We start from the raw sequence: 274,614 nt of genomic DNA, 5'->3' as shown, positions 1-274,614 counted from the left end.
AGGTGTTGGTAGTTCAGTCAGAGTCCCCTCTGACTTGTAGTAAGATATATTGGCTCAGTGGTAGCAGTCTCATCTCTGAGTCAGAAGGTCATGGGTTCAAGCTCCACTCCAGAGACTTGAGCACATAATCCAGGCTGACACTTCAGTGCCAGTACTGAGGGAGTGCGGCACTGGCGAAGCTTTTGTCTTTCAGATGAGATGTTGAACCGAGGCCCTGTCTGGCCTCTCAGGTGGACTTAAAAGATCCCATGGCACTATTCAAAGAAGAGCAAGGGAATTTTCCTGGTGTCCTGGCTAATATTTATCCCTTGATCAATATCACAAAAAAAACAGATTGTCTGCTCATGTATCTCATTACTGTTTGTGGGGCTTTGCTGTGTGCAAAATAGTTACTGGCTGAAAAGCGCTTTGGGACGTCCTGAGGTCATGGAAAGGCGCTATTTAAATGCTAGTCTTTTCCATTCCTCTCCTTACCTTTGATTAGGTATTTCCTGTTGGAAGTCTTCCCAGTCGTTTGTGACCAGAACACAAGGTTGCTGTGATCAGCTTGTTACTTAAAAGTGAAACTATGTCCAAGATCGAAAGAACAAACCTTTTCCACTTCATCAAACAATACAGTTCAATTGTTGACATCTGGTTGATGTTACAGTACATATGTATTGAGACTGATATTTGAAGGATCATTTAACAACTAATTTAGGTGAAAGTATTTTACCACCTTACACAAGTTTCTGCTTGCTCTTATATCTTTAATTATTTGAAGCAATGTGTCCATGGCAGCTGGTGAATCTTTGTCTTAGATGTGGGTTGTGATTTGATGAACATTTCAAGAATTGCTAATAATTTTTTTGTGGCTGTCCTGTCTGTCCGTAGGACCTTTTTGATCGGTTCAGCATTGGCTCATGTCTAATCTTCTTGATTAGTGCAGTTTGTGATTATGATGGATGTAAATACTGTTAGTTATGACTGGTCATTGGATCAATCACATTCGACTAAAGAGGATTTTTTCTGTATGATACAGCCACTACATCGTTCCTCCTCAGCCGACTCTACATATGTCAACTGTCGTGGCCTGCCTGCTCCTTCTCTCTCCCTCCCCTCCCAGGAACAGGCTTGCATTGGCTCCATACTGTCCACTATTTCTTCCTTCCAGCTCCTGACCAACTGCATATAACATTCCTGCTACAAGCAGCATCTGAACTACCTGATTACTGCTCCCACACCTTGGATCACAGGAGGTCCTTAGTATTTAGAAATGGTTCTGTTGTTTCATTTAGTTACACATAAATTATTGGTGGTATGTTTTCTTTACTGTAACCTCTGTTAATTATCCTATCCTCCCTATTGTAGAATTATGAGAAGCCTGTTTTCATGGAATGAGCCTGTAGAACTACCATCTGCAGTGCATCATCAAAATAGATAATAGAGCATTCTTGGAAGAATGAGACTTTGAAATCTAATCTTCTGAACAGAACAATTTTGTACAGTTACATGCTCTGCAAAGAAAACCTGAGGCTTCTGTGAACTGCATAGGTGTTATGAAGGTCCCCTTTCTCTAATGACGGGTACTGGTTAATAGTAACAGCTTTGTTCAGAGGACCTAGGTCAACAACACAAAACTGACCTTAGATGCACTAATGGTATTGTTATTCTAGTTTGAGAGCAGTATGAATTTTGAGCAATAAGAATCCAGCAGTTCCAAGTTATACTGCCTCAATTTCTGGCCAGGCAAAGTGGAGATCTGCACATGTGTTTGCACTCAACAATATCCAAAATACCATTCAAAGTTTTAATGTTAACAAAGAGCAAATGTGATGGTCATCTCATGGTCCAATCAACTGCCAGGGGAATACTTTGCTTTGTACTGTTTGAAGTGAACTCACAGCTTGTCGGAATATCAAACAACATTAGTTTGGCAATTTCACTCCTGATTTATAGTATTAGTTTAGTGCCATTGCAAAGCCAAAACCATTTCACATTGATAGAGAACTGGCAGCATAACTGGTTGCTATTTTTGCCCAACAGGATTATCTAAACTGCAGAATAGAAATGCCATGTTGCACAGCGATGAAGCTCTTTTAGCCAAGTAACCCCATTTTGTAATACCCATTGCATACATTAAAAGAAAGTAAAGCTTGTGACATACATAACTAATTAAGGGGTTTCTTGGGTCATTTCAAGTCATTTACATTGGTTAGATTTGAATTAAATCAAATTGAATTAAGAGTAAACTATAAATTAGGTTATACATAAATAATTCTTGTTAAGGTTAGCTAAGGTGCTAACTACCGGTTTAATATGCAGTGCCAGTGTGTTAAATAAGAACGACATCTGAATTCAATATATTATTGCAAACACAACCACATTGGACTCAATGTAACTACATAGAGGCATTCTTGTCATTCAGTTTTATTCCATTATTTAAAAGTGTTACTATTTTGTGTTCTTCCTCTTAGAAGTCAAGCAAAGAACAGTTTCCCTTATAAAGTGAATGAAACCTTTTATTCCATCGTGGTGCAATGTGATTAAAAAGAACTCATGGAATGTAAGCTTCACAAGCCTTCGTTATGTCTGAAGGCATTTTAATGCAGTATTTATTATATTTAGTCATCTGTTTCCCCTCTTTGCCTTTCAACTTTGAGAAAACATACCAGAGTGGAAGCTTTTGGATGTTTTACCTGTGTTTAATCGTCTGCTTCTGGAAATTTAAATAAGTTGAAAGGCCAAGACAATGCAAATTGTACAAGGGGTTATATTGGAGCGAATAGGCTTGACGAACCAAATGGCATTTTCCTATTATTATGGTAAACTGTTTCCTTGTTTGGTCCTGAATTAGAAAAAATCACTATGATTAGAGTTTGCATGGAACACGGATCGCTCAGGTTGAATATCTTAAAGGGGAATTCAATTTTGATCATAAACTTACATGAAGGAAACCATTGTATAACTGATTTAAAACACCTTTTCTAGAACAACTTTTCTTTGTGGATAATTTTGTTAAATTCTTTCACCCATCATTTTTTAATATAGGAGGTAACTATCCTGCAGTGAATTGTTTGTGCCCATGTACATGCAGGTGCAATAATATCATTCCTGTATTCTTAGAAAAGTGAGGTCAGATACCATTCTTGACCATCACATAGATTAGGGCTTTCCTTAGACGGTAAGGTTTCACAGGTGGAAAATTCTTGAGTGATGGAGTCTTTTACCATTTCACTCAAGTACAGCTCCGGGTGGGTTGATGAAGGAGCAGCACTTACATATCTATGGGTGTTTTACTGATTTGAACCATCCTATCAACTTGGTTAAGTACAGCATTAATGCAGCAACAAATAGGGGAGGGGAATTTTTAAAATATGCATAGAGGCTGCAAGCTGCTTATGCAAATTAGCTAACTAACTATGGTGACACAGTACTTTTAAAATAAACAGAATACAAAGAGAAGATAGAGAGAATGCACTTTTATGAAGTAAAATGCTGATTTTGTTATAAATCCAAATACTGCCAAAAAGGCCTTTAATAATTTGTTACTGAAGGTTGAAACCTGTGCATTAATCAGATGAAGTATACATTTAACATATAAATATATATCAAATGACTCTTTACAAAGACACTGAAGCTGCATTTTACTAAAATTAGAATGGCTGAGCTAACATACAGCACAGAACAGGCTGAGACTTTGTTCTACTAACTCTGTGGGCCCAGTTTTTTTATGTGGTATTATACTGGTCTTGACACTGAGGTGCTAATTTTATATTAATTTGAGCATACATTTATGGTGCCTTGTACATATGCAGATTATATATAAATTTGGGTTCTGTTACATGTGTTTATGTTTGTGTGTGAAGAATCAGAACAAGCTGATGATCTAGTAGGACCATTGTTCTATCATGCAGGAGATGCCTCACTTGTTCATTCTTGTTTTAGAATTTAAAAAAAAGTATTTGTTTTCAGGGTGATGTTGTCTAGGACTCATTTATTGTGCATCCCCAATTGCCCTGCGAAGGTGGTTCTTACCTCGTAGTGACTATTTTTCAAAAGAATGGCTTGCTAAGCCACTTCAAAGAATGCTAGGATTTATATAGTGTCTTTCACGGCCTCAGGACAACCCAAAGTGCTTTACAACCAATGAAGTACTGCACATTTAAAGTGTAGTCACTGTTGTAATGTAGGAAGTGTAACATAGTGTGGGAGTGGAATTACATGTAGCCTAGACTTGGTACGGGTGGCAAGTACATTGCTTCAAAAAAAATAGTGAAGCAATTGGGTTTTTACAAAAATACAGCAATTTTCATGGTCATTTTTACTGGGGCCAGTCAACAAATTATCAGATTTACTGCATTCAATTTCGCAACTTGTCATAGTTGGATTTGAACTCACAACCCTGCACCATAATCATCAGATGACTGGGTGCAATGTTATTACCTTTCACACAGAACTGTGGTCCGAGATGAAATGGAATCACTGTAGCCACAAAATACAATATTCATGAAGCTCATCGTCTGGCTGAGGGCAACCCCCCCTCCCCCAAACTACTATTTTCATCATACTTACAAAAAATAAATTTACAGGAATGTGGGTGGAGCGCACATAAGAATGTAATATCAGCCCCAACTAAAACAAAATTTCAGCCATTTCTTCGTAATGTTTGCATAGTTTATAGTGGTCCCAGTTACTCACCATCATTTCTGTCCCATGCCGTTGTTAAATAATTATTTACAAAAAGCTTCACTATGCTATGTCTCTTGATTAATTTACAAAAATAAAGGCTTAAGCTTACTGCAAAATGGGTTGAATGGCATTTTGATATAAGTAGTGAACAGAAGATAAAAATATTCCCTCATTAAACAATCAAAGCACTTTTGTCCAGTATAAAGAACCACTAAAACGAAGTGCATCATTTATCATCAGTGACAGCAGAACATTGCATGCAATGTAGTCCTCTTGTATTTTGACTGCTGACTACCTGTACTGTACAGTCTGTGTTTACAAATGTCTAACCTCTGACAGATAAGAGACCTTATACTGATATAGATACATATGGCATAGGATTAACAGTAGAACTTCAAACAATTCGTATCAGATGTTGTTTGGAGTGCAGTGAGGGAAGCTTTGATCTCTGATTTGAAATGTATTGCTGTTTGCTAATGGATCCAAAAATTTTATTACCCCTTTCACTAACCCATTGGAGTGAAGTTGCAAACGTTACCCTTTTGTGACTTGAATAATTCCTTTGTCCTATTTGCACATTCTGACCATGTTCCATCCTGCTGTTTTGCTCATGATCTTTCACATTGCTTACGGTGCAGTTAAGTACATGTAGAAAGAAGATGGAATGTTAGTCCCTTTGTTTGCACAGAGTTTATTTTCATCTCTTAGTTGTGAGCAAACTCTTGTGGCTTCACTTAGGTCTTATCTGTGCCCTAATACAGTGGTGGTGGTGGGCTGGAGAGATCTTTTCAAGACTTCCTCAGACAAATAGACTCCTGTTCGCATTGAAATAGAAGCCTGGCTAGCAGCTACTATTTTTTAATTAAAAGCCAAATTTATCCGTTGCGGGGAAAAAGAAACACAACAAAATTGATGAATGGGACATTAACTTAACAAAGGCCCAGATCTGGGGTGTGGGACTAAATTGGACAGCTCTTTCAAAGAGCCAGCACAGGCACGATGGGCTGAATGGCCTCCTTCTGTGCTGTAAGATTCTATGATTCTATCTTACTGTTTCTATTGACTTATACCAAAAATGGCAGCAAAAGCCAAGAGGAAGAATTTATTTTCAACTTTAACACTTCAAGTAAAGTTTCTGTGCCAAAATGAAACTTCTATATAAAAATTTTGAGAACATTTATCACATTTTAGATGTCACATTTTAGATGTCACATTTTAAAGTGTAAGTGTCAAAAGTATAAGAATATCTTAAAGAAAGCCAGTTATTCCATGCTGGAGCTGGAAATCTATAAGCTCCTACCAAAATGTCAATGTAGGTTTCATGTTGATTTCTTTGGACCTGGACCTGGAAATTTACAAGAACATTCTAATCTGCAAACTTCCAGCACCAACAACAATTAAACTTGAATTGACTTTAGGCATGTGCTTATTTACAGCATTTAGGCCTTGTGACCTTAAAGGGACAGGTTGCTTTAGACACAGCTGCATTTTAACAGCAGAATAATATTATGTCTTATATAGTGTTACGCACTTATCATTATATAACAGCATATAATCTTATTGTCAGCGATGCCATGGGAGATCTGTGAGTAGTTGTGCATGTAATAAACAAAACATCTTGCATTCAGCATATCTGTCAAACTTGAAAATGTGACGTGCAAAGTCAGAATCACACTTGTACCTGATTGTGGTGAGAATGTGGAACTCCTTTTTACAGAGTGGTGAGAATGTGGAACTCGCTGTCAGGTGGAGTGGTTGAAGCAGATAGCATTGCTGAATTTGAGGGGTGGCTTCATGCATACATGAAGGAGAATAGAGGGATACGGGGGCAGGCTAAGAAGAGGCAATTCGAGGGGAAGAGGCTCGTGTGGAGTATAAGAACTAGCATAAACCAGTTGGGCTGAATGGCCTGATTGTAGAATGTAAGTAATTCCAGATAAAAATGCCCACTGAATAACCTTAACTCTCCTTTAGCCCCTTTTATCCCCTCCCTGTTTGGTGTCCACTGTTTTTTGTCTGCTTTGACTAAGTGTCTTTGTTTAAACTTGGTTTGTAGTCCCTTGACTTTAGAACGTTGAGGGTGATCTAATCAAGGTCTTTAAAATGATAAAGGGAAAATACAGAGACACTATTTCCTCTGGTGGGGGAATCCAGAACAAGACATAATCTTAAAATTAGAATTAGGCCATTTAGGAGTGAAATCAGGAAAGAAAAGAAAGATTTTGCATTTATATAGCACCTTTCATGACCTTAGGCCATCCCAAAGCGCTTTACAGTCAATGAAGTACTTTTGAAGTGTAGTCACTATTGTAATGCAGGAAACATGACAGCCAATTTGCACACAGCAACGTCCCACAAACAGCAACGATATAACGATTGGATAACCTGTTTTTAGTGATGATGGTTGAGGGATGAATATTGGCCAGGATACCAGAGAGAACATTCCTGCTCCTCTTCGAAATAGTATCATGGGATCTTTTACGTCCACCTGAGAGAGCAGATGGGGTCTCGGTTCAACATCTCATCCGAAAGACAGTGCAGCACGCCCTCAGTGCTGCACTGAAGTGTCAGTCTGGATTTTACTGTGATTACTGACACCGTATGGGTGCTTCCGATTGCCAGCTGGCCTGATGACGTCATCTGTCTTGCACGTACACAAATGCATCTCACTATGTCACGTTGTGCATGCACAATCGGTGTTGATGGCACTTCTGATGACGTCATCTGCATCCGTTCCCACTGCCATCCTGAGGTGTAGATCTAAGCGGAGGGAGGGAGAGGAGAGCACGATGCAGGTATAAGGGGAGGGGGAGCTTTTATTTACTTTTTGTGCAACTTTAGCCAAGATATTTCAATATTATTGTTATGAATATTGTATGGGCATTATACACAATTCTTTAACAAACTGCATCTGACAATATATCAATTAGACAGAACCTGTTAGAACTGAACTAGTTTGTCAGTCTAGAAGATGGTGTTTGTAAGAACATAAGAACTATACATTTGGTGTTATAATCCTGTTTCCTTTTAATGATTCCTCTCACTAAAATATAAAGCTCATACTCACTAAGATGTAACTTTTGCCTTTTGTGAGGTTTTGCTGTCCATTTGACTTCAGTTACTGCCAGCAAAAAATAACTCAGAATCGCAACCAAAGGTTATGTGATTCACTTTCATTTGTTAAGCTCTTTAATTGCACAGTCCCATCAAACATTCCAATTTAATTTAAACCTGGCAGCAAGTTAAAATGTGCTAAATTACAGTTTATCGCATGACCATTAATGCTAATTAACCACCAGTTACCTTCCAAAATAACTTTAATGTTCACAGACAGGATGATCCATAAAAGTTCTACAAATGCACACATTCTATTTAACTGATACACATGGGAGCTGGCCTGTTTAAAAGACAATAAATACACTGAATCACTGCTGCGGCCATATGCTGTGTCATTTATTAGTAGCATATGGTAAACATTTCTGGTGAATAGCCTCAACAGCCCCAATCTGCATTGCTGTTATACCATGTGTTGTTATTATATGGTTTCCAGTGGGTTTTTTTAATATTGGAAGTTTGTGATAAGTTAATGTAATATTTTCATTTTGGAGTTATGTCCGAGCTGGTGGTCTGTAAATTAATGGGGGATGGTCGGAAGAGGAATGAATAAATGATGTGTGATGAGTTCACATTGTTTTTGATACAAATAAATTTTGTTTGGAGGAAACAGTCTATTTATTTTCTTCTTCAAAGGTAAGGCAATCAAGACTGATTAGTATAGGACTGCTGCTGGTGTTGCCATTCTTTGTCAAATCCAAAACCAGACATAGATAGGAGATCAGATTGGATCGTTAACTGGTTAGTTGCTGTCAGATCAGGCGTTCCTTCGAGCTTCCTTGGTCATTTGTTATGTGTGGTAACATTCCTATGGTGACTGATTGTCATAATACCTGTAACTGTGTGCCACTCAGATGACCGGATGCAGGAGTTCTGATTGGCTCACCACATATTTAGCATAGCTTAAAGTATTCAGCAATGAACAGCAACAGAGAAAATCAGTGTATTTTTACACACCTGATAGGATGAAAATTGTGCATATTTCCAGAACTGCAAAAAGTGACTCAATGGTTGGTCATGGGAAATGTTTTTCCTTTAGGTCTATGATTGGCCGTGGTTTATGTGACTTGGTCTGTGGAGCTGTATATTAGAAATTTATCCTTCGCTTTCAGATTTCACTAAGTGTTCACATTGTATAAAATACACAAACAGTAACTCACAAAATTTGGAATTTTTCATTTTTTTGATCAGCAAAATGTTTTTGAGATGTAGATAACACACCAGACAAGAGGTCGATCAGCCTGATAGTTAAATGTGCGATACATGTACCTTCAATTTTATCAGATTCAAAAAAGTTGGAACCCTCCCTTCCATAGGGTGGAGAGGAAGCAATGGTACATGAATGCAATGCAAATCACAAACCTGAAGATAAGGGATATTCTGGTGAGACAGACAATAACTTTATTTGCAGGAAGCCAGTTCATTTCATGGTGGGTATGTTGCACCTTAACCTTTTTAAATGCTTACTGTTGCTTTCAAGTGAGGAATGGAGGCCAGAGAATGAGCAGGAGGGTGAGTTCAAGACTAGTTGAAGAACAAGTGGTAAGTAAAGGACAAGGACCATCAGAGATCATAAGTCCCAGAAAATGAGGACTGAGGATGGGGAGAGCTGGGAGCAGAGGTAAGTCGTGGAGCACAGAGGAACAGGCTGAAGGCACAACAACAACAACAATTGCATTTATATAATGCCTTTAACATAGTACAATGTCCCACAGCACTTCACAGGCTTGTTATCAAACAAAATTTGACACTGAGCCACATAAGGAGATATTAGGACAGGTGATCAAAAGCTTGGTCAATGAGGTAGGTTTTAAGGAGTATCTTAAAGGAGGGGAGAGAGGTAGAAAGGCGGAGAGATTTAGAGAGGGAATTCCTGAACTTAGGACCTAGGCAGCTGAAGGCACAGCCACTAATGGTGGAGCAATTAAAATCAGGAATGTGCAGGATGCAAGAATTGGAGGCTTTCCCGGACTGGGAGCCAATGTCGGTCAGGGAGCACAGGAGAAATGGGTTTACGGGACTTGGTGCGAGTTAGGATATGGCAGCAAAGTTTATGGAGGGTACAAGGTGGGAGGTCGGCCAGGACAACATTGGAAGTCAAGTATAGAGGTAACAAAGGCATGGATGAGGGATTCAACAGCAGATGAGCTGAAGTAGGGGCAGAGATCAGTGATGTTACGGAGGTGGAAGTAGGCAGTCTTGGTGATGGAGCGGATATGTGGTCAGAAGCTCATCTCAGGGTCAAATATGGTGCCAAGGTTGCGAACAGTCTGGTTCAGCCTCAGATGGTGGCCAGGGAGAGAGATGGAGTCAATGGCTAGGGAACAGAGTTTGTGGCTTCGGTGTAATTGTTGTATTGTGTGTTTCTGGATTTGATTATTTGGATGTGATTGATCTTTGCTAATGACATGACCAATAATGCCAAGTGGTTAGGATGCACCAATCAGCAATGCTCTGCAATCATACATTATTACAGGTACAAAACATTTAATAATATAGAATTGCAACACATTTTAATCATGAACAGCTCCATTTTACCATATCCTATATTTGACTCCATGCAAAGGAAACGAATTTCTCCTTAATCATCGTATAACTCATTTGAAGCTTGAAATTGCATTCTTGCAACATAGCCAAAAAATATACAAGATTGGAATTTTAATTTTCTTTACACACAGATATATTATGTGTTCTGCGCTTTGTTTCAATCATATTCTGTATTATCAGTCCACTTAGTTAATGCAAACAGATGCTATGTATGTAGAGACTGTGAAAGGCTGTCTATAATCATGTCAACAAGCTGCCAAAAGCTAATTATTGTAAGACGGTTGAATGTTCCCCTGTTCACGGCAGTAAAGTATATGTCATGCAGTACCTGCTGTATGTGAGGCCCGGACATACAGCACATGCCACATGGGTACAGAATACCAGCAGCAAAGCTGCACAGACCACTCCTGAAACCTGCAGAGCTCCTGCCCACACAATGCCATTGCCCCGTGCTCTGCTCTGCTCTCGCAAGCAAAAGTTTAAATCTGTAGTTAACCATTGCTTAACCAACCATGGTTGTTGGGAGTTACGGGCAGTCTGTTAGTATTCCAGTGCAATTCTTTAAGCTTTTTCCATGTAATCAGTGACTACTAAGGTCAATTTGATGAAAAGCACCGAGTTTCCCCAGTGTGTTATACACCTGTCAGTACACACTGTTCCGTGTGCCTGCTACCTGTTTGATTTTTAATAGACTTTACGAGATTCTATTATATGTACGTGCGTTGACATGGGGAAAACAAAATTTCCTGTGCATGCTAGTTGTAGCAAAATTGGAAGTCTATTCGTTATAAACAGGTTGCCATTGTGCTACAAATAGTGCACAGAAGAAATCTCCCCCCATGGATAGCTGTGATGGGCATACCTTGGATGTATGTTTTAACCATCAATAAAATATTCAATTCTTCCCCTTATCATCTTGTAATCTTTTTCCTGTATATATTGAGACGAAGTACAATGTTGACTGAAAGAAATTAATCAATGAGATCATAAACCTCGCGCTAATCTGAACACAGTACGAATCAGCGCCAGCGAATTTTGGCTGTAGTTCATATCATTCTAGAGGATATCAATTTATTTTGTTCATTTGTGCTGATTAATTACGGTTGATAGGTAATGAAGGACTTTAATTTATCAAGTGCACAGATTTTTTTTTTTAAGTTTCACTCAGTGCCAGCATCTGGTAGATCAATAAGATCAAAAATCAACTCCTTTCTGTTCAGTGGAGAATTGATACTGATTAATGGTTCAGTGCCTGAAGGAATAGATTGCTGACAAAACTCCATACAGGTCTTTGAAGGGGAGCTTTTGTATTTCTACCAAATCTGATGAAAGAATAATCTCAGTTAACCAAAGCCATGTCCATTAGGTCCATTAATTTAGCCCGAGTTTGAATCTAAAATAAAGTGAAATTATAAAATTCAATAATTACATAGAATTTACAGCACAGAAACAGGCCATTTGGCCCAACTAGTCCATGCCAGTGTTTATGCTCTACAGGAGACTCCTCCCACCCCTCTTCATCCAACCCTCTTCATGACCTTCTATTACTTTCTCCCTCATGTGTTTATCTAGCTTCCCCTTAATTTCAAGCTATGGAAGTTATTTTAAAAGTATTTAGCAAAGTTTCCACCCCTCCTTGGGTTCTGGTACATTACTGGTTACAGGTTACACCGCACTTGTAGATATATACATTGAGGAGTTTGCATAGTTTAGTACACTGTAGACTAAGAGTGACTGGATGGTTTACAGTGACATGGTCTTTCCTTGGTAGCCAGGAGTTTAGTTTGAGCACAAAGGGTGGTCGAGGTGCTTTCTGTTAACCTTTTCATTAGCATTTCCTGTAAAGGTTAGGCTCAGTCTCTCGAAATAGGATCATGCCACTGAATCCAACTTGAAAGGCAGTCAATGTGATGTTCATTTACAGACACTCTCTGAGAATTGTGGTCAGGCCCTGCAAACAGTAGGTGAGTACTAAGCAGGTTTATCCTCATATAGTAATGTTTCATATCATTTAGACACTCCTTAATAGCTACCTCTTTGACCAAGTTTTGTCCTAATGCCGCCTCCTTTGGCTCGGTGTCAAATTTTGTTTGATAACGCTCCTGTGAAGCACCTTGGGACGTTTTACTACGTTAAAGGCGCTATATAAATGCAAGTTGTTGTTGTTTAGAGTGAGTGATTCTATTTAAAGGCATAACACATCCTCAATCCAAACAAAAATATTTTATAGAAAGATATTTTTAAATGTATCACTTACTGAAATTCTTTGAAGTTTAAAATGTGCTCAATTCTTTAAGGAATTTTTTTAAAAATTGATTGACTGTTTAAAAATATTTCCACTTAAATTAAACACTTAGATATAAATTCAGATAGAACAGAATCAAACCCACAAAGTTGATTTATCTACTCAAGTGTACATTTTTGTAGAATTACATTTCTAGAGATTGCTGGCAGTGTATCAAGATAAACATGTCAATGAAAATATTTCCTGAATTTATTGCCTGGGTGTCTCCTCCCTGTCACCACATTTATTCACTGCAGAGATCGAGTTCTTTTCCTTACAGTACAAGTTTTGGGAGGTCCCCCTCTAGCAGGTCTGCCTGCAGGGATCAACATATTTTCCGTTTTCAGAGTATATCTGGGCAGACGTTTGGGTCCCCATTAAATGCAGTATTCCTTGCAAATCTCAGAATGTTACAAAAAGCAGGCAATCCTGTTTGGTATACAGCAGCCCCTGTATACATGTTTAAATGTCAGATGAGGGCAGGATCTGATTTTTGCTGTGCTTCCTATCTCCAGTTCACTAGCCTGACAACACTTGCTGTCTTGGATGTACCAGAGAGTGGTTGACATCTGTGGAGCTGTAGGACAGCATAAATGAGCCCCTGCAGGAAAGGAGGGAGAACATTGGAGGGGAGGGAGTAAAATTCTGAAGATCTAAAATCATAGAAACACAAGCGAAGCAAACTAAGAGAAAAAGAATAAAATGAATGAAAATTGATTTCCAGGCAAGATATACAAAAGCACAACCAGCAGATGATAATCTGTAAGTATAAACCTTTGCAGACATTGGTGAGTTTGTGCTATTAGCTGTCAACACAACCTATCCTGAAAACCTTTCACAAAACACTGTAAAGTGTAATAAACACAATCAACAAACTGCTCAAAGATACAACATCAGAAGATAATTGTGGATGAGGAAGGCCATTTGGCCCATCTTAATTAATTTATTCAGAGAGATCCTAGTGTCCCCCAAGTGCAGCATTCAATTGTTTCTTAAATGATTTCAGGGTTTTAGACCCACTACCTTGTCTAGACATTTATTCCACACATTGATCACTTTTTGGGTAAAGAAGAATTTCCTGGTATCTGTCCTAAAATTAGCTCTTGCTGGTTTGAGCCTGTGTCCTCTAATTCTACCCTTGCAATTTAATTTTAAGTTGATATTCCAGGTTAACTTTTTCTATACCCTTGCAATCTTAGATACCTCTATAAGATCACCTTTCAGATGCCCCCTTTCTAGATTGAAAAGCCAAAATTTCTCCAATCTTTCCTCATAATTCAGACCCTTGACACTGGGGATCAGCATCATGGCTCTTCTCTGCACTGCCTCCAGCATTTGAATGTCTTTTTTTCTTTTTTTTTCATAAAATATACTTTATTCATAAAATTTGCAGCAATAAATACAATACAGTTGTCATATCACATTCCAAACGTACACAATACAGTTTATACAATTTGCAGGTTACATCAAGTGCAGTTCAATGAACACATTGTACATAATTACAGTTCATGACACTCCAGGGTGCCTCATTGCGATTATTGATTACAGGTACACTACAGATTCATTGCAGGTACATTACATCAATTTGAATTTTACATTCTGCCCGAGGGGTTTTTCCCTGATTGCAGCCCCTCGGTATACAATGGCGGGAAGGCTCTAAATGGTTGCCTTTCCCCACAGAGCCTTTGCAACGGCCGCACCCAGCCTCATTGCGTCCCTGAGCAAGCAGTCCTGGACCTTGGAATGTGCCAGTCTGCAACACTCGGTCGAGGACAGCTCCTTGCACTGGACCACTCGGCTCCAGACCTCATTACAGCGTTGGTCCAAACTTGGACAAAAGAGCTGAATTCCAGAGGTGAGGTGAGAGTGACTGCCCTTGACATCAAGGCAGCATTTGACCGAGTGTGGCACCAAGGAGCCAGAGTAAAATTGAAGTCAATGGGAATCAGGGGGGAAACTCTCCAGTGGCTGAAGTCATACCTAGCACAAAGGAAGATGGTAGTGGTTGTTGGAGGCCAATCATCTCAGCCCCAGGACATTGCTGCAGGAGTTCCTCAGGGCAGTGTCCTAGGCCCAACCATCTTCAGCTGCTTCATCAATGACCTTCCCTCCATCGTAAGGTCAGAAATGAGGATGTTCGCTGATGACTGCACAGTGTTCAGTTCCATTCGCAACCCCTCAAATAATGAAGCAGTCCGAGCCCGCATGCAGCAAGACCTGGACAACATCCAGGCTTGGGCTCATAAGTGGCAAGTAACATTCGCGCCAGATAAGTGCCAGGCAATGACCATCTCCAACAAGAGAGAGTCTAACCACCTCCCCTTGACATTCAACGGCATTACCATCACCGAATCCCCCACCATCAACATCCTGGGGGTCACCATTGACCAGAAACTTAACTGGACCAGCCATATAAATACTGTGGCTACGAGAGCAGGTCAGAGGCTGGGTATTCTGCGGCGAGTGACTCACCTCCTGACTCCCCAAAGCCTTTCCACCATCTACAAGGCACAAGTCAGGAGTGTGATGGAATACTCTCCACTTGCTTGGATGAGTGCAGCTCCAACAACACTCAAGAAGCTCGACACCATCCAAGATAAAGCAGCCCGCTTGATTGGCACCCCATCCACCACACTAAACATTCACTCCCTTCACCACCGGCGCACTGTGGCTGCAGTGCGTACCATCCACAGGATGCACTGCAGCAACTCGCCAAGGTTTCTTCGACAGCACTCCCAAACCCGCGACCTCTACCACCTAGAAGGACAAGAGCAGCAGGCACATGGGAACAACACCACCTGCACGTTCCCCTCCAAGTCACACACCATCCCGACTTGGAAATATATCGCCGTTCCTTCATTGTTGCTGGGTCAAAATCCTGGAACTCCCTTCCTAACAGCACTGTGGGAGAACCGTCACCACACGGACTGCAGCGGTTCAAGAAGGCGGCTCACCACCACCTTCTCGAGGGCAATTAGGGATGGGCAATAAATGCTGGCCTTGCCAGCGATGCCCACATCCCGTGAACGAATAAAAAAAGAAAAAAGACCAGCAAGTTTTGGGCAGACCAAAGGGCGTCTTTCACCAAGTTGATGGTCTTCCAGCAGCAGTTGATATCCGTCTCGGTGTGCGTCCCCGGGAACAGCCCATAGAGCACAGAGTCCTGTGTTACGGAACTGCTCGGGACGAACCTGGACAGATACCACTGCATCTCTCTCCAGACCTTCTTTGCAAAGGCACATTCCAGAAGGAGGTGAGTGTCTCTCTTGCTTCTTGGCGACCAGAACTGGACACAGTATTCTCGGTGTGATCTGACCAGAACGCAATAAAATTTGATCACTACCTCCTCTGACATATATTTGACTATTTTAGCTGTGTAGCTCAATATCCTATTGGCTTTGTTGATTGCTGCTCTGCTTTGGTTGGACATGTTTAGCATCAAGTTTACAAATTTGACCATTTTGCATTGAGTTTCTGAATCCAGCTCATTTATGTAAATTAGAAATAGTACTGGGCCCAGCACCGAGCCTGAGGCACCCTACTCGTTCATCCCTTCCCCCCCCCCCCCCACCCCTCACATCTGACATAAATCCTCTAATTGTCTCCTACCCTTCAGCCAGTTTCTTATCCATTACCAGGGTTTTCTCTGAATCTCCACAGTTTTGAGTTTAGTAACCTTTCATTAACCAAGGTACACCAGGTCATGGGTCACAATGCACTTCCTCAAAGAGGTTGGTCAGACTGGATCTTCTCATTCTGAATCCACGCAGACTGCCATTAACTAGGATATTGATGTACGGATGAGTCGCAAGTTTACTCCCAATAATTGATTTCATTATTTTATATCAAATGGAAGTAAAACTAATAGTTCTGCAGTTTCCTTCGTCTGTTTTCCCACTCTTTTGGAATATGGGTGCTGCACTAGCTTGTTTCCAAGCTACTATTAACTCCCCAGTGTCCATTGACTACCTCATAATGATTGTCAATGCCTCACAAATTTTCTCCCTAGTCTCAGCACTATGGGATAATACCATCCATCCCTGGCGATTTATTTGCTTTGAGCCCATTAGCCTAGAACCAAGGACTTCCATCTCATTTATATCAAAGTCATTGATTATACTTTGGATATCTTTGGAGAGAACATGTTTCTCATGTCTTCCCTTGGGACACTTGGAGGAAGTAGCCATTCAGAATATTTACTATTTCGTGTTCATATCAGTTTTGAGCCTATTTGAATCTTATATGACTCTCATCTCTATTCTGACTATCTTCTTGCTGTTGCAGTACTGAAAGAATTCTCTCTCATCACACTTTTAACATGTTTTTGCATTTTCTTGTGTTCATCCTAGTGAGCCCATTCACATCTCCCCCTGCATTATTTGTACAGGTCATTTTTTCTCTTTATTTCGCTTTTAATTTGTTTGTTAATCCAGGGTCATGTTTGTTGAGTTTGAGCTTGTTGGTTTTGAGAATGTATTTATCCTGCATGCTCAGCATTATACCTTTAAAGGTGTTCCACTCCATAAATGTCCCAGTACTCTTTTGTCGGCTTGTTGGACTTTAAGTTAAAGTTGAAAAACTGAAAAGAGCAACCTGCTCAGCTTAGAACGGGGAAGGACATCTGTTTTTTTAATTGATGTGACATTAAAATTTGCTGATATAAATACACACATTAGTGTGGCCTCTTGCCACATTGAAAGATTGCCAAAGTCCTATATTGTTTCTAAGGAAATTAATACAGATTACTCCCCCAGTGGTTTGCTGAGTTTAACCAGTGATTATTTGAGACCTACAGGGTAGGGACGTCCTCCGTTCAATGATTGGTCCAAGCTGAGTTAGCAGCTCTCAACTGGGGTGGCCTCAAGTTCGAGTGGAGAAAGTCAGTCAGAGTTCCCACAACTGATTGCTATTCAGTGATGGTGTGCTGAAAGTGCACATGTGTGGACATTAAGTGAGGACAGGATGGGGAGTTGCTTACGATGTCTCCCATGATTAAATAACCTGCCTGTATTATCCAGCGTGGAGGTCTGTGGTCTACCATGCACTCAGTGTGCTCAGCATATAGTGAACTGGGGGCTTGTGCTCAAAATCTATGCTGAACAAGGCCACATAGTTAAGTTAAATTAGAGGTCCTCCCCATTATGTGACTGGGGACTCTGTGCAGTGCTCTAGAAAGGCGGGGGAGGGGGCGGGTAAAATTTAGTTGCCAAATGGCTCTCTCAAAAGGTCCCTATCTTTGCCGCCACCATTGTTTTCAGCTTTCAAAAGCCAAATTGAGCAAGGGCAGACCAATGAATAAAAATGGCAGCCCTTCATTGATTCCTGACATACGACATTCTGGTCCGCATCCACCACGATACTTCTAGTGTGTCATGCGCTAAGTCCTGAGGGCAGCCTAAAATATTTAAATGAGCTGTCCTTGGATTGTTGGGCAAGATCGACTCCACTGGGGCAAAGACACAACCAGCACCTCAGGAATAGCAGGTCTGTTGATCACATTATCTGCCCCACTGTGTGTCAGACTAAGCATGGGAGCTCTCAATAATTCACCAGTCTCCATTACCTGACAGGAACGCCTTTATTTTGGTGGATAATCAAGGTTCCCCTTTATTTTTTTGCTTTCCCACAAATGATTTAATCTCAATGTATGTAAAACAATCTATACATTACAAATATATTAGACTAATGCATTACTCTGTTTCTATGGAATAAGATATGACACAGGGACCTCTAGTGTACAGAATCTGTAAATGTAGTTTAATGGTTGCCATGGTTGCATCGCTGGGCAACAAATGTTGATACAGATTACCAGAAAGACAAATTCATGGCACGCTTATAAAATACACGTGCTGGGCTCTCATTTATATTTTTTGCAATGCTACTAAAACAACATTTCTGCAAGCCATACAGTTTAGTGGAAGTACATTTAGCTTAAGGTTGTCACGGAGAAATCTTCCAGGTGACACCCCTGATGATTTAAAGAAGGAACTTGCATTTATCTAGCACCTTTCATGACCTCAGGATGCCCCAAAGTGCTTTACAGCCAATGAAGTACTTTTGAAGTGCAGTCACTGTCATAATTTAGGAAACACAGCAGGGGGAGGGGAGTGGAGAAAAGTAATGAGAATAAGAAAGGTTTAACAAAAAAGGTGTCAGTAGGATCTTTGACCATTTACCACCAGGTGCGGTACTGAGCTGTTCATGTGCTATTTCACATTCCTGCTAAAAATGTAGTCTGGAGTATTTTGAAAAAAAAATTCTGTATTTAAAATTATTTTATTACATGTGTATTGGTTAGTCAGACCCCAGCCAAAGCAAGCTGAAGAGAATCAATCAATCCACAAATAAAAGACAATCACGCTATTATTTTGAAACTTTGCTTATTTTTCTTTGCCGATTTTCTACCTCACCCCATAGGCATTCACTCGAATTAAAGTTTTTTTTTTGCAGGGATTAGGTTTTTAAAGAAACTCCTGAAAAATAAACTGCACATTGTGGGGTAATGTAGCTTTGATGCATTACTCTGCCACCCTCTCTATTCCCAAAGTGACCATTTGCAAATTATTAGAAATAATCTGTATTATAGAAATAAAACAGACATGAGAATAAAATGGAAATGTATATCACTAATAAATAAACACCTGAATACCAAGCCTTTCATGTAATCGCTAGTATAAACTGTCAAAAATGAGTCTTGCCATAAACTCTAGTGTGTTGGACTAAGAATGGAAGAGCTCATTATTTATGACAGATTTATACATATATTAGTAATCTGGCAGTCACACTTCCATGGTTGTGGATGAAGTACACTGAACCTAAACTTAGTGACACTCAAGGCTGCACACCCATGGTCATCTGAAAATTGTATTTTTCAAATATTTAATTTGTTCTCAACATATATATTTTAAAAATCTACTCTACAGTTATACTTATCACATCTCTTGGGATGTCCTAAACCACTTTACATACAACAGACTATTTTTTTTTGTTTTGCAGTCACTGCTTTATTGGAAAATGCAGCAGCCATTTTGCACACAACAAGGTCCCACAAATAGCAGAGAGATAAATTTGATTTAGGTGTTGTTGGTTGAGGGCAGAATGTTGGCCAGGCCAGCTCCCTTTCTTCTTCATATCGGCTCAAGTCCTGGATTGCAACTTAAACCCACAACCTTCTGCCTCAGAGGTAAGAATGCTACTAAATGAGCCAAGTCGCCTAGATTTCAACTTTGGACATTTTTACTCGTTGCTCTTATCACAAAAAAGTATCCTTGAAGCAAATTGCTTTTCAGTGAGAGTGAAGGGTTAGTAAAGAACAGACATTATTCTCTCATGACAAACAGTAATTACTTCATTAAGGTGATAAATTGCACATTCATTTTTATTCTTAAACTGAACAGCAATATTTTTAAATAGCTGACTTTGAATAATTGAACAATTTGATGATGAAAGTCAAACTAACTTAACCTTCATACAGTAAGGAGCATTAGAGTACAATCTGAAAGCATGGTGGGGGTCTGTTTAAAGTTAATTCTTATTAGCCAAAGAACAAATTTGGTTTTAACAGCTCTTTAAGGGTTTTCCATCACACTCTATTACTTGGGTGGGGTGGGGGGGGGGGAACTTGAAGACTTGTGAGACTGCAATCTCTCAGTCCTGATGCTGCCTGACTTGCTGAGTATTTCCTGCACTTTCTGTTAAATGTAACTTGCTGCTTTTAGCCATGTTTATGTTTTGGGTGAGCAGAGGGTCCTCAGGTATACCACTAACTGTAGAAGATTTCACACTTAAGATCATCTGATATTAATAATTGGGATTTTTGCCTAGAGAATGATCACAAAGAAAACTCCAGTGATGAGCCTATTTTTCTCATGGCTGGTCTATAAATGTATATATATTTTAGAGCACCATCCAGTGGCAATGACTGTGTGCTGCACTAACTTTTATCCAATAAAAAGGAACAGGATATCAATGATTTCACTACAATTCTGCTTACACTGAAAATGTATATAAAAATTCTATTAATTAGCTCCTCAATAAGAAAAACAATAAAAGTTGCGATCTATTCCCTAAATTATTCTTTTATAAATAACACTCATAAATATACAGTTCTTTATTCTATTCTTTACTGACTATGGGAGCTAATAGTTTACCGGTCCACCTGTGAAGATTCAAATTTGATCGACTTAACCCCACACAAAGGACTCTCCTCTGTTCGCTCATTTTATACCCTTCAAAGGATTGCTGAGGCTTGTTAGATTTTCGTAAATGTCAGCCACATCAAAAATAACTAGTTTCCATACCCATAATTGAACCAATCACAAAGTCGGTACATATGTGACATGTGTGATGGTCCCTCTCTCAAAAGTTTGTTACCATGGAAACAATAATGATAAACTTCACAACATATGTATTAGTGTAGACTGGAACAGTGCAAGTGTTTTTTAAAACTTTTTAGATATTGTGCCTAAATTGAAGAGACAGCCAGCAGACCAAAACAAGACAAAGTGGCACTTTTGTCACAGGGTCACCTAATCACTATTTCTGGACCTGCCTTATTTCCTCCTTTAGTTTTTCTCAACCGTGGCAGTGTCCTGTACTAAGTTTTTCAATAAAAATTGCGTTGGGCCGCTCAACCACAGAATTAACCTCTGTTGCAAAATCAGAGATTTGCACCCAGCTATGAATTTCTTGTTACTGTTGCTGAGGTGACTGAGTTGGGCAAGTAATTCAATATTTCTTGACGTATAACTTGAATCAAGGTATTCCTGATTGTTAACCCATTGGAGGACTGTAGACAGAGTGTAGAGCACTCTGGCTCAGAGGAAACGTTTCATCTGTGAACCATAAAGACCAGGCTGGTCCAAGAATTAACTGATCTCTGCTGGTTCTTCGTGCTACAATTAGATTCAGCAGCCCAGTTTTAGTTAGGGAAAGGACAATTGGCCAGGGTTCATTTCCCTGATTGCTGGATATCAACCCTTAGTGAAGTGTGTGTGTCCATGCCAGATGAGGACAGGATAGGCTTGGATATTATCTCTCTGCGGGCAGATAGCCCATCAGCAATCATTGCCAAGGCTCCCAAATGAATGATGGCTTGAGCAAGGTACCTGAGGATGACTGTAACCCCTGGAACTGTACCAGCAAAGAGCCAATGCCTTCAGGAGAGGAAGGCTTGGGAAAAAATTGGAGAGAATGTGTTTCTAAGAAATAGGTATAGAAAGGGGTGCAGTTACTGAAAATTGGAGCACTGCTGAGCTGCTCCATAGAGTGGGGCATACAGATTCATTCTCCCATGCCACTGAGTTACCAATCTCAGCTGCTGCTAGGAGGCCAGGCAAATCTCTGCTTTAGGGAGGGAAAATTAGGTAGCAAGTCTTCGCTGGGCTACTGTTGTGCAGCTGTTGTTGGTTTGCAAGACTGACATTGGTGGTGACCAAAAAACAGTCTGCTCGGCCGCCCACCCTCTCAGGAAGAGAAAGACTGTGCCCTGGGAGAAAGAAAGCACCAAGGGAAGAAAATAGGGAAAACAAAGAATTTATGTCCTTATTTAGAACGTAAGAACATAAGAAATAGGAGCAGGAGTAGGCCATGCAGCCTCTCGAGACTGTTTCACCATTCAACAAGATTATGGCTGATCTTCGACCTCAACGCCACCATCCTGCTCGAACTCCATATCCCTTGATTCCCTTAGAATCTAAAAATCTATCTATCTCAGTCTTGAATAAACTCAACGACTGAGCATCCACAGCCCTCTGGTGTGGAGAATTCCATAGATTGACAACACCCTGAGTGAAGAAATTTCTCCTCATCTCAGTCCTTAATGGCCGACCCCTTATCCTGGGACTATGCCCCTAGTTCTTGACTCTCCTTTAAATAAGTAAACTGTGTGAATACCTGAAAAAATACCACTTAGTCATTACAAAGCAATCGCTCAAGCCTTCTCTTGATAAAGTAAATTGATTACAAATGTTTGATTTGGTTTGCAGCCAAGTAGACTTTATTCACATTGATTTGACTAACATATTATTGTGGTATACAAAAAATGGAGCATCACTATATTACTATTTAATGGGATCATGTTCTAGAAACTATTGTCTTGTGATTTCCTTCCCATTGAGGAGGACAGATCTGAATGGGGAAACTTTACTTGAGGCCAAGAGGAAAATGTATAATAGTGGCTGTTCTTTCCACATGTGTTAGACATTTATTGTCTTCCAAGACAACATTCAATACTTGAAAATGTTGCTATGTTCTGGGAACCCTGATTCATCTCTTCTCTCCCTAATTCAGGGACAACAACAAGAACAACAACTTGCATTTGTAGAGTGCCTTTAACTTAGTAAAAACATCCCAAGTCACTTCACAGGAGCGATTATCAGACAAAATTTGATACCGAGCCACGTAAAGAGACATTAGGACAGGTGACCAAAACCTTGGTCAAAGAGGTAGGTTTTAAGGAGCAACTTAAAGGAGGAGAGAGAGGTAGAGAGGCGGAGAAGTTTAGGGAAGAAATTCCAGAGCGTAGGGCCTAGATAGCTGAAGGCACGGCTGCCAATGGTGAAGCAGAGTTTTGAATGATCTCAAGTTTACGGAGAGTAGGAGATGGGAGGCCGGCCAGGAGAGCAGTGGAGTAGTCGAGTCTGGAGGTAACAAAGGCATGGATGAGCTGAGGCAGGGACGGAGATGGGTGACATTATGGAGGTGGCATCATTACAGCTGCCTTAACTGAGATCGTGATGTGGAGATGCCGGTGATGGTAATTGAAATAAAACTGTTGGACTATAACCTGGTGTTGTAAGACTCCTTACATTTAACTGAGATCAGCTAACACAGCACAGACCCAAATTAAACGTGAGACCCCCCCAGGCCGTTTATGGTTCAATGCTACACCAAGCAGTGGGAGCCATCTCCAACCTCTTAATGCATATTTGAAAGTAAAATCTTTATTTTACAGTCAGCAATGTCTGATGGACATGCCCAGTGCAAAGCTTATTAGCAGTCATTTGCACCTGACCAGCCAGTGGGTCAAACTAATAAGTCGTTACTTCTCCTCATTACTAAGCACACTCGGTCAGAAATCCAGAAAGCAAACAACCTGCAGATATGGGCAAGACATTTCAGCCTGTGCAAATAAAAGGTTTTCTTTGAAAAGCATAACATAACAGACAAGCAAATGTCATCACTTAGTGGTAACAATGATTCGCTATCCATCCAGACAGGGGGGTATTGGTTTGGAAATTCTTGGAGCTCTGACAACAGAATTGTTTTGGAGCAATCCATGATCCACTGTAAAGCACAACCCCTGTCTATATGATCTGATTGATTCAAAGCACTGGATTTGTCTGCCATACCATTCATATTCATTACCTGCTGTGTCTTGGCTTACACTGAAATCGCCAGTGCGAATGAACTGCAGTATAACTTCAAGGAGCCAACTTTCTCAAAAGGTACAGGTGTAATGCACATTAATCTCTCTCTCTTGTGTACAACTATATCCAAATGAACTATTTCTGCAGCTAAGTGTATCCCTGTTAATTACTATTTTAAAAAATTTACGTGGAAAATATTTGATTTTCTTTTCAAATTATATTGGTTTCAAGAGTATGCTATTCATTAAAGAAATGACTAATTAAGACGCTATCAGGTCTTATACATATAATTGAGATCTATTCTACTAAAGCCTCCACCTTTGCTGTTTCCATCCATATTACATCCATCGGACTCCTTGATGAAGGGAGTGTTAAAAGGTAAATCAGACCAAAGTTTGAAATCGAGTTTTGAAAATGCCCAGACTTCTTTGAGTGGCTGCTAGATAGTATTCGATAACAACCCAAGACAACGTTCCCTCAAATCTTCCTTCCTCTCCAATCTTCCTTTGCCTCCTTTGAGGAGATATCTGTTCTCGTTCAGCACCTCCCCACATCACCATAGCTGAGACTGGTATCTCACTGTAGGAGGAGCTGGATCCATGAATCAGTGTTCCACCACTCTGTAGCATAGTACAACAGAACTCCACCTAGCCGCCCTGATGAAATAAAATTCTATTACTTCAGCTTGAATCACGTCTTGGCTACAGAAATTATTTTTGTCCAAATCAATCTGTCATTATCTCCTCAGTAGCTTAATTTCTCCTTCAAGCTGTATATATATATCTGGTAAGTATTTGTAAGCTCGTTATAAAGAATAATATACAGGTAGCAATGTGTTTCAAGGTTGTAATATCATATCAGAATTCAGATGATGTTCTTAAACCATTCCAGCTTTGCTCTTTCTGTTTATGACTTCAGCTGAACCTCTCAGTGTCATTACCTCATTGCATACTCCCAGCTAACTGTTATCCTTTCCAGGCATTTAAGATCCTATTTGTATTGTAAAAACATGCTTTGAAACTGATTTTCACTAATGACAAGCACAGCTATTTTAAATGAGTTGAGGGTTAGTATAAAATTTGCTTCCTTGAATCAGATCTTTCAATTACTTTGATTACTTTCAAATAGCATAAATCATAAATATAAATGGTATTAAAACATGACCCATTGGGTAAATGCATTTCCTGATGTGATAACTGAGCCACACAAATGAGGAAGTTCCGGGATTTGATCTCCTATTCTGTGCTGATTTATTCTAATTCAGCCAAGGCTGCATTTGGCCTCAGCAACCCCAGATTAAGGAGCAGGAGAGAAAGAAAAAAAATAGCCGGGGTTCATGCTCCTGATTGCTACCCAGTGACCCCTCCACTGGAATATATGCAGGACCGGGCTCGGCTCGGCTGTGACCCCCCCCCTACCCACAGTTGAAGGACCAGCCAACACTTACTGTTGAGGCTCACACATGAACAACAGCTACTTAGGTAACAAACTGGAAGATTGCTGTCACTCCTGGAACTACAAGCATTCATAAATCAAAATCTTCAAAAGAGGAAAAAATTTGGAAGTACAAAACTTGAGTTTGAGATATATTATTTGTAACATTTTCCAATGTACAGATAGATATACTTGGATTTTAGTAAGGCCTTTCATACAGTTCCTCTGGAAAGGCTGGTGCTGAAAATAAAGGAAGCGGGAAACATTTACAATGAATATGTAATTGGAGCTCGGAGTCTCAAGTGCAGTGACTAAATTTGCAGATAATTTACGTGGTAGATTGCAAAGGTGAACAGGATAAGCTACAGGATGATTTGAATATACTTTGGAATTGGGCAGACAGACGGTAGATGAAATTCAATGTAGAGAAATGCAAAGTGCGTTGCATGGGAACAAAAATCAAAGAAGGGACTATTACTTAAATGATGAGTAGGCAAAATGAAAGAGATCTGGAGGTCCTGATTGACAATAGACTGAAGCTATTGCAACAATGCTTGGTGGGAGTGAGTAAAGAAAATCAGATATTGGGATGTATTAAACGGTCAGTATTGAGCTGAAGTAGTGGGGTAATTCGGCCACTTTATAAACGTTGGTGTGATCGCACTTAGAAAACTGTGTACAGTTCTGGCTCCCACAGTACAGAAAGGATATTGCAGCTATTGAGAGGATATAGAAGAGGGCAACCAAAATGATTGAGGGGATGGAGTGATTGGATTATGAGGAATAATTGTGTAAATTGGGCATGTTCTCACTGGAAAAGAGAAGGTTGAGAGGTGATATATAATAGGCTTGCCAGCAAAATTGAAGCCCATGGAATAAAAGGAGCAGTGGCAGCATGGATACGAAATTGGCTAAGTAACAGGAAATAGAGAGTAGTGGTGAACAATTGTTTTTCAGACTGGAGGAAGGTATACAGTGGTGTTCCCCAGGGGCTGGTATTAGGACCACTGTTTTTATATATATATATATATATATATATATATATAAATGACTTGGACTTGGGTATACAGGGCACAATTTCAAAATTTGCAGATGACGCCAAACTTGGAAGTGTGGTAAACAGTGAGGAGGATAGTGATAGACTTCAAGGGGACATAGACAGGCTGGTGGAAATGGCGGACACATGGCAGATGAAAATTAACGCAGAGAAGTGCGAAGTGACACATTTTGGCAGGAAGAATGAGGAGTGGCAATATAAACTAAGAGGTACAATTCTAAAGGGGAAGCAGGAACAGAGAGACCTGGGGGTATGTGTGCACAAATCTTTGAAGATGGCAGGGCAGGTTGAGAAAGCAGTTAAAAAAGCATACAGGATCCTGGGCTTTATAAATACAGACATAGGGCTCGATTTTCGGACGTCCAAGCCGGCGGGTTCGTGGTGGGGAGGGGGCTCCGAAAATCGGGGATTCCCGGGGCGGGTCCGGAGCCCGGCTCCAACCCGCCCACTTCCGGGTTCCCCAGTGAGGCGCTTAGATGCAATTAAAGCTGGCGGGATCCCACTTAAACCAATTAAGTAGATACTTCAGGCCGTTTGCAGACCTGATTGACATGATATTTTAGGAGGGGTTTTCAACTAAACTGAGATTTTCAACTAAACTGAGACTGTTTCCTGTACAGGGGGAAACACTCCCAGTTGAAATGGACGTGTTGCAGCCACCAGCCTGTGGCAGCTGCAAAGGTCCATTTGACAGGTTGGGGTGCGGGGGGAGACCCTTACCCATTGCAGGAGGCCACTTTTCACTTTGGACAAAGTTTGGCCTCCACCACCCTCCTCCTAACAATAAAATTCACAAACTTGCAACCTCAACCCCGGTGTGCAGACACATTTACCTACCTTGCGGACCCCCTCAAATGTACATCTTCCGGATGGGGGCCGCCGTAGCTGCAGTCATGACCTCCTCGGAGGGCGAACAGCATCACCAGCCTCGCCGGCCACGCCGTCCACCTCTGACACGTGGAGCTCCACAACACAGTGCTTTGACACATCCACCTGCACAGCAGGAGGGAGGGCAACCACAGAGAGATGCGTCGCAGAAGGCACTACCCTCGCCACAGGGTCTACAGACCGAGGTTCAGCTTCCTGGACCTCTCTGAGCAGCAGTGCACACGGAGACTCAGAGTCACTCGACATGTAGTCGTGGACATCTGCAGCCTCCTTCATGCCGAGCTGCTCCCGGCTGGCCCGAGCACCATCTTCTTACCTGTCACTGTCAAAGTCACCACTGCCCTCAACAACTTCTCCTCCGGATCCTTCCAGGGTGCCACCGGGGACATCACCGGCGTCTCTCAGTCGTCTGCACAAAAGAGCCCTGCAAATACACCTACACCCACTCTGCAGTGACACAATGGGTGGCTTCAGGTGTGGGTCTTCATGGTGATGCTCAGGAAAGGGCATTATTGCACAAACCAGACAAGATTTTCAAAGTGGCGATAACAATTTTTATGATTTTTTGCAAAACGAAGGAAAATAAATGAAAAACATGACATTCTGTCATACACCCCTGTGCATCCCCTTTGTGCTCACAAAACCTTAGCCTTATGTTTAAGGGAACCCCTACGTGGTGCTACCCCTGTGGCTTCAGCAGAGGTAGTGGCAGGTTGCTCTTGTCCATGCCCTGACCGATGAGATGTTTTGCGCGGATGCCCTCTCGATTTCGGTGCCCGTGAGGGCCCCTCCAAAGACTGCTCCACCTGCACCTGTGCAGGGGCAGACTCGGCCACCTGGAGAGGTGGCAGCATTGTGGGTACTGGTTGAGGGGGGAGCAACGGGTGAGACGTGGGAGCGCCTTGAGTGGCGTCCCCATTTCCATGTCCCCTTTCACCATCATCCCTCTCCTGGCCCAGGCCCACATCCCTCCTTCCACCCTGCTGGACGACAGTTTGGAGGACTTGTGTGAAGCCTTGGAAGGCCAGTTGTAAGGTATCTGTCAGCCTGTTTAAGGCGGCAGAATGTTGCTCACCCTGAATCCGAACAGCCGTTGTCAGGGCCTGAATGGACTCATTGTTGAGCCGTGTTTGACGCTCGATGGAGCCTAGCCTTTCCTTCATCGCAGACATTCCCGTACCTACCCGCAACACTATCTCAGAGATACCTTCACATCCCAGTGACAGTATTCCACTCATGCAGAAGTTGGACTCCTCCATCCTCTGCGCGATTGTGGAGAGTGCGCGTGGCAACTGTTCCAGTACCTTGGCAATGTGCTGCTGGCCCTCGATGACTCTCCTTTTCATGGCTGGCCCCCAGGGTTCAGCATCTGGGTCCAGCTGAGCAGAGCCTGGAGAAGAGTGCTCCCGCCGACGCGGACTCTCCACGGCTGCCCCTGCCACCAGGGTCTGCTCGTGCTCACATGTGCGTTGTGACTCACCATGTGCAAGCCCAACTAAGTGAGGATGGGGACCAAAGGCAACGAGGAAAAACTTTTTTACGCAGCGAGTAGTTATGATCTGGAATGCACTGCCTGAAAGGGCGGTGGAAGCAAATTCAATCATGGCTTTCAAAAAGTAATTAGATAAATACTTGAAGGGAAAAAATTTGCAGGGCTACAGGGAAAGAGCGGGGAATGGGACTGACTGGATTGCTCTCACAAAGAGCTGGCACGGGCTTGATGGGCCAAATAGCTTCCTTCTGTGCTGTAACCATTCTATGATTCTATGATCTTATTGATGTTTCTAGGATTCTAAAGGGAGTAGATAATGTAGACCATGGCAAGCTGTGTCATTTTATCCAGAACAGTAGAACCAGAGGTCACGACCTAAGCTTGAAGGTGGATAAATTCATAACTTATCTGCAGAAATGTTATTTCAGGGAGATGGTGGAAGCAGAAAGTGCTGATTTGTTCAAATGCAAATTAGATAGATTTCTTCCAAAAAATAATATTTTGGAAATTGTATAATTTGAGACATGACATACGGTAATTGTAACATGCTGTGACAATACCTGTTGCACACATTTATGATGGATTCAAGTAATTATTGTTAATCCAAAATCAAGTCAGGAGAAACTTCAACATAAATGGGATACTGTCAAAACTTCATTATAACAAAGTGTTCTCACCAATCCTTTTTCCCTATTTACAGTTAAAGGTGCATTATTCAGCAGAGTACATCATGTCATGATAAGATGAACAAAATACTGCAGATGCTGGAAATCTGAAACAAAAACAGAAAATGCTGAAAACACTCAGCACCTCAGGCAGCATTTGCAGAGAAAACGGATGGGTTAACATTTTGGGTGTCGCCTTTTGTCAAAACATTGGCCCAGAAATTACTCACCCGAGGACGCCGTTCACCAATGGCGTCCCCTCAAACCGCCGGCGAAGACGGGGAGGAAGCTCGCGAATGCGCACATTCGCACTAAAACCCGGAAGCCGCGAACTTGCTCCCATTGGATCGCTGGCGGTTTTGACAGGTCCCAGTTAAAGGGCCACACCACACTACAATCAATAAAATCATTCAACATTCGTAAACTTACCCATCTGCCCAGTTGGAACAAAATTACTTACGCCACCAAAAGATACGCTGGAAAATACCAGCCCAACACTACTTTTTAAAAGCGCATTGACTGTTAATGACTGCAAAACAATAAAAAATTTAATTTTAAAAATGTGGAATGTCATATTACTCTTTAATATTTTTTTATCATTAAAATTTTTCTAAATATTAAAAAAAAAATTAAAAAATTTTTACTTTTAACATCTGTAAGTTTCATTAAATTAAATCATTTGCTTGGCTTCCAGTCCCATAGTCTCTATCGATACGAAGGAACCTGCACTGATTTCACAGCGCTGAAATTTTAAAAATTGAAGAGGGAGCAAGTGGACGTCAGAGGCAACGAGGTAAGTATTTTTGTGGTCTTTGTCCGCAGGATGTGCGGACAGCCTTGCCATGCCAGTTAGAGCAATTTCCGGCCCATTGTGTTTGACAAAGGGCCCACACCCAAAACGCTAACTCACCTGTTCTTTCCACAGGTGCTGCCTGACCTGCTGAGTGTGTCCAGCATTTTCCTGATAAGATGAACTCCAGATAAGAATTGTTGCTCCCCGTGCCTTTTTAATATTAAGGTTTGACTGGCTGCCAGAAAGGCTACGATACAGAGTGTAGACATTTGTAGTGCTCTTTTAACTCCTTTGAAGTTATAAAGTGCAGACAACAATATTCTTTGTGGAAAAAAATGACAACTACTCAGATATTTTCTTTGACAAAAAAGACTTTACATTTGCTGTAGTTTTTTTTTAAATGTTTTTAATTCATTCTTGGGATATGGGCATTGCTAGTAAGGCCAGCATTTATTATCCATTCCCAGTTGCTCTTGAGAAGGTGGTGGTGAGCCGCCTTCTTGAACTGCTGCAGTATGTGTGGTGAAGGTACTCCCACAGTGCTGTTAGGTAGAGAGTTCCAGGATTTTTACCCAGTGACGATAAGGGAATGGTGATATATATACAAGTCAGAATGATGTGTGATTTGGAGGGGGACTTAGAGAAGGTGGTGTTCCCATGCGTCTGCTGCCCTTATCCTCCTAGGTGGCAGAGGTCGTGGGTTTGAGAGTAATAATAGAATTTCCTTATGACAAAGAAAATTTACAGAATCTGAGTACAGGAGAATATTTATAGGTAGGGTTCAGAAAATCATTAGAAGGAAAGCAATTTCTAAGAGTGATGTAGACGACTGCATTTTATGTTTTTTATGATACTTGGAAGTTGGAAGCTGAATCTTTGAAGAAAAGTTTAATGGGTATTGGCTGAATTGGCCACTAAGAAGAAAAATATATAAATAATAAGAGTGAAGAGGCTATTTCTGGGAATATTTACAAGAAGTGGTGAGAAGAGTCTTTGTTAGCAGTATGCAAATTATGTTACAAATCAAGCATAGGCTTTGATATTTCAATGTTCAGGCAAGCTTTCTGAAATGCCACAGGAGTATACTGTGATTCTGAATTTGTGAATTAGTCACAAAAGTAATGGTGCATGTATGACTACAATTAAGAATTCACGACATTTACAATATATATTATGACAACTAACATGAAAGTCCCTTAACCTTGCACCAAATGAGATAATTTACAATTTTGCACCAATGAGGGGAATTGCTATTATAAAGATAAATAAGTCAGAAAATGGCAAAAACATTTTCTAAACAGACATTTCTTTTACTCTTATATCTATAAATTATTAAAACCATTTGTATGTGTACACTTTGTGTCCAACTTCCTGTCGTCATTTTTTTTGGTCACGCTGTTATGTCAACATTTAACATTGAAACTGCCTATGTAAACATTTCGAATAGAAATCCTGTATGTAAACAATTACCTGTAACAACTTAGTTGACAGTAATTGGCATTGTGGAGGAGTTTCTGAAACCCCTCTTCCAACTCCATCACCATCTTATATATAAAAAAAAGTTATATTCATCAGCTGACTGTGGGCAATACACTAAGAAATTTACCAATATTTTAAATGAATCATTCAGGCATGGATTTCCACTGGCAGTAATTTCATTCACACCTACTACTATTGTCATCTCCCACTAATCCCAGTATCTCCCAGAAGATTTTAAGTATTGTGGTGCTCCCAAGCTTTAAGGGCTTGTGACTAAATGGCGTCAAAAATCATTTTGTATGCGGCAGAAATCCCAAAGTTGATGTGGTTAGGAATCTAATTTTTCAATAATAATTGGTATTTTAGTGAATAAAGAGCTGAAATTCCCTGTGCCTGAATGGTGAGGCCCGAGGCTTCCCAGATATTGGGCCTCAGGCCTCATTATAATGGTGCTGGTGTGGCATCAGAGCCTGCTGGTGAAGAGTAGTGTTAAATCAGGCTGCTACTAGTGTTGCAACGGCCCTCAGATGAGTGGGTCGGGTCCGGGGGTCAGGTCGGAGATCACTGCAAATTTCTTCTCCTGGTTGTGCGTTTGCTGTGGGGTGCTGTGGGCTCCTGTTTGTACAGGCGCACAGTGATGATATCATGCTATTGGCATAAATGAGGAGCATTTGCAGAGCTCGAAAGATCTGCCCCCAATACATGAAATTAAGGCCTGTAATGAAGCTTGGCGCTGTAGCAGCATGAGCCTCCTGTGCCCCAGCACTGGAAAAGTCTGTGCAGGGTGTTGACACTGCCTATTGGTCTCTGCACCAGTTTTCCACACCCTCTGTGCCTGACAAGCACCTGTGTAGCTAGTGCATGGAAGCAGAATTTTACCCTCGAGTTACTCTTTGGGTCACAGTAAGCGCAAGTTCTGCTTTGTTTCTATATTTAAAGAAGTGCTATCACTATCTAGGTTCGCACAGATAAATGACCACTTGGAAACATATCCCACTGTGATTCAGCATCTTGACAAGAAGACGTGCTTAGTTTAAAAAAACGCTTTGTGCCAGTAATTCAACATCAATTACTTGAGTAGGGACCTTGGAAATGGGAACCTACACTTGGTTCTGACTTTGTTAGCTGCATTGAGAGGGCTCCATATAGTGAAGAGGTCCACCCAATGTCATCCCTGGTTTGTTCATCAGTGTGAGTTTGTGAAATCCCCTTGTGCATCTCTGCCTTATAATTTGCTCTGAAATATCTCCATCCTATTCCAATCTGTATGGAGGCATTTGCTCTAATTATTGCTGTCACATCTTGTCCACTTCCTCGCCTTCACCTGCCAAGGTAACCCCACAAGCAGTTGCACCTTCCATCGAGAGTGTTAGTCCTGGAGAATGCTCTGCATTCGGGATTGTTTTCCCCTCATCTCTGGGAATCTGAGCTAGCGAGTGCAGCGGGGAGTTGGTGCGTGCAGCCACCTTACTGATATTCTTGCCGCATGCCCCTTCTACAGAGAGAGTGAAGCATTATTCCACACGTACTGCATTCCACATGTTGCCCCTATTTCACTACTTGAAGAGGCTGAACCTCAACTTTTGGCTCCTTTCTTGCCAATCATGTTCATTTTGGTTTAACCAGTGTGTAAAGTGAGATGGTTGAGAGACCTTCTGATTGGTCTTGAACTTGGCCAAATCACCCATTTACTAGTTCAGGATATGTAGAATCTCCAAGCAAGTGTTTCCGATTTTGATCATGTTGAACTTGGTGTGCGCTGGGGAGACCCCAGAGTACTGGCCTCAGTGTGTGCTGGTTCACAAGAAACATCCCATCACCAGTGGGCATCGTACATGATTGATGGCTTCCTGCAACCTGATCTGATGACTGTAATTTATACAACTCTTCATTTACATGAAGCTTTTAATTTGGACAGACTGTATCTTGTTAGACTCTCTCTCTTCCTTGTGTAGGAGCACTTGTATGGTGACATTGAGCTTGCCCAATCCCAACAATTACTGATGTGACTATAACTTGGTGTTGTAAAATTGTTTACAATTGTCAACCCCAGTCCATCACCGGCATCTCCACATGATGTGTACAGGACATGACAATGACTGAAGTAAAGAAACATCTAAAGAAGAAGAGAGGAAAGAAGATACTTTTTCTTGCTACTAATTGAAAGTAGTTTAAAGAAAGCCTTTTTGTTTCCTACAATAACTATATTTGGAGGTTGATGCGCTATCTATGTTTGTTTGAAAATTAGGACTGATACGAACCACAAAAGTGGCAACCAACCTTAACAACAATCATGCAGCTCCCTCTACATTGCTGTATAATAGTTTATCAAATAGAGAAAATACTTGCCCACTGTCGCTAACATGGATCTTGTATGTAAATAGGACTGGCAACGTTGAAAAGGAATTTGAGCTACCAATGTTTAGCTACTATAACAACTACAATATTTGTTTATTTCACTATTAATGATAAGAATGATTGAATCCCTCACACATAAAATAATATAGGATTTATTTTATGTTCTGCATTTTAATTTATCATCAATTATTTGATGCATTTAAGGGGAAGCTAGATAAATAATGAGGGAGAAAGGAATCGAAGGATATGTGGAGAGTGCTAGATGAAGTAGGGGGGAGGAGGCTTGTGTGGAGCATAAACACCAGCATTGACCAGTTGGGCCAAATGGCCTGTTTCTGTACTGTAAATTCTACATAATTCTATGTAAATTACAAACTTTAAATAATTTTTGAATATGTTCAGAATTATTAAAATTCAGTAACCTCAGAGATCCCCAGTTTGTCGAACTTGAGAAGATATTAATCATTAGTCAGTCATATTTTAACTGAAGTTCTTTATGGGGAAAAAATCACGCTAGGGTTTGGTAATAGAAAATCAAGGCACAATTTTCCCTGCTACCAACAGGTGGGGCCCATACTTCATCTATCAACAACTGAAGAGCTACAGTTTTTGTTTCCTTCCCCTTCTAATGCATGTTATTAAATCCATGAATGTGCCGATTCCTACATTTCATATTTTGAAAATTAAGGATTTTTTTTGGTGTGGTTTCTTGCTTCATCCCAGGGATTTGGTTAGGCGTGTGTAGTTATTGCATTGTATCCTGGATAATCGCGAGCTCTTTCGTGTTGTTCTCAGGCCACTTTTCCTAAGGATGGTATTCTGTAAATACAAATGAGTTTAATGTAGAGGATAAAAATGACAGCCAAATATAAATGTATATTTAAATGATTGAAATTGTTTTAAAATATAGCATAAATTCTCAAATTTTAATGCATTTTTATTATGTATTTAAGCCAGCTTATTTTTACAGTATATATTTCTAGAGAGCTTGTTTTCTACTCTGGTATTTAGTGGGTCTTGGGTTCATTTTGAAGGATAATATATCCATCTACAGTATATTTTTAAATATATTACAAATTTTACTCCTGCATACACTTCCTGTCAATGTTTCCTATTATAAATTCCTGTGTCCACATTTATAATGGAAACTGGCTAAGTAAACATGTTACCCTGTAATTATACTCCCCCTCGGTGCAGCGATGGAGTGCTGCACTATTCGAGGTGCAGATTAGATGCTAAACTAAGGTCCCTTCTGCCCTCTCAGGTTTTTTTTATTCGTTCATGGGATGTGGGCGTCACTGGCAAAGCCAGCATTTATTGCCCATCCCTAATTGCGCTTGAGAAGGTGGTGGTGAGCTGCCTTCTTGAACTGCTGCAGTCTGTGTGGTGAAGGTTCTCCCACAGTGCTGTTAGGTAGGGAGTTCTAGGATTTTGACCCAGTGACGATGAAGGAACGGCGATATATTTCCAAGTCAGGATGGTGTGTGACTTGGAGGGGAACGTGCAGGTGGTGGTGTTCCCATGCGCCTGCTGCCCTTATCCTTCTAGGTGGTAGAGGTTGTGTGTTTGGGAGGTGCTGTCAAAGAAGCCTTGGCAAGTTGCTGCAGTGCATCTTGTAGTCCATCACCGGCATCTCCACATCTTGTAGATAGTACACGCTGCAGTTGGATGTAAAAGATCCCATCGCACTATTGGGAGAATAGCAGGGTAATTCTCCTACGGTCCTGGCCAACACTTATCCCTCAACAAACATCACTAAAAACAGACTATCTGGTCATTTATCTCATTGCTGTTTGTAGGACCAAGCTGTGTTCAGATTGACTATCTGTTTCCCTACAACAATGACAACACTTTAAAATCACTCCCTTGGCTGTGAAGTGCTTTGGGACATCCCAAGGACATGATAAGCCCTTTATAAATGCCTATGCATTCTTGAAAAAATATTACACAAAAGACATTCTTACTCAGTTTTTTTCAAACTTAATTTGAAAGATTATGTAAGTCCTCAAAGATCTAATGCAAGCTTGTTTTTGTTAAAAAAAATAAATATTGAAGCTGGCTCACTTTCCCAGTATATTTATTACATCCCTTTATCTCTGATGTCACCGATGGGATAGTATTTGCAAAACTCCAGCTCTGCCTTATTTGGAGTAGAATGCCAGAAATAGTTTTTTTGTAAAATGATTGACAGAGAGAGTAGCCATTTACAAAGCGCGTTTGGACTTTCAGGGCCAATAAGACGAGGGCGTTCGGAGAGGGCGGTGCGGAGTTGGACTGGGCGGTAGTTTGGGTCCCATTAAATTCCTCTGACAGGCGAATATCGGGACTTATGTTTCTCCTCTGCCTGGAAGACATGTCTGTGTCACTTCACCTCGCACCCGACCTTCATCTCCTGCTCATACTTTTAGCTGCTTTCAGCCTTCCCGGCTTTAAGAAAAATCTCGTGCAAGGACAGCAGGGTAAGTCTCTCCCCGTTCATTTGTTGACACTGAAAGTTGCGTGTATCACAAGAGAAAAAAGTTTTTTCCAATAAAAAAATAAATAAATTCTAGAATTATGTTGCCGCTTTATATTATGTATTACTTTTATTTAAAGAAATTGCATAACGTGCTGTTCAAAGGGGCGTATAAACAACTTTAAAGCAATTAATAATTAACCTGTACTCTATTGCATTTTTATTGTAAAGCTACGTAGAAACGTATATGTTGGGTAGCAGCCCAGCGTCAGAAGGAACAGAAATTCTGGCAGGTTTGTTATAAATCTGCCATCATGTTAATTGTCTGGCAGCATCACAATATTGAGCGCTTCATTCGTGGTACGAGTTTTAAAAATTTAGCAAATTCCTTCCAAGACCAATCTTGGTTGGTTTTAGCAAAGTTGTGTTCAGCTCGTGTTTCTCTTTCTTACTGTAGCTATTGTCATTTCCCCCACTGTCACTCATGAGTATGTTTGTTTTATTCCATTACTTGGTGATTGTTACTATATTATTGCGAGTGGCGGTGAATGATTGCAACTCTTTTAGCTTTACATTGTGAGAATTTCCCCTGATGGTCAAGCTTCTGCCGCTGCACGGGCAAAAATCGAGATGCAAATTCTTTGGTACAGTGTGTGTATTTGTAAGTCACACCTGCTACATCCAATAATTTGCACGAAATATAGCGGAGAGTTGCAATTCTCACTTGAGTCTATCCTAGGTAATGGGATGTTAAGTGCTCACTGTGAGATTAACAAGTGTAGTAATGTCACCTTTTCACTTGCTTATTTAAGTCTAATTCCTTTTATTGTGACCTTCCTTGCTATAGGCTGACATTATTGCGTTGTACTGTTAAGGTAGACACAATTGAATTATGCCTCCTCTTGATTTCACTGCTTTCTATTGCTTTTACTCCTACACTGTTCAGACATTTAAAGCCCAAGCTTCCTGATTTAACTCATCTTCCTCTTTTCAATCAAGGTAATGTCCTTCACCATGGACCTTAGCCTTTCACCTTCGTTTCTCATTTTACAAAAAATAGTCATGACACAACACTTTATTATTGTTATTTACACTTAGAAAGTAAGGTGAAGTACCAAGGCCCATAGTGAAGGACACTGCCAATGATGGGACATTTTGTATGTTAATGGTACTTTATAATTGTAAGTTGTTGTGGATAAAGAAGATTGTGTAGAATGGTGTATTTGGAGTTGGGACAGAACAAGAGAGGAAAGTTCATAGGAACAGTGACCAAAGTATTGGTAAAATAGAGCAAAGCTGCAAGGGAGAGAGAAAGTTTAGAGGCAAAAGGTAAGAGTGGGGGTGCCTATCAGGCAATAAATTACTTCTTGTCCTCTATCCAGGATTGTGAAAGAGGTTTTAGAAAAGACGTCCCCGAGCTGGTAACTATTCAGGTTGTGAATGGACTTGGGATTCATAAGGAGCTGCGCTGTTGATGAGAACAAAAATGTTCGGCATGAAACTAGAAAAAGCTTTAGGAATGGGGAGTAGTGGAATGTGGGAGTTCCATTTGAGGTCAGATACCCATTTTCTGTGAAACCTATGGAGGTGAAGCAATATGTCATTGCAATGAGCCATTTGCTGCAATCGGCTTGATTAAGTTGATTGCAGCACATAATTAGCTATTTGGTATATTGAGGATGATGCAGTGTTGGCATCAGAATCATCATCACAAATTAGTTTTGTTTATTTGGAAAATGTTGCAAACACCAAAATGTGCTGTAAAACCTGGTTTCTCCATTTATTTTTGTAACCCTCAGCAGGTGATAGAAAATAATTTTGCTTACAGCGCATGAAAGTTACGGAGAATGTATTGTATACATACTAATTGTCCTCTCCTCCAGTTGGACTCTAGATTATATAGGTTATTTTTTTGTAAAGAGTTGCTTTAGTGCACCTATGGATCCTGGTCAGCTGAAGTGACAAATGCAATGTTGAACTAAATGCGCTTTTCACTGACCCATGGGAATCTGTTAAATTGGATCAGGCTGGCAGGTGTAGAGAGTTAGGGGAACAAACAACTATGGCCAGATTTAAAATGATGGCAGTGGCAGGGCAATAGGAGTACTATTCTGCTTGGTATTATTGTTTAATTTTAATGGATTATTTGGTAACAGTGGATACTTGGAAAGGCAACAGCCTCAGTTAGCAATTCAGATGTCATCACAAACTGAGAGCCAAACTCAAATTGAAATCACAGACTTAAAACTACTTCTAGTATCCATTACTTGTAATCTACACCCTTGCATTCATGGAGGTGGGCTTATTCAGTTTTGGGTGTGGGTGTTTTTCGCCAACAGTGGCAAACCAGACATTGCACCCACACTGCAACGTTAACAGTTGTGACATATAATCGCTGTAAATTTATTAAGTGATAATCCACAATTGATTACAATATAAATAGTCAACTTTGGATTCTCCCAATTGTCAATCCACCAATGTGAACATCTGCACACATCAGCTACTTGAAGCAGCCTGGCTGTGACGTCCACCATGATACGAGTTGCTAGCAAAAAAATATTGTTTGCACTAACTCTGCTCTGGTGGCCGTCCCAATGTACGTGGACAACTTGAACCCAGATTTCCTGAATCCCTGTTTTCAGTCAGTTAGGAATATTTTCAAATACAACAACAACAACTACTACTACTGCTACTACTACTTGTATTTATATAGCACCTTTAAAGTAGTAAAATGTCCCAAGGTTCTTCACAGGAGCATTATCAGACAAAATTTGACACCGAACCACATAAGGAGATATTAGGACAGGTGACCAAAAGCTTGGTCAAAGAGGTAAGTTTTAAGGAGCGACTTAAAGGAGGAGAGAGAAACGGAGAGATTTAGGGAGGAAATTCCTGATTTTAGGGCCTAGGCAGCTGAAGGTGCGGCAACCAATGGTGGAGCGATTAAAATCAGGGATGCGCAAGAGGCAAGAATTGGAGGAGTACAGAGATCTGAGGGTTGTAGGGCTGGAGGAGATACAGAGATAGGGAGGGGCGAGACCATGGAGGGATTTGAAAACAAGGATGAGAATTTTAAAATTGAGGCGTTGCCGAACCAGGAGCCAGTGTAGGTCAGTGAGCACAGGGGTGATAGGTGAACAGGACTTGGTGCGAGTTAGGATACAGGCAGCAGAGTTTTGGATGAGCTCAAGTTTATGGAGGGTGGAAAATGGGAGGTCTACCAGGAGAACATTGGAATAGTCAAGTCTAGAGGTAACAAAGGCACGGATGAGGGTTTCAGCAGCAGATGAGCTGAGGCAGGGGCAGAGACAGGCAATATTATGGAGGTGGAAGTAGGCAGTCTTGGTGATGAAGCGTATAGGGGGTCAGAAGCTCATCTCAGGGTAAAATAGGATGCCAGGGTTGTGAACAGTCTGGTTCAGCCTCAGACATTGGCCAGGGAGTGGAATGGAGTTGGTGGCTAGGGAACGGAGAATTACAAAACCTGTGCATGTACATTTCACATATGTACACAAATGTAGTGTATACATGTATTCACCTTTTTTAAATCCACTCTAGTAGAATTTCAAAGCAGTACAAGTTGAGAAGCACCACTAAGACCGGCACTCTCGCAGTCATTTGCTAAACTCCAAATGCCAAGCACAGTCCTGGAGCTCAGCATAAATGTGGTATAGTAGAGATTCTGAGGTCCGTCATTGTTCCTTATTACAATATTGTCACCAGGGCATCTATTAATCAGCTTTTTAAACTCAATGCATTGTTTGGTTATGTGATAGAAAAGTGCTTTTAACAACAATTCATTGTATTTTTGTGGCTTTGCAAATATAAATTGAATGTGCAGGCAAATGGAAAGTGTGAAATTAAGCCTGTTATAGGATTGTATTAAAACCTTCAAACATCTGAATTAAAAAGTACTGGAGGTTCAGACTTGCACCCAGTGCTGCCATTTGGGTACCTGTACTGTTCACACTATCTACAAATGAAACTTGTAATTGCACTTTTACTAGAGCTTACATTTCTCCTAATTGAAGGAGATGGGCAGCTTGATCTTTCTTTACATTTAATTAAAATGTTGTAGGTATCATTACCTTAAGGTATTGGATAAAGACATGCTAAAGAATGTTTGTTTTTTTACCAGGATATTTATTCCAGAAAGTATGTGCTTTGGAAGCATGTAGCAAAATCAATGCAATTGTTTTAGGAACATGAGCAGAAAAGCTGTTAACTTCATGTGAAGTGCATATTGTAATGCAGTACATTGGAAAGATTATCCTCATTTATTATTGCACAGAATTAATTTGAATAATTATGTTAGTCATTGTGTGTCAACTTAATTTAGCGGCTGCAGTGTCGATATGTGATTTCACCACTTTCAAATTTTGAAATGAAAACCTTAATTACTTCATTAATTTCAGTGAATTGTGATTAACAACCTTTCTCCTTATAATAACCTTTCCTGTTTTCCTGCTCAGTTTTGTTGATTCTCTTTTTTAAAAAAATTGTCTCTGCAGTGAGACTGTAAGATGCAGGATGGGTATGAGGCTGGAGTCGGTTGTAAAGATAGGGTGGGACGAGGCTGCAGAGGGTTTGAAGGGAGGGCAGATATTTTAAATTTGGTGCGCTGGCATTGTAGCTAAGGGATGATGGCGAGTATGATTTAGCGTGTACAGGATATGGGCAGCTGAACTTTGGAGAAGTTGGAGGATGGGAGGCCAGCAATAAGAACAATTAAGATTATAATTATAAATTTCATTTTTAAAGTAAGTTCTGATGGGAAGACTTTTTACGGTTTCTCCCTCAATTTTCTCCCTTGTTCTCCTGAAAGCACTGACCTTTTGTGGGGTATGGTTCCACGAGTACTGCCAGCCCACTGGTACCTCCTACAAGCGGCCAATCTTTAGCTGTGAGCCTAGACAGCGAGTGTTGGCAAGCTGTTCAACCATAGGTGACATAAGGAAGCCCAATCCTGCTGTCGCTTATAGTCAACACATGTGTACTTTCTAGCACAGATCACTAGATAGTAATCAGGAGTGGGAACCCTTGTTAATTTTTCTCCTCCATAACCTCAGGCCCATTGAGGCCAATTGTATTTCTCAACTGCTACCTTCATCTTAGATGAGCTAAACTTCAGCCATTTGTATAAGTTCTCATCTCCCCAATATTGTGTTACAGCCTCATATCGCACACTGGCCCTGTGATGTTTTATCTATAATGTGTTAAGTCTCACCGCTTGCTTCCTGTGAAACGTTTTCTTGTCGCACTTTTCTGACTCGCCATGAGTAATGCCACAGGAGGGCTGCTAATATTATACATAATTTTCTCTCGCCACAGTTCAAAAGTGCTCGGCAGAACAGTGAAGTCCAAAATGGTACCAGCCACCATTCTTGGCTTTGTAGTTTTTCTTTAAATAGTATGGATTTTTCTTCTGTGAAGAATTCCTCTTCAAAATTAAGCAGCAATTAATAGTATTTTGAAGCACTATTTGCATCATAAGCCAAGAAAATGAGATGTAATACAGCTGCTTAAAGTCTAAAAAGTAAATTCACTGATCTCACACTCATATCAGGGAGCCATGCACAGAGAGAATGCAGGTTGGAGAATTGGTGCAACAGGGTTGTATGCCTATCTCTGACTGGTGCTCCTTTTGAGCAAGGGGAGGTAGCGGTGTTAAAGCTGATCTGGGAGTGCTTGGTGCTGGCAATAAGTAAAAGGTCAGACATGCCTTGTATTAGCAAACACAAAAAAAATCAAAAAAAGCGAAAACAAGTCAGGAAAATTTGATGATAGGATTTTCAGTGTACGTGATAATGAAATATGATCATAGAATCATGCAGCACAGAAGGAGGCCATTCGGCCCATCATGCCTGTGCCAGCTCTTTAAAAGATCTATTCAATTAGCCTAACTTCCCCCGCTCTTTCCCCATAGCCCTGCAAATTTTTCCTTTTCAGGTATTTATCCAATTCCCTTTTGAAAGTTACTATTGATTCTGCTTCCACCGCCCTTTCAGGCAGTGCATTCCAAATCATCATAACTCGCTGCATAAATACATTTCTCCTCATTTCCTCTCTGGTTCTTTTGCCAATTATATTAAATCGGTATCCTTTGGTTATCGACCCCCCACCCCCCTGCCAGTGGAAACAATTTCTCCTTATTTACTCTTTCAAAACCCTTCATGATTTTGAACACCTCTGTTAAATCTCCCCATAACCTTCACTGCTCTAAGGAGAACAACCCTAGCTTCTCTAATCTCTCCATGTAACTAAAGAGGTAAGGGACAGTATAAGACATAAGGAAAGGGCATACAAAAAGGCAAAAAATGGCACAGATCCTGGCGAATAGGAAAGATACAAAGATCAACAAAGGGTCACAAAACAGATAATAAGGGCTACAAAAAGAGAGTATGAAAAGAAACTCGCAAGGGATATCAAAACCAATACGAAGAACTTTTATAGTTATATTAGGAAAAAGAAGGTGGTCAGGAGCAGTGTTGGCCCCTTAAAAACTGAAAGTGGGGATATGTCATTGACAATGGGGAAATGGCGGACATGTTGATCAATTACTTTGCGTCAGTATTTACAGTCGAAAAAGAGGACAGCATGCCGGAAATCCCAAGAAAACTTGTATTGAATCGGGGACAGGGACTCGATTAAAATTAACATAAGTAAAGCAACAGTAATGAAGAAAATAATAGCACTAAAGAGTGACAAATCCCCAGGACCAGATGGTTTCCATCCCAGGGTTTTAAAGGAAGTAGGTGAGCACATTGCGGATGCCCTAACTATAATCTTTCAAAGTTCTCTAGATTCAGGAACTGTCCCTCCAGATTGGAAAATTGCACATATCACTCTGCTTTTTAAGAAAGGAGAGAGAGGGAAACCGGGGAATTATAGACCAGTTAGCCTAACATCTGTTGTGGGGAAAATGCTGGAGTCTATAATTAATGATAGGGCGACTGAACACCTCGAGAATTTTCAGTTAATCAGAGAGCCAGCATGGATTTGTGAAAGGTAGGTCGCGCCTGACAAACCTGATTGAATTTTTTGAAGAGGTGACTAAAGTAGTGGACAGGGGAATGTCAATGGATGTTATTTATATGGACTTCCAGAAGGCATTTGATAAGGTCCCAAATAAGAGATTGTTAGCTAAGATAGAAGCCCATGGAATCTAGGGAAAAGTACGGACTTGGTTAGGAAGTTGGCTGAGTGAAAGGCGACAGAGAGTAGGGATAATGGGTAGGTACTCACATTGGCAGGATGTGACTAGTGGAGTCCCGCAGGGATCTGTCTTGGGACCTCAATTATTCACAATATTTATTAACGACTTAGATGAAGGCATAGAAAGTCTCATATCTAAGTTTGCCGATGACACAAAGATTGGTGGCATTGTAAGCAGTGTAGATGAAAACATAAAATTACAAAGCGATATTGATAGATTAGGTGAATGGGCAAAACTGTGGCAAATGGAATTCAATGTACACAAATGTGAGGTCATCCACTTTGGATCAAAAAAGGATAGAACACGATACTTTCTAAATGGTAAAAAGTTAAAAACAGTGGATGTCCAAAGGGACTTGGGGTTCAGGTACATAGATCATTGAAGTATCATGAACAGGTGCAGAAAATAATCAAGAAGGCAAATGGAATGTTGGCCTTTATATCTAGAGGACTGGAGTACAAGGGGGCAGAAGTTATGCTGCAGCTATACAAAGCCCTGGTTGGACCGCACCTGGAGTACTGTGAGCAGTTCTGGGCACCGCACCTTCGGAAGGACATATTGGCCTTGGAGGGAGTGCAGCGTAGGTTTACTAGAATGATACCCGGACTTCAAGGGTTAAGTTACGAGGAGAGATTACACAAATTGGGGTTGTATTCTCTAGAGTTTAGAAGGTTAAGGGGTGATCTGATTGAAGTTTCTAAGATATTAAGGGGAACAGATAGGGTAAATAGAGAGAAACTATTTCCGCTGGTTGGGGATTTTAGGAGTAGGGGGCACAGTCTAAAAATTAGAGCCAGACCTTTCAGGAGCGAGATTAGAAAACATTTCTACACACAAAGGGTGGTAGAAGTTTGGAACTCTCTTCCGCAAACGGCAATTGATACTAGCTCAATTGCTAAATTTAAATCTGAGATAGATAGCTTTTTGGCAACCAAAGGTATTAAGGGATATGGGCCAAAGGCAGGGACATGGGCCAAAGGCAGGTATATGGAATTAGATCACAGATCAGCCATGATCTTATCAAATGGCGGAGCAGGCACGAGGGGCTGAATGGCCTACTCCTGTTCCTATGTTCCTATAAGTCCCTCATCCCTGGTATCATTCTACTAAATCTCCTCAGCAGCCTCTCCAAGGTATTGACATTCTTCTTAAAGTGTGCTGCCGAGAATTGGACACAGTACTCCAGCTCTGGCCTAACCAGTGATTTATAAAAGTTTAGCATAACTTCCTTGCTTTTGTACTCTTTGCCTCTATTTATGAAGCTTAGGATCCCGTATGCTTTTATAACAGTCTTATCAACTTGTCCTTCCACCTTCAAAGATTTATTGAGTATATAAAGCAGTGCTATCTGCTTGTTAATAAACACTGTGAAAGTAGCTCTTTATTTACATTGATTAGTAATTCATTACATTTCCCCAATTTAACAAGGAGCCTAGTGTTAATTTCTGCCTGGCAAGCCAATGTCACTGTGTATTTTTTCAACAAGGGTCCTCAGACTGAAAATGTAAATGAAAGAGTTGTGTATCGCTTGGAAACGTCTTAACCAAATGTCCCCCTGCATTTACAGTAACTCAGACTCTTTCTCTGCTAACAATGAAGGGTAAATGGAATAAAATTCAAATCCAGTTACTCCAATTCTGGGTCAGATGCTGCTTGTGATGAAAACAACATATTCCTTGTTTAAGCAAACATAAACAAACGCTGATAGCAGAGGAGCTGAACCATTGGCTTCCCCAATAGCTTAACGAATAAATGCAGCATGTGAGCCATAGGGTTCAGAAGCTCCCAGGTTTGATTCTTGGTCTGTGCTGTTAGCTGATTTCAGATGGGTTGCTATAATTGGCTTCAGTGCCTTTGCGATAAGAGGGGTGTGGTCTGTAACCATAAACTGCTGCCATACAAGCTCAAATGGCTACTATGGCAGCACAGACTGCTGGCATGGAAGCTCGTATGGCTGCCATCTTGGCTTTGGGAGCCACTGCTGAAAGGGGCTTGCAAAACATCACTTCGCTCCTGCACTTTGTTTTTCGTGCAGAGCCAGTAGGCTGGCTGAGGTGCCGTCCCAGGAGAGTGATCTTGGCTCCATGGGAGAGGCACCTCCTGTCCTCTCTCAGGACGTCAGCATGCCTGCTCCCCCGATAGATGCTCCGCCAGTGCCTTTGCAGGTGCCACACAACCAGTTGGCCCAGACTGCTGCAGCTCACGCCGAGATGCTACAGTCTGCAGCTGGGCCCTGTAGGCGCAGAGTTACTCAAAGTCATCCGTCAAAGCCATCTGGTGTTCTCGTTGGAAGCTCAACAGCCTTACACCTCACAAGCTGTAACCACATAGGAGCAGGAGAATAGGAAAACAGGCACTAAGGGCTTGCACGAGGGTGATTAGTGATTTTTTTTTGTCAATGTTGACATGATTTGAGAATATTTGTTTGATAAATTTATTTTTTGTTCTGGATTTAGTGTTGGTGTGTAGTGAAGTGAGAGAAAGACCCATAAGTCTGGAGTGAAGGAAGGCAATCAGCTGGTGGTTGTAAGGATTGTTGGTGTATGGGGAATGGGAGGGCTGATATAGGTGAAGTGCTCCTTGATGAGCAGATCTCTGAGAGCTCGGGCAGGTAAGGGCTCTGGTGGTCACTGCCTCTCCTCTTCCTGCTTCTCTTCCTGCATTGTTGCTGCCCAGGCGGTGGTAAAGACAGGGACAGACAACGACAGATCTTGATACCCGCTCAGGGGTGTCCTGCAAAGCTCCTCCAGAACGGTCCAGGCAGTGGAAGCGTTGCTTGAGAACGGCGATTGTTTGCTCGATAATGTTCCATGTGGCAGCATGTACTCTCATTGTAGGCCAGCTGTGCGCGGGTTCCTGACAGGAGTCATGAGCCATGTCCAGAGGAGATATACCTTGTTGCCCAATTGCCAACCTGCAACTTGGAGGGCCTGGTTGGATCAAAGGCAGCACAGTGGACTGGCGCATGATGAAAGAGTCATGACTACTTCTGGGATAGCGGGCACAGACCTGCATGATGTGCTGTCTGTAGTTGCATACCAGCTGTACGTGAGGGAGTGGATTCCCTTTTGGTTAATAAAGATGCCAGGCTGGTGATAGGGAGCACGCAAGGCATTGTGTGTGCAGTCAATGGCACCTTGCACACTGAGGAAGCCTGCCATGTGGATGAAACCTAGCGTGCTCTCGTCCTGCTTTGCTCTGTCCAGAAAAAGGAGGTTCCTCGTTGCCTAGAGAGCCTCTGTGATCTCCCTGGTACATCCGTACACTGCGAACTGGGAGATGTTGCTGATGTCACCTGTTGCAGCTTGAAAGCCCGTGGCATAAAACTTGAGGGCCACGGTAACCTTGACAGCCTCAGGCAGTGCTGCCTGTGCCCTGGTTAAGGCTCCAGTTGTGGCTGCAGCAGGTGACGTAGCTCAGTGACAGCCTCCTTGGTGAAGTGAAGGCGCCTCATATATCGCTCCTGAGTAAAGTTGATGTCGGAGATGTGCTTCCTGAACACACACAATACATATGGCCTCCTACACAATGCCCTATTGCTGCTCCTACTCTGTGGTGTCTTCCTTGCTGCTCCCCCTCGTCCTCGAGACCCGAAGGCAGCCCTATAAGACCATGCAGTCTGCAGCCTGACTATTTCTGAGGCAAAGAACAACAACAATGCAAGACCAGCAAATTCATTCTCTGTGTAGATAAAGTGAACTTTCCAAAGTGATGAGCACCAAAAAACGCTCAGAAGTCCAGCAGCAGCCTGAAATGATAAACCAGCAACTATCCTATAAGTACTGCATGACCCCTTTACATAGTGCTGGTGAGGGGGCCTTCCTGCCGGTTAGCGCATGTTTTGCTGTGCGAATTCACTACATGGCAAGTGAAGCACTAGGGCATTCGAAAATCGAAAGCAGGTCCTGCAAGATGTGCAGGACCCTAATTTAAATAAATTATTCTGCACTTTAAATGTTGTCACCATGTGCTCCTGCTGCTGGCAGGAAAACGGGCGCTGTGGGGCCGAGTGTTTAGGCTACTTGCTGTTATTGGAGGCTCTTATTTCCATCGTATTGATCCAAGACATTGTACAGAGCAATCAATTGTCCTTTAATCATTTGCTTTTAGGAACAGTAATCTGTACAATGCAACACAGTCCAATTCACATTAAAAACAAATTATTTTACAGGTAACGTTGATAATTTTTTTTGGGCAGAAGAAAGCAGGATCACCCTTGATTATTGAGGAGTTGAAGAAAACAAATGAAAATGTCTTCATTGGAGAACCAATGTTCTTTAATCACTTTTTTCTTCCATGGGCTCTAACTACTTTGCTGCACTTCGCCCACTTGGCCCATTCTTCATTTGTGAGACAGTGAATGTCGTCATGCTATTCAACCACACAGGGCATCACAAGTCCAATCCTGTTCTTGCCCATGTTAACACACAGATTTCAGCAGGAATTACTAGTTAGCAATCAGGAGCAGGAATCCTACTAAACTTCCTCCTCCCTAGCCCAGGGGTGCTAGAGCTAATTGTAGCATCTGAACTGCTGCCTCAGCTGAGATCAGGTAGCTAGTCATGGGCTGGGGATTGAAGCTTGGACCTTTGGGCTGTATGGCTTAGTGTTACATCAGGTGGTGCCTTTACCCAGAACAACATGCCCTTAACCTTATCTGTAGCACCGTTGAAATAAATGGAGGAAGGGGGAAGCAATCCATCAATAGCCATATAGTGAACTGTGGGTTAATGTTGAATGGCTTTCAGTCTGACTTTATTTCTTATTCTGCTACACTGAAATACGCTATTGACACCGCACTCTGCCTCTCCATGGGATTTCCCTGAAACGTGGTTTGTATATTGCTGAGATAAAATCCTATTGCCACTCACAGATTCCACTTTTGTTTCAGTATGCAGTGAAGTGATCTTATTTTAAATGTCGGTGATGTTTCCTGTTATAACCTGTCCACTTGGCAATTATAAACTAGCACTTCATATTGCTTATTTGTCTAAGACCAATTAAAAATACAAATATTTGATGGCACTTCCTTACCTGTGAAGTATAACTTGTGCATAGATTGCTTAACATTCAGTCTGAATTTGAGACATACCATTGATCGTTGACCATTAATTACTTTTAAATTCCTGTTAAGATTGTTGTTTACACAATGCTGTTTTATTGCTTAATATGTTGCAATATGAATTATGTGGCATCCATGTATTCGGAGGCAAAGTGCTGCCTCTAGCATTGGTAAACAAACAGCTGTAACCAAAGCATTACTGTCTGTACAAGTCAACAATATGATTTTGGCATTGCTTACCTAGGTGGACTTTTCCCCAATATTGTGGAAAGGCTACGGCCAAATTGTGAGCCCGAAGTGTGAGTTTGTCGTAATAGTGCGTTCACAAACCTGTACATGTTTGGATGTTGCTGAATCCATTGTGCAGTAAAATCCTGGTGAATTTTGCACGATGAGAACTGGTTTATATTATAGAGCCACTTCTGTAACCTGAGTGGGGATTAAGCACATTTGTCCAAACTGAACCTTTTTGCCTGATAGGTCATGTTAATCTTTCAAATAAAATACTTGTAAATAGCCCTTACCAAATACCTGATAAGAAAATTGTGTTAACTGTCCATTTTGAATTGGTGTGACAAAAAAGATACAGTGCGATTAGACTATATATTGTGTCTATGCACTCTGGAACAAATGAATATTCTGGCATAATGTGGTTGGTCTGGATGATAATTGCCAGGAATGCAGTAAAACCGGTCAATATAATTCATTTTTGTGGTTGTTTCCCTGAAGGTGACATAAGAAACCTCAGTCTGGGAACCAAATGCGAATACAATTGGCATTATCCTTTTTTAAAACAAGTCTTATGCAGCTGAATTGAAATAACTGCCAAATTAGTTATGTATTTTGTTTACTAGGTTTGAGTTGTGGTTAGCATAACATTGATCCCTTTTTGGTTTTACATTGGTTCCATGAAAGCAAAATATTCACCAATGCATAGTTTTTGACACATTTACTAGCTATTTAAATGAAAGAGTTGCAGGATGACTGTATGATAAATGGAGCCAATGTTCATTTTCAACTTTGGGATAATACTATTGTTGAGTTTGGTCCAGGAAATACTCGAAAAAGCTTAGGTTTGCACCACAGGCACTTTGCAATGCATGCAATCATTATAAAAGTGGCTACTAGCCATTCTTGGGAGAAAATAATTATTAAATAGTTGTGTCCTTTAATTGAAAATTAATGGTTTTCTTTACAGGAGTGTATAAAATACAACTTTCAGATCTATGTTGCTGCATTGGTTGCATTAAGTAAAGTTGCAATTGTTGTAATCTTACTCTTTCCTGGGGAAGTTTTTACCATTGGCATATTACCTGCAGAGAAAAACTTTAGAATGTTTTTAAATTACTCAAAAATTGAACAGTACCGCCATATGCGGGATTATTATAAGCCTGAACGGAATAATTGTTAACTCCCTTTTATTCCCTTAAAGACTTCCATTGATTTTCTTTTAGATAGATTTACATTTTTTTTCCAAAGGAGTGCAATAGAATAATGTGGGCAGAGTGGCAGGAGCTTGGTATTTGTCAAATACTATGCAAGAAAGAACGGCCTGCTTTGTGAACACATCCAGTGATGTGTTGTGAGATAATCATGGAGCAAAAGCACATCAGGGAAAACAGGGACCTTAAATTAATGAGAACTTTTAATGAAATAAAAAGAGAATATTTTGGGAAGGCGCATTATGTTAGCATCTGAAAGGGAAAAATAGCATTCTGGGCAGGACCCTTGGTAAGAAGGCTCTTTCAGATACCATCTGTACTTTTATAATAAAAAAAACTGTGTCTGATTCGTGCAAAGTGAAGGACCTGCAGTTGCATACAAATAGGAGCTTGGTATTTTCTGACAGGAATCAACTTTTTGGTGTGCAAGTGGGATAGGATTAAGTTGAGTTTCTGAGATTAATCAAACCTTTAGCCAGTATATACACAAGTCTTAATATACGTAATATGTTTCCTACATTACAACAGTGACTACGCTTCAAAAGTACTTCATTGCATGTAAAGTGCTTTGGGAGGTCTTGAGGTCATGAAAGGCGCTATATAAATGCAAGTTCTTTCTTTCTAAGTCTTGGTCAGTTTCAATTTTAGGGCTAGAATACTGTTCATATTATATTGATTGGTTGTGCACAAGTTTCTATTTTTTTTTAAAAGAGCAAGTTACTCTTAGTGCACAAACAGTCCATTAGTTGGAAGTTAAATTTGTGCTTTTTTAATGCACTCTCAGCAGTGTCAAACTTTACTCGCTATTTAAGAAAAGTGAGAGAGAGAAACTAGGAAATTATAGACCTGTTAGTCTAAATCTGTTGTGAGGAAGTTATTGGAATCTATAATTAAGGATAGTGTGACTGAGCACTTAGAGAAATTTGAGCTGATTAGAGAGAGCCAACATGGATTTGTAAAGGGTAGGTCATATCTAATGAACCTAATTGAATTTTTTGAGGAAGTAACCAAAGTAGTAGACAAGGGAATGTTTATGGATGTAGTTTATATGGACTTCCAGAACGTTCCACATAAGAGACTGTTAGCTAAAATTAAAGCTCATGAAATTGAAGGCAAATTATTGACCCGGTTAGGAGATTGGTTAGGTGGTAGAAGACAGTGTAGGGATAATGGATATGTACTCTAATTAGAAGGACGTGACTAGTGGTGTCCCACAAGGATCTGTGTTGGGGCCTCAAATATTCACTATATTTATTAATGATTTAGATAAAACAATAATACATCCAAGTTTGCCGATGACACAAAGATTGGTGGCATAGTAAGTAGTAGAGATGGGAGTATAAAATTACAAAGAGACATTGATAGATTAAGTCCATGGGCAAAATTGTGGCAGATGGATTTCAATGTAAGTAAGTGTGCGATCATCCACTTTGGACCAAAAAAGGAGAGATCTGAGTATTTTTTAGATGGTGAAGAGCTAGGAACTGTGGAGGTCTAAAGAGATTTAGGGGTCCATGTACACAGATCACTAAAATGTAGTGGTCAGGTACAAAAATAACCAAAAAGGCTAATGGAATGTTTGCCTTTATACCTAAAGGGCTAGAATATAAAAGGGAGGAAGTTTTGCTACTGCTGTACAAAGCCCTGTTTAGACCATATCTGGAGTACTTTGTACATTTCTGGGCACCTCACCTAGAAAGGATATATTGGCCTCTGAAGGAGTGCTGCACAGATTCACCAGAATGTTACCAGGGCTCCAAGGGTTAAATTATGAGGAGCGATTACATAAGCTGGGCTTGTATTCCCTGGGCTATAGAAGGTTAAGGGTTGATTTGTTTGAGGTTTTTATGATTTTGAAAGGAATTGATAGGGTAGATAGGGAGAAACTTTTTCCGCTGGTGGGGTAGTCTAGGAAAAGGGGTCATTCAAGCTTTGTAGCGCTCTATTTCTGAGAAATAGAGGAGCAGCACAGAATGAATAGAACTAGATTTTAGGAATCAAGATCTGTAGATCACGGCAAAGTGCTCTCCAAGCAGCAGAGGGACAAGTTGCCAATGCCCAGGGGATTGAGCTGGCTTAGGAGGCCATCACACGGGAGGCCAACAGGTGGTCACATGCAAAAACTTTGGAAGGATATTGGAAGAAGGTGTCTGTCTTGAAGAAATCGGACAAGGTGAGAAGTGAAAACGATAATGACCTATGTGCGTGTAGCCAGCGAAGGCAAACAAAGCATGTTGTAGATGCCAGATGATTTGCTTGAGTACCTCAGTGTATTTAACTCCAACTGATCCAGGGACCTGCTGCAAATGTAGCACACAGGGAAGAAATGAACATGGGGAGAGAACTTGCCCAGCAGGATCCAAAAAGAAGAGCCTGGAATGATGTGTAGTTTCAGTAAGAAATGGAAAGGTGTAAGGCATGATTTATGAATCAAGATTTGCAGATTATAGTAGATAGTGTGAGGGCATTGCAGCAGGTTACTAGATCAGTTTCAGTTATGTGTACTAAGGTACTTGAGGAAACTCATCTGATGCTTGTCCTCAGTGGCTACTTATACACAAGACAGTTGAAAATGATTCAAGACTAATTAATTGTCAGCTGTACGTGTGAATAACTATACTGTGCACTCAGTAAACTCCCAACCATTCTCAAACTTTCTGTATGCAAGATACTTTATATTCAGGTAAAGTATGTATAATGTTATAAAATGCTGCTACCTAAAATGCACAACACAAAATATTTGCTTATTTAGTGCACATTTATCTCGCAGAAAAATGCAGCCTTCAAGAAAACAGAGTGCAGATAGGTAGAGGGATTTAGCAAGCCAAATCTATCATTTCCTTCAAAGAAGTTTTCATAGAGGTCATCAGCTGAGAAGTTGTACACAGCATGGGTGATATGCAAACAGGAGGAGATGAATTTGTTCCAGGCTTGTAGAATTGTAATCATGTGAAAAGTAGTGACCGTGTTGTGCTGTAACTGCTGTGTATTGTCTGCAGCAACAATGTGCCAAATAATTTGCACTGACATATGTACTTTTTTATTGTTGAAGATATGCCCTAAGTCTAGGAATAGAAAGTCCAACTCCATCAGCAAAAAGCCTCAGCACAATACTTAGTGACATCATCACAAGCATGCACCATACCAGAGATGCACACTCTGGAGGTTTTAGTGATTTAGGAGAGGAAGCACAGTGTGAGTCATCTCCCCTAACTGTGGGAGGGATGAAGACAGTGGCTAATGAAGGGATGGGCTGCTGCTGAGTGGAAGCATGGAATCATCATGGGCCCTGCTGAATCACTGCCACGATTCTGACCTCACAGGGCCATCTATGAAAGGAGGATAATTCTGGAGCACAAATTAGTGTAACAATCACTTGTCTCCTTGAGGGCATGATGCTAACAGTTGGACGAAGTTACGCATTGAACAGTAGGCAGCATCAGTAGCATCTTCAGGCAAGACCTCAAGCATGCAAGTGATGAGATTTGTTGCTCATGAATGCTCTCATTGATTCTGTTGAGGTGTTAAAGCCTAAAAGAAGAGATAATGATTAGCTTCATTGCACCTAGAGACAGACACCAGAGGACAGTGAGGGAAGGATTCGGAGAACTTCTGACAGAGCAGTGCTGTTCTCAATCAGAGGAGGAATCCATGCAAGGACTCTAGACCTCCAGCAGGAACAAGGATGAGCAGGTGACTTACATGTCACCAGCAATCCCTTGCCTCAAGCTATCTCTGGATAAATGACAGGAGAAGCCCTGAAAGCAAGCAAGCTTCCACATGCACAACAGGACAAGCAATTCCTGGCCAAGAGGTGGGACCTTCGTGCTATGGCATACATCGAGGTAAGTGGCCAGCTGAATTGCAAGGAGGTCCGTGCACCCACTCCTTCCAGCAGTACGTCACTTAGGAGCAGTAGGGCAGAAATGCCATGGGTGCAAGTTAACATACCACAACGGGTAGGCAGAGCGGCACATGTTGAACACACTGTACTTTTACTATTATTTTCAATAAAGACTCAACATGTCATCTTTCATTTTCTAGTCATTGTTACAGCACTGCTGAAGATTGTTTGTTTCTGTTTTTTAAAAAATCCAATGAAGCATTAAGGCAAGCCTCAAGAAAAGAATCAGGACCTGGTGAATCTGTGCCATTTCTGCTGAGCTTCTGCTAGCTGCTAGGTCCTCATCATCATCCTCCCCCTCTTAGACTTGACTATTCCAATGCTCTCCTGCTCGGCCTCCCATCTTCCACCCTCCGTAAACTTGAGCTCATCCAAAACTCTGCTGCCCGTATCCTAAATTGCACCAAGTCCCATTCACCCCTGTGCTCGCTGACCTACATAGGCTTCCGGTCTGGGAGTGCCTCGATTTTAAAATTATCATCCTTGTTTTCAAATCCCTCCATGGCCTCGCCCCTCCCTATCTCCTCCAGCCTCCGAGATCTGTGCGTTCCTCCAATTCTTGCCTCTTGTGCATCCCTGATTTTATTTGCTTCACCATTGGCGGCTGTGCCTTCAGCTGCCCAGGCCCCATGCTCTGGAATTCCCTCCCTAAACCTCTCCACCTCTCTCCCTCCCTCTCCTCCTTGAAGACTCTCTTTAAAACCTACCTCTGTGACCACCTGTCCTAATATCTCCTTGTGTGGCTCAGTGTCAAACTTTGTTTGATAATCACTCCTGTGAAGCGCCTTGGGACGTTTTACTACATTAAAGGCGCAATGTGAATGCAAGTTGTTGTTGTTGTTGTTGTTGTGCCAAAGCTTGTAGCTGTTCATTTTCCAGAATACCTCTTCAGACAGCTATATTGTGCAGCATGCAGCACACTACTGCTACACTACCAATTTGCTTTGGAACATATTGTACAGCGCCTCAGTGTGATCCAAATGTCAGAGCCAATGATGGAGCATATCAAATTTATGCTTGATGATGCACATTCAAGGAATAGGAACATCATTAAATGTTCTTTGCTGGAGAATGGGTGGGATAAATGGTGAGCAGTAGTGTCATGAGCCACATTTTGAATAGGCAGCCCATATGTCTTAGCAGCCTACCATCCAAATTATCTTCACCTGAATAAGTGAGGAACCTATAACATGGGGCCACTGTGACCACAGCCTGGAAACAGTGAGGGAGAAAATCAACTCTCAGCCGCCTGTTTTGCGCACAAGTTAAATTTCTCCCCCAGTCTATTCATATACATAAGGATTTGGTGGTATTGCAGTCCATTTGGATGTTAATTGAATGTTATCCTTTTCTGTTGATGAACACCATGGGATGTTGCCTAAGGTTTTATACCAAAGCCGATTTTTAATATATTCACTAGCATGTTGGGAAGGGGCATCTGTGATCTCAGTTAAGCAGCATTGACTCACAATCTGACTGACCCTTGCTAAGTCTCTTGCTATTTCCTGGAAGGAGCCTGTTGCAAAAATATTGAGTGCTGTCGTAACCTTTATGGCTGTTGTCAATGTGCCATTGTTGCTCTTTGAGTGCAGGTTTGGTTCTAGGAGCTAGGACAATTTACCTGTCACTTTCTTACTGTGGAGTTGTGTCCTCACATATTTTTCCTCCATAAGATCAGGGTAGCTGCGTCACCAACGGTAGGCAGCTGCCTGGAGTAGTAGTGTCAACTATTTATCCTCCTTCTCCTCCTCTTCCAACTGAGACTTGCTGATGGCCCAAGCTGTTGTGTGGACTGAAACAATTGAGTCACCCTTTACAAAGTGTCCTACTCTACTCTATATCTGCCGACTCCCTGCTGCTGTAGCAACATCTTTACTGACGCAGTCAATAATGCAATGTGAGCTGGAAGCCAAGCATGACTAAATTTGTGCATTCATCTTTAGTTGGTCCTTAACAAGCCAAAAAAACATTAATTAAACAGAATCTGTATGTTGATCTGCATGAATGTGATTTGGTTTCAGCTGGAATTTTGAGAGCATGGGCAAAATATGCTAAAGCTCTGTTAATGTGAACAAACCAGATTACTACATATTAATACACACTTGAAGCGTGTTTTAGCTCCATAGGAGTGAAACAAATTGTTTAACATAAACTCTAGAGAGAACAGATGATTCTTTTTGGAAATGTTAACTTGTCTCTTCTCTCCACAGATATTGACTAAGCTGTTGTGCTTCCAGCATTTTCTATTTTTGTTTCAAATTTCCAACATCTGCAATTTTTTTTGCTTTTTAAAAAATATTGGTTAACATGTTCAAGTGAAATTCTTTGTTTGCTACTTTGACAAAGTTGATAAATCCAATAGGGAATTCAGGCGAAACTTCTTAACCCAGAGAGTGGTTAGAATGTGGAACGTGCTACCACATAGAGTAGTTGAGGCGACCAGCATAAATCCACTTAAGGGCAAGCTAGTTAACACGGAGAAAAGTATAGAAGGATATGCTAGGGTTAGATGAAGTAGGGAGGGAGGGGGCTCGTGTGGAGCATAAACACTGACATGGACCTGTTGGGCCAAATGGCCTGTTTCTGTGATGTGCATTCCATGTAATTCTATGTTAACTATTTTATTTTAAACAGAATAACATAGTGAACAAGGAAATTTCATCCCATATATAATCTTTTTAATGCTGTACTGTACAATACTTGGCATGACTTAAACCTGGAGATTGACCATCCTTTTTCCATTTTGATTCAGGTGATGGATGTGGACATACAGTCATTGGCCCTGAAAGTGGTACTCTGACATCCAAGAACTACCCTGGCACCTACCCAAATCACACGTTGTGTAAATGGGAGCTGCGTGTTGCACTGGGGAAGAGTATAATCGTGAAGCTTGGTGACTTAGACATTGAGTACACAGAGGACTGTACATCCAGTTCATTGAAAATCTATACTTCATCTGCTAATGACAGCTATGGTAAGGAGTTAATATACTGAGTAAATTTGTCAATGGGTTCTATCCTCTAACATGACTTTATAGACGTAAAATGGAACAAAAGGTTTATTTCCATGGAGCCATTCTCAGCTGTGTTAAAGGTCCGAGTTTGCTGCAGGCAGTGTGACGTTGATTGCCTTTTGGTTAGAATACTATTTTTTCTTTAAAGGTATATAGGATGCAGTGACATTTTTATTTTTGCGTAGTAAATTAAACAGTCCCATTGAGAAGATGAGTTATATTTTAGCAAGGATAAATGCTTTACTGAATTAAGGGTGATATGTTGTGAAACCAGTCAGTAATGGGCACCCTTGAGGCCGCTTTCAGGTGGATTCTGTTTCTGTTAAACAACATTGGTGTCATACTGCTGTGCCGAAGGGGCAGGGACAGCCTAATTCCATTTAATGAAGTGTAACAAGCATTTTTGGGGATGGGAGAGAGAGATATTGCAGAGACCTCAGCCTCAGCAATATTGTGTCTTTGGAGGGGGTGTGCGCCAATGCTGGTTCTGTGTTTAGATGCCTTGAATAATTTTATGTGTGTGAACATCAATTTAACTCCACTAATGGCATGTGTGATCATTTTTCATATGCATGTGTAAGGTATTTAATACAGACTATCACATGGAGGGCAATTAGGGATGGGCAATAAATGCTGGCCTCGCCAGCGACGCCCACATCCCGTGAACGAATTTAAAAAAAACAGCGCAGTCATGCACAGCAGGACAGTTACAATCCCAATCAGTAGGACAATTATTAACTCTTTTTCCTTAAATGCTTTTTATATATTTGCATCTTAAATAACGAAATGGCAGAGATGTTAAACAAATATTTTGTATCTGTCTTCACAGTAGAAGACACAAAAAGCGTACCAGAAATAGTGGGGAACCAAGGGGCTAATGAGAGTGAGGAACTTAAAATAATTAATATCAGTAGAGAAAAAGTACTAGAGAAACTAACTGGACTAAAGGCTGACAAATCCCTTGGACATGATGGCCTACATCCTAGGGTTCTAAAAGAGGTGGCTGCAGAGATAGTGGATGCATTGGTTGTGATCTTCCAAAATTCCCTAGATTCTAGAACAGTCCCAGTGGATTGGAAGGTAGCAAATGCAACACCGCTATTCAAGAAAGGAGGGAAGAGAGAAAACGGGGAACTACAGGCCAGTTAGCCCGACATCAGTCATCGGAAAAATGCTGGAATCTGTTATTAAGGAAGTGGTAACAGGGTGCTTAGAAAATCATAATTGTGTTTGACAAATTTATTAGAGTTTTTTGAGGATGGAATTAATAGGGTAAATAAAGGGGAACCAGTGGATGTAGTACATTTGGATTTTCAAAAGGCATTCGATAAGGTGCCACGTAAAAGGTTGTTATGCAAGATAAGGGCTCATGGGGTTGGGGGTAATATCTTAGCATGGACAGAGGATTGGTTGACGGACAGAAAACAGAGAGTAGGGATAAATGGGTTATTTTCAGGCTGGCAGGCTGTAACTAGTGGGGTGCCACAAGGATCAGTGCTTGGGCCTCAGCTATTTACAATCTATATTAATGACTTAGATGAAGGAACCAAGTGTAATGTATCCAAATTTTGCTGACTATACAAAGCTAGGTGAGAAAGTAATCTGTGAGGAGGACAGAGTCTGCAAAGGGATATAGACGGATTAACGAGTGGGGAAGAACATGGCAGATAGAGTATAATGTGGGGAAATGTGAGGTTTTTCACTTTGATAGGAAGAATAGAAAAACAGAATATTTTTAAATGGTGAGAACCTATTAAATGTTGACATTCAGAAAGATTTGGTTATCCTCGTACAAGAAACACAAAGTTAGCATGCAGGTACAGCAAGCAATTAGGAAGGCTAATGACATGTTGGCCTTTATTGCAAGGGGATTGGAATGCAAGAGTAAGGAAGTCTTACTACAATTGTACAGGGCTTTGGTGAGACCACACCTGGAGTACTGTGTACAGTTTTGGTCTCCTTATCTAAGGAAGGATATACTTGCTTTAGAGGCGGTGCAACAACGATTTACTAGGTTGATTCCTGGGATGAGGGGGAGGGTTGTCCTATGAGGAGAGATTGAGTAGAATGGGCCTATACTCTCTGGAGTTTAGAAGAATGAGAGGTGATCTCATTGAAAGATATAAGATTCTGAGGGGGTGTGACAGGGTAGATGCTGAGAGGTTGTTTCCCCTGACTGGAGGGTCTAGAACTAGGGGACATAGTCTCAGGATAAGGGGTCGGCCATTTAAGACTGAGATGAGGAAGAATTTCTTCACTCAGAGGGTTGTGAATCCTTGAAATTTTCTACTCCAGAGGGCTGTGGATGCTGAGTCGTTGGTTATATTCAAGGCTGAGATTGATAGATTTTGGACTTTAGGGGAATCAAGAGATATGGGGATCGGGCGGGAAAGTGGAGTTGAGATCGAACATCAGCCGATCTTATTGAATGGTGGAGCAGGCTCGGGGGGCCGTGTGGCCTACTCCTGCTTCTTTTTCTTATGTTCTTATTATTTTGATGAATTTTTGTGGTCATCAAGGTGAAGGTTGTTAATGTTGGGAGACAGAATCTGTTCCCATTTCAGGCATGCAGGTCAAGTCAGGCATGGCTATGTCATTTCAAGGGTGCCCTTCCAGTACAGAGCAGCTTTGTGATGTCAAGTACGACCGTGTCAGGGAACGGTTCTGCAAGGATCCCTGAAGATTTGTCATCATCCAGGATGGGCCTGGATGCCAATTAGTAGACATCACCATTGTGAAATAGTACCAGCTGGGTACTGCTGTGCAGTCAGCTGCTACTTTTCCCAGCTCAGGCTGTACCTGATTGGAATCCAAGTCCTTCCCAAAAGCTGATGTTTTACGGAATCACTTCCTGACATGTCAGATGAATAGATTTTCACAAACTTGCTGTCAGATTGTCGCTGAGTATAATTGCAGAAATAAGCACCAATTCATTTTGTCTTATCTAAGGACATGCCTTAGGCTAATTACATCCTGATCAGATTCTGCCGATTCCTCCGCCAGTCATAGTTTATCCTGGGCTAACACTTACAACAAATTAATCATGGCTTGTGGTTGTGATTATTTTTTTTGCTGGCTTCAGTTGGCAAGATTGGTCATTAGCTAAAACAAAAGGTGAAACTGTAATCAAATGCAAGGTCATGAAACATAAAACAATGTAGTCAGTGGCTGGAGGCGTGCTTCATAAATGTGTTATATAGCGCATTGAAAAATTGTACTGCAGTGATACCAAGTTCCTCACTGCTTAAGGGGCTCAAATTACATCCAAGTAAGCTTTGTTTCTAATTTCTGACTTTGTAGCATTTTTCTCCTGTGCTATTGCCGGACTGTCACAGCTATTCGCTTCTATGTAGCAGATGTTTTGCAGATTTATTGGTGACAGCAAAAATTGATTATATTCCCGTTCACCCATCACCCCTCTGCTCACTGATCTACATTTGGCAACGCCTCGATTTAAAAATTCTCATCCTTGTTTTCAAATCCCTCCGTGGCCTCGCCCCTCCCTATCTCTCTATTCTCCTACAACCCTCTGAGATCTCTATGCTAGTCCAATTCTTGCCTCTTGCGCATCTCTGATTTTAATCGCTCCATCATTGGCGGCCATGCCTTCAGCTGCCTAGGTCCTAAGCTCTGGAATTCCCTCCCTAAACCTCTCTACCTCTCTCTCCTCCTTTAAGCTTTTGGTCACCTGACCTAATATCTCCTTATGTGGCTCAGTGTCAAATTAAGTTTGATAAGGCTCCCGTGAAGCGCCTTGGGATGTTTTACTATGTTAAAGGCGCTATATAAATGCAAGTTGTTGTTATTATATTCCAGGTATTTTTCTCTTTGGTATTTCTGTTGAACATTTGGCACCCATGGGTCATTAGTAAGCTTGTGTAAATGATTGTAGGTCAAGAGTTTCAGTGCCTTTGCGATTATATATACTTGTATGAGACACACAACACAGCAGATTCCATAATTTATGGTGCAATATATTTTGCAGGCCATTTAGAAAAATGCTTGTCTACAGTAATGGCCCGGAAATTGCTAAGGAAATGATGGCAAGGCTAACAGGGCTCACCATTATTCATGGGCAAATGAAAGAGCAAGTTCTGGCGAGCGCACATGCAGAGTCAAATGTGGAAATCCAGAACTTGCTCTTCCTGATGCCGTGCTGATCTGACAGCTTCTCGTTAAAGAGACATCATCGGCTGGAATCAATGGACCAGCGCAAACTTGCTCTCCTGCTCAGCTGGAAACTAGCTAATCTCGCCAGAATAAAGGTACACTGAGTTCTATCAGGTCTAAAGTAACTTTTAATGGCGTGATAAGTATTAATGACTGCCAAACAACCTCTCTGGCAGTGAAAATTAACTTTTAAAAATGTGGAGTTTCATTACTCCTGATTTTAATAGTTCTTGGACATTAAAAAAATTAATTTTAAATTTATTTTTTTACTTTCTATCTCTCATCTCAGTCTTTTAATCTTACCCTCTCTTTATTACGCTTTCTCTATTTGATTTTATAGCACATTTCCTAATCTTTTCTGACACTTCCTGGTTCTTAGTTTGTGAATGAGTTTCACTTCCTGACTTTCAAAGTGTGGCTGATTGGTGGAGGGGACAGAGAGATCCATTCCTCCTCTCACAGTTTAGAGAAGCCCGGGAGCGAACACTGCACTTCCTGCAGCTCTCAATTAAAGCAAGTTGGCGCCCAGAAGCCCGCGAAAAGTTTGTGGGTGAGTTAGTCACTTATGAGCGGCGGGCGACGTCCGTTCGCCGCTCAGTTCAATTTCCAGCCCAATAGAACCGTTGAAGATGGCTTCTGCCTCTTTATATTACAAAACTCTCAAGGAGAAGCTGAATGTAAATGAGGCAGATTTCACAGCACCAGCGACAAGTGAAGACACAACTCCATGTGTGTAATCAAATCACAATGGCCACAAATCTTTCCTGATGGCAGGGAAAGGTCCGTACATGTGACCAATACCATCCCTTGGTTTGATTCTCCATTTTCTGTGGTGGCAGTTCCAGTACCGTATTCACATTACGGTTCCAATGCCAAAGACAGGGCAGTACTGTAATATAAATGGGACGTTAAAGAACTTTGATATATACACAGCTAAACTCCAAAAGTTAACTAGCAGGCAACAGATTAGCATTTTGAATGATAAGATTGGCGACTTGAATATGGATGAATGAACTACTCAATGTTCAGTTTGATTCAAGCACCCCCTGTTCAATCTGAGCTGGCTGCTCATAATGTGGAAAGAAAAAGTAAGTGCTATAAAGACCAACTATGTACATATAGGGATTTGCACATGTGTAGCATTACTTCTTAATAGCCTTAGCACATCTTGTGATTTGGAAAACTTCAGCATAATGATCTTGGAGGGATGGTTTGTTTGAAGACCAACTAACACAAGCAACTGGGATCACTGACCACAGCACAGAAATCCACTTCCACAGATGAAACCTCATGGTATGATAATGAAAAGGTAAAGACTTGCATCCAGACCAAGTGCTGCTGGAAAAGCACCATAGATCCCAGCTCCAACACTCAGTTAGATTATTGGCATCTCTTCTAATGCCTGTCCACCACAATGGACACATTTAAATATATTTGAGGACGCACAAACACAAGCATGATGCAGCAAGAATTATTTATACAGATGTAGGTATTGACTCCTATGGAAAGCTTTCAAAAAAAATTATGTTTCATTCTCTGCTTTTATGATGCTTTTGGTGGTGAGGGTGGGGGATCAAGCCATATCTAAACTAAGCCAGCAAAACTTTGAATTTGTTGCACATACCAAAGTATAGACACTAAAAGAAAACCAGAGCAGATTTACTGGAGAGGCCTAAACTCCAATGGATTGAAGCTGCTCACTTTATTTCTTTTTTGGACCATTACAGCTGGCAGAGAGAGATTTCCAATTTATTAACTGAATCCAAATCCAGTCTGAAAGTGGAAGGACGTTGTGCTAACCTACTGCACTACCCAACCCATTCTAAACAAGGAAGTTTGATTGACTATGGCATACAAAATTAGTTTTAAAAATCTCTGAGGATGAGACATTAGGATGGGTACTCAAAACATTGTACATTATTAAACTTAGCATCCTGGAGTTTAATACTGAATACTGTTATATTGTGGCTGCAATGTTCGATATGGCTGTGTAGTGGTGTAAGTGGGGAGTACTAAGTTATACTGGCCACTTACTTTGTTATTGGTGAGAATTCCTCCATATTTTGCACTTGGGCCATTGTCCAAAGGGCTTTTTAAAAATTAATTGTATAGGTGCAGAAATTGTAATTAAGTTAAGCAGATGGGAACTTCTAGGTTTACTTTGACAGAATGCCCTATGAATAGATTCTTTGCAACTCCTTTATATGGCTCAGGAACCTTTCATCTCAGTTAGAATTTCTGCAACAGCTGTTCAACAATACTGTTAACTGAAAGATGTACTTTTGAACTAGCAAAAAGTTGTAAGTGTTATTGTAATGATGGAACACTCAAACCATGGAATAAGAAAAGCCTATAAAAAGAATACATCATCACAGTTCATTCCATTATGCAACATCTGTTTAATCTCCCAAGGGAAAGTTGTGTTTAAATACTTCCCATTCCCCAAATTCTCTCACCTTCATTACCAGCCCTGGTCTGCAGACTGTCATAGACAACAACTGCCCCCACCCCTAGCCCCAGTAGTAGAAGAGCATGATGCTCCATGAATATTTAATCATTTCAGTCTATACCTTTCCTTACAACCTTCAGTCTTTGACCAAGTAAGTCCAATCTATCATGGACATCACTCAACCCATTCAAGCACCTGGGGAAAGGTTCTGCAATATCTCCTTGACCTCTACCCCAAGGTAAACCAAGCAAAACTTCAGAATGCCTTGCTGAATTAATGTAACACTTCCAGGGCTAGTTGACATTACAGCTCAGAGAGGTCATGTTCCATATAAACATTCAAGTACGTGTATTTATTCTTATAACCCTGTACATATCTTAATTATTATAACCCACATTCCTGACTTTAACTAGATATTCATCTGGCTCTTCTTAAAGGTGTTAATGGACATGGCATTGACTGCTTTATATGTGGTTTTATTTGACATTTACATTATCCTATCAGCAAAAACATCTTTCTAATCTTGGATTGCTTGAGTTTTGTTCATTTTGAATCTCTACACTTGTTTTCTGTATCTATATTATTCATTCCTCTGTGTTTGGAAAAACACAGATCATGTTTCCTCTGAATATTTTTTTCTGTAATGAAAACAAGTTCAATATGTAGATACACTATGAGGTGTGTACTGATCCACACAGGCTGGGAAAGAACCAAGATTAATTCTAGTCTGTACTGTCGGGGTGTTAGTGGAGGGCTGCATGCATCTTCCACATCCTCGGGGTAGGGAGGGGGGAAAATCATCCAGGGTTCCTACTCCTAATTGCTGTCCATTGGTCCCTGTTGAACGTGTGCATGCGTGAACATGGAGTGAGAACCAGAGTCTAGCTCAGTCGTGATGCTATCCAATGATGGAATAGCCTGTGAACATTTGCCGTTCAGGTACACACAGTAAGAATGGCTATCTGAGCAAGGTTTTAAAGGGTTGCCTTTGTGTGTGGAATTGTACCTCTGCATAAAGTAGTGCCTTCAGGACAGGAAATGTACCTTTCAATAATAGTGTTGTCATCATTATTCTTTCAGCATGATCGCCATAGAGAAAAATCTTGGCATTCACTGGCTGTCAGTGCTTGCACTGATAACTACTGTCGGCAAAAGACAGAACCAATATAAGCTGCATAAGTAAATGCTTTGAGAAAGAAAATAACTCAGAATATTTTCAAGAGAGTTATCTAATCTGAGGGGTACATAACTATTCAAAATCACTTCAGTTTCATTCTTATAGTTTATGATGTCATCTAAAATTCTTAACTGGAAGAATGCCTTTTGATCACTCCCAGTGATCCATTATCACATATGTAATAAAGCCTGACACTAATTATTGTTTAGAAAATATTTCATTCGAAGGCAAGTTTTGTTAATTATTAAATGGTCATTTAATATTTTTGCATAATGAAAATTCCCAATACAACCAGAAGCATGCAAGCAAACTCTATTTATAAAACTCAACAATATTTGATGACCCTGAGGTAAATATTTTCACTAAAGTGGAACAAAGTTCCATTGATGAAGTCATTCCATTCATCACATTACCCCTCTGTCTATTTAATAACAGTGACTGTTGTTCAGCTGATTCTCATTCCTTTGCTTAGAACATGTGCTTTATTTAGACTACCTGAGTTTCCAGAACATTTTTGGCCTATGGTTTCAGTGATCCCATATCCCAGGAAGGCTTTTATTTTAAATTACACCATTTTCTGTATCTATGATAATTATTGGTATCTTCTTCCGTGTACATGTGAATGTGAACATACCTAGAAGAAATAATGACCTGTTTCATTAATCTTCATGTGTTTTCGCTCTGTGAATACGGTTTTTAAAAATTTATTCTAAGAGAAAAGATTGGCATTCATATAGTGGCTTATCACACCTCTCCGAAGCATCTCAAAGCACTTTGCATACACTTGGCCGGAAATTGCTCGGAAAAGAACGGTGAGCTCAACAGCACTCACCGTTGTTAGTGGCAAAATTGAGGAGCAAGTTCCGGCGATCGCACAAGCGCAGTGAAATACGAAAATCCAGACCTTACTCCTCTTGGTTCGCGGCAATGTGACAGCTTCTCATTAAAGGGATATTGCTGGCTGGAATCAGTGGACCAGCGACAACTTGCTCTTCTGCCCAGCTGGAAAGTAACTAATATCGCCACAAAACAGGTTTGCTTAAAAATACCAGGCCTGAACTAAGTCTTAATGACTGCCAAACAACTAAAAATTAATTTTTAAAATGTGGAGTCTCATTACTCCTTATTTTAATAGTTTTTGGTCATTAAAAAAAAATAAAAAATAAAAAAATATTTTTTACTTTTTCCTTCTGTCTCTTTAATTTGATTATTTCTTACCCTCTCATTTTTGCTGTCTATAACTATTTTTACAATGATTTTAATGTTGAATCTTTCACTTCCTGGATTTTCCATTCCAGCTTGCAGAAACTGTTTGCAGCGGATCAAAAATACTGCAATCTGATTGGTTGAGGGGAAGAGAGTGATCCTTTTGCTTCTCCCATAAGTTCGAGCTTCACTGGGCTCCTCTCCGCTTCCGATTAGAGGAAGTGCACCCAGTTAGTGGGTTAGTATAAATCTATGGAGTGGCGAACACATTTGGTTGGCCACTACGAGCAATTTCTGGGCCAGTGAATTACTTGGAGTGTTATTATCGAAGCAAATGCAGTGGCCATTTTGTACACCGCAAAATCCCACAAACAGCAATGAGATGACTGACAATTTAATATATATTTCTGTTTGAGGGAAGAATGTTGGCAGGACAGCTCCCTGCTCTTCAAATAGTACTGTGGGATCTTTGGCATTCATCTGAACCATGAGAACAGGGCTTGATTTAACTTCTCCTCTAAAGGACAGCACAAACAACACAAGATAGCATTACCTCAGTATTGTACTGGCGTGTCAGTCTAGATTATGTGCTCAAGTCCTAGAGTGCAGCTTAAACTCACAGCCTTAGAGGTGAGAATGCTACCAACTGAGCCAATTTGACGTCTTTCTGCCGATTTTTTTTTTTCAGCGGATTTTGGTAGGGCAGAGACAGAAGGCAACTTAGGGACAGGCTCCACTGTAATTAACACATCCTCCGCCGTGTTTCCCACCTTGCACTTGGGAACGCTGGAACCGCCTGTTTGGCCTCAGTGTTTAGAGGTCGGCAGAAGGAGCATCAGAGCAAAACTTGTAGGGCGGGGGGGTCTCTGTGCTCTCAGAACACATCCCTGCACAGGTCCCATCAGGAAAGAGAGAGCTTCTGCAGCAAATTAATTTTTTATTAAAGGACAGCGCATCGGCCATCTCTTTATCGCTCCAAACTGGTTCCTGGCAGATGTCGGGGAGGGTCAGCCTGCTTCCCATTTGTTAGAGGCCAGGGCCACAAATGCAGCCGGGGTCACAGGGCTTCTGTAGGGCAGATGGATGTCCTGCCCTGCCGAAGATGTGCCCCCAATCAGGGCCTATGTTTATAATCTAAGCACTTATTACATAGGAAGTCCAGGGCCGTGAGAGACTGTACAGTCCGTCTGGCTGATCCTAAAAACTAGCATTTGTCAATTGGCCACTCCCTCAAATTTCCAATTTTCCCTTAAACAATGGCCCAGAATTTGCTGTAGCCGGTCAACGAATGGTGCCCACCATTAGTTAGACTTGCCCTTGTCCGTTTAATCTCCATGATATTTTGTGCGACAAATTGTGGGAAGTGGGAGAGGGAAACAGTGCAGCGCCCCCTACAGGGCATCTGAGACCTGAGTGAACAGGGTAAGCAACTGTGTATCTCCTTAACCAATCAGATTGAAGGATTGTGAAATTAACAGTGCAAGGACTGAGAAGGAAGTGTAAGATAGAGTGGGTGAATTCAGTGTGAAATCAGGTTCAGAAAGATTGGGAAAGAAAGATTGGTTTAAGAGAGAGTGTAAAAAAGAAAGAAAAAGTTTATTAAAAAATTAATTTTAAATTTTTTTAAAACCTGAAGGGTTTTAAAAAAGGTACTTGGATTGCAATGACAAGACTTAACTTTCTGTGGTGAGTTTAGTTCGTATCTACCACGCAAATACAGCAACTTCACGCCTTTCAGTGCATTTCAGTGGTGAGTCAGAGCGAGATGCCATTTTCGTGAAGCTAACGGCAGAGTGGTGCCAAAGCTCTGGTCTCTACTCGCCAGGACGGTCTAGAATGGGGTTCGAACCCTGCGCCTGCTGACTCAGGCGGGATTGCTACCAATAAGCTAAATAGTTTGTGTAGCATGGCATCAAAAGCCTTACTTATATCTAAATTGTTCACATCCACAGAATTTCCATTGGCAACAAGGACCATCATTTTGTCATTTAAAAGAATGGTGTTACGTTAGCTGCTGTTCAATCCTTCAACACTATTGCTGGTTCTAATGATTCCCTAAAGATAGTGGCAAAGACATGACTGATTTCACTCGCCACTTCTTTGAGTCCCCTGGTACTAAGTCCATCTGGGCCGAGTGCCTTATGTGAAATTTCGATTTCATTTAGTGCTTCCTCCCCCTACCACCCCAGGCCTGGTTGCGTTTACAGTATAACTGTAGAGTTTTTTATGCAAATTGAAACAGCTTCACACTGATGATCCAGTTATAATGTGAATGATGCTGAAGTAATGACATCTTCCAAATGACACCATTCTGCTGCTGCTGGGGCAGAGAAGTATTGCTTATGAAAGACATCAGGTCTGAGTTGAACAGCGAAGCCTTGGGAATGGATAAATATTCTGGAATTTTGCTTTATTGCCTTTAGATATCAGAATATTAATGTGGCACTTTCCCACAGGCAATGAAATTGGTGGGATAGAGTACATGTTTGGGTAGAGTGCAAGTGGAAGGTACGGGCTTGAAGGGCCAAATGGCCTTTTCTCGTGAATGCGTTAAATGTGAATGCTAATGGAAATGAGTATGAGTTTTCCTCAACTCTGACTAAATATGGGAGAACTTCATCATGCAGAGTTGCTGGGATTTTTTGTTTAGCTGCTTGAAATAAGTTTGTTTCAAATATTGGCAAATGGAGACTGAACAGTTAGTTTCATATAGATTGAGCATTTAAAGGTAACTTCACCTTAATTGTGGTTAAATTTATAATGCCTATTCGAGTGAAGCTCAATTATATACAGATGTGATAAATGTCGTGTAATTATATGCACATTCCCCTATTCAAGTCGTGCCTATTTTCCTTGTTCTGTTTTGTATGCAACTCTGTACAATTGAATCCAGATGAATGTAGTAGTTGCAGTTACTTAATACAAAGGCGGAATTGGAACTTGTCACCAATTTGTATTGATTAAGGACATTGCCACAAGCCCTCTTCCTCTGCTTTGGACTGCATATAATGTGTATTCAAATTCCATTGATATACAAGTGACTAATCTCCGAAGTCTGCTATATATTCTGAGACTACGTTTATAGAGCCATCTGACCACCCTATGCTCCCTGACCATTATCAGACCTCCTCTGCACTGCACATTTTTATTTTTCCTACATTCCCTTGGTGCTTTTCTTGTATTACACACACAAGCAAGAACACATGGTAGTCTGCCTTAAACTCCACATCTTGTGAAGTCAGTTATTATATTCTGTTACACTCGTGTAATTGCTGAATCACTACATGATGTAAATTTGCTTCCATCTAACGCAAAAAGAATGATTGGTGTCAGAAATGTTGTACACACATCAACAGTTGTGACATATGATGTTTATTGTTTTAACCAGTATGTTTTTAAGACAAATCCGACCTCTTGGTTGCACATGCTGCACCTGATGCACTTTGCTTTGGAGGATAATGCAATAACAGCAATCCTTCATGGAGCATATACTGTAAAAAGATTTACTATAGTCTTTTCTATTTTGTGGTTGAGTCCCTTATTTCCTCAACTGTACATATAACTAATACCCACTGTAGATATTCATTTGCTAAGAATTGGTGAAAGCCATTCCTGGTATTTGCAGCTTTTCTTTCTTTGTCCCAAACTTAGATGTGCAGAATTCTGCTGTATTTTTAGCTTTTGTCCCTGTAAACAAAGGCACCGCAGACAGAAACCACAGACAAACATTGGACACATTTATTTTTCAAGTGTGATGTATGTCCAAGAAGTGTTGCTACATTGTTTCATATCACGAGAGGCATTTTCTGTACTGGTGGGAGGCATTAAAAAATACTGCAATTGAAAAAAAGACCTCACAGCAACCCTCTTGTCAGAAACGCCTAATCAATGTAAGGTTTAGTTTGCCTACATAAAATAACCTTTACCATCTGTTTAAATCCTTTATTTAAAGAGTGTTTCTATTTTGGCAAAAATGCAACCATTGGATGCTAGTGTAGGACAAGCAATGTAGTACAAGAAACTCCAGTGGAAAAATTCTGAAGGCCTGCTTTTGATTACATCAGGTATGCACACTCGCATTCTTCTCTCCTGTGAAATGATGCCTGTGGGTTTTTACAACAATTTGATTAAATAAGAAAGAAAATGAGTTTGCATTTATATAGTGCCTTATTGCGTCCCTAAGCACGTCACAACATTTTGAAGTATAGTTACTGTTCTGTAGGCAAAAATAGCAGGCAACTTGTGCATCAGAAGGCCCCACAAACAGCAAGTGAGATGAATGACCAGTTAATTTGTTTTTGGTGTATTCTGATTATGGGAAGAATGTTGGCCAGGATTCTAGAACTCCCTGCTCTTCACACAGTGCCATGAGATCTTTTTTCTTGAACAGGCTGACAGGACCTCAGTTTAACATCTCATCCAAAAGGCACCTTTGATAATGCAACATTCCCTAAGTACTGCATTGTCAGCCTAGATCATGTGCTCAAATCATGGAGTGCGGTTTGAACCCACTACCTTCTGATTCAGAATACTACCAACTGAGCCAAGCTGATGCATGGTAAATAAAGGCTAAAATGTCAATAATTGAAATGCTAAAGAATTTTCACTTTGTCATTGTTTCATAAAATAGCGAGTACTTTTCAGTTTCCCTTTGTGACTAAAACTATGTTCTTAAACTCTTGATGAGAGAAGAGCTAATCCAGTCTTAGTTCTTGCAGACTTTCTGTTATACAATTTACCAAAGTAAAGTTTTACTTAAAGCAATTGTCAAGTTTTGAAAGCAGTATAAATGATTTAATAAAAATGAGTTATGTTTCAAAAAAACCAACACATTTGCATACTTAACTGCTTCTTCAAAAGCTCAGTAATCTATTAATCAATTGATCAAGGAGCTTTTTATAACCCTATTTATATGAGTGTTTGTTTTCTGACCTTTAGTTGATAGTGTTAATCATGTCTGCACACTAAAAAATACCGATTTGCTCAGTATGAGCCACATTGTGCAAAGTATTTCAGGCTGACTCAATCATTGCATCTGGTGTGTGTGCATGTCGGCATCTGGATGCAATACTGTACAGACTAAATAGTTTTATACTGTGGGTTTGTCTGGCATATAATGCTGCTTTGTTTTAACTGTCTGTTTACCTAATGGAATCTAAGTCAAATACTCAGCGCATTAACAGTCATTGCTGATTATGTAGTACTCTGATTTAACATGAGTCTGATTATCTATTATAAATTGAGACAGTTTAGGAGACTGTCTAGGGCCATACTGTGAATCATCTTTGCTAGTATTCTGATTGATTTTTGTTTTAAGAAAACTGATGTATGGATAAAATAAATAAAAGTGTGCTTTGGCATTTTTGATTTAATTTACTGCTTCTATATCCTCTTCATCCACTTGTGATCTCGGGGTAATGAAACGCATGAGAAAACATTTCTTCTTTATCTGCCTTCTGAGATCAATTCGCCGCCAGCCCAAACAAAGAAGTGAAAAAAAAATTAAATTACTGCAGCTTGAGACCATGCGCAAGACTGGTGAAACGCAGAATTTACCAATTGTTGTTTCTATAAAATCTGGTACTAGTGTCACAGACCACTGCCCCTCCCCAAAGTTTAAACTTTGTAGACATGTTGGCTGTATAATTGGTTTTTAATAACGTCAAATTTAGCTGATAAAACTAAACAGTAAAATGTTACTGCAGAATTTGTAGCTTTTTTTAATAGCTTTGCCATTTTGGCTGGAGTACATTATTAATCAAATAGCTAGATCAAAGTGCCAACTGAACTTAGAATGGTAAGCCATGTATATTTCATAAGAATGAAAATACCAGTGGATTTGTTCCTTGCTAAAGAAATGCTGCCTCCAAAAAAAAAATAAATGTACCCATTCATAAAAGATATAATTAGTAACTATATTTTGCACAGGAGGGATAATTTTAGGAGTGTGGAAAATCAAAACACGAGCACCCACACTTGTAAATTATTATTAGCTGTTCAGTGGCATGAAATCTTCAAGAATTTATTTAAAGAAGGGCATGAAATGCAAGTGATGTGTATCTGTTGACTATCTCCTTGCTCATGATGTTTTCTACTCACGGAAAGCACAAAGAAAGAAGTTAGGAGACATTATTTTAATACAGAGGATTTCTAGGATATGGAATGCCCTACAAGAAATGGTGATGGAAGCGAAATATGTAATGGGGTAGAAGTTGGACCTTATCCCACCCGTTTTACAGCCATAACCTACCTGAGGCCACAGCTGGCAAGGTGGGCGGCCTGAAATTCATTGCTGCCAAAGGGCGAGCTGCTTCTGGAGACACGACAGGCGACGGCAACTCACCCAAATCATTCAGATGAGGCCCAATTTCGGGCTGGCCACATTGCCACCTTTGCACCCGAAACCGGGCCACAACGAATTTCTACCCCAATGACTTTTAAGAGGGAGTTGGATAAATATTTGAAAAGGAAAAATTTAAAAAGGTGTAGGGAAAGGGCAGGGGAGTGGAACCTAAGTGGTTAGCACTTTTGGAGAGTCGGCATAGGCATGATGGGCTGAATGGCCTCCGCCTGTGCTGTAAAATTCTGATTATATAATTCTATTGTGTGTTGCTCATTTTGATTCTTTGCTTGCTTGTAAGAGCTGATATAGCTGACACAACACTCTCTCATGAAGTGAGTAGCACTATAGTCTTGGTCAGTAGCCAGAGTTCTTTAATAAGCGTGAAGGACTCGTATTTCCGTTCAGTGCTGTGGCAGATAGAGATTGCCGAGGGACTTTTGCACACACTTTGCGATGCCTGTAAGACACTTTCAGGAGAACAACCTATTTATCCCATGCTTCTAGTCCTAATGGCTAGGAAATTTTTTAATGTGCGTTTTGGAGGGTTGGGGATGTATCTTGAAATTACTTGTCCATGCAACCCTTCTTTAATTATCTCAAACACACCCATACCAAGAGAATGAATGGAGGAGCTGTCACACCAGCAGAAAGCATCTCTACCCGATACATTAGTACAGATTGTAGCCACACTAACGAGTTGCACCATAGCTGTGGTGAAATCATGTTCAGTTTTTCCCCACACCAGTGCATTACTCATCTCAATCACCTCACCCCAGAGAGGTACTGAGGGAGACCTGGCATCTTTCCAAAAAGTGAAGAAAATTGATGTGAGAAGCATCTTTGCCACACTTTCTGAAAACAGCTGGGCTAGAATGACATTGGCAGAGGCCAAGCATGCAGTCATCTGCCTTCTTGAGCCCAGCTAATATGTTGCTCAGGAGACCGGGGTGTGGGGGGTGGGTATGGATGTGGCATAGGAGACTGGAGAATGTGGTATGTGGTGGGAAATGTAGGGATTTCTTATCCTCATTTTTAATCAAAAGTTACAAGGGGCAAATTGGGAACAATTTGTAGCAGAGACTGCCTGAAGTTGTGACATTTTCATTGTGAAGTCAGGATAGGTGGTAAAACAGGTATGCTTTACACTCAAAGGTGAGCTGATTTTTGAAACCTGTTGCACTCATTTGTTTATGTACCAATGGTGGAGATGTTTCTTACATTACAACAGTGACTACACTTCAAAAGTACTTCATTGACTGTAAAGCACTTTGGGAGGTCCTGAGGTCGTGAAAGGTGCTATATAAATGCAAGTTATTTCTTTCCTCTTCTTAAAAAATGACTTGGTAATCCACCTATTCATTTTACCAGCAAAAATATGTTCAATATTAGCATCTATCTTTCCCGTGCTCTAAAGCTAACACTTTTGAAAGGTCACACAAATTACATCTACCCACGCACCAGCTGCAAAGCCATGCCATAACATTGACTTTATATGGCAAATTGTTCCTAATACTGAGCGACTTTTGCAGTGTTGAGATCTAATTAATCCTTTACAATTTACGTGGTTTGCTTTCATTGAAAGTTTTAATATAACCTCAAAATTGGATTACGCATGTATGTGGAAGAAACCTGAAGCAAAGAACCATAGTAAAATTCATCATAAATGCATGGTTCACTGACAGCAGAGGTTGCTTACCGTTTCATACAGGAGAATAAAATGTAGTTAATCATCTTTAGACACATCAGCCTTATTTTGGCTTTTCAATTTTTTATGTTTATGTAGGTCATTTAAATTCCTAGTTTGCCATACTTCTCTTCACCTAAAATGATTGAAGGGGGCACTTTTAAAAAAAAAATGGTAATCCTGTAAACCCAAGTTTCTAAATTCCAATTTTTTACAGACTGTTCTTTTGCAAATGCCTCAAATGGAAACACTTTAGCCATGATTCTGCATGTAACCTGTATAATCAGCCTGACGCTAATCAAATCTGCTCAGGATTTGTTCTAGTTCTAGGATTTTGATCTGACTGCCCTCTTACATACAGATCTGGTCCATTGAAACTCTTATTTTCATCTTGCCGGGATCAGTTTTATAGGTTGAGACTCAGATTGGGAATCAATGCAGTTAACAATACTCTCAAACAGAATGTTGCTCAGTTGTAGTCATTATTTCTCCTGATTTTTCTCCTCCATTTCCCCTCACCTCCTGAAGGCTCTGACTCATGCACATTCCCTAGCAGCTCGCCAATAAGTTGCCCAACTTGCTGTTTTTCACATTGACAATTCAAACTTTTTTTTGAGGCCATTAACCTAATTACCATGCCAACTGTTTGTCAAAGCTGTCATATATTTGGAGAAGCCAGCTTAATTGAAGCTTGGAGTTTCAGTGGCCCTTATTCTGCAGGCAAAGGGATAGATCATCATCTGGACATTAACGTGGCCTGGGTGAGCACAGAGGGGAAAAAAATCTGATGGGGAGGATTGCGCACCTGTTGCAGAACTCACCTGAATTTTCTCCTGTGGATGTTTAATGCCCAGGCAAATGCTTAATGCCCAGACAGTAAAGGTGAAAACCAACACTGTTAAGGTTTGGTTTTTAAAGATGTGCAACAATGACTGAGGCATGCAACACATTTATCACATCAGTCTGGGTGATTAGCCAGTTTTCTCAGATTCAGTGCAAGTTTGTGTTCTTTTAGAATTTTTGTGTGCCTGTCAATTCCAAGAGTTTCTTTAAATAAATTATGATTGCTTTTCAATCGATTTCCAAAGCTTTCTGTATGAGCGCAGTTTACAGGGGACTATTACTCTGTTTGCCTAATTTTATTTTTGCTTACATGAAAAAACTAAATGAGAGAAGTAGGAGACTTTTGATGGAATGAAAACTTCTGGACTCATTTAAAGTTGTGCCTCACTTTTGCTAAAAGCATTTTCTCTCAAAACTAATTACATAGAATCATGAATTAACATACCAACCCTCAAATATGCACAGTAGTTTCTATACCAGGAAAAAAGCTTTCTACTGGACAATTGAACTTTTTTTTTTTCTTTTCCCCTCTAATTGTCCCGTGCTCTGTTTCTGAAGACAAAGCCCCACAAAATTCGTTTGGTTCAATTCTTGTGGTGCTCACCGACAGCTCTTTGCTCAGACGAGTGCAAAATCTGATGGTTCCTCTTCGGATAAGAAGGGTGGAGGGGTGACAGCATTTGTTTGGGGGGTGGGGAGGGCATGGATGGGCAGCAGTGGACTGGAAGATTCTTTGCAAAACAGGTAAAAGTTTTTATTAATCAGCTTGCAGAGGTCCCTTTAAGGAATGCTGATTGGGCTGCTATACACCTAATATCAATGGACAGAGTACGCGGCACACACTCCACTCATTTGTACCTCAAAATTGTATTGGAGTCCTTTACAAGCATAGGACCCTGATTTACATATTAAAAATAGGCTCCTGCCTGAAATGGAAAGCCATCCTGAAGGCCTTTAGGAAAATGGCAGTGGCTGGATTGGGAGTGGGAATGAGGCAGTAAGTTCTGCGCCGCTATTTTCGAGGCGCTGCCAGCCTGTTCCAGAGACCTCATCCCAAATCCCGAGGCAGAGCCATTTGCTTGGCCAGGGTGGACGACTTTGCCCGCTGGGCGCATCAGTGGCATCCACCCTTGTTAGGCTGAGCGACCCACAACCGTTCGGCCTCAGGTCCCACTAGGCCCAGTGGAGCCAAAGAAGAAAGTGAACTTTTTTTTTTCCAGTCGTCCGCTCCAAAAGTTGCCATTTAGCCTCCTGACCGGGTAATTAATCCTTTCTGGGGAGGGTGGGGTGAATCCCACTCAGACCTTTCCAGAAGGTAAAGGGTGGAATTCCTAGAAAAGACTGGGAAGTCCCTCTGAACCATCCCCTTCATATGGAGGGGGTGGGGGTTGACAATAGATCTGCCCATGCCTTACCCTCACTGGAATTTAAAAGGCCAGGGCAAACAGGGCAGAACCCTGGCGTAACTGGAGACAGCGCCCTAAATTTCAGGCCTGTTCTGCCTCGGCACGGCGAGTTTAAAATACACTCCACTGTTTGAGACGGTTATTTTCTAACTGTCAAACCAAGACTGCCAACTTCCACCTTCATAGCATCGTCTGTCTCCTCCCAGTCTCTGCTCATCTGCTGCTGAAACCCTCATCCATGCCTTTGTTATCTCTGGACTCGACTATTCCAATGCTCTCCTTTCCGGCCTCCCACCTTGCACCCTCCGTAAACTTGAGCTCATCCAAAACTCTGCTGCAGTATCCTGATTCGCAGCAAGTCCCGTTCACCCATCACCCCCGTGCTTGCTGGCCTATATTCGCTGCCAGTCCGGGAACGCCTCGCTTTTAAAATTCTCATCCTTATTTTCAATTCCCTCCATGGCCTCGCCCCTCCCTATCTCTGCAACCTCCTCCAGCCCGACAACCCTCCAAGATCTCTGCACTCCTCCAATTCCAGTCTCTTGTGCATTCCCGATTTTCATGGCTGCACCATTGGCGGCCATGCCTTCAGAGGCTCAGGAATTCCCTCCCTAAACCGCTCTAACACTCTACCTCCCTCTACACCTTTTAAGATGCTCCTTAAAACCTACCTCTTTGACCAAGAACCTGTCCTAATATCTCCTTACGTAGCTTGGTGTCAAATTTTAGAATCATAGAATCATAGAAATTTATGGCGCAGAAGGAGTCCATTCGGCCCATCGTGGCTGTGCCGACCGAGAAAGAGCCAGCCAGCCTAATCCCACTTTCCAGCTCGTGGTCTGTACCCTTGTAAGTTACGGCACTTCAAGTGCATATCCAAGTAATTCTTTAAATGCGATGAGGGTTTCTGCCTCTACCCACCCTTTCAGCCTCCACCCTCTGGGTGAAAAAAATTCTCCTCAACTTCCCTCCAATCCTTCTACCAATCACTTTAAATCTATGCCCCTGGTTATTGACCTCTCTGCTAAGGGAAGTAGGTCCTTCCTATCCACTCTATCTTGGCCCCTCATAATTTTATACATCTCAATTAAATCTCCCCTCAGCCTCCTCTGTTCCAAAGAAAACAACCCCAGCCTATCCAATCTTTCCTCATAGCTAAAATTCTCCAGTCCTGGCAACATCCTCGTAAATCTCCTCTGCACCCTCTCTAGTGCAATCACATCTTTCTTGTAATGTGGTGACCAGAACTGTACGTAGTACTCTAGCTGTGGCCTAACTAGTGTTTTACACAGTTCTAGTATAACCTCCCTGCTGTGATATTCTAATAAAGGAAAGTATCCCGTATGCCTTCTTAACCACCTTGTCTACCTGTCCTGCTACCTTCAGGGATCTGTGGATATGCACTCGAAGGTCCCTCTGTTCCTCTACACCTCTCAGCATCCGCCCATTTATTGTGTATTCCCTCGCCTTGTTTGCCCTCCCCAAATGCATTACCTCACACTTCTCCAGATTGAATTTCATTTGCCACTTTTCTGCCCACCTGACCAGTCCATTGATATCTTACTGCAGTCTACAACTTTCTTCCTCACTATCAACCACACGGCCAATTTTTGTATCATTTGCAAACTTCTTAATCATGCCCCCTTCATGTAAGTCTGAATCGTTAATATATATACTATAAAAAGCAAAGGACCAAGTACTGAGCCCTGTGGAACCCCACTGGAAACGGCCTTCTAGTTACAAAAACACCCGTCGACCATTACCCTTTGCTTCCTGCCACTGAGCCAATTTTGGATCCAACTTGCCACTTTCCCTTGGATCCCATGGGCTTTCACATTTCTGACCAGTCTGTCATGTGGGACCTTGTCAAAAACCTTGCTAAAATCCATGTAGACTACATCAAACGCGCTACCCTCTGCGACCCTCCCTGTTACCTCCTCAAAAAATTCAATCAAGTTAGTCAGATACAACCGTCCCTTAACAAATCCATGCTGACTGTCCTTGATTAATCCGTGCCTTTCTAAATGACAATTAAAACTGTCCCTCAGAATTTTTTCCATTTATTTGCCCACCACCGAGGTTAGGCTGACTGGCCTGTAATTACTCGGTCTATCCCTTTCTCCCTTTTTAAATGATGGTCCAACATTAGCAGCCCACCAGTCCTCCGGCACCACACCTGTAGCCGGACAGGATTGGAAAATAATGGTCAGAGCCTCCGTTATTTCCTCCCTTGCTTCTCTTAACAGCCTGGGATACATTTCATCCGGGTCTGGCGTTTTATCTAATTTCAAGGATGCTAAACCCCTTAATATTTCCCTTCTCACTATGTTTATCCCATCCAATATTTCACACTCCTCCTCCTTAACTAGATTAAACTGCATTTATTTCAATGCAAGAAGTCTGATGGGCAAGGCAGATGAACTCAGGGCATGGATGGGTACATGGGACTGGGATGTTATAGCTATTACTGAAACATGGCTAAGGGAGGGGCAGGACTGGCAGCTCAATGTTCCAGGGTACAGATGCCATAGGAAAGATAGAGCAGGAGGTAAGAGAGGAGGGGGAGTTGCGTTCTTGATTAGGGAGAACATCACGGCAGTAGTGAGAGGGGATATATCCGAGGGTTCGCCCACTGAGTCTATATGGGTAGAACTGAAAAATAAGAAGGGAGAGATCACTTTGATAGGATTGTACCACAGACTCCCAAATAGTCAACGGGAAATTGAGGAGCAAATATGTAAGGAGATTACAGACAGCTGCAAGAAAAATAGGGTGGTAATATTGAGGCCCTAGTCAAAAAGAAGAAGGAGGCATATGACATGCATAGGCAGCTGGGATCAAGTGGATCCCTTGAAGAGTATAGAGATTGCCGGAGTAGAGTTAAGAGAGAAATAAGGAGGGCAAAAAGGGGACATGAGATTGCTTTGGCAGATAAGGCAAAGGAGAATCCAAAGAGCTTCTACAAATACATAAAGGGCAAAAGAGTAACTAGGGAGAGAGTAGGGCCTCTTAAGGATCAACAAGGTCTTCTATGTGCGGAACCACAAGAGATGGGTGAGATCCTAAATGAATATTTCACATCGGTATTTACGGTTGAGAAAGGCATGGATGTTAGGGAACTTGGAGAAATAAATAGTGATGTCTTGAGGAGTGTACATATTACAGAGAGGGAGGTGCTGGAAGTCTTAACGTGCATCAAGGAGATAAATCTCCGGGACCTGATTAAATGTATCCCAGGACATTATGGGAGGTTAGGGAGGAAATTGCGGGTCCCCTAGTAGAGATATTTGAATCATCGACAGCTATGGGTGAGGTGCCTGAGGATTGGAGGGTAGCAAATGTTGTGCCTTTGTTTAAGAAGGGCGGCAGAGAAAAGCCTGGGAACTACAGACCGGTGAGCCTGACATCTGCAGTGGGTAAGTTGTTAGAGGGTATTCTGAGAGACAGGATCTACAGGCATTTGGAGAGGCAGGGACTGATCAGGAAAAGTCAGCATGGTTTTGTGAGAGGAAAATCATGTCTCACGAATTTGATTGAGTTTTTTGAAGGGGTAACCAAGAAGATAGATGAGGGCTGTGCAGTAGACGTGGTCTACATGGACTTCAGCAAAGCCTTTGACAAGGTACCGCATGGTAGGTTGTTACATAATGTTAAATCTCACGGGATCCAAGGTGAGGTAGCCAATTGGATACAAAATTGGATTGACGACAGAAGACAGAGGGTGGTTGTAGAGGGTTGTTTTTCAAACTGGAGGCCTGTGACCAGCGGTGTGCCTCAGGAATCGGTGCTGGGTCCGCTGTTATTTGTTATTTATATTAATGATTTGGATGAGAATTTAGGAGGCATGGTTAGTAAGTTTGCAGATGACACCAAGATTGGTGGCATTGTGGACAGTGAAGAAGGTTATCTAGGATTGCAACGGGATCTTGATAAATTGGGCCAGTGGGCCGATGAATGGCAGATGGAGTTTAATTTAGATAAATGTGAGGTGATGCATTTTGGGAGATCGAATCGGGCCAGGACCTACTCCGTTAATGGTAGGGCGTTGGGGAGAGTTATAGAACAAAGAGATCTAGGAGTACAGGTTCATAGCTCCTTGAAAGTGGAGTCACAGGAGGATAGGGGTGGTGAAGAAGGCATTCAGCATGCTTGGTTTCATTGGTCAGAACATTGAATACAGGAGTTGGGATGTCTTGTTGAAGTTGTACAAGACATTAGTTAGGCCACACTTGGAATACTGTGTACAGTTCTGGTCACCCTATTATAGAAAGGATATTATTAAACTAGAAAGAGTGCAGAAAAGATTTACTAGGATGCTACCGGGACTTGATGGTTTGACTTATAGGGAGAGGTTGGATAGGCTGAGACTTTTTTCCCTGGAGAGTAGGAGGTTTAGGGGTGATCTTGTAGAAGTCTATAAAATAATGAGGGGCATAGATAAGGTAGATAGTCAAAATCTTTTCCCAAAGGTAGGGGAGTCTATAACGAGGGGGCATAGATTTAAGGTGAGAGGGGAGAGATACAAAAGGGTCCAGAGGGGCAATTTTTTCACTCAAAGGGTGGTGAGTGTCTGGAACGAGCTGCCAGAGGCAGTAGTAGAGGCGGGTACAATTTTGTCTTTTAAAAAGCATTTGGACAGTTACATGGGTAAGATGGGTATAGAGGGATATGGGCCAAGTGCAGGCAGTTGGGACTAGCTTAGTGGTATAAACTGGGCGACATGGACATGTTGGGCCGAAGGGCCTGTTTCCATGTTGTAAACTTCTATGATTCTATTCTATAACTACAATCTCTGTATTGTTCCCCTCTTTTGTGAAGACAGACGCAAGGTATTCATTAAGAACCATACCCATGTCTTCCACCTCCACACACAGGTTACCTTTTTGGTCTCTAATAGGCCCTACTCTTTCCTTAGTTCTTCTCTTGATCTTCATGCATTTATAAAAGATCTTTGGGTTTTCCTTGACTTTACTTGCCAATATTTTTTCATGCCCTCTCTCTTTGCTTTCCTAATTTCCTTTTTAATTTCACCCCTGCACTTTCTATACTTTCTAGGCTTTCTGCAGTATTGAGCTCTCGGTATCTGACATAAGCTTCCCTTTTTTGCCTTATCCTACCCTGTATGCTCCTTGACATCCAGGGAGCTCTAGATTTGGAACCCCGTCCTTTTTCTTTGTGGGAACTTATACGCTATGAACCTTCACTATCTCTTCCTTGAATGCCTCCCACTGCTCTGACACTGATTTACCTTTTAAGTAGCTGTTTCCAGTCCACTTTTGCTAAATTACATCTCAGCTTAGTAAAATTGGCCTTTCCCCAATTGAGAATTTTTACTCCTGGTCTATCTTTGTTCTTTTCCATAACTACGCTAAATCTAACTGAATTATGATCACTACCACCCAAATGCTCTCCCACTGATATCCCTTCCACCTGCCCAGCTTCATTCCCTAAAACTAAGTCTGGAACTGCCCCCTCTCTTGCTGGGCTCGTTGCTTTGTTTGATAACGCTCTTGTGAAGCGCATTATCTCCTTGACTAGCTCCCTTTATTGGATATATCTGCAATTACATAATGGGCTATAATTTGCTGTAGCAGGGCATCTAATGACATCTGCTGTTAATTAGATTTGCCCTTGCATGTTTAGGTTTTAAAATTTTTTGCGTGGCAAGTTGCTGAGAGTGTGAGCTGATAACATCGCAGTGAGAGAAACCGGGCATCTGGGACCTGAGTGAACAGGACAAGCAACTGTGTATCTCCCTAACCAATCAGTTTGAAGGATTGTGAAATAAGCAGCGCAGGAACTGAGAAGGAAGGGTAAATTAGAGTGGGTGAATTCAATGTCAAATCAGGTACAGAAAGAGAAATAAAGGGAAGGAAAGAAAAATTGGATTAAGAGAGAGGAAAAAGTTAAATGTTTACTTTTTAAATTTTACATTTTTAAAATCTCCAACAACAATTAATACCTGAAGCAATGAGACTCCACACTTGTAATAGTTCATTTTCAGTACCACAGAGGTTGATTGGCAGTAATTAACACTTATCACATCGTTAAACAGGTACTTAGACTTGAAATGGCAAGACTTAACTTTCTGTGGCGAATTGAGTTCATATCTACCATGCAAATACAGCAACTTCACGCCATTCGATATGTTTCAATGGTGAGGCAGACAGCGAGTTGCCATTTCCGCGAAGCTAACGGCGGAGAGGCGCAACTTGGACAGCAACTTTTGGATATTGGCATTTAAACACGCATCTGCTTTTCGCCTGAAGCTGTACCATTTACGCATAAAGCCTTTCCACCATCTACAAGGCACAAGTCAGGAGTGTGATGGAATACTCTCCACTTGCCTGGATGAGTGCAGCCTCAACAACACTCAAGAAGCTCGACACCATCCAGGACATAGCAGCCCGCTTGATTGGTACCCCATCCACCACCCTAAATATTCACTCCCTTTACCACCGGCGCACTGTGGCTGCAGTGTGTACCATCCACAGGATGCACTGCAGCAACTCGCCAAAGCTTCTTCGACAGCACCTCCCAAACCCGTGACCTCTACCACCTAGAAGGACAAGAACAGCAGGTACGTGGGAACAACACCACCTGCACGTTCCCCTCCGAGTCACACACCATCCCGACTTGGAAATATTTTGCCATTCCTTCATCATTGCTGGGTCAAAATCCTGGAACTCCCTTCCTAACAGCACTGTGGGAGAACCTTCACCACATGGACTGCAGCGGTTCAAGAAGGCGGTTCACCACCACCTTCTCAAGGGCAATTAGGGATGGGCAATAAATGCTGGCCTCGCCAGCAACGCCCACATCCCATGAACGAATAAAAAAAAACGTCAAGCACAATTAGCCTCACTTGTTTTGAGAGCAAAATCTGGCCCATTATAATTATAAACACTGCAGGAACATGCAGTATTCCACAGTATGGCACACATATGTTGCAGGTCTGCTGCATCAAAAATTGTTTTACTGCAAGGTGATATTAAGTGCTAATGTGGTAAGAATTACATGCTTTGGACACACACCTAGTCTTTCATTACTTCTAGATCAATAGATTATTTGTATTGCTTTACATCATAAATAGTCTGCTAAAGTATATAATGTATGAGATACCAGATTTCAGAGTAATGATGTCGATTAATAACAGCAGCAACAAGCGCTCCGTGGAGGGAATTGTAATGTTTGGGTTGGATCCCAGGAAACTTTACAATTTAACAACCTGAAGGCACTCATTGCCTAGGTTCACTTATGAAGAATAACCACCCGATCATGGTACTGGAGGACAACCAGACCTATGGAACCATACCCCAACAAAAGTCACTCTCCTCAGGAGAGGAGGGGAGAAAATTAAATGGGGGAGGGAATCATATCAGGAGAAAAGGCTGCAACACTGAACAGTGTAACTACTTCAGTATTCTTCTTATTCCATCCAGTCTTCTTTGAGCTGGAATGACGTTGCTGCTTCACATAATGTTTGAAGTTGTACACATTTTCTTGGCAGGTCCTTACTGCGGAAAGCTGGGTAGAGTGCCTCCAAGAATACAGTTATCATCCAGTGTTGTGACTGTGGAGTTCAGAAGCATCACTCATATATCAGGAAGAGGATTTCTGCTCTCGTATGCGACTACTGACCACCCAGGTAAGGGTCGTCAACATTCGCTTATCTCTAATACCAATTAGTTATGTTGATAGTAAATGCAATCTGCCTAAACCGTCAACATATTGACCCAAACTTGCTTCAGGAAGCTTCAGTATTCTGCGACCCGGCGGTGTCTGCACCAACCAGTCGGTCTTACCATTTTTCAGTAGCCTAATTGGAAACTGCCACGAACCAGACTGTTAAGGTTCAGAAATCTTGATGTTTAATAAGAAATTTCAAAATCAATTTGGATTACATTAATCTGAAGTGAAGTAAATTGTTCTAGTCCATAAAGAGGCTTTTCACCAAAGTATATTCACTATCTGTATCAAATTAAGTCTGCGCTATGCGTTGTTTTGTACAGTGGAGCAAAAAGTGAGAGATTTTAATCAAAGTTGTTTACAAGAGCCTGATTCCAATCAATTTGTTTTCTGAGCCATTTAGCATTGGCAGTGTAAAGTGAATTCCAAGTAAACAGATTTGTATCATTTATATGGTGTTACCCAGCGAAAGTCTCACTCATTTACAATTACTTCTAGATGCACCTGCTAATCTGTCAACCTGTCACGACAAATCATATCTACAGTTTTTTTTCCCATAAAAGCCTAGGTAAAGGTTGGAAATGTGTGAAGATGTATCCACTTCTCATACCCAATTTATATCGCAGAAACATTTGTGACCTGGTTCCTGTTGTACCAAATCTATCCTGTTTATTCTGTACAGCAGGTATGGCAGCACTGAAAAAACTGTACATATAGATTTATGGAGGGTAAACAATGAACATTCACAGAATAGGAATTGTTCAAAGTCATTCTATTGTATGCATAGGCTCGTTACACCCATTGAGATGAAGTGAGCCTCTGTTTTCCTTGTGAGCTTCTGTAAAATTACTTGCTCCGAATCTATTAATGCCCCAAGCCCTTCCTAGAGTCTCATTTATTTTACAGGCCTAACTATGACTCTTAGTTTGAATGTAAAACACAATCATTTATGTAAACTATGTAAAAGTTTAGTCTATCCAGTTAAAATGCTAATAAGAATTTAAATGGGAATCGACAGTCAACCGGTGAAAATAAACAGTGTGAAGCAGTTTATTTTAAAGCTCTGTTACTGCAATGGCTTTGTAATGATTGAGGAATCCGTAATGAGCAGAAGTTACTGGGAGTAATAAATTGCCCTGTGCTTCTGGTGATCATGATATCAAGGGAACAAGTAGAGACAGAAAATCAGTGTGGGTGAGTTGTGATTTGGCTGGAGATGGGAAGTTCTGCATTGTTGGAAAGTGGTAGATTTTTGCCGTGGCTGCAGTCTGTTACTGGAGTACATTGTCCATCTGAGAAGAACAGGAACTTTGGGGTAGAAATGCATCATGGGCAGTAACCCATCGGCCATTGCCTGATCCTCAGTTCCAATGCTTCTCTCCGTTTCCCCTTCCCGTTAGGTTCCTCTGGATCAAACCCATTCACTGCCCAAGACAGCATATTCCTAGGCCTCGACCCATGCCACCCTTTAACTGACTGCTGGGAGATATGGGGTGGCAGCATAGGCCTCTGACCAGTTCCTCCTTCCTAAAGGATATGTGTCCAGCCTTGACACGTCGCAGCTGTAATCTCTGTATATGGAACCATGGATCTGCATTTTACTATGTTGTGGTACAGAGCATGGATCTTGATGATCCCTAATTCACTTCACCTCTATTTTGCTGCTATTGGTTTCACTTTAGCAAATCTGTAAGTTAAAATTAATGCAACCAATCACCTATTTTTTTTTTGGAAAACTTTTATTTAGTATGTACATCCATGCAACATGGTAGCCCACATTATTGATGGTGCGGGAGCAGCTATAACTGGAGGAGGACTACTCAGGAGGCCATACCCGTAGCGGGTATTCAGGGAGCACTTCTCCTACATGAACTTCACTGAAGAGTAATGTATGAGGCGCCTTTGTTTCACAAAGGAGGCTGCCATTGAACTATGTCACCTGCTGCAACCACAACTCCAGCCTCGCACTAGGTTATGGACAGCACCGCCTGTGGCTGTCAAGTCCCTTAACTCATGCCGCGTGCTACTTCTAGGCTGCAAGAGTTGACATCAGCAACATTTTACCGTTCGCAGTCCACCGTTGTATCAAGAAGGGCAAGGAGGCTCTCTACGCCACAAAGAACACCTAAATCTCATTCCCCAGAGACAGAGCGAAGCAGGACGAGAGAGCACTAGGCTTCAACCGCATGGCAGGCTTCCCCAGAGTGTGTCGGGTGAGATAGATGCAAGAAGAGACAAAGAGGATAAGGTGTGGAGATACCCTGCGCGAGGTCTCCATTGTGGCCAATCACCATGGCCATGTATCTGCTCCTGTCCGTGATGGCCAACACTCTCTCTTTGAGGGGGGAGAGGGTGTGCTGGGAGGCTTAGCCTCCTCCGCTGGCAGCCTGTCGTCTGGAGTTGTGGGCGACCTTCTCCCGTAAGAAAGGAGTGTGTTTAGGGACAGTCTGGTGAGGTGTTTAGAGAATGTGCCTATCATGGTAGAATAGCTGGTACACAGTTTGTCAGATGTGGGGAAGCGAGGGTTAGAATAGTGGTGAGTGTGTGAATCTGAGAAGACGGAGGTGGAGGGAAGTGTGATGTGGTGATTGTAGGCGAGTGAAGGGAAGCGTGAGAGAGGGGTATTGAGTAGTGAGGCTGAAGATGGTGGAGGTGTGAGCAGGGAGTAAGAGAGCAGTATTCTTACCTGGCGTGCAGCCAATGAATAATGTGGGTAGCTGCACACCTGACTCATGATAATGAACAGGCAATACAAATATTACATGCAGCCTGGAACAATACTAACAGGCATGTGCAGTGTGCACCCCACCCCTGCACATCCATTTTTGGGCGTGATCCAATTTCTAGACCGGTGCTTTTACCTCTAAGCCGTCAGGGAGCTCGCCATACAATTTTGATGTTATTACTTTTCAGAATACAAGTCACAGATAATATTATGACATCCGAGAACAGTTGAAAATGTTTTCACTTTGAAAGGGTCCTTTTAGAAACCATTAATTCATCATGGTGGGAAAATCAACCTATCCCCACATAGAATTTTGAACCTAGATTTATTTCATGAGCTCAAGACATGAAATTGCCACAGTTTGGCGATTGCTGCCTTAACAGTGTTAGAAATAAAATTGCCTAAGTCTGTTTCGGGGCTTGAGGCTGGTCACATCACTTCAGAAAAACGTGAAAATTATTGTGGTTAGGAAACAAAATCAGTCATCTTGAACTGACCACTGTTCTGATTTTGCTTGTCGGGTCAAAATGTGTAGTTTCAATTTATCGGAAGCAGCGTGGTTAAAACAAAAAGGGGTAGCAATTCATCTCGCTGATTCATTTGTTCATTGTGGTCTTTGATGAATAAGATGAGTGGGTGGGCTTACAGGAAGCTGCAGATAGTGGTTTTTGGTATTCAGGGCTGTGCTGTTTCCTGAGGGGATTTTCTGCTGGAAACAAAATGGAAAGTTATACTAAACCTTCCTGTCGGATTGAAATGTCCGTGTTTCCACAACCTCTCAAACAACTGGGAACATTGCATTTCTCAGAATAATTTTGTTCACTCTTGAAGATAAGGGAATCACTTGTTTGGAACTCAGGAACAGGAGAATACCATTCAGCCCATCGAACCTGTTCTGCTATTCAATTAGCTCACGGCTGATGTGTTTTTAAAAATTAATTCTTGGGATATGGGCGTCACTAGCAAGGCCGGCCTTTATTGCCCATCCCTAGTTGCCCTTGAGAAAGTGGTGGTGAGTCGCCTTTTTGAAACCTCTGCAGTCCATGTGGTGAAGGTTCTCCCATTGTGCTGTTGGGTAGGCAGCTCTGGGATTTTGACCCAGTGACCATAAAGGAACGACTATATCTGTCAAAGTTGGGATGGTGTGTGACTTGGAGGAGATTTTGTAGGTGTTGGTGTCCCATATTCCTGCTGCCCTTGTCCTTCTAGGTGGTGGAGGTCGCAGATTTGGGAGGTGCTGTCGAAGAAGCCTTGGCAAGTTGCTGTAGTGCATCCTGTAGAAAGGACACACTGCAGCCATAGTTCGCTGGTGGTGGAGGGAATAGATATTCAAGGTGGTGAATGGGCTGCCGATCAAGCGGACTGCCCCCATTCAGGCAAGTGGAGAGTATTCCATCACACTCCTGACTTGTGCCTTGTAGGTGGTGGAGAGCCTTTGGGGAGTCAGGAGGTGAGTCACTTGCCACAGAATACCCAGCCTCTGACCTGTTTTAGTAGCCACAGTGTTTGTGTGGCTGGTCCAGTTGCGTTTCTGGTCAATGGTGATTCCCAAGATGATGTTGGTCGGGGATTCTGTGATGGTAATCCCATTGAATGTCATGGGAAGGTAAGCAGACTCTCTTTTATTGGAGATAGTCATTGCCTGGCACTTGTGTATCATGAATGTTACTTATCAGCCCAAGCCTGGATGTTGTCCAGGTCTTGCTGCATGTGGGCATGGACTGCTTCATTATCTGAGGAATTGCGAATGGAGCTGAACACTGTGCAGTCATCAGTGAACGGCCCCACTTCTGACCTTATGATGGAGGGAAGGCCATTGATGAAGCAGCTGAAGATTGTTGGGCCTAGGACGCTGCCCTGAGGAACTCCTGCAGCAACGTCACCGCCAGAAACGATTAGCCCCCAAAAAACAAATACCATCTTCCTTTGTACCAGGTTTGACTCTAGCCACTGGAGAGTTTTCCCCCTGATCCCCATTGACTTCAGTTTTACTAGGGCTCCTTGATGCCACACTAGGTCGAATTGCTGCTTGATGTCAAGGGCAGTCACTCTCACCTCCTAGAATTCAGCTCTTTTGTTCATGTTTGGACTAAGGCTGTAATGAGGTCTGGAGCCAAGTGGTCCTGGCAGAACCCAAACGGAGTATCAGTGAGCAGGTTATTGGTGATTAATTGCTGCTTGATTGCACTGTTGACAACTCCTTCTGCCATTTTGCTGATGATTGAGTGTAGACTGATGGGGCGGTAAGTGGCCGGGTTGGATTTTCCTGCTTTTTGTGGACAGAACATACCTGGGAAATACCATTTATCCACCGTTGCTCCATATCCATTTATACCCTTACCTAACAAAAATCTATCAATCTCAGTCGTGAAAATTTCAATTGACCTGGCATCCATAGCCTTTTGGGGGAGAGAGAGTTTCAGATTTCCACTACCCGTTTTGTGAAAAAATACTTCCTGATATCACTCCTAAATAGCCTTGGTCTCATGTTAAAATTATGCTCCCTAATTTTGTTCAATTGTCCTGATCCTCTATTGATTTCCTCTATGAATCTTTGGCTTTGGCCCCTCCCCACCTTCTTTAAGTTACCAACAAGCTCCAAAATGGGTTGTCCTGATCAATATCCTCCATTAGATCGCCCCTCAACCTTCTAAACTCAAAGGAATACAAGCCAAGTTTATGCAACCTATCCTCAAAATTTAACCCTTATGGTCCTGGTATCACCCTAGTGCATCTGCTGAAGAAGCAACGCAGTCTGTCTATGAAGCACAGCGTTTATGTGAGATTTTTATGTAATCTAAGTTGGGGCTAGAACAATCATTTTTTAAAAAACTTTGTGATGATACCAGAAAGCAACTTGTTACAGTTGTCTGGATATGCCGTGCTTTCTCATCTTTTAGATACATGGATATTGATTAGGACAACCCATTTTGGAGCTTGTTTAGTAACTTAAAGAAGGTGGGGGGCCGAGGCCAAAGATTCATAGAGAAAATCAATAGAGGATCAGGACAATTGAACAAAGTTTTTGCTAATTTTATATTAAATCCTTTGGCGGAACAATAACATCATTTTGGAGGGGTTATGGTTGCTGAGCTCCTCGTTGCCGGCAGAGCTTAAGTGGAGCATCAGTAGTGAGGGCCACAATGCTAGCCATGCAGAGACTAAATAGTGCTGTCACTGTTACAAATCCCAGCTGACTTTCTGTGCTCTGGTCTCTTTTTTTAAACAAGTCTTTACTTTTAAGAAGTCTATATTTTGTATTTTCACTTGATTTTTATTCAGTCTCAGGATGTGAGCCTCGCTGGCAAGGCTGGCAATTAATGCCCGTCCTCTTTTCTGTTTTCTTTTTAAGTTATCCACACAGCACTCCCCAGCTGAGGGATCAGGCTACGTGCTCCCGAGCTGCTGCCAGCACTTCTGTAATGAGCTGCAGGAAGTTGCTTGAAAGTAGCCAGAATGACTCACCTTTAATCCCTGTTCCCGACCCGACCCGACCCCATCCCTCCAATGGTCTAACATCAGCTCAGTGCCTGACAACCCAAAATTATGATCGCATGTAGGGAATTGTTGGGTCACTCCAGCGCTGGGCTTTGGCAGCTCTTTACGTTGGGCAGAGATTTGATGTGACCCCACCAGATGGGTAGTCCCCATGTTTATTGTTTCATCATCAGGTCTTGTGCACGTTTTGGCTCATTGAATCGTCTCCACCACATGGGATCACCTGATGGCAAAAAACTATTTGATTGGCTAACTGTCTGTAGTTAAGTAAATTCTGAGCACTGGAATGTTTTGTTCATGTTCTGACTCAAACGTTCGTCTACTTGAATGGAACAAGGTTTCAATTTACTATACAGCAGGATTAGATAGCTTAATTTCATATCTACCATATAATTTAATTTAATGTTTATATTTGCAACATACATTATGGGCTCGATTTTGGCGTCGGGTTTCCAGCGGGGGGGGCCCCGAAAATCCCGATATCCGGTCACGTGACCGGATCGCGACGAAATCCCGGCCACTTCCGGGTACCGCGCTGACGTGCGGGGCTGCGTGCGCAGGCCCCGCTGGTGGGAATCCAGCAGGCAATTAAAGCCAGCGGGGTTCCACTTGAGAGTACTTACCTTGCTTGTTGAGGTCAGTTAATGAGCTGAATCAGCTGTCAAAAGAGGAAGTGTGGGATTTTAGGTTCAAGGCAGTGAGTTTCCCACACTGGGGGAAACAGTCTCTCTCCAACCAGGCGTGTTGCAGCCAGCAGCCTGTGGCAGCTGCCAAGGTGCACTCCACGGGGGAGAGCCCTCACCCACGCAGGAGGCCACCGCCCCCACCACCCCCCGCCAAGCCAGAGGACAGACCGACACGAAACCGCAGCCCCAGTCCGAGGAACCACCCACCTACCCTGCACAACCCCTCAGACCAACACCTGCCAGATGGGTGGTGTGTGGACACCCTCGGAGGACGAACAGCATGACCAGCCCCAGCAGCCTCGCAGTCCACGCCGTCCGCCGCAGAGACGTGGAGCCCCCCAACATGGTGTTGTTGCACGCCCACCTGCACAGCAGGAGGGAGGGCTACCGCAGGGAGAGACGCATCGCAGAGGGCACTACCCTCGCCACAGGGTCCACAGACCGAGGCGCAGCTCCCCGGACCTCTCCGAGCAGCAGTGCACAGGGAGGCGCAGATTCGCTCGACATGTAGTCGTGGAGATCTGCAGGCTCTTTCATGCCGAGCTGCTCCTGGCTGGCCCCAGCACCAACTGCTTACCTGTCGCTGTCAAAGTCACCACTGCCCTCCACAACTTCTCCTCCGCATCCTTCCAGGGTGCAGCCGGCTACACCGCCGATGTCTCTCAGTCGTCTGCGCGGAAGAGCCCTGCAAATACACCTGCACCTACTCTGCAGTAACACGATGGGTGGCATCAGTGGTGGGTCCTCATAGTGATACCCAGGAGCGGGCATTATTGGACACAACGGACAGGATTCGCGGAGACATGGCAGTGGTGGTGTCAATATAATGTGTGCTGTTTGTTGCTCTGAAATTCAATATAGGTAACACCCAGGACAAACCCTCAGACACCCTTGTGCACCCCCTTCATGCTCACGACATGTTTGCCTTACGCTGCCTACTGCACATATGTGATGCATGCCCTGTGGCTGCAGCACAGGTGGTGGCAGGTTGAGTGAGGCTGGCCGTGAGGGAGATGCACGAGAGGTTGAGTATGGGATGGAGCAATGAGATTGTATGAGGATTGGGTCGCGTGTTAGTGGCAGGATGAGTACTGGCGAGGTGAGTAGGTGGAGGTAAGATGAGGATGGGGTTTGAGTGGGTATGAAGGGTGATGTGACAGAGTAGTGTTGGCGGTGCCAAAGGAGATGTGGGGTGGGGGCAGTGTTGTGGCAGACGGAGTGTAGGGGAAAGACTTTGTGTTCTCACTGTGGCTGACCTACTGCAGTCATTGCAGCGCCTCCTGCACTGTATGCAGGTGGGCGATATGTTGGTGGCGCAGGTGACCCCCTCTGCCACCTCGAGCCAGGCCTTCTTGGTGGCAGAGGCAGGCCACTTCCTCCCGCCCGCCGGGGGGAAGATCTCTGTCCTCCCCCTCCTCCTCACCCCATCTGATGATACCTGGGGTGAGGCATCATTAAACTGGGAGCAGCCTTCCCCCTGGGCTGCTCCATGCTGCAATTTGTCCCATTGGTTGCAGCATCTGTCAGTGGAGGACTGCCCCTTTAACTAGAGAGCCTCCAGCTGACAGATCGTACTGCGCATGCGCAGCCCGCCCGACGCGCAGACCAGCAGCGTGGACCCTGGAGGAGCAGGTAATTGATTCCCATTAGTGTGTTGCCTGCTACGATCGCGTGGGCAACCCACTAATTTCGCCGAGCGTGTTGACCACGCTCCCGGAGGACCACCCGCTGGGAACCCGCAGGCCTGCTAAATTCGAGCCCTATATGTTGTAAACTAAATAATGTATATTGATGTGGCAGTTTTTAAAAATTTTCGAAACAATATGCCTCTTCCACTTGGGAATTAAACTCAGGTTAAATCCTCTAGTAGAGAAAAATTTTGTGCTGTTACAGTTAAAACAGCCTTTTCCAATTTCTGTTTTCTCTAAACTGGGGCTCTTGGCTAAGCAAGGATCTGCTGGCTTAGCTCCATATGGACACAAGCAGAGAAGCTATTGGCAATAGACATCTTCTTTGTGTCCTGGTTAAACAGCTGCAGTTTACATTGGACCCTCACTAAAATAATTGCAAAAATAATCAGATGACAGTCAAAGCAACACCGCAACCTTGCGTGCTGGCTCATTTCAACTGTTTTGTTTCCTTTATTTGCTCTAAATGACTACATAGTAAACAGTTCTACCAAAGCATAGCTAATTTTTTCTCAAGAAAATGGAGTGGAGCCTACTCAAGGTAAATTCTGATGAGATGAAATTCTGTTGAAAGGAGAACTTGAGGATGTTAGTAATGAGTTTTAAACTATACAAGTAGGTTAAAAAAAAAACTTGTGAATACTGAAAATTTGAAATAAAAACAGAAATTACTTGAAATACATTGCAGCAAGCTGAAAATAGCAGTTAGAAACACTATACTTAGCTTCACTGTCCCAGAGCTAGGGAGGAAAGAAATCAGCTCGAGTTCCTATTCCTGATCATCATCATATGGCGAAACCTGCTGGAAAGTGCTTGTGTATGGACATTCTGAAAACGAGATTGGTTTCAGCTATGAAGCCCTCCAAGGTCAAGTAGCGGGTATGGTGGCATAGTGGTTATGGCCTGGACTAATATTCTAGAGTCATGAGTTCAAATCCCGCCACGGCAGCTGGGGAATTTAAACTCAATTAATTAAATAAAATCTGGAATTAAAAAAAACTAGTATCAGTAATGGTGGCCATGAAACTACAGGATTGTCATAAAAACCCATCTGGTTCACTAATCCCCTTTAGGGAAGGAAACCTGCAGTCCTTTCCCAGTCTGGCCGATATGTGACTCCAGACCCACAGCAATGTGGTTGATTCTTAATTGCCCTCTGAAGTAGCCTAGCAAGCCACTTAGTTGTTCAAGAAGGTGGCTCACCACCACCTTCTCAAGGGCAATTAGGGATGGGCAATAAATGCTGGCCTTGCCAGCAATGCCCACATCCCATGAACGAATAAAAAAAAAAGCCTGCAGATGCTCACTGTCTAGGCTTACACATGAAGAATGGCCATAGGGATGAAGTACCAAAGAACTACAAATGCCTCTGAAGCTGTGCTGTCACATAAGTCACTGCCTTTAGAAAAGAAGGAAGTAGAAAATTGAAGGGATGTGTAAAAGTCTACCAATCAAGGTTTTAACCCTTTTAATCAGTTCATTTTGAAAAGATGAGGGGGGGGAGAGGAACAGTAAAGGTATGGGGGAGTGGCTCGGAGTTTGCTCATGGGGAAGAAGTGACTATCGGTGGGTAGGATGCTCTGGTTACTGGGGGATGCCGTAGAGCTTTCCAGAGTGGCACTGACAGTAACCAGGGAACAAGACGCCTTTTCAGGAATTAAATGTGGTGTAGAATAGTAGAGGAACCAAAAATGGAGCACAAAACATTAAATGGAAAATGAGGTGAAAAGAAACAACAAAATGAAGAACAAGAACAAGAGCAAGAGCAAGAAAGGAAAGGGAGCCTGGCCTCACTGTGAACTAGCTGCAGTCCGGGATTTGCAGCTCCTTCAGAAATGATGCGTAGGCTAATAAGTGCCAATATTCAGTCAGATGAGTCTTTTGGTGCTGTATCCAAAAATAATATGAAAATTTTCCATTTTCTTTTTAAGAGTGCAACAATTCAAATGAGTTCCATCTGGCCTATTCACTTTATACTCTGTAGTATAATTTTGAACAGTATCATTTTAAAAAAATATATGTTTTATACCATGAGGATTTTAAAAAAAAACAGAGGTCAAGCCTTGAAAGTTAAAATATTTGGGACTTTTTTTAAGGAAAGAAAAAAAATTGAATTTATAAAGTGCCTTTCACCATCTCAGGACGTCCCAAAGCGCTTAACAACCAATGAAGTACTTTTGGAGTGTAGTCACTGTTGTAATGTTGGAAATGTAGGAGCCAATTTGCGCACAGCAAGGTCCCAAAAACAGCAATGTGATAATGACCAGATAATCTGTTTTAGTGATGTTGGTTGAGCGATAAATATTGGCCAGGACACCGGGGAAGAACTCCCCGGTCTTATTTGAAATAGTGCCATGGGATCTTATATGTCCACCTGAGAGGACAGACTGGGCCTCGGTTTAACATCTCAGCTGAAAAACAGCACCTCTGACAGTGCAGCATTCCCTTGGTACTGCACTGAAGTGTCAGCCTAGATTATGTGCTCAGTCCCTGGAGTGGGACTTGAACCTACAATGTTCTGACTTAGAGGTGAGAGTGCTACCACTGAGCCAAGGCTGACACCAAAAAATTTGTTCCACCCCTATTTGTCCTGAGAAGATGGTGTGGGCTTTCTCCTTGAACCTCTTTGTGCTGATGGTGTTATCTAGGTCATTCTGGATTTTTGACCTAGCAATGATGAAGGAATGGCTGTATCCAAGATAGGATGGTGTGTGACTTGGAGGGGAACCTGGAAGTGATGGTGTTCCCATGATCCTGCCGCTGTTGTCCTCCTTGGTGGTAGAGGTCACAAGGTCGTGAGGTGCTGTCAAAGTAAATTTCTGTAGATCATGTCCGACAGGGTTTCAGACATTAACATCCAGAGCACTGGTTGAAAATCCTGTTTATTTTTTAAACTATTTTGCAACATCTAATGAGACTGAATTGGTATATTGTAAAGACAGTTGGTATGAGGCATGTATCAGTTATCAACCAGTAGGTTAGCACTATCATCAGTCCATTGGATTCGCCCCAGATATGGGCCTAGAAATTCAGCCGCGCAACATCTCCTGAGCCCTCAATATGGCAGACAGGAAAAGCAAGCTCATTATGCATCATGAGTCAGAAGTGTATACCTGCCATATTGCTAAATGTCAAAAAATCGGCGTTTAGTGCTCACACCTGAAACAAGCATTAGGCTTTTTGCATGTGCAAATAAGGGGCCCAATGCCTGTTGGAGGCCTCACTGGCAGATTGGTTTGCTCTGAGTCAGTCGGCATCAGCACCGGCTGCACTCAGGAAAACTAGGCCCACATGTGGCCTAACAGGGGGTCCTTAAAGGGACTGCCTATTGGGTCACAACCAACAAGGTAAGTTCTTACTTTAATGCAGCTATTATTTCAAATGGGTTAAGATGGTTGATCTCATTGAAGAGAGGAATGCCATTGCAAACCTGCCAATACCACAGCAGTAATCTCCACGGTATAAAAACATAGTCATTTCTAGATTAGGAGGAGTTCTCCCTGAATGTGGAGCCGAGAGGGGCAGGATTGCTCCTCCAAACCCCACATACAATGAATGCGAGCCACGCCAGTTGGAAGGGGCAGAAGCGCACCACTTGTCTCCACAGCACTACTGCCCACGCTCGGCACCCCTCACCTGTATTTTCCTCTGCCCCCCCACCCCCCCGCGGACTTATCTGTATGTTGGTGTTGGTGAGGCAGTAGGCCCAAATTCCTAAATTCAATACCTGCCAACGGGTGAGCTGCCTCTAATGGCGCGACATGCCCCGACATCTCGCTCCTATTATTACTATTAGGCCCAACTTCTGACCAGCCTCGAGCCTCCCAGTTGTTTTGCGCATTGGAATGGCACCATCAGTTATGCGCCCAAAGCGGGCCATAATGAATTTCTACCCCTCGCTGTCTAAGCTCACACATGAAGAATAGCCCAATGGGTGAGGTACTGGAGAGCATTTATAGAACTATACAGCGTCATGAGTCAGGGTCACAGGGGAGGAAAAGGAAAAAGATAAAAGGAGCAACAATGGAATGAAAGCTAAACAAAATATGTCATGTTAATCTGACTGTTTCATGAACTCACCGTGATGCAGCATTCTGAAACTGTTCTGCCAAACCCAGGAATATTTTTTAAATCTTAAAAGTTTCTCGAGGGAATTATTAGTCAACAGAAACATCAAAATGGGTTTATACACTGCTTGTTAGAGTTATTTGAAAAGCATGAGGGGATGTAAAAAGATAAAAGATTTTTAAAAAGCCGGCAGATACATTTGTGTTAACTTGTAATTCTCTTATTGATGTCTGGCTGCTATTTGACATCCTATGTAGTAGTTTTTTTTCTGATATTTCTGAAGATGCCACCTGCAAGAATGGTACAACATTGAGTTTTATCATTTCTTTCCATCCTTTATCGTCATCTTTTTATATGGTGTTATATAGGGTTTTTGTTAGGTAAGGGTATCAAGAGACATGGAGCTGGGCTACAGATCAGCCATGATCTAATTGAATGGCTGAACATTCTCCAGAGGCAGGAACTCATGTTCATATTTTCCTGCAGTTTCAGATAATTCCATAACTGTAAATCTATAACTCATTTTGATATCTCTTTTGATGAAGAAATTATTGTATCAGACTGCTGATAATTTAAGTAGGAATGTTGCAGATGCCCTTTGAATAATGCTAAATTCCCCAAAGTTGCCTTTTTAAAAACACTTCATACTAGTAAAGTATCAACTGAATGGGATCAGTGCATATTTGAGTCATTTGATTTGAAAATGAATTGTCCAGATTGTTTACATTGGCAAATGAAAGTCAACATTCAAATTGGCTGTTTCAACTCTTGGTGGTCAGAAAAAAAAAAATGGGCAGCTGTTTTTTATCCTTGCCAAATGCCTTCAGGGATCCCATTCCATACATCGTATAAAGAGATGAGAAGATTTCCTGGAGCCACGCACCAGCTGTGATGGAGTGAGCTGGTGACCTGTTCCCAAGTTTCCACCACCACCGCTCTGATCCAGCTACTAGAAGGTGCGGAGGAGCAGCCATGGGCGTGATCTCTCTCTAATGTTCACTCCCATGGTAGGGAAATGCCTAACCTCCGCTTGGCTCTTCCCAAAGCAGTGCGATTCTGAGATTGGCAATTCACCCTGAATCTCATCACTCAAGTTTTCTCTATGCATTAGTGCTCCACAGCACAGTGCCATTCTGCTGCTGGGGTTTTGCCGCTGTTTTTATGTTTTAAAGATAGAATTTTTATTAAAGCTTTTTGGTAGGAATGCTCTTTCTCCTTGTAATAAATCCTTGATTTTTTTTTTTGTTCACATCTGTTAGCAATATAAAAGCAACATCTGCCTTTTTGTAAACCAAGTATATGAAAATCCCATGTGGCCATCCCCTTCACACTATGAGCAGGAGATTATATACCGCCCACCATTGCTAGCATTGTCTTCAGTGTCACAGAGCCCACTCCTACTCAGGGGCCTCTTCTGGTAATTTTTTACATGACTCCTCAGTATAATATATGCTTTCACTTAACATATACCCAAAACATTTGAAGTATATTGGGTTCTTTTGAATGCTATGCCTTAAGGCACTTTTATGTTAATCCTACAGTTTTTGAACAGCAGCATTATGCTGGTCTCCCACCGTCACTCTCTCCACTGTTTACATTCTCACCTGGTGCTGTTCCCAACCAGATGCTGGACAGGGGTGGAACTGGTGAATCTGGCAGCAGTTCACTAAGCCCAGAAAACTGTCAAGTTTCCACAGGTGCTGGTTCAAGGTAAATTGGCCCTTGTATGTTTTCAAGTACAGCCAAGGGCCGTTGACTGCACTTTTATAATGTGAAAGCACCTTTAAAGTTTTTGAGACTGAGGAACCAGGTCTCCTGTCATCATAAACAATAGGTTAGAGCCCTTTAATTTACTCAAAACATTCAAATACCTGATACAAAGTTGTCCTTATTAAACAGTTGAAAATATATGCTGAATATAATGTGGTGATTCTGTAGATAAAGCAACATCTCTGGTCATCTCTCAAGTTTTTGGAAAAATAGTTTCAATAAATTTCTGCATGCATTAGTCACGAGAGCTTTGAAATTGCAAGGTGTTTTCAAGAGACTGAATATTCAGAATTGGTGACTTTAATTGAGTTTCTGCATGTGACAGGAAATCTGGAAGAAGCTGTAGATTGTGTACTTGTTTCAGCTGAAAGCAAATATGAAATAGTACTTGTCATAAATTTCACTCCTCACTTCTACAGATTCCATGAAACTGCACATCATCTTTATGTTTAATGAGCAAATTAATTTGAGGCATTTTACTGCTGAAGAATGCAGCACGAAAGCATGACTGTATTTTAGTTACAAATCTAAAAGCCTGTGTTGTTCCAGTAGACCACAACATAAGAAGTACACAACAATCAGAATCCCACTGTGCGTGTGGAGATTTACCATTGTTAATCTCTAGTACAGATGAATGTGTATTTCCACACCTTGGTATATTTTCTGATTCCCCTCCCCATCACTGAGGGCATGGTGGGGTGTTTGGGGGTGGGGGGTGGGGGTGGAAATTGCATGTCAGTAGCCCTTAAGGGATGCAGCCCATGAAAGGTAAAAATGGCTGCATTTAGGAACATAAGAACAGGAGTAGGCCATTCAGCCCCTCGAGCCTGCTCCGCCATTTGATAAGATCATGGCTGATCTGTGATCTAACTCCATATACCTGCCTTTGGCCCATATCCCTTAATACCTTTGGTTGCCAAAAAGCTGTCTATCTCCGATTTAAATTTAGCAATTGAGCTAGTATCAATTGCCGTTTGCGGAAGAGAGTTCCAAACTTCTACCACCCTTTGTGTGTAGAAATATTTTCTAATCTCACTCCTGAAAGGTCTGGCTCTAATTTTTAGACTGTGCCCCCTACTCCTAAAATCCCCAACCAGCGGAAATAGTTTCTCTCTATCCACCCTATCTGTTCCCCTCAATATCTTATAAACGTCGATCAGATCACCCCTTAACCTTCGAAACTCCAGAGAATACAACCCCAATTTGTGTAATCTCTCCTTGAAGTCCGGGTATCATTCTAGTAAACCTACGCTGCACTCCCTCCAAGCCAATATGTCCTTCCAAAGGTGCGGTGCCCAGAACTGCTCACAGTACTCCAGGTGCGGTCTAACCAGGGCTTTGTATAGCTGCAGCATAACTTCTGCCCCCTTGTACTCCAGTCCTCTAGATATAAAGGCCAGCATTCCATTAGCCTTATTGATTATTTTCTGCACCTGTTCATGACACTTCAGTGATCTATATACCTGTACCCCTAAGTCCCTTTGGACATCCACTGTTTTTAACTTTTTACCATTTAGAAAGTACCCTGTTCTATCCTTTTTTTTGATCCAAAGTGGATGACCTCACATTTGTCAACATTGAATTCCATTTGCCACAGTTTTGCCCATTCACCTAATCTATCAATATCGCTTTGTAATTTTATGTTTTCATCTACACTGCTTACAATGCCACCAATCTTTGTGTCATCGGCAAACTTAGATGTGAGACTTACAATGCCTTCATCTAAGTCGTTAATAAATATTGTGAATAATTGAGGTCCCAAGACAGATCCCTGCGGGACTCCACTAGTCACATCCTGCCAATGTGAGTACCTACCCATTATCCCTACTCTCTGTCGCCTTTCGCTCAGCCAACTTCCTAACCAAGTCCGTACTTTTCCCTCGATTCCATGGGCTTCTATCTTAGCTAACAGTCTCTTATGTTGGACCTTATCAAATGCCTTCTGGAAGTCCATATAAATAACATCCATTGACAATTTGGAGTGGAAACTTTTTCTAGCCTTTAAAAAGGTTGTAAGTGCTTTATCTGTACGGCCCTGATATTGACGGGGAGGTGGGGAGGGTGCGTGGGAGGCTTAAAACGGCCGAAGACCCCGGCAATGCCAGGGACGCAGTGGTCCTGCCGAACTTAATGGCAGGACCTCATTATCATTTTTTTGATCTGTTTCACGCCCAGCAGACGGCCAAATTGACAGCCTGGGAGGGAAAACCAGAGGCAGGAGGCCACAGCCGGGGACCCTTGGGGATGGTCCTGATTCGGGGCTTGTGGGTGGGAGAGATCAGCCATTGGGGCTGGAGGGGAGAGAGAGGCCATCAGGGCAGAGGGGAGAGAGAGGCCATCGTGGCTGAAGGGAGGAGAGAGGCCATTGTGGCTGTGAGGGGAGAGAGGCTATCACGGCAGTGGGGGGGGGGGAGAGAGGGGACATCAGGGCTGGAGGGAGAGAGGCCATCGCGGCAGCAGGGAGAGAGTCGGCAGCGGGGAGGCCGAGGGCTTCCTTGAAGGGCCCGGGGGAGCACTCTTGCACCTCCTGGCCCACAAGGAGTGCTGAAAGAGACACTTACCTTGTGGAGCTGACAGCTCCCGCCTCTCTTACACTGCCGGGCTTCCCGACCCCCGGGGAACCCATGCAGCAACAGAGAATTTTAAATCGGGATCCCAATTGCAATGTGGAAGCCTGATCTAAATATGTTCATGAAGTGCCCTGCCTCTTCACAGCAGGACACTCGGAAGCGACGACACCCACTGCTGTAAAAATGGGTATGGGTCCCGTTCCGTGTATTTCATTTTTTAACCCACCCCCCAACCCTCTTCTGCCCACCGTGGAGGGTTAACATCGAGACCAATAGCTGTTTCATCTCTCGCACCATCCAAAAGGAAGACCTGGGTACACTTTGTGCTGTGTTGGTTCTAGTAAAACAACTGAAGTTGACCTACAAGGATGGAGTCTGGTTGTTGTTATTAGTATTAGTCCAAGTCACGCCTCCCCACTCCATGGGTTTGGCAGACTGGTGCCAGTAAAGTGATGGGTGTGTAAATGCCCTGGGAAAGCATGCCACACACGACTAAGTGCTCTGGTTTTGATTAAAACTTGAAGTATATAAATGTAATGCTGTAGACTGTAAGTGAAGTGTCCCTGTTTAAATGACACTTCTTTCTTCTGGGACTGGCATTGTCATAATGTCCTTGCTTTAGTTTGCGCCGTTCCAGTTTCAGTGAGTTTAGTGAACTCTTACAGTCTCACACAGAACTCTTATAAACAGGACAGGTTGTCTAGCACTCAGCTGAAAAGTCTGGAAATAGTATGATTGTTTTGGCTGTAAAGATCAAACCATTAAAATTTGAGGTTACTGGCAATACTTTTACTCTGGTGGCAAAGGAAGTGAAACTTGGACCCGATCTCCAAGGCAAACAACATTGTTCCTAATCAGTTTTTCTTTAAGCTTTTTATTTTTCTTCAACATCCTGTATATTATTTCTCACTGCCTCCCATGTTAGATGAAGGTAAACTTTGTCCTGTTTAGACTCTCTGTTAAATTCCATGGATGTACATTTGAAGACTAAAAGAGATTGCCGTTTCATTCTCCTCCCCCTCTCCTTTTATAAACTGAGTTAATTCTGCACTGCGATGCAATTATGCTGAGGTAACTGTCCTGCACAGTGGTGCCTTCCACCCAATTTCCACTGGATTACAAATGAGAAAACCAGTGGTGGTGAGTGAGTTGATGCATTCCTTCTCTGGGTGGTGGGTGGGTGTGAAGGGCAGGAGGGGGGGGGAAAGCAATCTGTCCAGCCAATGCAAAGGAAAAAACATTTAAAATGTTGGGAAATATGTGGAGATCAGCATTTTCTGTATGCAAGTAATATTAACCTCCCTCACTTATCTCTTTTCCAACAAAGCAGTAAATTAACTGTACTCCCTTTGCGCCAATGATATTTAAGTGAAATACTTACTCGAAGGATTTTTTTTTAAAAAGTGATACAAATATGATGAGAATCATACCGCAGAAAGTCATCTTGAGGTCAAAAATCTGCAATTCCACTCTGCAGCTGCAACTGTGGCAGAGCAGGAATTGTTTCTCACCCAAATGCTCGAGATTGTCAGAGTTTCTGACCAGTGTTCCATGAACTTGGCCTGGAAGACTCCTGTGGGACCCACTTTCACCGTACAAATATATTGTATGCCTGTATTTTGTTGACGTATAGTATGCTGGGGGCTCAGGAGGTGTACAACGTATGGGCCAAGCACCATTTGGTGATGTGTTTAGTCAAGGTCTGGCAATTGAGAGATGGCATTCATGAGGTGTGTAAGATAGTGAATGGTACAGAAAATGTAGATCTGTAACAGACCAATTCAACTCGAAGTGTAATTTGTTTGACAAAGATCATTTTTTTGTATTATTAACATTGGATAGTGCATGTCATTTATTTAATAAAGTACTTGTTCAAATGTGATATTGCAGACCACCCGCATTATAACAGCTCATTGAATCATAGGAATTGTAGAAGGAGGTTATTCTGCCCATTGTACCTGTGCCAGTCAGAGTTGGCTCTTCAACTCGAACTATCTCATCTAATTTAATTTCCCAACCCTTCTATCCTTTTATATACTTTTTCAAATGCTTTTCCAATTCCCTCTGCCTCAATAGCTGCTTGTGGTAAAGCATTCCAAAGCTCTAATAACCCGCTGCATGAAAAAAAAATTCTTCCAATCACTCCTTTCATTCTTTTAGTTGTTGGAGTATAATCAGATACCCACTTATCATGTCGGGCGGTAAAAGCAGAAAATGCTGTAAATGCACTGAAGGTCAGTCTGCTTCTGAAAGAGAAAGATGAAGGTCTCACTCGGTCTTTTTTGATGTGGAGATGCCGGTGATGGACTGGGGTTGACAATTGTAAACAATTTTACAACACCAAGTTATAGTCCAACAATTTTATTTTAAAATTCACAAGCTTTCGGAGGCTTCCTCCTTCCTCAGGTGAATGTCAAGAAATCCTCGAACCTCTCGCATTTATAAATCACAGAACAATACCTGGTGATTATAGATAGTCTGTTCAATTGCCCGTTGCCAAGGCAACCAAGTGTTCAGACAGATAGGTGTTACCTACAGGGCCACCGAATATATAAATGGCCAGAACAAAAAAAAAGAGAGAGAGAGAGAGGCAGAAACATAGAAACATCGGGAAGGAAAAGACAGCAATCGACCCGTTATATTAAAAACAGATAACTTTTGTTCACTGGTGGGGTTACGTGTAACGTGACCTGAACCCAAGATCCCGGTTGAGGCCGTCCTCATGGGTGCGGAACTTGGCTATCAATTTCTGCTCGACGATTTTGCGTTGTCGTGTGTCTCGAAGGCCGTCTTGGAGTACACTTACCCGAAGGTCGGTGGCTGAATGTCCTTGACTGCTGAAGTGTTCCCCGACTGGGAGGGAACCCTCCTGTCTGGCGATTGTTGCGCGGTGTCCGTTCATCCGTTGTCGCAGCGTCTGCATGGTCTCGCCAATGTACCATGCTCTGGGGCATCCTTTCCTGCAACGTATGAGGTAGACAACGTTGGCCGAGTCACAGGAGTATGAACCATGCACCTGGTGGGTGGTGTCCTCTCGTGTGATGGTGGTATCTGTGTCGATGATCTGGCATGTCTTGCAGAGGTTACCGTGGCAGGGTTGTGTGGTGTCGTGGATGCTGTTCTCCTGAAAGCTGGGTAATTTGCTGCGAACGATGGTCTGTTTGAGGTTGGGTGGCTGTTTAAAGGCGAGTAGTGGAGGTGTGGGGATGGCCATAGCGAGGTGTTCGTCGTCATTGATGACATGTTGAAGGCTGCGGAGAACATGGCGTAGTTTCTCCGCTCCAGGGAAGTACTGGACGACGAAGGGTACTCTGTTGGTTGCGTCCCGTGTTAGTCTTCTGAGGAGGTCTATGCGATTTTTCGCTGTGGCCCGTCGGAACTGTCGATCGGTGAGTCGAGCGTCATATCCCGTTCTTACTAGGGCGTCTTTCAGCGTCTGTAGGTGTCCATCGCGATCCTCCTCGTCTGAGCAGACCCTGTGTATTCGCAGGGCCTGTCCATAGGGGATGGCCTCTTTGACGTGGTTAGGGTGGAAGCTGGAAAAGTGGAGCATCGTGAGGTTGTCCGTGGGCTTGCGGTAGAGTGAGGTGCTGAGGTGCCCGTCTTTGATGGAGATTCGTGTGTCCAAGAAAGAAACTGATTCTGAGGAGTAGTCCATGGTGAGCTTGATGGTGGGATGGAACTTGTTAATGTTATCATGTAGTCTCTTTAGTGATTCTTCGCCATGGGTCCATAGAAAGAAAATGTTGTCGATGTATCTGGTGTATAGCGTTGGTTGGAGGTCCTGTGCAGTGAAGAAGTCCTGCTCGAACTTGTGCATGAAAATGTTGGCGTATTGGGGTGCGAATTTGGTCCCCATGGCTGTTCCGTGTGTTTGGGTAAAGAACTGGTTATCGATGGTGAAGACTTTGTGATCCAGGATGAAGCGGATGAGTTGTAGGATGGCGTCTGGAGATTGGCTGTTGTTGGTGTTGAGTATTGATGCTGTCACAGCGATGCCGTCATCGTGGGGGATACAGGTGTAGAGTGCCAAGACGTCCATCGTGGTGAGAAGTGTTCCTGGTTCAACTGGTCCGTGGGTACTGAGTTTTTGTAGGAAGTCTGTAGTGTCGCGACAGAAGCTGGGGGTTCCCTGTACGATGGGTTTCAGGATGCCCTTGATGTATCCAGAGAGGTTCTCACACAGGGTTCTGTTGCCTGATACGATAGGACGTCCGGGTGTGTTGGCTTTGTGTATCTTTGGGAGGCAGTAGAAGTCTCCCACGCGGGGAGAACGTGGGATGAGAGTGCTTTGAAGGTCTGGATTGAAGGTCTTGATCAGTTTGTTGAGCTGGTGGGTGTGTTCTTTGGTCGGATCTGCGGGTAACCGTCTGTAGTGTTCCTGGTTGTCCAGTTGTCGGTATGCTTCTTTGCAATAGTCCGTTCTGTTCTGTACGACGATGGCTCCTCCTTTATCCGCTGGTTTGATGACAATGTTGCGGTTGGTCTTGAGAGCGTTGATGGTGTTGCGTTGTGCTCGGGTGACGTTCTGGACTGTCTTCTGAGTGCGGCTGATGAATCTGGCATTAATGCATTTCCTGACAGCTTGAGCATACATATCAAGCTGAGGGCAGCGACCCTCCGGAGGAGTCCAGTTTGACTCTTTCCTCTTCGGTTGCTGTACCGCGGATCCCTCTGTCTGCTGTTCCGGATCGTTGATTGTCTCATTGGGTTCGCTGCTGGAATTTTGGGGTTTGTGGAAGAATTCCCGGAGCCTCATTCTCCTGATGAATTCCTCTGTGTCCGCCGCTAGACTAATGGGGTCCATTTTGGTAGTGGGGCAGAAATTGAGCCCTCGGCTGAGAACTTCGATTTCGTCTGGTTGAAGGGTGTGGTCGGACAAATTGACGATAGACTTCCCTGTGGTTGCAACCGTGGTACCAGGGGAAGCTTGGTCGATGCTGGTGGTGATGCCGAGTTTCTCAAGCTTCCTGCTCTTGGTTTTCATGTCGGCAGTGTCGTTCCGTTGCCTCGTCTTTTTTGTTAGCTTTGTCCGTTCAGGGTACTGCGACTGAAGCCGCTACGAATAGCAGCGACACATCCCCCAAATATGGCACCAATGCTAACATAATTTAGACTGGATGTTTTTGTGGGGGGTGGGAGGGTGCAGGGGGAGGATTGTATTTGTTAACAACTATAATGACCTCTTCCATTTAATAATGTATCAATCTTTTACATTGTGCAGATTTGATTTCCTGTTTGGATAAAGGTGTTCACTATTCCCAGCAACAGTTCACGTAAGTTGAAATCTGCGGTAACCTTGTCTTGTGTACATGTTAAACTGAGCCTTAATGCAAAGTTTCAGGTAGCTTTGAAAACAAAATGCCAGAAGTGTTGGTTTATTAACGTGGAAAGGGAGCTGGAAGCAGTCAGGCAGTTGTCCTACCAATAAATGGGAGCTTTCAAGAAGTAGATGCGCCTCTGTTTGGGAGTTCACAGGATGACATTCTAGTGACAGGAAAGCGAACCTGCCAGAAATCCCCTCTCAGGAATGTTTGATCTGCCAATATCATTTTATTCCCGATGTTCCCGCTTGGATCTACAAATAAACTGACATAGCTTTGTAACTTTTATAGTTAATCTATAATTTTTTTTGCTGCTGATGTAGAGAAATGTGCAGGGCTATGGGGAAAGAGATGGGGAGTTGGATTGGATAGCTCATTCAAAGAGCCGGCACAGGCACGACGGGCCGAATGGCCTCCTTCTGTGCTATACTATTCTATGAACCTTTAGTAAGAATTAAAATTAGAATTGTAAACACTGAGTTGGAGCTCTCACTTGAAAGATAGTATACACCTTTTAAATGTTATTTGTACTCAATGATTGGCATAGGAAAATATTTATTTAATCTGATATAGGATAAGTTTTCATTATCTTTTTGCCAGATTAATATATGGTGCAGTATCTAAAAAGTTCCTACCATGACTGTACCTTTTAACTGTGTATACATTGCAGAGGACAGATAAAGGAAATCTGGCCGCCAGCAAGACTTGGAATCTGACAGATGTCTAAAGCATTTATAAATAGTAAGCATGAGCTGTATAATCACTCATTCTGAATACAGTCCTATAGCAGAATGTGATAATGTTCCTACAACCACACGTAGTTACCAAAAGGTAGAGCATTTGACAGCCTCCGTTATTAGCTGCCTTTTATATTTCACTTGTTTTTGCTGAGGTTGTTAATGACTCACTGAAACAGTGCGTATGTGTCTGTCATTGACTGACACTAATAACAGCCAAATAAACTGGAGGAAGTATGATGGAGTCCAAGATAACTGAAACAATTAAGTTCCTATCAAACACCCTAACAGTTGGAAACTAACAGAAATATTCTGCAGACATAAAATACTTCCTGCACTGTGGATGGAGCCTAAAGACATGGAGAATGCACTTACAGGCAGCATACCTTCATAAAGCAACAGTTATTTAATACCTGTAATCATTGTCATTCTGAGTAGAACTGTGTGCAGTCTACATACGCATCTCAGGGGTTTAACATTTGAGTAAATAGCATCATTAGTTATTGTATGAAAATATATGAGATGGAGTAATGGTGTCAGGCTACATAAATTGTAATTGCATTGCTTTATATTGACAAATGTACATCACACCTGACACAAAAATCAACTGAAATCTTTCTTCTTACTGTGAACGTTCATGTTAAATGGTGCCAGTTTAAACCAGATTCACACCGCGGCTAATTTTTAATTTTCATGCCAGTTCAACACTGAATGGGGTAGATCTTGACTTTGTGCAATAGTGTAAAACGGGTGATAGCGAGTGGGCAGCCCGTTTTACATGGGTCCCGATTTTTATTACAATTGAAGTCAATGGGAGAGATTTAAAACAGGCTGCATATGCTGGACTCTTCTTTCATATGGAGATTCACAGAAAGCAAACACATGGGACCATTTCCCCCATGTTCGCTAGACTAAACCAGCTCCCTTATCATAGAATTATAGAATCATGTAATGACACAGCACAGAAGGAGGCCATTCGGCCCATCATCCCTGTGCCGCCTCTTTAAAAGAGCTCTCCAATTAGTCCCACTCCCCTGCTCTTTTTCCATAGCCCTGCAACTGTTTCCCCTTCAAATATTTATTCAATTCCCTTTTGAAAGTTATTATTGAATCTGCTTCCACCACCCTTTCAGGCAGTGCATTCCAGATCATAACAACTTGCTGCATAACATGTCGCCTCTGGTTCTTTTGCCAATCACCTTAAATCTGTGTTCTCTGGTTACCAATCCTTCTGCCACTGGAAACAGTTTCTCCTTATTTATACTATCAAAACTGTTCAAGATTTTAAACACCTCTATCAAATCTCCCCTTAACCTTCTCTGCTATAAGGAGAACAAGCCCAGATTCTCTAGTGTCTCCACGTAACTGAAGTCCTTCATCCTTGATACCATTCTAGTAAATCTGCTCTGCACCCTCTCTAAGGCCTTGACTTCCTCCCTAACGTGTGGTGCCCAGAATTGAACTCCAGACTCCAGCCGGGGCCTAACCAGTGTTGTGTAAAGGTTTAGAATAACTTCCTTGCCTTTTGTACTCTATCCCTCTATTTATGAAGCCAAGGATCTCGTATGCCTTTTTAACAACCTTCTCAACTTGTACTGTCACCTTCAAAGACTTGTGTGCATACACTCCCAGGTCTCTCTGTTCCTGCACCCCTTTAAAATTGTACCATTTAGTTTATATTGCCTCTCCTCATTCTTCCTACCAAAATGAATCACTTAACACTTCTGTGTTAAATTTCATCTGCAATGTGTCTGTCATTTCACCAATCTGTGTATGTCCTCCTGAAGTCTGTTACTATCCTATTCACTGTTTACTACAGTTCCGAGTTTCGTATCATTTGCAAACTTTGAAATACTGCTCTGTATACCCAAGTCCAGGTTATTAATATATATCAAAAAGAACAGTGATCTCAACACTGATCCCTGGGGGACACCACTGTATACCTCCCTCCGGTCTGAAAAACAACCGTTCACCACTACTGTCTGCTTTCTGTCCCTTAGCCAATTTCGTATCCATGCAGCAACTGCCCCTTTAATCCCAGGGGCTTCAGTTTTGCTAACAAGTCTATCATGTGGTGCTTTATCAAACACCGTTTGAAAGTCCATATACACAACATCAGCTGCACTACCCTCATCAACCCTCTCTGTTACTTCATCAAAGAATAGTAGATGCAGATTCTAACGATGATGCCAATTCCTGTTATCTAGGTTTAGTTACACAAAGGAGTGCAGCTGGTGGAAAGGGACCCACACATCTGAAGTCAGCTGCATTCTTATAGCGTAAAACCATCTTCAGTGTGAATAGGCAGCCACCCAAGATTACACAGGCTGTATTGTAGACCGGTGAAAGTCCAGCTGTTCATTTCCCCACAGGAGATGCTGTGTTGCCGACTTTTTCTCTTGGATATACCGGACTGCACGTCCTAACTTATCTTAATAGCCTGCCAGTAAAGCTGTGCTTGTTGATTCTCTCTCCTTTTAATGGACCTCTCAACTGGTTCATAATGTTTTCTCCCACAGAAATACTTTTCATTCATGATTATAACTCCCATTGAAACAAAAATACTCTGAAAGAGTCATTTCTTTTCACATTTGAAGAAGTAAGATAGGTTAACGTTTTGGGTGGGACTCTTGATCAGAACTCCTCATTTATTTAACTGTTACTCTTGCACATGCGGTGTAGATTATCCAGCCAGATGCCTGTCTACAATAGATGATGTTATATTGATTACATGCAGGACTCTTCCACCCGCCTGTGGCACACTATCAATAATACTATAATATAAAGGACGTAAACTCGGTGCCTCTGGGATCCAACTTTTCCTGGATCCATAAATCACCCAAGGGAGGCAACACAAAACATGAGGTTTTTTTTTCCTATTGGGCCTCCATTGGGTTCAAAAAGGACCAGTTGCACACTGGTAAAGAAAAACCAGGAAAGTAGGACTTAGCGGTCCCGGGTGTTTCTTCTTGAACAGTGCTTGAACGCTGTTTGCCCATTGCCCCAGCAGCAACGTAAAAGCACCTTTAGAGCACAGTTCATGCAGGATCCATTTAATGTAGGTTGCGTTGATTTTAATTAGCTCTTTATTGTTACTTAGTGTTTTGTGTTAACAATTCTTTTTGCTTATATTGTAGTAAATATTGTCCAGCGGGTTGTGGAGATGTCAGTGGTGAAGTTTGGGGAAACGTTCAAGAGGGTTATCGTGATGTGAGTACAAATCAACTCATTAAACAAATAGCTGATTAAAATTTTTAAAGTTATTTGGATAATAATGGTTTGTTTTTTCCCCTCATTTATGTATTTAAATTGTTTTTAATTGTGTGTCTTTTGCTGCCAGTTTAGCAGGTTTGACAGATCTAGAGAATTAAATATTGTTGCATTCTGTTTGCAGTAATGCTAGGCACATTACTGTGCCTGGTACAAAATTCTGCATGTCTGCTCACGTTCGAGTTTGCTGGTATTTCCAACAGGTCTACAGAGAGCAGCACTAAATAATAAATAGGCATCAAGGAGAGTGGTGCATGGAGATTGTTGTAATGTTCCTCTTCTAAGACTAGGTACCAAATGTAAAAGTGGTATTATACTTCTGGGTAGAGCTTAACTTGTAACAGACTAATCTAGTATGGGAACACTACCTGCTCCCTTACATATATTCTTTCAGGATTTGCATACCACCCATCCTCTCAGTGGGGGGAGGAATCATAGAAAACGAAGTAAAGATTTGTAGCTCAAAATAATTCTCAATATACTTTGTTATATTTCACCAAAATGCAAACTTCAGTTAAAAACTGGAATTATAGGATTTTTCAGTGATAAAATATTATATAATAATAACTATTGATCTCACTGAGTCAATGCAGAGGTAAATTTCTCTGCCAGTTCACCTAGGGTATATGAATTGGTATTGTTGCAGAAATTGGACAACATATTTCCATGCTTCTTTTTTCCAACTCCTTCATTTTGTATTTGACAGGTTTCCCTGTAGCAAAGGGGAAACATGTCCAACAAGGATTCGGATTTCAAAATGTATGCAATTTTGTTTAGTTCTAGTTATGCAGTACTGTAAAGGTTTAGAGTATATGCAGAAAATAATGAAAGATAACTTTAGTCTGTTTCACTCGTGTAGAATCGAATTAATTATGAGCACCGTAGATAGATCAAAGTCCTTTGGGTTTTTCTCTTTATTACTGAATTTTTTGCTCATGAACTTAAATAGATCAAGTTGGATGTGCTTCGTTCTTTTTTACTCCTAATAAATTCTAGATAAGAAATAAATTAATTGGAATTGCATTATTAGTAATGAACACATCTATTTAATGTGTTAAAAAATCTGTGCACTTCCCATCGACGTTTTTCATTATGAATTCCACTGGTGGGGGATTGTACTTACAGCGTGACAAGTTTACATAGGCAGTTTCCATTATAAATGTTAAAATTATTATGAATGCCTCTCCTGGCCAACATTTTCATATACAGAAAGGGTACAGAGGGAGAGAATAAAATGATACATAAAGACTGTTAGTATCTAATTGCAGAGTATGAGAGTAGCAATACTATACAGGAGTTTCTGTGACCACTTGTGTGATATACTTTGTCAAACGGAAACACGAGTGCCTGAAGGGAATTGCATCATATGTCATTTGAAGGATCATTTTGTTAGTAGATGCACTACTGAAGTACAATTCAAATAACAAATAATACAAAGAAAACACTATGTACTTTTGAGGCCTCCAACGAAGTTTTACTCTGTGAAAATTGTGGCATAGTCATGATGGTGGGCAAATGAAGTGCTGATGATGAAGACTCCACTATACAGCCTAACCAAATTCTACATGCACTCACATTTTTTACTAAATAAGTTGAAGGTAATGAATTATTTTTTGTTCCATAGACATCTGTTCTGTGTAAAGCAGCTATCCACACTGGTGCAATAGCAGATGATCTTGGGGGCCAGGTCTCAGTGACTCTGAACAAAGGCATCACTCTATATGAAGCTGCTTTTGCAAATGGAATTTTAACTAAAACGTAAGTAAAAATAACTTGAGGGTAAAGTTTCTGTGGCACTTCTGACCTCCTGCCATAACTTAAGGCGGAAGCCCCCCGAGAAATGGTGTCAACAGCCCCGAAGTTACAACAGGAAATCGGGAGAACGCCAGCAGAAATTCTACCTCCTGATGTTTTTCAGGAAAACATGTTTTAATTACCAGAACTGTCTTTTATCGACGCCTAGATTACAGCATATCCTTTCATTTGTGTTACTTTTAAAATTAAGGAAAAGACACAGAAACTGTATCTGGATGATTTTGCAACTTAAAAACAAGTGCTATTAGGCCTCACTATGACATTTTTCCTTTAAATGACGAGTAACTTGGTCTCATTTTGTAGTACAATACATTTGATTTTTGTTTTTATTACTTTTTTATATTTTAAGTGTTAGTGAAAGAGCAAAGGATAGGAACAGAAATAAATTACATTGTCTGGATTGATGTAATGTGGAACTTGAACTACTCTATCTTGCATGCAGCATAGATTGTAAAAGTTTTCATTATTTAAGTAATAATGTATGGCCACCTGCACCCATGGTGTATAAATAACCTGCTGCCACTCATTGCCTAGGATCACAAATGAAGAAAGGCCTTTCACGTGAGGTGCTGAAGATCAAAAAGCATTAGTCAGCATGTCATGTAGTGTCTGGGGGTGGGTCGGGGGAGGGCATGAACAGGAACAAAACCACAGCAGAAATGCTGATGGGAGCAGAGCTTTTGTTGGATCATGATCATTTCCCCAAAGTAGATGATGGCTTTATAAGATTTGTTGATCCAAAGTTCTGAGTCTACTCACTGGAAAGGTGGGGGAGATTTGCTCTGGTCACTATGTGTAGCACATTGTAATTGCACTATTGAAGATTTCCTCTGATCCACTTTAGTAGTGAAATAGTAAACATGTTCTTTTTGAACACCATTATAATTTTGATAGAAACACCAAACCGGAAGAAATCTTCATGAATACATTTACATTGTCGCTACATATAGAGACGGGAGCAATTCTTACCCTAGATGACAAGGCCTTTTACCTACTTTTAATATATCCTAAGGCTATCTTTGAATTGTCAGAAGAATTTAAATGATTATAAGAAATACCTAATAGTAAAAGTTAATGCGGACATGCTTGCATACTTGCTAGTGAAGAATTCTTCAGTAAAAAATGAGTAGGAAATTTCCTAAACAAACAAACCACATGATGGCAGTGAAATAAAAACTGTTCTGATGAAGGGTTATACCCAAGACATTACCCTTCTTTTCACTCCACAGATGCTAGTGTATATTTCCAGCATTTTCTGTTTCAGATTTCTAGGATTGATGAGTTTTATTCTTCTTATTTGTCACATTACGGCAGTTGCTTCTAAAAAAATATTCTCTTGGATAAAGCATATTCACAAAGTATGGGATAATTTTTCAACTTCACCACTTGGGCTGTAAACCAGCAGAGCGATTTGCCCGCCCGTTTTTATTGAAAGTCAGGCGGGTTCTATAATGGGCAGCCAATCCACTCTGCCAGTTACCAGCCAAGTGGTGATGGTGAAAATTATCCCCGACATGTATTAGTTATAGTGATGTGGTTAATTTATCATTATTAATCTTTGATGTGTCCATTTCTTCCAGTGGTTCCTTGTCTGAGAAACGGATCAAGATTAGAAAAGGTAAAAAAAAAATCTGAACCGTACCAAATTGTCCACGGAGGTGGGTAAATAAGCTGTACAAGTGGATCTTGCGGACTATTTTATGCACCATTACAGTTAGGAAGCACTGGTCAGCAAGATCCTGCAAGTGGAGGTAGTTTTACCCTGTGAAAATTTTGACACAGTCAGAATGGCAGTGCTGATGATGAAGGCTCCACTACATATCGCAACCAAATTCAACATGCACTCACAATCTTTACAAAATAAGTTGAAGTTAATGAATTATTTTCTGCACAGTTGAGTATTCCTTGCACAAGGTTAAGACCTCCATTAAATCTTTGCAGTCTGCACAAGCAGTGCAAAGTGGGAGAATGTCCTGCTGTGGCAATTTAGATAGCCCCATTCTGTGTTGAGTTTTCCCTTTTGATTTGTGTGAAAAAACTCAAAATCTTTGTGCATTTTAAGCACAGACCAAAATTAGTGTGATTCATTTGGTGTGAACAGTACTTTACATTTAATTCTCTTCAAGTGCCTAATATTTAGGTATCTGTCAGAGGAGTGGATGTTCATGCAACCTCTTCCATTGGAACAGGAGGCGGGCAGAATGATCCTGCCATCTTCCCAATGGAAGTTGTCCAAGGCCTGACCAATTTTCATGGTCAGCCTTCAGTACCGTTCTGTCAGTGAGCTGCTCGCGCATTTGGCGCAGCTCGTCGATCGGAGGGGGCTGAAAATCTGGCATCTCCACCTCAGAGCCCAACCACTCCAGGTAAGATGGGGGGGGGAAGGAGAGGCGAGGACAATCTCAAAGGAGGGTTGCAGAGGGTTGAACATCATGGGGGTTGATATTTATGGGGCCAGGAGGAGCAGTCCTGCTCCTCTTGGCCCCACAAGAACTGCAACAAAACGTACTAGTTTGGGCCTCTTCTGGCGCTGGCTCCTCTTCCCACTGTCTTCACCTGGTGGGAAAGATACAGTAGCATTCCCACTCAGGCCACTAGTTAAAATTGCAGTCGGGACCCGATAATGTCACCGGAACCCAACATGCATATGTGAAAAAGGTCCTCAACATCTTTGGGCTGGTATCTTTGACCCCTGCTCAGTTGAGCAGATTAAAATTTGGAACGGTGAATTCCTGGCGACTTTCCAGCAGGTAATAAATAACCTGGGCAATTTTAACCGCCCAGTTTTGGCAGTCTGGGTAGGGTTAAAATTGCCAGCATACTTCTAAATGTTTGCAAAATATATTCAGATCAACCAGTCTGCATGGTTCCTGCTACAAGACATTTATTTCCAAGCCACATATAATCGTTCTCATATTGAAATATTTTAACTACTTAAATATACAGAATATATAAGAATAAAGGCATATCTGACTTGGACTTAAAAATGTTTCAAATGGAAATATACTCCTACATAATATTTAAGAAAAAGGAGTTTGCAGAGCCAGGAACTTTAATCATTCATCAACTGTTTAAATTAAAGAAATGTGTGGGTTGTTGCAAGCCTGTTATTTTATACCTCATTACTGATAGTTCATTTCAAACAGGCAAAACATGAATTCTGTACCTTCACCACATAATACAACTGTGCATATATTCTTATTAAATATGCATTTAAATGATTTAATGCTAAAGTAGCAATAAAGGCACGGGATAGCATCTTTCTAATGCTGCCACTCTGATTTGTGAAGAGTATTATTGAGAGAGTGATTACAAGTGGAAATTCTTGATGTTGAACAAAGGTGACAAATGGAACTACAGGGGTTTTGTCCTAGGGCTTCCATTATTGCTCATATTTAAAAATCATCATAATGAGGGACATTTAAGCAGGATGTCTAAGTTGGCTAAATTGTATGAGAAAGCAAGATTTATAGATGCACTGGATTCAACTAAAATGGATCTGAAACAACTTGATGACCTGATAGATGAATGGCAAATAGCATTTGATATTTGTAAATGCAAGTTAATGGGCACTGTTTGTAAAAATAATTTCCAGATCTGGAGGAAACCTGCAGAGCATTGAGTGCAGAAAAGATCACCGTGTGGTAACTGCCCAGTCATTGAAAGGATGTCTGTAATATAAGATAATGATTGTTGGGTCAATTCTAATTTTAGGGTGTACACACAGAATGTGAGTTCAAGTAAGTGATAGTGATATTTTGTAATGTATTAGATAAACTACATTGGGAATGTTACATCTCTAAAAAATACATCAGAATGTTGGAGAGAATATCTAGAAAGGTAATGAAGATTATTCTGGGCTTTAGATCATTGAGCTCATTAAAAGACTTGGAACACTCAGTTTAGTCTGATCAAAAAATAAAACTGATGGGGACATGATGCAAGTTTTTAATGTAATGAAGGAGATTGATGAAGTGGAGGCAAGGAAATTCTTTATGAAGAACTAGAGGGAATTATTTTAATATTAGGAAACCACAACTAAGCATGAGTCAAGGCTGCTATTAGATCTGAGAGTTTATGAAATAAATTGTCATTAATGAATGCAGAATTTGATCAGGTTCAGGTTATATGGGTCAAAGTAGTGATTAGACATATCTGCCTGAACTCCTACAATGGTCCAACTGGAAAAGGCATTGGCTAAGGAAAGAATGACTTGCATTTATATAGTGCTTTTCACAACCTCCGGACGTCCCAAAGAGCTTTATAGCCAATGAAGTAATTTTTTTTGAAGTGTAGTTACTGTTGTAATGTAGTACTAGTGTAGTTTAGGCTGGTGTAGTACTAAGCCCTACAGACTGGAAGGTCCCAGGTTCGCTGATCTAATCTGGAAAAACATTTAGCGTTAGCATCCCTGGGCTAGGGAGAGCAAAAAAATCAGTCAGGGTTTCCACTCATGATATCCAGGGATTCCTGCTAGAATGTGCTTATGTGTGCATGTTGAGAAAAGAAGCATGATTGGTTATGATGCCCTCAATGAGGGAATAGCCTGCCATACCCACTATCTAGTCCTGCGCATAAAGCTGGCTACTTGGATGAGATACCAGAGGGCTGCCAGTGCTCATGTAATTGTATCCTAGCAAAAGTCAGCACCTCCAAGAGCAGAGAGAAAAAAGTGGAGAAAATTAGAAAGAAAAATATCTGTCTGGAATACAAAACCTGAGTACAAGAAGAAGGACAACTTCAATTTATAAAACACCTTTTAAGGCATGAAAACTCTCAGTGCACTTCATAGAGGAAATGACAGTTGATGCATTTGTGTAGATGGTCTCAATCTTTGAGACCAAGAAATCCACAAGGTCCTCACACTTTGTGTTAGAGGTGAGAGTTGAAGGGACATCTCAAAAGAGGTTTGAGAAGGAAGTTTGTTCTGGAGAAAGAAAGGGAGACCTTATCCTCCAGCATGATCCTGCAGTAATAAGAGGATTTGACCATTGAGGGGGAGGTGTGATAATACTTGAATTTAACAAGCCAGAATCTGCAAATGGATGACTAGACCAGTTGTGCACTAGGTGTGCTCAAGTCTGTGTCCCTCAGGCTTTAGGTTGTGGAAATGAGAACTGTACCAGACTCACAATTTGAATTGCCTGAACTGGCAGAAAGAAAAAAAGACTTATCATTTTTACAGGGTTTGATCACGTCTCTAAGGAATGTACTTCACAAGCAATTAACTATTTTGAACAGCAGCAACTACAATTCTGTAGGCAGGCATACGAACCATTTTACACACAGCAAGATCCTGTCACACATGTAATAGACTATAATTTCAAGTTCCTCATTTGCAATGCCTGCTGCCTAGAAGCACTGATACTGTATCTATTGACGCCTAGCAATAAATGCTGATTATATATTTTAGTAATTGTAGGAGATTACTACATTAGATCAATTAGATTTGACATAAGCATTTCAAACCACATTAAAATTCCCCACTGTAGGGTTGTAGTTTCCTTAATGAGTTTGTTTGAATGTTATGGGCCCGATTTTAGCACCCGCTACCGGGTGCGTTATCGGCGGGGGGGCCCCGAAAATCCCGAAATCCCGGAGCGGGACCGGATCGCGCCTCGATCCCGCCCACGTCCGGGTTCCGCGCTGACGTGCGGGGGTGCGTGCGCAGCCCCCGCTGGTGGGAATCCCGCAGGCAATTAAAGCCAGCGGGATGCCACTTGAGTGTATTTACTTTGGTTGTTCAGGTCATTAACTGACCTGATTAAGGGACTGTGCGTGATTTTGGATAAACATGGGACTGTTTCACACACTGGGGGAAACAGTCCTAGTTGAAATGGACGTGTTGCAGCCGTCAGCCTGTGGCAGCTGCAAAGGTCCATTTGACAGGTGGGGGGTCGGGGGGAGACACTCAGCCATTGCAGGAGGCCGCTCTGTCACTTGGGACAAAGTTTGGCCTCCACCACCCTCCTCCTGATGGTCGAAGTCACCAACCTGCACACTTACCCCGGGGTCCGGAGACATGTACCTATCTTGCGGACCCCCTCAGATGTACATCTTGCAGATGGGGGCCGCCGTAGCTGCAGTCATGACCTCCTCGGAGGGCGAACGGCATCACCAGCCTCGCCATCCACGCCGTCCACCTCTGACACGTGGAGCTCCACAACAGAGTGCTGTGACACATCCACCTATACAGCAGGAGGGAGGGCTACCGCAGAGAGAGATGCGTCGCAGAGGGCACTACCCTCGCCACAGGGTCCACAGATCGAGGCGCAGCCTCCTGGACCTCTCTGAGCAGCAGTGCACACGGAGGCTCAGAGTCACTCGACATGTAGCCGTGGACATCTGCAGCCTCTTTCATGCCTGGCTGGCCCGTGCACCATCTTCGTACCTGTCGCTGTCAAAGTCACCACTGCCCTCCCGAACTTCTGCTCCACAGCCTTCCAGGCTGCAACCGGGGACATCCCCGATGTGTCTCAGTCATCTGCGCAGAAGAACCCTGCAAATACACCTACACCCACTCTGCAGTGACACACTGGGTGGCATCAGTGGTGGGTCCTCATAGGGATACCCAGGAGCGGGCATTATTGCACAAACCGGACAGGATTCGCGAAGACATGGCAGTAGTGGTGCCAATATAATGTGTGATGTGAGTTGTTCTTTAATTCAATAGAAGTAAGAACCATGACAATCCCTCAAACACCCTTGTGCATCCCCTTCATGCTCACGACACGTTTGCCTTACGCTGCCTACTGCACATATGTGATGCATGCCCTGTGGCTGCAGCACAGGTGGTGGCAGGTTGAGTGAGGCTGGCCGTGAGAGAGATGCACGAGAGGGTGAGTATGGGATAGAGCCATGAGATTGTATGAGGATTGGGTTGCGTGGTAGTGGCGGGGTGAGTACTCGCGAGGTGAGTCGGTGCAGGTAAGTTGAGGATGAGGTTTGAGTGGGTATGAGGGGTCATGTGACAGAGTAGTGTTGGCAGTGCCGAAGGAGATGTGGGGTGGGGGCGGTGTTGTGGCAGACGGAGTGTAGGGGAAAGACTACGTGTTCTCACTGTGGCTGACCTACTGAGGTCATTGGAGCGCCTCCTGCACTGTATGCAGGTGGGCGATATGTTGGTGGCGCAGGTGACCTCCTCTGCCACCTCGAGCCAGGCCTTCTTGGTCGCAGAGGTCGGCCTTCTCCCGCCCGCCGGGGGGAAGATCTCTGTCTTCCCCCTCCTCCTCACCCCATCTAATGATACCTGGGGTGAGGCATCATTAAACTGGGAGCAGCCTTCCCCCTGGGCTGCTCCATGATGTAATTTTTGCTGTTTGTGGCAGCATCTGTCAGTGGAGGACTGCCCCTTTAAATAGAGCGTCTCCAGCTGACAGATCTTACTGCGCATGCGCAGCCCGCCCGACGCGCAGATCAGCATCGGGGAACCCGGAGGAGCAGGTAATTGGATCCAATTAGTTTGTTGCCTGCTACGATCGCGCGGGCAACCCACTAATTTCACCGGGCGCGCTGGCCCACCCGCCGAGAACCCGCACCCCTGGTAAAATCGGGCCCTATAATCTCTGGGGTCCTGGATTTGAGCCGTTGTTACTGATTACTGTCTGTAAGGCTTACTGAATGCAATTATAGGAGTAGGCAGATATATTTATATAGATATATATTTCTTAGCTCTTGTTTATAAACTTAAAATACAATTGACTATAAGTATAGCAGTGGGTTTTCTAATCAACTGATAGAAATATCACTGTTATTAGAAGCAGTACCAGCCTCATCAGGAAATTCTCACCAAGGCATTTCAGATCCTGTGCAGCAAGATGCATTCCAAGGGTAATGAAACATGAAACTTGTATAAGATGAATATCAGGCCAGTGCTGCTGAAAACTGAAATATTTAACTAAACTTAGATTTTTATTTCTTGGCCAAATTATAGCATTTATTTGTTTATTTGAGTCTTTGATCAACATCATTTTGCTCTGTAGAATGGAGAATTGCTGATAGTAGCTGCTTTTTCTGAAAATGATAAGTTCATGATAGTTTTATTAAACTAGCAGACATCTCATGACATTGCTCACAGTAAGTCAGACGATATCCTGTATTATAACAGCAACTGGTAATGCACATGGTACTGCTATGGTTCAGCTGAGTTTAGGGTGATCTGTAACTTTTCAAGATGTAAATATGCACACCCCAAGGTCAGTTAAAGGTTATTTGCTATTGTTGAGCAAGTTTGCAGGTTGGCAGGTGTTTGTAAATTCCCAATTCCGGGTCAGTAGAAACCAGCATGAAATGATTGCCTTTCTTTTCTTTTTTAAAAATGTAACTTTAGTGTGTTGTTTGAGGATGGCTATGAAAAAGGTTTGGGTGTATTTACATATAACATTCAGGATAGCTCAGATAGCATCAATATTCAATATTAAATTAGCTTAATGTAGAAATGAACATCCTGTTATTTACTGTGTGAAATGTTAGGATCAGCAATCTTTTCCCTTTCTTGCAGGGTTTCTTCCTCATTCATTTTCTCCCCTTCTTTCCTCAAGACATTGGGGGAGAAATTCAAATTACGACCATTCCACGCGCTGGTCCATGCTGACCTGAAGCCCAAGCCAAATCTGGCTTCGGACCTCATTTAAATGCCACTGCAAGCTACGGGCACCCTGCTGCAGCTCGCTGGTCAGGAAGGCGGGAAATCAGCTGGGTTTCATGCGGGCCGGAGTTACTTTGTGAACCCAAGAGGAACACTCCCACTTCTGTTGGGGCCCATGAAAATAAAAGCTAAAAATTTCTTGGGCCTTTCTTTGAGTAGCCTCCAGCAGTCCCTTTAAGAACAGCTGGTTAGGCAGCTCAAGGCCTGTGACAAATAGATGGAGTGTGCATGGTGCACGCTCTGCCTGGATTTTACAATTTTTTTTCAAAAAATATACTTTATTCATAAAATTTGTAGCAAAAAACATACAATACAGTTGTCATGTCACATTCCAAACATACACAATACAGATTATACAATTTGCAGGTTACATCAAGTACAGTACAGTGAACACATTGTACATAATTACAGTTCATCACACTCTAGGGTGCCTCATTGCATCACACTCAACACAGATTATTGCTTACATATTCATTACAGGTACATTACAGCAATTTGAATTTTACATTCTGCCCGAGGGGGGTTTTTCCCTGATTGCAGCCCCTCTGTTTACAATGGCGGGAAGGCTCTAAACGGTTGCCTTTGGGGGTCCTATAACTGACATGGGACCCCAATTTGCATATTTAAGCTGCTTTACACCTGTTTCAGGTGGGAGAGCTGCTCACCCATTTATCGATCAGCCTAAACTGGGGTCATATAACCGACGTGGGACCCCAATTTGCATATTTAAGCTGCTTTACACCAGTTTCAGGTGGGAGAGCTGCTCACCCATTTATAATTGTAAACAATTTTACAACACCAAGTTATAGTCCAACGATTTTATTTTTAATCCCACAAGCTTTCGGGGGCTTTCCCCTTCCTTAGGCAGTGTGGAAAAAGAACTACTTCCTGGTGAGTGTGGGAACACACCATAAACATTTCCCATAATTTAGCACAAAATTTATCCTGCTGAAGAGGATGTCTGCTGTGGAAAATAGGGGAAATAATTATGGTTAAAGCAATACAGCAGAGTACAGAGTACAGTGTGGAAATCTTCCACACTGCCTGGGGAAGGGGAAAGCCCCCGAAAGCTTGTGGGATTAAAAATAAAATCGTTGGACTATAACTTGGTGTTGTAAAATTGTTTACAATTGTTAACCCCAGTCCATCACCGGCATCTCCACATCATGGCACCCATTTATAGATCAGCCTGACAATTCCATCAGAGGTGCCCCCCTCGATTTTCAACTGCAGGCCGCTCATTTTTCAGGTGCAAATAGGCGGCCATGAGTTAAATTTCTCCCCCCATTCACTCCCTGCTGATATGGTTCCAGTAGCACTGGTCGCCCTCTACTACCTATACCCATGAGCCATTATTAATGTGTGAACCTTGACCAATGATAGTGCCATTACCACAATTGAAAAGAAAATCTGCCCCATTGTGTATAAAGTGAAATAACAATTCCTTTCCCAATGGTCTACCACCTTGAGGGAAATAGAAACTGTACAGACTGGGAAGATTTCAAACGGGAAACAAGCATAACAGTTCAGGGTCACCAATTTGATGTCTCTTTCACGCTCCTTAGACTGTGATGATGTTCTTGAGAGCAGCCGCCTTACTGCCTCATCATCTTGGACAGAGAAGAGCAACATTGGAGAGTCGATTATCTGGTCTCCTGACAAAGCTCAGGCCAGCAGCAAAGGACAACCGTGGGCTTGGGCTGCAGGCTCACCCAGTAAGAATGAATGGCTGAAAATAGACTTGGGAGAACGGAAGAACATCACAGGTTAGTAAAATATTATATATTCCAAGTTTTTTAAGCAAATTATAGACTGCATTTCTGAGCAGAAATTGTGCCCTCTCAGGCCACGTAGTGTAAGCCAGATGCAGAGTTAATTTCCCTGTACTCTGCTGTATTGCTTTAACCATAATTATTTCCCCTATTTTCCACAGCAGACATCCTCTTCAGCAGGATAAATTTTGTGCTAAATTATGGGAAATGTTTATCGTGTGTTCCCACACTCACCAGGAAGTAGTTCAAAACTGCTAAATCTAAGTTCTCATTGGACACTTACAGCTGGCATTGAGAAGAACTTTTCATCCCACTAAGTGTGGACTGGATTCGGAGGTGAAAGATCCATGCGCTGACTCACCATGCCACCCAGTGTCCCCTTTATCACGATTGAAGAGCTTAGCAAAGTTATACATTTATCAGTAACAGTGTACATTTAAAATTATCCTCTAGATCTTTCAGCTGTTGAGTCCTGAGGATTTAGTGTGCAGCATAAATAGTCCATTATATTTCCAATTTGGTTAGACCAAGTATCTGCACTCGTCACCAAGGCACTGACTATTACGCAATTTCACACCTGTTCAATTAACCGTGGAATTTAGCTACGGCTACGTAAAGGACCATCCCCGATGTTTCACAGGGTGATTCAGCTGCTTCTGCTTCTACAACAACCCATTGTTGCTGCTGCTTCTGCTCTTTTTTTTTGGAAAAGTCTTGTTTTTTGTTGTTTTCTGGTATGACGTAGTAAATGTTTTCGTGCTAAGACTCATAGAATTTCATATTTAACCTAATTTTTGAAAATGTTTTTAAATGTCTGCACGTGGGAATTTAGGGCTGATTTTGCTCCCAGCGTAGATTGGAGAATCTGGCACGAAGGTCAACCCTCCCAATTTCCAGAAAATCGGAAGTACCATGAGTCAGATGCACTGGCCTAAGCTCCAATTCTCAGATCCATGCTTCTGTAGTGAGGCTCTGCACCAGGAGCGAGGACTTGCAAAATCAGCCCTTTTGTATTTAAATAACCTTTTTTTACTGTTGAAAATACTGTAAGATGTACTTATAATAGAATGTATTAGTTTGTGGCTGTTTTAAGAATGCATTCACATTGCAAGTTTAGTATTGGTGTGAAGAAATTTTCAAACCACACCGTGCTCAACTGGCAGTGGAAATCGAGAACCAGGGCCAAACCTGACTCCATAGTGAAGTGGAGTGAGACTCCTTGGAGGGGGTAGTCTTCACACTTTTGTTTGTGCAGAGAGTAAGTGCAGTGCGGTGTCAAATCTAGTTTTCAAAATGTTCAGGAAATTCATAGAATGGAATCATATAGCACAGAAGGAGGCAATTCGGTCCATCGTGCCTGTGCCAGCTCTTTGAAAGAGCTATCCAATTAGTCCCACTCCCCTCCTCTTTCCTCATAACCTTTCAGTTGTCTCCCCTTCGAGTAGTTATCCAATTCCCTTTGGAAAGTTACTATTGAATCTGCTTCCACCACCCAGTGCATCACTGGACTTTTTTGGAAATCCACCTAACTTTAAATTGAATGTTTAGCAATTAAGGATTATCCCCTCCCACCTCCCTAGCTTTTAAATTTATAGTTGTACCCATGCATGTATGCAAGCAGTTTCAACAGGATTCTGTCCTGCTTGAGCCTGAATTGCATCTACCAGTCTCAGACTGGTAGCACATTAACACATAAATATGTTTGGAACATTTACTACTGTGCTGCAAAAATTGGATAGACCTGCCACAGAACTACATTCTCTTGCTGCAGAAATTGGCCTGGCGGTATAGCAGAATTCTATGGACCCTGCTCGTAATACATATCATTGCTGATGATACAAAAATTGGTAGGGTGGTAAATAGCGAGGAGGATAGCCTCAGTCTGCAGGACGATATAGATGGGTTGGTCAGATGGGCGGAACAGTGGCAAATGGAATTTAACCCGGAAAAGTGCGAGGTGATGCACTTTGGAGGGACTAACAAGGCAAGGGAATACACAATGAATGGGAGGACCCTAGGCAAGACAGAGGGTCAGAGGGATCTTGGTGTGCAAGTTCACAGATCCCTGAAGGCGGCGGAACAGGTAGATAAGGTGGTAAAGAAGGCATATGGGATACTTGCCTTTATTAGCCGAGGCATAGAATATAAGAGCAAGGAGGTTATGATGGAGCTGTATAAAACACTGGTTAGGCCACAGCTGGAGTACTGTGTGCAGTTCTGGTCGCCACACTACAGGAAGGATGTGATCGCTTTGGAGAGGGTGCAGAGGAGATTCACCAGGATGTTACCAGGGCTGGAGCGCTTCAGCTATGAAGAGAGACTGGGAAGATTGGGTTTGTTTTCCTTGGAGCAGAGGAGGCTGAGGGGGGACATGATTGAGGTGTACAAAATTATGAGGGGCACAGATAGGATGGATACTAAGGAGCTTTTTCCCTTCGTTGAGGGTTCTATAACAAGGGGACATAGATTCAAGGTAAAAGGCGGGAGGTTTAGAGGGGATTTGAGAAAGAACTTTTTCACCCAGAGGGTGGTTGGAGTCTGGAACTCACTGCCTGAAAGGGTTGTGGAGGCAGGAACCCTCATAACATTCAAGAAGCATTTGGATGAGCACTTGAAATGCCATAGCATACAAGGCTACGGACCAAATGCTGGAATATGGGATTAGAGTAGACAGGGCTTGATGGCCGGCGCGGACACGATGGGCCGAAGGGCCTCTATCCGTGCTGTATAACTCTATGACATAGGAAACTTATTAATGTTCAGACGTGGGTTTTATTTTCATCATTCTGCTTCTGCATGCTGTCTGGAACACAGCTATCACAAATGTTTACTATAAGATGTTGCAGTATTAAGTAGTTTAAGGTCAAAAAAAGGGCAAAGTCCATTGGAATGCTTCACAGTTAACTGCAGCTGAGAAGCAGACAATAGATTGAACAATTTCAACAATATGATTTTCTGTACTTTCTTCCCTTTGGTGTTTTGAACTGATTTTGATCCACTAATTTTACAAAAGTTAGGTTAGTGCTAACAAAACTTGTGGCACATGGGTCGATAATCACTGGAAAAACAATTATGCACCTTTGAAATAGCATTAATCAGATTTGTGCTTTAATAGTGTGTTGCTCAGAATTTTCAACAATAGATTGAAAACAATAGGACACATGACCAGATAAGGATGAGGTGAAGCCGTGATAGCACCGATGGTTGAATAATGCTCAAGGACTATCTAGAATCACAATTGCACAAATGTGGTCACTTGGTTAAAGTATCAGAGGCCACCAGGATCACTGTGGCCATACCACAACTGCACTTGGAGGAGGAGGAGGAGGAGGAGAGGCCAAGGGAAAAAGTAGATTTTGCCATTGAATATTGTTTTGAGAAGATTACTTTGTTGATAACTATGGATATCAAGTAAAGATACAAAATGTGTCTCAACTATAAATGACTCCAGAAATATAATTAAATACAGTTCTCTAGAGTATTATGTTTTATTATCTGTGTAACTGAGGTTTTTTGTGCCACCTATACCTTCAGGGATTGTGACCAAAGGCAGCACGAACAATGGGTATAACTTTTATGTTAAGACATACAAGATTTCCTACAGCAAAGATGGAACAACCTGGAGAATCTATAAGAGAAAGAATAGCAAGGAAGACAAGGTACATCTTCTTTAATTTAAAATGTAACTGATATGTAATAATTGAATGCTGAGTTATAGAATCTCCCACTGCACGTTGATATTTATACTCTTTCAAAAAGTGGGCCACCTCCTTTGTTCTGTATTTTATTTTTATTTTCCTTTTTTCAAAAAAGATTTTTGAAGGAAACATGAACTACCAACAACTGGTTCGCAACAATTTTATCCCATCTTTTGTGGGTCGGTACATTCGTATTAGTCCACAGACATGGCACCAAAGAATAGCTATGAAGGTAGAGGTGATTGGCTGCAAGGTCTCACAAAGAATCCGACCGTTTGGTAAAGATTCAATTTTTTTCTTCTACTTTTTGCTATTGTGGGGGAAAAAATGTCAGTGTTAATTATTCAAGATGGCTGCGTATGGCTTTGGTACTAGACCAGTAACCCAGAGGTTGCGATTTCAAATCCCACCGTGGCGAGTTGTAAAACTGGATTCATTGAATCTTTTAATTTGTGGGCTGGTACTGGGGGAAAAAAAAGCATAAAAGTTGCCAGAATGTCATTAAATCCCACCAGTTCACTAATGTCCTACAGCAGAGGGATCCTGCCACACCTACCCAGTCTGGCTAATACATGACTCTAGTCCCATACCGCGTGATTGACTCTGAGTTCCCTCTGAAGTGGTATTAGCACACCCTGCAGTTGTAAAACAATCACGTAGGGCAACTAGGGATAGGCAAAAATGTGACCTCGCCAGTGTTGCCCATATCCCAAGAACAAATAAGGTAAAAGAAATTCAACATTTCCAAACAATATTGTGTACTATGTTGTGTTCTCATTCCAAATACAGGATTAATGACTTTCAGCTGAAGAAAAATTAACATATCTAGCATATCAGTCAAATATAAAGATGTGAAATGGATTTGTTTTCCTGTCAATTTTCTCGATTCCAACCAGGTGAATAGACATAGTATCAAATAAATAAATTCAGTTATAATTAAATGAATAACTGAATGAATAAATCAAAACTTATTGTCATACATAACACTGAGAAAAGTTATTCACAGGCTTAGATTGGTTTTATTTTCCTCTATCTCTTTCTCAATTTTCTCCTCTCCTGAAGGCATTCACCCCTTGCTGGAAAATGGTTCCACAGCATCAGCCACCCTCTGGTACCTCACCTTTGAGCCTAGGCAATGAATGTGGGTGACTATTAGACTACGTTAACTCTAATTTTCACTGGTAAACTAATGCTACTGAGTTGTCTGTTTTATTTATACTACATGTTGTCCACCATGATTTTAGCAACTTTTATATTTAAGTTGCTTATAAGTAATCATTTGCTCCATTTTGGGGAAGGTCAAGATGTGAGGGAAACCGCTGAGCTACAGAAAATCAGGTGGGAAAGTGGCAAGATTGAAAAGGATAATCCAGGAGAGGAAGGAAACAGCAAGGTTCAAAGAGCTAGACTGGAAGGGATGAGTTGGGGTAATAAGTGTGTAGCTGGAAAGAGAAAAAAAATGCAACTACGCTAAGCATTCGAAGACTGGATTCAGAACATTAGTTCAAAAAAAGAAATAAACCATCAATTTTCAGATGTGAGATAATGTCGTATAAATCACGCATGGCTTTAATTACTGTATTTGAAACACAAATAAACAGTTGTGTAAAAATTGAACAAGGATGTGGCATCTTACATGATGTCATTGTCTCTGAGATCACATGACACATCCACATCCTTCCTGTGCTGATTAATTCATCACCAGATCGGGTCTTTCCATTTCTTAGGGAAAAACATTTACATTTCTCTAAAATTATAAATTGAAGTGGGGACTGCGTGGTACAGTGGGTTGGACACTGACCTTTTGCTTTGGAAAACTAGATTTGAATCTAGCCCAGATTGGTGGTATGAAAATCTGTTCTGTCTGCTGGCTGTAGAGTCCTACGTGAAATGAGCTTGGGCAGTCTTAATGCAGTTTCTGGTGGGTATTTTCCCACGGCATAAAACTGCTCATAATTCAGCCATAATTGGCCTTGATCTTGATAGTCTTACTCAGAATGGTTGGTGTAGCAAATGGGGGAAAAAGATCACATTAATGTAGTGGGAATGCTCTTCTGAGGTGAGGGCTGAAGCACATTGTTGAGTAGAGGGAATTTTACTTTGCATCTAACTACTGTATCTGACTTGGGAGTGCTTGCTGCTGCACCAGACGCTTGAAGCAGAATGGGCCAGAAATTGCTCCCGAAGTAACGGAGGAGCTCAACAACACTCTCAGTTTTTAGTGGCGAATTGAAGGAGTAAGTTCCCGCGTTTGCACACGCGCGCTAAAACGCGGAAATCATGAACTTGCTCCTCGTATTGCGCCGGCGATATGAGAGCTTCGAATTAAAGTGCCATTGAACGCTTCAGTCAGAGAAATCATTGAAAAATCGCAAACTTGTTTATCTGCCCAGCTGGAAAGTAACTAATTACGCCACCAAACAGGTACGCTTAAAAATACCAAGTCTAAACTAAGTTTTAAAAGTGCGGTTAGTCTTAATGACTGCCAAACAACTAAAAAATTAAATTTTAAAAATGTGGAGTCTCATATTACTCCTTATTTTAATAGTTTTTGATTTTAAGAAAAACAATTTTTAAATTAATTTTTTTTTCCCTACTGTCTCTTAATTATTTCTTCAGCTTCTGATTTAAAAAAATATTTTTTTTCATTTGGAATGGCATCCAGAATGCTAACTTTAAATGAATGAAGTCTGCTTGAGTAATGCAGCCTGAATCTGTGGGCGTGACTTCTCTTCCTAACAGACTTTGTGGGCTTGTCTTCTACTCTCACAGACTGTTCCTTGCGCATCAACTCACGCTGCTCAGAGGCTGGGTTGATAACGCACAATTTTTTTTAAAGTTCAAAATCAAGCAATTCGACGCCACAGAGCCCGCAGTAAATATTTTTGTTAATTTAATTCGCAGGAGCTGCGGTGAGCGTTGCCTCGCGGCTCTGCGCGATTTCTGGCCCAACGTGTTCTGTTCCCAGCACTACTGTCCCTCATCTTAATAAACTGAAAATAAAAGTAATTAAAAGTGTTAACTGAACGATTTTGTTAAGTATATTACTTATTTTAGTAAAAATCAGTGCATTTTTATCCAAACTTCATAAATGTTACGTAACTTTAATATTTTTGAAAGGAAATCAAAATTATGAGATTACAGACACCGTAAACAAAAGGGTCAATGCCAGAGGGATTATAGCTACTGTTTACCTGTGAAAGAAGATCATAGATCAAACAGGCCTATTGCACATAAATCAAAGAGGTGCTTCTCCAGTGGAATGGAGGGGCCAGTCCATCACTGCAGCTGTGGATTGCCTCCTGGTTTAAGAGCTGTATTGACAGAGGCTTGGGAAAAAAGACACCTGGTGTGTGTCACACAAGGTTGGTGGGTGGGGGGTGTAAATAGAAGAAAAGGAGCAGAGGAGAAATTGTATGTTTGTATTTTTTCTTTAATTTCCATCTCAAAAGAAATTTAGAAAGGAGTTCATTGTATGGAAGCTTACTTTTGCCTAATTATAGTGTTAGGAAGAGATGAATAAATCCTCTCTTTGTTGATGGAACAACTGAAGGAAGCTCTTGAAATTGTCTTCTAATGTAACATCAGGTTTTCTTGCGAATGATGCTTCTCTGTGGATTATGTTTGGTTATTCACTCCGTCCTTGTTTTTCTCCAGGAGTTCCTCGTAGTTCAAAACCTTTGCCAAAGCCGACCATTATTCCCACAGAAAGCAGCACTGTGGCAGATCTTATTGTTGTAAAGAAACCCTCATCAGGTAATGTGTAGACTGTAAAATAAATAAAACGACAAATGCTTGAAATCTGAAACAAAAGCAGAAAATGCTGGAAATGCACAATTTACACTGTCAGCACCTGTAAAGAGAAGTTCAGGTGTAACCCTTCATCAGAACTGGTGAAGATTGTGACCTTTACCAGATCATAAGAACATGAGTGTCATTTTCTATTTTGTATCCTGTAATTAAGAAAATGTTCAATTTTTTTAATAATGGGCATAAAATATTTTCAGGTTTAGTAATACAGCTTTTAGATTTTATTTTTGTCTTTAATGGAGAATAGTGTGGAGCTGTAATAATCAATACAGGCTAGTATAGTAGAATAACTAAATATCTTATAAGGGGGTCAAATATCAGATTCCATTTATACCTGGATATAATTATCTCATAATCACCCAATGGACTACGTGGTGTTGTTTAATTATGCATCTGTAGTCCTTAATGTTTAATTTTTTTTACACAATAAGACATGTTTACTTCTTCCATTAAATACTGGCATTGCCCAGATCTCAATAAGATTATTGTGTCATTTAAATAAACAGGGCAAGGCAAATTCAAGAACCCATACGTACATCCACAAACTGGGTGGCTGGGCAGTTAAAGTCACCTAGGTTACTTTCCTGCCCAGTAGATGGCCCGGGAACTGATGGTTCCTGATTTTAATCTGCTGAACTGAGCAGGCGGCAAGAACACCCGCACAAAGGCGGCAGGATCCAAATGCAATTTTAATTTAGTGGCCTGAGCGGGAAGCCACGGTGAATTTCCTGTCGTGCTAAAAGTAGTGGGAATGCAGATTGGGGCCAGAAGAGGCACAAAAAGGCAATTTTTTTTTTTACTTATGGGGAAGCTTTAAACTTTTTACTTCTCTTCCCTCTGGGCCCCATAAAGATAGCTTAGGCCTCCGCTGCAACTGTCTAATGGCCAACTAGTAAGGAGATTAGCAGGATCTCTTTGGGGGTCAAGATGGCTTCAAGCTGACACACCTTCAGTGGTAGTTCAGAACCAATTCAACTTTCTGTGGCAGGCTAGGTAATCTGATACTTATGCTAGACAGGTCCACAGTACTCCCCTGCTGATTAACCATCTGTTACTAGTGTACTTTTCACTTAGCTGCAGAAAACTGTAGGAATTAATGCCCTTATGGGAGGGATATTCTTCCTGGACATGTATCAGGAAACTTAACAATGTTCTGCCCAGGTAAGATGGATAGTTCTAATTGGTTAAACTCCAGCACTGTACCTGCACATACTTTGAGTCCTTAACCTTGATTCTGCCAACTTACACCTAATCTCTCTGGATTTAGGTAAATTGAGTGTGTCCCTATTGGCAGATAGTGTGCACTCCATTTTGAAACTTGGCCCATATGGATTTTTCAGTATCTTGGTATGGAGACTTTTAAATGTGACAGATGCTTCAGAGAAAAATTAATGGGAAGGATTCAAATTTGGTTTTCCTGACTCTATGCTGGGCCATTATTTTTATAATGATGTTGAGGAAAGTGAATAGTGAAATTCACTGGTGAAACAAAAATGTGCGCACAGGTTGGCAATAAGAAGATTAGTAGGTTGCAAGCTGCTTCAGATAAATTATGAATGGGTTCATAAAGGGCAGGTGTCACTCAGTGTGGATAAGTACTGTGGGGACAGGAACCTGAAGATATGTCTATTCCATGCTTGGGTGCCCATTAAAAGTAACAAAGCAGGAATGGGTCATCATTGACAGGTCACTAAAGATTCATAAACAATGTGTGCTAGCTGAGGGAAACAATATAAGTTCTAGGAAATATTACTAGGTCAAGGAAGTAAAAGCATTATACTTCAGTTATATAAGACTTTGCTATATTTGCACTTAATTGTGTCCCATTTTAGTCCCCACATCTGTTGATGGTTAGATATTGAGGCTCTGGAGAGAGTATAGAGGAAGGCAACAACAATGATATCTAAACTTAGATCTCTCATTCAAGAGATAGAGAGCTAGGGTCATTCATTTTGGAGAAATGTAGGCTCAAGGGGGTAAGATTGAGGTTTCTTAAATTATGAAAGGATTGGATGTAGTAGATTTGGATTAGTTATTCAAAACAAAAAGCAATAACAAAAGGCATGCCTATAAAATATATTGGCAAAAAGTCAGGTAAGATGTGAGGAAGTGTTTCTTTTTTCAGAGATTTGTTGCCTTGCTGAACAGCTTACCAATAGATATAGTAAGTATGGGTATACTATCATCCTTTAAGAAGGGACATGACTATTCTCTGATTAAGAAAGACTTTGGAACATATCAGGAGTATGAGGATTAGTCAAGTATGTGGGAGGAGAATTTTCCAGAATTTTTCCTGAAATTGGCTGCAGGTTTTTTCCCTGACAGGAATTAGCAATCCTAGCAATTGGGAGGGCAGAGCATGAGATTGCACCATCTAGTGGATAGGGTGAGCATTGATGGGCCTTTTCTCACCCTTTTTAAATGTTCCTATTGGAACTTCCTATTTTAAGAGTGATTTTGGAATGAACTGTTTGCAATGAGTTGTGTGCTTATCACAGTTTGGATTAATAATTGACATTCAGAGCAGACATTCTGACAATTATTAGAGTGTAAAAGGTCCGGCATCCACCTCTATTTTTAATTTGTTCAGCAGTGCAGGACTTAGGGTTTGTTATTGCTAGCTCCCGCTTTCAAGAGAAGGAAACATACATGGTTCAAGTTAGTAGCCGCAGTGAGTTTGAATGAAAGTTGAGAAACACAAAATAAGAATATTAAAAGTAAATAAATCTTTTGTCCACAGTGGCTCAGTGGGTATATGCTGTAATTACAAACCGGGAAGACATCAGTTTCAATCCCTGCTCTGTGTAAATTAACTAATCTCAGCTAGGATGGCAGTGGGATACTACAATTGGCCTCAGTGGCCCTTGGTTTGGGAGAGGGGAAAATTTAACAAGGGCTCCTGCTCACTATCCAATGATTCCTGCTGAAAACTGTACATGTGTGCATGTTGCATCAGTGATACTGTGCTACAATCGAATTGCCTGCCCAATTCTCAGGGTGTCATGTGAAGAATCATGCTAGCAGAGGACTGCCGCTGTCTATGCCACAATACCACAAAATGAGCCAGCACCTTTTTAAGAGGAGGGGGAAATTATGTCAATACAAACTTTAGTAACAATAAAAACTTAAAATCTTGGTATTGTAAGTTATATAAAAACTAAATTTACCTGATTAAAGTATAAACAACAATTCATCGCCCATATTGAGTAACATCATTTTTTTATTTTAATATCCCCTTTTCCAAGCCCTTGCCTCATAGATGTGCAACCCTGTCATCCATCCCCAACTAGGAAAGCCAGTGAACAGCTTCTGACACAACTGTGATGTGGAACAGCCAGCGGGAAGCATGCGGTCACACGGGTGATGTGAATAGTGACATTTTTTTCCACCTAGTCGGATACTCACTTAGCAACCAGACTAAGAAGGGACAAAATTCTATGCCTGTATCAGCAAATACTTATGAATGCTGGTCTTGGCTAGGACTCAAACTTGCAGCCACCATAGGTAGGAAAGCAAAGATGGGAACCTGCATTCATGAAGATATTTGTAAGGGGTAACTATCTAGATTGTGTTTCTTCTGTGGGCCACATATTGTAATTAGAATCAAATGTTTGCTGTAATTTATTTTATTTCTTTTTTGCAGGTTTTAATTTAATGGTGATACTTATTGTGGTTGGTTTTGTAGTAATCATTTCTACAGTAGTCCTGTTACTGTGCATATACTACAAGAAAAGGTGAGTCATTCTGACATACTGTTAAAATCTAGTATTCAATAAATAGGATAGAAAGTTCAAACTTATTCAAAAATGTTTCCCCGGTTGCTTCTAATCCTTCAGAATTAAGATAAATGAACATTAGTTGATTGAGAGTGTGTATCACATTAATACAAAACTTCGACTCCTAATAGAGATGTGAATTTCTTAAAACATTCATAGCTGGTGGGTGAAATAGAATCAGGCTTAGACAGTAGCTAGTAAAAAGTAGTGGCTTAAGACCAAGGAACTACACTGAATCCTTGGAAAAAAAACTCAGTTGGCTTTTGCATTATTTGATTTTTTTTTTAAAAGCACACATGAAAGCCAAATCTCAAGAGTTAATGTTCACTATTAGTTGTGAGTCCTTTGAGCATAGGTTAAAAAATATTGCTTTTAAGACAGATGAAAGATAATGTGCTGTAATCTTTTTCTAAACCTTTGCGTTATGAAAATTTGCTTTTATTGCAGTAAAATTTATGTATAGTAATGAATGATCTGTAACAATACAATACTGTTAGTTTTCAATTTTTTTCAAGCAATACAAAACCTTAAAATGTATTCCCATTTTGAAGTGAACTCTGACCAGTACTTTCTTGAAATGTACAAACTGCTACTTTAATTTTAATTTTGAGGATTTTTATGGAGATGAATTATATTTTGTTTTATCTGTGGCATATGTTCCACTGCTCCCAATAGTTATTTGCCTAAAATATGATATTTTGTGTTAGTAATTCTATAATTGACATCTTATTGTATGTAGGAAGACTGGACCAAGAATGGACTGTTCTTTACTAAAAGGTAAATAACTTTCTTCCTGAAAATTATGAAAGAACAGTCAGGTTGTCTCAGAATACTTGATTTAGTAAGTAATTTCTTCCCCTCCTCCCTCCCTACCCCCAAATTTGTTGAATCTTGCTGGGCTATGGTTCCACAGGCACTGGCAACCCTCCAGTACTTCATCTAAGTGGTACATGTGAGCCTAGACAGTGAGCATTGGCTGGCTGGCTAGCTATTTTGACTGTGGACAACATCACAGCTTAGCTTTATTCTGTCCTCCCCTAAATGCCCTCAAATACACAGGAACAGCAGGAGTCAGATATATGAAGCTTGGCTGATTCTCCCAAGCTGGGGAAGATGGTGAGGCCAATTGTAATAGACCTACCTAGAACTTGGCTCAGCTCACAAACTCACCATCGAGGTGGGATCAAACCCAGGAGCTTCCGGGGCTGAATGGCACCCTCATTACCTCAACCAGCTTGGGGATCTGTTACATTCAGGCAATTTTAAAATAGCATGCCCTTACTAGAGAATATTAGTAAAATTAGGTTTTAACTTGTAAACAGATTTTGCACATATTATTTAAATCTTAACATCCAAATATTATTCTTCTGCCATATCTGAGGATGACTTGATATTGGGAAGTATTTCATTTCACCCCTCCTCAACAGCTATACCATTGAGTTTTTCATCTATCTCTATGCCTCAAACTGTATTCACTTTTTTGGATGGCATGAAGATTACCAACTAGAAAAATTATTTACTTAACATGTTCTTCTTCTGTATCTTCAGTATGTGACAAATCAATGAAAAAGCAGAATTGTCAAAGGGGTCAGCTGCAGCCTACTGAGTCGGAGATTATTATTTATGCCAGTGAGGAGGGATCTTGCAGGAACATCACTGGAAACAACATGTCAGGTACTGCATCTGTTTATCTTCTCCATCAATAAATGCCACTGATTTTTTATTCAATCAATTATAATTCTTTCCCCTCTTTTCCCGTCCTTTCTTGAAAGTAGGGACCAATGCTGCATTAAAGTTGAACATGCAGTTGCAACCCTCTGATACCTCACCCAAGTAGCCACTCTTCCGTGACTGTCAACTGGCTATTTGACTCTGGAGGGTATCCCAACAGAGTCTGACCCTGTTCTGCAACTGCACTTTTCAGCCAAAGTTACTTGTTAGCATCAGGAGTGGGAAAGAATGAAAAAGAACAATAAACAGCCAACCAGTTCATCAAGACTGTCCCATCCAGACATGGTGCAGCCTACATACACTATTAACTGCCCCCACCTCTTCCCCCAGTCACACAATCTCCTGGGAGAGAAAAAAAAGAGAAAAACCTTCGACCAATATCTCTCCGAACCCTGAAAGCAAACTCCAGGAGACTGCAGCAACCATATCAATAATTGCAGCTCCCCTTCACCTACCCTCTATGACATGAGATGTTCTCAACTCTCAGGAACTCAATCATCTGCCTTTTGAAAGGCTGCAAAGAATCCACACTTAACGCACAATTGGTAACCTATTCCAGAGGTTGATAATTCTGTATGAAAAGAAATCCTTCCCCAAGGACTTAATCAATGAAAAGAAACAATTCCTGGATCCAAACATGATAGCTAAGAGCCCTAAGACTAGGTGTCCTTCTGGTTGAAACCCTGACTGGCTCTTCCCCTCTTTCACCCTGGACACTGAGGCTAATTGTAGCACCCTCCTTACTGTTCTGGCTGAGATCAACTAACTCAACACAAACAAGGAATTGAACCTGAGACTTTCTGGTCTTCTTGCCTTTACCAACTGAGTCATCTGGAAAGCCCATTTGCCAAGTTCGATCCCTGCCTTGTACTGAGCCAGCTAAGCACAGCCAATGGGACACAGGTGGGAAAGAGGAAAATCACACAGAATTCCTGGTCCTGATCACTATCCACTGACCCCTAGGGGAGGTACATATATGCAGATATGAGGTAAGGACAGGATTATGCTCAGCTGTTATCGCCCCATAATCAGTTAACTCACTGATACTGCCCAGAAGAGTATGCAATTGTGTGGAATTTCAACTGTGGAACTGTATTGAACAAAGAGATGCCACCCTTTCAGAGATATTTAGAGGGAAAATTGGGGGAAAATGTAGGGGGGTACCTTCAGTATACAGTACTCTTTCGCCCCACCTCAGTCTAGAATATTTCAAACATGAAATACCTTGTAGGACATATTGGGGTAGTTTTTCATGTGTCGAATATCATCAGGTAGGAGGCGGGGGGGTGTAAACCTACCAGCTGCCCAATGGTATCAGTCCCAGGCCCAACCAGTTTTCATGGTTGGGTCTCATTTCCATACCGTCAGCAAGCTGCTCGCGAATTTCGAGCTACTTGCCAATCGGAGAGGGCTGAAAATTCAATGGCTGCAGCTTGGAGCCCAGCCAGTGCAAGTAAGTTAAATTGCGGGGAGGCAGTCCTGGGGTTGGGCATAGCGGCAGTCGGTTTTTGTGGGGTCAAGAGCATTAATGCTCCTCCTGACCCCACAAAAATCGTTTTAAAAGTTTTAAAAGCAACTGTTTTCAAGCAGCATGGAGTGTTCCCTTTCAGGACCATTGATTTGGCTGCTGAACGCAAGTACCAATGGGTGGAACATGCATGGCACACGCTTCACCCATTGGTACCTGAAAATTGCATTGGGGTCCTAGTCACATCAGAAGACCCCAATTTGGATTGGCTAGCAAGAAGCTTGCCTGTTTTCGGCAGCGCCCATTTCAAGTACTCCAGCAAAATAGTGGCAGCTGGATAACAGAGCGATAAGTTCTGCGCCCCAATTTTCCTCGCGCTACTGCCCCATTACCACTCAAAAACATGAATGAAAATTGGCCCCGTTGTTTCTATTCAACTTCAATCCCATCGAAACCTGTCATTTTGGCTGCATCTTACGTTGATTAATTCTGGAAACACTCTCTGATGACATTCCTTCTAGATGCATTCGGAAGCACCTACTTAGAGAAACCCAGAATTCAGCTCCTCAAGCTGGCCTCAATGCGAATCCAGAGTTGTTTGAACTGAGTAAGGTTGGCAGCTGTGACCTGATATGTGCTTGAGGGGTACAAGATCAGCAACCAGGCCAATCAAAAATGTTGATGTCTAGGTTACTCTATGGAGCCACTCCTAAATGAGTTTGTAACCTAAATTATCAGAACAATCTATATCTATATGGAGAGAAAATTCAACGATGGGAACAATGGGGTAAATGTTTGTCTTCACTGCCTGGACAGTAATCTGGCAGAGTGTATCACTAGCCTATTTGATATCAATAGAATGAAAATCAGTTAGGTTCTACAATGGCCAGATCATCTGCTCTGCCAGATTACCATCCAGGTGGTGAAGGCAAAAATTTACCCCAATATGTTCTATTAATAATTTCATTTTTAGATGTATAGACTAGATACGGGGAGTTTTATACCAAAAGATATCCTTTTAATAAATTGGGTTCCTCTCTTCCCCTCCCCCCGCCACATTTCCCTCTAAATTTCTTCCCTTATCCGTCTTTTCTTGTTGGGGTATGGTTCCAAAATTGATGGCAGTTTCTGCCAGGTAGTTTTGGCAATGAAGATGTTCACTTTAATTTTTGGCAACATTCTAATGAGGGGAATACTTAGTACTGAAAATATCCACCCCCTCTCCTCCCTATGCCATCCTTTTTTAGCAAGGGATTGAATTCTACTTTTTTCTCACCTTTAGGCAATTAAGTGCCTAATTTCACAGATTTCGCAGCCTGCCAAACCTGTAGCTGGTTAAATATTAAAATCTCAACCGTTGATTAATGGCAGCCAATCAACACATTCTAAGTACAGTAAAGACTAGTTTGTTTGCAGAACACCTCAATTAAAAAGCCCAACCCAGATTTAAAAGTTTAATTTTTAAAAGCTCTTCAGGCAAATTTCAGATAATCTGAGGTGGTATCGATGCCAGCCAGATTGCCAAATGGTACGAGTTACATTTTCAGTAAAACATCATATCTAAAACCTTACTTTAAGCATGACTAATGCACTAAGACAGATGTCAGTACAAGAGACTTTAAGCTGTAAAATTAATACATTAAGTATCCATTGAGTGTACAGCACAGAAACAGGCCATTCAGCACAATGGTATATGCCGGCATTTATGCTCCACGTGAGCTTCTTCCCACCCCTCTTCATCTAAGCCTATCAACATTCCTTTCGCCCTCATGTACTTACCTAGCTTCCCCTTAAATGCATCTATGCTATTTGCCTCAACTACTCCTTGTGGTAGCGATTCCACTTTTACCACTCTTTGGGTAAAAAAGTTTCTCCTGAATTCCTTATGTGATTTATTAGTGATTACCTTATATTTACGACCTCTAATTTTGGACTCCCCCACAAGTGGAAGCATTTTCTCTAAATCTACCCTATCAAACCCTTTCATTATCTTAAAAAGCTCTATCAGGTCACCCCCTCAGCCTTTTCTTTTCCAGAGAAAAGAGCCCCAGCCTGTTCAGCCTTTCCTGTGTAGTATATCCTCTCAGTTCTGGTATCATCCTTGTGAATCTTTTTTTGCACCTTCTCCAGTGTCTGTATAACCTTTTTTTAATATGGAGACCAGAACTGTGCACAGTACTCCCAAGTGTAGTCTAACCAATGTTCTATACAAGTTTAACATAACTTCTCTGCTTTTCAATTCTATCCCTCTGGAAATATACCCCAGTTTGCTTTTTTTATGGCCTTGTTAACCTGCGTCGCTATCTATAGTGATTTGTGTATCTGTGCCCCGAGATCTCTTTGACCCTCTACCCCATTTAGACTCTTATTATCCAAGCAGAATGTGGCCTCCTTATTCTTCCTACCAAAATGCACCACCTCACACTTATCTATATTGAAATGTATTTACCAATTACATGCCCATTCTGCAAGTTTATTGATGTCTTCTTGTCTTTTGTTGCATTCTTCCTTTGTATTAACTACACTCCACAATTTGGTATCGTCTGCAGATTTTTAATATTGTACTTCCGATTCCCGAGTCCAAATCGTTAATGTAAATTGTGAACTATAGTGGTCCCAGCACTGATCCCTGTGGAACAACACTTCACACCTTTTGCCAGTCTGAGTAACTACCCTTAACCCCTAGTCTCTGTTTTCTGTTTTGTAGCCTGCTTGCTATCCATTCTGCACAATGTGTATACAGGTACCTCTGGGGTTGAACTTGTTTAAAAAAAAAAGTTTGAAAAATCCATTACTGACCTACTGCCATTGAATAGAATTGGGTGGGGGAATAGGCTACAATGCCCTTTAATGGAGCACGTCTGTGTGTATATTGTACGATGTTGGAAGTAAATACTTTTATAAGATTTTAATATTCTTTACAATAATTCCAAAATAGTGAATGGAAGTACCAGATATGTAACGAGCTGGATTAGTGTCGTATTATGAGCCCTGCATGACATTGCCATTTCTTTCAACACAACCTGGCACGTGAACACTCAGACAGCGTGTGCATTGTCCACATACATTTGCTGATCTTGTGGCAACTATATATTTCAAGAAAGCATTTTTTATACCTTCCAAACATCAGTGAAGTATCTAAATTTAATTCCAAATAATTTCGGTTTAGCTGATCTCAGCTGAAGCAGCATTATGGCTGCTGCATTTGGCCTTGGTTAGAAAGGGGAAAATCAACCTATGCTCTTGCCTGAAGTGAATGTGTGCAGACAGAATGAGGTCAGTCAAGGGTCAGGCTCTATTGTGGCTCCCCACATGGTCATGTCATCTTCTGACATTGTCAAGACCCAACCATGAATAATGGCTAGTTAATCAAGGAACTGGACAGCACCCAGCACCTTGCCCCACCACAAGACACTGTCTTCAGAAGAGAAGAGGAAAGTAACAGAAAAAATATACCTCTGGCATCTCCATTGAGACACAGTGGAAAGCGTCACTTCACTAGAGTCATTTCAGATCTTATTAAATACATATTTTGTCAGTTGACTCTTTGCACCTGTGACTTAAAAAAAAATAGAACCATACAGCAGCATGAGCCAGTGCTTTTAGGAAATGAGTGAAGCAAACTGAATGCAAATATCCAGAAATGAATGGCATTGCATTTTATTAGTGAGCTATTATTTAATTTGGAAATGTTCCAACTCAATTTATTGTATTTATTATGTTGGCTTTTTCAGAAGGCAACAAAATGAAAATTCCTTCCAAGGCAGTCATGAACAGAGAGGGTTGGAAGACTGCACTTCCAATTCAATTCAGTACTGTCTGTTTAAATTGCAATCTTTGATCCTGGCCTAGAGCTTTCAAATTCTAAAAGTGAATTATGATGAGATTGGGCTCCATTCCTTTATTTGCCTCCCAATTTTTTTAAAAAAGATTTATTGATATGTTAAGTTCTTGTGAACATAAAGCATAAATGCTATAAAGTTCTCAAAAGGCATTCTCTAGCCCATACATCCTCTTCCAGCAGATCCAATTTGTCCCTCGAGTGTATTCTGGAGCCAGAACTGTCTTTACACTTCTCTGCACTGCCTCTAGCCCTTGAATGTCTGTCTTGTGTTTCAGCAGTTGGAACTGGACATAGCACTTTAGGTGTGGCCTAACCAGTGCATTGTATAGATTGGTCACTACTTCGTCTGACTTGTATTCTAGTTTTAACTATGTAGTTCATCATTCTGTTGGCTTTGTTGATTACTGCTCTGCATCGGTTGGATGTTAAGTGTCAAATCTACTATGGTCTTGGCTTTGTCCTTCTCCATTAATAGTGTTGAAATGGCTTAGGTATCTATTTTTTTCTTTGCATGTGCAGTACTTTACACTTGTTTGCATTAAATTTCATCTGCTTATGCCCACTTATGTATTTTAACCAACACATTCTGTAATTTCTGAGCTGCCTTCTCCAATTCCAGGAGTCAGAACTGGGACATGTTTAAATTCGAGCACCAAAATGTCCTTATCTTTACATTTCCTACACATGATTGAGGCCAGCTTCACTTGGTGGTAGCTGGAAATTAAAGTTTAGCACACCCTTTCATCCCCTAAAATGGGATTTTATTTTGGTGAGATCATGAATGTCAAGTCCTCTTGACTTGGCATGCTAATAGCCCTAATCGCTAAGGTACACAAATACCACCAGTAATTCTGACCGGGAAGTGACAAGCAAATTGTTAGAAAGAAGTGCAGAACTGTTTCTTTGACTAGTAACAATGAAAAATGCATTCAAAATAAATCAATTACAAGGTCAAGTGGAGGTGTCGTCTTGTAACAATCACTATTCACAACTGACCTGGAAGGAATCTTCATCTTGTTGTATTCTTAAAAAGCCAACACAATAAATAAAATTAGTACATTGCTGGGAGAAAAAACTTAAAGTTTCTTTGTACCAAGTTTTAATAACGTACATTAATGTCATGGCTTTCCTGCTCAGAAGCTGTCAAGGTAAGTGGACATCTTTACTTGTGGAGCCAGGAAGAGCAGCCAGACCCCACAAAGAAAGTCGCAACCTTCCCTGCCATGGACTTCCCACCTTCTCCCACGACACCCACCCAAAATCCTCTCCCCGTGACTTACCTTCTTGATGGCAAGTCTTCCTGTGGGGATGGCCCGCGGCCTCCAGTAGCCCGAACCTCCATTTCTGCCTGCCAGCCAGCTGGTATTAAAATACCCTGGGCCTGAAATCTGGGTCTGCGAGTGCAGTTTGCACTCGTCCAGAGCCCCTCACCCGCCCGCCCAAAACTCACTGGGAGTTAAAATCAGCCCCATAAACTTTGGACAGATAGCAGCAAAATCTTCTTTACTGAAAGAGTGGTACATTTTTGAGCTAATCACTACAAAAGATAATAGAGGTAAAAGCACTGGGGCTATTCAAAATAGAATTCAATGCCATCCGGGGAAGGAGATAAATATCAATGCTCAAATGACCTTTGCTCATCACTTACTTTTCTTAAGCCACCACATTCAAGAAAGGAAGATAAGGAGGAATGTAAAAGCAGCAGCAGATTTTTTTTTACAATCTTTTTCTCAATCTTTGGCTGCTTGCTGGAAGGCTGATCACACTCTGGTGCTTCACCCAAATGCCATTATATTCATGCAGTGAGCCTCGACAGTATCAGCGGGATATTTGGTCATGCAGTGGGACCAGAGTTAATTTTACTGTGTCTCACCCAGGAGAAGTGTGAGCAATTGTAGTGCCCCTACTGTTGCCTAACTAACATCAGTTAACTCAGCATTGACCCATCTAACCTGGAACATTTCTGGTGTATCTCGCTCGCTGGAATTAATCTCGTTAAATTCACTGGGCTATCACAAGATCACGAAGGATGAGGAAGGCATTCAGCCTATATTAATTCATCCATCCAGAGAAATCCTAAAGTACCCCCCAGGGAAATCCTAAAGTAACCCCATTTCAGCATCAAATTGTTTCTTAAAAGATCATCTACATTACTCACCCTGGGAATCTATCCCATGCATCGATCACTCTTTGTGTGAAGAATTTCTAGACCTCAGTCAGAAATTTACCTTTCACTAGCTTGAAACCTGGTCTTAATCTCTTCAAGTAAAGTAACATACCGGATTTACCTTTTCTATTACCCTAACCTCCAAGAGATCACCACGCTGACGTCTCTTTTCCAGGCTGAAAAGCCAAATTTCTCCAGTCTTTCCTGCTAACTCAGCCCCTTGATACGAAGGATCAGCCTCATGGCTCTTCTCTGCACCCTGCCTTTAGCCCTTGAATGTCTGTCTTGTGTTTCAACAATTGGAACTGGACATAGTACTTAAGGTGCGGCCTAACCAAAGCATTATATAGATTGGTCACTACTTCTTCTGACTTGTATTCTAGTTTTAACTATGTAGTTCGTCATTCTGTTGGCTTTGTTGATTACTGCTCTGCATCGGTTGGATGTTAAGTGTCAAATCTGCTACGGTCTTGGCTTTGTCCTTAGCCATTTCAACACTATTAATGATGTGGAGATGCCGGTGATGGACTGAGGTTGACAATTGTAAACAATTTTACAACACCAAGTTTACAACATTAATAGTCCAGCAATTTTATTTTGGACTATTAATGGACTAGGTATAATTTTTTTTTCTTTGCATGTGCAGTACTTTACACTTGTCTGCATTAAATTTCATCTGCTTATGTTATGCCCACTTACATATTTTAACAAACACATTCTGTAATTTCTGAGCTGCCTTCTCCAATTCCACTGCCTTCCTAGTTTGGTATCATTTGCAAATTTAACCACTTTGCAATGAGTCCAAGTGATGCAGGGAGTAGCTACTGTAAATTTAATTCCCTTTCATCTTGCTGTGTAATAACTAAACAATAGCTTTGCAAATCTTTTTACAGGTTACTCACAGGTGCATAATGTAGTTGATACATTTTGTCCTTCGAAATAAAGGCAGCAGCGCCACCTGGTATTTCAAATAAGTAATTACAGTACAGGAATTTCACATTTCAATTGACCCTCAGAAGTATTTTGATGTTTAAAATTATTAAAAGTTTATTTAAATTTCATAGGAAGTACCAATAACATGTTTCATTGTAATTGGAAATATGAGCAAACACATAAACACATCTGTACACATACAGCATGTAACAGTTAACAATCCCAGTTAACAGGATACCTGAATGCACGTTGGACTGATTTTTGTTGCAAAATGCAATTTCACTTTCCAAAAATGCAACTTTGAAGAAATCTTTCTTCCAAGTGAAATGAAAAGGAAATAGAGTCTAATAAAGGTCAGACTTTGGTACAGTACCAATTCAGATTACTGACATTGTTCCATGCAAACTACATTCTGTTTTCATGCTTCTGCATTACTGGATAGGCTGATCTAATAATATCACTATATAATCACATATCTATCTATATAAAAGTTTTGAGAGCGTACATCATGCTTCAAATATCACATTTTAAAGTGTCAACATTATATATTAAAAACACAGAAAGAAAGGCAGTCATTTCATGCTGGAGCTGGAAATTTACAAGCTCCTGCCAAAGTATAAATTAAAGTTTGCTTTATATTTTTCCATCTGACCTAGAACCAGAAATTGACAAGCATCTTTAAATCTACAAACATTCCTCACTATTAATAATTAAATTCTATTGACCTCAGGCTTGTGTGCATTTATAGAATTACATAAAAATTACAACACAGAAACAGGCCATTCAGTCCAACCAGTTCATGTTGGTGTTTATTCTCCATGTGAACAGTCGTCCTCATCCCATGTGCCTGCCCTGTTCCCAATTCCTTCATTCCCCTTTCCTTCAACTACCTATCTAATGTATTCTTAAATGTTGACATGGTTTCTGCTTCAATCACTAACTCCAGAACCTCCCAACCACGTGTGTCAGCTGTCGCTCAGTGGGTAGCACTCTCGCCTCTGAGTCATAAGGTTGTGGGTTCAAGTCCTACTCCAGAGACTTGAGCACAAAACCCAAGCTGACACTCCAGTGCAGTATTGAGGGAGTGCTGTACTGTTGGAGGTGCCGTCTTTCAGATGAGACATTAAACTGAGGCCCTGTCTGCCCTCTCAGGTGGATGTAAAGGACCCAATGGCACTATTTTGAATAACAGCAGGGGAGTTCTCCCGGTGTCCTAGCCAATATTTATCCATCACTAAATCAGATTATCTGGTAATTATCACCTTGCTGTTTGTGAGACCATGCTGTGTGCAAATTGGCTGCCACGTTTCCTACATTACAACTTCAAAAGTATTTAATTTGCTGTAATGTGCTTTGGGACATCCTGAGGTCGTGAAAGGCACAAGTCCTTATGTAAAAAAGTTTCTCCTACTCTGTCTTGAATCTCTTATTTAATCTTATATCTATGTTCCCTAATTCTAGAACCCTCAATCACTGAAAACAGTCTATTTCTATCTAATCTGTCTCATCCCTTCATAATTTTAAACTTTTCTATCAAATTACCTCTTACTCTCCTTTCCTAACAAAAACAGTCCCAGTTTTTCAAGACTTTTTTTAATTTGTAATTCTTCATACCAGGCAGCATCCTGGTGAATCTGGGCTGTACCCTCTTTATTGCCTCAACATTCTTCCTATAGTGTGGAGCCCAAAATTGCACACATTATTCCAGCTGTGGTCTTACTAAGGTTTTTTTATATAGATTCACCACTGCATCTCAACTTTTATATTCTCTACCTTTTTCCATAAAACCCAGTATTCCATTAGCTTTTTTATGGCCTTATCCACCTGAGGTGCTGCTTTTAATGTCTTATGAACCTGAACTCCCAAATCACTCTGCTGTTCCACATCACACAGCTTTCCTTCTTTCAAAGTATAACTATTACTTTATTTTAAAACCAAAATGTACCAATCTCAATTGGACTTTGTGACCTTAAAGGGGCTGGGCAACTTAAACACAGCTCCATCTTGAATTCAATACAATTCTGATAATTCAAAGTCATTTTTGCATTAAAAATTTCTGAATTACTCAATAATTTGAATTAAGCAATGTAAGTTAGTTACAATGTATGTAACCTTAGTTAATATCTTGAAATCTTCCACTGCATCAAAACATATAGGGCTCGATTTTAGCACCCGCTATCGGGTGCATTCTCGGCGGGGGGGCCCCGAAAATCGCGAAATCCAGGAGCGGGACCGGATCGCGCCTCGATCCCGCCCACTTCTGGGTTCCCCGCCGGCGTGCGCGCGCAGCCCCCGCTGGTGGGAATCCCGCAGGCAATTAAAGCCAGCAGGATGCCACTTGACAATATTTAGTTTGGTATTTCAGGTCATTAACTGACCTGATTAAGGGATTGTGTGTGATTTTTGATCAACATGGGACTGTTTCCCACACTGGGGGAAACACTCCCAGCTCGAATGGACGTGTTGCAGCTGTCAGCCTGTGGCAGCTGCAAAGGTCCATTTGACAGGTGGGGGGTCGGGGGGGGGGGGGGGGGGAGACCCTCATCCATTGCAGGAGGCCACTCTGTCACTTGGGACACAGTTTGGCCTCCACCACCCTCCTCCTGACGGTCAAAGTCACCAACCTGCACACTTACCCCGGGGTCCGGAGACATGTACCTACCTTGCGGACCCCGTCAGATGTACATCTTGCGGATGGGGGCCGCCGTAGCTGCAGTCATGACCTCCTCGGAGGGCGAACAGTATCACCAGCCTCGCCATCCACGCCGTCCACCTCCGACACATGGAGCTCCACAACAGAGTGCTGTGACACATCCACCTATACAGCAGGAGGGAGGGCTACCGCAGAGAGAGATGCATCGCAGAGGGCACTACCCTCGCCACAGGTTCCACAGACCGAGGCTCAGCCTTCTGGACCTCTCTGAGCAGCAGTGCACACGGAGGCTCAGAGTCACTCGACATGTAGCCGTGGACATCTGCAGCCTCTTTCATGCCGAGCTGCTCCTGGCTGGCCCGTGCACCATCTTCCTACCTGTCGCTGTCAAAGTCACCACTGCCCTCCCGAACTGCTCCTCCGCAGCCTTCCAGGGTGCAACCGGGGACATTGCCGATGTCTCTCAGTCGTCTGCGCAGAAGAGCCCTGCAAATACACCTACACCCACTCTGCAGTGACACAGTGGGTGGCATCAGTGGTGGGTCCTCATAGTGATACCCAGGAGCGGGCATTATTGCACAAACCGGACAGGATTCGCGAAGACATGGCAGTAGTGGTGCCAATATAATGTGTGATGTGAGTTGTTCTGAAATTCAATAGAAGTAACAACTATGACAAACCCTCAAACACCCTTGTGCATCCCCTTCATGCTCACGACACGTTTGCCTTACGCTGCCTACTGCACATATGTGATGCATGCCCTGTGGCTGCAGCACAGGTGGTGGCAGGTTGAGTGAGGCTGGCCGTGAGAGAGATGCACGAGAGGGTGAGTATGGGATAGAGCCATGAGATTGTATGAGGATTGGGTTGCGTGGTCGTGGCGGGGTGAGTACTGGCGAGGTGAGTAGGTGCAGGTAAGATGAGGATGGGGTTTGAGTGGGTATGAGGGGTGATGTGACAGAGTAGTGTTGGCAGTGCCGAAGGAGATGTGGGTGGGGGCAGTGATGTGGCAGACGGAGTGTAGGGGAAAGACTACGTGTACTCACTTTGGCTGACCTACTGAGGTCATTGGACCGCCTCCTGCACTGTGTGCAGGTGGGCGATATGTTGGTGGCGCAGGTGACCCCCTCTGCCACCTCGAGCCAGATCTTCCTGGTGGCGGAGGCGGGCCGCTTCCTCCCGCCCGCCGGGTGGAAGATCTCTGTCCTCCCCCTCCTCCTCACCCCATGTATTGATACCTGGGGTGAGGCATCATTAAACTGGGAGCAGCCTTCCCCCTGGGCTGCTCCATGCAGTCATCTTTGCTATTGGTTGCAGCATCTGTCAGTGGAGGACTGCCCCGTTAAATAGAGCGCCTCCAGCTGACCGATCTTACTGCGCATGCGCAGCCCGCCCGACGCGCAGATCAGCAGCGGGGAACCCGGAGGAGCAGGTAAGTGAATCCAATTAGTGGGTTGCCTGCTACGATCGCGTGGGCAACCCACTAATTTCACCGCGCCGCTTGCCCATTGGCCGAGAACCCGCATCCCTGCTAAAATCGGGCCCATAATGTGTGAGGAATCTTGACAGCACACTAATTATATAAACATTCCTTTATTCTCAACCAATAAGTGTAATTGAACTTACTTCTGCACTAAGTAAAAATGATCTTTATGAAACTTGAGGTGATTTCAATAAAAACCGTCAAGCAACAGATTTTTAACATTGTAATTATTGACAAAACAAGTAAACACTTGTTTTAATGAGATGTTAACTTCCTCCCAATCACACATAGCCTTCACCATTTCTCATAATGGTGCTACAATCACACTACACCACATAGCACCTTGTTTACATAGGAAAAGAAAGTGATGGAGAAAAGTAGCAAATAGTGCAGGAAATCATCACAAATCTATATAAAGGACCTGAAGTAGACAGTTTTAAGAGATAATGTGAACCTGCATTCATTCACAAGTCAGCCAGCCTCTCCTAACCAATCAGCAAGTGTCAAAAGCAAAGCACAGACTCTTTCTGAATGATACTAAACTAAAGGAACACATTCTTCTATACTGGCTGTGTCTTCTGTTACTTAGCAGCCCACAGACACTGTCTCATCATTTCTTCTGAAAATTGCTTGATTGGTTCATTGTTGTAGGTTAATGTACATACACTATTTATTTGCTTGTTTAACATTACTTTTCTTCCATTAGAGTACGCAGAGCCTGACATTCTTCAAGGGGGGATAACAGCACAGAAAGCCTCATCGACCTTCAAACCCCCATTAGATGATGGCTACACTGTACCACTTGTTGTGAATCACTATGATGTTCCATTTTTGGGGAAGAACCACGAATATGCTGAACCATTACCTAACCAAGAACCAGAGTATGCTACTCCATTTGTTGAGCAAAGTATAGAGTCTGAACAATCCACAAAGAAAAATGTCTGTATAGTAAAAGTTGTCCCACCTATGCAAGAAGCACTTTAAAAGCCTCAGTCGTGCCAGGTGTCTCAGTATGATTCACCTACTCAAACATTAGACAGATGTACTGAACTTTTGCAGAGGTTGCCAAGAAACAGAGCGCAATCAAAAGCAGTCACCAGAAAAGGCAAAATGGCAAGCAAATTACACCAAAAGAAACTCCTCTCTGCCTAGTGACCCTGTAATGCTGGTGAACCATCAAGTACTATGAATTGTGAACAATAAGCACTTGCAAGTTTTAAAAACTATCTATCACATTCCTGAATTGTGAAGGAGGTTGACAATGCAGCACTATTTATGTTAACTGGTTCAAAAGATAGCAATCGAAAAAATAGCCAAGTCTCTGGGAGTAGTTCCAGGACAAGAAGACTGCATGATTACATTGAAATCACTAAGTGAAAACATTGAACTCTAGATATGTGATGCTGTTTCCAACAAGAAAAGTTTTTACAGTCAAGTTATTTAATGTATTTTTTAAAGTACTGAATAGGTAAAAGCACTTCATAAAATAGGATTGGATGGAAGCATGCATTAATTGTTTGTTCATCTTTGTTACAGAATATTTTTTGCTACAGAAAATGCTGGTTTATCTAATCAGCAATTAATTAGGAGGTTTGTATTAATAAAATGTGAACTCTGGGTTTCTGTATAGACTCTTTCTACACACAAAATGTTGGGATTTGCAATGCCCAAAAATAGAATCATAGAATGGATACAGAACAGAAGGAGGCCATTTGGCCCATCAAGTCTGTGCCAGCTCTTTGTAAGAACAATCCAATTAGTTCCATGCTCTTACCCTGTAACCCTGCAAATGTTTTCCTTTCAAGTATTTATCCAATTCCTTTTTGAAAGCCATGATTGAATCTGCTTCCACCACCCTTTCAGGCAGCGCATTCCAGATCATAACTACTTGCTGCGTAAAAAAGTTTTTCCTCATGTCGCCTTTGGTTCTTTTGCCAATCACCTTAAATCTGTGTCCTCTGGTTCTCAACCCTTCTGCCAATGAGAACAGTTTATCTTTATTTACTTTATCTAAACCATTCATGATTTTGAACACTTCCATCAAATCTCCTTTCAACCTTCTCCACTGTAAGGAGAACAACCCCAGCTTCTCCAGTCTATCCATGTAACTGAAGTCCCTCATCACTGGAACCATTCTAGTAAATCTTTTCTGCACCCTCTCTAAGGCCTTCACATCCTTCCTAAAGTGCGGTGCCCAGAATTGGACGCAATATTCCAATTGTGGCCGAACCAGTGTTTCATAAAGGTTCAACATAACTTCCTTGCTTTTGTACTCTATGGGGATGATTTTAAACCCCAAGAACAGCTGGGTTGGGGCCGGGTGGGAGTTGAAAATAGTTGTTTTTTGGGTCACAACCGCAACCCGGCTTTATTTCCAGATTTAACATCGGCGCGTAAAAGTACAGGCTTCCCACTGGAAATGCAAAGTCTGAAAATTTTGCAGTTGCGACCCAAGAAATCAACTATTTTCAACTCCCACCCGCCCCCAACCCACCCGTTCTTGGGGTTTAAAATCACCCCCTATGCCTCTATTTATAAAGCCCAGGATCCCGTATACTTTTTTAAGCGCATTTTGTCAACCTGTCCTGCTATCTTCAAAGATTTGTGCACATATACCCCCCAGGTCTCTCTGTTCCTGCATCCCCTTTAGAATTGTACCATTTAGTTTATATTGGCTGTCCTCATTCTTCCTGCTAAAATGTATCACTTCGCACTTCTCTGTGTTAAATTTCATCTGCCATGTGTCCGCTCATTCCACCAGCCTGTCTATGTCCGCTTGAAGTCTATCACTATCCTCCTCACTGTTCACTAGACTTCCAAGTTTTGCATCATCTGCAAATTTTGAAATTGTGCCCTGTATACCCAAGTCCAAGTACTTAAAAAAATCAAAAATAGCAGTGGTTCTAGTGTCGACCCCGGGGAACACCATTGTATTCCTTCCTCCAGTCCAAAAAACAACTGTTCACCACTACTCTTTGTTTCCTGTCACTTAGCCAATTTCGTATCCAATGCCCCTTTTATTCCTTGGGCTTCAATTTTGCTGACACTTATGTGGCACTTTATCAAATGCCTTTTGAAAGTCCAGATACACATTGCCCTCATCAACCCTCTCTGTTACCTCATCAAAAAACTCAATCAAGTTAGTTAAACACTATTTGCCTTTAACAAATCCATGCTGGCTTTCCTTTATTACTCCATGCTTGTTCAAGTGACTATTAATTTTGTCCCGGATTATTGTTTCTAAAAGCTTCCCCCCCACCGAGGATAAACTGACTGGCCTGTAGTTGCCGGGTTTATCCTTACACCCTTTTTTGAACAAGGATGTAACATTTGCAATTCTCCAGTCCTCTGGCACCACCCCCATATCTAAGGAGGATTGGAAGATTATGGCCAGCACCTCTGCAATTTCCACCCTTACTTCCCTCAGCAACCTACATGCAGCCCATCCGGATCGGGTGACTTATCTACTTTAAGTACAGTCAGCCTTTCTGGTACCTGCTCTATCAATTTTTAGCCCATCCGGTATCTCAACTACCTCCTCTTTTACTGTGACTTTGGCAGCATCTTCTTCCTTGGTTAAGACAGATGCAAAGTATTCATTTAGTACCTCAGCCATGCCCTCTGCCTCCATGTGTAGATCTCCTTTTTGTTTCCTATTCGGCCCTACCCTTCCTCTTACTACCCGTTTACTGTTTATATACCTATAGAAGACTTTTGGATTCCCTTTTATGTTAGCCGCCAGTCTATTCTCATTCTCTTTCTTTGACCCTCTTAATTCCTTTTTCACTTCTTCTCTGTATTCAGCCTGGTTCTCACTTGTATTATCAACCTGACATCTATCATACGCCCCTTTTTTCTGCTTCATGTTACTCTCTCTATCTCTTTCATCATCCAGGGAGCTCTGGCTTTAGTTGCCCTACCTTTCCCCCTCGTGAGAATGTTCCTAGACTGTACCCGAACCATCTCCTCTTTAAAGGCCGCCCATTGTTCGATAACAGTTTTGCCTGCCAATCTTTGATTCCAATTTACCCGGGCCAAATCCATTCTCAACCCACTGAACATGGTACACCTTCAAGCTACTTTATCAGAATCATCATTCATAAATAATGGATTGATTTTGCAACGTAACTTAAATATACACTAAATACATGGGAGTGATTTGAAGGTAGTAGTTTCATCAAGGGATCTATAAAGGTGAAGCTCGAGTCACTTTCGAGCTTCTTCCAAAGTTTGAGTTGAAATTACTGCAATGAAATCACACCCTTGTATCTAATGTTTTTGTTTCCCCCATGACTGGCATCCTGTCAGCTATCAAGGGCCAGGATCCTCCATGTAATGGAAACAACAGGATGTCCTTACTAAAGGATTGATTATAGTAAAATGGTTAGATCATAGTCTAGTGAAAATCTATAGTGATTATGGGAAATAATAGTCAGTAAATATTTAGTCCTTGAAGCAAATTATCTGGTCACCATCACATTGCTGTTTATGGGACCTTGCTGTGTGCAAATTGGTTGCCGCATTTCTGACATTACAACAGTGACTACACTTCAAAAAGTACTTGATTGGCTGTAAAGTGCTTTGGGAGGTCTTTCAGTTGTGAAAGGCGCTATTTAAATGCAAGTCTTTCTTTTTTCTTTAAGCTACATGAGTGCATTTTGATACTTACTAGATGAAACCTGTGGCAGGAATAGACAACCCAATAGATTCAGCAAGTCTGTACTTATTCCGTAAATGTAGTCTGGACTATATCAGCTCTTTGTGCATCTTATATAGTACAGCTAGCAGTTTATTTTACACAGAAGCATATGTGGAATAGTTTAATGCATTTGAAAACAGTTGTTTGAAGTTGTAGACCTCTGTGCACCTGGAACTCAGTTAATAGAGACAATGCTTCGGGTTTGCTGTTGAACAATAAGATAGTTTAATTTTCTGTCTGATTACTGGTGGAGCATATATTCATTGGATAAAAGTGAAATACTGCTGCCTGAAATATATTGTACTTTCGTTTGAAAAGTAACTTTCAGTAACTGATGGCCTTTCAGGGGGAAAAAAAACATTAGGTCCAAGTTATCACGGGATTTGATTAACGCCAAAACTAAATTTAACCCCATCACTGGTTAATTGTACAGGCTTTAATAAAGTATCCCAATAACTGACGTGTAGTTCTGCAATAATATTTTATTCTCACGGTAAATGCACAGTAAATATGTATCATCATGGGAATTGTTAAAGGACCATTGTCACGTTGACTTTGTGTTAGAGAGCACGATGGTGTATTAAAGGTGCATTGTTATGTGGAGCTTGCTTTAAGAAAAAGACACATTAAAAGTGCATAGTTATGAGGAATTTGTGATAGGGAGACTGAATATTAAGGTGTTTTGTCATTGGGAGTTTGTGTTGAGAATGGACATTTGTTAAAGGTAAATTATCAAGGAACTGGGTGGCCAGATGGATTTGCACCATCATCTCTGTGCCTTGAGTCTAAATCCATCCCAGACTAATGAAAATAAAGTTTCTTCTCTTCCTGTTTACTGTAAGGGTTCTACCTTAAGTGTGTTTGTATAGTCTCACCTACTTCACACTAGACAAGGGTCCACAGTACTAAAATGTCCACAATTATGCACTGAGAGAAGTCATGTGGAAAATGGGATGGAGGTCGGAGGCGAATCACATTGGTGCACTAGGGCACAAACATCCAACCTGGGGCCACAAAGTGCTCCCAATCCCTGCCAATCTGGCTCTCGAAGCCCAGACCCTTTTTTTCCTCTCGGGGTATGGATAGTGCTGGCAAGGATGCATTTATTGCCAATCCCAGATTGCGCCGTGGTGGTGGTGCTGGGCCGATTTCTTCAACCGCTGCATGTTGTGTAGCAATTTTTTTTACAACAGAATGGTTTGCTAGATCACATCAGAGGGCATTAAGGGTCAACCACGTAGGGATTAGAGTCACATACAGGCCAGCCCAGGTAGGTTCTCTTCCTTGATTGACAGTAAACAAATTGGATTTCTACAACAAGTTAGCAGCTATTGTGGTCATTTTCCCTTGGTGCTGGCCCACAAATTTACAGATTTATTGAATCCAATTTTACAACTTGTCATGGTAGGACTTGAACTCACAACCTCTGGGTTACTAGTCCTATCTGGCTTAGATTTCTTATTTTTTGCTTTGTCTTATTTGAATGTTGTTGGCCTGCAGTTGAAGACTGTTTATAGCTTTTGCTATATTGATGATAAGTCCCAAATTAGAATACCAAAATATGTTAGTATCAGCATCTTGAGATATATACAAATTATTGGGAATATGGGTTTAAATATTAAATGTGCTCACCAAGGTCCCATGATGCATACCCACGCAATCCACGAAGACAAAAACTTCGGCACAGCTGCACTGGAGCGGGAGGATCTGGGGGGGCATGCTTCTGGGGCATGCTTCTGAGGCTGGGTTAAAGCACACAGTTGGAAGAGAGTAAAGGAAGTTTTATTCAGCATTGACCTATATTATTTATCTGAACTAGGAGTGCTTGATGCTGACCCCTAGATGCTAAAAGTGTAAGCGCTCCATTCACAGACATGACATCTTAAACTTCTTGAACTCGAAACATCATCAGGAAGTATAATTTTTTTTTAAATTGCCATTCTTCCTGTGTTGGGAACTACAGATGTGGATTGTCATGTAGAGTTTCTATGAGGATAGTGGAAGGTCATTGGGAGCCTGTGTTCAGGAGAATGGATACATATTAAAGGTGCATTGTCATTTGGAATTTCCAGTAAAAAAAAATGAATGCCTCTTAAAGGTACGCTGTATCCAGAGTTTATGTTACAATAGGGACTCCTGATTGTAAATACAACGGTGAACAGTAAATCTCCTGTGATCTTTTTACGGTCATTAGATTTTGAAGATGTTGAATAGTATGAAGTAAACTCTTCAAACAAGTACTATTAAAAAAACCACTGCTAATCTTCTATTCACTCCCACCTTAAAATTTCCAAACACAAGGCTAAAAATTACTGTTGCTGATATTAACGGACAAATACTTAAACAGATTAACACCTCCATTAAAACACCACTCAGAGAAATGTCATATTTGCGAATCGTAGAATGACAGGCAAAAGATCATAGACAAAAGGAAGCCATTCGGCCCATCGTACCTGTGCTGGGTAATATTGCCAAAAGTGATTTCTAGTCCACAGCTGTCATTCTAAACCGTTACTAGGATTATTATTAACAACAGTGGACCTTTTAAAGTCTACATCCTATATGGGTCAGTGCGCTAAATGAACTTTGCTGCTTGCTAAGTTTACTAAACAGAGATTACTGAAAATTTAAGCATATTTGGAAGCCCAGACATTCAACAAAAAAAACTTTAAAAGTTGTATGTTTATTACAAATACAGTGGTTATGGATTATGCAGTACATGTGTTGAATAAGTACTGGCTAATTAAATAGACTATATTAATATGATAATAACTTCATACTCAATTACTGTCCCTAGAAATAAGCATGCTGTCCATAACATACATGCTATTAGGCATCAAATCAACTTTACAGCTAAGATTCAGTAAGGATTTTACCAACATTACATTACATCTTAATCTGAACAAAAGCAAGAGGCAAATCTATAGCGTCTTCCCCTAAGGCAGAAGCTCGAGATGCTCAGGGTGGGGACAGAATCTGGCAGGACGATTCCTGCTCCACAGAAGAGCACCTTGTGTCAACAAATCAAAAGGCAGCATGGATTGCTGTGGGCATACATCTGTGGCCTAGACCACTCTGTCTTCAAGACTGAAGATAAAATTGTGGGAGCAAAGAGGAGCAGGAAAAGCAAAAATATGAATTGTTCATATCCCTTGTTTCTAGCAGTTGTTATATGTTCCTCTGAGCTACAGAAGCAGTGTTTGTATTTAGCCATCATTTCCATAACTATCTCAGGAATTTTTATTGCTTTCTGTTTACAGGTTAGAATTTTTTTGTATAGTTTATGTAGCTTATGATGCAACAACTTAACATTTGTATGGTGTCTTCAGCATATCAAGGCATCCAAATCTATAAATGCTTCTACTTTACAATCCACATTAATTGAAGAATATACAGCCTACAATGTATGGTAAAAGTAACTGTACCAGCTGCAGACTGGATATGACTGGCAGTGCTATAAAACCAAATTTTGTGGATTAACAAGATTTTGTAGAAAACCTGTGTGGGTTATAGTTTCCCCCATTGTTCATTTTATAAAGGTAGAATGTAACTCAGATTCAATTCCCAGTCAATGTTAAGTTAGTGATCTCAGCTGGAGTGGCAGCAGGAGCATTATAGTTGGTCTCAGCACTCCTTGGGTAAGGAGGGGATAATTAGGCAAGGTTCCTGTACTTAGTTGTTATCCATTAATTCTCCCTACTGTTGGGAAGTGGATGTTGAGTAAGGATGTTGGGAAGTGGATGTTGAGTAAGGACAAAGTGGGCTTGGTTGTGATGGTCCCCGTCGTTGATTAGCCTATGAACACTCACAATCTGGGCTCACAAGAGCCACTTGGGTGAAATAACAGAGGATGCTAGCGGCCCATTGATACCATATCACAGCATTAGACAGCACCTTCGGGTGGTGGAGTGGGAACATAACCCACATTTACACAGTAATTTGTACAAACATATTTTTATAACTATCACCCATCTTACACATCAATGTAGTAAATAAATGTTTTTTTTTAGGAAATGGATAAACTTGAAACTATATTACTAGCAAAAAAAATGCATGGTTATTTTTATAAAGTAACAGATTCTGATTCAAGCTACTTTACAGCCATTTAATCCTTTTTATCTCCATTACAGGAAGATTGGACATGAATTTAGATTTGAGGTTAGGATCAGATCAGCCATGATCTTATTGAATGGCGGAGCAGGCTCGAGGGGCCGATTGGCCTACTCCTGCTCCTATTTCTTATGTTCTTATGTTCTTATTAACCATTATCCATGTGGCAATAGTTATGTTGTAACAGGGTGCCTTAATGAAGTTTGTTAACAATTACAATGTTTCTTGTTATTGCCGTTCAACATTTCTATCATTACAAAGCACCCTAGAGTATTTAAGTTTAAGATACCAGATGCTGCATATACAGACTGAACGTTGTGAGGGAGATGCTTTTCTTCCTCTTCACATTCATTATTTTAGGACAAAGGTGTGTACATTGCCTTTCCATAGACCTGTATGCACTATGTGTAAAAATATATTCAATTGTCAAGGAACACAGGTCTTTTGTATGAACAGAAATATATAATAATCAATTGGTGATGTTTTGAAGACTGTAAATAAACATGCTGGCTAATATTTGTGTTGCATTTTGTCTGGTGAGCTCATTCTGTGCACTGAAAACCTCTTGGTGCAGCACAAGAAACAAGCATTTAACCTGAACGTAATTACTTTGTTCCAAGGGCAGATGTAGCACTGCATATGTCCCCAGCAAATACATCTATGAATCCTGCAGTTGCAGGAGCCCCTGACAGCCACATAGGTTCTGATTTGTCTTTTCAATCTTAAGTCTTTAGTCTTTGACTAAACCTTTGGTAATGCCTCCTAACATCTTTTTTTGGCTCAGCAACACTTTTTTTTCATTACACCTCAGTGCAGCACTTTGAATGTATGTAAATGTAGGTTTTTAACATATATTTAAATATGCATTCTCCATTCTATAACATAGGGTCAGAAAATAATTACCTTGTCATGCGCTCCTCTCTATCTGACCTCTGTATGCATCGAGTCAGAGTTAGGAAATACTAAACTCTAGACTGAGTAAAGCCACCTATTCAGTCTTAAGTCAACAATAAGAAAATGTTAGGCGAGAGATTCTGGATAATGAACAGTAAAATCACACAACTATATTGACAAGATTTCCTAGGTTCAATTCCCAGTCTGTATGGAACTAACTGATCTCATCTGGGCAACAGTTGGGGCACTATTGGCTTAAGGTCACCTGGGTTAATCACCTAGGATTTCCACTCCTGACCCTGACCAGTGGACATCAGATGGTAAGATCAAGCTCAGCTGTGATATGCAGGTGGTTGTATAGCATGTTGACACTGTCTAGCCTTACAAATCAATAATAGCCACTTGAGCATCCAAGTCTTCGATTTCATGAAAATGGAAGAAAATTGACAAAAGAAAACAACATATTTCCCATTAATACAAGTCTCTTGATCATTTCATTTTATTTTTCTTTGTTTCTTGCTCCATTCAGTGTTCATTTCCAGATTAAATGATTTTTTTACATCTAGTCTTACCCCTTTGTATAGTTGATGAGGAAATTCTGAGGCTTGGGACAAGAGCGGCTTTGAAAGGCACAATTCAGAGGCTGAACATGAGAGCACGAGTTCATGGGCTCAATTTTAGGAGGGAGGCGGGTTGGCAGCGGGGGGTCGACTGGGCACGCGATCGCAGCCTAATTGAAGGCACTTACCTTGGCTTCCAGGTTTCGCGCTGGAAAGCTGTGCAGCGGGCGGACTGCGCACCCGCAACATAGGCTGTCAGCTAGAGGAGCCCTATTTAAAGGGGCAGTCCTCTACTGACTGATGCTGCAGAAAGGAGCCAAAATTACAGCATGGAGCAGCCCAGGGGGAAGGCTGCTCCCAGGTTTAATGATGCCTCACTCCAGGTATTATTGGATGAGGTCAAGAGGAGGGGGAGGACAGAGATCTTCTCCCCGGTGGACGGGAGGAAGTGGCCTGCCTCTGCCACCACGAAGGCCTGGCTTGAGGTGGCAGAGGAGGTCACCAGCACCACCAACATATCACGCACCTGCATACAGTGCAGGAGGCGTTTCAATGACCTAACCAGGTCAGCAGAAGTGAGTACACTTATTCCCCTACACTCCGTCTGCCACATCACCGCCCCCACCCCACATCTCCTTCTGCACTGCCGACACTACTCTATCACATCACTCCTCACACCCACTCAAAGCTCATCCTCATCTTACCTGCACTTACTCACCTCACCAGTACTCATCCCACCACTACCACTCAACCCAATCCTCATACAATCTCATGGCTCTGTCTCATACCCTCTCGTGCATCTCTTTCACGGTCAGCCTCACCCAACCTGCCACTACCTGTGCTGCAGCCACAGGGCATGCATCACATAGGTGTAGTAGGAAGCGTAAGGCAAACGTGAAGTGAACATGAAGGGGATGCATAAGGGTGTTTGAGGATTTGTCATGGCTTTTACTTATATTTGATTTCTGATCAACTCACATTACATATTATATTGTCACCACTACGGTCATGTCTTTGCAAATCTTGTCTGGTTTGTGCGATAATGCCCTTTCCTGAGGATCACCATGAAGACCCACACCTAATGCCAACCATTGTGTCACTGCAGAGTGGGTGTAGGTGTATTTGCAGGGCTCTTTTGTGCAGACGACTCAGAGATGTCGGTGATGTCCCCGGTGGCACCCTGGAAGGATGTGGAGGAGAAGTTGTTGAGGGCAGTGGTGACAGGTAAGAAGCTGGTGCTTGGGCCAGCCGGGAGCAGCTCGGCATGAAGGAGGCTGCAGATGACCACGACTACATGTCGAGTGACTCTGAGCCTCCGTGTGTACTGCTGCTCAGAGAGGTCCAGGAAGCTGAGCCTCGGTCTGTTGACCCTGTGGCGAAGGTAGTGCCTTCTGCGACGCATCTCTCTCTGCGGTTGCCCTCGCTCCTGCCGTGCAGGTGGATGTGTCACAGCACTGCGTTGTGGAGCTCCACGTGTCAGAGGTGGACGGTGTGGCCGGTAACGATGGTGATGCTGTTCGTCCTCCGAGGAGGTCATGACTGCAGCTATGGCGGTCCCCATCCGGAAGATGTACATTTGAGGGGGTCCGCAAGGTAGGTAAATGTGTCTGCACACCGGGGTTGAGGTTGCAAGTTTGTGAATTTTATTGTTAGGAGGAGGGTGGTGGAGGCCAAACTTTGTCCAAAGTGACAGAGTGGCCTCCTGCAATGAGTGAGGGTCTCCCCCTACCCCCACCTGTCAAATGGACCTTTGCAGCTGCCACAGGCTGGTGGCTGCAACACGTCCATTTCAACTGGGAGTGTTTCCCCCAGTACGGGAAACACGCTCAGTTGAGTTGAAAATCCCACCCCTCCTAAAATATCCTACAAATCAGGTCTGCAAACGACCTGAACTATCTAATTAATTGGTTTAAGTGGGATCCCGCTGGCTTTAATTGCCGGCGGGAGTCCCGCATGCGGGGGCTGCGCGCGCATCTAAGCGCGTCACTGGGGAACCCGGAAGTGGGCGGGTTGGAGACGGGCTCTGGACCCGCCCCGGAATCCCCGATTTTCGAGCCCCCCGCCACGAACCCGCCGTCTAGGATGTCCAAAAATCGAACCCCATATATCTAAAGCTCAGTACCTACAGCCGAAGCAAGCAGCTGCTGAAGCTCCTCGCCTCCAACTGGTTGAACCACCAATCGACGAGGTATGACATGTGTCAGAGTATTGTTCTGTGAATTATAAATGCGATTTCATCTCGAGGATTTCATTTTCACATCGTTCACCTGACGAAGGAGGAAGCTTCCGAAAGCTTGTGAATTTAAAATAAAATTGCTGGACTATAACTTGGTGTTGTAAAATTGTTTACAATTGTCAACCCCAGTCCATCACTGGCATCTCCACATCATGTGTCAGAGGAACATAGGAACAAGAGTAAGCCATTCATCCGCTCGAGTCTGTTCCACCATTCATTAGATCATGGCTCATCGGAATCTTAATTCCATCTACCCGCCTTGGTTCCGGAACCCTTAATAACCTTGCCTAACAAAAATCTATCAATCTCAGTTTTGAAATTTTCAATTGACCCCCAGCCTCAACAGCTTTTTGGGGGAGTGAATTCCAGATTTCTACTACCCTTTGTGTGAAGAAGTGCTTTCTGACATCACTCCTGAACAGCCTGGCTCTAATTTTAAGGTTATACCTCCTTGTTCTGGACTCTTTCACCAGAGGAAATAGTTTCTCTCTATTTAGCTTATCAAATCCTTCAATCATCTTAAACACCTCAATTAGATCACCCCTTAATCTTCTATATTCAAAAGGAATACAAGCATAGTCGATGCAACCTGTCCTATATTAAAAGCTTTAATCTTCAACTCCTTCCAGTTCTGACAAAAGGTCATCGACCTGAAACGTTAACTCTGTTTCCTTCTCCAACGATGCTGCCTGACTTGATAAGTATTTCCAACATTTTCTGTTTTTATTTCAGATTTCCAGTATCCGCAATATTTTGCTTTTGATACAGTCAGGGAAAAGGGGGGCAGGGAAAGAACAAAAGGGAGAGGTCAATGAAAGGGTGGAGGGCAGGAGTGATTAAATGACAAAAGGGATGATGGTGCAAGGCAAAAGTGATAATGGAACAAGTATGGAAACAAAGGATGGATCTAGAGGAGATGTAAATGATTACACAATGTCCAAAAGAAAATGGGAGTGTTGGTTCAGATCTAAAGTTGTTAAACTCAATGTTGAGGCCGGAAGGCTGTAAAATGCCTAGTAGAAAGATGAGGTGTAGTAATGAACTACTTGAGACGAGTAGCTCTGCAGCACTTACATAGAAAGTACTGCACAGAAACAGGCCATTCGGCCCAACAGGTTCGTGCGGTGTTTATGCTCCACACAAGCCTCCTCCCATCCTTCTTCATCTAATCCCATCAACATATCTTTCTATTCCTTTCTCCCTCATTTGTTTATCTAGCTTCCCCTTAAATGCATCTATGCTAGTTGTCTCAACAACTCCTTGTGGTAGAGAATTCCACATTCTAACCACTCCCTGGGTAAACACTTCAGGCACTGTTGATGATTGATCAGCCAGCTGGTTCACTATTGGAATAAAAACAGAAAATACTGGAAATACTTAGCACATCAAGCAGCATCTGTGGCGAAAGAAACAGAATCATCGGCCTGAAACATTAACTCTGTTTCTTTCTCCACAGATGCTGCCTGACTTGCTGAGTATTTCCAGCATTTTCTGTTTTTATTTCAGATTTCCAGCATCTGCAGTATTTTGCTTTTGGCTCACTAATGGAACTTGGAGGGGTAGACCTGTCAATGGGGCTGCGGTTCTTTTCAACTGGCTTCAAGAACATAAGAACATAAGAAATAGGAGCAGGAGTAGGCCATCCGGCCCCTCGATCCTGCTCCACTATTCAACAAGATCATGGCTGATCTTCTACCTCAACGCCATTTTTCTGCACTATCCTCATATTCCTTGATGCCTTTAATATCTAGAAATCTATCGATCTCTGTTTTGAATGTACTCAACGACTGAGCCTCCACAGCCCTCTAGGGTAGAGAATTCCAAAGATTCACCACCCTTTGAGTGAAGAAACTTCTCCTCATCTCAGTCCTAAATGGCCTACCCCTTATTCTGAGACTGTGACCCCTGGTTCTAGACTCCCCTGCAAGAGGAAACATCCTCCCTGCATCTACCCTGTCGCACCCTGTAAGAATTTTGTATGTTTGAATTAGATCACCTCTCATTCTTCTAAACTCTAGACAATACAGGCCTAGTCTACTCAATCTCTCCTCATACGACAATCCTGCCATCCCAGGAATCAGTCTGGTGAACCTTCATTGCACTCCCTCTATGGCAAGTATATCCTTTCTTAGGTAAGGAGACCAAAATTGTACACAATACTCCAAGTGCGGTCTCACCAAGGCCCTATATAATTGCAGTAAGACATCTTTACTCCTGTACTCAAATCCTCCAAGTAACCTTACAAGTCAATGCACAAAATGGGTAAGGTGGAAAATAAAAACATGGAGCTTAGCAGTGCTGTATGTTCGTCGGGGTGCAGTTTTAGCAGGTAAAACTCAAGCAGCACCCATGCGCCCACTTAGGAGTGCATAAGCCTTGGCTCTACCAACCCGATCAAAAGCAGGCATTTCCCTGCGGGCAGAGAATGTAGACATGTGGGGCAAATGAAGGCTCTGCCCCGCTGCGTTTCTTAGCAGTTTTGAGACTTAAACATGGTGATGGGTTTCTGCAGTGTCAGACTAAGCACACCCACACCCCAAAATTACCCCTTTCTTCTTATTGAGCACAAAAATCTAGGCTGACACCCCAGCGCGGTACTGAGGGAGTGCTGCACTGCCGGAGGAGCCGTCTTTCAGAATGAGACATTAAACCACAGCCCCGTCCGCCCTCTGAGGTGGATGTAAATGATCCCGTGGCACTATTCGTAGAAGAGCAGGGGAGCTTTCCCCGGTGTCCTGGACAATATTTATCTCTTAACCAACATCACTGAAGTCGGATTGGTCATTACCTCATTGCCGTTTGTGGGGATCTTGCTGTGCACACAATCGGCTGCCACGTTGCAACGGTGGCTGCACTCCAACAGCACTTCGTTGGCTGTAAAGCGCTTTGGGACATCCTGAGGTCGTGAGAGACACTTATAAAGATGCGAGTTCTTTTTTATTTTCTTTCTCTTCCATCCAACTTGACCGAGGCCCCGTTGCCTCTCGTTTCACCAACTGCCTGGTCCCCGGGCTGATCACAAACGCAGGAGGCGCTGCCTAGCAACCGGCTGAGCGAGTCCTCGCGAGCTTTCGCCGCCAACTCAAAAGCGCGCGCGCGCGGGCGCGGGGTGGGGGGGGGGGCAGGCGCAGGCGCGAGCGCGAGCGCGCATCCACCCACACGCGCGTTTCCTAATCATGCCTCCAACGGCAGAAAAATAACATGTTAGTATCACTGCGAATAATTTTTATAAACCGCTTATGTATAAAATGTATTGGAAATCTTCGCCTCAGCTGTTTTCGTACAGATGGGGTAAGCCGGGGGGGGGGGAGAGGGTGTCCGGGCGCGGGGGTCAAGGCTGCTGGGGACTGTTTCCGGGTCGCTATGCTCGGTCTCCGTGCATGAGTACGGCGACCGGTGCACAGGCGGCTTTCAACGGGCTGGAGGTTGTGTTTGTGACTAAAATATTATTATGGGCGAGTAGAAGTGCGTTGGTGTGAGGCGGCTTGGCTGGGTAAGTGCTTCCCCGGCCCTGCTTTACCGTTCTGCTGCTTGTATGTCTAAACGAAACAGCAGCTTTGCACTTTGTTGTTTACTGCTCTTTATCTCGGTCTGGGGCTGTTGATGCCTGAACAAGGCCTGTAATCCCTGACACAGACATGAGTAGCCAATATCACCACCGTACAGACAAACATATACATTGTTCACACCATTATGCATAATAATCTAAGATATTGTAGGTTAGAACATTTAAAGTGTCATAAATCGCCATCTCTTATAGGCTCTTCTCACTAAAGAGAAATGTATACATCCACGGTTTATGTTTGCCTGTATCTCTGCAGCTACAGGTATTTTTTACTACCTATCTAGTGATTTTTTTTAAAAAATCAAAAACTGCAGATGCTGGAAACACAGCAAACCAGGCAACATATGTGGAGAGAAGAGATGAATTAGTATTTCAAGTGTGGATCCTTGGTTATAAAATAACTTCTATGACTTGAGCTACTCCTCCCTTCTAATGTAGATATTCTAATTCAGCTTTTTTGTCATGCAGCTAGTTAAAACTTTGATTTGTCATTGAATTGCTGCTGATTTTTTAGTCTCATATATGTAGCTATATATCTCTCATGGCTGGCAACAAGTAGTCTTATATAGAATCTACAGCACAAAAACAGTCCCTTCAGCCCAACTGGTCTATGCCGGTGTTTATACTCCACATAAGCCTTCTACCACCCTGCCCCCTTCTCCCTCATGTATACATTAAGCCTTCCCCTAAATGTGTCAATACTGTCTGCTTCAACCACTCCAGATGGCAGTGAGTATCACATTCTCACCACACTCTTGTGTAAATTATTTCCCCCCTAAATTCTTTACTTCATTTGTCAGTGACTATCTTATATTCCAGACTTAGTCACAAGTGGAAACACTTGTCACCATGTCCACCCTATTGAACCCTTCATTAATTTAAAATAAAAACATGGAGCTTAGCAGTGATCTGCTAGTTTGAGCTTCAGTGTGCTCAATCTTTCCTGATGGTTGCATCATCTCAATTCTGATAACATCCTTGTAAATCTTTTCATCACTTTCTATAGTGCTTCATTATCCTTTTTTTTGTAGTATGGAGACCAGAACTGCACACAGTACTCCAAGTATGATCTAACCAAGTGTCTCAATATATATATCTTTTTATGTTTACTGCTGCTAAAGAGTCATGAAGCTAAAGGTTTTTATTAGCTGAACTATCACAGATAAGCTAGACTGTAAAAGTCCATACAAAAGTACTGGTAGGACTTGACTTAAAAAATCACTTTTAAGTACTTTCCTCTTGGGTGAATCAATGTTAGTGATCATGAGCAAAGCAATAACTTCAAAGGTTTAATAACTGTTGCAAATAGTATCTGAAGTGACTAATAGTCTGTGGGATGTATGCTATTTTGTTTCCTCATTCCACTTTTCTGACCCACTTTTAAATCCTTACAGTTTTACAACATAGTCCAGTTTGATAAATCATTCAAATCTTTCTTGCTTATATGGGTCGTTTGCAGCACAACCATTTTCATTCATTAAAATAATTTTTTTAATTCCTTAATTACTCTTTTTTTTCTCCCTTTTTACTTTTATACTCAAATACTCCTTGGAGGGGTGCAAACCACTTCACATAACTTTAGTATCAATGTTATTTGTATGATTACTCAATAAAGTTTAATCCAAAAAGGGTTAATTGTGTACTCAATGTATAACCATGAAATACCATGTTTCCCGCCACTGAGACAAAAATGGTATTCTACAGTTATTTGAGTATCCCATGTGCGTTTTTCTGGATGCAGCTTATTCTTGGCTGAGATTGTGTTGGGAGTTAAAGAATCCTTATTTTATTTTTAGAGGGAAAAGTAGTATGAAATCTACATAGTGTCTTTCATTAAAGCATAGATTTTTTTAATCTGCATCAAGCAACATTTTAAATATGGCCAACAGGCAAATATTAGCAAATTAATACGGACTGCCGTTTTACACAATTTACTCTAAATTAGTTTTGCATATTTTAAAACATACCACTATTTAAATAGCAATTTTTCTGATCAAAAGCATTTCTTCCATCAATGTATACAATCTATGCAATAAGCATTTGACGTTTGTATGAGTAAAATTGACAATTTCTGCAAAAATGTACCCTGTGACCTTGAAATTTTGTCAACAATGGAAGGGTTTCTTTTTTTTCGCCAATGTTCTTTTTGCTCTAATCCTTCCCCAGTAGCGTGTGATTTATGCTTGTTTACACTTTCTTGGGTTTTAGCAGCCCTCTGGTACCTTGCCTAAGTAGGTATTCTTCAAGTCTGAGCCTACGCTGCGATTGCTAGAAGACTATTTAACCATGCAGCCAAGGAGATCATCACCAAATTCAATTATGTCCTCGCCCAACATTCACGTGCATTCTGAAGCAGGAGTCATTGGTCAGCAATTGGGAGCAGGAACCCGGAATGTTTTTTTCTTCCCTCCCTAACCTGGGAATATTGAGGCTAATTGTAGCTCTGATATTCTGGTTGAGATCAGCTGACCACACAGACCAGGAATTGAAGATAGGCTTAGTACCAGATCTGCAGTTCATTTTCCCACTAGGCCTTCTAGTGAGTAAAATAATCTTAAAGTAGGAGGACATAAGAAGTGGGACATGTTATTTTCTGCTTCAGCCAGATTATCAGCTGAATATTTGAAATTGTTTTAATTCAGGTCGAAAACTGAGGCGAAAGAAGGGCATTGTCTTTTCTCTTCAATATTGAACATATGATTGTTAAATTATAAAATCTCTGCCACTGCAGTGCTTTATCCTTTTATAGCCCCTAAAGTGAGTCAGTTAGATAATAGGCCAATTTTAAGCCTCAATAAAATTCTTTAAGGCTTTAGTTTTAACATCATACCCCATGCAAATGCCAACAAGAAGTCATGCTAAACCTTTACAAATCACTGGTTAGGCCTCAGCTAGGGTATTGTGTACAATTCTGGGCATCAGACTTTAGGAAGGATGTTAAGGCCTTGGAGAGGGTACAGAGGAGGTTTACCAGGATGATACCAGGGATGAGGGACTTCAGTTATGTGGAGAGATTGGAGAAGCTGGGATTGTTCTCCTTAGATCAGAGAAGGTTAAGGGGAGACCTAATAGAGGTATTCAAAATTATATAAGGGGTTTTGATAGAACAAGTAGGGAGAAACTGTTTCGTCTGGCAACTGGGTCAGTAACTAGAGATCATAAATTTAAAATAATTGGCTAAAGAACGAGAGGGGAAATGAGGGAAAAAAAATCATACAGAGGGTTGTTAAGATCTGGAATGCACTACCTGAAAGGGTGGTGGAATCAGATTCCATAGGAACTTTCAAAAGACAATTGGACATATACTGGAAGAGGACTAATTTGCAGGGTTTTGAAGAAAAAGCTGGGGTGTGGGACTAAATTGGACATCTCTTTCAAAGAGCCGGCACAGGTACGACGGAGCAAATGGCCTCCTTCTGTTCTCTAAGATTCTATGAAGAGATATTTTGGCCGCAAACTAAATGTTAGGTTATGAACTTTGAAGCTTTGTAATGTAGATTTTTGTTGAAATACATTTTCCAGGTTTGTTTCAAAAAAATCTGCAACTTTATCTTGTAACTTTCCTCTTCTAGAAATGGCCAATGCCAATGCTATAAAAGGTAACTCGAAAATGCTTCAGAAAAAATTCTCCTGAATCCTAAGGAACATGGGCACAGATTCTAATGTGTCACATGTCTGTGTTTAAATGTCACATTTATGCAGGCACAAATTAATTCCCTATTCCGACATCATTTATTAAAGAAGAAATTTCACACTTAGCACTTCAATATTTTTTATTTGCTGAGAATTATGGTGAACTTAAATATATTTGTTTGAGAGCCAATCGGGCTCAATAACTCCTTCAAGATAGTTTCACCTGATATCAGCACGTTAACTAAGGTTGCTACTACTGTAGCATCAGTGTAAAACACTTTTCTCCCTCCAGCAAGTCTCACTTCACGTTGCACTGTAGTCAGTTTGGCACTCAATTTTAACACTGATTTGAAGCCAAGCTGCTTTGCACCAATGCTCCATTTGATGTGTAAATTTAACCAAAGATGATTTTTTTAAAAACACTCCACCAACAGGGATTAGGTGAGCTAGATTGTTTCCTTGTAACATTTGGAGTATATGGGAACAAATCTCTCAGGTTTTTAAAATTTCACTGTTTGGAAGAGGGTAGACAGAATGCACATGACAGAGCTGCACATCTGTCTATCTGAAATATTAACAAGTCACTTCAGTAACTTAAAAAGATCATTCACCTGTTTGATCACATTTCCAAAATGTCTTCACTTTAGTCACTTGGATTTGCACCATCCGCTGTAGATTATTGTAAATGGTTATATTGTAATCTGGGTTTCTTTTATAAACAGGAATGATAGAGATTGTGCATGTTGGCCCATATATCTGTAAACAGTCTGAACTTGAACATTTAACTTGTCACTAACCTATAAATTGCAAATTGGATAAACAATTCCTATCAGAAATTGAATTATTCAAAAATAATTTCAGAAAAGCAGTGGAAACTTTCTAACAAACTGATTCCTCAGCATTAGGTTAGTAAAAACTGTGTTCAAAAATGTATGCATCAATAAATGTTGACTTGTGATCTCAATAAGTTTACGCTGTCAGTTAAACTTACAAATCACTTCCTTTCATTATGCACTGGACTGGACTCTGGGTGGGGGAGGGGGTGGTGCTGGTGTGAACTTCCCATTTTTTGCAAAATGTTTGCACTTTGCTATAAACTACTAAATGCTTAATGCAAGCAGAAAATGAATAAATGTTTGGAGATACAGTGTAAGGAGAACAAAAATAGCACTGAATGTGTTAGTTTACATTAATGTTTGTGTTTATGTATCTACTTTCGGAGGCTTTCTCCTTCGTCAGGTGAGTCACACTCACCTGACGAAGGAGAAAGCCTCCGAAAGCTTGTGATTTTCAAATAAAACAGTTGGACTATAACCTGGTGTTGTAAGATTCCTTACATTTGTCAACCCCAGTCCATCACCGGCATCTCCACATCATGTATCTACTTTGTCAGAGAACAGACTTTTATCCCTTCTCCATACTCCTTTCCACAGAGTAATGACTCTTGCTGGAGTTTAGTACCGTGAGCAGCAGTGGTCCTCTGCCACCTCACCCACCTCGCCCGTTCTTCACGTAAATGTCAGCAAGCTATTTGAACTTGAGGATCACACAGTTGAGTCTCATCCTGTCCTTATAAAATGTCTACACGTTCCCCCTCCACCAGGAGTCATTAGGTAATGATTTAATAGAAAGGGAAGCCCTAATTAAGTTACCTATCAACTCCCCAAGCCTAGGGATGCTAAGGCCAATTATAATGCATCAACCCCAATTATAATTGGCCAACTCAGCACACACTAGAATTGAACCTGAGACTTAGATTTTGAAACTTTTCTGCCCTTTACCTGCTTGCAATCTTGTAAAATCAGCTATAAACTCTACATTCAACACCAGCAGAGGTTTTTCGTTTAAAAAATGTTTTATTTAAAGTTGTGGGCAAATGCTAGTGAGCCTGTTTACAACATACTAGGAGAGAAATAAGAAGTGTGGAAACAGGGCTTGGGAATGGATAACCACAGCTCTCCACAGCTATTTTAGTCTTTTTAAAAAAAAATTCGATTCCATCTTCATCGTAGAATTATTGCAAACTGGTAGTTTTATGGTCTAGAAATTGTCATCAAGCACATTTTTTGGCTAATTAATCCTGCATTAGTAGTGTTAACCTGCACCAGTAATTTTTAGGATATTTAATTTGTTGTACTAAGACACTTTTAAAAAGCTGTCACAGTGCAAAAATTCAGTTAATCCTACTGTGGCCTAATCCTTGCTGTTTGTTTCCAGGCAGCATGTCACAATGACCTCTTCATTATCTGGGCCTACAGCAGTAGCTGATGTGATTAAAGATCTAGACTCTCAGATAGCAGTAAGTAGTGCCTGAGTTGGCCTTGACTGGCATGAGAGAATGCAGCGGAAGAACACGGACAGGGGTTTTGCTTTAGATTTTGCTTTCTAGTTCAGAAAATGGGCATTAAATAACTTTCTTGCAAATGTTTGATGTGAACCCAGTAGAAAGCCACTATTTTTAGAAGTAGGGTTTTTGAGGCTGTTGGTAAATTAGCTATAAAATAGCATTCCTATTAAATAAAAGCTTTTCAATATATATTTTGGCTACTTTTTCTCCCCTTATGAAGGTAGTACCTTGTCCGGATAGCCCTTGTTCATGTGAGTGTCAGCAGGCTGTTTGATTGTGGAGGACTTCGTAGCCATGCCTGATCCTGTTTTTCTGAAATTCCCATGCATGTTTCCAGTGCAGATTAATGGCTAGTGATCAGAAGGTGACCAAATTTCCCTCTCTAGCGCCCCACTGGCACCCGGGCTGAGATTAACAACCTCAGCAGAGTCTGCGAATCAAACCCAGGACCTGCTGGTCTGTACAATTCAGCTACTCGCTGCCTTAAATAACTGAACTATCCCCTTCAAACCCCGAGCAATAAAAAAAAAATTAGGCATATTACGAATTAATCTTTAAAATACAAGCTATTGCTTTATAAAAGGTATAAATTATGCAAAAAGTTTGGGAGAGAGGGTGATTCCTGGTTGAACATTAAGATTAACATTTCTGGGTTCTAAAGGTGGGACCTAATGGAGAGATGTATTGAATAGTCCGATAATCCTAAATGTTCTAAAAGTATTAATAAAACTTATCAGTGTCTGCAAAACTGCATTTACCTTACAGAGCTGCCAACAACAGCTTAACTTTGCCAGCACTGTACATGGTGGTGCTGCTGACTCTCAGGGTCGAGGACCCAGTTACAGGTGTTTTTTGCTGGTACTTCAAGGCAAAGGTGCCTTCCAAAATTAATATTGAAGTCAGAAGTATAGGCCAGCAACCCAGCCATACAGAACAGTAATGTGCTTATTTCCTTGCTGGTGTGTACATAGCTTCTTCCTCAGTTACTCAAAAAGTATGACAGCCAAAAGCACTTGTACTTTAAAAATAGCTATACATATGCAGTGGTTTTTCTACTCTGCAATATGCAAGTCAGTATTGCAGAACTGCTTCTTGAATTGATTCTGTAACATAAATGCATCATTAGTTGCTACCACTTTGTTGTCTTTTAAAACTAGTTAGATACGGTTTGATATATCATATCCTATGTCTTCCTTTCTCTGATGTCACGTTGATCATTTTTGTGCAAAGTCCCTGTTTCCAGGTTGTCTGACTAGAAGTTTTAATGCAGAAACACAATAAAAAGGTTGATTTGAAAGACACTGATAAGTGTAACGATGTCCAATTTTAGGATGTTTAAGTCAATGGGACAACTCAGTAAAATAACTTTCCCTTTCAGAACCTAAATGGGGGATTGATTTGACCTGCTCTAAAGTCCTGGTCATTTGCCCAAAGTAAATATAAGAACTTAAGAGTACTGTTGTAAATTGACATTAACTCTCATATTGAAAGCTACTCAGTTTTAATTCTGTCTTGGGGCTGCCTGTCATTTAGAAGTTGACATGTATGATTAACCAGCCCCAGGCTTCAAACAACTTCTGCTAAATACATATAACATTCCTCCAGTATCTGGTTTCAATAAAAATTCATTGTTAATTGTCTCCAGTGTCTGGTTTCAGTAAAAATACATTGTTTTTTTTCTACTTGTTAACATTGAGAACTAACTTAGGTTAACAGCGCCTTGTTACCAAATATCATAATACTTATTATCCCAAAAATGTCCAGACAAGAGAACCAATGCTCTTGTTAAATGCCAACAACTTCAGTATCAGCATTGTAAAGTACGTGAGTTATTGTTGCTGCCTCCGTAGTTAACAAGCTGCACCAAAGCTTCTGGTTTTCATTGCTATGTCTGGAGGCATCAACAAATAAATATCACTACTGGAGGGAGAGACTACCATCTTTTCTGGCAGAGATTTAATCTGCCCCCACAGGTCAATGAAGCTGTCTTTATGATCACTGGCATGTATGGTTTCCTTGGTGAGGTGGAATCTGCCATGCAATCCCAAGTGCAGCAGTCTCCACAACACTGGCAGCTTTGGGTTACGTTGAAGAACAGTTTTGAGGCCGTTCATTTTTAAAAGTTTTTTTTGCTCATTAATATGAGAAATAACAGTGCTGTAAAATGGAATACACTTTCAAATTTTTGGTACCTGGAGCCAGCATTACGGGCACACCTGTGAATTACAGTATGGTTAGATGCACAGTTTCTTTACACTGGATGAACAATGAGCCCTGAATCCCAACCTCAAAAAAGAATTGGACTTTTAAATAGTAAGCAAACAACTATTGGCTGTGCTATACTCTGCTAGAAGAGAAAATATGATTTAGAACTACACAGAACTTTTGGTTTTCCAGGAATTTCAGCAAGCATTGTGATGCCATCTGGTGACAAGCTGTTAAGTCTCAGTTTATTCATTTGAAAACAGTTTTGTTTATGAACTGATGGTGGAGGAGTGTTTTTCTGTATTTGAAATAAAATACTGGAAATTGTTGGGTTTTTGAAGTTTGTTAAAATGATAAATGGCACGTGTAATTTTTTATTTGAAATATTGTTCATAGAGCACATTGATTTTTACCCATTATGGCCTTTGAATTTTTACCCCTTTTTTTCTTTAGAGGTGGAATGTGTGAACGTATAGAAGACTAAACTACTATTTCACATTTGGGTTGGGATTACTGGTAAACCCAGTGAAACTCTGAAACATGGCAGGAAACCATTTGGACTTGAAATGGCCATTACAACAGGATATTAAGTTGGGTTGAACAAAGACATTCATTATTTTTGTGTGAGACCAAAAAATTGAGTTTTTATTTATCTAAAAACTTTTGCTAGGAGATGATGCTATTGCACTACATGAATCTCCTTGTGAATAGTTTGATGTAAACCTGTACACTAGAGGACAAGATGTTGCCTGTAAGCGTGGCCAACTTTTTTATAGATGTGCTCAGTATCTCAGTAAATTCTCTATTTTACAGATTGAAAATTCACCTATATTTGTCTACGCTAAACAAATCAGAATCCTTCAATCCATTGACTGGATAGAATCATAGAATGGTTACAGCACAGAAGGGAGGCCATTTGGCTCATCGAGCTCGTGCCGGCTCTTTGTAAGAGCAATCCAGTTAGTCCCATTCGCCCGCTCTTTCCCTGTAGCCCTGCAGATATTTTCCCTTCAAGTATTTATCCAATTCCTTTTGAAAGCCATGATTGAATCTGCTTTCACCGCCCTTTCAGGCAGCGTATACCAGATCATAACTACTCGCTGCGTAAAAATGTTTTTCTTCATGTCGCCTTTGGTTCTTCTGCCAATCACCTTAAATCTGTGTCCTCTTTGTTCACAACCCTTCCATCAATGGGAACAGTTTCTCTTTATTTACTTTATCTAACCCCTTCATGATTTTGAACAGTTCTATCAAATCTCCTCTCAACCTTCACTGCTCTAAGGAGAACAACCCCAGCTTCTCTAGTCTATCCACGTAACTGAAGTCCTTCATCCCTGGATATTTGTAATCTTAAAATTGTCTTACGTGGGGCTGGGTTAGCACTCTGCTTTCACCTCAGGGGGCTAAGTTTGAATCCAGCCCATACTGATGAGGTTATATTACCCTATCTATGGCAACGGTAATAAGTTTGAGCAGTTTCAAATCCAATTCTTTTTGGATGCAGACCCACAGCAGAGAACAGCACAACTGATTCATCAGTGACCTTCCCTCCATCATAAGATCAGAAATGGGAATGTTCGCTGACGATTGTAGAGTGTTCAGTTCCATTTGCAACCCCTCAGATAATGAAGCAGTCCGTGCCCGCATGCAGCAAGACCTGGACAACATCTGGGCGTGGGCTGATAAGTGGCAAGTAACATTCGCGCCAGACAAGTGCCAGGCAATGACCATCTCTAACTAGAGAGTCTAATCACCTTCCCTTGACATTCAAAGGCATTACCATCGCCGAATCCCCCACCATCAACATCCTGGGGATCACCATTGACCAGAACCTTAACTGGACCAGCCACATAAATACTGTGGCTACAAGAGCAATTCAGAGGCTGGGTGTTCTGTGGCAAGTGACTCACCTCTTGACTCCTCAAAGCCTTTCTACCATCTACAAGGCACAAGTCAGGAGTGTGACAGAATACTCTCCACTTGCCTGGATGAGTGCAGCTCCAACAACACTCAAGCAGCTCATCACTATCCAGGACAAAGCAGCCCGCTTGATTGGCACCCTATCCACCACCCAAAACATTCACTCCCTTCACCGCCGGCGCACCGTGGCTGCAGTGTGTACCATCCACAGGATGCACTGCAGCAACTCGCCAAGGCTTCTTTGACAGCACTTCCCAAACCTGCGACCTCTACCACCTAGAAGGACAAGGGCAGCAGGCGCATGGGAACAGCACCACCTGCACATTTCCCTCCAAGTCACACACCATCCCGACTTGGAAATATATCGCCGTTCCTTCGTCGTCGCTGGGTCAAAATCCTGACACTCCCTACCAAATAGCACTGGGAGAACTTTCACCACACGGACTGTAGCAGTTCAAGAAGGTGGCTCACCACCACCTTTTCAAGGGCACTTTGGGATGGGCAATATATGCTGGCCTTGCCAGCTACGCCCATATCCCATGAACGAATAAAAAAAACTGTTCACAATTTGGGACTAATTGGCACTAAATTTGAAATCTCATTCAGAGTGACATAAAAGAGGCTGAATTGGGATATTTTTTTAAAAAGCACTGATTTAGTAGGGAATGACTTTTGAGGATGGATTAAAGCAGCTTGTCCAACCTGAGGCCATAGAAGCATGTGTCACCTGAGTTCTGGCATTCTTTGAAGCTCAGGTAACTGTCCTTTTTGTACTTCTATTTCTTGTTTGCTGGTTTGCCCTGTTTGAATTCTGCAGGCATGCGGATTTGGAAAGGTTTTTTTTTTAGTACTTTTGTCTCATTGGTCGATAAATCCTAAATTTGAGCACTTGGACCTGTTAGTATCAGCAACTTGAAATATATACATGTTAATGGGAACATGAATTTAAACTTTATATTTGGGCTCCATGGTATGCACCTATGTGACCCATGACGACAAAAGCTTGGGCATCCCTGAGTGAAGGCATACTGTTGGGAGCAGAATCAAGGGAACTTTACTTTGCATTTTGCTTACCTATGGATGTTTGGTACTGACACAAAGTGCTAACAGTAGAAATGTATTCCATTCATTGGTGTTGACATCCCTCATCCCAATAATCACAAACCTTTGATGAAAATAAATTGTGTGGTCCCCAATAAAATGGGAAGTGTTTCGTACTTATTTGTTTTTAGCTGTTGAAAAAGGTATGTACGGGGTGGGGGAGAATTACAAAGAATGTACGGGGTGGGTGAGAATTACAAAGAATGTACAGCACAGAAACAGGCCATTTGGCCCAATAGCGTGTTTATGCTCCACGTGAACCTCCTCCCACCCTTCTTCATCTAACCCTATCAATATTTCCTTCTGTTCCCTTCTCCCTCATTGTGTTTATCTGGCTTCCCCTTAAATATATCTATGTTAGTTGCCTCAACTGCACCTTGTGGTAGCAAGTTCCACATTCTTACCACTCTCGGTGAAGAAGTTTCTCCTGAATTCCCTATTGGATTTGTTAGTGACTATCTTATATTTATGGCCCCTAGTTCTGGTCTCCCCTGCAAGTGGAAACACCTTCTCTACGTCTACCCTATCAAACCCTTTCATAATCTTAAAGACCTCTATTAAGTCTTCCCTTTTACAGAGAAAAGAGCCCCAACCTATTCAATCTTTCCTAATGGGACGATACCAGAAATGAGAAGTTACATCCTATCGTTTGTTTTGTTCTGTTGATTTGTGCTTGTGGTGGAACATATGAAAACCCAACTTGTTTGTTGCTTAAAGAAACCGCTTCTTGCATTCTATTAAGATAGTTGCAACCAGTTGGTTTCTAAGTTAAGCACAGTATTGCACAAAATTTAAGGGGAAAAAATTAGAAACCGCTCTTTCCTCTGGCTGATAATTCACTATCGTACGTAATGTGTGATTTAGACACTCTACACTTTTGGGTGTTTTATTTAATGCATCTATGTTATGTCTAAGCCAAGTGCATGTTCTGCTTGAGGGATCTAAACAACCACCTATCTACAGGACGAAGCAAGGAAAATAAGCTGGAGCTTGGGATCTCCCGATACTACAAGGTGCCAAGCTATCACAAAATGTAAAGCACATGACATCTTTGCTCCATTATTGCAAACCATGCTAATTTGATTATGCCAAATCATTCTGTAAGTATCTTCCAATCAGGTTGCTCAATTGATGACATAAATACTGATTGACATTCTAGACAGCTGATATACCAGCTGTTTACTAGTGCACCCTTTAATTAAAATTTTTAATCTACTAATGCACGCTAAAACTAAGCAAACCTTTATTGAACTAAATGTTTTGCATTAGTATTCCTTTGGCACTTTGGGTACTGACAAGCATGCTCAAAACATTTGCTCATGTCTTGTTGTCTTGTGCACACCAGGCAGTGATAGAGACAACACTCTTTTGTTTTCTTGCCAATTACTTTCCTCACCTGAAGGTGTTGACTCCTTGCTAGAGTGCATGTCAGTGGATGCCACTGCCCGCCACTCCCTCACCCAAGTGGGCACTATTCACGTGTGAGCCTTGCTGAAGAATGTTGGCAGTCTTTTTAACATGGGGAGCATTCTAACTGAACCCAGTTCTATCCTTACCCCCATGTCCATTCTCCACATAGTTCCAGCAGGGGTTGGTAAATAGCAAACAAGAGCAAGAGCCTTAGATAATTTTTTTGTTTCCCCTAGCTGCTCCCCTCATCCTGAACCCAGGGATGCTGAGGTTAATTGTTCTTTTAATGCCATCCTGGCTGAAATTAGATAACTTCCTGCTATTCTGGATAAACTTGCTAAGCCATTTTGGTAGCTGAGCAAAAACACTCTTTGGTGCCAAGAAATATGAGCTGAATGACAGAAAATTGGGTTAAAAAGGTGATTAGTCACTTTATTTAAAGTAGGTTTATTTATCCAGAGAGTGAAAAGATTATCGGTATTTTGATGATTTGTAATACAATACTATGCAATGCAATTATTTTACCGTCAACATAATCCTACTGTGACATCCGTGGCTACTACATGCTGCCAGCTAACCGCCTCCAGAACCAGGGTCTGAGGGGTACAGGGGGAAAAGAGAACTCTTCATAGGACTAATGAATTAGTAAATTTAGCATTTTGTGAAGTAATTCTGATATTTCAATTGGTAGTGCTGAATTGGGTCAAGTCATGCTTAAATAGTGCCCCAGAGAGATCTACCTCTGTCTGATCATTCTTAAGTATGTTTCCAAACCTGCCTGCACATAATAGTTTTACGCATTTCTATCACTGAGGTCAAAACGCAGTATTTTGGGTCAGGCTCTAAAACTCCAAGTAGTATTTGTTGTTGTTTCAAGGCTATTAATAAAACTTTCCTGTTGAAAATGGAATAAGATTTTTGTAATTTTTTAAAATGATAATCTGATAAGTCCTAACCAGTGCCAAGATGCTTGGTATTGTGTTATGCTGTTCCATGACAGGAGCTGATGTAAAATTTTTGGGGGTGGGGGGAGCACACTTAATCAAATGTCTCCTGAATCGTATGCAAAACAAAAATGGTACAAAAGCGTAGCTCTCTGAGTGACATTTGTGAGAAATACCCTGTTTTAGTTAAAAAACATCTTCATACACAGTCTGCTTAGATTTCTATTTCATTTTCAAACTCTGCTCAACCAGTTGTGTTGTGTTTAACATACTTTGTCACCTGAAATATGTTCTCCTCAGTGACAAATAGTCTAGAATTTCAGAAGACCCTTTTAGGAATTGCTGATGTCAGTCTTGGGATCATCACTCATAAATACAGCTTCTGTTCTAAATTGGACATATTTTACAGTCACGTTTTACCAGTAGCACCCTCATGTTGAGGCAATGTTTAAATATTTTATATTTTGAAAATTGATTTGTAATCATGTTTTAACAATTAAGGCAGTCTCAAGCCAATTCCCTTGGTCTCTGTACTGACCGCACAGACGCAGTGATTTTATTTTATTAGGAATGGGTTTGGCTGCTGGTGAGTAAAACTGTGCAGATGTGGTTTTCTTAGCTTTCCCAAATTACAAAGAGAAATCTTGACAATAGCTGAAGCATATTTCAGATCTTAATGAATTTTCAAAGAAACAGATGTGAAAAAACATACAGTAATTTGACAAAAAGCCCGTGGCATTCTTTTCCCAACTTTATGAAAACTTTTTACAAAAGTTGCTCCATGCTTGCTTATAACTTTGTACAATATAATTTATAATTTTTTGCATGCTTTATGTCCCTGTAGGCAGTGGCTTTTATACCAGATCCTGAAATAGCAGCCATAATACAGAGGAATGTCTTGTATGTGGGATTTAGGATTGCTGTAAAATTCACTCTGAAAACAAGCCTCTTAGAGAACAAAGCCTCCTAATATATTATACAGATATATTAATGTTGGTTTACATTTAGAGCCACGTGTGATTTTAAGCAGAAAGTTGCTGCCAAAATAGAGTACTACAATTTTCTTTTAATTTTTAAGAACCTTAACATGCTTAACGTACTAATCCATAGATCTGGAACTTGCTACATTTAATAGTTCATAAAATACTGCACCTCACAAATAATGTTTTATTTTTATGTTTTGAACAGCTGATTGGTCCTGGCTCGCACAACCCCAAACAGAAGCAGGATTTGGAGAAACTTAATGATTTAAAGGCCAAAGCCCAGCAGATTATGAACCAGTTTGGACCTGCAACTCTAATAAATTTAACAAATTTTCCCTCAATAAAACCTGATCCGTCCAGTACACCACCTCCAAATACAATGGCCAATAGCACTGCTGTGGTAAAAATACCTGGAACTCCAGGCTCAGGAGGGCGCATGAGTCCAGAAGGCAACCAGGTATAGTTGTTTTAAGATTGGAATATTGTAGTTTTTGGTATCCATTTTAGTTTGAATTTTTACAGTATATATTTTTATCCTTATTGAATTGAATCCTCCCCTTCAGATATAAGGATAAAATGATAGTGGGTACAGTCATCTTAATGATTGTTGCCGTTTTTGCTTTATAACTGGGGGGGGGTGGAGGAGTTGGGGGTTTTTATAGGGGGAGAGAGTGATGTGTTTTCAACTCCCCATTTGGCAACGAACTTGGGAAACTTAACCCACCGTGGCATGCAGGTTTGAGTGGCATGCAGGTTTGAGTGGCTAGCAGGTTTGAGTGGCTAGCAACTCTGTGACATAAAACCTTTTTGGATGCATAGAGATTGCTGGACCATGTATTTTTAATATGTAATTTTAAGAATTGTAGCTCCAAAGGTAGAAACACATACTACATTGGGTGAATTATCAAAAGGGGTGTTTAATCTCAACAATTGTATTGGAACTTAACTTGTATTGATTTTTTTTGTTGCAAAAAGACAAAGCATTTCTCTCAGTGCAAGCTTTAACTTGGAACTGCTTCAATGCAAAATGTAGAAACCACAATATTGTTTTCACTTGTTGTTTCCTAGTATCAGTGTTTGAACATAAATGTACAAGATGAATGAAGATACTTTATACAGCAAAGCTGGTATAAAGTGCACAAAAAATATAAGGAAGCAATGATAAGAGAAAAATAGGAAAATATATTTGTATTGTGAAATGTACACTTAGCATGTTGAATGATTAAGTGAAGGAGCAGACCTGAGACTTTCTTGAACGTTCTTGTTCATTTGTAATATATATTGTCCAATTTATATAATCTTCTCCAGTCCAGATTAGCATGCTAAGCCAAAGGTATTTGTCTCTTAATTAAGCAGGGAAATAATTTATCCCGAGTATTGCACTGTTGCAATTGCAAAAACTTGATTAGCTACATTTAGCAGCTTTTTGAAACCAGCCATTGACAGATTTGTGCCATGCATATACCAAATAATAGTGAGCATGATGCTCACGATTATTTGGTAGCTAGAAGCAAATGGCTTGAATTGAGCAGGAGATCAAAGGGAACAAAATGAGTGATTATGAAAATCTTACACCATAGAACTAATTTTTTTTGCTAGTCAAATTCGTCCAAATTTTTTAAAGCAGCATCTGTCATAACTTTTGTCCAAAACAACAAACTAATGGTTTTCACATTGTGAGGGAGGCCTGACAGTTATTGACACGCTCCCAGGTACCCATTAGAAATATTGACAACCTTCCAAGGATCCCCTTCCCTAATTATCAAAAGGCAGTGTCCAGTTTCTTAAAGGAAACCAGAACTATCATTGCAGAAATGTTTATTAGTGTACAGCAACAGAAATAACGTGCTAACAAGTCAAAAATGACAGGGAAAAATACAGAATTCTTGACAGTGTTTGCAGTGTGTGGCATGCCAGATGGACAGCAATCTGATAACTTGCAGATTCCCTTGGACCCTCAGGGACCACAGACCCAGTATGAAAACCTAAGTTCCAAACACATATTTGAGCTGGAGGTTATTGGCAACAGGAAACTCAATGCCGATAGGTTCTCTGGTATATTCTGCCTAGTTTAAAATAGATGGATTTTGTACACTTATAGTTCTCAACTAGTCTAGGTCAAATATTAAGTTGCATATTCAGGAGTTTCTTCCTTTGCAGCTACAAATAATCAGAGTGGCCACTTTTGTATATACTACTGATCCATGCATACCATGATACTAAATACATAGTTCACTGTTCGTCAACTCAAAAGCTTTAACATTACTTTTCTGCATATTCTTTGTGGTAATTCTATAATTCAGGTTTTAAGCAAGAAGAAGCTGCAGGACCTGGTGCGAGAAATTGATCCAAATGAACAACTTGATGAAGATGTTGAGGAAGTAAGCTTTAAATACAAAATTATAACATTAAAAATGTAAAATACTTGTTCACCCTGCAGTATTATTTGTAATGGGATAGTTATATTTTTTTAAAATCTCCTTTTGAAACCTTGTGTTATTTTGGTAGTGGTTTCAAGTACAGATACTGTTCTGTCACACCATCTCCAATTCTAATTTATTCTTTCCCAGGACCTCAAACTGTGGAACTCGTTTCCCCCCCCCCCCCCACCCCTTTATTCTTTCCTTTCTTCTATAATTTACAGGGTTGAAACTCAAACTTGTTATCACTTAATCACTACTTCTTGACTTACCTTATCTTCGCTCTTACTGCTTCAATCTCGGTGATATCCTGCACTGTGGACCTTAACTCTTCATCTAGGTTTCTCAATTCATAATTTTTTTAAAACTTCAATTTATCTTCAATCATTTTACTATTGCATGATTCCTAGTCATCTCAACTCAGCGATCCTTTCATTATTGTGGACAGAGATAGAGGATATATACATGAGGAGAAGTTATTGGGAGCCGAAAGCCTAACATTGGGTCCTTTCAATAACTCAATGCTCGAATGTACTATCTTTATCGTGCTTAGTCATACAGATCAAGAAGGTTCTAGGTTCAATCCCCTGTCTGATACTGCAGCCAGAACATTACTGAAGGCAGTACATTGACATCAGTGTTTCTGGGCTATCCAGAAATCCCTGCTGGAAACATATGTATGGACACTGGATGAAAACTTGATCAAGCTCAGCTTTAGTATCTGCTATGATCAAATAGGTTAATGGTATCCACTGTCTAAGATCACTTCGATAAAGTATCAGAAGACTGCCAATATCCACAAACCTACCCCAGCACGAGTGTCCACCTTCAAGTGTTAAATTGAAAAATGTTTCTCTTTTGAAAACTCATTTTCTTCCGCACTGGAGTGAGCTATACACGTCTAGTATTATGTAAACACATGCATTATACCTGCGTGTTTTATAGTGGAGTGATACTGATAGATATTGTAAGATTTTGTAAAAATGATTAAGAACTTGTTTTGGTATTGAGAGAGCAGAGAGACAAAATGCAATTTTTGCAGAAGAATGTTCTGTAGAATTGCGTGAATAGCTGCTGTATGAAGGTTACTGACGGGTCAGTTGGTAAAATCAGTGTGTAACTAACCCCTACAGATCAGAAGTGTTTGATTCCCAATCTGTGCTGTGTTATCTGATCTTAGCTGGAATGGTAGAAGGGGAGCTATAATTGGTCTTGGTACCATTAATTAAAATGGGGAAGATCGCCATGATATCCATTTCTTATTACTATCCAGTGATTCTAGCTGTAAAGTGCATGTGTGGACATCAGTTGAGGACAGTTTCAAGCTAAGTTGTGATGTCCCGGTGGTCAACTAATGTGCCAACATTTGCTGCCTGTGTGTGCACAAATGCAGAATGACTATTTGGGTGCGGTACAGGAGGGCTGGAAACACTGTACCCCAGCACTAATCCATGCCTCCAAGAGAAGATGGGATTTTTTTAAAAAGCTATTTGTTTTATCCTAAAGGGGCAAACAATTACGTTCCTCTTATTCGCAAGAACACTTGTCCCCCAAGTGTAAAAATTAAAATCAATCGTCTTTATATTCGAAGAGCATTAAACACATTTTTTTTCCTCCTTTTATTGTCCCTCCCCAGTACTTTTTGTATCTTGTACAAATAGCATTCATGAATGAACTCTACAGCTCTTCTAAATTACTTGTAAGATGTCAGAGAATTTTCATTGAGAGAGGGTGGACAAAATCAGATTTTTGTCAGGCAATGACAACAGAATGTTGATGTCAAACTGTTGGCATAATCTTAGCCAAGAAACAACAAAGTCCCATGCAAGTTAACACACCACGTTATATAGGAGAGGAGAGGTTGCACTAACTATGTACATAAAGCTGCTGCCCAGCACTTGCAGGGTGGCAGTGTTGCGCTGTATATTGTTTTCGGAATACTTTCACCTGTCTATTTGATTTTCTCCCAGGAATTGGACATAAACACCTTTACCTAGAGTTTCCACTAGTTTGCGCTGGTTTTATCAGCGCAATATTGCTGAACCAGTGCAAAAGACCGCGGAAACTCGAGCGTAAATTACGTGCCATGTAAATCGAGGTTCCGTGATCTTTAATGCTGGTTCAAAAATCATTGTGCCTGAAGCCGGCCCCGCCCCCAGATTGAAATCTTGAGGATGGCGAGTTTCTGCCGATTGTGGCCGTTCGAGGAGGGTCTTCAAGTTTTCTTAGGCGCACAGTCACTAGTAGGCACGTTTTAAAAGTTTTTACAAATTAAAAAATATTTACTTTTCTAAAACAGTCTGGTGTACACCAATGAAACTAGTAAATGATTCAGTATAGTTTTTTAGGTCATTTTCAGTGATTTTAAAATCAGGTTACTCACAGGTGGAAGATTGGACACTCAATATTTTATAACACAAAGAAAAAAATAAACAATTACATTCTGTTACGCTTACTGATTGCGCTGGTTCATGGAAGAGTTTACGTTTGTGATTATGCAAATTATTTTTAGCAGAACGTTGAACTGTAACCTAACCGGTGCAATTTCCGCCTAATTTGCCGATTGCGCTCAAAGCAGAAACTCTACCCCCTTACATTCTACGCTAAGATCAGACGTGAAATAAGGTGGATTATAGACCTGCCTGAAAGTTTTAAGTGTCATACTTCCAGAGCATCAAAAGTATTTTTTTTAAGAAAGGTCGTCATTTCATGCTATTTTTTTCTAACCCAGAGATGAAAATTTGTAACATTTCAATCTACAAATTTCCTTCACCAAAACACCAATTAAATTATGGCATCAGGTAGTACTTGATTACAGCAATTAGACTTTATTGTCTTAAAGTGCCTTTATTATGTTAAATACTGCTGCGCTTTAACAACAGAATAATACCTTGTAAATTAAATGGTACAATGCTGCTATTATTTTAAAACAGTGTACCATCTGACTTACTGTGAGCGATGCCATGAGAGATTTGCTAGTATCCCAAATCTGGCACAGTATTTGCCATCAAAATGTACTGAATAACTGCCATATAGAAACTGAGACAAAGAAATAGAAATGTTGTACATATCCTCATGAGCCTGGATAGAGGATGAATGTATTAAAAATCTAATTCTTTCATAGTACCTTTTGTAGCAGATCAGAAATCTGTCCTATTTATTGATATGAACTATTTTTTATATATAAAGGCCTTGGAGAAATACACTTTGTTTAGGCCCCCTTGATATATTTACTGCAAACAGAATCCAATTTAATCCTGTCTGGAATGTAGCCCTAATACCCTTTTAAAGGGATGAGACTCCCTATTGGGAAGCATTCCTGCAAATTCCATGGAGCCAGGTTACTTGTTGTTCTGAAGTTAGTCAGTTAAGATAAAGGTGCTTAGATTGAGGTGAGAATGGATTTGGGTCTAGCACCTATTATGTTCTCAGACTCAAGCAGCTGGGCACCATTGTACCTTTTGTTTGACAAAGAACAGTGAAACTTGGACTCCAGTAACTTAGTCTATGCAAATGTAAGGATTCTTACAACACCAGGTTATAGTCCAACTGTTTTATTTGAAAATCACAAGCTTTCGGAGGCTTTCTCCTTCGTCAGGTGAGCGAGTGTATGACACACTCGCTCACCTGACAAAGGAGAAAGCCTCCGAAAGCTTGTGATTTTCAAATAAAACAGTTGGACTATAACCTGGTGTTGTAAGAATCCTTACATTTGTCAACCCCAGTCCATCACTGGCATCTCCACATTAGTCTATGCAGTTGGGGGATGTTCTGTAGTGTGCCTCGGGGTGGAGGTTGATTGGCTGGACAAAGAGCTGTCAGAGAGCGCTATTTGGCTATGTTTTGCTAGTCCATTAGTACTTCTGAGTTTATTGAGATAGACATAAATACTTTAAGACTGGTGGTTAGATAAGACCACACTTCTAAGTTTTATATTACAGATGCTGGTCTTGGTTTAGTATTAGTGTTGATTTAATGGAGTGGTTTTTAAAATTATTTTTGTGTATCTGAAGAGGTATAAGTTAAATAATTTTTAATCAAATTAAATCTGCCTATTCTATTACAAAGACCGCCTACTTCCACCTTGGAAATATTGCCCGTCTCTGTCCTTGCCTCAGTTTATCTGCTGCTGAAACATTTTCCACAACATTCACCTGAGGAAGGAGGAAGCCTCCGAAAGCTTGTGAATTTCAAATAAAATTGTTGGACTATAACTTGGTGTTGTAAAATTGTTTACAATTGTCAACCCCAGTCCATCACCGGCATCTCCACATCATATAAAGTCACACTGTAGTTCACAGGCAGCAAAGGTGGTGTTTTGTACTGAGCGCAAGAAATATCTAAGTATAGCCTAAAAACATAATGCTTGTAATATAGCTCTGATTGTTTGCATGGCATCTGTTGGTGAGGACGACATGCTTTTATGTTTCAACTACATAGAATTTGTTCTTCAAGAGTACTTTTTGTGTCTCCCACGTGCAGATGCTTTTGCAGATTGCTGATGATTTTATTGAAAGTGTAGTGAGTGCCGCATGTCAACTAGCACGTCACCGCAAGTCAAACACACTGGAAGTCAAGGATGTTCAGCTGCATCTTGGTATGTTTTAAAGAAGTATTTTCTCTTTTGTTATTTTATAAAACATTATGTAAAACTATACTTCAAATACAGATTCTTATGAATTGCACATGTTACAGTAACTTTCAACATAGATGGCTACTGCTTTAAAAGCATAGTAACCACTGGGGACAGTAAAGTCTGGTTGTAAACTTTAATGTATTGTACCAGTAAACTATTGCATTCAAAAATGCATCAAGTTATAATACATTGTTATCTTGATAATTTGTTTAACAAATTATTGAAAAATCGTAAATGAGTTGAGGCTTCGTTACTTTTAAGTAAAATTAATATTTTATTCATGAACCCTTACAATTAGTGATAGTAGTTTTAAAAACAAAGGAAATGCTTGAACTGCACAGCAGGTTTATCAGCATCTGGAAGAGATCACATGACCCTCTCAGAATGACTAACGGTTTGTATATGGTATGATGCATTAGACTTGCCGCAATCATTGATTTTAAACAGTGCAGTTTGGGATGGGGCGTAATATAAAGCTATCGCAGCAGTTTTGTTTGAAAAGAATGTACAACTACTGCTGCCCAAGCATTATTATTAACAGCAACACTTACTAATTGGGAAGCAAAAGCAGTTTCTGTTTAATATTCAATAAACCACCTCAACATTATTAATATTGTACATAGTTCTTACAATTTTTAAATATTTGTTTATTTAAAAAATATGGAATGTTAAAACATACTTTTGTTTATAATTGGCCAGTTTGGCACTTTGCCGTAGCCGTTCTTCTTTCCAAAAGGGATGATAAAATATTCTTATAATGCAATTGTGGTTAAAATGACTAAATTGTCATTTTTAAAAAGTATATTAAAATATTGCTAATCTCCCTGGGATGATGAAGCCGATGCTACTTTCAAATTGTATTGACTAATGGGATATGATGGGTTTTATTTACTTTTTATTCAGAATTTTACAGTGGTTTACGTTTTGGTGCATGTTTTGCTTACAAAAAAGTATCTTGTTGTCAGAAACACTGAATCATCGTTGGTAATAGAATGTGTGTACACTTTATTTTGCACAGAACGCCAGTGGAATATGTGGATCCCAGGATTTGGTTCAGATGAAATTAGGCCGTACAAGAAAGCCTGCACAACAGAAGCTCATAAACAGGTTAGAAATATAGCTGCTTTAAAAATGTATTTTAATACAATGTGGAAATATTGCTTTTACACTAATAGCCATGTTAGCCTGCAATATATTAACACATGGATATTTTCTTAAGCATGTATGGCATGGCACGACACTTTGTTTTACACATACTGAAATAATGAGGATTTTGTTTGCTCCTCACACATCATTAATTTCTCCACTGCTTCAGTAATTATGTTTGAAGTCAGTGAGAGTAGAACTGACCTTCTAGTTGGTAGACCCTGTGCTCTATTCTGTAATAAACACATCACTCATGCAACTTGATCATATTTTAACGAACAGGGAGAACAGCTAAGAAAGTCCTAGCTCCTGTAGTTTTTGAATTTGTCCAAAGATTATAGATACTTTTAATATAATTTCTTAGAAAAATAATTTGAGCTCATTGATAATTCTAGCAATTATGTTTGCAGTATCTAAGTTTATTTTGATATCTTTTTGGTACATTTTAAAGTATCCTAATAGACTGGGAATTAACTTGATAAACAGTACATATTTCGTGCTGATTTAAGACAGTTAGACTTTAAAGTGGGAGTTACATGCATTGTCCCTGGGGAGGGAGAACAGAAAAAATGATATGGTAAATCATCCATGCCACTCTAACTCGTCTCCCAACATCTGGTTATATTTCTTGACATGAATTAATATATCCTTTACTGAAGTGTTGGGTAACTCAGTCAGTTCAGAGTCCTGGTTGGAGCTAGAACTCCTGGGTTTGAATCCTGATGGAGTTTACTCACCTTTCATTCCTTCCGAGGTGGATAAAATGATTACCGCTTCATAGCATGTGGGGAGAAAGCAGGAGACTTCATGTAGTGCTTGCCACAGTGTCATAGTATCTAGCTAATCATCAATGGAATTGGGAATCAGGACTACAATCAATAGACATTTGTGTCTACTAGACATCAGCGGCTGTGGGTATTTTCTTTCTCCCTCTTGTTTTACTGAATGATATAACAAATAGTGAGAGAAGCGTGGCTGAAATTAAAGTTATGATCCCTTCGGTAGAGCAGTTCATTTAGACCCTGGGGGAGGAGAAGATGGGAGGGAAAAAATAAATTTGATTAAATTGTAGCATTTAGTTTCAGTGACTGTAATTATATGGTTGGACTGCTACTGGCCTCGCATTCCTTTGTGCTCCGATAAAGTACAACTTTGCTGGATGGTTTATTCAAACACCATTTTCCAGATAAATTATTCAAACAACATTTTCCCATAAACTTTCACAATTGACAAAAAAAATTACATGGCATTATATCCTGCTTTTTATTTTACTGATGAGAATGACCTTAATGGTCACTATATGGTTTCTTGCTTGACTAATGCATTCTTTGTATATGCTTTTCCACAATGTTATCTAATAACTTCATCCATTTTCGTGGCATAGATTGTACTTCCAGATAGCATTATGTTTTAGACTGTGTAACATTTTCAAGTAAGAACTGCAAATGAAAACCTAAGACTTCGGATGACCGTGTGGTTTCTTTCTTGCAGAGAATGGCACTGATACGTAAAACAACCAAAAAGTAAAGCATTGATGAACAGACCATTTCTACGACAAAGTTCTGAACGTTACAATACATTCTCAGGCTTATCCTCCATTTCTGTAGAGGAACCTGCGATGGCTGATAGTATGTTTGATTTTTTTTGTGAAAATGAACTAATGATATAACTTTGTACTAGTACCAACATACTGTAGCAACATGCTTGGTACTTGATGCTCCTTCCTGAATACAAAATTTAAGGACTTGTACAAAGTGGATGGCGTGTGTATGAAACTGTGACGTTTCTTTGTTGATTAATGGTAGTAAGATATATTGGGACTTTCCTTGGTGGAGTGTTAAGTAGTTGGTTTTCATATCTTTGTATAGAGGTAATGTTGACCATTTTTGCCAATAAAATATTACTCAACTTGAATGCAAATGGTACAAATATTTAATCTACAATGTGGGAGTTAAAATCACATCGCAACCAGAGTCTTCCTTTAAATCTTTCCCATGTTGCTTGTAGGATTAGGTTTATCTACTGTAGTGAACTTCTTCTGCCATATTTTTTCTTTGTAGATTTAACAAGCTGTCCCTATAATGACTAAATGTACCACCTATTGTTGTACAAAGCTGGAAGATACCAGGCTGGATTCCCTGATCTCAAGTCATGCAGTGATGTGGACATTGCCATTGACCCATAGTTAACTGTGTAGGTTAAGTGATTACCTCCATAGTTAAATACTTGCTTTTTAGTGTCAATTTGTTGATACTCATGGGAATTAGCATTCTGTTGTACCCAAGTTGTTCAGTTCAAACATTTCTGAATATTCAATGACCTTTGCTAGAAGTATTACCGTGACCATTTGTGTTGCTGAAACATTCTTTTTCAGCTTTCCACAACAGCTATTTAGGTAAGTGCACCTTATATGATACTGAGGTAAACCCAAGAGGATCACGTGTTAGTACATTGTTAGCTGATTTCAGCTGGGGTGACAAGTGTCCCTGAGGTTGGGAGGGAACAGGAGGAGAAGAAAGAAATAAGCCAGGTTTCCCAGCTCCTGCTTAAAATACATTAGCCCCTGCTTGTAAGTGGGCATGTGTGAATACCAGCTGAGAGCAGGATCAAGCTTGCCTGTGATTGCCTTCAGCCAAATAAGTTTGTGTCCAGGTTCACGTGAAGAATAGCCACTTGGTCAAGACACCAGAAGGCTCCTGACTCCAGTGGCCACATGAGTCATCAACTTAATTTGATAAGAGGTGAAAATAAAACAATAAATCCTCCTCCTCCTCCTCCATTGAGAAAGAAGACAAAACTGATAACATTTTAGGTTATCATCCAAATTGCCTATTATAAGTAACAGCTCTCAGCATGTTGGGAAGTATATTAACTAGAATAAGTGCCTCACATGTAGCACCACATTGAGGTTTTAGTTACGCTGAACCCATATAAATGCCCTACAAATACGAGTGCGGAAGCTATTTGTGTAAATGCTTATATAGTTTCAGTCCCTATTTTGTTCAAATAGTCAACTGATTGCTACTGATCCTCAAACAAGGCAAGATAAGATTTTTTTGGGATGATAGCTCAAAACTTTTAACCTTGTTAAATTCAACAAAATGTATTTAAGGAATGTCAGTGCTGAAGAAGTGAAACAGTTCCACAAAATCAGTACTGACTACTTGCAGGGTAAATATTACAGACTATCTCCCTCTACTCTGGCCCAACAATTTGCTTTGCTCCAACGGGCAGGCCCAACTGCCCCGGTGTGAATTCTTATTTCTCACAGCAGCTGACCTAGTGTTCTTGAGATGGGTAATTTAGGGAGTTTTGTATTGGGCACTTGTAGCCACTAGGAACTTCGCTGAGATCACCCAAACTCAGGGGGCCCTTACAACTATCATGTGAGAAATTATAATTTGAATATCTCCTAACAGTGAAAATACTGTGTGCTAACCTACCACAGTACCCATTTTTCTACTTACCTTTAATTACTAGACTTGGAGCTCAGCTGTAGGATACTCACCCAAAAAAAGCATTTTGGATCTGGTAATGAAACAGGATTAATTAATGATCTCAAAGTAAAGGATCCCTTGGGAAGCAGTGATCATAACATGATGAATTTCACATCTAGTTTGAGAGCAAGGATCTTGGGTCTGAAACTACTGTATTAAACTTAAATAAGGGCAATTAAAAAGGAATGAGGGCAAAACTGACAGTAAAAGCTTCCACAAGTATATAAAAAGGAAGAGGGTAGCTAAAGTAAACATTGGTCCCTTAGAAGATGAGACTGGGGAAATAATAATGGAAAACAAGGAAATGGCAGAGGAATGGAACAGATATTTTGTATCTGTCTTCACAGTAGAAGATACCAATAATAGTAGAAAATCAAGAGGCAAGGGGGAGGGAGGAACTAAAAACTATCACTAGAGAAAAAGTACGAGGAAAACTAATCAGTCTAAAGGCTGACAAGTCCCCTGGACCTGATGGCTTGCATCCGAGGGTCTTAAAGGAAGTGGCTACAGAGACGGAAAGCAGGTAACTATAGACTAGTTAGCCTAACATCTGTCATTGGGAAAATGCTAGAATCCATTATTAAGGACATAGTAGCAGGACATTTGGAGACTCATAATACAATCAAGGAGAGTCAACATGGTTTTATGAAGGGGAGATCATGTCTGACAAATTTATTAGAGTTCTTTGAGGAAGTAACAGGCAGGGTGGATAAAGGGGAACCAATGGATGCAGTATATTTGGATTTCCAAAAGGCATTCGATAAGGTGCCATTTAAAAGATTACTGCACAAGATAAGAGGTCATGTTGTTGGGGGTAATGCACTGGCATGGATAGAGGATTGGCTAACTAACATAAAACAGAGTCAGGATAAAAGGGTCATTTTCAAAATGGCAATCTGACTATTGGCATGCTGTAGGATCAGTGCTGGGGCCTCAAATATTTACAATATATATCAATGACTTGGATGAAGGAACAGAGTGTCTTGTGGCCAAATTTGCTAATGATACAAAGATAGGTGGATAAGCAAGTTGCAATGAGGGCATAAAGTGTCTGCAAAGAGATATTGACAGGTTAAGCAAATGGGCAAAAATTTGGCAGATGAAGTCATCCACTTTGGAAGGAAAAATAAAAAAGCAAAATATTATTTGAATGGAGAAATACTACGGTACAGAAGGATCCGTGTGTCCACGTACATGAAACACAAAAAGTCAACATACATGTGCAGCAGGTAATCCAGAAGGCAAACTGAATATTGGCCTTTATTTCTAGGGGGATGGAGGATAAAAGCAGGGAAGTTATGCTACAACTGTACAAGATGCTGGTGAGACCACACCTGGAGTACTGCGTACAGTTCTGGTGCCCTTATTTAAAGGAAGGACATACTTGCATTGGAGGCAGTTCAGAAGGTTCACTAGGTTGATTCTGGGTATGGAGGAAAGATTGAACAGGTTGGGTCTATACTCATTGGAGTTTAGAAGAATGAGAGGAGATCTTATTGAAACATACAAGATTCTGAGGGGACTCGATAGGGTAGATGCTGAGAGGATGTTACCCCTCATGAGGGAATCTAAAACTAGGGGGCAAAGTCTCAGAATAAGGGGTCACCTGGTTAAGGTGGAAATGAGGAGGAATTTCTTCTCCCAGAGGGTCGTGAATCTTTGGAATTCTTTACCCTAAAAAAAGCTGGAGGCTGAGTCATTGAATACATTCAAGGCTGAGTTCGACAAATTTTTGATCAGCAAGGGAGTCAAAGGATATGGGGAAAGGGCGGGAAAGTGGAGTTGAGGTAAAAATCAGATCAGCCATGATCTCATTAAATGGCAGAGCAGGCTTGAGGGGCCGAATGGCCGACTCCCGCTCCTGGTCTACGGTATGTAAAACAAGTATTTGTAAATTTTAGGAGCAAAATGGAGTATTGACCAAACATCTCTCACCCCATTTCAATAAATGAATAAAATTGTAGCTCTTTGGACTTGACAAGATTTAACACTTCCATACACTTGAACCACATATTTTTAGTATCACGCATAAGACATCAAAGCATTCAACATTGCTAGTTAGAAAAAGCTGACAGTACAGGTACAGCATTCATAAAACAGGAAGATAGCAGATCTTATTTGAGAAAAGGAGATAGATAAATAAGCAGCCATTCACCACTTTGTGCTGATCACACTGGAGTCCCTGAGGGGTTGGGATTAGGACCACTGCTCTTTTTGATCTATATTAATGACCTGGACTTCAGTATAGGTGTTCCAATTTCAAAGTTTGCTGATGACACAAATCTTGGAAATGTAAAACAGTGAGGATGATCGTATCAGACTTCAGGAGGACAGACAGATTGGTGAAATGGGCAGACATATGGCAGATGAATTTTAATGCAGAGAAGTGTAAAGTGATGCATTTTGAGAGAAAAAAATTGAAGAGAGGTAATATAAACTAAATGGTACAATTTTAAAGGGTGCAGGAACAGAGCTGTAAGGGTTCATATACACAAATCTTTGAAGGTGGCAGGACATTAATAAAGCTGTTGGCTTTATAAATAGAGGCGTAAAGTACAAAAGCAAGGAAATTTTGCTAAACTTTTATAAATCACTTGTTAGGTCTCAACATAGTGTGTCCAATTCTGGGCACCACTCTCTAGAAAGGATGTCACTGCCTTGGAGAGGGTGCAGGAGAGATTTACCAGAATGATACCAAGGATGAGGGATTTCAGTTACGTGGAGAGACTAGAGAAGCTGGGATTGTTTTCTTTAGTGCAGCAAAGGTTATGGGGAGATTTGATAGTGTTCAAAATTATGACTGGTTTTGATAAAGTAAGGAGAAACTGTTCCACTAACAGATGGATTGTTAACCAGAGGGAGATGAGATTTGTTTATGCAGCGAGTGATGATCTGGAATGCACTGCTTGAAAGGGTGGTGAAAGCAGATTCAATAGTAAGTTTCAAAAGGGAATTGGATAAATACTTGACAAGGAATAATTTGCAGAACTACGGGGAAAGAGTGTGGGAGTGGAACTAATTGGATAGCTCGTTCAAAGAGCTGGCACAGGCACAATGGCCTCCTATGATAGATTTGGATGGAACTCTCAAAATTCTACCCCTATCACTTAATATACTTGTAGCCTTCTAATGTTTAATCTCAACTGCAAATTAATTCTGATTAGACTTCCTGAGACTCATGCAACAATTCAAATATCTCAATAGATTCTCAAATAGAACTGTGGGAATTAACAAAGTTATTTATTTTTTTAAAAAGTAATGTTTAGCAAGCATTATAAAAGTGATTATGAGTAAATACAAGGATTTAATTTCAATTCAGATGTTCTAAATTAAACACCATACATTGGTTTATAGATATCATTAATTTTTTTTTAAGATATGGTCTTGATACAAATATTCAACCATCTATTAGTTAATTAGGTATTCTTCCATTTTAAATAAAAGGTTTTATAACCGCATGGAAACCCTGCAGATTTTCACATCATAAAAGCAGCTCGACTGCCATCAGCATTTAAATTGAATATATTTAAAACTTGACTTGAAAACTAGTTTTTCCCCTCTCGGTGCAAGTTCTGAACTGTTGAGAATTTGTATTCACCGACTGAGAGATGCACAATGGTACCTCAGCCATAATTATCTCATGCCACAGTTCTTCTTTTATCAGTACAGCAGTAATACCTTGATGCCATGGTTCCTTGTGGCAAACTACATTTTTGATCTACATGCACCAGAAAAATGTATAAATACAAATGCAGCAATGACAGTTCTCCCATGCACTGTCATAACTCAGAAATTATTCACTGGTTATGAAGGGCCACCTCAAATTATCCCTCGGTCATGTGCCTATTTCACAGTTTACTAGAAACAGTTTGCATTGTGTGGACCAAGGATATTATCTCCCTACTGGGGTCATACCTTTCACCCCAATTGAATGTAGAAATATAGCCAAATTATCAGTCGTATGATACAGCCAACTGACATCAATGTTCAAAAACTGGCTAGCACAAAGTTGAATGGTCACTACTTCAAAAAAACAGGATTGATCTCAGTTAATCCATGCATCCCTCCTTTCACTTCGGACACTTCAGTTTTCACTGATTCAGCTATCGATGAGGCTAGGATAAGAAAAACGTCTTGTATATTAGTGTCGTCTTTGGCTGAAGTCTCGATGTATCTCACACCCAAGTCTGCTGCAATGTGTTCAGCCTCCTCTTGTGAGATTTGCCTTTCAGCTGATAGGTCACTCTTGTGGCCAACAAGAATGAAGATACACTTGCATTGGTCAAGTACAGTACAGGTTTCAACCAGCCAGTTTCTGATGTAGTCTAGAGACTGCCGATTTGTTAAATCAAATACCAGCAGTCCACCAAGTATAGTTCGGAGATGAGATTGTGTGATGGTTCTGAAATAGAATGACAAATAACGTCATAATAATTTAGCCTTATAGTCATGTAGACAAGACATACTGAAGTAGATTTTCCTGGTCCTACACACGGGCTAATAGATCACATGGATGCAACAAATAGGGGAAAATTTTGGAGGCTCCCTTACAAGTGTGAACTCTTTGACCCTCCCAATGATCCAATATACACAGGCGCAGGAAAATCTATCCCATTCTTTCTAGGATTTTAAGAATATCTTTTAGGCAGAAACAGCTCCAACATTTGGAGATATTGAGGACCCTGTTTTTTAATATTTGAAGTAGTCATTTTTCACATGCTACGGCAACACAGACTCAATCAGAACACCAAAACAACTTGCATATGGAGCACAGCACATGGAAAACTGATGCCACAGCCATAGGGGCGTTGGTTCAAATCCCACACCAATGAAAGAGAACAAGAGGAAAGCAGATAACAGTTTAAGAATTCAAAAAGTTCTACTTGCCAAGTAACCCGACATTTTTCAAGCATTACTATATTCACCAGCTCAAGTAGACATTTCAACCCCAGGTGAAACGTTTCCCCCCCTTTTGTTTGACCAATCTCCACCCACTTCCAACACAACTGTTCATAATTCAGCACAGATTTATTAGTCTCACTCAGAAGCACATTGGTGTTGTAGGAGATGCATTTCTGGGGTTCCACTTAAACAACTGTGGGGCAGTATGGACACTTTATTCTGAATCTCACATACATTACATCTCACTTGGATCTGCACAGTGGAGACACAAGGTGCCAAATATATGCAAGCACTGACAAGTCATTCATTCAGAGGCTTAGTGGGTACAAGCTGCAAAAAAAACTCATCCTGCACATTCTTCCTTCTTAGCCATGGTTTCTGCACCTGTCCCATTTTACAGAGACTCCTGTAGCAATGTGGATGTTAAGTAGAGGCAGCATTGGGTTCAGTTGTGACACCCCCATAGTCAAAGAGTCTGCCAGTCCACCAACACTCACTGCCTAGGTTAAATCATGAAAAATGGCCTTGTGACAAAATACCATATCCTCACGGACATTAGATCGCTGACAGAAGGAGGCAGTTGCTGTATTTCTAAAGACACCATTTACTCTCGCCCAGAAAAGGATAGTGGTGGTTAAAAAGAACAAAATAACATTCACCATAGAAATTAACATGGTGCGCCACAACAGAATACTGCTCCATGGTCAGATAGGCAGTCTCAGAGGCTGGAAAGGTAGCTTCATCGCTGGCACTTCAGGCATCAGTAGCAAATTGAATAGAAACTAAACAGAGGAGAACAGATAGAGACAGAGAGAGAGAGAGAGAGAGAGAAAGGGGAAATTCAGAGAGAAAAGGCAGACAGAGAGGGCAAATGTTGAGAGAGAGAAAAAAAAACACAAAAAAAAAGACAAATACAGGAAGAGGGCAGGGCGAACACAGGGAAAAGAAAGAGACAAACAACTAGAGAAAGAAAAAGGGAGACAATACATGGATCAGCACATATATTTGGGCTTAAATTATTTTAATATATTTACAATTTTAAGTCTGAAAAATAAACATAACTCTGTACATTTAAATGCATTAAGTCTCACACTTCTGATTATAAATCTTACTCCTAACATTTCCCTTCCCTTCACACATGCCTGAATGAGAGAGAAATAAAAAGTATAAACCATACCATTTCAAACTTGGATCCAGGAAGCAATCCCATACAGCCCCCGAGATAGATAAACAGATGTTTAACAATCATCAGATTTTGTATGTGTCGACCTACTAGCTGTAGCTGTAGCTATATACCAAATCAAATTCTGCAATGAAAAAGACAGTTTTCCTTTAGGACAGAAGATCCCAGGACAGTGATATTTGCAGGGGGTCCTCGACACAGAAAAGCTTGCAAACCACTGGATTAAAACAAGCAAAGGAAACTGCAGTAGTAAAAAAAAAGGCAAATCATACCTCCCCCAAGGAAAGGCCTATATCCAGCTCCAAACATAAAAACAGATGCCAGTAAGATTCTTTAGTCAGATATCCTAGTGATAAAAGAAGCCTTCATTTCTCCCACTCACAGCAGCCAGAAGACCTTCCAGTACATGTAAAGCTTATTAACAGACCCCCAAGTTAAAGATTTGAGTTTGTTTCACAGTTGAACGGTCTTCCCAAACAATGCCTATTACTTGAACAGTCTTAACATTCAGTCTGCAGGACTTTGCTTTGTAATGTTCAGCCTCACCAAAATATAGACTCTTGTCACACTGTTAATGTGAAGGTTAGACATCAGGAATTTGAAGTTTTTCATTCAGCAGCAGTGAAGAGGGAGTGAGGGGACAGGAGGGAAAGTAATGAGAAAAGCTTTAAGAAGAATTAATGCATAAAATAAACAACAGTGAAAATGGATTTTGATACAGTTCCAGCATTCTGAAAAAGTGGAGATTGTGTATTTAGCATCAATTTTCAAACAGCTCAAGCGTCACTAGACTGATTCATGTCAAGTTAGCAATTTGGAAACTAGTTTTTTCACCCAGATTCCATTCATCACATTTCAGCCAAAAGCAATGATCAAATATACACAAGGACCCATACATTTGAATGCAATAAAACTGGTTTGAACAACTGAAGTTTTTGCAATGCACTATTTTAAGTACAGATGGTAAATAAGATTGGAAGACACAAGGATAATTTCCAAACTATTATGGCTGATTTTACATATTTTAATAAAATTGCTGTACAAACCTGTGTTCCTTTTCCCCTGCCGTATCCCACACCTGAAGCTTCACTCTTACAGTTGGTGTGGTTTCCAGAACATGAATGTAATAATCCACACCAATGGTTTTCTGGAGATCCTCTCTGAAAGTTCCTTCAGTTAAACGGAGCACAATGGATGTTTTGCCCACAGTAGAATCACCAACTAAAATAACAGGAAATTGCCAAATGAACTTTCTCAGACTCCTCCGCCTGACTCTATGTTTTGATACTCCAGGCTGAGTTGACCAACTCTGACCCATGACTGTGAACCAAGGCTTGTGTTGGCTCAAGACTGTTGCACACAATAAAACCAGTGACAAGACTGAAGCTGCTCACTGAATCAATACCCTTTCCCTATCACCCCATACCCTTTATGAGTTTAACAGATTGATTGCTGATGTGATTAGCCAATGGTTTGCAGCATTCAAGTCTTAGCCCCAATCAATGCACAGAAGGGGTGGGGTGCATACTTTAGAAACTACTTTGCATCAAAATAGTGACGGTGATTGGCTGCAAAGTGAATGCTGGTGATTTTTTGGAGCCACAAATAGCACAAGAGTGTTTGTCATAGCACAGGCTTTGTTGTAGGTGATAACTTCTGGAAAATTAGATAGGGGTTGCCCTTACAAATTTTACTATGGAGCTATTCCTAAATCACCAAGAAGCTTTAATTAGTTGGATGATTGTCTTCAGCTACTGTTATGACACGGAAGCTGTACGAAGGTTTGTTTCAGATTTCCAGTATTTACATTTTTTTTTGCTTTTTATTTGTACATTTTATTTTACGTCTTCTGAAGCTGTGTACAAAAACAGAAAATGTAGGAAACACCTAGCAGGTCAGCTAGCATCTGTGGAGAGGACAGACAAGTTAATGTTTTAGGACTGGGGGAAAATAAAAAATGATCAAGCAACAGAACCAGAACAAAGGAGAGGGGGTCAGAAACACAACACAAGGAAGTATCAGTGCAATGACCTACTTAAAATAAAAACAGGAGGTGGTTAAATGGCTGAGGTCATTCACACATCAGGTGACGGGAAGAAACATTAAAGAAATTGGAGAAACAATAACAACTTGCATTTACATAGCGCCTTTAACATAGTAAAACATTCCAAGGCGCTTCACGCGAGCGTTATCAAACAAAATTTGACACCGAGCCACATAAGGAGATGTGCACAGCTGTCTAAAAGCTTGGTCAAAGTGGTAGGTTTTAAGAAGTGTCTTAAAGGAAGAGAGAGTGAGCTAGAGAGGCAGAGAGGTTTAGGGAAGGAATTCCAGAGCTTAGGGCCTAGGCAGCTGAAGACACAGTTGCCAATGGTGGAGCGATTAAAATCGGGGATGCGCAAGATACCAGAATTGGAGGATTGCAGAGATCTCGGAGAGTTCTAGGGCTGGAGGAAGTTACAGAGATAGGGAGGGGTGAAGCCGTGGAGGGATTTGAAAACAAGGATGAGACTTTAAAATTGAGGCGTTCCCGGACTGGGAGCCAATGTAGGTCAGCGAGCACAGTGGTGATGGGTGAACGGGACTTGGTGCGAGTTAGGATATGGGCAGCAGAGTTTTGAATGAGCTCAAGTTTATGGAGGGTGGAAGATAGAAGGCCGGCCAGGAGAGCATTGGAATAGTCGAGTCTGGAGGTAACAAAGGCATGGATGAGGGTTTCAGCAGCAGATGAGCTGAAACGGGCCAAAGACGGGCGATGTTACGGAGGTGGAAGTAGGCAGTCTTGGTGATGGAGCAGATATGTGGTCGAAAGCTCATCTCAGGGTCAAATAGGACTCCAAGGTTGCGAATGGTCTGATTCAGCCTCAGACAGTGGCCAGGGAGAGGGATGGAGTCAGTGGCAAGGGAACGGACTCAATATTTAGTTGGAGGAAATTTTTGTTCACCCAGTACTGGATGTCAGACAAGCAGTGTGACAAATCAGAGACAGTGGAGGGGTTGAGCAAGGTAGCAGTGAGGTAGAGCTGGGTGTCGTCAGCGTTCATGTGGAACCTGACGTGTTTTCGGATGATGCCACCAAGGGGCAGCATGTAGATGAGAAATAGGAGGGGGGGCAATCATAGATCCTTGAGGGACTCCAGAGGTAACAGCAGGAGCAGGAAGAGAAACCATTGTAAGGTGATTCTCTGGCTACTACTGGCTAGATAAGAATGGAACCAGGCGACGCTGTCCCACCCAGCTGGACGACGGAAGAGAGGTATGGGAGGAGAATGGTGTGGTCAACCGAGTCAAAGGCTGCAGACAGGTCGAGAAGAATGATATGGGGTAGTTTACCATGGTCACAGTCACATAGGATCTCATTTGTGACTTTGATAAGGGCCGTTTAAGTACTGCGGCAGGGGCTGAAACCTGATTGGAGGGATTCAAACATGGAGTTGCGGGAAAGTTGGGCATGGATTTGGGAGGCGACAACACCTTCAAGGACTTTGCAGGGGAAAGGGAGGTTGGAGATGGGGCAGTAGTTTGCATGGACAGAGGGGTCAAGGATGGGCTTTTAGAGGGGGGTGATGACAGCAGATTTGAAGGGGAGGGGGGCAATACCTGAGGAGAAGGAATCATTAACAATATCAGTAAACATGGGGGCCAGGAAGGGAAGTTGGGTGGTCAGCAGTTTGATGGGAATAGGGTCGAGGGAGCAGGAGGTGGGTCTCATGGTTAAGATGAGTTTGGAGAGGGCATGAGGGGAGACAGGAGAGAAACTGGAGAAAGATGCAAGTTCAGGGCTAGGGCAGGGGGGAACCTTAGGGGAGGTTTGGCTGGTGGGTTAGGGGAAGGAAGGGAAGCGGCAGAGACAGCTGGACGGTTAGTCTCAATCTTAGTTACAAAGAAGTCCATGAGCTCCTTGCTCTTGTTATTGGAGGTGAGGGTGGAAGAGGCAGGGGAGGGGGGTTTAAGAAGACGGTTTGTAGTGGAGAAGAGAAGCTGAAGGTTATCTTTGCATTGCTGGATGATCCTGGAATGGTAAGCAGTTTTGGCAGAGGAGATCAGGACCCGATAGTGCTTTATGTGGTCCAGCCAGATCTGACGATGAATGGCTAAACCACTTGTTCACCATAAATGTTCGTGTCTGGGTCCATTGGACTTGAGGAAGTAGAGATGAAAACCGTACCGGGGGAATGGCCTGGGTGAGAGAGAGTTTTTAATTAGGACGAGGGCGTCAAAGGTGGAGGTGAGTGTGTGGTTGAGCAGATCGGTAGCTGCAGAAATGTTGTGGTGAACGGAGGGCCAAAGGCTAGACAGATGGGAATTTGAAAGTGCAGTTGTAAGTGACTTAAGGGAGAGTTTTTTCCAGGAGCGAACACAGAAGGAAGTGGGGTTGGGAGGGAGGAGGGGAATTTGGGTGGAGAGGGATACAAGGACGGCTACAAGGAGGGATACCAGGATGTCAGAGATGGCTTATTGGTGATTAACATGATGGGAGTAGAGAGGCCATGTGAGATGGCAAGGTCAAGGCGGTGGCTGTGAATATGGGTAGGAAAGTTTATCTGGAGGGAGAGGTTAAGGGAGGATAGGAGGGCAGTGAACTCAGAGGAGAGAGGGCATGATGAGTTGAGATGAAGGTTGAAATCACAGAGGATGAGAAGTCGCTCGATGAAGAGGTTGAGGGAGGAAAGCAGTGAAGATATTTCGGTGAAAAACTTGATATGTTACTTGGGTGGGCAGTAGAGAACGAGGATTTTAAAGGAGAGGTGAGAAGAAGTGCCAAAGGAGTAGTGGGGACAGACCAAGGTGTGATTTGGAGATAAAGGCCACACCGCCACCGTGGCGTTCTGGGCGGGGCAGAGTACCCGAGAGGGGAGGAATGAAAGGAGGCATGATGACAGAAAAGAGGGGCCTAGGAGAGGGGTAAAAAGAAAAGAAGAAAATAGGTGAAAAAAGGGGAAATAGAATTGATGGGCTGGGGTCAGGATCGGCAACCAAATCATGCACATGAATGGACACAGGGAACCTCAAGTTACATAGGCATGGTTATATAGCAAGATTAGGATAGATAGGTCCAGGTAATAAACAGAGAATAGAGAGGAAATAATAGGAGGAAGTCCAAAGTTAAAGTCAGAGGTCCCGTGGTGGAATAAAGTTGACCATAGGATGGAGTCGGCTTGGAGCATCGATGAACTCTAATGTCCAGGTTTGGAGACAGGTGTGGAGGGCGAGTGAATCCAGAAGCTATTTGAAGGGTAGAGTATTGGAGGACGCACTGCTGGAGGTATTTCTGTGGGAATGAACAGCCAGGAGGTGTGCAGAATTGATCGCTGGGCAGGAAAACAGTGGCCAAGTTGGAGGTCACTATAAACGGTGGAGAAGTGGACGAAGGCCCAGCAGAGTGAATTTCAGGCCAAGAACCACACTGCAGCAAAGAAAGCTGAAGAAAACAGTTGGACCTGTCGGACAGTCATAAGCTCAAAAGCAAAATACTGCGGATGCCGGTCTGAAATAAAAAAACAGAAAATTTCAGGACCTGAAACATTAACTCTGTTTCTTTCTCCACAGATGCTGCCTGACTTGCTGAGTGTTTCCAATCATTAGCTCAGCAGGTAACAGCAGCGGTGGGGGATGGGCTATAGGCTAGACAAAGTTACCTTAAAATATAAGCAAGTGAATAGCAGATCAGAGTCACAGCAGCTGAGTCTTGCAGTGTAGTCCAGTGGAGTAGCGTAGTCTTGACGACAGAGAAGTCCAGGAATTTGGAAGCAAAAAAAAAATTCACTTACCTTTCTGGTGGCTGCTGCTTGCTAGGCCGCAACCAGGCCAGGAAAACCTGAGAGGAGCAGACTCGACGCCAGCTCCGCTCAGAGAGAGGTTCTAAAACAGACGTTAGATACCACATTAGCACATGGAATGGAGCCCACACCTGTTTTAGTGGCCCTGCCAGACGTCTGAAAATTGTTGGAGGCAATTATGGCATCGGATGTTTCTCAGGCGTCCTTGGGCCACAACGGAATTTATCATTTTTGCCTCCATTTTCCGTCTGGAAAACTGGCACAATGAGGACCAATTTCTACTCCCAGAAAGCCTGCAGGTCAAGTCTGAAATTAAAACAGAAAATGATGGCAAAACACAGTGGGTCCACCAGCCCCAAAATGAGAAAACAAGGCCTCCAGCAAGAGCACAGACTCCCCTACCTGCACTGTGGGCTGACGAAGGGTTTCCAACCCAAACGGACAAAGCAGCCCGCTTGATTGGCACCCCATCCACCACCCTAAACATTCACTCCCTTCATCACCGGCACATTGTGGCTGCAGTGTGTACCATCCATAGGATGCACTGCAGCAACTCACCAAGGTTTCTTCGACAGCTCCTCCCAAACCTGCGACCTCTACCACCTAGAAGGACAAGGGCAGCAGGCACCTGGGAACAACACCACCTACACGTTCCCCTCCAAGTCACACACCATCCCGACTTGGAAATATATCGCTGTTCCTTCATCGTCGCTGGGTCAAAATCCTGGAACTCCCTACTTAACAGCATTGTGGGAGAACCTTCACCACACGGACTGCAGCGGTTCAAGAAGGCGGCTCACCACCACCTTCTCAAGCGCAATTAGGGATGGGCAATAAAAGCTGGCCTCGCCAGTGACGCCCACATCCCATGAACGAATAAAAAAAAAGACCTCACCAGCACCCGGAATTGTACAGAAAATGAAGGACATAGCTAAGGTCTAAAGTTGTTTTGCCATTTCTGCCCATCTCGAACATGATGTCATCTTCTCAGCTTTTCCCCCGAGTGTGCCTACCACTGCCTTAGCCACTCACGTAATTTTGTTTCTCCAAATAAATGCAAATTGCTGATGTTTCAACTAAATTTTCCCATGTTTTCTGCATTGCTGGACTGTACTGGCCTTCCCTCCGCCCCACTCCCCCCACCCCCATCCCACTCTCCGCAACATTGAGGAAGGTCTGTAGCCAGAAGCCTAAAGTAGTGACTTGGAAGTAACTTCACATAAACAGTTCTGTCATCCGGTGTTCCACAATCACATTGTAATGTAAACAGGGAGGATTTCAGATAAGAATGGCCACTTCAGCCAGTACAGTACTTACTTGGAGAGGAGGGAAACCCCTTCTCAGCCACAGATTGTTCTGCTTCCATCCAATCTCCCTAGAGTAAACAAATAGTGTGAAACTAGCTGTTACCATGGTAACATGGTAATAGAAATGCCACCGGCTATCTGTTTCTTGCTCGACCTGGCTGGTCCTCCTCATGCAGTCTTTGACAGATATCTCTTCCCAGTCTATAGTATAAACAAGAAAAGCAAATTCTGATCTTATCAAACCAGTGCTGTAAAACCATCCTAGTGAATAAAGTATATGCAGTTTTAGAAGTCAACAATTTCTGGATTAGTTCTTCTAGCTCATGTCTTTAGGTCCAAATCTCCTCTCTACCGCCTTATAGTGACCACTAGTTGTTTTGTCTCAAATGTTGGCAGGGCGCAGTGTGTGAAGTGCAGAAGCAGCAACATATAAATACTGTTCACTTTTCAAAGCAGGTTCACTTTTACAATTAATGGAATAAGTCAGAACTAGCCTGTAGCAAATTCTCTGAGCCACTATAATGGTTATATTGTATTTTATCATTGTATGAGTACATCTGGTCAGATGGACGGAATAAAATGGAGGTCAGCTATGAGATCATGAGTTTGTATATCTAGGGTTCAATGCCAACCATCATTGGGATGTAGAAATACAAATTGATGCTGCACCTCCAACTGACAGAACCACTGTTCATTGGGATACACTGTATGTCCATGCTGTAGTCAGGAGGTTGGTAGCGATCTTTGTGCTGGATAGGACATAGGGTTGAAAGCTCAGCTCAGGTTCAAATAGGACGCCGAGGTTGCAAATAGTCTGGTTCAGCCTGAGACAGTTGCGGAGGAGGGAGATGCAATCGCTGGTCAGGGAACGGAGTTTGTGGCTTGGGCCGCAGACAATGGGATCTCCTCGTTACTTCTTCAAATAGTGTTATGAGATCTTTTACATCCCCTGGGACGGGGCAACAGTTTACCATCTCATCCGAAAAACATCATTTCTGACAGTACATCACTCCCTCTGCAGTGCACAGAAGTGTAAGTCAAGACTAAGTGCTCAAGTTCCTGGAATGGGGCAATGCATTCACTCATTTTGCAGTGAGTTGTGCAACTCATTGTGTGACTTTCAAGGAGCTCCTCCTAACTCCTGTCTGCCTTGTGAGGACTCAAACCTATGCTTGTCAGTTCTAATAACGGGCTAGAGACTACACTCCTTGGATGGGAAAATAAGTGGGGCTTCACTGAGGTCCAGGGTTCCAAGATGACACACCTGGTAATGGAATTTCAGAACCAAGTCAATCGTCTATGGAAGACTCAGTAATCCAATACGTGAGCCAAAGAGGCCCACAGTGTTCTAGAGAGTTGCTGATTATCGACCTGCTAGACAAATTCACTAATGCCAGGATTTGCCTTCTTCAGAGGACGAGTGATCAACACATCAAATAGATTTCTGGGTAGAGTGGTGGAGGCAAAAAACATGGAATGATTTAAGAATCAGTTGGATACTATGAGGAGGACTGATCAGACCATTCCAGCCCCGTATTCATTCAACTCTGGCCTCTTGTGCATCCCCCACTCCCTTTGTCCCATCATTGGCAGATATGCCTATAGCTGCCTTGGCCCTAAGTTCTGGAATTCCCTCCCTAAACCTTTCTGTCTCTCCACCTTTAAGACCCTCCTTAGAACTTACTTCTATGATCAAGCTTTAGTCGCCTGTCCTAATATCTCCTTCTTTGGCTAGGTGTCAATTTTTGACTTTTTATGTTCCTCTGAAGTGCCTTGAGACATTTTCTTACGTTAAAGGTGCTAAATTAATGCAAGTCGTTGTCTTTCATGTCCTGAGAATGTCCTAAAGCACTTCACAGGGAATGAAGTACTTTAAAACTGCTGTAACATAGGCAAACGCAGCAGCTAATTTTCGCTCTGCATGGTCCCACAAACAGCAAAGAGAAATGACCAAATAATCTGATTTTGTGGTGTTGGTTGAGGAATAAATGTTGGCCAGGCACCAGGAGAACTCCGCTGCTCTTTTTCAAATAGTGTCATGGGATCTTTTATAACCACCTGAGTGGGAAAACAGGACCTCTGTTTAATATCTCATCCAAAAGACAGCACCTCCAACAGTCTAGCACATCCTCAGTACTGCACTGAAGTATCAGCCCAGATTATGTGCTCAAATCTCTGTGGTGGGGCTTGAACCCACAACCTTCTGACTCAGAGTGAAAGCGTTACCACTGAGCCAAGGTTGACCCAGAGTAAAACCAAAACCATTTTCAGTGCCAACATAAACTCCATCTTCTTGTTACTGATACCATCTCCCTGCCTAGCCAGCTCAACATACGGGCTTTGTGTGCAACCCTGAGTGGAGCTTATACCCCACATACAATTCACCACCAAAACAGGCTGCGGTTTCACTAATATCTGTTCTGCGGTACCATCCTGGATGAATTTATATCCCAATTACTTCCATTCCTGGTCTTCCATTGTCTATAAACTCCAACTTGTCTAAGATGCAGTTGCCTGTACTCTGTCCTGCATTAGAACCATAGAACCATAGAAAAGATACAGCACTGAAGGGGGCCATTCGGCCCATCATGTCCGCACCAGCTCGAAGAACAACCAGGTGCCCATTCTAATCCCACCTTCCAGCACCTGGTCTGTAGCCCTGTAGCTTACAGCACTTTAGGTACAGGTCCAGGTACTTTTAAAAAAGAGTTGAGGGTCCCTGCCTCTACCACCAATTCGGGCAGCGAATTCCATACACCCACCACCCTCTAGGTAAAAAAGTTTTTCCTCATGTCCCCTCTAATCCTTCCATCAATCAGCTTAAATCTATGTCCTTTAGTTCTTGAACTCTCCGCTAGGGGAAATAGGTACTTCCTGTCTATTCTATCTAGGCCCCTCATAATTTTGTACACCTCAATCAAGTATCTTCTCAGCCTCCTCTGCTCTAAGGAAAACAACCCCAGCCTATCCAATCTCTCCTCATAGCTGCAATTTTCAAGCCCTGGCAACATTCTTCTGCACTGTCCCCAGAGCAATTACGTCCTTCCTGTAATGTGGTGACCAGAACTGCGCACAATACTCCAGCTGTGGCCTTACCAGCGTTTTATACAGTTCCATCATTACATCCCTGCTTTTGTATTCTATACCTCGGCTAATAATGGAGAACATTCTGTATGCCTTCTTCACAACCTTATCTACCTGTACTGCCACCTTCAGGGACCTGTGCATATGCACTCCAAGGTCTCTCACTTCCTCTACCCCTCAATATATTCCCGTTTACAGCGTATTCCCTTTTACTGTTTGCCCTCCCTAAGTGCATTACCTCACACTTCTCTGGGTTGAACTCCATTTGCCACTTTTCCGTCCACTCCACCAACCCATTGATATCTTCTTGGAGTCTACAGCTATCCTCTTCACTATCAACTACATGGCCAATTTTTGTGTCGTTTGCAAATTTGCCAATCATGCCCCCTACATTTAAGTCCAAATCATTAATATATACCACAAACAGCAAGGGACCTAACACCGAGCCCTGTGGCACACTACTGGAAACGGATTTCCATTCGCAAAGACATCCATCGACTTTTACCTTTTGTTTCCTGTTAGTGAGCCAATTTTGGATCCAATTCGCTACATTTCCCTGTATCCCATGGACTTTTACCTTTCTGATCAGTCTACCATGTGGGACCTTGTCAAATGCCTTACTAAAATCCATGTAGACAACATCCACTGCATTACCCTCATCAATCCTCCTGGTCACTTCCTCAAAGAATTCAATCAGATTTGTAAGGCATGACCTTCCCTGAACAAATCTATGCTCACTATCTCTGATCAAACCATGCCTTTCCAGTGACTGTTCATCCTATCTCAGTATTGATTCTAATAGTTTGCCCACCACCGAGGTACGACTGACCGGCCTATAATTCAGTACCACTGACCCACCAGCTTTGTCCTCACAGGCCTACACTAGCTCCCTGTTCTCCAATGTAAAATCCTTGCCCTCATCTTCAAGTCTTTCCATGGTTTCATTCCTCTCTACTTTGGTAACATTCTTCAGCCTTGTATCACGCCACCAATTCTGGCCTCCTCTGCATCTTTGCTTCATCATTGATGGTAGAGCATTCAATCACCTTAACCTTACTCTCTGGTACTCACTCCTTAAACCCTTCTGCCTATCTTCCGCTCTGGCCTCCTTTAAAAACCTCAAAACCAATTGTTCAATTAGCCGTCCTATTCTCTCTCCCTAAACTTGGTAACAGTTCCTCTTATTTCCCTGTAAAAGGATATTTTCTGTGCTAAAAGCCCTATTTGAATGGAAGTTGTTGCAGCTGTTTTAAGTTCTTTCTGGGTGAAAGAGCGGAGATATGCTGAATGAGATCCCTTAGCCATAGTTATCTGGCGATCACAAGAGCAGTGCGATCTAATTAGTGATGAACAAAATGAAAGATGGCACTCCGTGATTAATCTGTGGGTAAAGATATAATGGTTCAGCATCGCATTACACAAAGATAAGGAAAGTCTCACATTTCCCACTCTGTGCTGACATTGATTTTCCTCTGTGACCCGAGGTTACAGAAGGGGAAAAAAAAAAAAATCAGCTGAAGATCCCAATCCTGATTGCCATCTGGTGGAAAGTGCATTTGGTCCAGTGGGTATTCTCCTCTACTTCTCTTCCCACCCTCCTTCCAAATTCACTGTCCAAACTTACATGTGAAGAATAGCCGCTTGGCGAGAGCTAGCACTAGTGGAACCAATACCTACCATAGGTCATGGGCTTAAGGAATTTTTAAAAATGGGTAATTATGAGTGGAAAAGGGGAACACAAAAGAGAAAGAAGAATAAAAAAGACACAAAAAAGCTCCCAATGGCTCACCAAGTTTATCTACTGATTGCCTGAGCCATAGAAATCAGGTTTGATCCCAGGACTTTGTTGAGCTAGCTGATCTCAGCTGGGGTAGTGGCAGGGACACTGCACTTTGCCTCAACATCCCTACATTAGAGAGGGGAAAATGGGTCAGTGTCCCCTCCCTCATTGCTATCCAGCAACTTCACCTGGGAGTGCATATGCACAGAGGATCAGAGTCAGCCATGATACCCTCTGTGGTGGAATATCTAGTCCACATTCATTGTTTAGCTTTGGCCAAGGATAATGGCCACTTGAGGTAGTAAAGGATGGCTGGTGTCTGTGGAACTGGACCCCAGCAAGGAACCAATGCCTTTGGGAAAGGAGGGAAGGGGAAAAATCTGGTAAGAGGCACAAAATGAAACAGAAAAGTTAAGGGCCTACACTCTATGTGTAAAAAAAAAAGTTTGAGCAGAATACTCTGGCCAAATTGCTCTTGTTCCTATTGTAATCTCGATCTATCAAAGTGCTAATTATCACAAACCATTGTCATTGTTCCTTAGTTTCGGAAATAATCAGCAACATTTGAATAGTTTATAACAGCTTGTTTGTTACAATCACTCCTTTGTTGTATTCTTTACATACTGCATTACCCTTTATTAATATAATCTTCCATTATTGTTCCACTGGTGGTTCCTGCTAACATCTATTCTTGCACTCCCTACAGAGTTGGCAAAATCTAGCAATCTCATCAGTGCATATTCCCATCAACAAGGAAAGTGTCTTGTAATATTGTGAGGAGATTATTTGCAAAGCCAGGGTTGAGTTGTGGCTTGTCATTTCAGGAGAAATTCACTCAGCTTTCACTGAAATAATAAGAGCCTCCCTTCAGTTCCTGAATTTTTTTTTAAAAACCAACAGTTAAGTGTTTCCTGCTTTATTATATTATCAAAAGTGCCCCTGTTACTCCTGGAATCCATGATGGTGAAACACACAATCCCTGGCAGCTAGACAAATTCAATTGTAAAGGAAAACAATGTCAGAAGTCAGGCTTTGAAGTAGATGTAAAAACAATAACATGCATATTGAATTGTAAATAGAACTGAGCTCCCAAAACGCTGCCACAAGCATGTTGGGGGGGGGGGGGGGGGGAAGAAAGAGAACAAACTGAAGTGATTATAATTGAAAGAGTAACAGAGACAGCAGGATAAGATCAGGATACTGAAGGCAGGTGGAAAACAGAAGACTGTACAGATAAACATCAAGTACCCAGAAAAAAATAGGATAAAGTAGGATACCAAAAGTTACTTTGAACATTTAGTGCAAAGTACTGCAATACCCTTTTTGGTTTCATTTTCTCTACACAATATAATTACAGATGAGGAAAGTCAATCAGCTCATCTTAGTTCATCCATTTAGAATGACCCAAAGTCCTCGCATTACAGCATCTAAACAGTTCTTAAAATGCTTTACATGGTTTTCTCCTCATTACTCTCTCTGGGAGTCCATTCCATGTATTCACTGTGTGTGAACAACTTTCTGTAGAACATTTGTTAGGTTGACATTATGTGCAATTTAGTGCTGAATTCTGAAATAGAAAAAATGAAAAAATGTGCTGAACTGCACACAGTATTCTTAGACTAGGGGACTTTCTACAGGGAAACCAGTGGGACCCATTGAGAGTTTTGTTTATACCATGGAGGTACAATTGCATTTTTGAAATTGTTTTATACTTGCTATGAATGAAGAATACTACATGTACAGATTGTACATTAATAATCCTCATTCATGGGATCTGCTCCTCTCTCTACAGAAATGAGTGGCTGTCCTCTTGAACAGACTCTTAAGGTCAGCCCAAGATAGAATGATTCACAGCAGAGACAGAGCTGGGTTAAAGTTAACTATGTATCTCAATGTTAAGGGGTGGGAAAATAAAGTTCCCATTCCTGACTGCTATCCCATGACCCCTGCTGGTAAATGCACATATGGACATTGGGGGAAGACAATCACACTTGCTCCATTCTAATGCTCTCCTGGCTGGCCTCCCACCTTGCACTCTCTGTAAACTTGAGCTCTTCAAAAACTGCTGCACATATCCAAACTTCACAAAGCCCCGTTCACTCGTTACCCCTGTGCTCGCTGCCCTAAATTGGCTCCCAGTCCTGCAATGCCTCAATTTTAAAATTATTTTCCTTGTTTTCAAATCCCTCCATGGCCTTACCCCTCCCTATTTCTGTAACCTCCTCCAGCCCCACAACCCTCAGATCTCTGCACTCCTCCAATTCTGGCCTCTTGCGTATTCCCGGTTTTCATCGCTCCACAATTGCAGCCGTGCTTTCAACTGCCCAGACCCTAAGCTCTGAAATTCCCTCCCTAAATCTCTCTGCCTCTCTCTCCACCTTTAAGACGCTCCTTAAAACCTACCACTTTGGCTAAGCTTTTGGTCACCTGTCCTAATATCTCCTTATGTGGCTCAGTGGCAAAGTTTGTCCAATAACACTCCTATGAAGCGCTATGGGATGTTTTATTACATCAAAGGCGCTATATAAATGCAAGTAGTTGTAGATACCCAACACTATTAATGCTCAATATGAAAATTAGTAACTTTGAAAGTTGCCAGCTCCCATGAAATTATGCCCCAGTATGAGTGACTGCCTTCAGGAATGAACAAAGTAATATTGAGTTTAACCGAACAAAATGTGCGGTTTCCAGCCATACACCACTCCAAGATTTCAGCATTCTTCCAACTCTCACCTCTTGTGCATCCTCACTCCCTTTGCCTCACCATCGGCGGCCATGCCTTCATCCTTCTCTGCTGGAATTCCCTCCTTAAAACCTATCTCTTTGACCGGTCCTAATATCTCCTTCTTCGGCTCAGTGTCAATTTTCGTCTGATTACACTCCCATGAAGCGCCTTGGGATGCCTTCTTACCTTAAAGGCGCTAAATAAATGCTAGTTGTTGTTGACTATTTCAATAATTTAAATCTAGATCAGATGGAGAGGGAGCAGCTACAAAATCATGAGTGGATAGACGATTTTTCTGGTTAATAAATCAGGAGAATGTAACATCCATTGCAATGTTTTTCTATGGGTGCCTAGTATTTGAAAAAATATTTTAAAGGGCAATAGGTAGTATAACCAAATTGCTTGCAATCTTATTACAGTAAGTATTGTAGACCAATTCCTGCTCAGCTACAGGTGGCAGAATCTATCCATTGCCGTGGCATTTGCAGAGGAGACTTCAGTTATGGAGGCCATAGAAGTATCTTATGAATGCTCCCATCCCAACGAAGGCAGCTTTGGGGTCCAAACTCCCAAGATCCAGTCGTGGCTGATTTCAACTCGGTTGGACAACAGTTACGAGCAACTATGATGCAGCAATTCTGAAACCTCATAGATGCTTGCCAGGCTATACTTACGCAGATGAGTGAGTAGTGAAGAAATGCCCTCCACCAGCAGCATCGGTGGAGTAGCACTGGGGCAGCAGGTTGGTACACGCGTCAATAGTCATCATGTAGCCCTGCACAAATGGCAGTATGCACTATTTTGGAAAGCATTTGAGCCCACATCTGGAGCAGAGGTCCCAGGTCCATCAGGATTAGTTGTACATAGTGTGCCTTCTGTACCCACCACAGCTTGCTCATCGGTTATGGCTGGTGCTACTCCCTCACTTGGGAAGCATATAGTGCCAAGTGTAACCACAACCAACAAGGAGACATTCAGAAGAAACGCTGCTGCAAAATACATACACTTCTAGCACAGCACTAGATAAAATTAATTCACTTTTAATATATCTTAAAATCTATCATTCTTTCATTGCGCAGAAAATAAAGGGTCAATTGTTCAAAAACAAGATTCCCAAGATGTACCTGCTGGTATCTGGAAGGTCGCTGTGGTATAAAGGTTGACTGGCAGTACAGATAGTTGACTCTCCCTGCAAAGACTGAACGTGAATTTTTTTTTGCTGCGGCTAACTTTTGTACACGCGTTATAGCGTGGCAGCAAGACTCTGAGCAGCAGCAGCAGCAAAGGTCTAATATAGTTTCTCCAACCAGTATGTCTCCATAGTTTACTCAAATCTACTATTTTTTTAAAAATTAAGGATTACACACAGATTAAAGAGGAGTCATTCTTCTGATTTCCAGGGCCCAGTACCGAGGAACAGCAGAATGGAATCGGATATTAAAATTTCTTCATACCTTTCATGAGACAGGATCATTAGATACTTTTAAATTGTATCACAATGCCACTTTAAAAAAATACACCTGACTGGCATGGGATAACTAAAATTTTAAATCAATTAAAAGTATCCAATTACAATCTTTACTCACCTATTACAGTATATATTTAGTGTATCCACTAACAATTACCCTGCGCCAAGTTTAACAATAGGCCATATTAACTCTTTGCCCCTCAAATAAAAAGCAGCTTCCACTAAAATGAATGGTTTTGTGATGAAAAAGTCTTGAATTATGCAGGGGAGAAAGTCAAGGCTTTATGGTCATTTGTAGGAGTGGCCATATTGTCAAAACTAGAAGTAGATGAGAAATCAGTAGTATTGCAGCAATATTAAACCTTCTGAGTTTTGATCTATGGAATGCCCTCAGCATGTCCATGTCAAAAGACATATCCGACAAACAAAAAGATAAATGGTATATTCCAAACGTTTTTCAATGTAGGAGCAAGTTTATAAGAGGGAAATTGTATTTCTTTGAAAATAAATGTTTAAACTTTTTTTTTAAGCTAGTTTTCTCCCCATCTCTCCTGAAGGGTGGGGTGTGCGGCAGAAGCCCTCCTGTAATTTATCCGTGGAACCATTCTTCACATGACCCTAGATAGTGAGTATTTGTCGGCTGTTTTCCAGTGGAGGGCATCAGCATAAAACCTGATCATCTTCTTGCCCAACGTCATGGGAGTTCCAGCAAGTGCTACAGGACAACAATCATGGGCGCGATCTCGGATTTTACTCTTCCCGTGTACATAAGCAATTGATCATGGAGAAGGTGCCAATATTTCTTTAATATTATTGAGTATAACGGCTTTTGAAAGTATTTTTCCATTTACTTTAAATAGACAGCTATTGCCTCGTTACACAGATTTAATCCATTGTTGTATTGTGTTATTGTTTTACCTTCCATAAGAGGAACCTCTGCAGTCACAAAAGGCAGCTTGCAAGATAAGTTACCAAAGTCCTGAAGTGTACAGACCAACAAAACGCAAACGGCAGAAATAATAGAGGCTGCAAGTCAAGCTCAATTACATGAAATTCTTGACATCTATACAACATATCAACATAGGAATGATATCACCATTAGGCTGCACCAGCCAAAGAAACAAGATTTTTAAAAATCCAATTTGGAGCTTCTCTTCACTGCCTGAGCATCTCGGAATAGAATGTTGCTGTTTAATGAGAAGACCCCATGATGACCAAAACCTGTTATCCAATTCCTTTCAAACACTGTAGGATGTAAGGAGCATGAATCAGTACCCAAGCAAATTCCCTCTTAAAGAATTACCTCCCCTACTGGAATTTGCACCTCCACACCAGCCATTGTTAGCAAGTTGCGCGGTTAATGATTGCTCAGGTGAAGCTAGGTTTCGAAATCTCTTGCATTGTTAATTCCGTATCTTATATAACTTATGTGATTGTATTTTATTCATTACCTTACGGTAGGGTAATGAATAAAATACAATCACACAATGCACATATTATTGTAAGGGGCTGATCTGCTTCTGCTATAGTGACTCATTGATTACACCCTAAGCCAAGTTAGCAATTGCAATCACTTTGTTTTTCCTCCTTTGGGAAATTCAATACCCTTGGATTAAATCCTCGTTTGACTCCATCCCAACCATGCTCAAATGCAATCTCTCCTACTTTCATTGAATCATAAATACATTGTGTTAATTTCATAAATGCTTTGTCTACATTGGTGTTATTTTTGGCTGAAGTCTCGAGGTAATCCAAACCCAGTGTGTCTGCCAACTTCTCTGCTTCTTCACGGGACACTTTACGTTCTGCAGTTAAGTCGCTTTTATGTCCAATCAAAACGAAGATTGTCTTGTTTGGATATACGTGGGTATTGACTTCCTTCAGCCATTCCCTGATGCTCTCAAATGACTTCCGATTGGTCACATCAAACATCAGCAGACCCCCGACAGAATTCCTGTAGTAGGATCGAGTAATTGATCTGAAACACAACATTGTTTTAATTGGACAACAGTTTAGAAACAAATTAATAATTTATCATGAACACAATGACTCTAGACACATTCACAATATTCAGGTGGGCACATGGTGGCTTTGATTGTTCTTCGCTCCCTGCGTCTATACACGGAAGTTGCCCAATTCAGCAGCCGCTAACGTGATTATTTTCTCTTCCTCATTCCATTTCTCCCACCCTCCCGTTATTGCCTGGCTCAGGAGGCAGGCAGGTAACCTGTTCCTTGGCAACTGCCAGTGACACTGGTGTGACTGTCAGTGGGATGTCTCTCTGATATTTGTCCTCTTCATTACTGCTCAGTGACTCCCTAGAAAGTTTAGTTGAGCTCAAGAATTAAGAGTCTGGCAAAACACTTGCCTCATATACTAATTTACTCCAGGTATTCCCACAGCCCAGGCCCTACAGCTTATGAAAATGGACTGTGAACCTTTAATGCCCAATTACACATGCAATGGAGCAAAGATAGATTCCAAGTAACCTAGAGATACCACAAGCGTGAAAAACATTCTCCAGCATAGATCAGACACTTCATTATATTGCGTGCATACCAGTTTGAAACCCAGGCCTTAAGGATCAAGCTTCATGCAATACTGGTACAAGGGATTACACTACTAGGCTTGGAGTGAAGTCTTTGCTGGAATCACTCCCTCATTGGCAACATTACTCCAGTGCCAACTGAGTTTTGGAATTGTGTTCAGTTGCTATAATTGGCATCGAATTGACAATCTGATTATTTTCTCTCTTCCTCTCCTCTGGGTACAGACCCATTCTCGACTATAGCTTAGTTAGCTCCTGCTACCTCACTCATGCTGGAGCCTAGACAGTAATTGCCAGCACATTTGGTCATGGGAACATTGCAGCCAAGCCTGACCCTGTCATCGCCCAACATTCACACGTGCATTTTACAGCGATCAGGAGTAGCAGCCTGACTGATTCTCTCTTCCCCCCCCCACCCCATCCCCTGCCTTGGGACCCTGAGGCCAATTGTAGTCCCACCACTTGCTTCCCTAAGAGGCTTCAACTTGTAATTTTTCTAGTGTGTAGGATCCAGTAAGACATCAAACAACCCATTTACCCGCTGAGGTACTGGGCAGAAGACTCAGAACACATTCTCGATCATTTTTACCACTCTTTCCTCCATTAGGTTTCTAGGACAGGGTACTTTAGATTAAGAGTATTTCTTTTACTCCCCCATTGGGAGTTTATCCAGTGAGTAGTTGAGCCATACAGGTGCCTGGCTCAATCCCCTGTCTATGCTTGCTTAGCTGCTCTCAGGTGAGGGAAACCACATTTGGCATCAGCACCCATGAGTCACCATGCCCCAGAGTTCCATATTGCTATCCAGCCAGAATTCTGCACAAGTGGATCTCTGGTGAGAACTTGACTGGGCTTGGTTGTGGTGTCTCAGCAGTTGAATAGCTGACAGATTCATGATCTAGGCTCATACATTGAAAAACAGCCACTCGGGCAAGATATCGGAGATTGCCTAACAAAAAGAACCATGCACCAGCAAGTAATGACCATCATGAGGATAGAAGAAGGAGTGGTGAGATTATAAGAGAGAAAAAGTAAAATGACTTCTCTTTTCTCTCCTCCCCTCGTTGAGCATTATTCTGCTTTAAGACGCCAAGATGCTGACGTCAGAGCTAGGTGAGGCCAACATGCGAGTCTGATCAGCACTCAGTGTGGATTTCAAACGGGTAATGTGGGCTCGGGCTTGTGTGGTACTCACCATGACCAGTGAGGTTGGTTCAATGTTGCTGATCAATGTAAAAGACGACAGCTCTGTTCTTTGTACCTGACAATTCAGAAACCAGCTCTGGACTCTGAACAGTATACACCAGCTCTAAATGTGGCTGGATATGTAGTGTTTCTACATTTTGTAAAACCTTTGTGACAAGGTTTTGCTGGCACTTCTGTTTGGTAAACAATTACTGAAGATTCTCTAATGGTTTCCCAGTTGTCATTCTGAATTTATTCTAGTCAATTGCATCACCCTGCGTTCTGTGCTAAAAGTAGCATCTGCAGTCTATAACTAGTCCAAACCAATCTGCAGTGCGTGTGCCAAAATGTTATTACCACAGTTTAAAAGGTGCACTGTCATCAGGAATTTAAGTTGTGGGCCAAAATTTCCTTTTATGGAAACAAACCTCCATCTCCATTCAACATCATAGATTGAGTTCCAGCAGAACACTTCAGCAATTTAGTGAAGATTATGGGGTAAATTTTAACCCCACGAATGGGTGGTTTGGGGGCAGGCGGGAAGCTAAAATTGTAAAACCCCGACCCCAACTTGCCTCGAACCCGCCCACTTCCAGTTTTAACTGAGGCAGGTCGAGGGGAGGGTAATAAATCCCCTCTCAGGAGCCGGGTCGGTCAGTAAAATCTTTTAAGAAGGCTGCGGGCCTCCATTTTGACAGGTTTTTTATTTTTAAGTCCTGGGGGCCAGGATTCCCGGGCTTAATCAATCTGGCTGCCCTGTCGGGCGAGGTACACACGCATACAGCACGAGATATGGGGCCTCTTCCTGAAGGTAATCCACCTGAGCAGACCAGCCCCAGGACTACCTGCTGAGGAGGCAGCTCCCAAATGCATGAGAACCTGTTGCTGCTGTAACTTATTGCAGTAACAATTTCCCCTCCACAACCCTCAGCATCCCAGACTGGGGATGACCATGTCTCTGCCCCCAAATACCCCTCACTCTAATGCACAGAACTGTATATAACTACTTAGGACGCTCATTGCATTTACCTCAAATCATTGTTAAATGTGCACTATAGCATGTACACCGTATGAAACCATGTCTTAAGAGTGCGTAAACTGCTTGTATAAAATAAAATTGCAAAAATGTACTACTGCGATAATAACTGTGGACAAGAAACTCCCCAGTCTCTACAGGCAACAGTGCAGGGGTTAGGCTGTTCTAAGCCATTACCATTTTATAGAGAGCTTTTGTACTTGTACCATATGAACAACATTAACAAAGTAAATGATGTACATAGCTGTGGTAAATCCATCAATCCAGTAGTGGACTTCTGAAATGAGACATGAAAATATTAATTGATTGCTTTCAGAAGCTATATCTAACAGTGGGCCCACTTAATGTAAACACAATCAGAAATTCAAGACTTCACCCTATGGTGGGCATTCTGCAATCTCGATCAATCCCACAGATTATGGAACACTGTAGCCAATCTTTACCACTCCAACAAATTGCACCCTTACTCTAGTAAGTGCCATACAGTTGGGATAGTTGGGTTTAAAATCCTGCAGTGTGATGTTAATAAGAAATGCTTTAAATAAATGGGCTAATATCTTTCTTTAAATAGTAGGCAAAGGAATTTCATTCAAATGTGTTAACAACAAAATGGAGCATACAAGTCCAAGTGTCTCTAACCATTTGGCAGATCTTTTGTCAAATCCAGTTTTATTATAGAGATGACTTGTAATTTTGGTCTTTTATGTACTTTTTAATAGTAAAGGCCAGTTTATTTAAGATAAAACTAGAACAAAATCTAGATACTATCTGGCCTATAGGAAATACTAAAATTCTGGCCATTGAATTTTCCATGTATGGACGGGTCACTTAACACAAGTAAATTATAAAATTGTATTAAAGCGCCCAAAGAGAGGCCGCCATATTGTGCTTAGTTACTTGGAAGTCAAGATGTAACATGATTAATTCAAACACCAAATTCTCCACATTGCTGGTCTGTAGGATCTGAAGCTGCTTTGCTCCTACCTCAGCGATGACCTGAGATATTGTTGCCCAGTGTTCAAGTAATCGGAATAACATTTCATAAACTATAAAAATTATACATTACATAATTTTTTCGGCATGCCTATTGACACCACCGTGTCAGCCAATGAGTTGGAGGTGGGACGGGATTTACAGTCAAACAATGTGTTTTACAGCAAACAAAGTTTATTTACTCAGCAAACAGTTGAACACACAAGGTCTATTAACAGCCTATTTTTAAAAAAAGTCTCGACGAACTGCAACCAACAGAATTTATGTGCATGAAATCAATTGCATTCACTTACAGCAGGGTCTCCAGGCGTGATTGATGGGGAATTCCCCAATCATCTCCATTCTGGCCGGGAACAGTGGTGTCACCATATGCAGCTAATTTTTCCTCTACTTAGTTCATGAAGGTCCTAAATTTAATCCACACTCTGCGCTGTATTAACTGCAGTACACTCACTGCAATTAATACAGCGCAGAGTGTGGATTAAATTTAGGACCTTCCCAAACTGTGTGGCTCAATACTACAATAGGCAATACATTTATATACTGAGCCACGGAAGAACTAGGTGCTTTCCTTTTGTTTGTTCAGGTAAATTTCAAATTTAGGCAGTGCCCTTTTACAAAGTATTTTCTGAACAAAAGGGCAGACAGAATGTGTCATTTCCCCACCCTAATGGCCAGTGGACAAGTGCACTGTCTGAGGTACTTAGTCATACAGATCAGGAAGGCACTAATTTTAATTCTGGACACTGCAAAATTAACTACTCTAACCCAGGGCACCAGTAGGGGCATCACAATTGGCTCAGTGCTAAGCCACACAGATCAATTACTGATCCATGCCAAGTTACGTGATCGAACCGCAGACAGCAGGGGGGTGGGGTCCGGCAACTGCCCTCCATATCCTCAGGCTAGGTAAGGGAAAATTCATTCAGTAGTTCCTGTCCCTGATCACTATGTTGTGATTACTGCTCAAAAGTATGAACATTTAAAGGGGAGGACAAGATCAGGCTTGGCTTTCTTACTATATGGATTCACATATAAAGACTACTTAGAGCTGCCTTGGAAATATACCCCAGAGTGAGTCAGCATCTTTAGAAGAGGAGGGGAGAAAATTGGAGAAAAAAAAGTGATTAGCAAAATATATTTATTGAAGGATGTTCATAAGTTGGAAGGAAATACATAGGCTATTTTTTTCCCCTTCTTTAAATGTTCCTCCTTAGCCCAATTCACCTGAAGGTGGTGGCTCATGCTGGGTTCAGTTTGCAGTCACCCTCCAATATTTGGTTAATCTGGTTTTTAAGGCAGACTGTGGTCGCTCTTCATGGGTGAGCGGGGACATTGCGTGTTGGAGGGCCATTCAACCATGGAGGCTTAATTCTAACCTGGGTGCACAAGCATGGCCCTCCAGCAGGGGTCAGTAAACAGTGATCAGGATTGGTAACCCGGGATCATCATTATTTTTGTTCCCTGGCTGAACACGTGCTCCAAATCACCTCAGTTGAGATCAGCTAATTCCTGAACTGTACGGCTCAGTGTCATATTACATGATATTCATCACTGACCCATCAGACATTTATATAGGTTTCTAAACTAGAAGTTATTAGCTTTGTGTATTCAATAATCCAAATATGGATAGTGTGTTAAGGTCTGCTTCAAAAAAGATGGAATCACATATACAGCAACCTTTTTTAAACAATGTACAATACCTGCTTAAAGATTATTCAGATAAATATTTTAATTGGAAAATACTAACAGTTGTTAGACTTGTGCTTACAGTAAGGGAATGTTCACCACTTCTCAGAGTATTTCAAAATTACTAGTTTTCAGTCAAAGCTTGAGTTTTCTCAGAGAGCTCTTCAAATGGATCAACCATCTATACAGAACTTAAAAGATCACAGTTTCAATTCCTGGTCTATGCTGAGTAAACTAATTGCAGCCGAGATGGCATTAGGAGCACTATAATTTGCTGAATCCCTGGTTTAGGCAGAAAATATTCCAGCTCTCGTGTTTCTGTTAGCTGTCTAGCAATCTCTGCTGAAAGTGTGTCAGAGATCTATGGGTAAATCCAGAACTGGACTTGACTGTAATACTCCCTGCAATTGACTGGCCGACCAATATTCACCTCCAAGGTTCACATGGGAATAATAGCCACTTGAGTGAGGAACCAGAGGATGACTGGCATGACAGCAAAGAATCAATACCTCAGAAGGGGAGAAAAAAATAAAATAAGATGCTTAACCAAAAGAGTTGAGATCAGAAAGATGGTGATCCAGAAGGTTTTTGATGTGTCTCAAACTAATTTTATTCCCTGGAAATAAATATCTATCTAGAAAAAACAGGGAGACATCTATTTCTAATTCTAGCGAGGAAAAAAAAGTTACACCAAACAAATGTTTATTTTCTCCCTGCCTCCACTTTCCCTTTTTCCCCACCCCTTCATCCCTCCTCTTCTGTTACTGGTGATTGATGCCTTCAACCACCTAGGTCTCGCGCACTGGAATTCCCATACTAAACCCAGCACCTCTCTACCTCCCTTTCCCCTTTTAAAGGCCCTTCTTAAAACACATCTTTATGACCAAAAGGTTGGTCATTTCCCCCACCCCCAACCCCCCCAATATCCACTTCTTTGGCAGCCTCCATTTTTCGATTATACCTCTTTAATTAACACTATGATTATTTCTATATAAAAAAGACACTATATAACAGCAAGTTATATTGTTGATGCTGAATTGCCTTGTGTGTATGGCCAGTGATCTTGTCTGTCCATCTGGCTGTGAGGGACAATCACAGCTCACCTTTATCCAAAACCCATACATGGGCATTTCCAGTGGGTATCTGTTGGATAGCGATCAGGGGGTTGGAAATCTGGTCATTCTTTAAAATGGCACTTAATTGTCTATGGAACGGAAGCCAGTTGTAATGACCTGCACACAAAACCTTGCATACAAATAAGTCAGAACTATTGGTGGTCCTAAAAACTCTTTCATAATTTGTGTGCCACCTAAAATGAAATCTGTTCAGATCTTGACAATGACTGATCTCCACCAATTTCAACCACCCCTGTTGAAGGAGTGGTCATTTGAGAAATAAGAAATTGTGAATGTATATCTTGTTCTATTCCCTGCAAGTTATGTCCTAGCCCCAGAGAATAGGCAGTTGATGGTTTGTTAAAAGCCCTCTGGGGAAATCAGTATACAGGTGGATGTTTTCCATCGGCATTCTTCCATTAAGGGATACCCCGAACCCAGGCCTTTGCATTTCATTATAGCAGTAAGGCGCAGAGGTTTACTGTATGGAAATGATATTTGCTGCTAATTAATTTAACTTCCTCATTAACCTAAAAAGTATATACTTGGTACATATTATGGGGTACACATTGTTTTATGCTCGAGAGGCGACTGACCTCAGTCAGAATTTATCGTATGGAGATTCTGATCGATTTCAATACTTTCATTAATTCAGTATCAGCTTTAGATTGCGAGCTTGGCACATTTGGAAGCACTCTCGCTGCTGAATCAGAGGGTTGTGGTTCCAAGTCCTACTCCAGGACAAAAATCTAGGCTAGTACTCCAATGCAGTATTCAGGGAGTATTTTTCAGAAGTGCCATCCTTTGAATGAGATTTTAAACTGTCCATTTCTTTGGTTCAGGTGGCTGTCAAAGATCCTTTGGCATCATTCTTCCTCAACCAACACCAAAAGCAGACTGATTAGTTATCCATCCCATTGCTGCTAATGGGATGTTGCCAAGTGGAAATTGGCAGCAGCATTTGTCTACAGTTATTGCACTTCACAACGATTCATTGCAAATCACTTTGGGACATCCAGAGAGACATAATAAAGGCAAATCTTTACACATCCTATTTTGTGAGCCCATGTATGAGAAACTAAATAAAAATTCCACAACCTTAAAAGAGATGGACATTCCTGCATTTGATCCTCATTCTCTCAAGATGAGGCAGCAACTTGAGCCCTCTACCCCCGATGGTTATGAAAATAAGGAATCACTGTCATGGATTCACCAACTTATTTGAGGATAAACACCGGTAAACCTTCCAAGAAGAAAAAAAAAATTCTTTTGTCCATGAAGGTGATCAAGGGGAAAAAAAAAAGGACATAAGATAACAGCCACATCATTCAGTCCTGGCTAGCTGCATCCCACAAATAGCAACCCACTATCCCAACTGGATAAAAATCATTGAGTATTTGGCCATTATCATTGTCAATAATTCCTTTTCATATATATTAATTGGTATAGTATTAACTACTTTTGGTAACAGTCTAAAATGCAAATCTGCTCCTATCAAGCAGAAGGAGGGACTTATCTAACCTCTGGTCTGGCTTTAGGCTTTCCAGTTTTGTACTTATTTACTCGAGTGGATGGGGAGAGGTCATGGTGTCAGACTTGGCTCAGTTGGTAGTGCTCTCACCTCTGAGTCAGATAGTTGTGGATTCAAGTTTCCACTCCAGAGACTTGAGCACATAATCTAGGCTGACTGCAGTGCCAGTACTGAGGGAGTGCTGCACTGTCGGAGGTGCCGTCTTTCAGATGAGATGTTAAACCGAGGCCCATCTGCCCTCTCAGGTGGACATAAAAGATCCCATGACACTATTCAAAGAGAAGGGGAGTTCGCCTGGTGTCGTGGCCAATATTTTATTCCTCAACCAACATACACTAAAACAGGTTATCTGGTCATTATCACATTACTGTTTGTGGGACCTGGCTACATTACAACAGTGACTACACTTCAAAAGTACTTAATTGGCTTAAAGAGCTTTGGAATGTCCTGAAGTTGTGAAAGGCGCTATATAAATGCAAGTACTTTCTTTCTAAACTACCTGCTTGCATTCATATTATCCCAGCCTCTAAGAATTTACAAAAAAAAAGCTACAGTACCTTCTCGCTCCAGCTTTTTTTCTCAAATGGGAACAAATTTAGTTCTATCAGGCTATAATGTAACTAAAAGCAGTTATTATTTAGTTTGTAACTTAAAGGAAGGCGTTTTCCAGTTAGAACCAAGAGTCTGGTAAGAACACTCCCTAATTCTGACATGCACATTTTTACCGGCGCTACACCAGGAGCTGAAGGATGGAACTCGCTGGTTTGTTTACTTCCTGTGTGCGGAACGGGAAAAGCATTGGCGAGCGGAGCACACACAGACTCGTTTCTTAAAAGGTATTAGGAGGATCCAAATTGGTTTACAGTTCATACAGTACGTCCCTGAAATTCAGATCAACTTAAATCAGACCCTGTTTAATTTCCAGTTTGGTTCTGTATTTAATAAACAACGTTTTAATAAACAACGGATCATGAAGATACTGTGTTATTTGAACTTATAATTTACAACTCATCCCCTAATGCAGCTGTTCATTCCTTCCCCGTACGCCCTGTCCTACAAATATTTGACTTTCGCAGATTTGACTGTAGGATTAGCAGAATTATCATTGATAAGGTAAACTGAACCTCTAACATTTAAACACTGACTTACAGTTTCCAACTTAAACCATGTGCAGTATTAATTTTCAACAATTTCCTTCTGTAAAATGCCCCACCTTACATTAGACAACAAAGGAACATGCAATACACCCAGACACTGAATGCAATCTGGGCACAAATATAACACGGGCTTCTCAGGGGAGTTTTCCTTTTAGGACATTTTCGTAACCCCACAAAAAAAAGGACTGGATTAACGCTACATTCACCCAATGCTAAAAATGTTATTTTTAAAAATATTTTAAAGGATGCAGCCACTTTACGGAAATATTTCAGGAAAAAAAAAGTTTGTATTGGAAAATGACCAGAAATGTCACCGTTGTTCCAAAGTTTTAAGTTGCCACCAAAGTAAAGTAAGCATTACTCAACTTGTCCAAAAGCTTTTAAAGACATTATTCCTGAAACCACAAAAGTTTCGTAACGTCTGCGCCGATTGAAAGGGAGGTTTGTCAGTTTAAAAACAGCACAAATAATCGCACTGACCTGAACCGTTCTTGGCCAGCGGTGTCCCATAACTGAAGTTTGATCCTACAGCCCGGCTCAACTTCCAGCAACCGAGCGTAAAAGTCCACCCCCACGGTGGGATCTTGAATCTCGCTGAAAGTCCCATCGGTAAAACGCTTGAGAATGGACGATTTCCCCACTGTGGAGTCACCTAATAAAATAACCCGAAACTGGTACTGCCATATCGCATCCATGGCATTTTACAACAGGAACAAGTGTACGAACTCAACCTTCTTAATGCCGCACAAACTAAACTTTCTTTATAAGATAGTGAAAAATTATGCCTGCATTCTCTCCATGACGGAAGTGGATATTATTGGGTTAGTCCTCGCATTGGCTCATAGTTTTCCCGTATCATGTGACGACTCCCAGCAACTAAGAACTACGTGTTGGGCAGGTTCAGCTTTATCACATTTGCGTTATTACAAACCCAAGCGGAGGGGGTAGGTGGGGGTCTGTTTAAAAACAAAATGACAACATTTTTCAAGATTGGGCCTCAGTCTTTATCTTGGAACGATGCTGTGAACATAAAAATTCAAAATTGAGAGCTACACCTGAGTTTGAATGTAGAGCCAGATCTGATCCTGGGAAGTTCTGACATGAACGGCTTGTTATAGATAATTTAAAGGTAAGCAGGCAGTTTGACTTGGACTGTGAGCTCAGAACCCATATAACAGGTTTGCAATGAATAACCTCAAACAAGACTAATCAACTTCAGATGATTGTTCCCCAGTAAACTGCCAGCAAAAGTAATTGATGCAGTGTTAATTAACTTAAAAAGGAGCCTTGGGCCTGGTTAAGGTGGCCATTCACAGGTCCAGGTTGGGCGTGGCCCGTGGGGGCGGTCGCTCCAACTGTCTGCCTCTCTTCCGCGGAATTCTCCGCGCCCGGGTGGCCCTAGAGATGGAGCACGCGGTGTCTGCCAGTACGCTTGAGGCCTTCAGCGACCGGTGGGCACCGCAGGGACTGGAGTACATCCTGGACCGTAATAATAAAATTTTAATTTGACACTTTTTTTGTTTTTTTGGGGTTTTTTTGCACATAAACACACCCTAAACCAAAGGGGGGCCTAAAACACACAAAAAAAGACAAAATAAAAAAAGGGAAAATAAAAATCTAAAAAAAAGAAAAAAATTGATGCAGAGTTAATTAACTTAAAAAGGAGCCTTGGGCCTGGTTAAGGTGGCCATTCACAGGTCCAGGTTGGACACGGTCCGTGGGGGTGGTCGCTCTGGCTGCCTGCCTGTTTCTCTGCCGCAGCCTTGTCCGTGCCAGGGTGGCCCTGGAGAAGGAGCAGGCAATGTCTACCGGTAAGCTTGAGGCCTTCAGCGACCGGTGGGCACCGCAGGGACTGGAGTGCATAGTGGATAGGGACAACAATATTGTTTAGTTTGATAAGTTATCTTTCCTTTTTTAGGGTTTGGGTGTTTGTTGTTTGTTCCACCTCAAAGGGGGCACTTGTGTTTTCCCCAGTGTCACCTTACAAAAAGCTTTGCTTTTTACCAAAATGGAAAAAAAGTCATAGCCTGATGGATTGGATTGGATTTTCATCAGGATGATTCCCTTAACACGGGCTTCACTAGTATGACAAGAGCATGGATCTATTTTATGCAGACATGTAATCGGAGGAGGAGGCTGAGTGGGTAATTACACCATTGGGTGGTACTGAGGAAGAGAATGAAGATCCCAAATTTGATCCATGGTCTATATTGAATTAACTGATTTCAGCTGGGTCAGTGGTTAGAGCACTATAATTGGCATTAGTGTTCCAGGCTACTTCTGATCATTACCCAGTGACCCCAACTGTAAATTGCATAAGTAGATTGATTTTAGAGTAACTGAACTAGCAATGAAAGATTGATTGTGTGGACAAGATAGGTGGTGTGATAGCACAGCACCCTGGTATACCAAAACACTATGGCATGGAGTTTCTACATGTCTCCGCAAAGCAGCATTGTAGATAAAGCCATACAAGGAGCAAATGAGATTCTGGAATGTATATATAGGGGTATTCAATACAAAAGCAGTGATGAAAAATCTGTTCAAGACATTAATTAGATCATAGTTGGAGCACCCCATTATAAAAAAGATGCAACCATGGAAAAGGTGCAACATAGATTTGTTAGGATATGAGGGATAAGAGGATATAGTTGAGAGATTTGAAAAACTAGGACTGTTTTCATTGGATGAGAGAAGGTTAAAAAGGGATGATCCAGAAGCTTTCAAATTATGAAAGGATTGAACACATAATGTTGAAGATGAAAACATAAAATTACAAAGTGATATTGATGATTAGGTGAATGGGCAAAACTGTGGTAAATGGAATTCAATGTAGACAAATGTGATGTCATCCACTTTGGATCAAAAAAAGGATAGAACAGGGTACTTTCTAAATGGTAAAAAGTTAAAAACAGTGGATGTCCAAAGGGACCTAGGGGTTCAGGTGCATAGATCATTGAAGTGTCATGAACAGGTGCAGAAAATAATCAATAAGGCTAATGGAATGCTGGCCTTTATATCGAGAGTACAAGGGGGCAGAAGTTATGCTGCAGCTATACAAAACCCTGGTTAGACCACACCTGGAGTACTGTGAGCAGTTCTGGGCACCGCACCTTCGGAAGGACATATTGGCCTTGGAGGGAGTGCAGCATAGGTTTACTAGAATGATACCCGGACTTCAAGGGTTAAGTTATGAGGAGAGATTACACAAATTGGGGTTGTATTCTCTGGAGTTTCAAAGGTTAAGGGGTGATCTGATCGAAGTTTATAAGATATTAAGGGGAACAGATAGGGTGGATAGAGAGAAACTATTTCTGCTGGTTGGGGATTCTAGGAGTAGGGGGCACAGTCTAAAAATTAGAGCCAGACCTTTCAGAAGCGAGATTAGAAAACATTCTACACACAAAGGGTGGTAGAAGTTTGGAACTCTTCCGCAAACGGCAATTGATACTAGCTCAATTGCTAAATTTAAATCTGAGATAGATAGCTTTTTGGCAACCAAAGGTATTTGGAGTTAGATCACAGATCAGCCACGATCTTATCAAATGGCAGAGCAGGCACGAGGGGTTGGATGGCCTACTCCTGTTCCTATGTTCCTAACAGGATACATAGACAAAACATTTTTTACTGGCCACTAAATCAGAAATGAGGGAGCATAAATTTAGGATCACTACCAGAAGCATTAAAGGGCCACTAGAAGAACTTTTTCATTCAAAGCATTATTAGAATATGGAATACATAATCAGAGTCAATTACAACATTTAAAAGGGAACTAAACACAATGATAAAAAAAAACAGGGAAATGGGATTAGGACAGCTTACGCTGATATGAAGCTAGCACTTGACATGGACATGATGAGCAATTGGCCCCTCTGCTGAAATTTCTGATTACCCACATGATATGCCATCACTTTGGGGTTGACTGACAGAGAAGGGATTTGAGTGACACAGCTAGACATTTCCCCTCAGGAAGATCAAAATATTAAAGGACAAGTCTCCTAGGGCTATGCTTATGCAGTTGATTCGAGACCAGAATTAGAAATCCTAGGTGCTGTTAGTTATATAATACCTTTGCACAAAGTTATCCATGACAGTGGGTACCTAATTTATTAACTAAATTTAATAAGTAAATTAGTCAGAAAAATCACAATCTGAATGATGTTAATCTGTATATTGGTAGTTTCTTAAACACAGAAATGCCTGATCATTTATATAAAAAAGGTATATTTTAATGTTCCACAGGATTTCCAGCATGTTAAAGCTGGTTTCAGTGATTGCCCCACCAATTTCTGGCTGATCAATTGGGAACAATTTATACTATTGAAAAATCAGTTACAGCATAAATGACTACAACATTCACAAAACTGGAGCTTTTAAGTGAAAACAGAAAATGCTGGAAATACTCAGCAGGTCAGGCAGCATCTGGAGAAACAGAGTTAACGTTTCAGCTCAATGATCTTTTGTCAGAACTCGGGCAACTCTCCACAGAAGCTGCCTGACCTGCCCAGTATTTCCAGCATTTTCTGTTCTTATTTCAAAATTCCAACATCTGCAGTATTTGCTTTTGTTTTGTAGCTTTTAAGTTATTGGATGCTGCACCACAAGTACAAATTGTCAATACAAATCCTCACTGCAAAGGGATACTGTGCAACTGCTCAAAGCTTTGTGGGACCTTCGAGTCTGTTAAATTAAGGGGAAAGGTGGTTTTCTTTGAGTCATTGTAAGAAAATCTCATGAATTGTATCAAATATCAGCAAGATATCAGAAACAGAAGATTCAGCCCATTAAAGCAATGTGCCATCACACTTATAAACACTCAAGTTTATTTGCTGGCAAATCATTAAACCTTTGAGGACTAAAGTGACATTTGTACCTCAAACTGAAAGGTATATAAAAAAATAAACAAGGGAAAAACAATTTAAGAATTGAATTTTTGTTGAAGTTGTGTGGGGCATATTTTGAAATTCTTATTCAAAGGAACAATGAACAAAGCAAATAAAAGTGGATCTAAAATAAATACCTCTAGACACAAACTAACCACATGTAATCTAGACAGAGACTGATTTTACTGGCCCCCTTGTGAGCTTCCCTAATGTCTTAGTGCACAAATGAACTACATGGAGTACCAAGACATATATTTCAGGTCTTGGTTTGTTTCCCAGTCAATGCTGAATTATCCAACAGCCAGTTGGCATGCTACAATTGGACTCAGTGATCTTGGGCCAGGGAAAGCTATCCAGGGTCCTCATGAGGAGTCAGCTCATTCAGAAAATAAAGGGGGGACATTGGAAAAGGAAACAAAATAGCTCTAAGGCACATCACTACTTGTCTTGGTCACATACATGATATATGGAACACGAACAGATTCCAGTAGCAATAGTATTCCCCCATCCAGTTTCTTCCCTTAGGCAACTTATGCTTTAGTACAGTGCCATAGGCATTAGCAGTCCCTCAGTACTTCAGCCAAGTGGCCATTCTGTTGTTCAGCAATAGGAACTATCACTGCTGAGCTGGTCCTCATCAGATGTCCACCAATGCACTTTAATGACCTCAACAGGAGTATTTTAAGTAGACTGCCAAGGTTCACAGATGACACATTTGTTTAGAAAAGCAAGGTGATCAAAGGAAATTTACATTATTCAGGGATCTACATATATTTAGCAACAGCACACAGGGTTGAGAAATGTAAGGTAATGCATATATTGTTGGTAAGAATTGCAAATACGAATATATATTACTTTTAACGCATAAAATAAAATTGAGCCCATGAATTGGCCAAATATATAAGTTGTTGTTCATTGCCAAGGAAAATAGAGTATGTTTCATCCTAGCATTCTAAGGTTAAAAAGTCAAAATTTTAATTAAAATCTAATTCAGCAATGTATACAATCCAACTTGAAGAGTACAGAGATTGCCAGAGTAGAGTGAAGAGAGAAATCAGGAGGGCAAAAAGGGGACGTGAGATTGCTTTGGCAGATAAGGCAAAGGAGAATCCAAAGAGCTTCTACAAATACATAAAGGGCAAAAGAGTAACTAGGGAGAGAGTAGGGCCTCTTAAGGATCAACAAGGTCATCTATGTGCGGAACCACAAGAGATGGGTGAGATCCTAAATGAATATTTCACATCGGTATTTACGGTTGAGAAAGGCATGGATGTTCGGGAACTTGGGGAAATAAATAGTGATGTCTTGAGGAGTGTACATATTACAGAGAGGGAGGTGCTGGAAGTCTTAACGCGCATCATGGTAGATAAATCTCCGGGACCTGATGAAATGTATCCCAGGATGTTATGGGAGGTTATGGAGGAAATTGCGGGTCCCCTAGTAGAGATATTTGAATCATCGACAGCTACAGGTGAGGTGCCTGAAGATTGGAGGGTAGCAAATGTTGTGCCTTTGTTTAAGAAGGGCGGCAGGGAAAAGCCTGGGAACTACAGACCGGTGAGCCTGACATCTGTAGTGGATAAGTTGTTAGAGGGTATTCTGAGAGACAGGATCTACAGGCATTTGGAGAGGCAGGGACTGATTAGGAACAGTCAGCATGGTTTTGTGAGAGGAAAATCATGTCTCACGAATTTGATTGAGTTTTTTGAAGGGGTAACCAAGATAGATGAGGGCTGTGCAGTAGACGTGGTCTACATGGACTTTGACAAGGTACCGCATGGTAGGTTGTTACATAAGGTTAAATCTCACGGGATCCAAGGTGAGGTAGCCAATTGGATACAAAATTGGATTGACGAAAGAAGACAGAGGGTGGTTGTAGAGGGTTGTGTTTCAAACTGGAGGCCTGTGACCAGCAGTGTGCCTCAGGGATCGGTGCTGGGTCCGCTGTTATTTGTTATTTATATTAATGATTTGGATGGTTAGTAAGTTTGCAGATGACACCAAGATTGGTGGCATTGTGGACAGTGAAGAAGGTTATCTAGGATTGCAACGGGATCTTGATAAATTGGGCCAGTGGGCCGATGAATGGCAGATGGAGTTTAATTTAGATAAATGTGAAGTGATGCATTTTGGTAGATCGAATCGGGCCAGGACCTACTCCGTTAATGGTAGGGCATTGGGGAGAGTTATAGAACAAAGATCTAGGAGTACAGGTTCATAGCTCCTTGAAAGTGGAGTCACAGGTGGATAGGGTGGTGAAGAAGGCATTCAGCATGCTTGGTTTCATTGGTCAGAACATTGAATACAGGAGTTGGGATGTCTTGTTGAAGTTGTACAAGACATTAGTAAGGCCACACTTGGAATACTGTGTACAGTTCTGGTCACCCTATTATAGAAAGGATATTATTAAACTAGAAAGAGTGCAGAAAAGATTTACTCGGATGCTACCGGGACTTGATGGTTTGACTTATAGGGAGAGGTTGGATAGACTGAGACTTTTTTCCCTGGAGAGTAGGAGGTTTAGGGGTGATCTTGTAGAAGTCTATAAAATAATGAGGGGCATAGATAAGGTAGATAGTCAAAATCTTTTCCCAAAGGTAGGGGAGTCTATAACGAGGGGGCATAGATTTAAGGTGAGAGGGGAGAGATACAAAAGGGTTCAGAGGGGCAATTTTTTCACTCAAAGGGTGGTGAGTGTCTGGAACGAGCTGCCAGAGGCAGTAGTAGGTACGGGTACAATTTTGTCTTTTAAAAAGCATTTGGACAGTTACATGGGTAAGATGGGTATAGAGGGATATGGGCCAAGTGCAGGCAATTGGGACTAGCTTAGTGGTATAAACTGGGCGACATGGACATGTTGGGCCGAAGGGCCTGTTTCCATGTTGTAATCTTGTATGATTCTATAACTATAGAAACAACACTGCCACATTAACACATATATATTTAATTAAATCACAATGACAATATAGTTTGTGTAACAATCTTTCATTTTCATCCAGTGTAAAATAGTCTTTCAGATTACACAGAAGCAGTTATTGGAAAGATGTACAACATATATTAATAAATACACAAAGTGAGAAAACATGCTGCATTTGTACTGAAGAAAACACAGGTGGGCTCTGGGGTTTGGATCATGAACTTGATCTTCAAAAGTCTCTTCATAGAACTATTTATGGAACAAACTTATTCTTTAAATGACATTCGTAGTGCTGTTATGTTTACAAGTTGTCTAAAGTTGCATCTGTGGAATTGCAAGACTTGCAAATTTCCCTACTACATAAGAAGAGTCCAAAAACCTAACTTCAAAAATGTTTTTGCCGTGGAGCCTTCTCACGGGACAAAACATTTTAAATTTTCTTCGTCCCTCCCTCCCAATTTTTCTACCTCTCCTGAAGCTAATTGCTCATGGTGGGGTAAGGTTCCACGGGCACTGGCTGCCCTCCAATACCTTGCTCAAGTGGCTATTCTTCAGATGTATGCCAAGGCAGTGAATGTTGGTAAGCTATTTGACTGTTTGCTGGTGAGGGGAAGCCAGATTCTATCCTCATCCAATGTTTATACACATGCACTTTCTGGCAGGGGTCAATGATAACAGTTGGAGGCTTGGAAACCAGGCTTTTTTTTTACCATCCATAGTTGTGGACAAAGAGACGAGTTTTAGTGCTCCCACTGCTGTTTACATTGAGATCAATTAACTAAACCCAACTTGGGACATCCCATATCTGTATGGCTCAGTGACAGAGGAGGTGGCATATTAACCATTCAGCTTGCAAAAAAAAATTTTTTTTTTTTTAAAAAGCAAAATTTTCCCCAGTAATGGCTGTTTTGAGTCATTTTTACATAAAAAGTAAAAATAGGTTTTCCATATCTGTACATTGCAATTTCCACAACTTGACCAGATCTTGATCTACCTTTCAACAGCAACTACACTTTGAAAGTACTTTGGCTGTAAAGCGCTTTGGGACATCTTGGGGTCATGAGAGGTGCTATATAAATGCAACTCTTTCTACCTGGTGTTCAGCAAGATTGGTACAAATTATTTTTTTTAAAAAGACTTGCATTCATATAGCGCCTTTCACGACCTCTGAACGCCCGAAAGTGCTTCACAGCCAATGAAATAAGTTTTTTTTTTGAAGTGCAATCACTGTTGTAACAATGTGCAAGAACAATTTCGTAGTAATTGCTAAGTTCTGTAATACCCTCAAATTTCTTGAAATGGATTTCCAAAAAGAACTGTACTTTTTGAAAATCAAGCCCATGTTTCAGCAGATTTAAGAGAAAATAAATGCAGCTCAAGAAGGAGAAAGCTTTGTTGAAAACAATTTTGTAAACAGAATATTTGACTACTTGGTTGGAAAAATACATTATATATTTTTTTCCTTTCAGGCAAAAATCATAAAACACTTGTCAAAAATATAAATTCTTGGCATATTTATGGTAATCCAAAACATCTCAGCCCACACAAGTTGAATTTGCATGTTTCTGTGAATGCATTTGGTTATTCTGTTCAACTAGGGATGGGGGTAGAAATTCCACTTCTGTGCTTTCCAGCCCACAATTTTCCTTTCAGTCACTTTAATGGAGGGAAAACTGTGTGTTGATGAACACAGAAGCAGAATGTTTTACTCCATGTTGTTTAGGTTTTCTTTACATATCCTTTTTGACTTTTGTTTTGTAAATTTAGCAGAAAATTTGAGCTGTGACAAACAGCAATAGTTAACTTTCAAACTTTTATATTTTCTTCATACATTTTGCACAATGCATTTGTTAAAATACTGCTAGGCCATTCAGAAAAGAACACATCAGAAATCAACTTTGAATTCCACACTCTTCAATCAAATAGTCTCTAAAACTAAAATAAGACCCTGCATTTTAACAATTTCTAAAGCGCTGCACAAAGCATTGCAACTCTTGAACTAAATCAGTTACAAAATTTCACAAGAATAATTATGGGTCTTCACTCCACCCCCATTATATACTTCCATTGTATAATGACCAATCCTGTGAGCAGACCTTTACTGGTTAGGAACAAAGCCTTGTCCAGCCACCGCAAGTCACAAAGCAAATCAAGCACCCCCACCCTCCCACCATAACAATGATTCAAAAATACTTCAGGTAAATGAAAAACTGCTAAAAGAAAGATTTCAAATTTTACAAGGCATTTATTTTCACTTTTCACCTTTTTAAAAAATGTTAAACATTTCTTTAACCCTTCTCCCACCCTACACTCCACTCCCTGGTTCAGAGGGCAGGCAGCTGATCTGATCCCAAGGCCTTGCTAATAGAGCGCTACCCAGTTTCTAACAGGCATGAGAAGGAGTCCGTGGGTGAATTACCTTCTCATTTCTACTTGCTCCAAATGGTAATCCCTGTGGTGAATCTTTGGGTGAAAATGTACATAATGAAATTTGTAAAAAGATAAAATAATTCTAAATGCAACCATAAATATTACACCATGTATATAAGGCATTAAGGGTAGAACAAAGAAAATCAAATCAGATACACCACATTTACTTCAGTCGTGTATTTTGTATTTGAAGATGTAAGGCCTTTAAATTCAATAAACACTGGTCAGCCCTATATACATTTCAGTTACATAATATTACTAAAGTCCCTTATGCATGAGCAGAATAATTCCACCCCTCACAGGCAACAAATAACTTAATCTGTCAATATTTTAGGGTCCTCCCATCTAAGATTAGTCAAGCAGCACGGATCAAATATGGGACCTTCCTGTCTGTGCCATTGGGAAGCCAACTCTAGTTTCTGAACCCGCTTCTAAAGCTTCTCCTGAAAACAAAACACAAAACCATCTTTGCCCAAGTCACTGATCGAAGTTCTCAACAGGATGTTGGCTCTTTAAAGTAGCTCTTCCTATGGGTTCCTCAATTGATGTTTTCTTAAATGGTCCAAAACTGGGGGAATCCTGCACCTCACCATGGTGGTGCAACACACTGGAACACCAATGTGCCATGTCAACATGGTCCCTTTGGGCAACCGTGTGTGTTGGCTTGGAGGTGCAAAGAGAAAAATTTACACTGCAAATGTGTTCTAAAAAAAAAATCAATTTATGGAGAGGTTAAATACTGTAATAAAAGAAATGACTTCAGTACTTTGGCTACAATTGAAAACTGCAAACTGCAAACAAACTACAACACTTATAGAACCGTACATTTCTAAAATGGTTTTTCATCATTGGAAAAGTATAGGAACCAATCAGTATTTATAATAGAAAATGTGTGTTTCAAAAAGTGCAAAATACAGTATTGAAAGCATTAATAATAAAGCTAGTGGTGCTGAGATAGATTTGAAGCTTAACTCCCACCATAAAGAAACACAGATTTATTGATAACATTCTGTATTTCTTTAGAAATGTTTTGAGACAATGGATCTAACAAAAATCACTGCCTCAGGAAAGTGGAACCCGTGTAATATAGAATCATGTTTTCTACTGCGAGGCCCTTAATCATCTTCTCGAAGCATTTCCTCAATTTCCTTCTCCCAGACATCACTGACTTTTCCTTTCTGTTCAACAATTTCATACTCCTGCAGTTCTCTTTGTAGCTCCTTTTCCCACTCTGGAATGTCATCTGCTGGAACAGGAAAAGTGATTAATCTGTGGAACATTTACAAACAAAGATTAATGTAATTACTAAGTCAACTATAACCAGGCTTAGCACCACTGGACTAGAGTGCAGCCAAAAAAAATCAGTCAGGTTTCTCACTCTAGATCATTATCTGGTAACTCCTGATTTAAAAAAAAATCCATGTGTGTATCCCAGGTGAGGGCAGGATCAGGCTCAGTTGTGATGTTCCCCAGTGACTGCAAAGGTCACTGGGACTTATTGCTCTGGCTATAAATATAATTTTTTTTGTCTTTACTTCATACTTCCATTTCTCTAGTATTCCTTCGCCTACTCATGCAATCCATATTGTCCAAAATGCTAAGATTATCTGATTCAAAGTGTGTGAAGGTAGGAAAATCTCTGTATTTTATGTCCTGCGGCATCAAAATAACTCGAGTTAAAATGGAAGCTGACTTTCCTCATGTAACTTTAAAATGGAGACTGGAGTCAGGTTGTTTATGGGAAAACAGGTCAAATCAATCTGGTAATTAAGCAAATAATGAGGGCCTTGTTCTAGGAGAAATTCAAGATAAACATTGTTTATAGCCTAGAAATTGTGTGTCAAATTGCTCATTAGTATGGCATGCAACAATCCTTTGTATAATGTCTTTGAACTCAGTTGAAAGAGTCTGTCTTTGAAGAGACAGAAATTATGTAAGAGCTGTGACTTCTTCCTGTAATTTTTACTTCAGTGCACTGACAGCTAGGCTTCGCCTGGTGGCAGGCATTTCATATCACTCAGTACCAACGTCGCACTGGAAAGTCTACATTTCATCCAAGAGACCTGCAGATTATCAGACCATGAGGGAAATACAAAAAGGATAATTAAATCCCTTGTGGACATATTTTACTTCATTTTTTTCCTAAGTATCTGTACTGTTAGTATCTTGCTATGTCTTCCTGCTCCTGTATAATAGCATGCATAAATTATTAAGATTATTTTAAATCTGCATGTAATGGTCTGTCAATGTGGCATTTACCACTGTATGGAGTAGATAGGAAAATGTGGTGAGCATTCCACACCTGGTCTCAAGTGCAATATGTCATTAAGAAGTAAATGTTAGTCCTGTGCCAAACTCTCCCACTCACAGAGTCTCCTATGAATCGAAACCCGTATCCTATGAACGGAAGCTGCCTTTTTGTTGTGAACAGAAATTAAATGTCATGGGAAAGTCCGGATTGTAACATGAAGCATGGAAGGTCTAGACTTAAATTGGGGTGTACTGGCAACCACAGACTTAGCTTAATCTCATCACATTCCAAGTTTTTAAACAACAATCAAGATACTCAGTTGGTAAGTGCATGGCCCTGTGTGGAATGGAGTATTTAACTGCTTTTATGCTGGTTTTGATTAGGTCAGATTCCGGGGGATCAGCATCTGTGAGCTAGCTCCTAGAGTTTACACTATTAAATCTAGTTCCCTTATCCCCCTTATCTCAGCAGCAGAATCAGTTTTTCATGGTCTACAATTCTACTGTGGAGATTTATAGTGTAAAATCTAGGAGCTGGCTCACAGATGCTGGACTTCCAGAATCCAACCTAAGCAAGTGCCAGTATAAAGCAGCTATACAAACTAGGATGATTCCAGTTTTAATCTCTGTACTGCGAGTTAGCTGATCTCAGCCAGGGAAACAACAGGACATTGCAGTCGGCCTTAATGTCCCTGGGCTAGAGAGACAGAAAACAAGAATCAGCCACGGGCCTGATCTCGAATGTACATTTTGGATAAGGACAACATCATGATGCCCCAATGGTCAAATAACCCACTAACACGCAACTACTTGGCTCACAGATTAAGAACGGGTAAAGTACCATATGGCAGCCAGAGTGTAGAATCAGAAAGGAAGGGAGACATTTGAGGGAAATTTTAAAAAATAAACAGCAATTGAATTAAACCACTGATCATGAATTTTGTTGTGAAATACCAGCCCAGAAGAAAATATATTTAATATTTTGTTCAAGCTGAACAGAGAGAAGGTGGAACCTCGATTTGCAAGTTAAAACATGTTGATGTTACATGATGATGCTCTACAATGCAGCTTTATTTAGGAGGCTAGCGACAGCAGGAGCTACCTTATGAGAACAGTAAATATCTTCATGAGGGGAGGAGAGAAGCAAAAATTGTAAAAAGACTAGATAAAATAAACCCAGAACCTAACTTTGAGAAATGTAAAGTGACAATGTTAGTAAAGTAGCATATAACGATGTTACATAGGACAAACATGATTTCACAATGAATGGTGCATTTACTAAAGAGGGTGGAGCAGAGAAAAGATTTAGGTGTGATAGTTGAAATACTGAAAATGGAATGTGATCTGTGTGAGCAACATGTATGAATAATTATCAGTACTTAGGGTATACTGACAGTCTGAATTTAAGAGATAGCTGTGCTAACAGACTAAGACTGCATTTAAAAAATAAATTATGTCAAAAATTATTGAGCAATGTTGTTTCTAGAGTCCTCATAATAAGTGATGAGATCAGAAGGATTATGGGAGCACTTTCCAAAGAGTGCTTTGGGTATCCTGTTTTTATAAATTGCCTATTTTAAAATGTAATAAAACTCTATAAACATACTAAAGGCAACTGAACAGAATTCCTGCTAAACTAAGTGTGTTAGAAGAATAAGTTAGCTGTAATTACAAACTGAAGAATTGTTTATTGGTGCTTTTCATTACAAGAGAACATAACGTGTAACAGTATTGTACCTGGGGTACAAAAACAAGATAGCGCACTCATCCAGAGGAGAGAAATAATTATAGCTGTCCTACAGCATGAGTGGAACGACACAGTTGCTTCAGATACTCGCATTTAAAACGTCATGTTTTCTACCAATGACTGGACTACTGCGACCGCCCGCATTTGAAGAAAGAGTTACACATTTTTTTAAAATTACCGTCGTATTTAGACTGATATACTGTGAAAATAAATGCTCACTACAAGAAATTGTGTTCTTAAAATTGAACTATAGGGCTTCAGAATCAGACACAAAATGGTGAGTACCACATTGAAGTCATTTGGGGTAGCTTATGCTGCCTTGTAACTTTCTCTCATGAGTTATAGTACTCAGTTAAAGATTAATGCAGTTTATTTACTCTACGGGTACATTTTTGAACAAAGCTTTGGCACAATATGTGCGATTATTGATATTTCAAACAGACAATGTCTTTTCCTCGGGCACTCACACCCAGAAATAACATTGTTTTACTTTTTGCCAAACAAAGAATGTGTACCATTTTTGCTTTGTCCAAGGACTGACAAGCTTAAATAAAATAAGATCTAACTTGATAGCTTTCTGTTACACCTACCATCTTCAACAGGTATTGGCTGACCACCACTCATGCCTAATTGTTCCATGCCCCTCAAGAAGTCTTCCTGGTTTAGGAATGATGTGTCGTATGCATCACTCACAAACTCACTAGCAACCGGACTTGTTGAAATCTCATCTGAAGGATGAATCTTTAAAAGAAAAAAAATGTTTTGCAATAAATAGTTGGAAAATATACAAAAACAATTCTGGCCATCTACCCAGTTTTGTTATAAGCCAAGACTCTGAACAAGATCAGATATGACTGTCTCCCTTTCTTTATGCCTAGCCAGGGAATGTTGCCAGGCTATATGACCCTGGGAGCCATCACACCTGAGCCTGACCCTAAACTCACTTGACATCCACACACGCATCTTTGAGCAAGGGTTCATTGGATAGCAATCAGAAGCAGGAGCCTGGGGCGATTTTTCCCTCCTAAGCATAGGCCAAATCTTGGCATCCCAAGCACGGTTGCGGTTCAGATCAACTAACCCAGCACAGACTGAGATCATAACTGGGATCTTCTTCATCTGTATAGGTCGGTACTACACTAAGTGCTGTATTTAGAGATGGAGGCACCTGATCAATAACATTACATACAGTGATGACCTCCCTTCTGTGATAGCAATGTTATAAATGTAGCTGAGAACATAAATCCTGAAGCCAACTTATTTGAATAAATTCTTCATGCTCCCTGTAACAATTGGACCAGGAGCAGAGAACTTGTGAATGGCTCTTTGCCGGGTGGGGGGTGGGGGTGGTGGAGAGGAGGAGGGGGTGGCGGGGAGTGGAAAAAGGAGGAACGGGGGAAATGCCAGTGAAGAAACAACTTTTAAAGGGTTGCTGTTTGTATTTAAACGGGGTCTGCAAGCAAAAAGTACCGCAAAACATTTCTGGTGAGGAGGAAGAATGGAGGTGAGAAGAGTAGCAACTAAGACTGCCCCATTTGAGGAGGCTGCCCTTGAGCACCAGCAAAATAGGGTTTTAAAAAAAAATTTGTTTGTGGGATGTGGGCGTCACTGGCGAGGCCGGCATTTATTGCCCATCCCTAATTGCCCTTGAGAAGGTAGTGGTGAGCCGCCTTCTTGAACCGCTGTAGTCCGAGTGGTGAAGGTTCTCCCGCAGTACTGTTAGGAAGGGAGTTCCAGGATTTTGACCCAGTGACGATGAAGGAACGGCGATATATTTCCAAATCAGGATGGTGTGTGACTTGGAGGGGAACGTGCAGGTGGTTTTGTTCCCATGTGCATGCTCCCTTGTCCTTCTAGGTGGTAGAGGTCGTGGGTTTGGGAGGTGCTGTCGAAGAAGCCTTGGCGAGTTGCTGCAGTGCATCCTGTAGATGGTATACACTGCAACCACTGTGCGCCGGTGGTGAAGGGAGTGAATGGGATGCCAATCAAGCGGGCTGCTTTGTCCTGGATAGTGTCGAGCTTCTTGAGTATTGTTGGAGCTGCACTCATCCAGGCAAGTGGAGAGTATTCTATCACACTCCTGACTTGTGCCTTGTAGATGGTGGAAAGGCTTTGGGGAGTCAGGAGGTGAGTCACTCGCCACAGAATACCCAGCCTCTGACCTGCTCTTGTCGTCACAGTATTTATATGGCTGGTCCAGTTAAGTTTCTGTTCAATGGTGACCCCCAGGATGTTGATGGTGGGGGATTCAGCGATGGTAATGCCATTGAATGTCAAGGGGAGGTGGTTAGACTCTCTCTTGTTGGAGATGGTCATTTCCTGGCACTTGTCTGGCGCGAATGTTACATGCCACTTATGAGCCCAAGCCTGGATGTTGTTCAGGTCTTGCTGCATGCAGGCTCGGACTGCTTCATTATCTGAGGGATTGCGAATGGAACTGAACACTGTGCAATCATCAGCGAACATCCCCATTTCTGACCTTATGATGGAGGGAAGGTCATTGATGAAGCAGCTGAAGATGGTTGGGCCTAGGTCACAGCCTTGAGGAACTCCTGCAGCAATGTCCTGGGGCTGAGATGATTGGCCTCCAACAACCACTACCATCTTCCTTTGTGCTAAGTATGACTCCAGCCACTGGAGAGTTTTCCCCCTGATTCCCATTGACCTCAATTTTACTAGGGCTCCTTGGTGCCACACCCGGTCAAATGCTGCTTTGACGTCAAGGGCAGTCACTCTCACCTCACCTCTGGAATTCAGCTCTTTTGTCCATTTTTGGACCAAGGCTGTAATGAGGTCTGGGGCCGAGTGGTCCTGGCGGAACCCAAACTGAGCATCGGTGAGCAGGTTTTTGGTGAGTAAGTGCCGCTTGATAGCACTGTCGACGACACCTTCCATCATTTCGGAACTGAGGAGCACTCTCCTATCAGAGGCAGTCAGAAATGCCTAGCTGGAGGTGACCAAACAAGTAAATGCAGTCTCCATGTCCAATGGTCATGGATGCAAACGCAACAACTAAATTTCAGGACTCAGGAAAATTGCCAAAGTAAGAGTGCCCAGCAGCTGAAGCAAAAGGAATAGGCAGGGAAGAGGCTGCTGCTCCTCACCACTCCTCTGACTCATCCAAATCTGAGTGCCAAAGGAATACCCAAACTCAGAGATGCAGTTGCCAGGAGTAAAATAGCAGCTGGCAGTAATAGCCTGATGGCAGAGCAGTAACAAAAAAAAAGCAAAACAGAGCTCACCAAAAGCAAAAGGAATGCAATAATCAAAATGCAGCAAAAGCTATTCCAAATAACAGCAATTCCTAATGCCACATCTTTAAGACTCCAACTCTCAAAGGCCGGGCTTCAGTACCCATCTTACATTATCTCACAATGTTGTCAGCATATTCCTGGCAGAAAAGACAGGAATTTGTATATGACAGCTATTTAAATTAATTTATGAGAGCTGCTACTTTAATTAGCTCCTTGCATGCTTTGTGTGAGAGCTCATGTTGCACATTTGTGAGAACGACTGGAAAAGATTGAGAGATTAGAACCAGGCGAGGTTTAGATGTATAGCATATTTGCCCTATTTCCCAGCCCCCCTATCCAATTGACGTTTACTATCAGAATTTTTACCCTTAGCAGCAGAGTGGCAATGTTGTGTTCTACATGTCCAATTATATTGGTTAAACAGCTCAACTATATTCTATTTTAACTCAATCTGAATGGTTGGTTATTTTGAGACAACTGGAAAACATTGCACAATTGCCCACTATCGTAGATCTCAAAGTTTAAATTTAGCTAATTTTTTTTTACACAAAATTTGAACTTGTAAGTATACCAAGGCCTGATACTAGATGACAACAACTTGCATTTATATAATGCCTTTAAAGTAAAGAATGTGCTACGGTGCTTCACAGATAAGCGCAAGAAGCCAGGAAGGGAGAGATTAGGAGGGATGACCAAAAACTTGGTTGATGAAATGGGTTTTGAGAAGGTTTTGAAAAGGACAAGTGGAGAAGCCAGACGCCGTTGAGGGATTTAAAATTTAATGCATTGTGGGCCAGTAAGGATAGGAATGATGGGTGAGTAGAATTTAGTGTGGGACAGGATACCCGCAGCCGAGTTTTGAACAAGTTGGACTTTGCGGAGAGCGGAGGATGGAAGGGTGATAAGGAGAGTGCTGGAAGTCAAGTCTGGATGTGATCAAAGCATGTATAAGAGTTTCAGTGGTAGAAGGGCTAAGATAGGGCAAAGGTGGGCTATGCGCACACTGCTGAAGATGCTATGGTTATGTTCGCATAAATGGGAGTAAAACTATGCAAAGGCAATCCTATGGAGCTGGACAACAGTCGAGAGGTATTGGAGGAGGATGGCATGGTCAACTATACTGAATGCTGCAAGAGATTGAGAAGGACAAGGAAGTGTAATGCACCATGATCACAGAGGACATAATTCAGGACTTTAGCTAGGGTTATTTCAGTGCTGTGAAAAGGGTGGAATCTGGACTGGAGAGATTCAAACAGGAGGTTTTGGGAGAGATGAGTGTATATAATATATCCACATCTAGGCAAATTTGTTAGAAGCATGTTTTGCTGCTTATACACATTAGCAGCAATATGATTTTTTTAAAATCATAAGAATATTAAGGTAATTGATTTTGTTCTGTATTCATAATGCGTTGGAATGAAAAAAAGTTCTAGGTGATCAGACTTGTGTACTAATAAATGGCTTTACTAATATTGCCTAATGAAAAAAGAATTGGGTTTTGGCAAAAATGACTTATATTGCAACCTTATTAGGAATTTGCTCCCCATCAATTTTGCACTCTCTTGATTTTATTTACATATACAAGCTGAATGTGGAATTGAAAATTCCAAACAAAACAAGGTACTACTGTAATAAATTTTACTTTAATCTATATATTTTCTCCTCTGTTTCTCCCTCTTCTAAAAATAATGACTAATGCTTCTATGGGTAACAGTTCCCCTTCAGTACCTCATCCCAAGTGTGTTTATACTTCACATGAGTGCGTGGGTACTGCAGGTGGGCTATATTAACGGTCACAGCTGGACCCAATCTTGACCTCATCTGGGATCCACATACCCACTTCAGAAAGTAAATACTGAAGCTAATTGTATCATCCGTTTGTCAACTCAGCTCAAACTAAGAATCAAAGCTACATATCAGTGTTATACAACATGAAGCATTTACTCAGTAACCAGGGGCTGGTTATGTTTTGTAATTCAATGACTACTGCATCCAACTTACACAAAATAAACACGAAAATGTACAAGTTTTATAGACAAACACAATAAAACCTACCTCTACAGATTCATTTTGTTTTTTCATTGGGAGTGGAGGTGTCTTTGACAGAGTTGAATCTGATATAAAGAGAAATGACATTTTAAAACTGTATCAGCTCACATGGTAGAAAGTATTTTAAAAGTTTGAATGTCAATTTTCTTGCCTCTCAAAGCCACTGAGTGCTATTGGTCTGTGTGTGGAGAGAGCACACAGAAAATGCACTAATAATGTTAAGACATACAAAGCAAAAAGTCACCCCGTTTGTTATTCCGATTTAAGAGTCGAATAAGAGTGATCACCTGTCGCTGTGGTGCTGTTTTCCAAACACTCCAACTCTTCTTTGGAGCCTTCAAACTGCCGAGCAGCTAGTGATGAGAGTTGTGCAGATTGTTTGATGAGAGATACTCGGTAGAAGTAGTTTCTCCAGAACTGCTCTTCTTTTACACTGTAAAGAGAGAAATAGAAGTTAATGGAAAACATACTTCTAGTCATAGAAATAGATATTAATTTTGTGGATTTCATAAGCTTCAAGTGCACATCATGAAGCAAAACTAAGCTCCACAATGTCAATAAGTGTGCGACAAAAAATGTTTAATATTCTGATTTTTTTTAATGGTAACCAGGAATGGCTCGTTCCATCATAAATGGTAATAGTGGCTGATTTATACTCTCCTTCCTAGCCCAGCAGTGTGTTCAATTGTAGTGGAGACTACTTATTACACCAGTTTAGCAAAGATCAACTAACACAGCACAATAAGTCTAAAACCTTCCTGGGCCATATGGGCAGTTCACTTACCAACAAACCTATCAAAGCACCTTTGGATGTCAACTTGATGGGAGACGGCAGTGGAAATTTGGAATAATAAGAAGCCTACCTGTCTTTTGAAAAGCTTTTTGCCAATAATATCAACGTCTTCATGAAGATTTAGTTCACATTGGTGGATGAATAAGGATATGCTGCAGTTATAAAATATTTTCCTTATGCTGGATAGTGGTTTTGGCATTGATGATGTGACAGATTTTAATAGATGTCATTGTTCAACCCTTTTTACCAATTACAATTCCTATTCCGATTACAGCAGGGAACTCAATTAATCTCTGCCACATAAGAAGTGTAATACAACCTGCAAAATGTGGCCTGGACTGGGTTTTGATCAGAATGCAAATACAAAATATAGCATATCAAATTAAATTTTGCTCTGTATAAATTAGTAAACACTCAGTAAGTGATCTAATCACCTGCACTGCAATTGACAACTCTGCCAAAAAATTATTGGCACATGTGGATTTATACTGGCATGTTTGCTGTGTGATTACGAGCTACTGTGCAAAAATACCTTTTCTACTACTCAGTGGAAATTCCAATGCCCAATCTTCTCAGCAGTACAATGGAGAGATTAATAGAACCGGACAGTAAATAGGGAACTTGATAAGCCTTAAATGGAGCATTTATTTCCCTTTGCAAGATAACTGTACTTTTGCTATAAGTGATAGGCTTGAAGGAGGGAATTATAGGAGGAGAGGGAGGTGTTTAAGGAGGAAATACCAGAGCATAGGGCTGAAGGCACACTAACAGTGGAGCAGAGGGAGGGCACAAGAGGCCAGAGTCAGAGGAAAGGAGGAGACGTTGTTAAGCTGGTGAGGTTGCAGAGATAGGGAGAGGCAAAGCCATGAAGGGATTTAAACATGAGCCTGAGACAGTGGCCGGGGAGGGGGATGGAATCGGTGGCAAGGGTAGAGTTTGTAGCAGGGGTCGAAGATAATAAAATTAAATACAGTAAGCATAGATTGATGATTTGTTATTCTTTTATTTCTGCTAAACTTATATTTTTTTAATAAAATTGTTGGTTCTGAAATTATTTTACTTAAAACTATCAAATTAATTAATCTCATTTCCCTGGTATTTAGGACCCAATTCAGCTGGACAGATTACTTAGTCACAGTTCACAATGATTTTGTATATAAATTAGAGTTGTATAAATGCAACAAATCACACATACATTTATACTCGGCACCCAACTCTATAACTGCAGTTTGCATTGTAGCTAAGGTACTAACAAACTGCCTGTGGCATTGCCCTTGGTCAGTTGAGGGATATAAGCTTTTTTTAAACATACAAGACAACAATGGAATTGTACAAGACTTCAGATGCTAGTTTCATAGAGCCACCTAGAGGCCAAAGTCTGCAACTACTTTTGATTAACATGCTCCACTGCTCCCATTTTTCCGGACAGCAAGTGCTGGCGTTCTGACGAAAGGCCTTCGATCTGAAACATTAATTCTGTTTCTTTCTCCACAGATGCTGCCTGACTTGCTGAGTATTTCCAGCATTTTCTGTTTTTATTTCTGCAACTACATTGATGCAGTTGAATGGGAAGTGTTGCCATAGTAATTTACAATGGTAAATGGCAAGAGTGTTACCAAAAATGTTAACAAGAGGTAAGATTTGTGGACAGGAAGTGCACACCTACTCAAGCTATTTAATAATATATGGATATAAATCTATATTCTTTCGTAAATTTATATGTGAACTAATTCCCATGGTATTGCATACAGTAAGTCAAGTGAGACATTATTTTATACTATGTAACACACATTGTATTATTCTGTTGCTGAGGTTTGGCATGTTTAAGGCGCCAAAATCTAATTGATGTAAATTAGCATAATTTACTAATATAGTATAATACCAAAGCAGGTTAGTTGCTGCTGGAGAGAAAGTTTGCAGATTGACATGTGGTTGTAAATACCTCACTCCAAGTTAAAAGAATCCAGCATGAAATGACTTCATTCAAATTTTAAAAATATATACTTTTGACACTTTGAAACGCAGTGGCCGACGTGCACAAACATACATGACTTTTACAACTTTAAGCTACCCATTTGCACAAATGTTAATTGGGAATGTTATTACTTAGCAGATGGAAAGAAAATATAGATATTTCTGTTCACTTACAGTTTTGGCACTAGCTCAAAACGCATTTTGCTCAACAGCTCATCTTCCCGAAGCATCACAATGGCAACAGGTGCTATACTGTCAAAATCAAAACTAAATTGTACACCAGCAGGAGGGTCCCGTAGAAAGTTCCGACGTTCCTGGAAAAGCAAAATAAGTACACTAATTCTTACAGGTCTAGATTTTTTTGATTGAGTTCAAAGTTTAGTTCCATGCCACATTAGCTATATAACTCACGGAGTACTGTGCATAGTTCTGGTCTCCATATTATAGAAAGGATATAGAGGCAGTGGAGAAGGTGCAAAAAAGATACACAAGGATGATAACAGAACTGAGAGGATATATTTATCAGAAAAGGCTGAACAGGCTGGGGCTCTTTTCTCTAGAAAAGAGAAGGCTGAGGGGGGACCTCTTAGAGGTCTTTAAGATAACGAAAAGGTTTGATAGGGTAGACGTAGAGAAAATGTTTCCTTGTGGGGAGTCCAAAAATAGGGGTCATAAATATTAAATATAAAATAGTCGCTAATAATTCCAATAGGGAATTCAGGAGAAACTTCTTTACCCAAAGAGTAGTAAGAATGTGGAATGTGCTACCAGAAGGAGTAGCTGAGGCAAATAGAATAGATGCATTTAAGGGAAAGTTAGATAAAGACGTGAGGGAAAAAGGAATAAAAGGGTAAGCTGATAGGGTTAGATGAAGTAGGGAGGGAGGAGGCTCAAGTGGAGCATCAATGCCGGCACAGATCAGCTGAGCCAAATGGCCTGTTTCTGTGCAGTAGTTTCAATGTAACTCGATGTATCAACATTCAGAATATAAGTGACTCTAGAATAATTAATACTGGAAGGTTACCTTTGAAGTGTAAAAAGATTAATGCCCTTCTCCAACCCATAAGTACCTACGGCTTATCCACACACATTATAGTGTACAAGTGCATGAAAGACTTTAATCAGCCATACATTCTTCACATCTTCCTACTCTCCAGTCTTTCATTGAATTTAGTTCAATGAAAGTTGACTTTGATGATTAAGTTCTTCTAAATTTATTATACAGCATATCCCAACTGATCTTTTGGTTGACCAGTAAGTGCATTCGCTTTGTCAAAAACTTTGGCTCTGATATTTACTGGGTCTGCGCAGAGAGTGGAGGGAGGATTTCCGGATGGGAAAGCCGGGAGTACAGGATTCCTGTGCGTCCTGACTATTTTAAATTTTTTCAGCAGGTTTCCCACCCAACGAGGGGCAGGAGATCGTGGGGAGGGGGCAGGAGATCGTGGGGAGGGAGTTCAGAGATTTTACATTTTCATAATTTTTATCTTCCCACCTGCTCCCAACCCACCCGTCCTTGGGGATTAAAATTACCCGCTTTGTCTCGCTAAAAAGAATACCACATGCCTCTGTTAGCATGGAGTGTGTAATTTCCCGTGTTTAAGGTCTGAATGTAGTGCTGACTTAATCTGAAACAATGCAATATTCATGGTACTATTCCTGATCTGGCCAATGACAAAACACAGTGACACAAACTTTAAAAACCTCATTAGCTCCTTCTGTAAATCAACGTGCAAGAAAGCGCTGAAAAGTGTTCAAGATCACAGACACGGAAACAATACATTTTCTTAATGGTCTAGGTTTTCCAATTGTAATGCCAACAGTAACCCAGTGCCAACTAAAATGAAAAGGCCATTATTGGCATTACAATTGGATTTTGATTCACAGTGTCATTAACCTTTAAGATGGTCTACTGTTGACTATTTTCTTGGTTGCAAATAAGAAAATGTCAAGCCAATTTGGGGGAAAGGAATTAAAATAGTTTTAGTAAGTAACTTACTGTAGACAGAGAGAGTATTTGCTGTCTTACAATCTCCTCATTATATCCAGCCCATGGTGGAAGTGCTGAATCTGGAAAGAAAACCACATTAACAAATGGTGAATAAGCAGCAGTTCTTTTTTTACTTTTTATTCTTTTTTTCATTAGCCCACTAAATGAGCAATATGCAGAATTAGGAGTGGAGAGGAGTTAGGAGAATGGCATTTAACTCTTACTTTCATTAAATATCTGGGGATATTTACTAACGGAAAACACTGACCTAGAGGAGTTGGAAATAACGCTTGGAAAATAGGGTTACCACTTCTACACTGGTATTATCATTCTTCATATTATGGTGCAGCTCCCTCAGTGGTCCAGTATGTAATGCTACCACCTGGTGTAGTACTAAGTTGTAGGCTGTATAGCTGAATACCACGGATTCTTTTGGGGGGAGGGGGGAAAGAGAGGGAGGGAGGTACATATAAAGTTTACATCCTTAGTGTCCCTGTGCTATGGAAGAATAACAGCCAGGAATCCCACTCCTGATTGATATCCTGTGACCCTCCTGTGGGAAAGTGCATTTGCTTCAGTGAGAGCAGAACTGGGGTTATCCGTTATGCCTGACATGGTCAAATGGCCTGACAACACTCACTGTCTAGGTTCATACATAAAACTCTAATGCAGCAACAGTCACCACATTCAGGAGAGGAGGAGAAAATTGAAAATCTTTTCTTAAAAACAACATAAAGCCCTAATTTTAGATGATTTTTCAACTGCACCAAATTAAATTTCTAATTATGCAAATAATTTTAAGCACACGACAAGATGACCATTTCACATTTAATTTATGGTTCAAGGTCAAAGGAATGTAAAAAAATGACTTCTTTAGTAAGCTTCCCACAGCTCCACCCTCTTTGATAACACATTAGATGCAACATTGAGCAAGAGAAGTGGGAACAGTACAACAGTATTTCACGTTCCAGCAGTGGGAAGTCAAGTTTCCTGCTTGGATTGCTATCCGGAAATGTATGCTGGAAATCTGCACGTATAAAAACCAGGAGAAAATTGGCACAAAGTTTGGTTGAACTATTGAATAGTCTATCAACATTCAATACCCAGTCCCACTAATAAAGAATGACCATTTGGGCAAGGTACAAGATGGAAAAAGAGCAGGGGCGTTCTCCCAGTGTCCTGGCCAACATTTATCCCTTGTCCTAGACCACCAAAACAGTAAATCTGGTCATTTATCTCAGTGACGAGACCTTGCTACATGTAAATTGGCTGCCATAGTTTGCTTACATTACAATAGTGACTACACTTCAAAAGTATGTCCTGATGACGTGAAAAGCGCTATATAAATCCAAGTTCTTTATTTGTACTGCAAGACCTTCACAGTCTCTATGAAATACAGTGGTAAGTACCTGTCTCTAAGGTTCAAGTTAACAGTTTGTAATGCCATCCATAGAGCCATAGAAAGGTTACAGCACGGAAGGAGGCCATTCGGCCCATTGAGTCTGCGCCAGCTCTATGCACGAGCAATCCAGCTAGTCCCACTCCCCCGCCCTATCCCCGTAGCCCTGCACATTTTTTCGTTTCAAGTACTTATCCAGTTCTCTTTTGAAAGCCATGACTGAATTTGCCTCTACCATCCCTCGGGCAGTGCATTCCAGATCCTAACCACTCGCTGTGTAAAAAAGTTTTTTCTCACATCACCTTTGGTTCTTAAATCTATGCCCTCTGGTTCTTGACCCTTCCGCCAATGGGAACAGTTTCTCTCTATCTACTCTGTCTCGACCCTTCATGATTTTGAACACGTCTATCAAATCTCCTCTCAACCTTCTCTGTTCCAAGGAGGACAATCACAGCTTTTCCAGTCTATCCACGTAATTTAAGTCCCTCATCCCTGGAATCATTCTAGTAAATCTCCTCTGCACTCTAAGGCCTTCACATTCTTCCTAAAGTGCGGTGCCCAGAACTGGACACAATACTCAAGTTGTGGTCGAACCAGTGTTTTATAAAGGTTCATCATGACTTCCTTGCTTTTGTACTCTATGCCTCTATTTATAAAGCCCAGGACACTGTATGCTTTTTTAACCACTTTCTCAACCTTCAACGATTTGTGCACATATACTCCCAGATCCCTCTGTTCCTGTACCCCTTTTAGAATTGTGCCCTCTAGTTTATATTGCCTCTCCTCATTTTTTACTCGCATTTTACCACATTAAACTTCATCTACCATGTGTCCGCCCATGCTAGCAGCGTGTCTATATCCTCTTGAAGTCTATCACTATCCTCCTCACTGTCCTTCCAAGTTTTGTGTCATCTGCAAATTTTGAAACTGTGCCTTGTACTCCCAAGTCCAAGTCATTAATATATATATCAAGAAAAACAGCGATCCCAGCATCGACCCCTGGGGAACACCACTACATACCTCCCTCCTGTCCGAAAAACAACCGTTCACCACTACGCAATCTTAATAGCAAGCCTACCATGTTGCACTTTATCAAACACTTTTTGAAAATCCATATACACAACATCAACTGCATTGCCCTCATCTACCCTCTCTGTTACCTCATCAAAAAACTCTTTATCAAGTTGGTTAAACACGGTTTGCCTCTAACAATCCACGCTCATCCAAGTGACTGTTAATTCTGTCCTGGATTTTTGAACAAGGGTGTAACATTTGCAATTCTCCAGTCCTCTGGCACCACCCCCGTATCTAAGGGTGTCTGGAAGATTATGGCCAGTACCTCCGCAATCTTCCCCCTTACTTCCCTCAGCATCCTAGGGTGCATCCCATCCAGGCCAGGTGACTTATCTATTTTAAGTACAGCAAGCCTTTCTAGTACCTCTTCTTCTTTCTCAATTTTTAGCCCATCCAGTATCTTAACTATATCTTCCTTTACCGATACTCTGGCAGCATCTTCTTCCTTGGTAAAGACCGAAGCAAAGTACTCATTTAGTACCTCAGCCATGCCCACTGCCTCCACGAGTAGATCTCCTTTATGGTCCCTAATCAACCCCACCCTTCCTCTTACTACCTGTTTACTGTTAACATGTCTGTAGAAGACTTTTGGATTCCCTTTTATGTTGTCCGCTAGTCTATTCTCATACTCTTTGCCCCTCTTATTTCCTTTTTCACTTCTCCGCTGAACTTTCTATATTCTGCCTAGTTCTCATTTGTGTTATCAACCTGACACCTGTCATCTCCTCTTTAAAGGCTGCCCACTGTTCAATTATAGTTTGCCTGCCAATCTTCGTTTCAAACTTACCCGAGCCAGATCTGTTCTCATCCCATTGAAATTGGCCCTCCTCCAATTGAGTATTTTTACTTTAGAGTGGTCAGAGTCCTTTTCCATAGCTATACTAAACCTTATGATATGATTGCTGCTCCCTAAATGCTCCCCCACTGACACATGCTCCGCTTGGCCCGTCTCATTCCGTAGAACCAAGTTCAGCAACCACCTCCTTCCTCGTTGGGCCGGAAACATACTGGTCGAGAAAGTTATCCTGAACACATTTCAAAAATTCCTCCCCTTCTTTGTCCCTTATATTACGGTTATCCCAGTCTATATTAGGATAGTTGAAACCCCCGTTATCACTACGCTATGGCTTTTGCACCCCTCTATAATTTCCCTGCAAATTTGCTCCTCTTTATCCTTTCCACTAGCTGGTGGCCTATAGAATACACCCAGTAGTGTAATGGCACCTCTTTCTAACCATAGAGGTTAGATTTACCATGGCCTCTTCTGGCCACTCTGCAACTCCCGCAGAGTGGCCAGAAGAAACTAAAGGTCTCTCAAAAGAAAATGAAGATTACGATAGTTGGAATGGATGACACTAATGTTAACATGAGCTTAAAAAGAGACACACAATGTGGACCACTTCACTGATTTTGAAAGTACAATAAAAGCAGATCTAATATTGGAAGAGAGTCATCAGTTAGAATTTTAACAATATTCATACACAAGCATGGGCCATTTTTTGAAATGAACCAATACAGTACCTGACTTCTTCAATTTCTGTTCCTTTACAAATTTTTCTTGTTCCTTTTTGAAATCTCCAATAATTGTCTATAAGTGATAAAAAAAGAAGCATTAAGCTGATTAAAAATAACTTTTATTCGATCAGTAGCAAATGCTTTGATGGGCTTAATACACATCTATAAAAATACAAAAACAAAAAGGCATTGGCTGATAACATTATCGTATTCATAGTGCCTTCAATCGGGTCAATTTTAAACCCCCACCTGGCGGGAACAGTGCGTGGGAGAGGTTAAAATTGCCACGTTCACATACTGGCCCGAGGGCACATCGTTCCCGCCCGGCGACATTTTATCTTCAGCCGAGGATCCTGCCGCAGGCAGGTGGGGGCCTAATTTAAATCTAAACGTCGTAGCCCAGTGACGTCAGCGGCACTGGACCGGCATTTTAACTTCGGCCTTTGGGAAGCCTGCACGAGGCCAACCCCCAACAGACTGAACCATTGCGGGAGTTGCAGAGTGGCCGGAAGAGGCCATGGTAAATATTTTAAAAGTTACTTTTCTGTGGCATCCCTGCGGACCAGGAGAAGCAGGAGTGCTCCTCCGGGCCCTGCAGAGTCCTTGGGCCTCCCCAGCCTTGCCACTCTCTCCCAACTCCAGCATCAGCTGCCAAAGCCCCTGCCTAACACTAACTTTATGCTGGGGACCATCCCCTTGGTCTCTGATGGCCTCGGGCTCCAGAGTTAATTTTTGCTCTTGCCTGCTGGCCCTGATGTCACTCCCGATGGTTTCGGGCAGGAGATAATCCTGGATAATTTAAATGGGGCCCGGGAGTTAAAACGGCCTGGGCCTCAGGCTGAACTCCCCGTGGGGGCCGCCCGCCCCAAACCTGCCCCCAGTTAAAATGGACTCCATTTAGTAAGTAAATGCACTGAATCATAGAGTACTAAGCCGCACAGACTAGGGCAGACTCAGGTTCAATTTCTCATTTGCGGTGAGTTAACTAATCTCAATCAAGGGAACAACGACAGCAGTATGGTGTCCCTGTTTAGGGAAGGGAAACAAAAGCACCAGACCAGGGTCTCCTTCCTAATTGCTATCCAGCGATCCTGCTGGAAAGTGCTGGTCTGGATAGGATTGGGCCCAGCTACAATACCCCCCTAACAAAAATAGCCTGTCAATATTATTGAAGAATGACCATTTGGCCAAGATACCAGAGGTTTGCTACTGTACATGGAGCTATACCCCAGCATGAGTTATTACCTTCAGCGGAAGAGGGGTAAGGGAAGAAAACAGGAGCTGAAGTGAGGGGGAAGAAAAAGGAGGGACTTTTTTTTTAAAAATTGCATTTTCCAAATACTGAACACAAACAATGATCTATAATTTCTTATACACTTAAGTTAACAGCATCATTTTAAACCATACTTACTTAATCTCAAAATTAAGGAATCAATGCTTTTGATTTATTCAGTTGCATAATGAGCAAAACAATTTAAAAAAAACTCTTAATAAAGGAACCTATTTAAAATATATATATGCTTTTTACAGAACATTTTCAACATTAACAAAGGTTAACGAGCTTTGCTGAGCAATGACAAGTCTGTTATTTACACATGGTTGAATCCACTAAACCGTGAAATGTTCAAGGACAAACATTAACCATAAGGAGGGCCTGGGTCCCAGTCATCTGCTCCTTAAGTGTGTACTGATTGCAAAACTTTCCTAGCTCAAGGTAAATGTGAAAAAAGTATGTATGTGGAAGAGAATTTTTTTCTGAAGCAGAGGCACTGTCAACAGTAGGGCATTTGTCCTAACAACTGTGGGACTTTTGTAAGGTTTAAAACGATGTGCACACTGATATTTGGGGACTGTGGGAAAACAGCTGGCACTGCATGAGCAGCGGGATAATCAAAAATTTCAGTTATACAATAATAAAAAACAGCCACCAATATTATTTGCTTCCAACGACCTTAACATTTTTACTACAAAGAGACACATCATTAAACTGGAATAAATGTTACTCAGTAAGTAAATGCATCAAGTGTTGCAGCACTAAGCCACACAGACTTGGGAAATCCAATGATTGATCTCTGGCCTGTGTTAATTTAGCGGAATTAAGTCATTGCAACAGTCAGGACTCTACAGTTGGCCTCAGTGTCCCTATGACGGGGAAGGGAAAAAACACCACCAGATTAGGGTTCCCCTCGTGATTGCTTTCCAGTGAGTTCTGCTAGAAACATTCAGCAGCATCTGTGGAGAGACCAGACAAGTTAATGTTTTGGGTGCAGACCTTTCTTCAAGAAGGGTCTGCACCCAAAACTTTAACTTGTCTGTTCTCTCCAAAGATGCTGCCTGACCTGCTGAGTGATTCCAGAATTTTCTGCTTTTGTTCCTGCTGGAAAATACTTGTGTGGACATCAGATGCATACAAATGTGGTAGCATCTTTGCAGCTTCTAGGTAGGTGAAAATTTACAACTTGGCTCAGCATTGCCTTGGCTCCATTAGCAGCACTATCACCTCTGAATCTGAAGGATGTTGGTTCAAATCACACACCAGGAGCAGGCTGCCACTTTAGTGAAGCACTGAGCAGGTGATGTCTTTTGGGTGAGACATTAAAGTGAGGGCTATTTACCTGTTCAGGTAGATGTAAAAGATCATGTGGCACTATTCAAAGAATAGCCAGTTCTCCTGATGTTCTAGCTAACATTCCTCCCTCAACCAAAAATAAAGTGTAATTATCATTCACTTCAGTTGCCGTTTGTGGGACTTTGTTGTGCATAAATTGGCTGCCACAGTTGCCTGTATAACAGTGACAACATTTCAAAAGTAATTCACTGGGAATGGCCTGACAACATGATTCGGCACGATATAAATGCACGTTCTTTCTTTTATGCCACTGCTTGATTTCAGTATCTGTATTCCCCTTACAGTATTCTGGCATTTCAATGCTCAGTGCCACAACAGTACGATTCACTATGCTGCTGAATTCCTCAATTCAACTTTGATTGTCTTGAAATACCCCAAGTGTAGGCTAGATAAATTTCCATCACTTTCATCCATGTATTTGCCTCTCCTCCTTCTTACTCTTGTTTCTTGCCTCTTTCTCCATTTTGCTTCCTCAACAGTTTTCTGATTTGGAACTGCCATGTGGGGATACTGCAGGGAGCAACATGGGGAAGATGAGGAAGTCAGATGCATCGCTCAATCTGCTCGGGTGCAAATTTTAAATAGAGCTGGGGGGGTGGGCTACTGAAGTAAAAGCTGGCTCATAGCAAGGACTGTCCCGGGTAATAATTGCGCTGGTGTTCAAAACATAGCTGAGTTGCTGTGAAATAGACTCAAGTGGAACCAAATGGCTTGCTCTGCTTGGTGCATCCCCAGAAGGAAGAAGGGAATTGGGAGAGTTGTCCATAGACTACTATTATGCACCTCGAAGCTGCTCATTCAATAATGTTTGGGGGAGGTCTAGGAACAGTCACTTATCCATCCTCCTACCACAGAATGTATGTGAAACAGGGAGACCAGGGGAGAAAAATGGGAATAATTAGATTGTATATTTGTTTTAAAATTGGAGTTACCCATTTGGTTTATTATTTTGGTATTGATAAAACAATTTTTCCCAATACTATGATAATTACAATAGTCCTTAGATTCTGTGTAACCGACTGACGTAACTATAACAAGAACACCCTCTACTGCAGTCTCCCACTACAGGTTCATCAGTGTGGGTACTGGTTGTCTAGCGGTACAGCAGTACACTTTCCTATAATTATTGTGTCCTCCCCCATTGTTTCCAGATACCCTATCCTCATTACAACATGAATGAGCCAAGAATTGTTTGTATAATATGTGAAGAATAGTTGGTTAACTCATTTGAACTTCTGTATCTTAAATACTGCAGTTATGAGGCCATTCAACTTTGGTATGGAGCACCTAGTAAACAAAAAGGCAAATTCAGCGGCACAGAGCCCAGGCTCTTTTGCTACAACACGTTTTTAAAAAAAACAGGTTTATCATTGGAAATTTAGTTAATTTGTGGCAAACTGAGCCATTGCTACACAATAATAAACACAGCTCAGACCTTATGAGTTGAGGAGTACCACAGAAATATCTCACTGTAAAATCCCTATGTGTACAGTGAATCTTGGACAAACATTGTTCCCATATTTCACAATTTTTCTGTCATAGTAACTTTGTTACTGACGTACACATCGTGGCAGTGCTGTCCACAAAAGAGCCTGAAAAGTAAATCTATAGGTCTTGATTTTGCAGTGTGTGGATCGTAAAAGTTATACTACTCTTGTAACTCTAAACATTAATGGCCACAAGTATTTTCTACCACCAGCAGTCAATCCTGTAATTTTTGTACAGTTGTATTAGCTGTAATTTGCCAGTTGTTAGGTCAAAAAAAAACAGCACCAACAGAAAGGGCAAAGATAGGTCATCTGGCCTACAAGTATTCAGTTCATGCCCAGATGTCAGAGGACATGACTCCAGTGGAGGGTGTGGTACAACGAGCAAAAATGAAAATCACAAAGAGTCAATAATCCTATCTCCTCTGAGCACTATGTATAGTGCACTAGTTAATGCATTTAATTCCTGTCTGAACTATTTTAACAGGTGAACAAATGTGTGTAAAAGAAATTAAACCTCTATATTATCAATGCTATCCCATTACCACTACTGTGAAATGGTTTTACCGAATGAACATTTCTCACCAGGTAAATACATAAGGAACTAGCACACTATCTTCACCACTCAGTGGAAAATCCAACTTATAGCTCAAAACCTTGTTCTAACATATTTTCTTGCAATACTGTAGTTGTTCAAACCATGTCAAGGAGATTGTCTATTTTATGTTCCTCTACAGATTTCTTTATTGTTTGGGCAGTGTCTCGCATTGACTCCGATACTTTCTTTGTAGCAGATGTAGCAACGTTACGCAGGTAATCTGTAATTAAAAATATATATATACACATATAAATAAGACACAGTAATGTTTGATTCAACATTTTTATGTTAAAAATGTCTTTTACTTATAGGTTTCGCAGGCAAAATATTATATCTTTAAGTTTCTGAAACATGAAATGGCTTGCGTTATCAAAATATTTCCTAACATCAATGTGGCGTGAAACATACCAAGACTATACTATTTCATTCTTGAAGTTTTGTTTCATTTTGTTAGTGTACAATTTTCCCCTCCACGTTTTCTTTCATCTTCCCACAAACAGTAACTGAGAGTGTAGACAGGTTTTATGCTTCTATGCCTTCACTAATAATTCTGAACCAGACACTTTGAAATGCATAAAAGGGTAACAGCATTTCTTTTGACATTTCTTTCCTCCCTCTCTTTCTCTTTAAGTATGGGAGTCTGAATAAACTCTTCATATCTTAACTGTATTTAATGTTATCTATATATTAAAAATCCTACATCTGTGTGCTCTCCCTGTCAGTAATCCTAATTATAAATCCTGGGTCCACATTTGTAATGCAAACTGCCTATGTAAACTTGTCACACTATAATTACGTCTCCTTCCACTGGAGGTTTTGCACCACTGGCAAGTGGATGTAATTACTGCACGATAAGTTTATACAAGCAGTTTCCATTATAAAAATGTGGACCTAGGAATTTATCATGGGGATATATAAACATAAAGACGTAATTTACTCCATTTAAAAGTCATAGATTCTATCTACACAGCCTGGTCCAGTTATCCCTTATAAAATCAAACCCTAATTCATTCGAAGACTACACTTAGTCTTGACTCCTCGTATGCAACGCACACACACACACACATACACATATACATATTATATAAAAAAAACCCTGAAGGGACTATGCCTGAAACATTAACTTGTCTGTTCTCACCACAGATGCTGAGTGTTTCCAGCATTTTCTGATCATCTTCTTATCTGAAGCCACATACATGCACTTTCTATGAGTCTCATTCGTAGGTTTTACATGTTATAATAGGCCTGGAATCTTCCTTCACCCTTTTCCTTAAATAGCATTCTAAATGGCAAAGCTGTCATCACTGGGGAAAGGTTAGTACTGACACAGATTGCAAACCCACTTAATAAGTGATGGCTAAGGAAACAGGTCATATTTTAATCCATAATCAATGACAGACTGTTGCTCCTAATGAGTGACACTTGCAGTATGTCATACAATTGGCAGTGCTTTATAATGGAATGTTTGTGAGCAACGGTCACTGCAAAGGGAATTCAGCGCTAAGGAAACAACAACAATTTGCATTTATATAGTATCTTTAACATAGTAAGACATTCCAAAGCACTTCACAGGAGCGTAATCAGACAAAAATTGACACCAAGCCAAAGGAGGAGACATTAGGTCCGATGACCAAAAGCTTGGTTAAAGAGGTAGGTTTTAAGGAGCAACTTAAAGGAAGAGAGGTTTAGGGAGGGAATTCCCGAGCTTAGGGCCTAGACAGCTGAAGGCACGGCCACTAATGGTGGGGTGATGGAAATCCGGCATGCGCAGAATTGCAGAGATCTGGGAGGGTTGTAGGAGGTTACAGCAAGACCAAGAGCCAATGATTAGTGAGCTCAGGGGTGATAGGTGAACGGGTCTTGGTGCAAGTTAAGATATTAGTTAGCATGGGGTCGGAAGCTCAGTTCGCGGTCAAGTAGTTTGCCGAATTGCGTACAGTCTGATTCAGCTTGAGACAGTGGCCTGGGAGGGGAATGCCGAAGACAACAGCTTTGGTACTCCCAATATTTATTTTGGGAGGAATTTGTGACTCATCCAGGGTTGGATGTCAGAGAAGCAGGCTGACAACAGAGTCAGTGGAGAGGTAGAGCTTGGTGCCCTCAGAACACACGTGGAGCCCCACGCCATGTCTTCGGACGATGTCACCAAGGGGAAGCATATAGATGAGGAAGGGGGGGGGTGCAAAACCCTTGGGGGACTCCAGAGGTAATAGTGAGACAAGAGACATTATTGCTGGAGATTCTCTGGCTAGGATTGGATAGGTAAGAGTAGAACCAAGCGAGGGCGTCCCACTAAACTGGACAATGAAGAACGGGTCAGGTTCAAAGTTTAAAGTACGCTCCTGCCGTGCCACCTTGCAGCCCACTTTCACCCCACTGAAGTGACTCACTTCCCATCCCTTTGGCTTGGCCCAGAATGAGTCCCGGTTCCATTACTTTGTCGGACGGCGGCTCACAATCCTCCACCGGTATAAGTGACAACCTCTCCTCCTTGGCTCCCGCATATTCGGGCTGGCTAGACCCACCCAACCAGCTACTAATGGATAGCGCTTTGAACATGGCCGATACAGCCAGGCCCTCAGCCGCCAGTTATTAGTAAACACTCGCCAGGCCGCACACAGCCGGCGGACGGAACGAGCGGTTGCTACGCAGCTGATGTCCAACTCGCAAAGCACTCTGGGAGTAGTAGTCCATTCTATAAAATAATCATCATTGCAAGTCCTCAATCAGGCCGTTGAAGACCGCCGGTGCATTTGGGTTTGTTTTAGGAAATTTTGAGATGCAATGCAAAGTTTTGATTTATTTTCACTGCATTACATCAAACCAGGAAGGGGAACGACTTGATTGGACTACATTCCCCATAATGCACGGCAGTAGACAAGGCGCGGAGCACGGACGTGCGGTTTGTCAGGTGATATCGTCCCACCAATCAGTGGACACGATTGTCACTCGATAAAAGGCTCCGCGAGCGGCTATTACGGCCTCTTTTCGTTCGTAGCTGAGGCGCTTGTTGGGACGATGGCGGAGAGGGAGGATGAAGGCAACAATCGGTATCCATCCGTTACCTTTCAGCGTGGTTAGTATCTTAAAGTTGCCATCGCTATTTTCTTAACATGTTAATTGACTGTATTCCCTGACCATTTTTTGAATATTTCCCCACGTAATGCATTTTTTTTCTGCGTGAGCTTTGCGGTATTTTAGAGCAATGGCTGCCCTTTATGTACACTATGCAGTGTGTTACGCGACTTGGCGTAACCGAATAGTGGCAAGGAGTGTTGAGCTGGCTTTGATACAAGGATGCAAGTGCTATATTCTGATCTGCCTTTGTAATCCCTCCATGAGCCTGGGTGTACAGATGGTCTTCTACATAAAACTTCAAGCCAGGCCCTGATCGAAGCCATGTTTAGCTGATTTGTAGCTCATGTGGTCAAACAGGCGCCCAGAGTGATTATTTTTCCATCGACGGTCGCTGTTCAGTTTTATGTTGTATCTGATTAGCAACATTTGTATGGAAAACAATTCTGTGCCTGTTTTAATACTTTAGATTTGCTATTGATAGAATGTAATACAATTGCTTAAATTGCTTAGTGATTGTCACTGGCGTATTAAGTATCGAATTAGTATCATGTAAATGTTAAAGGTGGCTTAATTCAAATTATAATTCTGTTCAGTGCAAACTGAAATACGATCTTATTTCACTTCAAGTTTTTTTTTGGTACCAACAGAAGTTTTCCCCTGAAATTCATCAATCTCTAAATAATTGATTTCATGTATTACAGGTGTATGGCCATAGAACATTACTGATTTCTGTTTGCTAGTCCTTGCTGCCATGTGCAGGATGAACTCCATTCCAAGTGAAGCTTAAAAGATGACTTGAAGTAAGTATGAGAATTAAGTCATTCCTCATTTAACTAGGGCCCACTTGAAGAATGTAATTAATAAGGAACTTTATTTGGAAAAGCTTAATCAGCATGGTATATTTATAACCTCTATTTGTTATAGGTGTCTAACTTGCAGAGACCATATGGTTCTGCAGCTTGAAGACCAAAGGCAGGCAATGGTAAGTTGAATGATCTGGATAAAGATGTCAAGATCTAGGAATCTTTGAAGAATATTTTAAGTATTGTATTTCCAAGGTGTGCAAAATGAGCCTGCCAGATGTAGCAATCTTGATGCATGGTAACCGAGAGCTGCAGCTTCACAGTTCGTAGTTGTGGATTCTCCAACAACATGCAAGAGAAAACTGGAGAGACTTTGACAGCATTGGTCTTGTATTTCCTCTGATTGTCACTCTACTCTTCTACATTTTTCTAACAGATTTGTGCAACATTGAGTCTTAAGTGGGTGTTTGTATAAAAAGTCCAACTGGAATGATATAGATGGATACATATGAAAGCATGTGATGTTTTAGGTCTAAATATGTTAAGCTGTAAGTTTTCCATTCTTTTACAGTGCTCTTCAATTCAGTAGCTCCTGTGGCAGGTGATGGTGACTCCATGCCAGGTAGGCTTAAATTGAAGGTTGGGGGTGGGTTAAGTAGTCTATTAATTCCTTTCTATTTAATCCACTAATGTACCATCAGTCACTTTTTTTCCCCTTGAACTATTGGCCTTTGATATTGCAGTAAAGGATGCATGAATAATGTGATACTGCATCTAAAGCTTTTGAATAAGTCCTTGTCCACTGGCAAAGTTGGACACTTGAGTTCTAATAGTTGCCTATATCCTCCACATCCTTTCTCATGAGACCTGCCTACCGGTCTTATGTTCAGCAACGGAGGTATAGCAGAATTAACTGGCTTAAATCTCATCTGGATTGTTCTATGGTGGTCAAAGTCAGTTAAGACAGCTTAATTAAATAAGTAGAAGTTTCCCCAAATTAGTAGAATCTAATTTACACCAATTTTGTGTTCTAGGTCGCTTACAAAACTAAATGGAAGATTTGTGCTACAAGTTGAATGTGATCTCAGTGGTAAGTACTTGAACTTTTGATACTAAAAGCCCTCAGCCATGTACTATTAAGTGCTCCTGACTACAAAAAAACGAGTGCTCAGGCCATTGCTGTTAACCATATGAAAGGTACTCAGTTAACAGGTGTGATGCTGCTGATCTGTGATGACAACCATTGTAATGTGGACTGCTGGATGATGCTTGCGGATATGGGGCTGAGATCAGTGATGTGTTGCAATGAGATGAGGTTTTTTTAAAAAATGTATAAAGCTTGTTTCACTTTTTGTTATAGGTCTGCTTCCAAGTGCATTGATGTCCACAATGGAAGATTATTTGGCACCTGGAACTTGATGAGGTTGTTGGCCTGAAATATTAACACTCCACAGATGCTGCCTGACCTGAGTGCTTCCAGCACTTACTGTTTTTAAAACCTTGTACTGGATACTATTGGTTGCTGATGTACTAATAAAGCATACATGTTTGGTTAAAGATTGCATTTTTATGTTTTTAATAAGGCTGAATGAAGAAACTTTCTGCTAGTGGGATGCTAATGGCTGTAATACTACCCTAGTGTCAGCTGATGGATTGGACCTAGAGTGAGTGCTTGTAAATACATGTGCTGCAGTTCTGTTGCGGATAGTAGCAGCCACTACTGCTATAGATCTTGGATAGTGTTAATTAGTGCCTGCACCATACACTTGCAGTAGAGCATGTCGTCAACAGCAACTTGAGTATTGTGCCTTAACCCTGAGATCACAAGGTGCAATCAGAGAGAGGCAGAGGGCTTTAGGTTAGGGTGGGAGGAGGTGAGTACATCCTGAAATGGGATAGGACAAGGGCAGCAGAGTTTTGGGATATGTTGAGTGTGGAGCATTGAAGTAGTCAAGTTTGAATGTGACAAAAGTTTGGGTGGCAGGTGGGCTGATGTGATATTATGGAGGTGGTTGTATGCTGTTGGAAGCTTGTAGTAATTGCTAATGTTGAAACTAGGTTAAGCAATAATTGCTTGAGGTATAATTTTCTCATGAAGCTTGAGAAACTAATCTTTGGAGTTAGTGAACAGGTTCTCAAATGGTCATTATATCCAGAAGTGACAGCTGTTACAACACTGATAACCGAACCTGTTGCTTTGCTATGGGAATGTCAATTTAACTTTTAATACCCAAGTTAAATTCAGATGTGAATGTAGCAATCAAGGTTGAAGCTTAACTAGCAAAGTATTCATTCAAATGACTTGGTGTCTTTTGAGGCTTTGTTACATGTAAACATTTGGCAAATGAACTATTTGGGACCATTGTAGCAGAGTCTAGTACTAAAGTACACACAAACTTTGTAGCTGGGGTTGTTAAACTGGCTTGTTTGTGGCAATCCTCCAGTGTAATGAGTGACCATTCTGCAGTGTTTGGTTAAGCATCTGCTCAAAACATGCTTTCTAGCAGATAAAACTGGACAGTAGTCAGGTGTAGTAACCTTGCTTGGCATTAATGTTACATAAAATAAAGATAAGACTAATTAAAATATGGAAGTTTGTTTCAAAGCCTATACTGTATCTATTAACATGATTTTAAATAATGCTGCCATTAATGTGGTTTTCTTCTACCAAATGATGTTTGGTGATGTAAAGTGACTGAAGCATAAGAGTGCATTTTTTGGGGTGTTGGCTGGTTCTAGATTATCACATGATGTGCAAACTTATAATGCCCAGTAATTAAGCCAGTGTCTGATAGGTTTGTTTGGCCCAGCAAGTAATTTCTGCTTCTCTACAATATGAAGTATTATACTATAACAGATGCTATAGGAAAGATAGAGAGGAGGGGGAGTTGTGTTCTTGATTAGGGAGAACATCACGGCAGTAGTGAGAGGGGATATATCCGAGGGTTCGCCCACTGAGTCGATATGGGTAGAACTGAAAAATAAGGGAGAGATCACTGATGGGATTGTACTACAGACCCCCAAATAGTCAACGGGAAATTGAGGAGCAAATATGTAAGGAGATTAGACAGCTGCAAGAAAAATAGGGTGGTAATAGTAGGGGACTTTAACTTTCCCAACATTGACTGGGACAGCCATAGCATTAGGGGCTTGGATGGGGAGAAATTTGTTGTGTATTCAGGAGGAATTTCTCATTCAGTATGTAGATGGACCTCCTCTTGGGAAATAAGGAAGGGCAGGTGACAGAAGTGTTAGTGAGGGATCACTTTGGGACCAGTGATCATAATTCCATTAGTTTTAAGATAGCTATGGAGAATGATAGGTCTGGCCCAAAAGTTAAAATTCTAAATTGGGGAAAGGCCAATTTTGATGGTATCAGACAGGAACTTTCAGAAGTTGATTGGGAGAGTCTGTTGGCAGGCAAAGGGAGGTCTGGTAAGTGGGAGGCTTTCAAAAGTGTTAACCAGGGTTCAGGGTAAGCACATTCCTTATAAAGTGAAGGGCAAGGCTGGTAGAAGTAGGGAACCTTGGATGACGCGGGAGATTGACATGCATAGGCAGCTGGGATCAAGTGGACCCCTTGAAGAGTATAGAGATTGCCGGAGTAGAGTTAGAAATCAGGAGGGCAAAAAGGGGACATGAGATTGCTTTGGCAGATAAGGCAAAGGAGAATCCAAAGTGCTTCTACAAATACATAAAGGGCAAAAGAGTAACTAGGGAGAGAGTAGGGCCTCTTAAGGATCAACAAGGTCATCTACGTGTAGAACCACAAGAGATGGGTGCGATCCTGAATGAATATTTCACATCGGTATTTACAGTTGAGAAAGGCATAGATGTTAGGGAACCTAGGGAAAGAAATAGTGATGTCTTGAGGAGTGTACATATTACAGAGAGGGAGGTGCTGGAAGTCTTAACGCGCATCAAGGTAGATAAATCTCCGGGACCTGATGAAATGTATCCCAGGACGTTATGGGAGGTTAGGGAGGAAATTGCGGGTCCCCTAGTAGAGATATTTGTATCATCGACAGCTGCAGGTGAGGTTCCTGAAGATTGGAGGGTAGCAAATGTTGTGCCTTTGTTTAAGAAGGGTGGCAGGGAAAAGCCTGGGAACTACAGACCGGTGAGCCTGACATCTAGTGGATAAGTTGTTAGAGGGTATTCTGAGGGACAGGATCTACAGGCATTTGGAGAGGCAGGGACTGATTAGGAACAGTCAGCATGGTTTTGTGAGTGGAAAATCATGTCTCATGAATTTGATTGAGTTTTTTGAAGGGGTAACCAAGAAGATAGATGAGGGCTGTGCAGTAGACGTGGTCTACATGGGCTTTAGCAAAGCCTTTGACAAGGTACCGCATGGTAGGTTGTTACATAAGGTTAAATCTCACGGGATCCAAGGTGAGGTAGCCAGTTGGATACAAAATTGGATTGACGACAGAAGACAGAGGGTGGTTGTAGAGGGTTGTTTTTCAAACTGGAGGCCTGTGACCAGTGGTGTGCCTCTGGGATCGGTGCTGGGTCCGCTGTTATTTGTTATTTATATTAATGATTTGGATGAGAATTTAGGAGGCATGGTTAGTAAGTTTGCAGATGGCACCAAGATTGGTGGCATTGTGGACAGTGAAGAAGGTTATCTAGGATTGCAACGGGATCTTGATAAATTGGGCCAGTGGGCCGATGAATGGCAGATGGAGTTTAATTTAGATAAATGTGAGGTGATGCATTTTGGTAGATCGAATCGGGCCAGGACCTACTCCGTTAATGGTAGGGCGTTGGGGAGAGTTATAGAACAAAGAGATCTAGGAGTACAGGTTCATAGCTCCTTGAAAGTGGAGTCACAGGTGGATAGGGTGGTGAAGAAGGCATTCAGCATGCTTGGTTTCATTGGTCAGAACATTGAATACAGGAGTTGGGATGTCTTGTTGAAGTTGTACAAGACATTAGTAAGGCCACACTTGGAATACTGTGTACAGTTCTGGTCACCCTATTATAGAAAGGATATTATTAAACTAGAAAGAGTGCAGAAAAGATTTACTCTGATGCTACCGGGACTTGATGGTTTGACTTATAGGGAGAGGTTGGATAGACTGAGACTTTTTTCCCTGGAGAGTAGGAGGTTTAGGGGTGATCGTAGAGAAGTCTATAAAATAATGAGGGGCATAGATAAGGTAGATAGTCAAAATCTTTTCCCAAAGGTAGGGGAGTCTATAACGAGGGGGCATAGATTTAAGGTGAGAGGGGAGAGTTACAAAAGGGTCCAGAGGGGCAATTTTTCCACTCAAAGGGTGGTGAGTGTCTGGAACGAGCTGCCAGAGGCAGTAGTAGAGGTGGGTACAATTTTGTCTTTTAAAAAGCATTTGGACAGTTACATGGGTAAGATGGGTATAGAGGGATATGGGCCAAGTGCAGGCAATTGGGACTAGCTTAGTGGTATAAACTGGGCGACATGGACATGTTGGGCCGAAGGGCCTGTTTCCATGTTGTAAACTTCTATGATTCTAAGTGGACAAGTCTGCACCAGTGTTTTTCTCCATTTAACCCCACCCAGAATCACGCTACAGACCAATCAGATCAGCAATCTTTCTCCCTAAACTCTATAAAATTTACACCATAAACAGACCTTTTCCAAATTATGAGCAGCCATCAGACCTGTGAAGTTTACAACTTGCAGTTGGTAATTTGTTCAATGTTTAAAATTAGTTAACCAATAACCTAGCCCTTAACACTTAAGTTGATATAAGTACAGTAGATCTAAAACCTGAAATTTTTGAATAATTAGTTGATCTCTTGTGGTATAGCACATGGAATTGGGATCAGGGGCAGTATTTGGATCCAGCATGCCAAGTGGGGGGGGGGGGGGGGTGGAATAACTATCAAGGGGAAATTGGAGAAAGAAAAAACTTGCATTTATATAGTGCTTTTAGCGTAGTAAAATGTCCCAAGGTGCTTCACAGTAGTTGGAGGGTAGGGTTCTATCCTTATCTGCCTGGGAAATCCTCAGTGCTGAGGAAAGGAGGCATAGAAAATCAGGAGTGCCCATGAATGGGAAGTCCAGCCGGTGGGGGCACGGGATAGGCAACCAGCAAGGTGGGGACTCTGCAGGGTCCATGTCAACACTGCTTGATGCAGTATGGCATTGCAGAACCTCGCACGGAGGTTGATATTTGGCTTTCCGCTTAACTCGAGTGATGCTATTACTTGAAGTTGGTGGACCCTGTCTTGGGTCAGTGGTTGTTGACAAGTCATTTAACAGGTGGTCAAGGTAATTTTTTAGGATTCAACATGTGGAATGAATCTAGGGGAAAATTGACATTGTAATTTGAAACAGTTCAAATAATACTGAGTACTAAACTTCATATATTGCATGATGTGGGAGTATAGTGGGGCTGTCATGTAATGTTAGTTGAGCCATAAGATTTTTAGTAAGTCTGATTTTAAAGTGAAATCTTGCCACAAAGGATGAATTCTACAATTGGGAGTATATCTTATAAAACTCAGAAACATTGCCATACAGTAGTTCTGCACAAAGCCTTTTTCTCAGGTGACTGAACAAAGTTCCATTGGGGAGAAGTAATTGTGGATGTCAACTCCTTTTTGCATTGTACTTTTGTGAAGACAGTTTTAAGCATTTATTCTTAATTCATTTGCTCCTATCAGCCGTGGCTCAGTGATAGCACTCTCGCCTATGAGTCAGAAGATCATGGGTTCACTTACCACTCCAGAGAATTGAACACAAAAATCTAGGCTGACACTCCAGAGTCAATCTGGTCTGCCCTCTGGTGGACGTAAAAGATCGCATTGTACTATTTCGAAAAAGCAGGGGAGTTCTCCCCTGGCCAACATCACTAAAACATACGTCAACCAATATCACTAAAATAGATTATGTAGTCATTATCACATTGCTGTTTGTGGAACCTTGTGTGCAAATTGGCTGCCATGTTTCCTACATTACAACAGTGACTACACTTCAAAAAGTACTTCATCGGCTGTAATGCACTTTGGGACGCTGTGAAAGGGGCAAGTTCTTTTATCAAAATTGTTCTGATTAAACTTTTGTGATAACCAACATTTGGTATCGGTTTTGACTTCATAAAATACAATCAGCTGAATTTACCCAATTTTTTTTAACCTGAATTCAGGGAACAGTAAAACTTGAAAATGAAGCCTAATTATTTGTCACTTAGCTGAGTAAAACAACTCAAAAGTTTGTTTGCTATAGTTACTGTAAAAGGTCTTTCCTTCCCACTTTTTCTGCTCATTTTCCCCTCCCTCTTATGAAAATGTTTCTGACATCAACAGATATCAGCAGCCCTTTTGTGCTTTGTCCAGGTGGCTATTCTTCATTGACTGCAGCTGGGTACAATCCTAAGCTCATGCAAATTCCATATACACTCATTCCAACAGGGGTCACAGGATCGTAATCAAGAGTGGAGATCCTGTCTTGATATTTTATAATGCCCCCCCCCCCCAAATATCTTAACTACTGCCCAGCAACGATTGAATAACTTAGCACACACCAGGGATTGAATGTGAGGCTTTGCTAGAGTATATGGGTGAGTGCTATATCACACAATGCATTTATCTGTTGAGCTGTGGGGGAGTTTTACTAGGAAGTGTTGAAATTATCTAAACAGAATTTGCATAGAACCCTTATCTCATCAGTCAGTTGGATTTGAACCCAGTGCAGAGATGAAAGGGGAAATATAAACTCCCTATTATCCAGCCTTCAGTCCAATGTTTTAAAAAAATGGCTCCATAGTTTTTCCACTACTGTATCATTGTAATGGAAGGTGTAATGTTCACTAATCGATCAGATTACATTTTGTTTGATTAATTACTTCAATTTCCTCTTTAAGAATCAATTCTAATGATTAAAATTTATTTTATGAGACTGCAATCTTTATTGACTATTCATGATTTAAGGTGGGTTGAATCGTCTGAAAAGCTCAAGGGTAAAATAATGCTAAGGAAGTTATGAATGAATAGGGTTGCAAGACATTACCTTTGATCCTTGGAAATTGTTCTATCCTATAGCTTGTTATTTTCTGTGTTGGAAGCAAATCATGTAGTAAACAATACTTTGGGTCAATGCAAGTAAGTAAAGACACATAAAATATCACAGGCTGACAGCCAGAAGTTAAAAATGTTTTAAAATTGTCAATCTAGAGTTACAGTACCAGGACAACATGACAGATGAAGTAATTTCATTGGTCAGGTAGCTGTCAAAATGTCACCAATATAAGGGAATTCCCTTATTAACTGTATCCCAGATAATTGGTTTCTGCTGAATGGCCCTTTCTGGAAAGCCTCCAAATCCTACTTCTAGTAGCGTGTCTTCTTTTAATATATGATGTGGAGATGCCGGTGATGGACTGGGGTGTACAAATGTAAGGAATCTTACAACACCAGGACTATAACCTGGTGTTGTAAGATTCCTTACATTCTTTTAATATAATAACCATGAATTACTTGAATGATACAGAAAAGTATTTCTATACTTTAGTACATGTGGATGGAATAAACATTTTTCTCTTTCCCCTCAAGATCATTAATGAAATACTTAGATGATAGAATGAAAGAGGTCTCATATGTTGCAAAGCATAGGATTTGGCATAAGAGAATAAGATTGTTAAAGGGAATCTCCTCGATGATAAATCTTCCCCCAGTTTTCTCTCTTGAAGTTACTGAGTCATGCTGAGTACAGTTCTGCGGTTGCTAATCGCCCTCTGGTACCTTGCCGAAGAGGTTCTTGTTCATGTGTGAGGCAGGACATTGAAATTGGAGGGAATTTGACTATGGGGGGCATCGCAGCTGAGCCTGATCATGTTCTCGCTCAATAAGCACACATTGCACATTTTCCAATGGGGAGGGTGGGTCACTGGACAACAATCAGAACAGAAACCTTAGCTGATTTGTTTTCTCTCTCTCCGTAGTCCAAGGGTGCTGAGGCTAATTGTAACATCCCACATCATGACTGAGAATAGTTCACAAAATAGGGGATCAAACCTGCGATCTGTGTGGCTTAGTAGTACACTGGGCAGTGCCTTTATTCATCGGGCAGTGATAAATTTCAACAGTTTTCTCAACAGCAGACTGTTCACGGCTGTGTCGTAAAGCCGTTCACCTTGAAATATTAAAGTACCTCCACAAAGGTGGCAACATTTTGTCTTTTTCCTGGCTATTGCTGACTGTACAATGCCCAGGCTTCCCAATGCGAATGATCCCAAGTGGGTCACATTATTCAAAGCGCATTACTTAATTGTGAAATACTTATGAGCTATTAGCAAGGTCAATAACTTGCAGCCCAGTAGTCTGGATTATGTGGCCCAATTGGGACATCTTTTTTTTTCGGAGAAACTGAATCAAATTAAAGTCACCCATGTGGAATGAACTTGGCAATATCACAAGCTGGATTTCTGCACAACACAGCTGCACACAGTTCAAAACACTTGGCATATGATCTTATTTATGAATACAATATTGACATGGTGTAACTATTCCTCTTTAAAACAAAAATGATAATCTGAATATACACATTAGAAATTGATCGTGTGCATAGGCATCATTCTGAAAAGATCAGAAAATGTGCAGTTTTGGATTTTGTCAATTAAAAAAAAATGCATGTTTGCAGGAATGCAAATTAATTTCAGATAGCATTGGTTAAATATCTTGAGATTAATGTCTTTTATCTCTCCTGAAGATGCTGACTGTGGTTCCACAATGCTAGCTGCCCTCCAGCATCTCTCTCAAGGAGCCATTCCTCATGTGTGTACCTAGACTGTGTGTTTAGGCACACATATGAGGAATGGTCAATTGGTGCTGTTGTCTCTGCTGCATCCTTGCCTTCTTCACACCTCCCCTCCCAGTCCCCATCCTTCTTCCTATTCCCCACTGACTACAGCCCTGAACCCTTGACATTTTGCAGTTTCTCCTCAACTCCACTTTTGCCCTTTCCAAGTGCATCTTTTTTCATGCGACCCAGCTTCTCTCTCTCAATCCTGTCCCCACCCAAATCCTGATCGCTTGGCTCCGTTTTCTGGGCCCTATGCTAGCTAACATCGTCAATGGCTCACTTTCCTCACTTTTCAACATTCAGTCATGAATTTTTTAAAATCTTTCTTGGGATGTGGGGGTCGATGGCAAGGCTGGCATTTATTAGCTTCCCCAGTTGCCCTTGAGAAGGTGGTGGTGAGCCATCTTGAACCGCTGCAGTCCGTGTGGTGAAGGTACTCCCACAATGCTGTCAGATAGGGAGTTCCAGGATTTTGACCCAGCGACGATAAAGGAACGGCGATATATGTATGACTTGGAGGTGATGTGTCTGCTGCCCTTGTCCTTCTAGGTGGTGGAGGCCGCGAGTTTGGGAGGTGCAGCCGAAGAGGCCTTGGCAAATTGCTACAGTGCATCCTGTAGATAGTACACATTGCCGCCAGAGTATGCCGGCAATGGAGGGAGCGGATGCTTAAGCTGGTGGATGGAGTGCCCATCAAGTGTTTTGTTCTGGATGGTATTGAGCTTCTTGAGTGTTGTTGCAGCTGCACCCATCCAGGCTTTGGTGAGCCAGTTGCCGCAAAATATATAGCCTCTTCCTTGTAGCAACTTCCTCCAGCTCAAAACAGGAAAACTAAAGCTATTGTCTTTGACTCCTGCTACAAATTCCTCTCCCCTGCCACGGATTCCCAACATCCTCCCTTTAGCTTAGAGATACTGGGTGGTGCCATTAACCAAAGACTATTTTTAAGCCACATCGTAGAAAGTTTCCAAAAAGTGATTTAGTTTTTGTCTGTCGAGTTCTTTTGTTGAACAAGTAAACAACACCTTATTTTCACTCCAGTCTTGTTACTGTGCTCTTCAAGGTTTTTGGTTTATTTTTTCACCATATCTCCTGAGAGGCGCTTGGATACTGTTCCATGAGTATTGGTCATCCTTCAGCACCTTGCCTAAGTTGACTATTCTTCATGTTTGAGCCAAGACAGCAGGCTGTTGGATATGGGAAGCATCACAGCTGAACCCAGTCCTACCCTAACTCAGTAGCCATAAATGCACACTTTTCAGCAGAGGTTTCTGGAGCAATCTTTCTTGACCAGTACATTTCCGGCCCATTGAAGAAGAAGGCATTGCTGGATTTGGTTCTGGGGAATGAGGCCGGCAAAGTGGAGCAAGTGTCAGTGGGGGAATATTTAGGGAACAGCGATCATAGTATCATAAGGTTTAGAATTGCTATGGAAAAGGACATGGACCACTCTAAGGTAAAAATACTCAATTGGAGGAGGGCCAATTTCAGTAAGATGAGAACATATCTGGCCTGGATAAATTGGAATCAAAGATTGGCAGGCAAAACTGTAAATGAACAATGGGCGGCCTTTAAAGAGAAGATGGTTCGGGTACAGTCTAGATACATTCCCACGAGGGAGAAAGGTAGGGCAACTAAAGCCAGAGCTCCCTGGATGACAAAGAGATAGAGAGTAAAATGAAGCAGAAAAAAGAATGTCAGGTTGATAACACAAGTGAGAACCAGGCTGAATATAGAAAGCTCAGAGTGGAAGTGAAAAAGGAGATAAGAGGGGCAAAGAGAGAATATGAGAATAGACTGGTGGCCAACATAAAAGGAAATCCAAAAGTCTTCCATAGACATGTAAACAGTAAATGGGTAGTAAGACTGGGCCAGCTACATAAATACTGTGGCTACAAGAGCAGGTCAGAGGCTGCGTATTCTGCGGCGAGTGACTCACCTCCTGAATCCCCAAAGCCTTTCTATCATCTACAAGGCACACGTCAGGAGTGTGATGGAATACTCTCCAGTTGCCTGGATGAGTGCAGCTCCAACAACACTCAAGAAGCTCGACACCACCCAGGACAAAGCAGCCCGCTTGATTGGCACCCCATTCACCACCCTAAACATTCACTCCCTCCACCACCGGCGCACTGTGGCTGCAGTGTGTACCATCCACAGGATGCACTGCAGCAACTCGCCAAGACTTCTTCGACACCACCTCCCAAACCCGCGACCTCTACCACCTAGAAGGACAAGGGCAGCGGGCACATGGGAACAACACCGCCTGCATGTTCCCATCCAAATCACACACCATCCCGACTTGGAAATATATCGCCGTTCCTTCATCGTCGCTGGGTCAAAATCCTGGAACTCAACCTAATAGCACTGTGGGAGAACCTTCACCAGACGGACTGCAGCGGTTCAAGAAGGCAGTTAACCACAACCTTCTCAAGGGGAATTAGGGATGGGCAATAAATGCCGGCCTTGCCAGCGACGCCCACATCCCATGAACAGGGCCGATTAGGGACCAAAAAGGAGATCTACTCATGGAGGCAGAGGGCATAGCCGAGGTACTAAATGAGTACTTTGCATCTGTCTTTAACAAGGAAGAAGATGCTGCCATAGTCTCAGTAAAGGAAGATGTAGTTGAGATACTGGATGGGCTAGAAATTGATAAAGAGGAGGTAGTAGAAAGGCTAGCTGTACTTAAAGTAGATAAGTCACCTGGTCCAGATGGGATGCACTCTAGGTTGCTGAGGGAAGTAAGGGTGGAAATTGCGGAGGCACTGGCCACAATCTTCCAAACATCCTTAGATACGGGGGTGGTGCCAGAGGACTGGAGAATTGCGAATGTTACACCCTTGTTCAAAAAAGGGTGTAAAGATAAACCCAGCAACTATAGCCCAGTCAGTTGAACCTCGGTGGTAGGGAAACTTCTAGAAACGGTAATCCGGGACAGAATTAGCAGTCACTTGGACAAGTGTGGATTGATTCGGGAAAGCCAGCACAGGCTTGTTAAAGGCAAATTGTGTTTAACTAACTTGATAGAGTTTTTTGACGAGGTATCAGAGGGTAGTTGATGGCAATGCAGTTGATGTTGTGTATATGGACTTTCAAAGGACGTTTGATAAAATGCCGCATGATAGGCTTGTCATCAAGATTGAAGCCCATGGAATAAAAGGGGCAGTAGCAGCACGGATATAGAATTAGCTAAGTAAACGGAAACAGAGAGTAGTGGTGAATGTTTGTTTTACGGATTGGAAGGAGGTGTACAGTGGTGTTCCTCGGGGGTCAGTACTAGGACCACTGCTTTTCTTGATATATATTAATGACTTGAACTTGGGTGTACAGGGCACAATTCCAAAATTTTCAGATGACACAAAACTTGGAAGCGTAGTGAACAGCGAGGAGGAAAGTGATAGACCTCAAGAGTATATAGACAGGCAGGTGGCATGGGCGGACACGTGGCAGATGAAATTTAACGCAGAAAAATGCGAGGTGATACATTTCAGTAGGAAGAATGAGGAGAGGCAATATAAACTATAGGGCACAATTCTAAAAGGGGTACAGGAACAGAGAGATCTGGGGGTATATGTACACAAATTGTTGAAGATGGCAGGACAGGTTGAGAAAGCGGTTAAAAAAGCAAACGGGATCCTGGGCTTTATAAATAGAGGCATAGAGTACAAAAACAAGGAAGTCATGATGAGCCTTTATAAAACACTGGTTCGGCCACAACTGGAGTATTGTGTCCAGTTCTGGGCACCACACTTTAGAATATGAAGGCCCTAGAGAGGGTACAGAAGAGATTTACTAGAATGATTCCAGGGATGAGGGACT

At 41.4% G+C, this 274,614-nt stretch overlaps 5 protein-coding genes, 2 long non-coding RNA genes and 3 other non-coding genes across 18 annotated transcripts; 6 read left to right on the top strand and 4 right to left on the bottom strand.

Moving 5' to 3' along the window:
• The first annotated feature begins 36,477 nt into the window (after window positions 1-36,477).
• Window positions 36,478-150,603, top strand: si:dkey-34d22.1 (discoidin, CUB and LCCL domain-containing protein 1). Its single transcript, XM_068006724.1, has 15 exons — window positions 36,478-36,610; window positions 56,983-57,204; window positions 84,032-84,169; window positions 106,440-106,491; window positions 110,414-110,486; window positions 112,171-112,304; window positions 113,942-113,979; window positions 122,574-122,774; window positions 126,315-126,439; window positions 126,594-126,756; window positions 130,136-130,234; window positions 133,932-134,022; window positions 134,804-134,841; window positions 135,613-135,738; window positions 149,050-150,603. The coding sequence occupies exons 1-15, from the start codon at window positions 36,481-36,483 to the stop codon at window positions 149,325-149,327; spliced, it is 1,908 nt and encodes a 635-aa protein (XP_067862825.1). The 5' UTR covers window positions 36,478-36,480; the 3' UTR covers window positions 149,328-150,603.
• Window positions 129,563-163,915, bottom strand: LOC137342662 (uncharacterized). Of its 2 annotated transcripts, none has more exons than XR_010967315.1 (2): window positions 163,631-163,915; window positions 129,563-130,246 (listed from the first exon to the last, which is right to left on the bottom strand). It is a non-coding gene; the product is annotated as an uncharacterized lncRNA (long non-coding RNA). The 2 variants fall into 2 exon arrangements; XR_010967316.1 differs by having other exon boundaries at window positions 163,639-163,915.
• Window positions 163,916-163,993: 78 nt separating this feature from the next.
• Window positions 163,994-189,066, top strand: taf12 (TAF12 RNA polymerase II, TATA box binding protein (TBP)-associated factor). Of its 6 annotated transcripts, none has more exons than XM_068006717.1 (7): window positions 164,031-164,045; window positions 170,258-170,339; window positions 179,156-179,407; window positions 181,254-181,331; window positions 185,853-185,967; window positions 187,025-187,113; window positions 188,644-189,066. In XM_068006717.1, coding segments are annotated over exons 1-7 (654 nt in total). In that variant the 5' UTR covers window positions 164,031-164,043; the 3' UTR covers window positions 188,680-189,066. The 6 variants fall into 6 exon arrangements, with proteins under 6 accessions (XP_067862824.1, XP_067862818.1, XP_067862821.1 ...); XM_068006720.1 differs by lacking the exon at window positions 164,031-164,045 and adding an exon at window positions 164,198-164,335 and having other exon boundaries at window positions 170,262-170,339; XM_068006719.1 differs by lacking the exon at window positions 164,031-164,045 and adding an exon at window positions 164,198-164,335.
• A 4,854-nt stretch (window positions 189,067-193,920) lies between these two features.
• On the bottom strand, window positions 193,921-198,150 carry LOC137342859 (ras-related protein Rab-39A-like). Its single transcript, XM_068007038.1, has 2 exons — window positions 197,781-198,150; window positions 193,921-195,051 (listed from the first exon to the last, which is right to left on the bottom strand). The coding sequence occupies exons 1-2, from the start codon at window positions 198,050-198,052 to the stop codon at window positions 194,670-194,672; spliced, it is 654 nt and encodes a 217-aa protein (XP_067863139.1). The 5' UTR covers window positions 198,053-198,150; the 3' UTR covers window positions 193,921-194,669.
• Window positions 198,151-213,664: 15,514 nt separating this feature from the next.
• Window positions 213,665-224,963, bottom strand: LOC137342659 (ras-related protein Rab-39B-like). Its single transcript, XM_068006716.1, has 2 exons — window positions 224,613-224,963; window positions 213,665-214,856 (listed from the first exon to the last, which is right to left on the bottom strand). Exons 1-2 carry the CDS (start codon window positions 224,825-224,827, stop codon window positions 214,436-214,438), a joined length of 636 nt encoding a protein of 211 aa, XP_067862817.1. The 5' UTR covers window positions 224,828-224,963; the 3' UTR covers window positions 213,665-214,435.
• A 6,980-nt stretch (window positions 224,964-231,943) lies between these two features.
• LOC137342657 (synapse-associated protein 1-like) lies at window positions 231,944-259,777 on the bottom strand. Of its 3 annotated transcripts, none has more exons than XM_068006712.1 (9): window positions 259,512-259,777; window positions 257,223-257,341; window positions 252,414-252,480; window positions 248,429-248,499; window positions 246,604-246,743; window positions 243,950-244,095; window positions 243,669-243,727; window positions 238,950-239,100; window positions 231,944-235,608 (listed from the first exon to the last, which is right to left on the bottom strand). In XM_068006712.1, the coding sequence occupies exons 1-9, from the start codon at window positions 259,678-259,680 to the stop codon at window positions 235,478-235,480; spliced, it is 1,053 nt and encodes a 350-aa protein (XP_067862813.1). In that variant the 5' UTR covers window positions 259,681-259,777; the 3' UTR covers window positions 231,944-235,477. The 3 variants fall into 3 exon arrangements, with proteins under 3 accessions (XP_067862813.1, XP_067862815.1, XP_067862816.1); XM_068006714.1 differs by having other exon boundaries at window positions 231,944-235,605; XM_068006715.1 differs by lacking the exon at window positions 259,512-259,777 and adding an exon at window positions 258,260-259,501.
• A 311-nt stretch (window positions 259,778-260,088) lies between these two features.
• On the top strand, window positions 260,089-262,559 carry LOC137342656 (uncharacterized). Its single transcript, XR_010967314.1, has 6 exons — window positions 260,089-260,197; window positions 260,901-260,999; window positions 261,124-261,181; window positions 261,574-261,624; window positions 262,037-262,092; window positions 262,363-262,559. It is a non-coding gene; the product is annotated as an uncharacterized lncRNA (long non-coding RNA).
• On the top strand, window positions 260,502-260,642 carry LOC137343885 (small nucleolar RNA SNORA16B/SNORA16A family). Its single transcript, XR_010967921.1, has one exon. It is a non-coding gene; the product is annotated as a small nucleolar RNA SNORA16B/SNORA16A family (small nucleolar RNA).
• On the top strand, window positions 261,294-261,429 carry LOC137343886 (small nucleolar RNA SNORA44). The gene has a single exon (XR_010967922.1). It is a non-coding gene; the product is annotated as a small nucleolar RNA SNORA44 (small nucleolar RNA).
• On the top strand, window positions 262,225-262,297 carry LOC137343891 (small nucleolar RNA SNORD99). The gene has a single exon (XR_010967927.1). It is a non-coding gene; the product is annotated as a small nucleolar RNA SNORD99 (small nucleolar RNA).
• Window positions 262,560-274,614: the final 12,055 nt, after the last annotated feature.

The sequence above is a fragment of the Heptranchias perlo genome, chromosome 26 (genome assembly GCF_035084215.1).
Source record: "Heptranchias perlo isolate sHepPer1 chromosome 26, sHepPer1.hap1, whole genome shotgun sequence".
NCBI lineage: Eukaryota > Metazoa > Chordata > Chondrichthyes > Hexanchiformes > Hexanchidae > Heptranchias > Heptranchias perlo.
This window is presented reverse-complemented; position numbering and strand designations above follow the sequence as displayed.

Coding starts and splice junctions, on each gene's coding strand:
- si:dkey-34d22.1 (XM_068006724.1), top strand. CDS start 36,481: ATGTTTCTCCTCTGCCTGGAAGACATGTCTGTGTCACTTCACCTCGCA. Junction 110,487..112,170: donor TTCAAGAGGGTTATCGTGAT/GTGAGTACAAAT, acceptor TTTGTTCCATAG/ACATCTGTTCTGTGTAAAGC. Junction 135,739..149,049: donor CACTGGAAACAACATGTCAG/GTACTGCATCTG, acceptor TTCTTCCATTAG/AGTACGCAGAGCCTGACATT.
- taf12 (XM_068006717.1), top strand. Junction 181,332..185,852: donor TTGATGAAGATGTTGAGGAA/GTAAGCTTTAAA, acceptor TCCCACGTGCAG/ATGCTTTTGCAGATTGCTGA. Junction 185,968..187,024: donor GGATGTTCAGCTGCATCTTG/GTATGTTTTAAA, acceptor TATTTTGCACAG/AACGCCAGTGGAATATGTGG.
- LOC137342859 (XM_068007038.1), bottom strand. CDS start 198,052: ATGGGTCAGAGTTGGTCAACTCAGCCTGGAGTATCAAAACATAGAGTC. Junction 195,052..197,780: donor GCAGGGGAAAAGGAACACAG/GTTTGTACAGCA, acceptor ATTCTATTTCAG/AACCATCACACAATCTCATC.
- LOC137342659 (XM_068006716.1), bottom strand. CDS start 224,827: ATGGATGCGATATGGCAGTACCAGTTTCGGGTTATTTTATTAGGTGAC. Junction 214,857..224,612: donor GCTGGCCAAGAACGGTTCAG/GTCAGTGCGATT, acceptor GTTGTGTTTCAG/ATCAATTACTCGATCCTACT.
- LOC137342657 (XM_068006712.1), bottom strand. CDS start 259,680: ATGTTCAAAGCGCTATCCATTAGTAGCTGGTTGGGTGGGTCTAGCCAG. Junction 252,481..257,222: donor TAGACAATCTCCTTGACATG/GTTTGAACAACT, acceptor TATCACTTATAG/ACAATTATTGGAGATTTCAA. Junction 239,101..243,668: donor AACAAAATGAATCTGTAGAG/GTAGGTTTTATT, acceptor TTTCTTTTAAAG/ATTCATCCTTCAGATGAGAT.